This window comes from Passer domesticus, chromosome 6 (assembly GCF_036417665.1).
Source record: "Passer domesticus isolate bPasDom1 chromosome 6, bPasDom1.hap1, whole genome shotgun sequence".
In the NCBI taxonomy this organism is placed as follows: Eukaryota; Metazoa; Chordata; class Aves; order Passeriformes; family Passeridae; genus Passer; species Passer domesticus.
Genome location: NC_087479.1, coordinates 51,713,707 through 51,924,518, shown reverse-complemented (window position 1 = coordinate 51,924,518; position 210,812 = coordinate 51,713,707). Strand labels below are relative to the sequence as shown.

At 42.5% G+C, this 210,812-nt stretch overlaps 5 protein-coding genes, 4 long non-coding RNA genes and 1 other non-coding gene across 38 annotated transcripts; 4 read left to right on the top strand and 6 right to left on the bottom strand.

Moving 5' to 3' along the window:
• Window positions 1-44,896: 44,896 nt before the first annotated feature.
• On the bottom strand, window positions 44,897-80,932 carry SWAP70 (switching B cell complex subunit SWAP70). 3 transcript variants are annotated; one of them, XM_064425518.1, is made up of 12 exons: window positions 80,752-80,932; window positions 71,931-72,071; window positions 66,836-67,009; window positions 58,922-59,149; window positions 56,296-56,442; window positions 55,933-56,041; window positions 54,453-54,634; window positions 50,967-51,074; window positions 49,648-49,814; window positions 48,700-48,898; window positions 47,268-47,364; window positions 44,897-46,925 (listed from the first exon to the last, which is right to left on the bottom strand). In XM_064425518.1, exons 1-12 carry the CDS (start codon window positions 80,848-80,850, stop codon window positions 46,816-46,818), a joined length of 1,761 nt encoding a protein of 586 aa, XP_064281588.1. In that variant the 5' UTR covers window positions 80,851-80,932; the 3' UTR covers window positions 44,897-46,815. The 3 variants fall into 3 exon arrangements, with proteins under 3 accessions (XP_064281588.1, XP_064281589.1, XP_064281591.1); XM_064425519.1 differs by lacking the exon at window positions 80,752-80,932 and adding an exon at window positions 78,533-78,568; XM_064425521.1 differs by lacking the exon at window positions 80,752-80,932 and adding an exon at window positions 78,115-78,135.
• A 49-nt stretch (window positions 80,933-80,981) lies between these two features.
• LOC135303556 (uncharacterized) lies at window positions 80,982-98,103 on the top strand. Of its 3 annotated transcripts, XR_010365025.1 has the most exons (4): window positions 80,982-81,039; window positions 82,126-82,177; window positions 88,447-88,894; window positions 97,975-98,103. It is a non-coding gene; the product is annotated as an uncharacterized LOC135303556 (long non-coding RNA). The 3 variants fall into 3 exon arrangements; XR_010365024.1 differs by lacking the exon at window positions 97,975-98,103 and having other exon boundaries at window positions 88,447-89,939; XR_010365026.1 differs by lacking the exons at window positions 80,982-81,039; window positions 97,975-98,103 and adding an exon at window positions 81,048-81,211 and having other exon boundaries at window positions 88,447-89,939.
• On the bottom strand, window positions 91,440-101,727 carry WEE1 (WEE1 G2 checkpoint kinase). Its single transcript, XM_064425517.1, has 11 exons — window positions 101,031-101,727; window positions 98,873-99,081; window positions 98,313-98,379; window positions 98,051-98,223; window positions 97,110-97,231; window positions 96,386-96,532; window positions 95,910-96,005; window positions 95,743-95,828; window positions 95,475-95,645; window positions 95,236-95,381; window positions 91,440-92,771 (listed from the first exon to the last, which is right to left on the bottom strand). Exons 1-11 carry the CDS (start codon window positions 101,595-101,597, stop codon window positions 92,621-92,623), a joined length of 1,935 nt encoding a protein of 644 aa, XP_064281587.1. The 5' UTR covers window positions 101,598-101,727; the 3' UTR covers window positions 91,440-92,620.
• A 703-nt stretch (window positions 101,728-102,430) lies between these two features.
• On the top strand, window positions 102,431-108,734 carry LOC135303541 (uncharacterized). 10 transcript variants are annotated; one of them, XR_010365015.1, is made up of 3 exons: window positions 102,452-104,641; window positions 104,759-105,768; window positions 106,419-107,149. It is a non-coding gene; the product is annotated as an uncharacterized LOC135303541 (long non-coding RNA). The 10 variants fall into 10 exon arrangements; XR_010365016.1 differs by having other exon boundaries at window positions 102,452-104,905; window positions 105,079-105,768; XR_010365014.1 differs by lacking the exon at window positions 106,419-107,149 and adding an exon at window positions 108,225-108,734 and having other exon boundaries at window positions 102,453-105,514; window positions 105,685-105,768.
• Window positions 108,735-109,965: 1,231 nt separating this feature from the next.
• ZNF143 (zinc finger protein 143) lies at window positions 109,966-147,348 on the bottom strand. Of its 6 annotated transcripts, none has more exons than XM_064425474.1 (18): window positions 147,247-147,343; window positions 139,339-139,482; window positions 138,310-138,567; window positions 135,071-135,201; window positions 134,195-134,287; window positions 133,668-133,751; window positions 133,363-133,443; window positions 132,253-132,449; window positions 127,955-128,029; window positions 123,762-123,881; window positions 122,738-122,813; window positions 120,749-120,874; window positions 117,662-117,841; window positions 116,361-116,588; window positions 114,979-115,127; window positions 113,495-113,656; window positions 112,594-112,740; window positions 109,966-110,690 (listed from the first exon to the last, which is right to left on the bottom strand). In XM_064425474.1, exons 4-18 carry the CDS (start codon window positions 135,192-135,194, stop codon window positions 110,607-110,609), a joined length of 1,926 nt encoding a protein of 641 aa, XP_064281544.1. In that variant the 5' UTR covers window positions 135,195-135,201; window positions 138,310-138,567; window positions 139,339-139,482; window positions 147,247-147,343; the 3' UTR covers window positions 109,966-110,606. The 6 variants fall into 6 exon arrangements, with proteins under 6 accessions (XP_064281544.1, XP_064281547.1, XP_064281543.1 ...); XM_064425477.1 differs by having other exon boundaries at window positions 135,083-135,201; XM_064425473.1 differs by lacking the exon at window positions 138,310-138,567.
• A 195-nt stretch (window positions 147,349-147,543) lies between these two features.
• Window positions 147,544-180,961, top strand: LOC135303540 (uncharacterized). Of its 8 annotated transcripts, none has more exons than XR_010365006.1 (5): window positions 147,544-147,902; window positions 153,237-153,320; window positions 162,894-163,020; window positions 168,825-168,983; window positions 178,024-180,644. It is a non-coding gene; the product is annotated as an uncharacterized LOC135303540 (long non-coding RNA). The 8 variants fall into 8 exon arrangements; XR_010365005.1 differs by lacking the exon at window positions 178,024-180,644 and adding an exon at window positions 175,774-176,113; XR_010365007.1 differs by lacking the exon at window positions 178,024-180,644 and adding an exon at window positions 173,969-174,723.
• Window positions 150,024-182,982, bottom strand: IPO7 (importin 7). The gene is made up of 25 exons (XM_064425471.1): window positions 182,773-182,982; window positions 174,201-174,282; window positions 172,499-172,652; window positions 172,022-172,180; window positions 169,599-169,755; window positions 168,904-168,993; window positions 168,398-168,492; window positions 168,212-168,296; window positions 165,086-165,220; window positions 164,471-164,570; window positions 163,348-163,424; window positions 162,888-163,004; window positions 162,017-162,106; window positions 161,337-161,502; window positions 160,437-160,597; window positions 159,481-159,609; window positions 157,859-157,925; window positions 157,655-157,780; window positions 157,266-157,363; window positions 155,818-155,913; window positions 154,891-155,111; window positions 154,591-154,796; window positions 154,046-154,252; window positions 153,578-153,694; window positions 150,024-151,757 (listed from the first exon to the last, which is right to left on the bottom strand). The coding sequence occupies exons 1-25, from the start codon at window positions 182,854-182,856 to the stop codon at window positions 151,660-151,662; spliced, it is 3,117 nt and encodes a 1,038-aa protein (XP_064281541.1). The 5' UTR covers window positions 182,857-182,982; the 3' UTR covers window positions 150,024-151,659.
• LOC135304060 (small nucleolar RNA SNORA23) lies at window positions 161,655-161,824 on the bottom strand. The gene has a single exon (XR_010365496.1). It is a non-coding gene; the product is annotated as a small nucleolar RNA SNORA23 (small nucleolar RNA).
• A 1,947-nt stretch (window positions 182,983-184,929) lies between the features above and the next one.
• TMEM41B (transmembrane protein 41B) lies at window positions 184,930-210,440 on the top strand. 4 transcript variants are annotated; one of them, XM_064425480.1, is made up of 10 exons: window positions 184,930-186,725; window positions 191,190-191,444; window positions 193,430-193,598; window positions 195,614-196,442; window positions 201,451-201,568; window positions 202,546-202,674; window positions 204,308-204,401; window positions 205,245-205,349; window positions 207,108-207,246; window positions 207,669-210,440. In XM_064425480.1, exons 4-10 carry the CDS (start codon window positions 196,400-196,402, stop codon window positions 207,836-207,838), a joined length of 798 nt encoding a protein of 265 aa, XP_064281550.1. In that variant the 5' UTR covers window positions 184,930-186,725; window positions 191,190-191,444; window positions 193,430-193,598; window positions 195,614-196,399; the 3' UTR covers window positions 207,839-210,440. The 4 variants fall into 4 exon arrangements, with proteins under 4 accessions (XP_064281550.1, XP_064281551.1, XP_064281549.1 ...); XM_064425481.1 differs by lacking the exon at window positions 184,930-186,725 and having other exon boundaries at window positions 190,874-191,444; XM_064425479.1 differs by lacking the exons at window positions 184,930-186,725; window positions 193,430-193,598 and having other exon boundaries at window positions 191,192-191,444.
• On the bottom strand, window positions 202,081-207,764 carry LOC135303543 (uncharacterized). Its single transcript, XR_010365021.1, has 2 exons — window positions 207,632-207,764; window positions 202,081-202,283 (listed from the first exon to the last, which is right to left on the bottom strand). It is a non-coding gene; the product is annotated as an uncharacterized LOC135303543 (long non-coding RNA).
• Window positions 210,441-210,812: the final 372 nt, after the last annotated feature.

Genomic DNA, 210,812 nt, shown 5'->3' with positions numbered 1-210,812 from the left:
TTTGTTACAAGCAGTAATCAAGATGAATATATGATGCAGGAATTATTTTATTGCAGAGTCAGCTGGCTGGACTGTAGCTCTTCAGAACTATGCAGCAACTATAGAAACTGGTCAGTGCTTCCTATGCACTGTGGTCTGCAAAATAATGGAAAACTTCCATGTCACAGCATTCAGCAGCCTGAGAGCACAGCCCCAGGAGAGATCTGCCTTGGGCTGGTTATGTTTGCTGTGTTAAACGGGGCTCAGTCCTTCAACATTCACCTTTAAAGACACAGATCAGAATAAGCTGCTGTAGAGCCATAATTTATAGTATTGGCTACAGAATTTTCCCAATTATCTCTGGAATTATTTATAATGTAAAGTATTTATAAGTAAAACACATGTCATACAAAGCACTGGCTGCCAGGTATAGAATGAGGTGTATGAGATTCACTGCTGTGTGTAATGAGCAACTGCCCCTGGGTCAGCAGAGCCCTGAAACTGCCTGCAGACCTCTAATTCTTCCTTTTCCTTTCCTTTTTTTAAAATTTCTTTCCTTCCCAAGCTGCATGCACAGGCACCTAAAAGAATGTCCAGTGGTGCTGGTTTCCTGCAACAAGCAGCAGGGTGTTGTTGGTGCCTCTGTCAGTGTCACTGCACACTTTAGGATGGACAGCTCCAGTACTGGGAAATGGAAGTAGGACAGGAGGCTGCTCCTGACGGGAAGGACAGGGCAGCTCTTTGCTCCTGTGCAGCCTCTGAGAGTGAGCACAATTACTCACAGCTAAAGAGGAACTTCAGCAGGGCTGTTTGCCCTCCATGCTGTGAGAGATCCACCTGGAGAAGAAACTCAGAGACATTTCCTCGTGTCACAATTCCAGGCCAAGCTTGATGGCTCCCTCCTGCTGAGCTGCAGGCCAAGGAATTCTTTAAAAGGGCAGGAAATGCAGATCTGTTTTTCTGGTTCAAACCAAGCTTCAGTGAAGTCACGTGATGTTGGAACCCTGGATGCTGAGAATTTCAGACTTTTGGTGCTGAAAGGCACAGACCCACAGGAGAACACTGCATTTTTCCTGAGGCTGTGGATAAGGCTTCCAAAATTGATTGATAGCACTGGGATCATGGGTGTGGAGTTGGTTAGAAGTGTGTAATATCACAGGGTGGAAAACTTAGAGTTTGGGTTTTTAGAATATAGTAATAAATATGAAGCAAGATGGAGGTTTTAGGGTGGAGACAGGTTGTTCTTCTTTACCTTCTTCCTTCTTTTTCATGGGTTTGGGTGGTGTTTTGTAATTGGGCAGAAAACTCCACATTGCAGGCTTCGAGTGATCAGTTATTGGGTTAAAAGGGAAAATAATCTAGGTGTCATTTCTTAATTGGATAGTTTAGATTTAAAGACCTTGTGACAAGAGATAGTTAGCCATTTGGTGCCTGCTAATGAAAGACTGCAGAACTCACTGCTGTGGGGCTGCAGCATTGACAAGCAACAACAAACACCTGAATCCGAACAGGAACCGTCCTCTCGAGTGCCTTCAGTCCCAGCCCTGGCGGAGGTAGGAAAAGGAAGCAGAGAGCCCACAACGTGATGTAACTCAGTGTTTATGGCACAGAAGCAGCACTGCAGGCCCTCAGTGAAGCTGGCTGGTGTTTGCAGGGGCCGTGCCCTGCTCCAGCCCCGCTGCCAGCGCCGTTTGCCGGCGACGCCTTCGCTGTGGGACAGGGAGGTGCAGTATGTCAGACTCAGTGTTGCCACTGTTTCTCCGCCTCAGAGCCTTCAGATGGAGGCTTTTCACACGGTTTGCACTGGGAAATTATTTGCGTTGCATTTCGTATGGTTTGCAATGCACATCCTGCTTTGCTCTCTGCTTGGACGTGGCTTTGTGTTGGCCGGTGCCAGGGATCCAGTCAAGTTCTCTGGACTATTGTTACAGTGTGTCACAGACAAAACTGCTTTGTCAAAACACCACAAAAATGCTTCTGTGTCTTTGGCATCTGTGCTCAGCATTCTGGAAACATTTATTTAATTTACATTTTTTTCCTTTTCCCACTATCCACTATTTATAATGTAGAAACAGTAGCACATCTTCCTTTTAACTCTGGTTTTGGTAAAATTATAAACATTCCTCCTGAAGGGTCTGTGGCTCTGTTCATTGGAAAGAGTCCTAGAATGGGTTGGGAGGGACCTTAAAGATCAGCCAGTTCCATCCCCTCTACCACAGACAGGGACACCTTCTCTGTCCCAGGTTGCTCAGAGCCCCATCCAAGCTGGCTTTGAACACTTCCAGGGATGGGGCAGCCACAGCTTCTGTGGGCAAGCTGTGCCAGGTCCTCAACACCCTCACAGTAAAGAATTTCTTCCCAATATCTAATTTAACCCTGCCCTCCTTCAGTTCAAAGCCATTCCCCCTTGTGCTGTCACTACCTGCACTTGAAAAAGTCCCTTCCCAGCTCTCTTGTAGCCCTTTCAGGCACTGAAGGTGCTCTAAGGTCTCCCCAGAGTGTTCTTTTCTCCAAGGCTGGACAACCCAAACTCTCAGGTTTGATATTTCTTTTGTTTTTCCAAAGACACAAATTCAGAAACATCATGAGGTCAACTTTGTGATTTAAAACAAAACCAAACCAAACCAAGGCATGGACACATAGCAGAATAATAGTGTTATCTTCTATAAAGAATTTGCTCAAGCCTGCACAACCTGGAGGTGAATATGAATTATTTGTGTTTTTAACCCATGTTAAAAGTTAACACCAATTAGTTCTGGAAGTGCTAACTGAAACCTCTGCTTTGGAGTGGGACAAATGGAAGATCTTGGGAACTGAGAGGCAGAAACAGCAGAGAATTGTACTTTATCTTTTCTTCTGTCCTCTTTATGTGCTTTTTATTTTAGCAGTCAGTTATCTCAGGAACCAACCACATCTGTGTCCAGCATGAGATCTGAGGGAGCTGGAGCAGTGCAGGGGGTTCTGAGGAACATGACATGGAAGATGAAACCGTGCATGGGCACAGAGCAATCTCAGGAGGGAGCATCCCACGCCTGCTGCTCAGCGATAGTGACAAATACTCTGTCCTTCTGCCTTTTCCATAACAAAATACTGTTGTCCATAACACCAGAGAGTATTTGCAGTCTCTAAAGTCCTACAAAATTATGCACCAGGGTCAGGTTTTCACTCTTGCAATGTGATAGTTTACTCCTACATTTTTTTCGTAGTTATCCAGATGTTCTACTTATTCTGATTATCCTGAGTTTCTCATCTTGTTGTCATTATCTGGGGAAGTTCTTGGCTTGACTAAAGCAAAAATTTACACTCTTGTCTAGTTTTTCTGGGTGGGCATTTCCAAAGTTTTGGCATATTTCAAAATTATTTATGTCTCCTTGTTCTAGATCTTCTGGTCCTTTTTGTAGTAAGACCAGGAGGACAAACAGTGTAGGATGTTTTTTCACTCTGTGCACAGTTACCTTTTTGCATGCTTTAGTTTAAAACACAGAGGAGGTCACCTAATTTACAGTGAAGGTGGCTGACACTTTGGGGTTCTGATTCTTTTTCTTCTTGAGACTTCTTTTCCTTCCTTAATGCAGAACAAGTTATGGACTGCAAATATGACCTTATAGGATCTGAGTGCTTGGATGAGAAGGATTTAGGAGTAATTTTTCTTGTTTTCATTGATGTGGGGGTTTTGTCTTTAGGAATCTTATTAGAAAGATACTGTTGACCTAAAAATTCCTCTTGCTGTTAATAATATCTCTGCTGTAATAATATCTCTGCTTTTGAGCATTTATGACATTATGCTGCAATGTTTGCTTTGCAACCAAACTCCTGCTCTTTGGAAAATGAGAATTCTATTGAAATACTGCTGGAAGTTTTCGTTTTACTACGCTGTCCTTGGGTGTGACAAATGCTGTTTAGATGGGAAGTTAAAAGCAAAAGGTTTGAGAGGTTGGTTTCATAAATGTCTTCCTAAATGAATCCTAGGACTACAGAGTGTGTTTCTTAATGCTTTCAACAGAATTCCTAGAAGTTATTTCAGATTGTTGGACAATGTCCTTCAGAAACTTTTGCTAAATATTCAGATACATTATAACTTTCTACTAGTGAGGGAAATTCACTGCATGCTGTTCAATAGGAACAACTAATCCTAAATTCTACCTTTGTAATTAAAAAAAAAATAGGTTTTCTGAAGACTCAAACCAATTCCTATTTAACTTCCTCCTCAAGTTTCCCAGATGCCTCATTCCAGGTGACAGCTATTTGTTTTTATGCCAAACCTTGAGGTATTTGTAAGAGTGGATTCCAAAATGTCAATGCTATTGTAGAGTATACATCGAATCTGGGCAGGGGGGAGGGAAGGAGAGATGGAAAGAGGGACTACATGAATCTTTTCTGAAGGGCTTCACACACTCCCGTGGCCTTTGGTAATAAATTGAGTTTAGCTCTCACTGATAATATTAAATAAAGCTGATCTAACCTTGTCTAAACCTGTGAGGGTTTTTCCTCCCCACCCCCAAAGATAAATGTATTGTTGCACTGGGTATGGATATTGATGTGCTTTGTGGCATCTTCCACAGCAAAGTTTATTCAGGAGCAGACCATCTGCACCTAATTCAGTTTCTTGTTTTCAATTTGTTTGGGAGCTATGATTCTAAACTCTCCAATGTATGAATAGTCATTGGCTTTGCAGTGTTCTAACCTTGTCCTCTTTTTGCCTCTTTTGGTAACCTCCTTTAATGAGCTATGTTTCTTGCTGGGATGCATGGTTAGCTGTAGCTCCCTCCTTCTCCAGTGATTATCACAGCAATTCCCTTAATGTTCATGACAGAAACAATCTTCTTTCAAAGCCTCCCCCTGCAGCCCAGCTTCCTCTCAGCTCTCTGGGCAGCTGGCACCCACTCTGCCCAAGGGCAGGAGGGACAGGAGCACAGCCATGCTCCACTTCCTTTCCCCTGTTTTTGGGACTCAATGACTCTTGTGGGGCCCTTCCAACTCAACCAATTCTGAGGCAGCCCTTAAATTTCAGTCACCCTGCACATATGGCTATTTTATTTTAGCTCCTTCCTATGATGGTCAGCCAGAACAAGCAAACCCTTAAGATGTCCCAGCAGAGTTCCAGGGTGTCACAAAGCTGTTCCTGCACCATTCTCTGGTGATTGCTAACAAACCCAACTCTAACTGGGCCTCCCCAGGTGTAACTCTTCCTTGAAAGCTGCTAAGCAAGAAAACAGATTTCAAGGAAAAAAGCTGCATAAAAAAACCACGAAAAAAACAAATTCTCAATTTCACTGAAATCTCTTGCATCGCTTCCCTAAATTCCTCCCGTGTCGAGCTATGACATTAGTAAAAAAGGATGTCAAATTAATCATATTGGTGCAGGACTGCCTAGGCATGGGGAAAGCCTTGTTGGTGTTGGTTTTGATCAGTGCACAGCTCTGTGCTGACCTCCTGAGCCATCTGTGCCCCCGTCCTCAGCTGTGCCCCTGGCCTGGGGCTCACTTGTGCCTTCAGGGCTGATCCTGTGAGCTGGTACCAGAGCATGTAACACCTCCCAGAAAAACTCACCCAGTACAGCCTGGTGGTTTGCAAGAATGTTTTCTGCTACAATCTGAAATGCATCCGCAGTGCAGAGTTTGCTTCTAGTTTTATTCTGATATCCTTTTTTGTAGGGTAAACTTCACATATCCTGTGCTTTATTGAGCATAAGTGCCTTGGCCATATCATCACAGGGAAGTGCTGCTCTGTTTTATTTATACTTTGATAATGAATGTGGAATTGTTTTTAGCTCTCCACAGGGCCCTAATTGTAAGAATAGATGAAAATGCAAATGTTCTCATTCAAAACAGCAGTAAATATGTTTTTAACTTGTTAGCTCAAGTGGAACTTAATTAGGGAAGACATGTATTTACTGCTGTCCTGGACTGAGGTCAGTGAGACCTGGCACTGTCAAGTTTAGTTTTTGATTTGGTTTCTAAAAAATGATTTATATAAGTGAAAGAAAAACTTGTTTTTGTCTGAGTCCTAGGCCTCTCAATGCTCTGTGATTAGTATCTTGGGAACATGGTTTTCAGCACATTCTACAGGATTTGGTTATAAATCTCTGTCCTTGTACACTTCTTCAGACTACCCCGACAGGTACAAACTTCTGCTTGTGCACACCTCCTCTGTTGGAGAGAGGCTACAGCTACTCTTAATTTACTGCAGTCAAGTGAATGCTGGAAGTGTGCCCCAGGTGCATCCAAGCTTTTCAAAGTGCAGGAATACTCCTGAACACATCTAGGGCTTCATGGGGGAGAACCTGAGAAGCTCAAGTTCAGACCCAAATGCTTGGGAAGAGCAGCCAGCAGTTGAGAGCCCTGCAATAAACCCTGGGGACAAAGAGATTCCCAGTCAGAGCCCTGTGGAGCTCACAGGTAAAGGCTGTGGCTGCTCACCAGACTGCTTCCATGGGTGGGAATCCCATCTTGATCCACGAAACAGAGCCTTTGCTTTCAGGAAAGAAGGCCTGGGAGGGGAAAGCAGAGTCTAGCTGTGCCCTTGAGGAGGGAGCTGATCTTGTTTCGCTGTGGTTTGTCCAGAGGAGCTCGAGCCTTCTTCTCCCAGGGTGGCATTTTCCTCATTTATTTGTTCTCTGTTAAGCCCTGCATTTTTACGTGCTGGCTGCAGGTCAGCCCCTGCTCAGCCAGCAGCTGCACTGGCCAGTTCAGAGCCACTAAACTCAACTAAAATGTTCGCTTCTCTCTTCACGCCTAGGTTTCCCAGATTTTCAGCAGTAAATCTGGAAAACACATCTAATCCCACTGAAGCATTCTCCAGCCTTTCTGACATGAAGGATTGTGTGGTGGCCATGGTGATTTGTGTGCAGCACTGGAGTCCCTGGGACACAAACCAGTGATTAGGAGCTCTGTGATTTGGGGGGAAAGAGGAGAGGTTGTTTGCTATTTCTGGGTTAGGGAAGGAAGGCAGTTAAACTTTGTATTAATGAACTGACTAGAGGAAACAGACCCAAATCCAAAAATCCTGCCAAATATTAACTTTTTGTTGACGGTAGAATTTGTTCAGTTTGTACACCTGCTATGGAAGTGCTATTTATCAGAGGCTGGATCATTTCCAGAAATGAATATAAGCCTCTGGCCAGTAATAGACAGAATAATACAGAAACACAAACAAAATCACAAGCAAGCCTGTCCTTAATGATTTATTCACATTTTCACCCACATGGAAAGCAAATGTTTTGATTAATTTGCTGAAAGTTTACTTCTCTTGCTTTCCTTAACATTTTTCTTTATTATTGGATTTACATCTTAATACAAATAGTCTGCTATATATTTAGATATGTTGTTTAGTTTATAACAGTATAATTGGAAAGGAAGATGAAATTGAAGATAGCTACTGAGATGCAAAAAATTAAAGGTCAAAAAATACTGAGATACAAAAAATTCAGATCTCTGCTGCCTCTTAACTCTGAAATGTGGAAAAACCAAAATTTCATCATAATATTTGTTTCTTTGCTGTAGGGATGAAGGTGCTGACAGAAAAGTTGATGATGGCTGAGTAAACTTAAAAAAAAGAAAAAAAGAGAAAGAGACAAATACTTGTGATTCCTTAAGATGGAAGGAAAGGGGATGTGTCCTGGTGTTGAAGAGTACCTTTCTGTCCACAGATATGGTACAGGATGGAAGAATCTGGCTCCAGAATGGTCTTGCCAAATAAACCCAAAAGGCATCTGAGGTGTTTGCCGTGACTCTTCGTGAAATTGGACTCCCTTGCAGAGCTGGTGCAGAAAACTGGGAAGGTTCTGTGCAGAAGCAACTGCATAGGTATTCCTTGCTAGGCTCTTTTAATTTATGTGTTCTGAGCTGCTGGATCCACTTTGGAACAGAGGAAGACCTTAGATTGGAATTACTTGAGATCTTAAGAGCTGTTTCCACCGAATCTGTGCAGCCGTGTGTTTTCCATACTGGAATGAGGATGGTGGCCGCTGGGCACTCACCTTTGGGAAGAGGCACAGAGCATCCAGGCTTCCCTCTGCTGCCCAGGACCCCTGGGCCATGCCCACCACCTGCTCCCATCCCCGGGAGGCAGCGCCGATTCCAAAAAACCAGGCACATCTGACTCCGCCGTTTGCCGTCGGGAAAGCTGGATCCCATTTTCCATGGCCTCGCTCCTCCTTCCACCCCCGCTCCCTCCTCCATCCCCCAGAGGAGGACAGCGCTGCCATCCGGCACGGCGATCACTGCAAGTGGCCAGTTCAGGACAACTGGAAAGGAATTCGAGCCATTACTGGAATTCTAATCTCAGACTCTTCTAGAAAAGAGCTTAACAGCTTTTTGCTTGTCCTCTTGGGTCTGATGCTTGACAGGAAATGAGTTTGAAGGGTTCAGGAGCAGGTCACAGAACTCGCCTTGCTGCCAGCTGCTCTGCCGACCTTAGCAGTGTGTTTGCAGAAATCTGATACACTTGCTTGTTATTAAAGCCTTTTCTCTGAGAAAAGTTACTTCCAAAGCCAGGTCCTACCAGACGTATTTCTAGAATATTGCATCCTCGCCTCTCTGAATTCTTCTCCACTGACACTTGCTATGACCTAAGACTCCAGCCATGTAAAAAATGCTGTTTTGTAATTCAAGGCAGAGTGAACAATTGTGTTTGCAGGCATGTTTATGTTTGTCTTTTGCAGCGCTTACTTTGTTTGTCCTTTACGTGCCCATCTGTGGGATCTCAAAGAAACTCCGCTCCCCAATCTTGCATAATTAATCAAATATACCTCATAGAGTTCATAAAATACCTCAAATCTGGTCTCAGGAAAGCAATTGTAATGGATGGGCTGACTGTTTCCTGTGTAGCAGCTGAGAAGTATATTCCCAAGCAAATTTAAAAATAAGGCAGCCTCCATGCATTCTTGGAATCCTATTGGCAAGTCGGAGCTGTTCAGACTAGTACGAAGTTCAAACAGGCCATGGAGACCGATGGCATGTCCCTCTTTCTTCACTATTTCTGATTTAGAAATCACTTTCCAAATTAAAAATATCAGAGCGGACAGACCCGATCAGGACAGCAGGGAGCTCAATAACAGGGCTGTGCTGGCAGGAATATTGCAAATAAAAAGCTGTGGCAGAAGCACACCACATCACTCTTGATCACCTGCTTTGAGAGTGCTGCATCTTCCCAAGGGAACAGCTCTGAAGCTTTGTGTGTTTCCTTCCAGGAGGGCATGTCTAGGGAATAATCCTTCCATAGAACCTCTACTTCCAACCCAGCAGGCTTGCTTTTCCCCTCCTCTTCCTCCTGCCCAAGAAGGTTCTTGCAAAAATACTTAAGGAGATGCAACCTAAACAACCCAAATAGGTAAGACTAACTGGCTATATCACTGCATTTTTTATTCTCTTTATTTCTCTCTTATGTCTTCACTTCTGTAGGAACTTGGCTCCTCTGCAGCTTCTGCTGCTTTAATATATTGGTCAGTTTGCACTTTAGTTCAGCCTTCTCAAATGTCTGCCGTCTCTCCAGAACCAGCGTGTCCTGGAAAACAAAATGTGTGCAAATACACTGACAAAAAACAGACACATGGAATACACAAATGTACCATTATTTGACTTAGTTCAACCGGTGAAAAGTCTTCCAGAAATCTTGAACAACAACTGAAAATGGACTTGGAAGCTCCAAAGACCTATCATTCATGGCTAATGAATGGCTAACTACTTCAGCCCTAATAATTTGTGGTTTCTGCCTCAGTTTGAAAATTAATGTGCAGGCCAGCCCACTATTAATGCAGAGCTAAATAGTAAACCTCTGATTCCATGGTGTGATTGCCAGGCCTGGTAGCACTGAGCAAAAATCAGATATACTGTTTGCTCCAGTGCTACCTATGTACAGCACTCTCCAGAATGGAAAAGTCAGGAATTAATAACAAGATTCTGACTCAGAATGTTTCTGGTCTCCTTGTCTTCCTTAGGGGTTCTTGAGAGTCCTGTTGCCTGTCCTTAGCTGCACTATTTGAGAGGAGCTACTTCTGTCTTAAGAGGAGCTCTCACTTAAAGAAAGAGTGGGAACACAGCAAAAACTTTTCTATTACTCTCTAGAGCAGTGACTGCTGTGAGAATGGCCAAGTAGAATGGGTCAAGAATGCACAAATAATGCCAGTGGAAGGAGCTGAAACTCATTGCTCCTGTATCCTGTGAGGATACAGTCAGGGTTTTCTGGGCAAGAGCTGGGAAGGGGCAGGGGGGAAGAAACCCACTGTGTTAAAGCAGCAACAAAACCCATCAAAGCTGCAGCACTCTGTGAGTTCATCCTTCCCTAAAACCAGAGCCAGCTCCCTTGCTGTCCGTGGAGGAGCTGGAACTGCATAGAGTTCCACTATGAGAGCACTTGGATTTAAAAGCAGGGAAGAGACACCTTAGCAGGAGCACTCTGTGTCCCCTGCTCCTGGTGCAGACCGTGCTGCATCACCCTCAGCTCAAACCCCAATGCTCCAGCAGGGCCAAGAGCAGCTCAGGATCCCCTGGCATCCCAGCACTCACTGCCATGGCACAACTGAGCTCTTGGAGCACAGGGCATGTGGGCACAAAGAATCACTTGTCTTTTGGATATTTATGAGCTGCTGTCCCTCTCTGTGGTGTAACAATTCTAAACACACCTCTCCTGATGCTGTGGGTGCATCAGGAGAGGTGTGTTTAGAATGAGCAAGATGAGAAGATTGTGGGCAGGGTGGGTAGGGATTAGGCTCCCTGATAGTGGAGTACACATGACATGCCTCAAGAAACCAGCTCTGTCAATTGTTTTTCTGGATGAGATGGAACCTGAGACCAACCTTAGCAGCACAAGTCAGTACTAACTTTAGAGTAAGAACAGAACATGGATTTTTTTTTTTTTCCCCTTTTTTAATTGCTGAAAGAGACCTTGTTGAGATAGGCCTAATTAAATTATTTCCTTCTATAAGCATCACTATTCCTAAGACCAGTTCTGAGTACAGACATGGGAAGCAGTTTGCGCTCCACATTCATTATGAATATTTCAGGTTTGAAGAAATTAACATGTCTGTTAGTACAGCAATGATGGAGTCGTACAATATCTCTGTTGTAGGGCTGGTTATATCTGGAAGAGCACCTGTTCCAAAGAAGAGAAATGTTTATTTTCCAAAATAACAAAATAATCAAAATTATCTTAATTAATTTTAATGACAACAAGAAGTTAGTTCAGTCCTGGAAAGGTTAAAGCCAGGAATGTTTGTCAAGGAGCTTCAGAGCACAGGCAGCTGTTGACCCAGTGGAGTCACCTGCATGAACTGCTGAACATTTCTTCACTGCATACACTGTGGCTCTGGGGGATTCTTTTGCTTATATTTTTGTGTCTTTGTTTTCTTAAAGAAGAACATTCCATTTTACTCTAATGGAAGCTGAAAAACCAGTATTTTTCTTGACTCGGCCTTTGTTTCAGAAAGTTCCTATCAGAAAAAATAAAAAACCAAAGCAAAAACATGACCCAAAAGATAATGACTGCAAGAATCATTAATTTCCCCCTTCTGGACAGAGGCCTGAATAAAAACTTGCTTGTAAAATCAGAATTTCAGGGGAAACTCCAATTTAAAGAGTCATCATTCACTCACAAGCCAAACAACTGTAAATGATGAATTAAGAGCAGTTTAAGTCAAATCTGCATATGGATTCTTTTTTTTTTTTTTTTTTTTGTCATGTACTATCAGCTTTTCTCAGTTGCAGGTTTTCCTCACTGTTGTACAAGAAATAACATAAAAATTCAAGGCAAGAATGAGCCTGAGTGCACACAGTGAAGGTTCAAATGTGCAAGTTCAAATGTGCAGGTTCACTGGGCTAGAGAGAAGGAGCAGAGAGCAATACTATTTTCTTTTATCACCTCTGGTCACCCTGGGCATGCTAGCAGTAAATGGGTGGAAAAAATGTTGAAAACAAATGTTGTTTTCTTAAATTGATGCTACTCACAGCAATCCACCTTTGTGTGCTGTGGCTAGATGCATTGAGTTTTAGCTGCCTCGGGGGCTCTGTGATTACCTTAAAGGAAAGTGCTGATTAAATATATATTTTCTGAAATAAATTTGATCCTTCATGCTCAGCCACTTTAGGAATCATCTCATGTGGCCTGATTGAAAAAATCCAGTGAGCCTGGAGTAGGATTCATTTAATTGACTTCCATAAGCTCTGGATCAGACTCATGGGGAATGAAGAGTGACTTTCCCCTAATCTCTTAAGTTCTTCTCCTCTCCTGTTCCAAAGCAATTACAAAACTGGTGAAATGGAAGGAATGGTTTCTCTTGGTCTTGTGTTCTTCATCAGTCTTCAGGTTTATTTTAGGCTATAAATTGCCCTAATCATGGATGCTTTCTTGTTTTTGTCCTGCAATGTTTAGCTGCAGAAGGCCATGTTTACTGCCTTTCTGCAGCTGCTCTTGTGCTGAGATTGTTTATCTGCATAGTGCCTGTCTGCTGTGGCTTCTTAGGTATTTCACAATCTGAAAACCTCCAAACTCTTCAGTAGTTGATAAGAGAACTGAAGCATGATGTTCTCAGAAACAAAATCTATCAGACTGAAAAAGCTGAGGGTTTTTTTTTCCTCCTTTTGTGAAAGCATCTCTGAGGGCCAGCATAATGAAAGCCATTTTTTGTGGCTGTGCTCTCTTGTGGTGCTGCATGTCCCATTTCCCTGCTGCCAGAGCACAGCTGTGTGTAGCCAACATTTTGCTGAAGGGTTTGCACGAGGCTGGCAGCAAGATACAGTGGTTTTGTGGAGTTGACTTGTACATCCACAGCCATTGTGCAGGGAATGCTGCAGCCAAAGCAGATTTAGCTGCAAATCACTACAGATGTCCAGCACTGCAGTGTAAACCAAAGAAGTGTTGGGCTCTTGAGCCAGGCTTTCCCAGTGCTGCCACCGCTGTGTAAAATCCTGGGACTTTACATACTGTGTGTTGTGGCATCCAACTGGAAGAAGATGGAATTTTGAGGCTTGGAGTGAAATTTAAATTCCCATGATTCTTCTTGTCCTCACATCCATCTTGTTTTTTGCAGCCGAGCCAGCACCAGTTTGAAAACATTGGCAAGCACCGAGATGTTCGTGGGGATGAATATAAACAGGCTGTTGCAAGCATGTCTGAGGACATGCAAAGTTGTCAGGACCAGGGCAGCGAGGGCAGCCAAGGAGGAGTCTGGCACCAGGCACACAGGATGTCACCCCTGCCCCCAGCAGACAGCCTTGCTCCGTGGAGTGTGCTCTGTCTGGGCAGTCAGTGATGGCTGGCAGCAGGTTGGTTTTGTAGATTTGGGACTGCAAATGGGTAAAATCCCTTGTGCCCAAAGCCCTCTGCAGGGCTGAACAAGCCACAATAGGTAATTGTGAGTCTGTGCCTCTGGGAGCCCTCGGGGTGTTTGATTTAGCTGATTCTGTTCATACTCTTGCAGACCCTGGAGCAATCCATAAAGAAGAGCCCACCAAGCCTGCCCAGCTGAAGGGTGCCCTGTTAAGGCATGAAAAGGCATGAAAAGCCCCTTGTGCCAGACTTCCCCCAGCCTCTCTTGTGACTCTTGGCCTCGCCCATGTCCCTCAGTGCCACTGCAGAGGAGAGACTCCTTTGTGTGCCTGCTGTCCCCATGTCACCAGCGAGCTCTGGTGTGACTGCAGGAGCTCTTCTGCACAACTCATCATGAAAGGAAGGCCTGCAGCCCTGTGGGACATGTGGGAGGAGGAGGCTGATAACCTTGAAGGCAGACTTGCCCTTACTCCAACCACTAAAACAAATGCTGCCACATCTGGGCTGTAGTCATTCGTGCCCCTGCTTTGAGGATTAGGAGTGCTGATGGAAAAATGTGTGCTGTGCTTTGTTTGGAAGCCATCCTGCATGTTCAGGTTGTGATGTATAGCCCCCATCCTCCCCTGAAGTGAGTGGCTGGAGTGGTGAACATGCAGAAATGCTTTGTATGGGGGAGAGTTCAGGCTCTGTACCGAAAGAGATTTCTAACAATAAACACATTTTGTGTGGGAGTGTGGTGAGTTGTTTGTTTGCTTGATTGTTCACGGGTTTTTTAAAACAATTTTTGGTGAAAGATCCTAAGTATGCATCCTCAGTGCACACTGCTCACTGAATGCTTGAGATAAGCTGTCCTGTGGGTAGGATTCAGGAAAAAGGGCTCTCCCAGTGCTCAGAACTGTCCTTGCCATCACTTCATACAGAAATGAATGCTGATGAGTGCAGTGTGCCCCAGAAAAGTGTGGCTGCAGAAGCAGGGGCTTGCAGAGGATGACAACAGCCTGGCATCTGTGGTGAGTCTTAGAGCCTGAGTCCCTGTCTGGGTCAAGCAGTCTGACCCTTCCACCTCTGCAGCAGCTGCATCTGCAAGGCCACTTCTCTGTCCCCTGTTTTCACTTCAGAAACCCTTTCCTCCACTGCTCTGTCTCTTTATTTGCCTCCTGGGATGCCCTTGCGAGCATTTTGAGCATTTTGAACATGTCGTCATCTCTGGACCTCTTCTTTTTCCTACGTAGATTGGACAAGTATTTGCTTAACGACAATAGCAGCCCTGTCCTTAGCTGCCATGAGTTGTCAGCTGTTGGGGGGAAGGAGAAAATGAGCTATTGTAAGAATGATTCTTTCATGCCAACTGGAACAAAGAGCTTGGGTTGCTCCCCCTTCCCCCTTTGTTTTAGCTTTCTGGTTCTTCCCAGTCTTGCAGGCAGCAAGACATTTTCCAAATGTTTTTTGCCTTTAAAGAATGAGGGGCATCAGTCTACCTTAAGGAGAGGAGTTTGGTAAAATTCAGCACAAATCTGCATCTGTTCTTCAGAGCTCATTGTGGCAAAGGGAAACAGTTTTGCCTGCAGAGGCATGGTGGTGTTTGTTTGCACTTTGGTACTGGCTGTCCTCACTTAAGCAGGTATCTCTTTTCCAAAAGGCATGGGACAAACAGAGTCCTGCACTGGAGTGGAAGGACACCACTGGCTCTGAATGGTACTGCCTGTTATGAGTCACTTTGAGAACTGCACTGCTGTGCAATTCTCTTCCCTAAATTAGATTTCCTTAAGGTTGCTTTTGCTGTTTGGTTCTCTTACCTTTCCCAACCACTGCAGTCAGCACGGATTGCACAACAGTGAAGTGACCCAACAGCCCAGGGAGAGGTATGTGAAACCCTACTTGTGCCTTGAATCATTTGTGTTTTTGCAGTCTCTGGCTGTTTTTTTGTAATCCTCATCTGCTGCTTTGCCAGTGCAGTGGGAGCTTGTCCTCCTGCCCAGTTACTGCAGTGCTCCAGCCCTCAGCTAGGTGGTGGGGAGGGTGGGGGGCAGAGGAAGTGTTAAAAGGAAGGTGGTGTGAGCAGCTGGATTGTACTGGATGAGAGCAAGTGAAGTGGTTATTTCCATCGTTAGGAGGAATCCAGAGAGCCTGAACATTTTCCAGTCTGGCCTCCACTTGGAGCAAGTTAGAGATACCACCTTTAGTTAAAGCATGAACACCTGCAACGAAGCTGCTTTAATGACACACCTGGTAAGGCAAGAGAGCTCTGACACAGCTGAAACATTCCCATTTTCAGCTCTGTGTGCATCCTGTTCCACTGCTCAGCACCTCTGCTCTGGCTGAACGTGCTGAGGCTTTCCCTGCTACACTGGTCCTGCTTGGCTCCCCAATCCCCTGCAGCCCACAAAGGGTTGTACTGGAGGAAAGGATTTTACAGCTCAGGAAGCAGGAAGGTTTGGGTTTCTGTGAGCACTGGGGTCACCTGAGGCTCTGTTCATCCTGCTGGCACTGTCATCAGGGTGTCTGATTTTGTGTATTGGTTCCTCCCAGTGGCTGGTGCCTAGCAAAAATCACACAGGTTTGTGGGGTGGGAACCAGCCTCCAGCTTCACTGCAAGAAAAGTGAGCTCCCATCTCCTTCTGCACAACTGTGAGAAAGATCCTCAGCAGCAGCAACAGAATTTGAATTCACAAACAGCTTTTGGGTGTTTGAGGTATTTGTTATATTTCTTTGGGGTTGGTTTCTAATCTAAAGACAAAGAGCATGGTAAATGACAGCTGCAGGTAAATCCTAACACGTGATACAGTGTAGGTTATACAGTCTGCTGGTAGAATCCTGGCATGGGGTTATGCTGAGGATTTGTCAGAGACTCATCATGGTTTAGACTTTATCCACTCCAGGTTTAGGTCTGATTCCTAAAACTGTAACATGTACATGTCATCCTTTCCCTCCCTGAAGCCTCATTAAATGTATGCTTTGGTAAATTGCTTTATGTTTCTGATACAGTTGACTGACCCCTAGTGCTTAATGGAATTTAACAGGAGAGCTGGAGCTGCAGAGGGGTGATGGATATCATCAAACTCTAGGACAGCTTGAGAGATGCATCCAGTGTGAACTCAAAATGTGTGCACGTACGAGGGACAAATGGACTCAGCAACAGAAACAGCTCCCTAATGCCATACAAGTTACTATGTCACAAGAGCATTAATCAATAAGCTCACTCCAGGAATCATTCTGAGGCTGAAGGGCAATCCAATCAACAGCAGAAGGATATTGGTGCTGCCAGAAACAAAGCTGCAAACAGCACAGGAATTCAAGAAAATGCATTCAATGCTGTATTTGTAATGGATTTACATATTTATATAACTGCAGAGTGAATTTCTTTTATTCCCACTGCTTACGATACAAGGAAATCTGGGAAGATAATATTTTCCACTGATGGTGATAATAAATGTGATCTGTATTAAGTAGTTAAAAATTATTTGAGCCAAAATTCCATAAAAATTGGCAAGTCATGTATGGGCAGTTTTTCCTGAAAACTGGCAAGAAACTGAGCTCAAGGAGTGTTGATGGAAATCTGCATGTTTATCTATGCTTCTAATGCTGTTGGAAAAAGCCAAGAGGTTTTATACTGGCTTATGTAAAAATATGTAAAATGATGAAACCCTACAGGAAACAGAAATTATTTCCCCACACCTTTACGTTGCTCAATGCAGCTGCTGTGCCACCCAGCTCGTCACTGGGGCCAGGGGGCACAGCCACTGTGTCACCCCTGGGTTCCTCTGTGCCAGGGATGGGCAGGGGGCTCTGGTTGCCTCTGCTCTGCTCTGCCAGCCCCTGGCACCTGGGAAATCCTCCTCAAGGACTCTCTGGATGCTTTTGAGTTGGTAGACGGGGACATTTCCTCAAAACTTCTGTGAGAATTTTTCTATGTCCAAAACAAGGTATTTCTCCCTCATTGTTTGAGAAGGAAGCTTTCAAAATCTTGTATTTATTTGGATATATAATCAAAAGTATATCTTCATATAGATATATTTACAACAATATGTATCTGTAAAACAAAGATATCTCTGACCATACATATTTAGAGATGAGACTGAAGCCAAATCTACCTTTTAAGCCCCAGATTGGCCCTGTCCCTTTGCAGTCAGCAGACAGGCAGCAGAGGCAGCTGCAGAGATAAGGGACGGGGTGATTAAACCCTCCTGATCTGGACTCCCACCGACTCCCAGCTCCAGATCTGAGCCTGGTGGCACAGGCAGTGTGCAGCAGCAGTGCAGATAGCTGAACCACTCCAGCAATCACAGCTGAGCCCTGGAAAATGGAAGGGGTGAGTCACATGAGGGAGATGAAAGCCAACACTAAGTGCTGTGATTATTCTATCAAAACGAGTGCTATAAACATGCAGTTAAAAAAAAATACATATATATCCCTAGCTAAACAATGCCATCAGGTGACATTAACTGGTGACACTTTCTAATCTGGGATTCTGAGCTGGCTGCCTTGGTGTAAGCTTTGCTTTGCTTTGCTTTGCAGCACAGGGAGTAGAGGGGAAGCTGTGCTCGCCAGACTGGGCCACTCAGCCCAAAACAGGATGGGGTTTTGGGGCCTTGGTGGGCTGTTTCTGTGATGCTTGGGATGGCAGCTTGAAACCTGTTGGTGCATCCCTGCGCACACGGCACTGCGTGGCTCCAGCTGTGCTGTCACTGTCACTGTCACTGTCACAGGCAAAGCCAGGCTCCTGCGTGGCTTGGCTCAGCAGCGTGGCTCACAGTTACAGCCACTGCAAAGCCACAAACTCCAGTTGCTGCAGGGCTGTGATGGGTGGAGGAAAGCCCCAGCCCTGTGCTGTGGCTGCCCTTGCAGCTGCTGTGCAGCTCCCCTGCAGGACAGGTCTGTCTGTAACCAGAGACCCTGGCTGTGCCTTTCAGACAGCTCCAGAAGGGGAAAGGAGAGGTTTTGCTCACACCACTGGCTCTCTTCAGGAGAGTTAAACCACAAAAAGTCCTTTTAAATGTCAGGATGATGTAAGGTACCTGTGTCCCACCCTTCTTGGGTGTTCTTGGCTCCACTGTCCTTGACCCCAGTAATTTCAGTACTATTTGTTTTGAGTAATTTTGGTTTTGCTGCTGCATGTCCCTGTGAATAAGAAACAATGTTTCTATTGGCAGCAGCCAGTTCTCCATCCACCCATGTCTCCTCCTCAAGCACAATAAAAGTGCAGCACAGGCTCTCAGCCTCTGACCTTTCCAGTGAGTGTGCACTTTGTCACCCAAGTGGTCTGGGAGCAGCATTCCATCTTGGAATGTTTATCCATGCCAATGGCAGAAGTTGCAAGGTTTGTGCCCAGCCTTTGAAGCTACCTCAGGACCTGGATTTGGAGGTTTGGTTGGTGCCACTTGTAAATCCAGCTCCAGCTTCTGTAACTTGAGAGCTGACTGTGTGAAGTCACTGGGAGCCCTGCCATGCTTATTTGGGCATGACAGCTTCACACTCATAATTTCCTGGGTTTGGGATTCAGTGTTTCTATCCCAACCAACTTTAAGCAGGGAGAAGCGGATTATTAATAAGGTTAGCTCTCCAGGGCTTGGTGTTTTTTTTCTTTGCATGTTGCCATTTCTGGGAACTCCACGCTGCAAAGCTTTGGACCAAAGGTCTTCTCAGGTTTTAAAAAGCTAGAAGGGTTCCTGCAAGTCTGTGGGAGGCATCTTTCTGGCATCCTCATGTGCTTGGCTGCAGTCTTCAAGCCTCCTGGGAAATGAGTGAGAGCCCAGCCTTCTGCATGCAGTGTCAGAATGCCTGCTAGCTTTAAGGTTAAGGGGGTTTTTTAATGGCTAAAATGTTTTCTGCTTAAGAAGAATGAATCTCCCAAGAAGAATGTCTGCTGCAAATGAGAGGACTGCACTTCCCATAAGCTCCTCCAAAGCCTGATGGAAGTTCCCTACTAGATCTGTAAGCACACCCTATCAAGTTCTAAGAAAATATCTCTGAGTTCAGATTTCAGGACCATTTGTTCACCATAATTTGTTTACGCTTCACTGAAATGTTGGATTGCTAAATTCATAACATCTGCTGATGCCACTGGCTGCAAAAGGTAGAAGCTGTCACTTACTAGGAGTGTGAATAGACATGTTGGATGACTCTGTGGGATGCCTAGTTTATTTTTCTTTGGTACTGCTCAACAGGCATGATTTTCATCTTGCAATGCTCCTAGAACCAAAAGCAAGACCAGCCCTTGCACCTCCCTCCCTCCCCCTTCCTGGCCTGGAAAGGGAAGTGTAGTGCTGCTGTTCACAGGGGAGCACAGCTCGGTGGTAACAGGGGTGCAGGGGAATTAAGGGAATTAAAGGTCCTTCTGGACTGGGTGTGTGCCCCATGGCACCTTCAATCCCAAGCTCTGGTTTCCTTCTCCTAGATGGGATACTCCCAGTCCATGCTGGTGTAGCTGCTTCTTGGTGCACGACTGCAGCAAGATAATTATCTTCTAATGTGAGATTCTTGCTTGGGCTGTGCCCTGAACAGAGATTATTATTATTCCAGAACAGAGAAGTATGTATGAAGCATATACAGAAAACATACATACCTGAACAGAAAAGTACTGATGCTGTTTGCAAGTGCAATGAAGTGAGGCTGGAGGAATTGCTTTGTTGTTGTATGATTACCTGGGTCTTGTTTCCCTTTTTTTCCCCTCCCCTTAAGAAAGGCAGTAAGAGCCTACATTAGAGAAAAGAACCCTCTGAACTTCTTGTCAGGGTCACATAGTGGTTACATGATAAAAAAGGAATGTATATCCTTGAGCAGACCATGACTTGCTTGACCTGGTGAAATGTTAGGGCCTGTGATCCCATGAGAATCAGACAAATTTTGGAATTTGGACTTTTTCCTATGCATCCACATTATTTCAGTCAGATGTTCCCTTCACAGTGCTATGTGATCCTGCACAAATCCCTAAATTTCTCTAGCTCTTCACTCTTCTGCTGGGTGAAATGCAGCAAAGGTTCATTAATTGCTGCCTTGCAGGGTTTCAGAGTGGCTGGTTTGTAGTGTGTGCTGTGATGCCCTGATGAAAGCTGTCGTGTAAACTCTGATAGTGCAGCATGCCCACACTGAAAAGCATGCAGTCTGGAGAGTTAGACTTACTTTCTTCCCACTTGCAGAGAAGACAAGTCTTTCAACATGTTTTGGTTGTGGATTTTGATCTTTAACCTCGATACTTAGGATGGTTGGAAGAGGGAGAGGGTTGGCAAGTGTCTTTCTGGTGGAGATTAACCAGACCAGGAGCAGTGGAGCAGCTGGGGGGGATCCCAGCTCCTTCCTGCACAGCACACCTAGCCCAAGAGTAAAGCCTGTGTCATGTCAGCAGGAAAAGATCTGCCTCCACTTGGCAACAAAGGCTGTAGCACTCAACTTGCTTTCTTGCTGTTCTTTCTCTCAGCACTGCTGGTATTTTCCTCACCTTCCTATGACAGCTTTCTTCTCCAGGCACGGGGGGGGTCACCACTGTGTTCTCTTAACAAACTGGAGATGAGGAAGTGATGCTAAAAGTTCATCCTTTAACAGCAATTAAAAATCCTTCTTTACCCCCTTGTGAGAGGAGAGAAAATGTGGAGACATTCTGGGGTTTTGTTTTGACCTCGATTTGCCAAGGTGTAGAAACTACATGAAACATCCCAGGGTTTTAGTTTCATTTGTTCTGTCTTCTGGTTTCATCATTTTGGAAATGTAAACAATGCACAGAGGATCTTGTTGCAACATCTTCCAATAAGAGCAGCATAAAATCACCCTGGCTACGTGACTCTCTTAGATCTGCCTGCAATATTCCTTCTGATGAAGTAATTCAAAAGTGTATGGGCAAAGCAAGAGGTTCCTGATCTCTGCTGGTGCCATAGTGGCATCTACTGTAGGAAAGACCAAGCCTTGGCCCATTTCTGCAGTGGTCACCTGCACTCCTGCAGCTGGAATGTCCAGGCAGAGTTTTGAAAGCAGCTGATGCCTTTGTAGCCCTGTGGGAAGGGCTGCTCCTCTCCTTGGTGGCCCCAGGGCAGGGACAGGGTGCACAGCAGGGTCCATCCCTGCCAGGCTGGCTCCTGGATGTGCAGAGGAATGCTCCCCGGGCACGCTGTGAATGATTCACACCTACATCCCCCAAAGGCTCTTTCTTGGTGAGGTTTTGCCTGTGTCTGAGCAATTTCCTGGGCAAAGCCCTTCAACTGTAAATCTGGTACATTGTCTTTGCACCAGCAGTGTCATAAACCAGTGACAGCTCTCACAATTAATGCCAGCACATGACGGGCCTGCTTCAGTCTAAAATAAGTAATTCCATGGTCTTGTGAGGGTGAATATGAGGAAAGAGATTCCGAAATACTGAATACTTGAGGGGATTAACAAAAAACGCAAACGTTTGTCTTTCAGGTTAATAGCCTGTGTGGATGCTGTCATTCTGCCCCTGGGAACCTGTGGGTTGGCATCAAGGCTGTCTCTGAGCGTGTTGAGAGCAGTTAAAGTATTATTAATACAGGGCACATTCCATGGATGTGCAGTTCTGAGGTGCTGAGGACACCCTTGTTAAAATCTTGGCAGATCATCACAAGCATCTCCCTTGCTTTTGGCCTGAGGGAGGTGTTCCTTTGTGAGCTGCATTAGTCAGGAAAAAAATGGGAAGGTTTCAAAACAAAACCAAAGTTCAAACTCTGAAAAAAAAAAAAAACCCAAAACTTTTTAAACTAGGATCTTGTTCTGGGGCATGTAGTTGCAGGCATGAGCAAAGGCACAGTGATGCTGAGGAAGGTGTAAGCTTTGCTGAGAAGGGAGCTCTCAATTCCAGCATGGCTGACAAGAGCTGACTCCTCTGTTAAAGACCTGCACTCTGCCAGGAAGTTTTCCAGCTGAAGTGGACATGTTCCTACCACTGAGATAAAACAGCTTACTGAACTTCAATGAACTTGCAGAAAGTATCTGAATTTTTTTGCTCTAAAAGCCTTTTCACCATGCAAGTGAATGGAATGCGTGGGACTTATGACTAATGGCAAGAAACTTCAGAGCAAAATGAGGCCATCACACAGTCAGAAGTCACAAGTCTGTTCCTCAGCACCTGGCCTGCCCAGAAGGCTGCTCAGGGGCTATCCTCTGGCTGAGGAACCTGCTGAGATGTGTTCCTGTAACAGGTACCAGTCCTGCCCTCGGGGGCTGCAGGAACACATCAGGAGCAGTGTCCTGTGCAGTCTTCCTCTCCCTGTCCCCTCCTGCCAGCACAGGTGGATGTTAATCCTCTGGAAAGGGTACAGACAGGACAGCAATTTAGAAAGCATTGTCCAGTTACACTAAAACTTTATCTCTGTTGTGTATTTATTTTGAGCAAGAGTGACGGAGGCTGGTTTAAATAAAAGCATGCTTTAAGTTCCTCTGTACTTTGTAATAAGTGCTTTCAACCCCAGCTCTCGTGTATGGAAAAGGAAATCTAAATAAATTGTAATTATAGCATAAAGTTAGCTTTTCTCCCCACTTCAAAGCTTGGAATATGGTTGTTTTTACAGTTTGTAAAAATTCATAATGTTGTCAGGCTTGGTGAAGCAATATTCACTTCTGTGTAGCTGAGGACCTTCATTCCACACAGTTTTCTTCAGAGGACAGGATTCCTGACCACTGCCAGGATTGTAAAGACTCAAGTGGTCCTTGGAGTGCTCACCAGTTCAGGCAGGGCTGAAATTTGAATATTGGCGTGGGTTTTATGCCAAAACTTCCTGGTGGTGACTGGGACAGCAGCAGAACCTGAGCAGGAGGCTCAGTGACACCCACTGGAGCTGTGCTGTGGGGCAGCCCATGGAGGCCCCCCTGAGGTTCTGCCAAAGGCACAGCCAAGCAGGCAGGGTGCAGAAACAGAAGGAATAGCTACAGCAGCACCAGGCCACGAAGGGGTGTTGAGGGGTGGACTTGGGTTCACGTGCCTGTGCAGATGCTGGGGTTTGCCTGCTTCCACCATGCCAAGCTGGAAGTGAGAAGATGTAATGCTCCATCTCAGGAGATATCCAGCCTCCTGGAAATATTTATAGCTGTTAAAGAACAAGCCAAAAGTATTGGTGTGCTTTGCATGACTGTATTTCTATTCATATTTCCAAAAATGCCTACCTCTTGATTTACCTTCTGCAGGCTGCTAGAAAGTGCCAGGGAAGGGCCTTAATTCATTTGTATAAATTACATATTATATATATGTAATAGAAATACATATAAATACAACATTGCTGATGCTGTATCTGCCATCTGATTTTGAAAAAAACAGCACAAACAGAGGAGAAAATGTTTCCTATTTTAAATCTCTTTGATTACTTGCCTGTGAACAGTTGATGAATCCAGTTGGCCTGCTGTAAATCTGGGAGGGATTCTTTGGACAAAGTACCTAGTGTATTTTGAACTGTTTTAGCTGAAAACAACTCATCTTTTTAAATTATCTCTTTGAAAAGATGTCCACTGGCTAAATTCAGAAAAATTTTACATGCATGTTGGGAGGTGTTAAGAGCAGCATGAAAAAAACACTGTTTGCTCTGAAAACTTTCATCAGGGTAAAGGGAAATTATTTGGGGGTTGATATTGACCTGTTAGTTATTTCTGGAGGGCAAATAAAGTGGGGAAAAGTCAATTCTGCCCCGCAGCCTGTGCTGGTGAGTAGAGGATGGTCATGCTCAGAAAAAGCACAGAACAGGGTAGTTCTTGTTTTCTCTGATGCATTTGCAGGGGAGCTTGGTGGCTCACCACATGAAGTCTGAAAAGCTTGGTCATCACCCCCATTCTCTTCCCTGGCCCTCCATGTGGGTGGAATGCTGTGCTCCCAACCATTGTCCAGCACCCCATGAACGCCCTGGGCCTGGGGGAAGGTAAGAGCTGCCCTGCATGGCAAGCAGTGCCACGTTTGCACCTTTCCAACCTGCCAGGACAGTCAGTGGCAGCACAAGGGGGTCCCCAGCCAAGCCTGGCTGAAGGGAAGACCCTGGGCTGGCAGGAAGGGATGTGCAAGGAGCAGTTGTCCAACCAAGGCAGTGTCCCACAGGAAGTCTGGGGCACACTCAGAGTGGATTTTTCCAGCCTCTGCCAAAGGCAGGCCCCAGGGACCTCGCTGTGTCCCCTGGGGTTTTGCTCAGACAGTGCAGTGGATTTTCAGGGCTCTGCTGGAGCATAGCTAAGCCCAACAGCTCACAGCTGTTTGACCATCGTAGAAAGCCTAACTACGGAGAGGAATTTTTCCTTGTTGATTTGTATGATTTTCTTTGGAGAGCAATGGTCCTTTGGGCTCTCTGCTTTTTCACTCATCTGTTTAAAAAGCCCCATTTTGGGACATCCCAATCCCTTCAGCCAAGAAAAGCTGGATGCTGCTCCTGGCTTGCTCAGAAATGGTTGCTCAAGAGCAAAATGAAGCATTCCTGTCAGGAATTGGATGCACAACATCCAATGTGCTCCTGGGGTCAGAGGAATAGGTCCTAGGCTCGTGGAGAAATCCTCCTCATGGCAGGGCATGACGTCAGTGCAGAAAGGGCCCATCCAGCTCTGCATTCCGACAGCAAACACAGCAGCCAGGTGACATGTCCAGCCACAGGCGAGCTTAATAAACTTCCTGCTCAGCTGGAGGACAGGAGAAATAGTTCCATGTTGTCTGCTTAACAAAGCCAAATTGCACACCTCTCTGTAATGCAGAGCTGCTCCGGTTAAGGGACTGTCAACATTTCCCATCTGGATGGATGATTTAGCTGCTTCCCTTCTCATCAGAGAGTTTGACTTACCCAGTGCTGCTACAAGACTGTTTTTACGGAATATAATTTTCATCCACTGGCTATGTCATCCTTGGGCTTGAAAAAGGAGTTTTAAGCAGTATTAGAGTAGAAGGATAATGAATGTTTAAACACATAATTTTGCAAACCCCTGGAGAATAAGAGGAAACTTAGAGGCAGACACACACAATCTGGAGATGGCAAATGCTCTCCCCTCCTTGCCTTTAGTTTTAGAAGGATCCATGGGGTTGAACTATCACTTATTAATGTCTGCCCCCCCAGCTTTGTGCTCCACGCCGGATGCGCAGTGTTTGTAAAGAAAGCAAACTTATTGCACTGTGTAATAAGATTTGAATGCAAACATTTAATTAACATTATCTGTTCAGAAGCATTGTTTAAACACCAGTTAACCTTTCTGTGCCAAAGCTGGATGAAACTTTGAAATGGAGGCTGGGTTTTCTGACTGACCAGTGCCATGGATTGATGTGCTGTTGATACAACCGCTTTCTCAGGTTTCATGTATGGAAGTCTGTGATGGAGCAGTAACTTCATTAATTTGGCCCTTACTGATTCAGTTGAATGCTAATATTTTGACCTTATTCCCTAGGAAATATTCTTCCTGCTGCACAGACTTGGAAAGCGTGGCCATCCCTACGTTCTGAGCCACATTTATGACAAACTTTCAGAAAGATAATATTTCACACGCGAGTGTTGGTTGTTAACACTTTCTGTATTACCAGAAAAGGTGAGTCCTCATTGCTCTATAGCTTTTGAGTGTTCCTTTGTATTTTTCAGCATCCTGTACACTTCTGCCTGCCCTCTAACCCAGGAGGGACAAGAATGTGAGTCCTGTGTGTGGCTGATCTCACCTGGGCTTGACACAGTTGTGAACCTCACGCCCCAGCACAGAGAATAAAGATGCAGGGGTACTTACAAAAAAACCCCTTAAATACCAAGGTGTTTAAGCAAAATGCTCCTTTAGTGGCTTTGTGCATCCAAAGCCCCATGGTGGATCCAGCAGGCTCTGTTAAGGAGTGTGGAGAAGCTGAACATTGGTTACGCATTGACTGACCCACATAGTCTAACTCAGTGGTGACTGAGGTGGAATCTGCCTGGTTATCTCAAGGAGGAGGAAGAAACTGAGCTAGGAATTATGTTTTGTGAAAATACAATACAAATTCCTAACCCAGTTTTCAGTTGGGAGAACATGTTATTGTTCAACAATTGATACCACTTCATGGAAGCTTATTTTCTGTGCCTTAAGGGAAATTCAATTAAGTGAACTTCTATTTTAGAACACTGCTCTTTCCTGTCACTGATGAAGCAATAACAGTTGCAGAACATGGGATTTTCTGGGAGTATTGATTGTTACTCTCATTTATATTAATTTTTCAGCCTCTGTTTGAATCTTATCTATAATACCCTCTGAGAAAACCCACTAGAGACCTAACTGATTTCACTGGTGCCTCCAGGCTGCTTTGTGCTTGCTGCCACAAGGCAAGGAGAAAGGCATGTCCCACAGCTGCAGGAGGCAGTGCTAGAGGTGCTGTGGCCCCAGTGAATGGGGCTGTACATGACAGCAGCTGAGGTTTGTGGCATGCTCTACCCATAGGCTCTCGATGACATCCAGAGGAGCCTGTTCCTCCACATAGTGAACTGCTTCTGTCACTATCCAGCCCAGAAACCAAAATGTTCACAAGTGGTGCAAGTCCATTGTCTAGTCTTTGCATTTGCTGAGCTGTAATGAGCATGGAAAGGCAGAGATTTGAATCTCACATGACAAGAAGTGTCAGGATTGGGGATTACTTCTCTGTGAAATAATTTTGGTGATGGGATGCTGCCAGGATGCCTGATTCTGCATTCCTCAGACACCCCAGATTCCCACAAACTGCAAGAGAGATTGTGTAGGCAAGGAATGCAGCATGAACTTGTACACTTTCCAGAGATATCTTAGCACCTTAGTGGTATGGTCTCAAGAGCCTGCTGTGCCAAAAAGGTGACCCTTCTAGGACTGGGGCCATTTCTAGAATGCTGGGCTTTAGTGAAGGGCACATTTTTATAACTGTCTCCTATAAAAGGCTAAATACCAGGTTAATTAGGCTTGACCGTGCTGACAGACTCTTAATTAAATCACTGTGAACAATATCAGTGTTGCATAATTCTATTTCCATCAAGATCGCCAGAAATGAAGATATTTTCGTTGTTCCTTGTAAGAGAGGAAGGTCTGGCAGCTTGTTGCCATTTCCAGTGCTGCTGGTTCATTAATTTGTCCATAATTCTGATCTTTCTACTCCATTCCCATCTCTCTTTGGTTCTCTGTTCTGCCTGCTTAGCACTGACATGTTGGCTCATTCCATATCATGCTGTACTGTGCCTTTCCTGTAACCTTCTGTCCCTCCATCCAGCCACAGATACAAATGTGCAGTCCATCAGCAGGGATGGGTCCTGCCAAACATCACCTACCATGAGCTTGTATCTGGTGTCCATCACCTGTTTTTTGGGGTTTTTTTGGTGACTGAGTCCCTGGGCAGAAGTCATTTAAGCAGAGTGAAAATCCTGCCTGAGCCAGGGCTGCTTGGGGATGTTGGCAATCCATGTAATTCCTGAGTGCTGATTAATTGCTGGGTCTGTAAGGGTTAAAGGGAATGCAATGCCTGGTCTTGCTGCCAGTCTCCTGTCTGTCTGTCTGTCTGTAAAAGGGGGCCACTCCATGCCAGCCTTTGAGTCATGCCAGGAGCACAAGCCAGGGCAAAGCCCTCTGCTTGCTGCACAAACCCTGGGAGCAGCTCCCTGCTCTCTCCTTTTCGGTTCCTGGGCTTCAAACAGCAGAGCTGAAGGCAAGAAATGCCCATGTGAGTTTTGGAGCTTCAGCCTGCTGAGCTCCTAGCCCGGGGACAGCATCAGGGGATGCCTGTTGTCCCCTCCTGTCACCAGGTATCTGGGGAGCCCCTGCTTTCTCAGCAGGGAGCAGGCAGAACAAGCCTGGCTTCGTGTGGCCTTGTGCCACCTGTGGGGCACCTCAGGAACAGGAAATTCCCAGCTGCTCCCCAAGACTGGGGAGCAAATCTGGAAATGGTGCAAGGGGAACTTAACCTGGATGTGATAACTGGGATCTGGCCTGAAATCTCCTCTTCAGCTCCAGAAAGAGCTTGCTGTCTCTGTCTAAATGTTTTTTTCTATCTGTGCTTAAAAGCTTTAAATAATGTCACGAAACTACTCACACATCCCACACTGCAAAACATATAAACAGTGAGAGGAGCTGAACGTGTTTAACAAGCTGGAGCACAACCAAAAAGGACTTCAAGCCTGTGATCAACTTGGTAGCACACAGGAGCCACCAGAGGGTGATCACAAGGGTTGACTCAAGTTCTGCTCCCTCTTCTGCTTTCCCATCCATTGTACATCTGTGATCTCCAAGTTATTCATTCCCTGATGACTTTAGGCTTGATCAAGCCTTCAGCTCTTGTTGCTGCCATTTCAGGGATCAAGTTCTCAGGATCTTGAAAGAGCCACCATGTATTGAAATCCCATTTCATAGGCTGCAGTTCATCTTGTCTGTTCTCTCCCTCTTGCCCTCTTGCTTTGTGCTCACACTCAGCCCTTGCGATGTAGAGTGCAAATAAAGAGGTTTTGTGGGAGACTACCAGAAGATTGCAATCTTCTTATCTCTCATTCCAGACTTATCCTGAAATGACTCCTTCTTTCTTCTCTTTTTATTTCACAATATAAGCATTTCACAGAGGAGGTGACATCTTTCAGTGCTTTAGCATTTCATCTCCCTATGTCTTCGCATTTTTTTCCACTTTCTCATCTGCATGTTACCAACCTAATTATGCTGCACAATGACTTTAAAAAGGCAAACTCTAACAAAGGCTAGCGAGGATGATTCTTGGCAGCTGGTCATTGTTTTGCCTTGGGCCCATAACTTTGCTTGCCACTCTCCACTGGGCACTGAAGCTGTTCTTGTGTTTAAAGATAATTGCTCCGAGCAAGATTATATCATATTTTCTGTCTATGCTTTCAGGAGGGTTTAATGCTGTATAATCTGCTCATTATAACCACATCTCCAGACAATAGCAGGCTGCAAATGCAGTGTGATAAAGTGTTAGCAAGTCTTGTTCATGTTCACTCCCTGTCATTATATTTAAGGTCTAATGGTTCAAGAGCACACAGAAATTTTATAAAAATGGGGCTCAAATTAATGGCTGCAGATGTACCCAGTTTCCTTCACCCAGAGCCAAAGATGACATGGACTTTAGAAGAGGTGCATGATGTTTTTGTGAATCAGTCTGTCAAAGCAGCATAAGAGCTTAAATAAGATCTTGCCATCCAATGATGCATATTGATGAATCATGTTGATGTGACTGAACCAACCTTCAGTAAAGGCATTAGAGAAAAACTGCAGCAGCTACCATGTTCTCCAGGGAATTCCAGGTAAATTTCTGAAGCTCAGCACGTTCTGTCTTTTATAGCCCATTTTGCACAAGCAGTACCATGACACTCATTCCTTTTGCAGCAGAGCAATTTCTTGTGATTTACTTGCTTTTCTCTGAGCATGGCTTGTAGCTGAAGTAGTCAAATTCCATTCAAGACTGAGGAGAAATAACTTTGCCTCAGTTTCCTGTCTTGTTAAAGATATATCCAATGTTTAAAGACTTGGGAAGTTGTGTTTCTTGAAAGACCGGTTCCTTTGAATTCCTGCATACATATTTGATTTCTGAGTGCCACATGTCAGTTACGTCCTGAAAACATGGTGAAGGCACATTATTTCCACATGGGTCAGAACCATCTTTTGCAAGAAGAGAAAGGATATGATCTTGTCTCAAATTGTACTCCTGGTTCCTAGAAATACTCTTGCTAGGAGATAAGGAGTATGATGTAACCATGGACATCCCCTGGGTATTCTGGATTGAATGAAATCCTCCTTCTCGACCATAAGAGTGGTCCTAGAATAAAAATTCCAGATGGGCTAATCATAACACAAACATTTACTGAGGTTTAAAGCTGGGACATCTGGGAGAACAACTATGGAGCAAAATGCTGAAAAGAAAAGGTGCATTCATCCTAACTGGGACAGCTTTTACCCCAGAGTGGCCAGGGGAAGTGCTGTGTTCATTTGGCCAGCAATAATTAATGGCAGGAATTCCCAGCCAGGCCACCCCTGGACTTGAAGGTGAGCTCATGAAGGTACTTACTGGGGGTGAGGAGGGGTCTCTTGGGGTGCCTTGTCCCTGGAGAAGGGCACTGTGAAAATATCTGGTGCTTGGGTGAGGCTTTATAGTGACATTCCCTGCTTGTCTTCATTAATGTTTAAATTTATCATGTGGGGAATAGAGCCGACTTTGAGTTTGCTCTATGTGCCATCTACAGGTAGGGGTGTGAGAGAGGCTTCTCCTCCTGCTGAAACCATCCTCATGCTTTGTGTTTAATGTAAACAGTGTGTTTGGAAATGTATTGTCTGTGGCAGACCTGACATCACAACCAAATTCTTTAAAATAAAATGTTTAGGGGGAATTGTGTGTCAGCTGCCTAGCGCTGAAATGTATGGAATGGAATTAGGCAAACCTTTTCTTAATTAAAAAAATGAAAACGGATTCTGAACTTTATCTAAGGGTCACTTTGGGATGATTTTTAGACAGAAAAAAATCTTGGCTTTCTGGCAGGACAGCTGTGAGGGAGTGTTCTATTCATTAGAACACAATTTGTCCAAGAAAATATGTTCCAAGTCCTAATCAATTTAGATGAAAACTTGCTGGACAGGGTTCAAGCAGGCCAGTTATGAGTCTTATAAAGCCAAACCCACATGTCTCAGTGGGCAGGAGGCAAGATAATCTTAGCTTACAATGGAATGTTTAAATGTATACAGCTAAGACACTGACATAGGCACAAGGGTTGGTTCTTTTGTGATTTTTTTTTAACCCATCACAAAGATGGGTTAGAATTTTTAAGAAGAACTGGAAATTTTAAAGAGAGGAAATATCCCTTTAAGATATAATCACTTATGCTGAATAGACTGTGGCCAGATCTATCCTTTCTTGAGCATCTATAGAAAGATTTTTGGAAAAGACCAGCTTCCAAAGCACTGGGAACAGAGGTGTGCCTCCGAATAAAGGTCCTTGGCATCACAGGCTCCTGAGGACTGTTATAATTCCCAGCTGTATGTAGATTTTTTTTTTTTTTTTTATGAGCTGCTTCAGCAGTGGAAATGGAGCAGTTTGGAGAAGCTGTTGCGCAGTGAGCCCCTGGGAAGGTGACAGCATGCACAGCATTGTGCTGCTGTTAAATGCAGGCTCTTTATGATGACACATCACTACCGAGCACAGAAAACCACAGCTCAACACACCCCCCTCCCTCCTGGGGTTAATGGTGACTATTTTAGGGTTTGATTTTCTGTCATTCAGCTAATTTCTGCATTCTTGCAGCTGGTAGCTTTAAAACAATGTATTTGCAGATCCTTGCAGATTCCCATAGGGTTGAGATATATGGCCTGAGCAGTCTTTAGCCTGGGGAATATTTCATTTCTTAATCTGAAATGGTTTTCTAACTTGCAGAGTCTTAGCTAAGTTAAACTCCATAACAAACATGAATCAAGGGTGCCTTTCACAGTAACTTTCAATGCCTGGTAGAAAGCCACAGCAACAAGTTGGTCTCTGAAGTGCCAGTTCACATTCACCTCTTGGCTAGTGGGTCCTCTGCTCTCCTGCACCCGTCGCTGGAAAGGGACAAACACAACATTTCTCTTCTCTCCTGACTCTCTTCTGGCACTGGAAGGCCTTCACTGACTTCAGGGGGGAAAAAAATTCTTTCAAGCTGTACGTGGCCCTGTCTACACCACAGGGCAGCCCCTCAATCCCAAACTTGTTACTCACCAGCCTTCTCCTATCCAGGGCCTGAGACCTGAGCCAGGAGCTGTCTTTTCTCATCACGACTCCTGTAATATCAGGGGGCAGTGAAACACCCCTTCTGCCAGTCCTTCTCCTGGTCCTTTATCCAACACCACCACTCTGCACCTGCATCCCCCCTCTTGACTCAGAGAGGGATTTACCAGTGTGCCTGGGGCTGGATGTGAAGGGGAAGGATCATACAGTATTGTTAAGCAACTTGTGGTTGAAGTCACAAACTCTGGAGACTTCTTGACTACTGTAAACGCCAGCGGCTCGTTGTCCCACAGCCTCTTCCTTCCTTCACGCCCCGCTCTGCCAAGTCAGCCACCTGAGACTCTGCTTATTGCTCTTGTTTTCCCTGGCTCTTCTCACTTGTTTACTTTAAAATCTCTTTCCCTCCCCTTCCCTTCATTTGAATTTCTTGCAGGAGGGTCTTGTAAGGACACCTACTTTAATCAGAATTTCCTGTGAATTAATAGGCAGCACTTTTTTTGAGTTTTACATGTTTTGAAATAAAAATGTGATCATTTCTTCATTGCCCCTTCCCCGAACTCTGCTTTCAACAAACCCTCTTCTTACAGAAAGCCGTGGTTTTAGAAGCCCAGTTTAAAAGGCAGACTCTGTCCCTCAGAGGAGGAGGAGGAGGGGTACTTTGGATGCAGCAGGACAGCCTGTCACCCAAGGGAAAACAGCCGACACGCTGCTGAGGCTGGCCGCATATTTCTGTTTCAGAAAGCACTCCAGACTCAAACCACCTGTGAGTGAGTCTGGCTGGCTGATTTAGTAGGGCCTAGTGCAGGGTGTCCTGTCAAAAGCCACGCTTATTTTCACAAAGGCAAATGAATCAGGTTTTATGTGGCAGGGTGACAGCTCGCCGGGGCAGGCTCATTAAAAATTTCTACAACAAACCGTAAGCGAGAGGTGCAACATTTCCTTCTCCAAACCCGGAGAACAGACAGGCGTCCTATGGAAAAGTGAGTCATAATCTCTGTGGTACATTCTGTTCATTCTGTTATAATAAACATGAGTGTTTGTTTGCTGAGTCCATCAGCATGCAGACCCAAACTTGATTAGGAGGACGAGCTCCTCTGCCGCTGCGGGCTCGCGTGTGCGCTGCTCTTTGCTCGCTTCGTTGTATAACAGCACCAGTCATGTCAGCCTGCCATTCCAAGAGGAAATAACAGCACTTCCCTCATTTCTTTCAAATCCATCCCAAATTTCTATAAAAGACATCAAAGCAATTACTCTGATGCTTCCCGTGCTTTCCAAATGACTCATCTTATAAAGAAACTGCTGGAAAATGAGGCGCAACCAAGGTTCCTTAATTCCAGGGTTTGTAACTTTTAAGAATCTCATGGAAACAAGTCAAAATAAGAAGCCACAAACCCACCTTCTCATAAAACCCTTCTCCATGTTTTATATATTTCTCTGCTACCAGTTGGAGTTGGTTTTACAAGCTACACTGCCAGGAGATAAAGCAGGTTGTGAGTCCAGCTCTGTGACTGCAGAAGGTGAATTAGCTGGCCAAGTGTGTTCATTGCTACTGCTGTTGGAAGATGACTTTTAAACAGGATGATGCTTGGCTGCATCTAGAGCTAGCAGTGAAGTAAGGGATTATCTGCTGGAAACAAGGGGACTTCTGGGAAGGAATTTTCTATGCAGCATGAGGAGCATTTTGGAAATCTGACTCTTGCCCTGTTATAAGAACAAGCAAGGTCTCCAAAATTTTAAATGCTCACTGCATTTCTAAGAACTGTAGATGGGATTGGAGGGATTCAGCTTCTGACTTCAGTGGGAAGACAGTTGGAGATTGGACATGGGTTAGAAATTTGTTGGGCTATAGCTTGAAGCATTTCAGCTATTTCCATGTAATCACTTGCTAATTACAATTGTTTGTCTAATGCAGTGCTCCAGGAAGTGAGGTTACTGTCCTGCACAATCTGAAAGGAAGGGCTGGGGACAATGAGCATCCTCTGCCTGGCTCTGACAGGTAGGCATTCCCATCTTCTGGAGTGCATGGAGGTACCCTTCAGAGTGCTCATTTTGCTGACTTTTTTCTTCCACCTTTACCCACACATGGAAGGAACAGAGGCACTGCCATTGCAGACTCTCTCATGCAAGAGGACCACACTCCAAAAAGCTTTGGGGTACCAAACAGCATAAAACTGCAGGTAAAATGGCCACTTCACTCCTCAGCTTGAACCTACCAGGGGCACTCATGTTGGAAGTAAAACCTCTTTTGCCTTTTTGCTCTGCCAAATATCTGGTGTGGGGTTTATCTTTTTGGGGTGTTTTCTGCCTCAATAATATTTTTTTTTTTTAATTTCTGTGCAAATTATCCAATCACTGAAGTCCATTCATCCTTTCCAGTCCTGTATTACAGGTCTTTTTAGCAGTTGAGGAAAACCCTGCATTGTCCCTCCTCAAAGTCTCTTCATGCCACTGTTGAGGAGGGGAAGTGCTTCAGAGGCATGTGAGATGCTCTCAGCATGCACAAGCCAGCTCCAGGAGCCACTCCAGGTTCCCAAAAAGAACCCAGAGAGGTCTCCCATCCCACAGGGAAGCAGCATCCAAAGGCTCCCCTGTGCAGTGTCCCAGCTTCTCTATGTGAGTCATGCATCACAGGAGGGCTTCTCCTGACCATAAATGGGATGTTTAATAAACCTGAGGTTTCTAATCTTTAGCTGTTCACAAAAACATGAAATACACAGTCTAGCAGGAGCAGCTACATGCTGGGAGAAAAAATACATAGCAGTGTACTTGATCAGGAGTCAGGATGTCTCCGTGGGTTCTTTGGCAGGAATGAGTGGTTGGCATAGTATTTTTCTAGGTAAAATACAAGAGGTTTACCCAGTAATATAACCCGTTGAGTCTAGAGCAGCCTGACCTCTCATAACACCCCCTGCATGTCCATGCCTGTGTTGCAGGTGGAAACACCATGTTTAAGAATTGAGGAATGACTTAGAAGTCTTCACAACCTAAACTATTCTGTGATTCTGAGATCACTGAGTTGAGCTGACTTGATTTCTCCTTTCTGTCCCTATCAGTGACTGTCTTCTTTCTGTTGTGGAAATTGTCAATCTGTGACCACACCGCTGAAGGGATTATTTTATTTTTTTTTTAAACCTGCTGGTCAGGGTTTTTTAACAGTATTTTTTAATATTTTATGTGTGTGTGTGCTTAGACAAAAGCAGGGGCTGTTGGAAGCTGCAGGTCTTTGCTGTGCTGGCTCCTGGTGAGGCATGGATGCATAAAGATGTTTGGTATGTGCTGCTGCAAGAAATACATGTGCAAGCACGATGAGGTATCTGTGGGTGCAGGAGCATCTCCCCAGGAACTCTAATGTTTGCTTTGCTGACAGTATCATTCTACTGAGGCAGCTCTCAGTTGCTTTCTACCTCAGCTTGTTTATCTGTAAAATGGAAATGGGGAACTTCCTAGAGAACCCAGAGCCATATTTTTAATTATTCATAGCTTTTGCATACCCTTGAGGCGAGTATAAGCTGTAAATCTCTGAAGCTGCATACCAACATTTCTGTGGTTTGAGCATCAGGGGAGCCCCTTTTCCACAGACACTGCTGTATTCTCCTGGCTGTGTGTTTCATGGCAAGCCAGTGTTCAGCCCTTGGCATGCAGACCAAGCACTGGGACCCCGACCCCTTTCTGTGTGCAGAGCCAGGTGTTTTCCTGCAGAGCCTGTCCTGCTGGGGCTGAGGGCTGGAGCTGGGAAGGTGCCTGTGGTGTGCACTGTGCATTTGAGGTGCCGAAAGTGGCGTGCAGCACGCCTGGGCTCCACAATTTGTGGGGGCATGGGGCAGTGGCCCCCTCCCAGCACCAGCACAGCCCTTCCCCAAGCCCCAGCCACACTCTGCACCCAGGGCCAAGCCCTGCCAGGGCTGTGGGCACACGCAGTGCATCCCAAACAGGATGGAAGGTTGCTCAGGTCACCCTGTGACTCTTGGTAAGCAGCCCCATGCTTTACCATCAGCTCCCTGGAGGCTGTGACATTTGAGCTTGCACTGGCTGCCCCAGCACGGGGAGGTCAAACAAATTGAATTTCTCTTCTAATTTGCTGTCTATGGCTTTGATCCATTGGAGACCTTGTGCGTTTTAGCTGGAAGAAGGCACGCCACGTTCCAGCCCCCTCCCGCAGCCGGGGAGGCGGCGATGCCCCGGCGAACGCGTGCGCTCGGAGCGGCGCGCAGCTGGAGAGCCACCACCGCAGCCTGGCCTCTGCGGAGAAGGATCCCTGCTTCCCTGGGCCTCCCCCTCACAGAAGTTAATTCCTTCCTATTGTCTTTGCGAGCTCTAACAGAACGGTAAGCTGCAGCAAAGAGAGGGGATATGTTCAATTTGAGCGGCGAGATTACGATGTTGCGAATAAAGCCGTATTTATTAATAATTACCTCTCTGCCATGACTTTAAATTCAAGCAGCTGGACAGCCTCTGCTCTTTATTAATTTCCTTGGATCCTTGGCACGAAGCCCTCAATTCCTGTGATGTAATGGTATAAAAAGTTGGCTCCTGACCGAGCTCCCACCCACAAGTTCTAAATTTGGAGCATGGCAAATTTCTGCAGATTCCAGAGGCAGGCTATGCTCAAGACGTGCTGATGCCTTCAGTCCCATCCTATTGCACCAAACAACAAGGTTGTGTGCTTTTTATAACGGGGATCATAAATATGACTCAGATGCACATGTTGTCTATGTAAGCACTTGGGGTTGGCTATCACTTTATGGCACTGGGAAGAAGCCAAGCCAAATAAAAATTGTTTTGAGTAAATATTACATTTCTAGAGCATGAATAAGTTTTCTCTGCAGCCAACGTGTCACTAATGGGAATAAAGAAGAAGACGGGGTGGGGGGAAGTAGTAACTAAATCACCCCTCTGAACACAGACAGTCTGCAGCAAGACCTGTTGTTTGGACTCGTCTGGGGTGTGATATCCCAGATAATTCGTAGCAGGTCTCAGCAAGGCCACGAGAGATGGAAATAAAAATAGCTGTATAGCTCAGCGCCGTCCTGCTGCGCTGCTCTCGTTTGGGTGGGATCTCCAGGAGTGGTATGTAAAGCAGGCAAGCAGAGAACCCAGTGTCCTCCTCTCCCCTGCTCCCAAGTGTGCAGAGGCTCAAGCATGTGGATTGCTCCATGGAGATCGGTGTTGCTACTCACATGCTCAGCACTAAGCATGTGCACATGTCTGCCCAGGATCCGGGCCAGAAGGAAGGATGAGTTTTTCATCCTGCAGTTTTGGGACCCCGGGGGATGTCTGCACTGCAGAACAGGGGGAAGCAGAAAATAAGCCCACGTGCAGCTCTGCATCCAGAAGGAAGCAGCTCCCTGGCAGCTCTGTGGGGCAGGGATGTGCCATCCCACCACGGGCACAGGGCTGGTTCCTCACAGCTGCTGGCTCTGCTCCAGCTCCTCCAGCAAGCTGATAAGTCTCAGCATCCCCCAAAATCCCAATTACTCCTGCCCTTGAGCAGTACGCAGGGAACAGCTTATGAAGTCCTTCATGTACCTGAAATGCAGAGGGATTTAAAAAAAAAAAAAACTCTTTCTGCAAGAACTTTTCAGGAAACATTCCCTGATAAAAGGAATCCTCAAGTCTTGAAAAATAATAGCCAGAGAGAAATAACAAGTGAGAGTCTAGCTTTGAAAATCATTAATGTTTTTCCCATTTCCCTGATGGGCATGTGCATTCCTTCCTGTTGCACCTGTGAGCTTCTACATGTCAGATAAATGCTTTCCTGAGCTTTGCTGTCTTCTTTTTTATAGGCTTCTTTCGGATAGCAGGCAGAAAACCTGGCTTTAAAAGAGGAGCTCAGACAGGAAGCAGCAATGTTCCAGGAGGATTTCTGAGTCAAGCAGGAGAGCAACTGGCTTCTTGAAGTGTGAATTTCAAAGATCCCTAAAACCCTTGGCTGCACAGTTGGAGCAGGTGAGTGGGGAGGCGTCGAGAGCCCTCGACATTCCCATGTCCCAGCCGTCCCTATCAGAAGCTTCTGAAAAGCTTCTCTGTGCAGTGGGCTGGACTGGGGCTTGCAGCTAGAATGTCTGAAGGGCTGTGAGCCCTGCAATAACCACAGCAGCCCTGACGTCAGCAGACCTGTACCTCCAGGGATTAGTGCTGAGAAATCAGGGCCGGTTTGCCCAGCTAGGGCGGTTTTGACTGTTTGAAGGATCTGGGTGATAAGTCCTTTTTCCATGCCTTGAATGTTGCCAGTGGTCATTTTCTGCCAGAAGAGCAGCCCAAACATTTGTACATGGGGCTGGCTCCCTCCTCTTTGTAATGCATTTTACAATTTGGAGAAACTTTTGTAACACAAGAAAGTGTTTTTACATATTAGAGCTTCTAAATTGTTAGAACAGTTGGAAAATCCTAATTGCCTTTAAAAATCAAGGGAAAAAAATCCAGCAAAGAAAATATTTTGGATTGCAGAATTAACAAAACTGAGAGCTGAAGTTTAGTTTCCTGGACCAAAAATTTATTCAGGGAGTCCTGTCGTACTTGTGACTTTAAAACAAATACTCGAACCTTCAGCAAGGGATTTGCACTTACCCCCAAACTTGCTCTGAGATGCAGAGCTTAAGCTTTGAAAACTCTCCAGAGATGCATTGTTGAGGTTGGTTGTGTTTAGATTTACCCCAGCCTGTTGTCAGGGCTCCACATGCACAGGGGAGGAGAAAACCTACCTGGAATTGATTCAGCAGCTTGAACAAGAGATGACAAAAGAGGGCTTGGCTGGAGTGCTGGCCTAATTTCCATGAAACTTTGGGGGCAGCTGAGTGGTGATTTAACTCCAGTTAATTAGAGGCTAAGGGCTGCTTCAATTTGTGGTTATTACCCAAGAGCTCCAAGGAGGTTTTCTGGCTGCCAGGGATCAGGAATAAAGGTGGAGGAGCTGGAGGTGACACTGCAAGAGGCTGGTGCCACAGAGCTCTGGTGGTGCCCTGGTTTAAGTTGGGCTTTCCAGGCCTCACTCAGCAATCTCTGATTTGCACCTGGTGAACACAGGTTCAGAGAAGAACCCTCCTTTCAGGGACAGTTTACTGTTTTGCAGATGTCTGTGTGCTTTTCTAATGGGTAAAGATCACCCATCTTTCATCAGTGCACAAGGCAGAGGCACAAGGAGGTTAAGGGACCTGACGAAGGTGATAGCAAGTCAAATTGTTTGGAATTTTGTAGCTCTGAAAGATCATCTTTCTAAAACAGGAAACCCTCTCAGGAGTAGTAGGTTTTCATTAAAACAACAGTTCGAACCTGTCGATCTTGATCTATCAGGAAAAAGAGGAATGTAGAAAATGTGAGAGTTAGCTTAGCCTCCCTTAAACTAAACCACCAGGTTCACGTTCCTATGGAGAAACAAATACCCTGCAGGCATCGTGGTGTCTTTGATTTATTTTTGGAAGTTGAAAACTCCCCCTCTTGGTGTCTGAGCTGAGAAAAAAACAAGGATTTTTTTGAGCTAACAAAAGGTTTCTGGAGGAAAAAAAACCTCCAGTCCCACTTCTCAAGGGCTTATGACACGAGCAGTTGAGCTAAGGTAATCCAACTTAGCCTCCCCTACATTTCAAAAGTGGGTTTAAGTTCCTAAGTCATTGAGGGAAAATGTTACTCAGCAGAGTAATGACTCTCTAATTGGCGTGTCAGGCCTCGGCAGCGGCGGGTGCAGACCCTGCTTTCAGTGCCCGAGCAGCTCGGGGTGACCAGCGTGTCCCCAGGAGGGAGGGGACATGGTGGCTGCCCAGCCTGGGCTGACAGCCCCGCTCAGCATCCGCCCGCTCCTCTCCCTCCTTCCTCCGGGGGCGGCCGCAGCCCCGGGCAGAGTTTGCCCGCTGTGGGCTGTGGGCTGTGGCTCAGCAGCAGCATCGCTGCGGTGCTGCACGTACGCGGAGCCGCGGCGGAACCCCCGCGCCGAGCCGCACCCGCGGCCCTGCCTGCCGGGCGGCACCGCACATGTCGTGCGGCAGCAGCCGGGCCGCGCTCCGCGGCTCTCCGGGGCCGTGCGGCGGTGTCCGGCTGCCATCTGCTGTCCGGCGCCCGGGGGGGCCCGCGCGTTCCCCGCGCGTCCCCCGCCACCGCGGCCCGAGTGCCATCCCTGGGCCGCGGCCAAGCCGTGAGCAAATGCTGCCCAGACTCCCGGGGCCCCCCGCCACGGTATCTCCCGCATTCCTGCGGCAGATCTGGTATTCCTTATTGTTCTCCCCGTCTCTGGGGAGCAGCTGCCGCTGCCTGGCCGGCCTGCCGGGGCAGGAGCTGCCGGAGCCCTGGGCTGCGGGTCCCACGGCTCGCCGGGGGCTTTGGAAAAATCGTGTCAGTCTTCTCACCCCGCTTCGGCACGTAGGGACTTGGGGCTCATCAGGAGGGGCGAGATGAAAATGAGAAAAGAATGGAAAGCTGGAAGAGCAGCGAGTGGTTGTGCGGCTCCGCTGCCCTGGAGTGCTGTGGGCTCAGCGAGGCTCCCCGGCCCAGGCTGCCCGGGCTCAGCCTCCTCAGCCGGGAGCTTTCCGTGCCAGCCGGCAGCACACAGCACCTGGAGCTTGCTGGCAGCCCCGGGACTGCTCGGAGCGGGGCGAGGGGCAGAGGCAGAGCTGCCTTGAGCTGGGCACGGCTGGTCCCTGCTCTGCACCCAGGGCACGGCTGTCCTGAGGAACCAGGCCCAGCCTGGCCCTGTCCAGCACCTGGTGCCATTTTCTTGTCCCCGTCCCCTCTGAGTGGTTCTCATACCCCTTCCTTGAAGTATGATTTCATAGAATGCACCCTCTGGATTTTCTCCTGCTGGCAGGAAGGGTTTGCTGGCTGGAGGTGGCTGAGGCCCGCTGTAGGCTTGGCACTTGCCATCTGCAATGGTGACAGCGAGGAGCGTGGGCTGGAGCACGGGCAGGCCACTCTCTTTTGCCACATGGCCATGCACAGCTACCCTGTGAGAGCAGGCTGGGGGAGTTGGTTATTTCGGGCAAGCCATCTCCCCAGGAAGCTCCCTGGGCCAGCAGAGACCCCTTGGATCTCTGCCACAGGCAGGCAGTGGCCATACTAAACAAATCAGCAAACACAGAAGGTGCCACCTCCATCCCCACAGGGAGCAGTGCCACCACACTCAGCTTTTGGGAGGATGAGCAGGCTGTGCTCTGTTCCCATAATTTCCACCTCCTGTCCAGGAATAAGCAGTCCATAGCCACACGGATCTTCCTGGCAGGGAGGAAAGCCTGGCTGGAAAATGGGGCATGCTCCACCCTCACAGAGAGATGTGGTGGTTCACTTCATGGCTTGGAGAGACTAGACAGCCCAAACCATCACTGGCAAAGGAGATGGTTCACAGAACACAACCTTGCACTGCTCCAAATGCAAAAATTCAGCCCTAGTGTGAGAGGGACTTTCTGAAAATGTCTAAGCAAAGTCTGACCACAAATAAGTGGGTTTTTTAAAAATGTGGTTGGTTTTGGTTGTTTTTTTCTTTTTTTCACTCAGGACTGAAGAATCAGCACCCCAGAGGATCTGCATGTTCCCAGCATGTCCCCTTGAGTCATGGCTGAGCTGCACAAGCCTCTTCAGAGTGAGAAGACTAATCTCCCTGCCGGGGTAGGCATTGAAACAGCTAATTTGTGTCAACAGCCAGTCCAGGCTGCTTTTGAAACTGTCTCATGTCTATGCCTGGGCTTTCAATCCCATCTGAGATATCAAGGTGTGCTCAGAAATAAAGTAACCAGAGGGGTGACAGCCGGTGAGTGTTTGCATGAGGACATTGTTGTGCCTGGATCCTGTTAAAGGCCTTTGTGTGCTGCAGCCACAGCAAGCAGCTCTATTAATTAGCAATTACTTTAATGACTGTGTGCAAATCTGGTGCTAGATCAAGCCCCTTTGGTAGGCAGAAGAGTGATGCAAGCTATGAGCATGCTGAGTAGGGTAGGAAGGGGTTTTTTGTGGTTTTATTCATTAAGGGATTGATAGCCTATTCAGTAAAGGCTTATGGGGGAAAGTGAGTACATTTGTGCTGTGATTTCTTTTTTTCTTGTTACCAATATTCTGTCCAGTCTGCCATGGGCTTTCCTCTGACCCTGCTGCTCATATACTTTTATATTTCCTCTGTCAATTAGGCTAAAATATGAGAAAAAAGGCAAGAGAAGGGCTCTTGTGAAGTGGTTCTTCCAGGGCTGTGCACACAGGTGTTAAAATCTGCCTCATTAAATCTCCCTCTCAAGGCCTTTCAGGATGTTTCTGATTTAACTGTTTTGCATCATTCCATTCCAATCTTCATTTCTTCTGGGGGTGAGATGCAGCTACATTTGCCAAACATCATTTCACCTTATGTGTTAAAACAACCGCTGGCCTTTCCCTTTTTTTTGAAGGATGGTACTTTCGGCACACCCAGGAAGCCAGGAAGCCATAACACTTTTCTGCACTTTTGAATCCTGCCATTTAGAGGTAGCTGGAGTTCACAGTGAGAATAAATGTGTGGAAACCACAGTAATCTCTAAATTCACGAAGTTTCTGTTTGCATTTTATTTTATAATGTATATATATATATATATAATTTATTTATTTTTATATTTATATTATTTATTATATATGTATATAATTTATTTATTCGATATAGATATAGATATAATCTATTTTGCATTTATTTCTTAAAATTTTATTTTATTTTATTTTATTTTATTTTATTTTGGCCCTCACGGCCACATGAGCTGATGTCCTCTCCTCACGCACGCCCACCCCGCCCGTGGCTGGAAGGGGCGAGCCCCAGTCCTGCTCCCAAAAGAGGAGTACGTGATGCTGAGCACGTCCTCGGCTCGGCCCCGCTCCGGCAGCCTCGGGGCGGTACACGGCACCTGGGCAAAGGCTGTGAGCAGGGAAATCTCCTCCCTCGCACGTTTTTCCTCGTTCTGCTTTTAGGAAAGCCGCATGGCAGCCCCAGCTGCGCCCGCAGATGCGAGGTTGCGGGATGCTGTATCCCACTGCGCACATTGTCCTGCGGAGCGCCGCGGTTTGTTCGGGAAATGTGTCTGAATTAGCTCACAGGGCCGTGGTAACAAAACAATTCCATTTTTCCTAGGCTGGCGGGATGTCTGCGGGCACACTGAGCTAGCAGAGGAGCTCCGGGCTCCTGGAGCAGGGGCAGGAGGCGGTGGCAGGTGCCGCACAGCGCTTTTCCCTGGCACCAGCGAGGGAGCGGCAGGGTGGCTGTCCCGGGACACCGCCACAGCCGGGAACACCGCAGCATCACCGGCGAGGGCTGGCTCACCACGAGGTGGCAGCCGGAGCCCGGCGATGAGGCAGCCCCGGCCCGGCCCGGAGCGCTCCTGCCCCGCCGTGCCCAGCTCCGTGTCCCGGCGTGGGCAGCCGGCCGGGGGGAACGGGGCTGCCACTGACCACAAAAGATTTGTTAAACAAACCAAAAAAAACCCCAACAAACAACAAAAACACACACAAAAAAAACAAAGGCATAGAGACACACAATTATCAAGTAACCAGCAAGCAATGGCAAACAAGGAAAGCCCCTTAAAATCTTAAATGTGGAAGGAATTTGCCATTCTCAGAGGACAAGTGTATGGCACACCTGCAGCCATTCAGCACCACTTCCTTTGGGAACGAATCGTGACCTCTCTCCCCGAGGCAGCTGAAAGGCCTTGTGGGTATCACCTTTCCTGGCCCTGCACCGGTTTGCTCAAAAATTGTTTATGTAACTGCTTCGCATATTCGAGATAAAAATCAGAGCAGTTATTTTCCGTTTTCTGTCACTGACCGGGATGGTGCAGCTCATGTTCCAGGTGTCCTGCATGATGGAGACACAGCATCACAGGATGGCTAGGGTTGGAAGGGACCTTCATGATCACCTGCTTCCAATCCCCCTGCCATTAACAGGGCCAAACAGGTGCTTCTTTTGGACCTTAATGATCATCTGCTTTCAATCCCCCACCTGTCACAGGATACAGATTCTCTCCTAAGACACTGTTTCTTTCCCCTCAGAGGCTTTGCTTTTGCTGCTGCTCATGCAGGACGGTGAAACTGGAGTAACATGAGCTGCTGGAAGCCAGCCTGTTACAGTTTGGGGATGTGTGATCCAGTGAGCACGGCTCATAAATCAGCTCCATAAAATGGTCACAGGGAAAAGAAAACAAAAACAAACAAAAACCCTAAACCAAACTCCATCCTGTTTCTAGAGGGAACAGCACAGTACTGGGCTTGTGGTTTGCAGGACTGTTCCAGCAGCAGCAGGTAAATAAAACCTCAATCTGGCAGACAGAACAAGTGGGCTGAGCCCTCCAGTGCATCTGCCGAGGGTTCAGGAACAGCAGGCACAGCTTTCCCCAGCCTCCGTGTAAGCCTGAGGTGTAGTTAGGGCTTCCTTGGGCAGACCGGTGGCATCCCCAATCCCACAGTTCAGCAGGGATATCCTGACCATGGGCAGGCTGTTGGTTTGTGGGAACAGGAGAGCAGTACCCCCAGCCCTATGGGAGATGATGGCACAGCAGGATGCAGATTTCCATGCTCCGGGGTGGCTCATGGCCCTCTGCTCCCTTGGGATGCTGCTCAGTGGCACTCTAAGGGGCTCATTCTCAAGTGGTATTTTTGCTCAGCATGCAAATGGTTTAATTTTTAAACCAACCACTCCCCCCAGCTTTACTGAGCAAAGCTTCACACAAAGATTTTTTTAATTTGCCAGAGCAAGCAGAGACGACGAAACTAAAAGGAACGTTATCTCATTTCCTCTTCGGCCAGACAGACAGACAGATAGGGCTGACACATGGTGAGGGGCTGCTCTGTGTCTGCCTCAACAGCTCCCTGCTGAGCCTGCTCTGCCCTTGCCCCATCTTGCAGCACGGAGTACTGAATATGAACATTTAGGAGCAGGAGTGCTGCTAAAACAAAATCTATTTGTGTTATCATGTGACCTCTACCTTTATTATGTCTTTAACATCCCATTGATCCAATCATTAAACTTCCTCCACACAACAGTCACTGGATTTTGAATTCCAACAGGCCAAAAGAAACCCAATAAAAGGCAATAAAACATCCATTAATTCCAAAATGTAAATGACTTTATATTACTTTATTAAACAGCAATTTCTAAAGAACAGTAAAAAATACGAAAACATGCATCATTTGGTGTTCTTAAAAAAATGTTGTCCAAAACAGACTGTTAGAAAAATTAAACAAGTTTAGCCCCAATACCTCTTCTGCTCTCCACATAAGAATGTTTGGTAGTTACAAATACTGTTCCAGCTCCTTTAGCAAAGTTTAACCTTGTGTACATTAGTAATTCTATTACAGGTGGTTGGGTTTTTTATTCACATTGCTTCTGTAAAAGTGATCAATTAAAGAAATGCACTGTTATCAAGTTTAAGGAACTACTGTTTTCCTGTACAGTGAGTATAAATACAAAGATCCTGGATTTTCCTGCCATTCTAATCAGCACTCCATTTAATGAAACATTAAAGATTTCAATTAGTATAAAAATATAACCAGAAAATAAATGTCTGAGAAGATTCAGTATTTGAGTGAGTCTTAGTTAATAGGCAAATAAAATGCTATTTATGACTTCCAAATCTGGACACCACTTCTGTACAGCTTCTGCTCTTCCAAGACCCAAGTATCAATCACAGTGCTGCACACCAAGGCACTGCTTATCCTCCTGAAAAATTCACTTCTTATTTACCACAAATAATTTAACATGTAGCTGAACTAACAAGCAGGTGAGGGATGGATGGCCAGGGTACAGTCAAAGCTGCTCACAAGCCACACCAGTGGGCACCTGCTCCTCCAGCGGGCATCTCAAAATGTCTGTACAAGTTGGCAGGAATCCTGTTTTACAGAGAAATGCTGGTGTGGGAGATCTGCAAAGCAAAATCACAGCTTGTTCCTTTTCCCTACAGAAACAGAAATAACTGGCTTTGTCCCAGGAGAGAATGGTAAGGCACAACAGCAGGCTCTTTGGGAAGCCTTGGTACTAGAAAGACTCAATTTATTTTATTGACAGGAATTACTTTTTTTTTTTTTTTTAAGCAGTATCACTACACATTTACCATTTTTATATTTTAAAAAATTTCTTCTTACGTTTTTTTAATCTGGCCTCCAATTACAAGTAAGTCAGAAGTGCTACATCTAAAAATGGTGGGATGTTACAATCAGATTTCTGGCACAAACACAGCCTTGACACAGAGGCTATTTGCCCTGTGTGTGCTACCACCTTCCATTGATCTGCTTCAGAAATCTGTGAGCCAAAACTTCATCTTTTATACTAAGAGGAGAACTCTCAAGGCTTAATTTAGCACTTCTCAAGTATGAGACAGTACAAAACCAGTCTTGCACAACTACTTTTTTCAAATGTCTTGCAGCAGTGTTTTCTACATGCCTATCTCCAGTTCTTTTATTTGGATTCCTGTAAAGAGAAGGAAACAGGACACCACATCCAAGCAGGCAGCAGGCACCCACTGATGGCAGCCCCCCCTTGCCAAGGGAATGTGTCTGAGCATTAAGCAGTGTGCAGAGAGCAACAGAGGAACAGCAAAAGTGAAAGGAGGAAGGAAAGGTAATGCTCCATCTCAGAGCTGGACACAACCTCCAGGACTGATTTATCCTGGGCTGAAATGATACTAAACTGAAGCAGCAGAACAACTGCTTCCCTCACTTTCTGGAATGAAGGCGATGCTGCCTGATTGGTTAGCTGCTGTCAGATTGTTACAGGAACAACTCTGTCACAAGCTATGTTTCAATACAAACTTTCAATTGCAAACTCTTGGAAAAGTGAGGGAAAACAGCACATCCTGTCAGATCCACCCACTGGAATGGCTGAGCTCTGAGCAGACTCTCCAGCATGGCAAACAGCATTTCATGAGCAGAAAGGCCCAACCTGCTGAGCAAACTAAACTTTGTAAGCAAGAGGCTGCTCTGTGCAAAGCAGAACGAGGGAGGTGGGCTCCTGTTCTGGGCCACGTTGTCAGCTGCCACTGTCACTCTGAAGTGGCTTTCTTCCCTTTCCAGCTCCTTTGTCTCTCCTCCAGTTCAGCTTCAGTGAAGGCGGCTGGGCCCCAGTTTGTGATTAAGTGAGGATTCTTGGAGCCTGGAAGACAGAGAGCAATACCTAAGACAGGCAGTTCTGACAAGGACATCACACTCCCACAACGCAGTGTTCAGGCTGATCCTTGCTTTGGTTTAAACATAAAAGAAACAAACAAAAATGATAATAAAATCATTATAGTAGGGCCAATAGAGGGAAAGACTTGGAAGCTCCTATCAGCAGTTGTCAACAAAGGGTGATACTTACAGGCTGCTGTGAAACCAGTAAACTACAGGAAGAGGCAGACTTCAGTAAGCCACCAAGTGATATAAGTGCATGAGAAATATATACACATATACACAAAAATATATACACATTTTTGCAACTCTTCTGCTGGTAACTCACCTGGCTCTATTAGTCGAATCAATCCCTCATGATGAGCTACTTTATCCTTCCAACTCTTGGTGTTGTTAGCTGCTGTTTCCAACTTCTTCTTCACCTCCTGAAATAGGACAGAGCCCACTTGAAAACAACAGCTTTACTCTGTTTTTATATAAAGATACAACACCTTTTAAACCAAAAGCCAGAACCATGCTAATTCCCCCAGCCCTCTATTTAATGTGGAACCATCCTAAGTAATTTAGTCACCACCAACAACCCCCCCCAAAAAAAGGCTGTCAAACCAGAATCCCAAAATAACAAGGTTTTACAATATTCTGTAGCTGTGTAATGAAGCTAGTCTTCATTCTTCAGCCTAGACTGGTCTTTTGGGCAATTCCAAATGGAAGGCTAGAATTTAATTATTTCTAAAATAATTGGTTTGTGGATTTTTTTTTTTTGTGGTTTTATATGTCTATTGTATTCAGCAATTCCTCTGGAGTAGTAAATGATGCTTCCCATACAAAAAGCCCGAGATGTCACCTAAAAAAAGAGTCAAGTACTGGCCAGAAGCAATCTTGTGATGATGTGAGATGTAACACCACCCTGGGAAGTTGTAAAGTGGCCACAACAACCCCAGCTGGGCCCTTGCTTGCAGTGAGTGCAGCATTTGTGTTCTGTGCCAGGCAGACAGGCTTGTCCTTCAGAGCTCACCCCATAAACACCTTCCCCTGCTGAACACAAACCCAGCCAGGCTTTCTTTCCTGACCTAAATAAATGCAGGATCAACACCTCTCTAGCCCTGGAAAGTGTGCAGCACTTCAGCCTCTGTACTTGCTGGATTCTGGCTCTTATTTCTTCCATGAACAGTTACTGACCTTCCCCAAAAACACTCAGTAGAGCAGAGAGCAGGCCTGGCTTTTGGGACACAAGGCTCTGCTGCACACTGAGCTAATTCCTACCTATCCTTAACTTCCATTCAGTGCTTAAATACATTTTTGAGGAGTAGGTGCCTACACATTGACTTTTCATCTGCAGAAGACAATACCGTGCCATGACATCACCAAACCCCTGCAAGAATTACTACCTCAGAAGCAAAATGCACCCAGTTATGGCAGCAGTGGGACTGCACATGAAGTGAGACTGCAGTAGAAAACAAATGTACACAGAGTATTTCAGGATGTGACTGAGCTGGCCTACATGCAAATTGTGACAAAAATAAATAAAAGAGGTTCAGAGGTGTGTCTGAAACAGATCCTCTTCTTCAAGTATATCTTCTGGTCTAGAACCAGAGCAAAAACTAGAAAAAAAAAACCCACCAAACAAAACAACAACCAACCCAACTATCCTACCTCTTATAACTTTTGTGCCATACTAACCCTTAAAGAAGCATAACATAGAAGAACTTCAAATTGAATCTATGCATAAGGATGAGAGGTTGATGACCAGAGCAGCTCACCTCATACTGCTCAAGGGCCTCCTTCCTTTCCAACTCAAGTTGTTTCAGCTGCTCCATGGCCACTTGAAGAGCCTGTTCCTTCATCATTCTCTGGTTTTCCAGCTCTTGCTTCTCTGCTTCTGTCATCTGAATGGTCTGTTGCTGCTGCAAATGCCATTTTTCCAGTTCAGCTCTCTTTGCTGTCTCCTCTTCCAGCAATCTGCAACGGGGATTGTGATGTTAGCTGCACTTTAACCTAAGTCGTACCCACGCAGGGAAGCCTAATTAATGAATTTTTTCTTTCCTATTTTTTTAAGGGGAAAGAGAATATTGTTTTTAAAAAAGCTTGGGAAGCAGGGAAAAAGTTATTGTTTGTTGGCTTGCCTTTAGTCATGCCAGCAGTGCAAGCAGTCTGACTGTTACAAAGGGCTATTCAGAAAATGTAGTCAATAATGCAAATACACAACACAGAGGCCCAGAAGAAACAGGCATGCATAAGTTATCTTCATTGTCTTAGGAGGACTGAGTGTATGAAGGGAAAAAACCACATTCCACAAAGTCCCTGTAAGAGGAAATTTAACCCCTTATCATTACAGTTTAAACCTGTGATAAAATACAGTAGAAAGTAATTTTTACATATATTGCTTTATAAAATAAACAGCTGAAAAGCCTGTACAGAGTGATCTCAGTTTTTTACATGCTGACATGCACAGCATCTGATGGAAAAATAACTGCACCTGCTTCTCCAAAATTGCTGACCTTGCCCTCTGCTAAAGGCTAATCAGACATATTTTAAAAATCATAAACAGCAGCTTCAGCCTTTGTATCTTAAGGAAAGATAAAATCTGTCCTGTGTTTGGACTTGAAGGTAGTCCCCATTCCAAGAGGCAAGCAGTCACTGTAGCAGGGCACAGGTACTCACTGTGGGCAGGGGAACTGAAACACTTCTCCACCTGGACAAAGCCATACCTGGCCTGAAGTTTCCTCACAGTCTCTTCATCCTGACGTGCCTGTTTCTCATCCTCCAGTGCCTCCTGTAGCTGTTTGTACATTTCTTCCAGTTCACGTACTCTTTGTAAATACTGTTCCAGTTCAGATGATTTCTGAGCAACCTGCTCTTCCATTTTTTGTCTTACCTAGCAGCATAAATTTGGGACACATGAGCTACCATTCAACTCAGGTTTCCAATTTTTAAAGAATTGCCAGCTTTCCCTTGGGCCATGTTTTCAGAGGCAAACCTTTTCCTGCTGACTGCAGAGCAGAACAGATAAAATTGAGGCTAGATCTGCAGATGTGGAACTAAGAGCATTTTAAAAAATAAATAATAACACAGGCTACTTATATTGATCTACTTCCTGCAGCACAGGGTTTCAAACCTCATTTCAGTCAGCTTGATCTTGTTGCTTAGTTTACAGACACACAACTGAAGGAAGAGAAATGTTGTAGAGAGGCCAGGCATGAAGGTCAGGCTGTTTAAAGGCAGCGTTTTCACTCCCTCCTTGGCAGCAGTGTATCTCACACACTTATGTCTCTGGCTGATGGCACAGGATGGATAAAGGGGGGTGGAATGTCCTGCCCCATTGGTCTGCAGGCTGCTCCCCTCAGCTGACCCAAATCCCAGTGACCCAGAAAAGGATTGTATTCAGGAATTCATGCTCAGCCCATAAAGCAGCACTGTGTGCATTAATGTCCTGAGATGTCCCATCACATCACTTTTTCTACTTCTTTTCCCCAACTAACAGAACAACCTGACACAGCCCCTGAAGATGGAAAATCAGTTCTTTGGGGAATCCTCAGTGCAGCTGAATAGTAACAGTATTGTAAAGCAACAGTATTTCTTTATTTTTATATTTGTCTGTGTGTATAACTGTAAAAGAACACACAGCATAAAAAAGCTGTTCTAGGAACACATAAAATGCATTTTGATTATGCCTGACTCATTTTTCTTATTCATACAGCGAGTATAGAACTCAGGTTCTCCATCTCTGAAAACTGCAAGGAGAACTTCAGTCTGCATTTATCCTTCAAACAGTCTATTTTTCTCCCAATTTTCCAATCATATTTAAACTTTGAATACTGCATGAATTGTAACCAAGCTGTTCCAGTATTTGAATTCACCAGTAAAAATACTTTAATCCTACATCTCAAACAAATGCAACACAGATTCCATCCTCCAGCCTCCTGCAGAACCTGTGGAATTCTTCCAGTGGCTGCCTGGGAGGGAAGCCCTTGCTGAACACATGGCTCCCTATATGTAATAGCAGCAAAACCCCTCGTGCACTTCTCACCATTTTTTCTCTCTCCAGCTCCAAACTGAAGCGATCTTGTAATTCAACTTGAGTCTGAAGCCTTTTCTTCTCCTCCTCAGCAGCACGAGCAGCTGCTGCTTCCAATTGCTGGAAGAGAAGGGTGGAGGGTAGGGGGAAGAAAAGAAGGAAGAAAACAATTTGTCAAAATTAAATTATTTTGAGGGAATGGAACTTTATTTGGTTTTTTAAAAAATGGAAGAAGCCTTCAAAAGCATCAAAGCACCAGTCTGGATTTTTTAATGCCTGACATTATTCAGAGCCTTTAAATATAATTTACTGTCTTGATTGTTTGCAAGACAATTTTACATTTACCAATGAAAAGACAATTACCTGACTATCTCCAAGTTTTCTCTGAGTCCTGCTTTGCTCAAGTGATAGAAATCATTGTATTTCCCCCTCTACCTCAATAGGATAGAAAACTATCGTGACAAACCACGTATCAGGCAGGACTGCATAGGACTTCCAATAGGGAAAACATGCTAGCAAACAGGGAGTTCACACAGAAACAGAAATGGGAAGCAGTGAATTGCCATGGGAAAGCAGAAGTGTCAGGAACTTGGACTAGAATAAGTGATTGTGCTATTGTGAATCATCCCTCCAACATCCCCTAAACTGCCAAGTAAGGTAAATAAAATCCTGATCCATAATCATCACTTGAATTTAGGAGGAACATTAGCTAGGGCCTTTCCACCTCTTGCATCTTATTTTACTTTTGTTGCATCTTGATTTTACAAATAAAGACAATGGTCCCAGTTTTTCCTTTCATCAGGATTTCCATCATTGCAAGGTTAGAAATCTTCAGGCACCAGCCTAAACTTTACCAGGAGTGAAAACAAAAGCATTTTTTCACAAAAATTTTCTAAGAAACTTATCTGATGCTTTTTTTTTTTAAATATGCTGGGCCGTGGAAATTGCTGCCACAGACCTTTAGTACAAGCAGAGCACAACATAGAGATGCCAGGGTCCTGTTGGAGCAAGCCCAGAGGAGGTGACACTGGGGACAGGCTGTGCAGAGAAGCTGTGGACCCCTTCATCCCTGAAAGTGTTCAAGGCCAGGCTGGATGGGCCTTGGAGCAACCTGGTGTAGTGGAAAGTGTCCCTGCCCACAGCAGGGGGACTGGGACTGGATGATCTTTAAGGTCCCTTCCAAACCACACCTTTCTGTGATTCTGTCATACTCCTGAAGGTACCACATTTAAACTATCCTCCCTCACCAACCTAGATGAACTAAAGAGAAACCCCAGTGATTAAAACTGCCAAGCTGCACCTTTCACTCTTTTACATGCTTGCAGTACCACTCTGGTCTCAAATAGATGGGAAGAAGTGAAGGAGAAGGTTCAGGTTTCTGGGTTTATGTTGCAGAACCCAGCACAGAACTGCTCTCCTTTCCAAGGCTTAAATGATGCCAGTGTTTTAGAGGCAGCATTCTTCCTCTGCCAGGACATTAAAAAGCATGTCATTGTAGACAAATCCAAGATGCCTATTTAAGTGAAATCTCCTCTAGATTTCCTTCCCCACTCTGAAATTAAACAAACATTGCCAATACTGAGCTGAGAGGGTGAAAGTGCAGAGTCACAGGCAAGGGTGGGTGCAGGCCATGGCCAGAGACCTCAACAAGAAAATGATCTTTGTCCACTCAGTATCAGCAACTTCCTGCTTCATCCACCAAAGCTGCTCCTGGCAGGTAAGGTTACTGGGAACTGTGCACTTCAGGGAAAAGCCCCAAGTGCTGGAGGGAGAAGAGAACAGGAACACACCATTCCAGCAGGCACAGACAGCACAGAGTCTCCAAAGCCCATGCAAGACCCCAACTGAACAGAAGGAGTGCACGCGTCCTGTGCATGCTCTCACACAAGGAAAAACTTACCTTCCTGTCTGTTCAATGTGCACATGTCAAAATTCCAGTAAAAAATATGAAAAAAAAAATCTATTTTAGACAAAAGCATTTATTCTTTTATCCTGCAGGAGCTACCAGAATACAAACCAGTCCCAGAGTGCACTTTGGCAGATGCTGCATAAATGGTGGCTCACTGCCATTAGCAGCAACTCAACCTCTGAGGTTCCCAGAACAATCCAGTTTCCTGAAGCATTTACAAAGCCTTTTCCTTGAAGAACAGTTTTCTAACTAATCAAACCCTTTCAGTTCCTCCAACAATGTACCTACTCCCTAGTTCCACCCAGGCAAAGTGCAGAAGCTCATGTCAGAGCCTAAGACACCTTCCTTGAGAAATCATTTTAATCCAGCCCACTTCAAAAGATGCTTCTGGCCACAACTCTCTTTAGTTTACCCACTGTGACTTTTATGAAACTCCCTGGAGCCTTCCAAGATCCTACTGCTCTTTGGGGTTGCTGTCATGTTGTCTTCCCCCCTAAATATTTTCCCATAAAGTAAACAATGCAGAAATCCAACTTTATGGTTTCTGTTAATGGGTACATTACTTACCAGCAGAAGGTAACATAGGCTATCCTATATTGTCTATTTTGAATTCTGAATCTTAAACACATGGTAGACTTAAACATATGTAGACATGGTGTGTCTACACATGGTAGACAAATTTAATTGCAAAAATTAAATTTAAAAATGGCTTTCCATTGTCAGATTCCATTTAAGGCAAACAGAATAATACCTACATCACAACTGTCAGTGCAAGACTAATTTTTAAAAAGACAAATTTCTCCTTGCCATGAATTGTGACAATGACAAGACTTCTTTTTAAAAAGTGGGTTTTTAAAATTTTATTTGCTTTCTAGACTCAAAACTTGAAATGCCCGCACAATATTTATAGCTGCAAAGATCACTGAGGTTTTTCCTAAGGGCTAAAACTGGTGGATTTTATTTACAAAATACTCAAGCAATGATGCGGATTTGTTCTAAATGGAAATGCAAAAATCTTCCATTAATTTAGGGAGGTAGTGGAGACATGTAGAGTAAACAAAGGAAGACCTGGACTGCTTTAGCAGCAGGGACTCAGCAGCCAAAATGTAAGGCAGCAAGTGGGGAGGGCTTGAATTTGAATATTGGGTTCTAAGGTGTTCTCAAGGCACACTCCACACTAAAAGTAAGAAAAGCCACATATTTTGTTTTTAAAGATAGAAATTATAGAAATTCATCTGTGGGCAGAGAAGAGCTCCCATAAACATACAGATAACAAAACTTGGGTAAACTGTAGAAGAAAATCTTCATGGAAACCCTAGGTTTGACAGACGTGTCTGACAGAAAAGGAAAACAAAAAACCCAAAACAACTGAAAATATTGGTCTCTCCTGTCCCCAGACACCATGCACAGAGCTGGCAGGCTCTTCTCCACCAGCCTGACAATCCCCTGCCCAGCACAAGGGTTTGGAACAAGCACAGTCCCTCTGGAGGAGCCTGCTCCATGTGCCTGAAGAGCACGGAGATGCCCAGCTCCACTGCACGAAGCCCAGCCCAGCCACAGGCACCGAGCTTGGGGCTGGCAGCTCCCACCTTGCGCACGGCCTCCAGCTCCTTCTGCTTGTTCTCGTTGGCCGCCTGCAGCTCCTTCATCTGCCGCTCCAGCTCCTCCTGCTCCGCCAGCAGCTTCTGCCGCAGCTCCTTCCGCTTCTGCCGCGCCTCCTTGTGCGGAGGAGCGCTCCCCGCCCGCAGCAGGCTCACCGTGCTCTGGATGGCTGCAGGGACAGGAGGGGACACCGTGAAGGGGAGTGCTGAACTTTCTGGGTAGACTTTGTGAGCAGATTTGCTGTGCTGGCTGTTGGGTCGCGGATTTTTGAATGTATTTTTAAATCAGAAAGCGCTGTTGTCAGTTGTCCTAATTCTCATCAGGCTGGCTCTGTTGACAGCACAGCTTTGTGTTGACAGAAGTGAAAAACTCTAGAATAAGTGATTATAAGCCCTACTGGCTGCGTGCCACAAGGATAAGGTCTAATGCAATTGACATAATGCAATTCCACTGCATTATGTAAATTCCAATACTGATTTGTAACAAGCTATGGACATATGAGTCACTCATACACCCAGGTGCAAGAAAAAACCCCAACACTTGAGGATTTCTTACTACCTAGACTCAGTGACTAACCAAGGAGTGAGGTGTTACCTATCTTCCCTAGAGCCACCCTTAAACCCTAAATTCTTACAGATACTCCAAGGGAGTATCTATAAACTCTTCCAGTTTACTGGAAAAACTTTCTCCCAGTTAGACAGTTGCTCTCATTCACTTACATGCAGTGACAAAATATTTAAGACAGCAAAGCTGAGGAGTGGCAGATGATTTTGGTATTTTATTCACATACCACAGCCATGAGAAAAAAGTCTCCTTTTGAATCATTCATCATACTTTGGTGCAATGAACACGCGCTGCAGGTAAAGAGGGAAGTGCAAATGAAAGCCCACAGCTTCAAATATTTAATTGCTGCACATTCTTCAATGGCATTGGCAACAACAGCTTTGCAAGGGCTTCTACCTCACTCTGCAGATGGATGTACCCATCACATACCTGGGACAGTCTCACAGGAGGAACACCTTTACCATGGGAATAGAAAAGCAAGCCCTAACTCCCAGCTTTATGCTCAGCTCACCAAACCACACTACTTTAAGCAGAACTGTACAACCAAAGGCAGTATTTTACAGTGCCACAATGCACAAGCTTTCCCTTTCTCCCCAAAAGCAATGGTTTACAATGTTGCTTCCCATCCCCATCCCTAGAAGTACAGTTGATATAAAAAACAACAAGAATAACCATTTCATTTTAGTTATGGCTGCCTGAATTGAGGCACCTACATGACAAAAACTAATTTCCCTTATGTGGATCCTTAGTTCTTCCTGAGTCTCAGACCCCTTAAAGATCCATGTGCCCAAAACAGAGATAACCAAAAATCACAAGACCAAGAATTTCAAATTTGAGCAAAGCACTGCTGCAAGAATTCCACTAACCTTAACTTTCACATAACTAGCATTTTCAAAACCTCACCTTGAATCCATTCCTGCTTCTTCTTTTTATCAGAGGCACTGATCTCAAAGGTTTTATCAAGACATTTTATGAGAAAAAGGCATTTCTTTCCATCTTTGTCAGGCAAGGCCTAGAATGGGTAACAATAAAGATTAGCTTTGCAAACACTGAAATCTAAGTTATAAAGTCAAGCAGCATCTATCCACTTACGTGTCACAGAGGTACAAATACCAGCACTAAGAGCCTTTATTAAAAGGGTGTTTATGAAATGGTGTCATATGAAGTAAAAAAGTTCTCTTAAAAGACACCAGGAGTCAATCCCACATACAAAAAAGGATTAATCCTGATCTTTAGAGACATACATTGTTTTTGGAGTGGTTTTACCTCTACACAACAGTTGCCATCCAGTATGATGTCTCCCTTCTTGTCCTTTAAATCTTCACTTACATAGTAGGAAATAACATTGGGTTTTAGCACAAACCATCGTTCCATCCAATTTTTCCGTTTGTGACCTTTTTTCAGCATGTAGCCCTGTCAAAAACAACAGAGCAGCTGAAATGCCTGTCCACTGCTGAACCACCTGGTCTTTTGGTTATGTAAAGGTGTAAAGACCCAACAGAGCACACAAAAGTTACCTCATAGCCCCAAATACTTTCAAAGTCAGCCGGTATTTCAGCTGCACCTTCCATTTCTGTAATCATATTTCCCAAATACTTACATACTTTTGTGTGACATTTAGCTTCCAAAAAAAATCAAATCACAGACGAAACTGAAACACCAACACCAATATAAGCTATGAACAAGCCATATAGAAAGTATACTCTGTATCCAGAGTATTCTAGATTAAGAGGATGCAGAAGTTGGAAAGAAGACCACAGAACATTTTTCTGTAATGGCTTTCATCTATAACTGTTTTTGATACATGCAAATGTGCTTGTATTAAATAAATATATATATGTAAAGAAATGTGCTGTGGCATATTGAATCCAAAGATATCTTTCTCTACAAGTCTGAGGGGAAAGAAAACATTCAGAACAGTTGAAGAAGCTTTTTTATTTAAAAAACAAACCAAACCAAACAAAAACTCAAGCCACCCCCTACACACACAGCTTATCTGTGCTCAGCTTTTCCAGTCAGGAGCCAAGGCCGTGCCTATTCCCAGGTGCCATCCCACTCCCCTGCTCCAAAGCAGGAATGCACAGCTTTGTTTGCCGCCCCCATGCTCGGGGCTGAGCTCTGGGTGCTTGCAAGGCCATGTGAAGGACTCCTGCAGCTTCAATCTTTCATGCTTTTCAGTCTAAGTCATAGCCAGGGTTTGGTTTTTTTCCTTCCTGACTTACCAAATTTCCCTTCAAAGACAAGTCAGACTAATACTTTCCCCTCAAATTTCTGCACCATCTTTACCTGTTACTTCAGTATCAGCTGCCTCTCACCTTCCAAGAACCCACTGAGAGCTCTTGAAAAGCAGGAGCTTTTTCACACCAACCATCACACAAAGGACACATCTTTCAGAACACTAAATATCACAAATTTAACTATTGCTGCTACCCTCTGTAAGCCTTAGAGATCCAGGATGTGTTCAATAAAAAGGGTAGCACGACACTTGGTTATGTGACCATGTGCCATTAATTAATACTGTGAAGTAATGATGTGATTACTGCAACAAACAGGACAATTCTGTGAATCAACAAGGTATCAGGACACTGAAACCACACAGAACTCTGCTCTCCACCAACCCAATAACTGTCCAAACTGCCCAGTAGGCACAGGGCCAAATCTTGACACAAACTATTTTTAAGTGTCAAGGAACCATTCAAAGGCACTCAGACATCCTTGAGAAAGAAGCCCAGGCACCAAGAGAGGAAAGAAAGGAGACACAAAACAAAACAAAACTAAAAGGTGTGGGGGAAGACACTCAATGCAATATCAAAACTGAAAAGAAATCAGATTTCCTCACAAGTTTCAAGGAGGATTGAACTGACACTGGTTAATTTATTTTCATGGTATCAAACAGCAGAATTACTTCATTTTGCCCTCAACTGACTTTATGTGTGTGTGTCCCCAGCCCTCACCTCCAACAGGCAACCAGCAGTTAACAAAAATAGACTTATGCATTGTTCTGTGGGTATTCTGAAAGAATTTCCTGTGCCAAGACCTTCTGATGGTTTCTTCAGAACAGCTTAGGAAAGTCTGCCAAGAAAACCTTTTTTTCTCTCCTCACCAAGAAATCAAAGATGAAAAAAAATTCTCTTGTCTGGTAAAAGTCAATTTTAAAGAACTCTCTAGGTAAACCCTGCTGTGACCCCTGTGGTACTTCCAATTTCCATGAAAGAAAATGCAGTTTTTAAAGGCATTCCTAAACTGATAATCCAGTCACTGGAAATCTGAAGAAGTTTGGTAAGAATACAAAGGCCAGGGTGATTTCTGGAGTCTGAGTGCAGGTAAATAAGTTGTCAGTCATGCAGCCTGCTAAGCAGAACAAGAAGGGACAGCCCTCTGAAGCTCTTCCACACCTTTTTTCCCTGTTGCAGTGGGGCACCTGAGAAGCCAAAATACCCTGGTCCAGACCCCCTTGTCTGAATACAGAAGTGGTGCCCAGCACAGCTGCATTTCCTACAGCATAACTGAAACTACAGAAAAGCATTTCCAAAGACTGAAGAGCTGTCACCAGAACTGAGAGCACGATGCAGCTATTCTGTGAACTAACAAGCAGCTGGTACTAGTGTAAAGAAGGCCATATTTCAAGTCAGAGCCCACTTCTTTCTCTTTCTAAAAGCAAGCTCTCCCAAGAAGCAACTCATTCATAATACTGCTACAATTACAACAATCTGAACAGCAGCACAATTTCTTTTATAAAAATAAACTCATATTAAAGAACCCTTACAGACAATTTACCTAATTTCCTCCTGCTCATCATTCAATACATTCAATAGGGTAAAGAAATTGACCATATTCTAATTAAAGCAATAAAACATTCTACTTTAAAACATTAGTTCTCTGTGGCTCTTACCTGCTTGAGTACATCCAGGATGAGCTCATTAAAGACTTCATTGATTGCCATGGACACAGTCTGCCTGTCCATTCCTTTACTGAACTGCCCACTCCCGATGAGGGTGATGAGCTCCCACGCAGAGAGACCCTCTCGGCTGGTGTTGAGAGCAATCTTGTAATGGTCAAACTGCTCCTGCTGCCAGCCTGCTCCCATTGCTTCCGTGATTTTTTTAAGTAAATATTCAATCTGGGCAGAAACACAAGCAGAAATCCATCATTTGCAGCAGGCATGGAAATCAGGCGTTTCAGAGCAGTAAAGGAAGTTTCTCCAGAGACTCCCATTACAGCGAGTTTCCTATGCTCACATGGAGGCCCCTAAACGTAGGTGGTTCAATTAACAGAGGTTTTAAGCTCCTGTCTCAGCTGAATTCTTCACTGCCAAGCCCATCCCTCAGCTACTCTCTTCACATGAAAACAAAGAATTGAACCTGACAGCCTCATTTAATATTTCAGATTCCTACAGAACACATGGGACCCTCCCTGCAATGCCTTCCAAGCTGTGAATGACTGAAGTGTGAGAAAGCAAGAAGTTTCAGAAAGTATTTTGTAAGCAAAAGGCAAACAAATAAAAAAAAAAGAAAGAAGGCTGCTTGGACTAGAAGTGAAATGAAAAACGACCAAGGTATGATCTACACCTGACCCCTCTTCTCTAGCTCACAAGCACTCCATCCCTGGACACAATCCTGACAGTATCAAAAGAAATAAAAGAATAAATCTTTTGCATCTGCTTCTGTTTCCCAAATAAATTCTCCTTGTCCTTTAATCTTTCATCACTCTGTAAGCATTACCATGCACAGAATAGCAACACCAGTAACACTAGTCAAAACAAACACAAGAATGAAAAAGAAACAAAGAAGGCTGGGGCTCTTTAGTCTGTTTTTTTTATGTTAGTTTTAATTTTATCAATGTTAATTTGCACTATTTTAAAGTAAACCCATCTATACTATCTACATCTGCAGTATTTTAAAGTAAACCCAGCTTTGAGGACATGCTAAATGCTTTTAATGACTCTCTAAATTAAGTAATAGGTGAGGGCCTTCCTGCTATGCCTCAGAGTTACCTTTTAGCTGGTCTAATAGGCTTTTTCTCTCTGTGCAAGAGATTTGGGAGTAAAAAGAAATAAAGAAGTGTTTCTGTCCCCCACACATTTCACCACAAGGACTCTCAGGCTAAATATATTGTGGCTGCTGTTTCTCTCTCCTACAACAGCCACAGCCACATCCCTTCCTTTGCCCCATATCTGTGGTCAGGAAACACAAATGTGCAGTGGAACAGTAAATCCCAAATCCACCCTGCAGAGGGATGTGCTCTTCCCCCTATTTCAGCTCAGTGACTCTTGGTGCCACAGCCCCTACTCCAGGGCTGTGTGGGCAATGCTGCAGAAAAAGGAGAAGATGCAAAGCAGCACCAGGAGGAAAGTTCCTGCTCCCCTGAATGAACTGGAAGTGCACACACCTCCGAGTTTTGGCTGTCACATCCTCCTCAAGTCTCTCTTGGGAGAAGACAGCCCAGGCAGGCACAGAATATGCCTCCAGAAATTGTAGAGAGCATTGTTTTTCATGTCAGCTTTACCAAGTAAGACACTTCAGCAAGATTTAGCTCCTTGTGCAGTTCTCACTAGCAAAGATACGGTCTAACGGGCATTCAAATTCAGTGTCTTCAAAATAAGCTTTGCTGATTTTCACTCTCCAAAATCCTTATGTTAAAAAGACAATTCAAGGCTTTCAAGCATTGACTACCATAAATCCTCAGTATTCAGTTAAAGGCAGGAAGCAGCTTACTTCCTACTGCAGACATGTTTTATAGAAAAAAAAAAAACCAAAAAAAGCCTTCACAGAGTGCAGGAACAGGAGCACTGAAAAGCTGTTTCCAACCTCCTACAACCTTGATTTTTTCACCTATGTTCAAAACACATTCTGCCACTCGGCTCATTTCCCTTTGAACAGCATCAATTCTGAACTATGATCTTGGACTTTAACTGGAAGGAAAGCTAAAATAACTCAGACTTAATTAGGTAGATAATATATCAGCCAAAATGCTACAAAGTAATAGCAATAAAAAATGAACTCTAACTATAAAATTCATTGTTCCACAATTTCATAACCTCTCGCACTGCCTGAGGCATGGCAACTTAAGGCATCAAGCTCTCAAATTCCTTTGGTTAATTATCTAAAAGCATCAGGTCTCACTTGCAGACAAAGGAACACACACACAAAGAGCACACCTGAATAAAACTTTTTCCCATTTTTGCTCAAGCCATAAAAATAAAATGTGGATCAAACTAATGGTCTGGAAATGATGCAATGCAAAACTCTTGGCTAGTACATGTTATCATAGAATACACTAAAAATAAGTCAACACATTGTTTCCTTTAGTGTAATTTGTACACATTTAATCTTATTTTGGTTCATAGATTAGGTTTAACCATTTAAGTCTGTCAACCGCCATCTACAAGTCACTTATATGACTACAAATATCCTACAACCTTCCTAAAGTACATAAAATACTCATTATTTTAAAGTACATTAACTCTTCTTAACTGAAAAATGACCTGTGCATGTTACAATTCAATTTCCAAAATTTAAGAAAAAATTAAAGGTTTATCTTGAATTCAGTCACATACATGGCTAACCAAAGTTCCCAGAAAAAGTTTATCTGATCTATCTGCTCAACAGTTACAGTGACTTTTTCACAGTATGAATATGGAAGTATGAGGTAAATACAAAGAAATAAGTTACACCAGTGTGAAAGCAAATAGCAACCACTCCTTAGGTGCTCAAATGAGGAACCCCTGAGAGCAAATGACATTTCCCCTCCTCCACAGAGACATGTCAACCCAGCAAATAACTGACAAATGAAGTCTCATGTCTCAAATATAAACTACTCTTGTGGCTAAAAAGCAAAAGTGAAATGATGTTTGCTGCTATTCTGACAGGACCTTGCTTTCAGGTCAAAAGTAGGCAAAACACAGGTGCAAAAATACCAGGGAGTTGTTAACACTGCATACACCAGTAGGGACCAATGGCTCCACACTACCAAAACCAGCTTCCATCTCAAAGTTTCCAGCCAGAATTTTACCAAGAGAAATCAAAAATAATAACAAAGAACAGAGCTCTAACATGAGTCTGTTTGGGACCTTCTTTCAGAGGGCACTTTCTTTTCTCCATGTTTCAGTGTCTATTTGTTTTCCTCTCCAGGTATTCCTGCTTCCATGGGGAATGAAGCATCATAGATTTTTCACAAATATTTTTTATATACTAGTGGGTCTCTTAGAATGAGAAAAACAATGCCAAGGAGGCCTTCATGCCCAGCAGAGCACAGCACACAAGGCTATTCTGGTTCACACTATTCAAATAAGGTTTGTGATATTAACAGAGCAGATGTTAAAAGTCTACTCACATTGCACAAAATTCTGTGGGAGTAGATGTTACTGGGCCACAGCCATGAGAGCACTCATATCCCCTCTCACAGTCATCATCAACTCCTTTTCTTCATCCCATCAGAACATCACTTACATTTAAGTAAAATATTTGTTTCTTCCTTTCCACCAGCAAAACCATGTTCATTATCCAGTGTAAGCCACTACCTTGTTTCTTTTTTTTCAAAATTAAATCAGTGCTAAGTGAAGTGCAGTAAAGGTCAACTGAAGAAACAACCCTGCTGTGTGAGCTGAAAACTATTTCATGCAGCAGCCAAGGAAGAAGGCAGTGAAATGGGAAGAACTGATGCCAGTCTTCTAACCAAGAGACTAAAAATCTTCCTAACCACTGTCATCAACTTTTAGAGATCATGGGTCAATTAAAACCCTACACAAGCAGCTTTCATTCTCTTTCCATCAGTTTCAATGTAATTTCTGAAGGGCCAAGGGTCAATTCCCAGTATTTCATTCACTGTTTCAGTTTCTGGTACTAGAATGCAGAACAAGGAAGCGAACATGGTCATAAAAACACACTCCAGAAGAATCACCAGATTGTCACCTCCCCAGGCTAAGAAAACATCACCTCATTTTGACACGCACAAAAAGCCACACAAGGCTTAGTCCTCTCAGGAGGATTAGAAATGCCGTCTGTTCATAAATTTGAAGACTAGAGGACAAGTGAAAAATTACTGTACAAATCTTTCCTCATCAAGCCAAAAGCAGCAAATACGTTTGGCTTACTTGAAAGAAACTGTGAAGATGGGATTACAACATGAGTATGCAGCTTGCAGTGTGTGTATCTCTGAGTTTCACCACAAAGAACAGCCCAGAAACACAACTAACCACACACCACAGCTCTCAGGCGATAAAGCATTCCCAAGGCTGCAGTCACATGTCCAGAAATAAGAAAGGGGAAGTGCTTGAAAACCTTTTTATAAAACAGAAAATGTCTGGTTAAAAAATACCAAGATGTACAAATGAGTCTGTAACAACTGAGAGGTGACTTGAAAGGAAAGCTCATGACAAAACCAATATTTCTCCTCTTATGGATTCAGTTCTCTCCACCTTTTTTCCTTCATTTCCTTCTCATGGAAGAGATAATGCCTGCAAGAGCTGAAGGAAACATACACTTGGATGTCTGCATCTCAGATGATCTAATGGAAAATATGGTTGTGGGGAAGGGAAGGAACTCCCAGACAGTCCCTGCTTTCTGCCTTGGCACATGAGCACCTCTGCAAAATAAACATTCATGGATCTCTGTTCCTTCCCAGCTCTTCCAAGTGCTCTCAGCTGCCCACCAGTAGGCAGCAGAAGGAACACTGAAGTGCAAAGCCATCCCCAGCGGTGCCCAGTGCTCCCTGTAACCCTGTCTCAGTGTCTGTGTCTCCTGTCTCTGTTCACCTGACTCTCCCTGTAACACAGAGGGATCCTCTCAGGCTTGAAGTCACATTCCAAAACTGCACACCCCAACCCAATCTCTTCCCCACAATGGATTTTACAAACCTTATCTCCCTCAAGTGGAGGGCTGGCATCCCTCCTTCCAGGGCAGGTGAGGAGCACAGGCCAGTCACTGCCTCTGGCTTTCTGGCCTCTGCTGAACAAGCAACTTCTGGCCCTTGCATCACCTCTCCACTGCTTTCAGATTCTCTCCTGGTAACTCCTTTCCTCACTTTGCTCCTTCTAAAGCTCTTCTCAGCCCTGCATCTCTGAATCCTTTCCGAAATAGCCTCTTTTCCCTTCTCTGGATGAGCTGCAGTCATTTGCTGCCCATTGAACCCTTGGGCAGGGAATCAAGACTTTCACTTTGTAGCTGGGGGTAACAGCCCTGCCACATTCAGCTGTCCAAAAGGAAAGGCCCAGCACAGCAGCACCAGTGCAAAAGTACATGACACAGGCAAGAAGGAAAGACAGTAGCTTCAATATTTAGTCAGCACAGTGCAAATAAGGTGAAGCTGCACTCAAGCAGGAGGCTTTTCCAGATATGAGATATGAAATCTATGAAATGACTGCAGAAACCACTTATCTCATTTTAAAAATTGCAAAAAGCAAAAAAAAAGAGGAAATTCAGACTCCCAAGCATGTCTCAAAGAGCAGCTGCTCCAAGGAGGAAGAAAAGGCATTCTTACAGCCACATCAAGTTGTGTTAATATATTCACTAGAGACCAAAGAAGTCGTGTAATTTTCAAGACAGGATGCAAAAATATTCAAGGCATCACCCTTCCAAACTGAAAGCATGTGGCAAGTTTCTCGGTTACTTATAAAGTGGAAAATAAACAAACAAACAAAAAAAACCCAAAACAAAAGCCAACAATGTGGACGGGAGGGAGGAGGGGGAACAGCTGGATCCCACACAAACAGCTGGATCTCCGAGCCAGAACTGCAGTAGATGGTGTGTTGCAATATTCTCAGCCAAGGATTAGAGCAGCGGTCGGGCAGGGCAGGAGAGCCTGCTCCCTGGGTGGGAAGTGCAGTCACACACGAGAGGTTTACACTGCTCTCAGCAAAACATCGACAGCACAAACAGCAGGGCTTCCATCCCCCTTCTCCTCTCCTTCACTTTGTAAAAATCCCCTCACTGTACACATGACCTGCAAGGCATTTTGTCAAAAAGGCAGATACAAAACATCTGAGAATAAGCAAAACTGGCTGAAACTGAGACTTTGCATTTTTACTTTGGGAATTTTGTGCAGTGAGTAGATGAGTAAATGGGAAATTTTCCAGAAATACAGAGAACCTGATGCAGGACCAGTGCAAAGCAGAAAGGAGTGTGTTCAACAGAGAGCATTCCTCCAGTGCCTGATTACATTACCTGTGTGGTCTGAGGGAAGGTGGAGTGAATACAGGCACTGTATATGATAAGAACAGAGCAGCCTTTCTTTGTCAGTCAGGCTCTGTAAGCTTTCTTTAAACAAAGTGCACAATTTAAATCTTGCTGTAATCAAGGAGATGCAGACACAGATCCACAACCAGAATTTTTAAAATAATCCAAGTAGAAGAGCAGTACAGGCTAGCCTGGACATTAAGGATGGGAAGGAAAGCAAACAACAGCACATACAAAATCTGGAAATCAGGAAATTCTCAACTCAGTGCTGACTCTGCAGCACATCTGCCAACACTCAGACATGTTGCCACCACCTGGCAGCAGCCACAGAAGGCAGCACCAGTCTGGGGCGTCCTTGGTGGAGATGGAGTAGGGAGCAATGCCCCAGAGCTGGCAGGGCTGAAGCTTTTAACCATGCCAGCAGTTCAGGAGATGGGAAATGTCTGCCACAGATAAACCAGGTTGCACAGCAGAGAACACAATGACAAACCAGACACGTGGATTTGAGTCCCAGTTTTGGCATTTTTTAGTGGCTCTGACCTACCAAGCCAAATATAGCCCCACTAAGAAAGGAGCTATCTTAGCTTTTATAGCCATGATCCCTGTTTCCCAGAACCAAGAGAAACAAATGGGACAGCAAGCAAGAAGACTTTCTCATGGGAACACAGCATTCCAGGTAGGGCCCTGGCATGGGCCAGTCTGGCAAAACCAGAAATGTGCAGAATGAAAGTGTCCTGCTAAAAAGTGAGCGAGAAAGCAAAACTGAGGAGGTTTTTTTTTTTATAGGAGAGCTATCTGTACTTGAGGGCTGGGCACAACACCTTGGAGTCCAACAGTTATGATGTTAGTGGCACGTTAATCAGACTGTTTTGATCCCTGGCTGTTCAACAACTTGCACATATTTATTATTCCATCCTCCAGTGCTGAACTGCAAACCACTGGGATTTGCATACACAGTTTTGCAACGGATTATTTATGTTGACAGTTCTGCTTCCTTCCCCACCCATCCCAAAGGGGAAAACAGTGGAGATACCAAAATCTTGCTTTAGGGTTAAAATACCTATTTGAGTGCTGCCAATACTTGTTCACAAACTGAAAGTATAAAGAGATCTCTCTGGTATTTTTCCTTCAGACAATTCAAGCAAGAGTGTTCAGGGACTGGCTGGTCTTATCAGAAACAGACACCATCAGAAAATTTTGTACTGTCCTTTCCATCAGGAGGGTGACATGAAGGTGTCTTGCAAGATAACAGAAGAGTCATCTTGCAAGTCACAGTAACACAGAACAGATGAGGGCATTTTTTTTCAGAATCACATAGACCTTGTAAAATTGTAACCACCTCTAAGCAAGTGCAGTGATTAAAGATCACACCCATGTTTATCCTGTTTAGTCCAGGCTGTTTAAATGACAGACACAGAGAGCTATCAATATCTCAAGTATCCTGTGGAAATCCCCATATATGCACCCTGGAAGACAGAGAAATGCATCTGAGGCCTTACAATACTAAAAGAGGGGAATAAAAATTTTAAATTAAACAATATTTCCTCTTAAATCTCTAGAGTACCACACTTAACACAGTTCAACTGAGACATTCGGCAAACTGGTATTAAAGAGCTTAAGTTTTTGTTCCTTACCTCCTCAGGTACAATGATTAAAGGGTATTTGTCCTCTGACAAGAAGTTAAAAATAACCCACACTTTAAATGCATCTTCATCACTAATCAGCAAAGGACTTTTAGAGAGGTTCTTTTTAGCACAGAGAGTCCAGCACATCCTGTTGAATTCAACTTTGTCAAAGTTCCCTTGAACCTAAAGAGAAGAAATGGAAGAACAACAAAGAAATTGATATACACAAATGGCACAAAATAGCAGATAAACAATGTTTGTCAGGTTTCACCATACAAAAAGCAGCAAGAAAATTGTAATTTGCACGAAACACCAAAGCCCAAAAAGAGCACTGTAACAACCTAGTCTGACTTCCTGCATGGGGTAAAATAAGGAATTCCTCCTAGCAAAACTGACATCCAACCCCCAATTTCTGGTTGAGTTAATTACACTCTGACTCCATGGAAAGGAGGTTACAGTGAACTCTGTGTTTCCTCCACCACATCAGCTTCCAAACCATCTCCACAACTTAGTTCCAGCTGCCCTCCTTTTGCACTGACTTACTGAGATTTTATATAGCAAATTTGGAAACCAGCATAGCCAAATCCACATGTGGATATGCTAAAAGCAATACTGAAGCAGCAGCTGGGAAGGACCTTCAGTGTGTTTTGTACTTCACATTACTCAAACTAACTCTTGAAGAGTATTCATAAATATGGAATAATTTTTTTCCTCAAATGATAAACCACTTGAAATCTTTGCTTTCTGTCAGGTTTGCAAACCTTCACCTCATTGATACAAAAATTCCTCGTTTTCATTATCCTTTATTGTATCTAGCACTCGCATCTCCCGATCTGTGAATTATTAATATAGGAGGTAAGACCTCTAATTTACTGTTTTGTTTTTAAACCCTTGTTTAAGTTACACATTAAACCTATTTATTATCTCCCCATAACTTAGCAATGCTATTTCTTTACCAATGTGTTACTGATTAAGGCATGTTTGGCACTGTAACGGAAGCCCCTTTGAGATTTTGGAAGACACATCTAAGGAACAGGCTCTTGTACCTCTTGTGGTGGTGAGACCAGTAATGGTCAATGATTTTTCTAATGGTAAGCCAAACCACAGATCTCAGGTGCTTGAAGAACACCAATGCAAACTGTCTGATTTCCTACCCAGTCTGGTGAGCAGTCAAATACAGTGACCACACCACACTGGCCCAGTCAGTGACAGACATGGGAAGTTGATGAATTGATGTGGGTGGAGGGGAAAAAGAGGGCAAAAAAATAAAAAAAAGAAAGACAGAAGTAAACAAGAAACCAACCTGATGACAAGAACAGTCTCCAGGCATAAGAGTGAGACTATCAACAAAAATCATACTTTGCATGCTTGCAGAGGCCATCCATGTGAGTGGAGATGCAAGAGGCTACAGCTGTCCTTTGAATGAGGTGGCAAACGTAGGAGCCAGAGCTGCTCCAGCCACAAGTTCAGCATTTGTCTTGTTTGCACAAGAAACACAGATTCTGAATGAAACACACACTGAATGAACAAACACCCTCTGGACAAAGGGCTGGAAGTCAGGATTCCTTCTTCATTCTATTCATCAGCACTTCACTCCTTGGCTACTCTTGCCTATGCTTTTTCTGTGTCCTCTCCACCTTGCCCAATGAACCAGGACTTCTTTTCTAAAAGTGCTTTCCCCACGCTGACAGTGAGGAGTTCCAGCTTGGAAATGTCCTGGTGGTGCATGGGTCGTGCTACCACAGCAAAGCAGGACTGCAGTCCCTCAGACACTCCTGCCAAAGCCCAGTCACCTGCAGCACGTCCCTGCCACCAGGACTGTGCAGGAGGTTTCAGAACCATTTTACCACAGGGGAAGAGGTCCCACAGTGCCAGCAATCCCACTTTAGACATGTAAGCACTTTGTTCAGAATCCAGACTTGGTTCTGAAAAGGACTTTGTGGGGCCCACGTGTCATCCAGAACAGAGACACTGTTTAGGAATTATTCAGGACAATAATTACATCAGCACTCTAGCCCTGGCTCTCCAAAATAACAGTTCCAAAAATATAACAAGCATTCTTAGTGTAACTTGCATTCATGAAGTTGCCTGGAAGATGAGATAACCTGAGGTTTGAACAATGTCCTTCTTTGTCTCTCCCCACCAGGAATCTTCCCTGCTCTAAATAAGGCCTCCTGTAAAATACCACCACTGCTATCACTGAAAGGGAAACATTTCCAGTTGGTATTTAAAGATAGACACTGTAAATAATAGAACATGCTAAAATATAGTTAAGGAACCAAATAAAACAAATTATGAAGACAACTATATTGCCAAATCACAGCTCCCTCCAGAGACATTTACAGAACAAGACAGATTTTGTTTCTGATGCAAGATAATTCTAGATACATCTATCTGCTGAGTAACAAGATGCATAACACTGGAAATCATCAATCAGACAATACTAATTATTCAAATCATTTATTGAAATTACCTATGTGGATAAAGGAAATTAGTTGTAGCAAATATATCTCACTTAACTACCTTGTCTTCCTTCCCAATTGTCCCTTTTTTGATGATTCTTGGTTCTATATAAGGAAGCTTTATTGCAGGGTAAGTCAGCACCAAAAAAAAAAAAAAGTTACAACTGCATTTAAGAGTACAGCACAAGTTATTTCCAAAGGTTACAAAGTCCTCTCAATAAAATTCTAAGTCACAGCTATATAACTATTTTAAAATAAATTTAAGAAATCGTTCATAAAATATTTATTAATATCTTAAAGCAAAATATCTTAAGATCAAAAAACCTTTCTTGAGCCAGTGGCTCTTCTTGAATCAATTAATTCAATGTAAGATGCAGGACTGGAAATTGAGAGAACTTCCTGTGTATCTAGGGTATAAAGCATCAGTCCTCCTTTAGTAGCTGTGCTTACTAGAATATACTAACAGCAATTTTTCTACAATCACCCCATCTAAAATAACAGATTACGCCTTGGAAAAATAAAGAAGGAGTTTCTTGTTTGCTTTTTTTTGTTTGTTTGTTTTAAACAAAGGAGACACGCAATGAATCAGTGACTTCATCCCACTGCATGTTGTCTTTTGGCACTGATGTAAACTCATCTCTAAAAGAAGTCACAGACAAGATTTTTCCTGTTCAAAAAGATAGCCTTCTGTCCAAACAACTTCACTACTTGTCTAGTTTACAAGCATTTAGTCAAGATCAAATAACATCAAGCTATAGATAATTTAATCCTCTTCCTTAACACTTTAATCTTTTAAAGTTAACTGATGATATGGATATATCAAGCAATCACTGGAAGCCAGACCAGTATATGAATAAAACAAAACAAGGAATTATACATAGTCATGCTCTTCCCTTTCACACCTACTTACTTACATAGCCAGGTCTGTCATTTTAATATAAAAGTGTTACTTAAATGCCATTTTGCTCTTCATTTCCATAATTGTTCTCCCTAGAAACACCCTTTAACAATAAAGCATTTTTATCTTTGAAAAAGCCATACATATCTCTTTTGGGTTTTCTTTACTTAATGGCTTGCTACTGTCTACAAAGAGTATTAACCCACTGTGGTTCAGCCTCTCCCACTGTAATGCTTTCATCAAAATAAATTAAGGCCTTTTTTCCCAGAATTTGGAAAAAAAGACTGCTTGATCTCCACAGGATCTCAGATAGCCAAGATGAAGCAAAAAGGCTATCACAACTTCTTAGGGACAAAGCAAGATTCTTCAGCATCAAACAATCAAGACAATAATGAGGTACTTTTATGTATTAAAGGCAACAACTCACACACATCAAACAAGACACTCTTGGGGTGTCTCTCATACTCTTTGGGTGGGAGAGAAACACAGACTGGAGAGGCAGAGAAGCTGATAAACTAGATAGAAGCTGATAAGATAGATAGAAGCTGCCAGACTGCATTACATGTATCACATTTTCCATCACTATTAAATGAAGGAGCAGAAACCAGCAAATGGGGCTGAAGAGTTTGCATCATCTGGAATTGCTGCACCAGACTTCGTGGCAGTATATCAGTTCAGGGCTTCTTCACATAACAGAAGAGAGCAAACAACTCTGTATCTCTGCAGCCACAACATCAAAGTCTGAGGGTTTCTGGGGCTGGCCCTCAAGTGTACAAGAAATCAGGGTGTTGAAGCTGATGTTTCCACTATCATATGAGCTGCTTTTGCTGTCTAGCCCAGTACATGAACAGAAGACAGAAAAAAAGCAGGAAGATCATTGTTTGGGGCTTCCTAACTTTCCAACACAGTGATTTTAGAACATGATGGAGAGGAGAGGAGGGCAAAGCCCTGCTGGCTTTCCAGAGTTTCTCCTGAAACAAGGCACAACAGAAGACTGAAAAATGCTCAGACATGAAAGGAAAGAACTTTCAAGACAAAACTTCACAACACGCCCTAATGTCACCCACTGTAACTCTCTGTAACTCATTAAAACAGTGAAGATATTTTTACCATTTCTGTTTGCAAAGGAGTCTGTGACTATATTTTGTTATAGCTGCAGTACAAAGTGGGACAACCTACAGCTCCCAGACACTTTCAGATAATTTCAGGCTGAGGTGCTTTGTTGTCACAGCACATGTCACAGTTGAGATGGCCACAATACCCAGAGTATCTCCATACAATTTCAGAAGGCTTCAAGCCTCTGCCCTTCTTGTCCTCCAGCCCAGCCTTTCATAACCCTCATGCCATGCCCTGCACCTGTGTGCCCTCTGCTCCCTTTGGGGTTGGTCAGTAACACCTCAGCTCCCCATGGCTCGTGACCTTCAACACTGCTCACTCCCCATCCCCACAAACTGTGTGCCTATACTTTATTAATATGAGCACAGTTCTGCATGAGCACAGCTTAGGCAAGGGCCAGATGTAAAAGGAAATAGAAACCAAGGACAGAAGGTGTAGAGAGCAGTGCACCCTTCCAGTTTTAGGCACAGGCTCTCCAGAGTAGCCACACTGTGAGGACCCCACAGACACATTCCCAACCAGTGTCTTCACACCAGCAGCAGCCTCCTTCAGGCACAGGTACCAAAAAGACACTCTAACAACAAAAGCTGATACAAGAAAGCACAGAACATGAGAAGTCAAAACTTACCTTTTCCAAGATGAATTTGTTTAGATAAGGCATGTAACCCTGATTGGAAACTGGTCCTTCGTCATCGTCCCTGAAGTGCTCTTCCAAGGCCACTGGATCATGGGGAACATTTAACACTGTGCACAAGTTGTGAGAAAGGACCTAAGGACAGAAGAGAAACCAGTGACACTGCTGTCAGCCTTAACCATGGTGTGTTCCCTCCAGAGCAGACCTGTGACTCCAAAACCATGTGCAAAGTGACACTTTGATGTCACCACAAGTTCTGCCCCACAAAGTTCTGCAAAACATAACTAAAAAAATCCTGATTTGATGGTTTCAGAGAGTTGATTGTTACAGAAGCAATGTGAACACAGAGAGATCCAGCCCCAGAGAGCTACAAATGCAGCTACACAAGCTCCCCTTTGTACATCTATCCCCATGCAGCTGAAAACCAGGAGAGGCATTCAGGAACACCAAAATAATATTTGCAGAGTGAAGTCAGATAGCTATCAAAACAACCACAAACACCTAGCCTTTGAAAGTATAAATATTTATTTCTACTGAAAATGAGTAACAAAGAAAACAACTCAATACATAGTTTTAGTTTACAAAGACTATTCAGATTAAAGCATTAACTATGGATTTTTCTCATCTGCTTGCTTTTGGGCTGCTTCTCAACATTGACCCCATGTTTCAGTTGGCAAAGGAAAGTAATGTTACAGAAAGAGGAAGGGTTTAGGTGTGCTTCTCAAATTTTTATTTTAAAAAGCTATTTGCATTAAGTATGTCACGAACTTGACAACCACTAACACTCATGTCTGTTCTTGAGAAATGACCTTCAAGAAGAGACTACACACTTGACTAATTTTAAGGAAGTACTGAATTACTAAAAACTAACTAGCCAGCACATCTCAACTTCTTCAGCTGAGCTTTGCAAATACAGACCAACACCTCATTACCAACAGGAAGGCAAAGCCTGTGTAGGAGTGACTCCTGTGCCACCAGCACTTCTCAAAAAACAGCAAAACAGTTTAAAAACCCATCCCTTCCTCTGGGTGTTCACACTGTCTGGGGTCAGGTCACACCTGTAACAGGCTGCCCACATCACCCCTTGGCAGGATGCAGAGCTGAGCCTCTGAAGATCGTGTACCACCAACATGAACTGGGTTAAGGATTTAGTATTACACGCCCTACCACAGTTTGCGTGGAAAAAAATGTTAAAAAGGCAAAAAGTACAGCTAAAAATAAAATTACACAAAGGTAAAACAGATCACATCTTTTCAAAAGGTATGCTGCCAGTGCTTTTTTTTTTTTTAAATCAACAACTACATGGGACAAAGTGCAACTGAATTTTGTGGTTTTTATATAGAATTTTAAAAAACAGACCAAAATGATGCAAAGAGAAAACAGAAAAAAAAAAAAAAAAAAACAAAAAACAAAAGTGCAGAAAACTTATAAGCATGTCTATTTAGGTGGATAGACATGAAAGATGGTCAAAGATGAAGTAGTTGTAAAAGAAGAAGTGAAAGTCTGAAGTTGTCAAAGCCTAGGAAATCAAACCAAAGCTACACACTTAAAATGTCTGGGCTTTCCCCCACCCACCTACCCCCAAGAAAAAAGAAAATGTACATTCACCATTCTGATGCATGATAAGGAAACAGCAGAATCTCTGTGTTAGCTAGCAGAAAATATTACAAAGATAGCTTGAGATGTATATTCAGTTCAGAGACATTTCCATGAGAAATACATATTTTCACAGATGTATGCTAACACTAAGGCATTAGTGCTAATAAGGTCTAGAAATTAATAAAGAGTTAAACCACAACATCAGTCATAGCACAACAAAAGCTGCACTTCCCAAAGCAGCAAAAGAGCATTTACAAGTTATCACATTTCACACCACTATCAACAGTATATTTCACTTCAAACCATCCTTGTCTCTAACCAGATCAAGTATTTGAGTTCACGTGATTTACATGTGGGGTTGGGGGAATGTACTATCATGTGTGTTTCCCCTTCTACTTAAGGCTTCTGCTGTTATTTATAGAAGCCTGAGGGATTATTGAATTTCTGAGAGAGAGAGAGATGATCACTGTTTTCCAACCACACTGGAGTTGCTAATACTATAACTTAAAAAATACTCAGTTAATACAAATATTCTCAAAGCATGACTGATTTCAGCTTACTACCAAAGTAAATGAAAAAGTCTTGATAAAATACTTTCTTATCATGTGCTTTCTACATATTTGTCTTCTCCTTTTTTTGGTGTTCTTGCTGCGCTTGGGCTGTCAGAAACCTAGGTGCTTTCCACATCAAGTGACCCAACTTACCAGGAAAGAATTCCACTTTCAATGATTTTCTAAGATCTGCCTTATCTGTGATCTCTCCGGTGCCCAGTGCTCTTTTCATAACTCAGGAAATTCCTTGGCGCCTGCCAAAGCCTGCTGCTCTCGAACGCGGCCAAGCGCCAGCTCAGTTCTTCACGTGCAGGGTAAGCAAGAAAAACTCTGCCCTGAGGTCTCGTTTGGTTTGGTTTTGCTCTCTCAAATCACACTATCCAGACCAGAAGATACTCTATGTTAATTAACAACTAAAAAAAAAAACCAGCAAGTAGCAGAGCACTAGACTAATTGGAGTACAAAAGAATCACCTTGCCTTGCAGAAGCTACACCAGCCATGAGGAAGTTTTGCAGCAGTCAGGATAATTCCCCCAGTGCCCACAGGGTTGCCAGGCAGCTTTCTCCTTCCTCATTTGTCATGCTCTGGATGCCACGTTGAACAATTTACCTTCATGCCAAAGCCAACTCCTGCCCCAGCCCTCATCTCTGCTGCAGCACATGGGCACAGTGGGGGTCCCCAAACTGGGGTCTGAGACAGCACAGGCAGCCTGCAGGGGGTTCACAACACCAATGCACTCCAGGTACAACAACTCCTTCACTTTCAAGGAAAAGTTTTGTAAGAAAGATGCCTGGTAGCATCCCATCTTTCCCTAGGAACACTGAAGGTGTTCTTTTCCAAATAGAAACACAAGCAAGCTGAACACCAAAGGTCATCACAGACTTTGGATTTACTTTATATATGCTGTTTCATGCTGCTTTATCTTCAGGTCTGCTCTGCCAGAGCTGCTCCCCTCTCGAGTTCCATTTTCCAAAACTTTCAGCACGTGTTGAATTGTTACCATCTGAGTAGTTTCATTTAACCATGTCCCATAAAAGTGATCTGCATTTCTACAGGGAGAGGGAGGATCTGCTAGACTACTTACTGCTCAGTGACAAAAATTTGGCCCAGATGACAGTGGGAGCATTACCAGGGCAGACTAATCCTGCAGCAGCTATTGTCAGCTTCTTGGTAATTTTCTCTTTTTCTTTTCCATCTTTCAGGGGGGTCTTCCCACTCCCCGTCTCTTTTTCAGATTTTAAAATGCTGGCATCCCAGATCCCGACAGCTCCATTCAGTGGCTTCGTGTGAATTCTTTCCAAGACATTCTTGGCTCATCTCTCCCTAACATCCATGTCAGCAGCCAGCCAGCCAGCCAAAATAAGGCTACTCACAAGCCCTTTCCCTTTTTCTTTTATGACCAGTGTTAAAAGTAGCATCATATAGCCCTTGTCACAAGCACCAGGTCTTTTCATCCAGGGCACACCATACGTACACCATATCCTGCATCATCACACCCCCAAGGTCCAGCTTCCTTACACTCAGGTAGCACAAATCCCGTCTGCAACCTCATTATTTAACATCAGGGTTACTGCAGCAGCCTCTTTTCCAGCTGGATATGGGTATTCCAGCCCAGCCTCCACCAGCCCAGGCTCCTGACACTTGTGCCCTTTGCCCACATCAGCTCCCATTCCTTCATTCGCTCCTTTCACCCCTGGGCACTTGCACACCCCTCATCACCATTTTCAATAACCTCACTCTTCCTTTTGCCTTCATTATCTGCACAATCCCCCCTGGCCTCCAGTCACATCCTGGTGTCAGCCTGCATCTGCCCAGGTAGCCAAGGGAACTGCCTTTCTGTCCTGGGGCTCCCAGCCCTTAGGAAGAGCTCTTTGTAAACATACTCCATGTACTGCACCTTTCTTTGACATCTGCCCTGAAACCAGTTGACTAAACAGAATCACAGAATCCATTAGGCTGAAAAAGACCTCTGAGACCATGAAGTCCAACCTATGACTGAACACCACCATGTCAACCAGACCAACCATGCCCAGCCTTTCCTTAAGCACCTCCAGGGACTCCATCACCTCCCTGGGCAGCCCATTCCAACATCTAATCAGCCCCCCTGTGAAAAGATTCTTCCTAATGTCCAACCTGAACCTCTCCTGTGGTGCAGCTTAAGCTTTTGTTCTCTTGCTGATTGCCTGGAAGAAGAGACCTATCCCCACCTGGCTACAAGCTCTCTTCAGGCAGTTGTGGGGTGGTAAGGTAACTGCTGAGCCTCCTTTTCTCCAGGCTAAACACCCCCAGCTCCCTCAGCTTCTCCTCACAGGACCTGAAGTGCTCCAGACACTTCACCACCTTTGCTGCCCCTCTCTGGACTTGCTCCAGCACCTCAATTTCCTTCCTAAACCGAGGGGTCCACAACTGGACACAGCACTTGAGGTGTGGCCTCACCAGTGCCCAGTACAGGGGACAATCCCTGCCCTGGTCCTGCTGGCCACATTATTGCTGATCCAGGCCAGGATGCCACTGGCTGCCTTGGCCACCTGGGCACAGGCTGGCTCAAGGTTAAACAGGCTGCTGATCCACTGGGAGCTGCTCCTCTCATGACAGCCTCATGGCCCTGTCATTTCCTCAAGCTCCCTGTTTTAGTCTACAGGCTGCCTGGGCTTTCCTGGCACAACAGCATCCCTCCCTCACGCCTCACCGACAGCACTGCTCATGGTGCTAATACAGACACTGTGAGCCCCACTGACAGCCCCAGAGCAGGACCTGTCCCCCACTGTGAGTCACAGTGACTAATTTCCTACTGCCCTGCACGGCTGCACAAAGCCGATTGTCCGGCCAGGGTCCTGCCCACTCGGCGCAGGCTCCCACCCCTGCCCCTGCCTCACTGCATTGTTCAAGGTCTTCCTCTGTGGTCAGACCATCCCTCTCACCCCTGATTACACCATTCTTCCTCTTCCCACAGGCCACCAACTTCTCATCTAGGCGAAAAGCAAAGCAAAGGCAAGAGGTATGACAAGCCTGTAACACCCCAGATATGGGAACAGACCCGTATGAATTTCCTAAGCCTGACAAGTAGTTTTGGTCACCCAAAGTTACAATTCAGGCCTGAGTGAGACAGTATTTGCACATGTGGCTCACCATCCACATTCTGCAGACAGCACCCAGGAGTCCAAGACCCCAAGATTTAAAAAATACACCCCAATGCAGCATGGAAAACAAGAACACCAAAATAAATCCTAAGCAGAGACAAATCACAAAGCAACAAGTGGAAGAGACAAAAATGCCTAAGTAGAGACAAGTCACAAAGCAACAAGTGGAAGAGCTTCTAAAGCGGGTGTAAAAACTTATTGGTGGATTTCTTCAAGATCCAATCATACACACACTACAAGCAATTTTGCTGGCTCTCAAGTGGAACCATATGTAAAACTACAGTGTTTCAAGATGCAGTTAAAAATTGGATTTAATGCCCTTACAGAAACTTCTAAAACAAGTTAATTTTAAAATTGCAAGTTGTAAGAAAGATGAAATTGAATCTAAGTGTAGGAAAGGAAGCAATTTGGATGTAGCTCGTGCTGGAATCACAGCAGCAGCTGTAACTGTGTACACAGAACTTACACCTGAGCCTTGCTGTATCAGTGTTTGAACGTGCCAAAAAACACACTGGCAAAACAATGACTGTGTCCAGCTTTAAAGCTGTAATTTAAGAACAGAATACACAAATGTTTCTGCTGATGTAGAAAAAGAGACTAAGAGTGGCAGCCAGCATACCAGTAGAACTTCTGAAGACTACCAGTTGACAAAAAAGTAGAAAAACCCAAACAAACAAACCAATCAATGCATACTGTAAGCAGACAATAATCAAAATTACACCAAGGACTGATTTGACTGTCTCCTCTCTCAGCAGCTCAGAACATATACAAAAGATACAAATGGGTTAAAGACACTCATAACATCCTTATTATTCCAAGCAAGTCCCATTTTTGCCCTCAAGCATTTGCTGTTTCTCCAGACTACAATACAGACCAAACTGACTCACCTCCATCCATCTGCTCTAGATCTACTGAAAACAAATGTGTGATGCAAACACTTTGCAGTAGGGCCTCAACTGCAGAACACACACATATTTATTTTTCTCATAGTATTTAAGTTAATTATTTATTTTTATGGAAGGATCAAAAGTCACTTCTAGGCAGAGTAACTAAAAATCACTTCCTTTAACAACCAAATATATTAGCCTTAGGAACTTCCCTGCAATGTGATGGCACCACCTTATACTGAATCACACAAACCAAGGACACATGGCCAGTAGGTTTTCTTACTGAGAAGGGAAGAAGAGTTCAGCATGTTACAACACTGCCATTCTCACAAAACAAAAAGGTTTTTATCAGTTTTAAAAACAGCCATTCCATTGAATTATTAAGCATATTTTTCTAATGTCACAGATCTCTACTAACCTGTTGGTCTGCATGCATCATCATTCCATTTTACAGGAGTGCTGTATCTTCCTCATGATGATGAGAAACACTTCATTGGGAAATACCTTCTAAGGACAACACAGTCCTATCTCTGTCATACAGGAACTTCTCTTTTGCTGTCCTGCCTGCCCTTTTTAACCATGTGGGGCTACTGCCACCCTGCACACCTTTTCTCCCCAGCAGAACCATGCAGTTTGACACCACATTCAGCATTTGCCACAAAAGTCTATGTAAGACACCCTCTACTCCCTCCTGAAAACTACTTCTTGGTGGCCACAGGAGAAGGTGGCAACCTCATTTCAGACTTGTTTCTGCACTGCCAGATCCTCCACCCGACACTTCCCACAGGAGCCTTTCTGTCACACAGAGAACTGCACAAACACACAAAACCCTGCATTTTTTGATGACACTGTACCAGCCCACCAGCACACTGGCAGCTTCTGCAGCCATTTCATTCAGCCCAGAACCTGAGTGTAGGAATGCACCCTTTGCTGACGGAGTGACAAAATTATATTTTGTCTCCTTAAAAAGGAAAAAAAAACCTCAGTAGTTTCTCTCATCAATTAGGTAAAAAGACACCTCATAGGACCTTAGGGACTTCACCTCAAACTAATGGATAGCCAGTTACACAGAAGCCAAAAAGTCCTGCCTAAGCAATTTACTAGAAAAAGAAAACAACAAAGGAACTAACCACTTTTGTGAGGTGTTTCACCAGGAGCAAGAGCCTCTTACACTTAGCTCGGTTTTTCTCTGAGCTTTGTTATTATTATTTGTAAAGAGCTTTGTTATTTTGCCTTTTATTAAAACTTTTCTGTTTCCAAGACTGCCACAGAAGCCATCCTGCTGATTTTGTACTATCTGAAGTAGCTGAGCTATCCTGAGTGTGATAGGGATCTCCAAGAGCTTATAAGACCTGGCTCGAAGAGACCATTGTATCACCTCACCCCCACCTGAGGTTCTGCACTGGCCTGCACGATGACATTTGCAGACAAATGCTCAGGTGAGTGCATGGAGCACACCAGGTGCGGTAGGCAGCATGACAGGAAAACAGGAATCCTATAAAAAGCAGGATGATTTTTTTAAAAAAGCTTCTCTGCAACCTGTTTCAGTTTGTCCTGCAAGGCTGGAAGACAAAGGCTCACTTTCATTGACACCCCCTGTGAAAAACCCTGGACCTGCACACATTTTCAGCTCGAGTTCACAGCCAGGTCTGGCGTCTGGCCCGAATCCTGCCCCGCAGCCACTTCTGGCCGAGCCCGGCCCTATCTCACAGCCCCATCACCCCAGCAGAAGAAAAGGAGAAGAGGAACAGGCTGCTTGCAGCACGCTGCCAGGTCCGGACCCTCATTACATAATGCTAAAAATAAAGTCCACGAGCGAGCAGCCACGCTTGGACACAGCGCCCACAGCACGGCCACCGTCGCTGGTGGAGTTAATCCCACAAAAGGCACAAACCTCGGCCCACTGCTGCTGCCCACGCAGCCCCAGCACCCAGCACAAGGGCCCACAGTCTCGAATGTCAACAGGTGTTGCGTTCTTATTCAAAATATTTATTTAGCCAGATTCCTGCTATTATTCCCAGGCCAAGACGGTCCCATAAAGCAGGGCCAAGACGGGACTGGATTCAGCGAGCTGCCTGAGAGCTCTTTTAAGAGCACAAACACTACTTCAGCGTATAAGCTAAGGAAAGAATGGCACAGTTGGAGCCTCTTGACTAATTCTCCTGTTTATATCCAAATAAGAGGGCACTGTGGAACCTCTCTCTCCCCTTGGCAAGCTGTGAATTTCACTTGGACGCAGCCAAGCCCTATAGATGGGACCTTGTGGCTACCCCACAAAAGATTTTGGCCAGAAAGGGTAGCAAGGACATGTGGTTGAAAGAGGACCAGAAGCACAACAAGGGTTTGTGCGCTGACATCTCGGGGAGGACGGAGCGGAATGAAAATCAGCCTGCCCGGGCTCCAGGACGGGTCCCCGCGGGACGGAGGTGGCGGGGGCCCGCAGGGACAGCGATGCCGAGGGACGAACGCTGGGGAGAACGCGATTTACAGCGCCGGGAGCGCCCCGAAAGCGAGCGCCCGTGTGCCCCAGAGCCGGGGGCCGCAGGCGGGTCCCAGCCCGCGCCCCGTGCCCGCGGTGCCGGCGCTCGGCGCGGACCGGCCCCTCGCACCCCACCGGGCTGGCCGCCCCCCGCTTGCCTTGAGCTGGGACTTGGAGACCTTCCCGCTGCGGTCGAGGTCGAGGGCGGTGAAGGCGTGCCAGATGGACTTGAGCAGCTCCTCCTTGAGCCCCACCATGGCCGGCCCGCTCCCGGCCCGCGCCCGCCGCCACCGCGGTGCCCCAGCCTGCGCCGGCCCCGGGGGCGCGGCCCGGCCCGGCCCGGCCCCGCTGGCGCCGCCCCGGCGGCCGCGTCCCGCCCCGGCCCGCGCCTCACCGCCGCTCAGCGCGTCCTTCTGCGGCCTGCCCGGCGTCCTCTCCTGCCGCAGGTCTGCCTTTTATTCTTGTTAGGAATTTAACACGGTTAAATGGACAAGTGCTCGATCTTGTCCCTTTCAGTTTGTTTCTGCTGGCTCGCTGTTACATGGGCGGATAAATTGACATTTGTCGCTTTAGTGTTCTTCAGCACAGTGAAGACGCTGTTCAGGGTTTTCACCTCAGGTGAGATAGTAAATAAAACAGGCTTTTCGTTGTGATGTGGTACTGGATAGACAAAATAAGCACTACGTGGTAATGCAGGCTGTTGTGAATATATTAGTGAGCCCTATACTGACAGACTTATTCCGTCTTTCCAAATAATTCCCCCCTAGAAAATTGTGGGTTTTTAAGAACAGGAATACAGCTGAGTCTGTGAATGGAGTTTATGAAAGTGTCAGGTCCAATGTTCCCAGCAGGATAAGTAAGGAGAGCAGCTTTCCTCTTGGAATTTTTCTGCCCCAAAAACAACTTGGAAGGAAGGCTGCACACAGCTGGAGAGAGTGCAGTGCAATCCCAGTGCAGGGGGAGAGCTAAAAAACCTCCTGCTCCACTGCCTCCAGGGCAGAACCCAGACAAAATGTGATCAAGAGGAAGGAATTGTGTTGTTGGAAGGTGTTTTTGAGAGTCGTTGGGTGTTTGGGGTAGTTTTTTTGTGCTCAGTCTTCTTTAATGCTGTGGGTTGGGAATAAGCACTGGTGAGGGCAGCAGCTGTGCAAGAACATCAACAGAGATTATTAAAACAAAATCAATTTCTGCATAATTTCTTCTGCATGTTGTAGGAAAAGAAAATTATTGTTTATGATGAATGCGCTGTGATCTCAGTGGTCTTTTTTCCACGTGTGAGTCCCTGTTTTTTGGCTAAGTGGTGTCTTGGTTGGTCTACTTAGCCAAAAATACCTCTTCAGACCGGCTTTGGGGAGAGAAATGGAATGGCCTCTTTGTACCTCTTGATGGATGCCTTCAGCATTTCAGTCTGAACAGCAAATACCATAAATCATGTCAGCAACACAGCCAGGATCCAAACCCCAAATGCACTGAAGCCCTAGGCCCGAACAGGAGCCATGCACTGAGGGCATCTCTGTGTGCTTATTTTGCAGAAAAGGACAGTGGGGGAGAAGAAGTGAGGGATGATGGACGTGGTCTTAGAAGGTACAAAACTCTCTAACACTTGCTGACTGGCAGAGGATGAGAAATAGGACTCCTGCATGCACTATTTCCTGCAATTGATAGAAAAATTCACACTTTTCTGTCTCTCTGTAACCCACATACATTGCTCTGAACACTGGGACTGTCATTCACAGAACACAGCCCATGATCACTTGAAGGTTTTATTTTCATGGATTTCACACAGAACCATTAGGATCCCAAGCTCAAGACACATAATAAACATCAGGGGAAAAAAATAGGTTTTGCCCAATTTTAGTCTTCAGTCAATTGCATCATTGGAACAAAAATAGCACTCAAAGTGTTCTGGCAGTACAGTTTGACAACTCTTTTGTACCAGGTGGTGCTGATTTATTGTGATTCCAGTAAAAAGGCACTCAGATTCTGAAGTGTCACTTAAAATACCATTTATTGCAGCCAGCATTCTAATGGAGAGAACAGTGTAGATAACCTTACATTCCTTCAGGAACCCTGGGCTGCCCAGCATCAACCAGGTGTGCAGCACGTCACACAGATCCTGCCCATGGAAAATTTACACCATTTTGGTCATTCAGGCTATTACAGCATTTTTGTACAAGGAGATAACCGTGTACATTGTTTCTATGGCCAACATAAAACATGTTCACACCAGAACCCTTTGCTGCCATTTTTAGACAAAGCACATGGCATGCAGGGGTTGTCATTGCAGGTACCACATAGGACCTGCCCAAAAAATCCTGTGGGACAATCAGCCAGGGAAATTTGTCCCCCGTGGGCCTGGAGGCCAGGCTGGACAGACAGCACAGCTCAGCACAAGCTCAGCACAAGCTCAGCACAAGCTGGGAAGTCACAGGCCTGACTTGCATGGACCACTGATCCTCTGGGTACAGGAGCAGGGCAGGTGAGCAGACAGCAAAGCCCACTGTAGGAAGTCATTCTAATTCTCATAGGTGATAAATCATAAGACTGGTTTTCTGTATGTGATGGAGGCTAGAATCATCCACAGGTTTTTATTCTTTAGAGATGTTATAGTCTCCAAGTAGCACAGTGAGTTCCCAAACAGTCTGCCTTATTCACTGAGCATATCCTATCAGCCTTTTTCCCCTGCTTTTTCCTAACCTTTTGCTCCATAATTTATTCAGGACTTTGGAATCCACAAATAATTGTTTATGCTCTTTCCTCAAGATGGATGCTCTGAACATGATTAACATATAAAATTATTTTGATAAAATTTCCTAATGAATCTGATTTGCTAACATTACAGCTGCTGTTATTGCCAGAAACAACTACCATTGTAAAATACATTGGCATGTCTCCAATTAGGAGACAGCTATTCCACTTTAGAAGGAGAGACAACTTTTATACATGCAGATATGTTGCTAGCTGAGCACCCACAAGGTCACCAGCAAACACAGAAGACCCTTCCTAAAGTGCATTAAAATATAGTTAGATTCTGTGAAAAGTCACTAAAGAAAAGCAATTAATGTAGTTCACACATTAATCTTCTAATGGCAGAGACTTAATATCTGCTTTGAACAGAGTTCAGTGATTTTTTGGCAGTTTGGATTTTTGGTAAAAAACAATAGAGTGGAAAAACAAAATCCAAACTAAATGCTCCACAGATTGTAAAAAACAATGAAATCCCACCACACCCACACATCTAAAAACCAACCAACCAACAACAAAAAAACAATCAAACAAACAAACAAAAAACTTCCAGAAAACAACCCACTAAAACCCTGTGTGCTGCTTTTCATTTTCTCTTCATTCTTTTTGCTGGCTTCTGTTACTCCTGATTTAAATGACATGCTAAAATCCTTTGCCAGAACAGGATTTGTTTTCCACTCAGAATATAAATAGTCCCATTCAGGTCACTAGGTTAGCAGCCCATACTTAAATGTTTCATTAAAATGAGTGGTTTATAAAGTCTCAGCTGCTCCAGCACTTGGTAGGTTAATCAAGAGGATACTTAGAAGTTGTGCATAAACCTAGCACATTATTTAATATAGCCATACTCATATTTAAATCCTCAGTGTTTTTATGGGATTGAACAAACTGAGAAAAAACAATTTAAGTGAAGATTATATTCAGGCAAATTTACTGTGGAATGAAACCTTTGTTTTTTATGCTTACCCAAAATAGCTTTAACAAAGTTACAGGACTTAACTGCATCCACACCCAAAGTGTGAGTTATTTTAAGGAACCCTTCTATTTTGATATGCTAATCTGGATCTTTGCTTATCATAGACTTTACATTCTGAACCTTTGAAAAGAAGATTGACATGTACTCCACTAACCATTAATTAACAGCAATCACACTTATCCAAGAAACCCTTGATAGCACTACATAAACTCTAAATTGCTTGCTTGGTACAAAAGCAAGTTCTGATGCAACTTCACGTACTTCTGCTTTTCCTGAAAGTTATCTGAGAGCCCAGCAACTTCATTTAAAGTCTGTGCTTATTCTAATTTTGTTTCCTCACCACAGTTAAAAACATGACTGAGGGGAGGGAAGACTGGCTCGGTCTCACAGAGTGACTCACAGATTCAGGAAGGAGCTTTAGTTAGACCCTGCTGAGGCTCAGCCTTGAGGGGTCAATCACTTTTCTCTTGGTCCTCTTTGCAGAAACTTAATTACTCCTTGTTAGCCAAATAATAAGTATTTGTCAGGGAAGTTCTAACCAGAGGAAAGATTACGCACTTGAACCGTTACTAATTTTGTTTTATGCCACTGAGTCAGTTAAACTGACATCAAGGAAAGAATTCCGGCACTTCAGTTCCCTGCTCATTGTTAGCCCAGGGAAAATCTTCCCAGCCTTGGCTAGAACAGTCATTTTCATTCTCCACAGGAAAACGAAATGGAAGCAAACAGAAATTGAAGACCGTTAAGGCAACTTTGCAGCAAACTGTGTTTCCAATGTCTGCCACTTCACAGCAATGTTTCAGAGGAAATAAAACTGAGGCAAATGCTGGGTTTTATTATCTATGCGTTAGTTTCTGAATAGACTACTCCTGCCACAGAATAACTCAAGGAAACATTGAGGGAGAGTGTAAAAAGCAGTAAGTATATTTGACATAATAGCATGACCCAATCCTCAAGCCATATGAGGATTTTGTCTTTTCTGTTATTTTAAAACACTGCAGTAGTTTTAGGTGAAACAGCAAGCAGCATTAGATGCTGAATCAGAATGCCAGTTTAGTCTCCCCTAGAAAAAAAAAAAAAGGAAGAATTTTCCATTCACTTCCAAGACTTTCAGAGCCATCTTTAAAGGGATTACAGCAAGGCACACCTATTTCACTATAGTTTTCTATCTATACACGTGTGCCCAATACATGCATTTTTATTTAAACTTCAGAAAACAAACATAATGTAGGGGTAAAACATCAGGTTACCTTTCAGTTCCTCCCTGGTAACACAATTCTTACTCTACACTTTCAGCTGATAAGGTATTTCTCACCAAGTTACAGGATTCACCACAGAGAACAGAATACCACAGACACCTTACCTGCAGAGAGGAAGAGGAGATTCAATCCCATGTGTGCTGCAGTACCCATCTTATGGGGTGGAAACTGGAAAGAGAAATAACCAGTGGAAAAAGCCATTTAAGCAGGGTCAAGGTAGAAGAAAGTCAGTCAGAATCAAGGAATCTTCAATGCTGGAAAAGATCTCCAGTATCATTGGGCACTCTTGTTAACCCAGCACTGCCGTGTTCACCACTAAACCATTTCCCCCAGTGCCACATCCACATATTTTTTGACTTCCAGGGATGGTGCTTCCTTGGACAGCCTGTTCCAATGCCTAATAACCTTTTCAGTGAAGCAATTTTTGCTGATGTCCCATCTAAACCTCTCCTGGAGCAGCTTGAGGTCGTTTCTTGTTGTCCCGTTGCTGTTACCTGGGGGAAGAGGCTGATCCCCACCTGGCTGCAGCCTCCTTTTCAGCAGTTGCAGAGAACAACCAGGTCCTCCCCGAGCCTCTTTTTCTCCAGGCTAAACACCCCCAGCTCCCTCAGCTGCTGCTCACAGGACTGGACACAGCACTGGAGTGAGGCCTCACCAGTGCCCGGCACAGGGGATAATCACTGCCCTGGCTCTGCTGGCCACCTGTTTATGACACAAAGCAGGATGCCCTTGGCCTTCTTGGCCACCTAGGCCCACTCTGGCTTGTGTTCAGCCACTGTGGACCAGCACCCAGGTCCTGTTCCCCTGAGCAGCTTTCAGCCACTCTGCCCACAGCCCACAGCGCTGCCCAGGGTGGCTGTGACCCAAGGGCAGGACCTGTCACTTCGCCTTGTTGAACCTCATACAGTGGCCTTGGCCCATCAATCCAGCCTGGACCCAATGCCTACAGGATCAGAAGGAGTTTAAAATCCCATGTGCTAAGGTGTGGATCAAATATATGGGGAGATTCTGCCCTGAATCTAAGTAGATGAGAATGAAAAGAGGCAAGAGGAAAGAGCTGCAGAGGCAGAAACTATCACCTGAGGCTGGTGAGACTGCTAAAGGTTGGGAATAGCAGGTGTTTCTCCTGTCCCCCCATCCCTATCCTGTGAAACACCTTGCCTAAAATACTTTCATTAGTGGTGCCTTCTGCTGTCTGTAAATCAATAGATGAACAAGATCTCCATCAGGATGCAGGCTGAACACGTAGAATCTTCCTGTGTATAAATTCAGCAACAGCATCAGGTTTTATGTCCATTAGCTCCCTTGTCTGGCAGCAATCTGAGGAATACACAGGAGGTCATTAATCAGAGTCAGGCCACTTAGTCTGCTTTCATCTTGACTCAAAGAGAAATCAGTTTAGACCAGCATGATAATTCAGATGTCATGCTAAATGCTCATATTGTGTATTGTAAGGGAGTCAAATGACAGGCAAAAGGAAGATCTTTGAAGCCAATGCTTCAGCTTTTTCAAGACTATCCAGAATCTCAAGTTCATTTTTAGGCGTGTACAAGCTCAGATCTCTGAGCGACGTGTTAAACAATAATAAATTGCTTCCTGTTTAATTAGGCCCAGCAATATTCTCTCCTCGGGGCACCTCCCTTTCCCCTAGCCAATCCCATTATACTCTGGGAAGACAGACTCTCCATCCAGTTCCAGCTCTCAGACAGAAGCTGTTTCCTGAGTGCTGTCCTGCCCAGTTTCCTCCTGCTTTCTCTTGCCGTGTTTCTGGAGCTGAGAGCCTTCACTCAGCTCAGCAGCTCCCTCGAGGGATCCAGGCTTCACGGGAGGAAGGGAGGGCTCAGCAGGGCTCAGCCCTGATCTGACTCCACTGGCCATGTTTAGACCCGGCTCCCCAAGCCCAGTTACAGCAGGGATGTTTGCAGGCAGCACACACAGGGGTTTATTAAACACCTGCACACATTACACACCAAACCATGTATAGATACACACGGTGAGGGTGCCCTTTCCAAGCCTACACAACCAAAGGGGGATGGGGATAGACAAATGAAAACACTCTTACTGAGCTACTGCTGGCAAGAGTGCTCAGTCACTGCTGCAGAACAAGACAATGCCTTCTAACAATCAGGGTTGAGTGTCATACCAGCACACAAACACTTCAAAGACAAAATTCAATGCACAGTTAACAGTTTTGTCCAGCAGGTGTTGCTGGAGACTACAAAACACATTCAGGCAAGGTCCAGCTGGCCAGCTTTTGGGAGGGTGTCAAACACACGGTGCTCCCCTGCCCCAGGTCAGCAAAGACAAGTGCCTAAGTATACTTCTATTCATGAAACTTTTCAGTGTTATAAAGTAATGCAAGCTGTGACATTGAAATCCTACTTTGGAATATACAAGCAGTGCCTAACTCCATTTCTAAGTGGAGGGAAAACTTGTCTGTGACTTCCAAAATAAGCCAATTTGACAGTAAGATTTCAGGTTCTAGATTTTAGTAATTCAGATCCATTCCAGCTGATAAGGCAACAGGATACTTGGAAACTGAAAAATGAATCCAATAAAAACTAGAAAAAACCCCTCGACAACTGCTGTGTAGGGATTACAAAAAAGAAGACAAAAAAAACATACAAAAATGTTTGACCTCCAACTGTATTTTGACAATAATGGCATAAACAGAATTTCATGTAGTACTTGAACACCAGCTGTGATTCAATATTTTTAAGTATACCATTTATGATTCAATTCAATGGTTTAGCCTGCAAGCCCATCAGTATTTCTACAGACAACGGAAAGGTTTGAATTGCAAGATGAATTATCCAAACAGTGAATCAGTCCTTGATACTTGAAAATAATTTTTCTGTGTTGTGTCTTTACAGGCAACTGAGTCTGTAGGAGCTTTAGTCCATCACACCACCCACTGTTTGGCCAGAAGATGTAGAAAGACTGAGCAAGACCAAGCAGGTGGTGTTGTCCAGTAATGCATCATTAGAAGATGGAGAAGACAGAGGAGCAGACGAATATCTAGAGGAGGTGGGGGTATGAAATACCTGCTTTCAAGTATTTTTACATTCACTTTGAGTTCTTCATGAAGTCCTGTAGTCTGATGAAAAAAAGTTAAGCTTGGGAAATTTCAGCCAGATGAATTCAGGAGAAATATGGTTAAACATTAAATGTAGCTATTTTGAAGAACACATTTTCCACCCAACTCTAATGCTTGCTTCTTAAGTTCAGCTGCAGCTTTCCTCTCCAAGTGCTGAAGCTCATCCTGTTACACCATGCTTGGTTGAATCTCAGCTAATACCCAACTCTACATTTTTGTGAGAGGTGAGAAGCTCCTCCTTCCACCTGCAAAGGCAACTACAGATAAGTTCTGCTCAACTACAGATAAGTTTGGCCCAAGTCTTCTTTTTTGAAATAATTTGTAAGCTGCCAAAAAAAATTCCTGTAAGATTGTTTCTATTAAAAAAAGAAACCCCCTTCAATGTCAGTAAAAATAGATACCACTTCTGAGTAAACATCTGAATCATGAATCACTGGATGCTGAGAATATTAATGGGAAGCATTAACACACACTTCCCAAATTCTCTGCTCCTTCCCACTAGCCATTGATGCAGCCAGGATTCACTGCCTCACCAGCTGCATCAGAAAGGCTCATGAAAACTCGAGATAAAATTCTGTGATTCCTACTATAAACTACTTTAGAAATCTGAAACACCTTTTTAAATACTGTCCTTGGCACACAGGGAAAAGTTAAAACATCTAAAGTCACTTCAGTCCTATGGTTTAAGCAGGGCACCCCTTCAATGGCACACAAAACCTGTGACCAGCCCTAGAACAGACCCACAGAATTTTTTAGGTGGAAAATACCCTTAAGGTCATGGAATCCAACTGTTAACCCAGCTCTTCTGAGTCCACCACTCAACCATGTCCCTAAGTGCCACATTCACACAGCTTTTAAATAACCCCAGGGGTGGTGACACCACCCACCACTTCCCTGGGCAGCCTGTTCAAATGCTTGACAACTGTTTCAGTGAAGAAATGGCTCCTGATATCCCATCTAAACCCTCCCTGGCACAACTTGAGGCTGTTTCCTCTTGTCCTATCTCTTGTTGCTTGGGAAAAGAAGCCAACACCCACGTGGCTATTGTCTCTCTTCAGGCAATTGTAGAGAGAGGTAAGGTCCCTCCAGATCCTCCTTTTCTCCAGGCTAAACACTCCCAGCTCTCTCAGCTGCTCCTCACAGGACTCTCCAGACCCTTCCCCAGCTCTGTTGCCCTCTCTGGACTCTCTCCAGCCCCTCAATGTCTGTCTTGCAGTGAGGGGCCCAGAACTGGACACAGCACTCGAGGTGTGGCCTCACCAGTGCCCAGCACAGAGGACAATCCCTGCCCTGGTCTTGCCAGACTCACTATTGCTGATCCTGGCCACTTGGCTCGTGTTCAGCCTGTGTTGCAGCACTCCCAGGTCCTTTTCCTGGCCTTTCTCCAGCCACTCCTTCCCCACCTGCAGCACGGCCTGGGGTTGTTGTGGCCCAGGGGAAGGATCTGGCACTTGGCCTTGTTGGACCTCCTGCAGCTGTGTCCTCAGCCCATTGATCCAGCCTACCCAGAGCCCTCTGCAGAGCCTTCCTGCCCTCCAACAGATCATCACTCCTGCACACCTTGGTGTCACACTGAGGGAGCCTTCTGTCCTCTCGCCCAGGTCATTGACAAAGACATTACACAGGACTGGCCCCACTCTGACCCCTGAGGAACAGCACTAGTGACTGGCCTCCTGCAGGATACAGCTCCATCACCACCTCCCTGGGCCCAGCAATCCAGGCCATCCTTTCCCCAGCCACCAGCACAGCTCTCCAGGCCCCCAGCACAGCTTGTTTGCACAGCAATGCTTCTACTGATGGTACAGGCCTCTAAAAATGGGGCATGAGAACTGTACACAGAACTGTAATAGGTATAACAACTTCTTTACACTGTAGAGACAGAAAGGCTTAAGTTCACTGACCACTCTCCACCTGGTATTTCTGACTGCTTAGAAGTATGCTTAAAGGTTTCACTTAAGGTAGATGAACATTAAAACACTGCAACAAACTCATGTTTTTAAACTCTCTCACAAACAAGACAGGGCTATCTTATAAAGTAAAAACCTAAAGGTATTTCAGCATATACATTTCTTAGTTATCAGTAAAATATCAGTATTCATATACCTTAAACCAATCCTCTGAATTTCACTGTCATACAACTAGAACTGAGAACTCTTACTTAGTTATTTTCTGCTAATTGCAAAGCTGAATTTTGAGTCCACAGAGTTCAGGCACAGCTTCTCTGAGTCACCTGTGGCTCTAACACAAGGCAAAACCTTCCACAATAGACTGATCTTAATTATTAAACCTTTGTTTACTATGTCTCTCTTTACATGTACCTGCATGCCACAGGCCATGCCATTATTGTGTTCCTGAAATATTCCAACTCCTCCCAGTTTTCTTTCCAACTTCTAAATCAGCAGCTCTCTTCCCATTCTCAGTAGTTCCTGCATTTTTTCCCTTACCTCAGACCCAGCTATTTTCTCCCATAGTTTCTATTCCTGCAGCATCAGTCATGAGTTCCACTTCTTCCAGGGGTTTCCTCTTTCCCAATGCAAACCCATTCCTGAGGCTGCAGAGACAGACTGCTGTGGACACTAACACATGGAGTAGGATCCTTCTCTCCTAACTATCAGCAAGTCTCTTATCTCCCTCGTCCCACTCTCAGGAGAGGGAATCACAAGCATTAGGCATGAGTGGGAAGCGGATCTCATCAGGACTTGCCATAGTGTATTCCCAACTCAGTATTTTATTTCTGTAACTACAAAGTTAAATAAGTGTTACACAATATTAAACAAACAGAACTTTTAACTTTAATATTCAAATTCAACACTAGTAAGAACAAATAGAGCACAAAAGGGAAACATTGTTTTAAGTAAAATGAATGAAGAGACAAGCCAGTAATCAGAACAGTTCTTCTGTCAGCCTAGGTTCAATATCAGCACTGGTTCCATGGCCACATTCTGTTCCACATATTGGAACTTCAAACTGAATAGTTAAGCTGTGTCTGCTGGCATCCCAGACTGCAGTTTCTGTATAGTACACTATAAGCATGATCAAACTTATGTACATAAACAATGAAAAACAACCTGAACACAGTAAACAACTATTTACAAGTAATCCAACATAAAAAAACAAACATACAAGAGCCTCAAGAATGGGCAACTGAAGAAAATATGAACATTCAGAGAACCTTATTAGAAAGTAGAACAAAACATGAATAGCAAAGACATTAACAATTGCACTACACTAATACAGAGTCCAAATATTAAATTGGTGCATTTTTTCACAATGCACTAGCTTTGAGAGAAAAATGCTGCCTTCACTAAAATGCAGCTTACATTTGTTTCACTTAATTGCTTTAACAAGAAGCCTGTTAACACAATAATGATTGTTTTAATGCTACAGTTTACAGCAAGGACATTGAACTAAAAATAGCAGCAGTTCCACATGGCACTTAATTCCACAGGTTCCTAAGCTGTGGTTTATGCAATGCCTACAAAGTGCTCCCAGTTGAATACACAAAAAAATTCACAACAAAAGTCTACCTGACATCAGGTACATTGACTGTAGGTGGCCTTAAAGCCTGTCTTTTAAAATTTATTCCCCCTCTGCTCCAAAAAAAAAAATTAACTATCAAAGTAAGGCCCCCTCCCCTCCTTCTTAAAAGATTAGGGATATTGCTTCTTCTTACAATGCTGTAACACTACAAAGCAGCACACCACTATAGTGGTTAACCCTGGGACAAGATAACATCTAACAGTGTAACCGAAAGGCTTATGGAATAACATCCAGGATCCTCTACAGACCGGAGAGTAACCGAGTCCATCAACCCAAAAGGTTAATACAGAACCAGCCATGGAGTACACGTAAAAACCAGAAGCAATAGCTGTAAAACTGGTGATACTGACTACAGGACAGGAAACAGGAACTGAAGGCTTCCTTCAATTCCTTAGGCAGGGAAGCCGTGGTCAGTAGATGGTGAGGCTCAGGGAGCGGTTCATCTTCTTCCCGATGAGCCGCGACGGGCGGCTCTGCGTCGTGGAGCGCGTCGTCATCCTGTCCGTGAACAGCGCGCGCTCCTCGGCCGCGGCCTTCGCCAGCTGCGCCTTCTTCAGCTCCCTGCAACACAGGACACGGTGGTCACACCCAGCAGTGCCCACGGGGACACTGCTCATCACAGCAAGAGATGGCCAACCAGCTACAGCAGGTCACAGAGCAAGACTTAGATCAGTTTTGGGTCATACTGAGAGCGTTATGATTCGCATCCACCTGTTTCCAACCAGAGGGCAGAGGTGGGATGCTCATTACTTGTCTAGATGTTCTTTCTTTTGAAAAAGCAAGGGAAGGAAATGAAAAATTCACACAACTCAGATTCTGAAATCCAGCCTGTTACAAGCAGCTCAGCACTTCAATTACCAGGACTCAGGAGGGTGCTTTAGTTCCTAGCACAAGGCACATGTTAAATCAGAGTTCATTACTGAGGCTTGCCCAAAGGAAGCAAATTCAGCCACACCTGAACTTCTGTGTGAGACTCAGATACTTAGATGAGCACAGGTGTGGGTAGCTGGCAACAGACAGCTCAGGAAACATCCTTTCCCTTTTGCATACCCACATCAAAAGCTGATCACCACCTCCACATTTTTTGCCTAACAAAAATGGGAGCCTGCAAGGCAGAGTCACTGAAGGCAGCACGGGCCATTAGCCCTGTGCAACATTCTGCCAACTGTTCTGTTTCAGAGAATTACCAATATCCAGCCTGAGGAAAAACTTCATTCAAACTCAGGATAAAATTATAAAATAGTCCAACTAAAGAGCACAGCTATCTTTATAAAGATTCCCCCCCATACACTGCTTTTCTCCTTTCTTCAAATACTGGCATATGGCTAAACCTCAGCCTTCCCCCATACTCTCTTCTTTCCACAATCCATTAAAGAACTTTCTCTACTGTAAGAGTGAGTATTTGTAATCTCACTTTGTATCTGGCTGCAAAGCAAAATCAAATTTTACAAGCTTGCTACACATTGGTGTAGGTGTATTCAGTTTTAAGCTACATGTTTAATAAGCAATTCCCATTCTTTTAAACCGGAGTATTATTCATTAACACCCGTGCCCCATCTAATCACCCCCACATTATCACTGTGCCAGTTCCCTGGAAGAGAATGCAACCAATTTTCAGTCCTCTTCTTTGTGAACATCAGTCACAAATACACACTTGTGTGCTTGCCCAACCACCACACCACATTACCAGGAAATTTAGTTTTACAATATCCTTCCACTCTTCCCTAGAAGTCTTGAGTTCTTGCCTAGAAATCTGGAATTCTTCCTTCCTCTGAGGAGGACAACACAGTAGAAAAGCTGAGTTGCCTTAAAAAGATTATTTTCATTGAAGATTCCTTATACACAAAAGTGATATTATAAATTGTTCAAATGCAGAAATTTAAGAAAAAACAAAATCAAAACAAAAAAATCCTGTCCTCCCCAAACTACCCGAAGTATTTTATGGAGCACTATGCCACACAACATTAAAAATTACTGTGGCTAAGTGTTGTTTTTAAATAATTTTTGGATTTGCAAGGATGTATCCTTGTTGCCAGGCCAGAAGGAATCTTCACAAAACACTAGCTTTGCCATTTTTCTCTTTCAAGTGATGCAAAAAGATGTTGTCTTCACACAAGCAAGCAACTTACCTCAGCAAATCTGCCCTTTAGCAACCTGCACAAGTTGTCTGATTATTCTTTCAATGTAATTCATAATATTATAAAGATAACCACCTAATCTAGTACATCTGGCTGTGGTCAGACTAGCAATGGCAAGATAAGCAGGTAACAATGGAGTGAACTTGAACATGAAATTAAATCTTCATTCAAGACATACCACTCAAAAAGAAATCAGTGATCTATATTCCCTCATAAAAGCCTGCCCATTATGTATAACACACGCAAAGATAACTGTAGTGAAAGAGTCAGATGGCTGCTTATTAATTTACTAACTCTTTCCCTGAAACTTAAGCAGAAATCAGACTTGCCTAAAGGCAATCTCTTTTTCCAAGCTTTAATTCAGAGTGAGTGTTTGTGCAAAGGGTAGGACAAGATGACCTCTGGATACAAATTATTCTCTGTTGACCCAGTAACACTGCTGTGTACAGGTCAAATTAGTCCCATAACACTCCTGATGTGCCATTCCATTTAGGTTCAAAACAAGTAATTTAAGTAGTTTTCCAAAATTTCAATGTACAAATGACCTAGGAAAACACAGACTCAAATCACACAGATGTAAGCTAGGCTATACCTGCCACAAAAGTGTGCGCTGTCCTGAAACATTTGTTTAAAACCATAATGTTTTGTATGCCTTGAATATTAATAGTGCTGTTGAGATTCCCCTAGAGTGTTCAAGCAGTTCTTTCTGTGGACAAAGTTCCTTTTAAAGTTCCATGACCCACTTTGTACTCTCAGGTATGCACATGCATACAGATTTGTGGATCTCACCCACAAACAAGGACACTCCTGTTTTATCATCACTTCACTCTCAGGTGAGAACCTGTTAGAAATGAAGTCCTGTTGAAGGACCCCAAGGACCTACTTACTTTTGCAAGAGGGAGTTCTTGAATTTTTCAGCGTTCAGCTCTATCCGGAGCTGCTCCGCGCTCTTTTTTGCGGCAGAGAGAAGCACTGAATGCTTCACTAGTGCCACAGCCGAAGGCCTTTTCTCAGGATCAGGATTAATCATAACCTTGGGGAAAAAAGAAAACAAGGCATCCTTGGTTAAGGCCAGCAAAACAATAAATTACACTTATCAGCGAGCCACTAGTACAGGAGTTCTTACTTTTAGTAAGTCTAGTAATTCTTGAGAAAGCACTTGTGGTAGTCTGGGCAGTTTTCCTTGCCGAATTTCGTGCCACTGGTCCCCATTGGTTGGAAGTGGCTCAGCGCCAGCAGCACAGACAACAGTCAGAGCGAGAGCAAAAATATCTGCTTTTGGCAAGTGAGTGTAGTTCTGGAAAAGAAAACAGGAAAAATAAATTCAGCATTTTTTCCTAAATGAAACAGCATGCAGGCCTAACACCACTGCTTCCCACAAGCAGAAGAGTTACCTCTTGTAGGACTTCATTGGCAAGGAAACGGCTGTCACCTTCTTCCACTTGAGGACTGGAGACTCGAGTTACATGGCCCAGGTCACCTGCAAGGAGAAAAGAAAGTTACTTTTCAGAAGACAACAATATGATGCAATTCTTTTGCACACAAGTGTGCTGTTTCTCACCTATTTTAAATATGACTCTGTCAGATGACCAGTCATCATCATCGCCTTCCTCTAGAGTTATACTCGGGACTGATGTTCTAGATATGAAAATGTTACCTGAAAAAGAGCAGAACTGTTAAAAGAAACATTTCCGTACCATTTCTACTTGACCTAGTTTCAGTACAGTTTGCTTTAGTTTTATTTGTATATAAACCCTGTTCAAAGAATGAGAAGCTATAACTGATTCGCTGTGGCCCCTCTGCTGGGAAGGCTGCCAAGTGTTATGCAAGTAGAGTCAATTACACAAAAAGGACCCAAGATAAACTCAACAGTTTAGGTCTGCTGGCCAATTTTATAACTGACATCTTTGTGCTCCTATTCAGAGCTTCAGGGAAGAATTTACAGTTAGTAAGGTGGGGCTAACTGTTCATTTTTCTACAGCAGATTAAATGAACTGAGCAAGTTGTCAATAGAGAGTAAAGTAGTTACAAACTTACTAGGTTTGATATCCATGTGTACCAGGGACATTGAATGAATGTACTTTAAACCTCGAGCCACTTGAAGCAGCAAGTCCTTCAGTTCTGGTTCAGTAAAGTAACGCATATTCCTGTAATTTTCACTTATGGCATCTGCTAAACTGCCACCTAAAAAAACATTAAGAAAACAAGTTATATTTTTGCATCAAACAGCTGACAAAGTAACAACAACTAGCTCCCAAAATTAAGTTAATATATCACAAAGAACTTGCTGGCAATATACAATGAGTAAAATATAGTGGTGTATCCTCTTTTTAGCCATATAACAATAAAATGAAATTCTTTTCTCCTGTTATTGTCACACTAACAAGATATTAACACAAGAGAAAGGGCTCACTCTCTCTTCCAAATGGCTGTCAGAGCATCAACAATAGCAAAATGCTTCAGAACAGAGTTTAATCTCCTTTTGAATGGAAACTCTAGCAATTTCCTCCAATCCAGCTTGTACTACTGTAAGAAGAAAGAACAGTTCTTCTGCTCACAAACACCTCACAGTACTTCCAGTATGCTTAAACATGCATGACTCGGTCTGCAACTTTGTACAGTTTTTGTTTCATCCATCTGAATTGCCTTTTCAAGAAAGGAATGTCAGTCACTTGAGAGAAAGACAGCATGAGCTATTAATAGGGTAATCAGTTCCTAACTAGTGTTAAGAGCTTGTAGATACCTGTACACCTTTACTTACCATTGCAATATTCATTCTGTATAAGCATGTGATCATCTTCTGCCCATGCAGAGTAGTACCTCACTACATGAGAATGCTGTCCCAGAACTGCATGTGCATAGACCTCTCTTAAAGCATTCTGCCTGTTAGACACAAAACCAACAGCACACGTGAGTATTGCAAGGTGAAATTAGTATAATTTCTTATTACAGTAGGTACTTCTAATTAAAATACTCCTATTCAATTCTGTGCACCCTAAGCTGCATTTGTACTTATGTCCAAACAGCTAAAATAATTTACATTATATTAAAAGACTTAATATATGGAACATCAAAAAACCAGTGTGGTGTGGGAGCCACACTTCCATTACATACTTGCCAGTAGAAATAGCAAACTTTGAGATGAATGACTGAAGTTCTAGGCAAAAAATAAAAGGGCTCATAAACCAAGGGTTTGACTGAACTCAATTTTTGTGCAACTCAGACTTGTGGGGTTTATATTGTAACTATTTGAACACACTATTGTGTGTTCAAATATTTTTAATATAAACTATTTGAACAATTATTCCCCACACTATTGAAGTGTGGGGAGAAGTCCTGGATCACAGGCTCATTCACAAATGCCAAAAAATACCCCCAAACTGACTTAACTCATCTGCATGCCACTCAAGCTGACAAGGATGAGGACTGAGTTGGGAATAGTGCCCTCCTTCCATCTCTCAAAGAACCACCCTTGCAAGGAAGTGTTATTCTCACTTTGAGAACAGTCTGTTTCCACACAGAATACTGGGACAAACATCTGGCAAGAGAGAGGCCAATCAGCCTCTTCTCCCCAGTACCTTTAATTCATGTTTGTTTTATACTTTCCTCTTAAATGCCTTCTCTAGACACCAACACAAAGAGCCACGTGAAGAAAAAACACCAAGAGAAGATTTTAAAGTTTTAAGAGCAGGAAGTACTCACTCGTCCACTGAGCCGGCCAGGGGTTTCTTGGATCGTTTTATTGCATAGATGCAGCCATCCAGCCTCTTCACACACTTAAACACAGAGCCAAATTCACCAGACCCAATCTTCTCCAGTTCATGGAATTCAGTTGCATACCGTGACTTCATGTTACTTTCTGTTATTGTTATCCTCTGCAAAGATTAGCAAGGAAAATATTTAGATCTGCAGATACACAAATGCAGATACACAGCCTTAGTATCAAGGCTGAAAGATGAATTACCTTAGCAGGTCTCATGGTTTCCTCTTCAGGCTCTCCATCACTTGGTTCCATGTCCTCTCCACAAGAGCTGAAATACACACCAGCAATAACATGGTTTAAGTAAACTTAAAACTGAAGCCCAGAAGCTGTTGAATTTTTCTGAGATCTAGTTCTCCTATTCTATCTAATTCTAGTTAGCTAATTGAACACTAGACATCTATAAACACAAACTCATAAAATTGCCATGCTAATATCTTTGTCATTTCTTTCTTCATGTTTCACACTTGTGTTTAATACATTTTTTTTCCTCCTTAAGAGAAGGCTGTGCATGGCTGATTATATGATAGAAAAAAGACCAGCACACAGCCTAGTCTGTCCTCTCTGTACAGCATCCAAAAGATCTAGTGCTAAATGATTATTTCATTATATCATGCCTCTTGAAGCACATGCTTCAAGAGCTGTATTATATATTACTAACAATCTGCAAGCAAAAATACTTTCTTAGCAATTTGTAACAAAATTTTTGCAGCCAAGAGTAGTTCTAAATACAAGTTTTATAAACGAAGCTACAAGCCACTCACTCATTCCAGTGTATCCTCTTCCTCCTACGACATTTGCCTTCGGAGTTGTGAAGGAACATGGAGTCGGGAGTGAAGGGATTGATGTTCACATGAGGTGTTTGTCTAAAATCTTCTTCTTGCTTCTCTGATTTCCCAACATTCATAAACAGCGAGCCCCCTCGAAGTTTGACTGAGCTGGAGCCTAAGCCTTGTGCTTTAGAAAGCAAACTCTGTATTTAAAAAAAAGAAACAAAACCAAAACATTTATAGTCATTTCTAGCCTTGATATTGCCTTAGACATTAAACAGTCAGGTCATGCCTGAAGCCATCATTACAGCATTGTCTAATTAAAGTTAGCATCAGTTGTTTAAATATCTGCATTTGCATCAAAAAGACTTTCTAAGAAACTACTATGCTTTGTACTCTACACAGAAACAGTTCAAGCAAATAAGTATTAAAATTATTTTCAAAAGATAGTAAAGATGATGAGAGTAACCTTTTTTCTGTCTTCAATCATTTCATCACGTAAACTTCTTGGACAAATCTTTGTCAATTAAGTGAACACAGATGAAACTCGAAGACAGTCCTGTACTGTATCACTATGATTTGCACATGCATGATGTGGAAGTTAGATCAAACAAGAAATGATCTTTGGATTCTACAAATTTAAGTGACAATCTTAAAAAATTAATGCAACAAATGCAACATTTAATATTGATGCACTGGTGCATTTTCTGAGCCTACAAAAATGGTTCAAGAATTGGCAGCATGGCTGCACTGTCAGTTAAATATCCAAAACCGATCTTCTGGGTGCTAATTTGCCAGACCAGGCATCTTCCAGGCACACAACAAAACTTCTCCCAGTAACACTGGAAAATCTGCACCTGAGTCTCCTTCATTCTGGTGAGGATGCAAGGATGACTGGATCACAAGCAGGAGCATCACCTTACCCTAACAACAAAATAAAGATTTGACAGGACTAAAGCCTAAACCACCACAGGGAAGAACAGTCAGTACATGGGAATCTCAACTGCAATCCTCAAATCTGCCCTAGATGAAGAGCTGTGCTTCTCAGGACACATGTCTGTACTTCCACTGGATACCTGAACCAACTGATTCTTCCAAAGATAACCTATGTAGAATTTGGCCACCCAATTTAAAAATCCCACTGAGCTGCTGTGTTAAGAACTTGTTTTTAGTATCACATTCCACAAAACTTTTGCAGCGCTGAAGCATCTGCTCCTGACAAGGTGTAAAATCATCACCAATTTTACTTTTACAAACTTGCACCACTGATTTTTAGCAATGAACCCTCACTGGAGATGGAAGCTGTAGAAAACCAATTAAGAAGGAAGCCTTCCTCGCACCTTAAGTCAGTTGTTTTCCATCTATAGTCTATAGACCCCTGGGAGATTATCCCCGGGGATTATCCCAGGATTACTTCTAAAGGGCTATACGAAAAGTAATGAAGAAAGGAAGCCAATTATCACTAGATTTAAATTAACTATACGGGATTCTACACAGCGTCGAGTTCAAAAGTTGAAATGCCTTCCAAAAGTCTGCTATTGACAGAGTTAAGAGCTACCCACCTCTCCCTCTAAACTCCGGACTCCACCGGTTTCCCAGCACAGCCTCTCAGGGTGCAGGGGTGCGGAGCTGAAGCAGCAGAGCCCACGAGGCTGGAGCAGCCTCTGAGATCACCGTGAGCCCGGCCCATGACCCAGCACGGCCGTGCCACCCAGCCCACCGCTCTCAGTGCCGTGTCCAGGCTTTCCTTAAACACCTCCGGGGACCGTGACTCCGCCGCCTCCCAGGGCACTCCATTCCGATGAGCAATCACCCTTCCTGTGAGGAAATTCCTCCCAGGACGCGCCAGCTCACCGAGAGACGCTCAGGATCACACCCCGAGCCGAGCTTTAACTTTCCGGCTACACCCCTACCAACGCCCACTCCAGCACGCACTTCAGGAATTTCGATACTCTACGCTCGCACTTTGCTTTCCACAAAGCACTGCCAGACTCGGAAAGCCTTTTTGTTTCTACACGACTAACACCTAAGTGCCCGTGTCCCGTCGGGAGGCGGCGCCCCCGGCCCCGCCCCGCCCCGGCGGAGCCCCCGGCGGTCCCGAGCGGCGCCGCCGCCGTTACATAACGGACCGGCGGGCCCGGCCCCGGCTCACCTTGGGCGTGTGCGGCGTGTCGAACAGCCGCAGCTTGCGCAGGGTCTTGTGCGGCGGCGTGCCCGGGTAGTCGGGCAGCGGCGAGCCGGGCTCCTCGCCCCGCGGCCCCCGGTACCCGCCGGCCGCCGGGTGCGGCGGGGAGCGCTCGCAGCAGCGCCGGCCCTTGTGCGGGGCCAGCGGCGAGGGCGAGTCGAGCAGGAAATAGGCTCCGGGCGACTTGACCGGCGAGGAGCCGAAGCCCTCCTCCTCCCACGAGTCCCCCTCGTCCGGCAGCGGCGCCGCCGCCGGCTCCATCTCCTCCTCCTCCTCCTCCTCCAGCAGGGGCGGGTCGCTCCGCGCCGGGGTGCGCGCGGCCGAGAGCGGCGAGTCCGCCTCCTGGAACGCCGAGTCCTCGCCGGTGCTGTTGGCGCTGCTGCTGCCGCAGCCTTCCTCCTCCTCCTCTTCCTCCTCCTCCTCGCAGTCGCTGTGGCCGCTCAGGAACAGCAGCTTCTGCCGGATCGGGGCCGCCGCCCGCCGGGCCGAGACGCGCCGCGGCGGCGCCGCCCGCTGCAGGCTGAGGAAGCTCATGGCGGCCGCTCCGCGCGTGCGGCTCCCGCTGCGCTGCCCGCGCTGCGCCCGCGTGCGGTGCCGGTTCGGCTCGCGCTGCCCACGAACGGCCCCGCCGCGCGCGCCGTTCGGACTCCGCGGCTTTCCCGCGACCGTTGGTCACGTGCCGCGCACGCCGGCCAATCGCGCCCGCCCACCGGGTTTGAAAACACGGCGCGCGGGGGCGGGGCCGCGCGCGGCCGCGTCACGGGCCGCTTTGGCGCGAGCGCGGGGGCCGGGCCGGGCCGGGCCGGGGCCCCGCCCCCGAGGCGGCCGCGCGGACGTGTCCGCCCGTGAGGCGCGCGCCCGGCGCCATCTTAGCCCCGGGGCGGCCCCGCCCGGGCAGCGGGAACCGCCTGGAGACGGCGTCCGGGAGCGCCGGGAACAGCGCGGGGACGGCGCCTGCCCGGCCCTGCCAGCTCCCGGGACAGCGCCCGGCGAGCTCCGGGACAGCGCGCCGCCCTGCGGGACTGCCGCTCCCCGCTCCTCTGCAACGTGGTCTTGCTCCCGTAGAGCTGCTGGAACTGAGCGCGCAAAAATGTCCATAACAATAATACTACTACTACAATATCTAATATATACTAACAATAATAGGAGCACCTTCTGCGGCGTTTTTCCTGCGCTGAGCGCAGCCGGGCCGGTTACCGGTTCGCACGGCGGGACGCACGTGGTTTAAAGGGCCGCGGGAGCCGCAGCCGTGCCCGGGCCGCGCCCGCCCGCAGGACGCTTCCCCACGGCCTCGGTGCCAGCACAGCGAAGGCCACGGATGCTGGATGCTGTCATCAGACGTGTCTCCCCACAGGTGCCACCACTTGGCCTCTCGGCTTCGTTTTCTGTCGGGTTACACCCAGCAACAAACCTGCCCCTCTCGTCTGAACCAAGGCACCTTCCAACGAGCCCCTTGGGTAACAAAGCACATGAAAACATGGGGGTTTTCCAGCCACGGGAGCCCCGGAGAGCCCCAAGCCCGGCTGGGTACGCGTGTTGAGCTGCTCTCCGATGCTGCAGGCTCTCCGGGCAGGCAGAGCATCCCGGGATATACAGAGCAATCCCTGGGATTTGGTCACCTCTCCGGCCTCCTCCGCAGAGCTCCCCCTCCTCGCCCGGCACACAATCCTCATGTGCTGCCCCTGGCTCACTCCTAGAGAGCAGAACCTCGGACCCACAGGGATGTCAGTATCCCCAGTTCCACTTCGGGCAATTCCTCCTTTAACCTCTTCTGCATGAAAATACCCGTTTCTCTGCAGAGAGCTGTCCTGGTTTTAGGACAAGCAGTGATGAGCCACAAGTGATGGAACACAAGTTTTGAGATTTGCATTTTGGAGAAGACTGAAAACGGGTTTCAGAAAACTGAAAGTGGCCAACATAACCTGTGAAAATAGGTCAGAGATAAGGTTACATCAAGCCAAGTATAAACACACTCAGTATGCAATAATTTAGAACCACACTAACATCCCATTAAAAATATTCATTTTTTAAAGGAGGTGCTCTGTGTAGCAAGTGCTAACTGAAGCATTCAAATTTTAGAACAGATGATGCAAAAGAAGGTTATTTAAAAATAGAATCTCCACCACCTCTTTCTCCACTCAGAGTTCACAGAGAGAGATGCAAAGCAATTCTTACAAAGTGACTCAAAACTTCCCAGCCACTGTGTGTGGCTGGCTTCAGTCATAAATGGAGTTTCCTTTTCTTTGAAAAAGTTAGGCTGTAAGCTTTCAATAAATCCCTCCCCCTGTAATGCCAAAGCTTGCAGTCTCCTTCCCAAGCTCCATCTAATATAACTCATGCTTTCTGGAGTCTACAGACACAGGTATTTGGTGACAGCAAGTGACAAACTGAAGTTCAGAAGCCCTGTTGTAACTGAGTTTAACCAATGAATTACCAATCACTGGAACAGTTTAGTTTGGGGACAAAATCAAGTGGTACAAGTCAGAGTTGTACAGAGAAAAAAGTATTTCTGAAGAGAAGACAGATAGGAAAGGAAAAAAGGAACAGAGAAATAAGGAGACAACAGTAAGATGGTGATTTTAAAAGAAAGTTTATTTGCAATCTGAAAGCAATTAAGAAAGGGAAGTAGTGAATAAATATGTAGCTAACAAAATGCACAGCTGCTATGTAAGAGTTCACAGGCTCTGTGTCCATGCTGCTCTGAATTTGCACCCCTTGTTCTTTTGCTGCAGGTCCTGTACTCTGACAGGACCATGAACAGCAGCGTTGAAGAGGTGACTTCTGCCCAGACTGAGAGAGGAACTCTGCTCCCCTGTGACAGCTGTGATTGTCATGAGGAGCCCTGGCAGCAGCCTGGCTGAAGAGCCCCACAGAGCCAATTCCCTCCCAGAGAGCACCTGAGCAATGGACATCACCAGGGGAGGAAGAAGCTGAGTGAGGAGGAGCTCTGCAGGCTTCCACTGTGCCACACTCTTCCAGTCAAATCATCCCAAATTCTCTGAAGCTGAGTAAATTGCACCTCTGAACTGCTACATCTTGCAGACTCAAGCCCCGATTCTTCCATAAGATGTAACAGCACACAAACTGATGGCTAGGCAGTGCCTGGCTGATATTCCTACAAATTTGAGTGGTTTAACGGAGTTCAGGATATCTATTTACAAAATTGGTTCTTTTCCTTTTTATAATACTTGTTTTTAGGGTGCACTGAAGATTTTGCTACTAGAAATATTTATCTGGAGCAGTACACACTCACAGGCAAACAGCTGCTTTTAACTAGGAGTTTTCAAGCTCAAGGAAACCATTGTTTCCAACTTTTGTGGCTAGCAGGGGAAGTGAAATAAGAATGGGGAAGATACAGAACAATGGCCAATTTGTCTGGCTGTCAGAACTGCCAGAGAAGTGGCATTGCCATCTTGTCAGGATTCCTGCACTTGCAAGCTCATCTGAAATCCTCCAAAACCACTTCCATCAAATTGGAAGAGTTCTGCCAAAACCTGGCTGAAACCCATTCTACATCAGGCAGCATAATTCACCTTATCAGGGAAGGTGTAAATGGAGTGAAAGAAAAGAGGAAGAAGGTAAAACTGCTTTTATGAAAAACAGAAACACTACAGGCACCTGTGCCAAGGCCGTTGGTGGAGAACTGAGAGCAGAGAGATCTTTGCTGTTTTCCCAGCTTTTATCTTGGTTTTCAGCAGGTACCCAGGGACCAGTGTGCTTATCACAGTGCCAGCAATGCCATTCCAGTGCTCACACAAGACTTGGCATATACAGGGACAACAGGTCCCAGTGGGAGTGTGCCAACTGGGAGATGTTGTGTCTGGGCCACTGACAGCCTAAAGGTGAGCAGTTTAAAGATTATTTTATCTGGGGTTGTGCTGCTAACAGCTGCTGGTAGCTGGCAACCTCTTTCTCTTCAATTACAAGGTCCAGAGTTAAATGAGTTTCCCATCAAAAATGGACTTTGTATATCCAAAGACATGCCAACAGCTTCCAGTTCTTGTTCTCTTTTTAGTCTATAGTCTGCAGGCAGAGAGAACATTTCTCAGGGATTTATTCACCCAGGAACTCTAATAAGAGAACAAGGTAGAGAATAGAATGGGGATTTTGACAGCACCACAGTTTCCACAAAGTAAATAGCAACTTCTGGATCCAAAATCTAGGAATTTCAGGGAAGATCCAAAGGTACTCAGAAGTTAAAATGTACAAAGTACATTAAAAAGGTACAGGTTGTGCCAAGAAGTACAATTCAGTAATTCTCTGTGACTACAAGAGCACACACTCATGACAGTTTCTAGTGACTCCCTTTTTTGTTTTTAAGTCTACTTCTTAACATTTGAAATCTGCTTAATAAGAAAAATCGCAAAACAGTCTGTTCCTGAGAGTTGTATTCAGATAAGAAATTTCCTCCAAAACATATGAAGAGTGGAAGATTGCCATGACTGAAACAGGTACAATGAGAATGTCCTATTCCTCTGTTGAGGCAAAGTTAAAATTAGCAAAATAGAAAGATTTTGTACCAGCAATTAAAAACCTCACAATGTCTAATGCAGAGAAACGAAGCAGTCACTACACTACTAATTTACCTCCATCAATAACCTCTTTCCTTTTTCTCCTTCAGGGAACACACAAAACCATAAGAGAGGTACTGTGCCTTTTTTCAAATCTGCTACTCTTCTAACAATCTCTTATGTGCATATTTAAGGTAAGACATTTTACAAACATTTTTAGGTGTGCAGATAAATATTTTTTTAAAATCTGTGTCTTACTGTCTTGAATATATCTATTTAAAAACAAAAAGCAGTTAATCCCATCTGTCCCACAAACCATTCTTGCATTTTCTGATTTTTCAGTCATTACAACCTATATTCAAATCTGAATTAGCCCTACACCAGGGAAAAAAAAAACCCACTGGAGATGTGGATTTGGACCACTGTTGTATCTCCGGGAGCTTTTTACATCCATGTGGGTAGTTTGTTATGGCAGCAGACCTGCCAGGTGTTGGAAAGTCAGCCTCTTCCCCTTGTCTTGCCTCACTAAGATGCCTGTTCAGGAACCTCTCAGCAAATCCTACAGAACCAAGCAGTAACACGATGGAGAGTCCAAAAGTCTCTTGAAAAATAAGTAAAAAGCAGCAGCCAATCAACCCAAAGGCTGATGATGGATTTAAACAAAAGAAAGGGTAATATACTGGGGGTTTTGACAACCACATAAGATACTTTTTACTTACAGGAAAAGTTCCACACAATAACTTGTATCTTGAAAGTGTAAATGGTTTGTCATTCCTTTGAAAAAAATGCTGCAAATAATTAAACAGAACAGTAATAACCCAAAGAAAATCTCTTATTGTTTCAGAACCTGAGAAGGATTGGATTTAAGGGGGTCACATTTCCAGCAGAGATAAATACACAGACTGTGTAGGACTAAGTGCTCACCTGTTCATACAGGCTTCTATGTTTATTGGGATAATTCATATAAGCTTTTATGTTTATTGGGATAATTAAAGTCTGCTTTGAATATAACCCTCAGAAAGTCTGGTATCACCTCTTCCTGATAGGGTGAGGTGTCAACAACTTAGTGCTAATGGTGATAGCCTAATGAGCTAATGTAGGATTTTCCTCTGGCCAACTGAACTCCACCAGCAGAATGAAAAACAGAATCAAAGGAATGCCAAACTGATGGGACATTTCACAATACACATAACACAACAAGATAAAATGCTTGCTTCTCTGCCTCAGTTTGAGTGCAGTTTACTACCTCCAACAAAAGAACTGAAAATGGCTCTTGATTTTTGTTTTGTTGTCATAGGTGTCTATGCTTTAGAAGGTTTTTATCCATAGAATACAGGATACTTTTGGGGAAAATGGTGCTCAAATATATACTTTGCAAGTAAAAAAGTAGGAGTACCTCATTATAACCAAGGGGATGGAGTTTGATTTTATGTATCTGCAAAGACAAAGCAATTTCCATTTTTTCAAGACAAAAATTATGTACGCTGAATAAATAAATTTTTTAAAGCTTCAAACAACTCTAAGTTAATAGCTGAACAGGACACAAGTTACCTGTCACTTCCAGTCTCTCAAAACCTTACTACATAAGAAAATCAGTTTGCATGCCACCCAGATATTAATGAAATTTCACCTGCAGTGTTTGAAAATTACACAGAAAATTTGTTTTCATTCAAAAACAAACTGAGTGAACAAAACAGGTTTGTTATGGGGCATTTCTGCATCTTGGTCAGCTTTAAGGTGTAGAGTCTGACAAATCTCAACAGCTGTAGATGCCAGATTCAGAAACATTTTCGAGCAGATCCTTACTCCACACTTCCCTGGGGAGGGCTCCCTGAGTGCACTGGGCAAGGCACAGGGATTTCCCTGCTACAGCACAATCCCTGCAGAACCCAGAGCAGGCAGTGGGACAAACTGGGGCAGTGTTTGAGGGCTGAGGAGGGTCAGGAAGCAGAGCAAAGCTCAGGCGGTGTTTATCAGCTCCTGAGCCCGTCCTGCCCTTGTGCTGAGCAGACACCACGTGCTTGTCTCACACCAGACCTGCGGTATCGGTCAGCTGAGCTGGGCTTAATCACAGCAGCAGGGATGAGGGCTGTTTGCAGCAGGATTTACTCTTATGAAAACCATTAGTCCTTCAGGGTAAAAGCCGTCCTGTTGTTATGCAGAGTGTGTCTGGCACAACAGGTCACCAGCCTGCAGCACCCAAAATAATCGCCTCCTATCAGAAGAAGCACTAAACCACAGTAAAGCAAAGGCCACCATAGGGAAAATCTGGATCAATACTTAAAAGGGAAAAGTTGACTGCGAGGTCTGGAAAGACTTTGGGCTTATTCCTTCATAGGGAGAATTTGGTATAGACCCGGAATTGAAATACAAGAGAAAAATCGTGACGGGAAATGTGGGAGTCAGTCTGCAAGAGGCAGTGATACCCTGAGCTGATTTCCTTTACAGGGCTCATCTTTTACAAGCTACTTCTTTCTAGCGTGCCAAAGCATTCCCTTGGAGACAGTTTTCCAAAGAGGGGTGGAATCTGTGGGTAAAATATAGATATTTCCACTGCCAAACACCCAGTCCTGTCATATTCTGTGCTTCCTCCTCCTGAAATAATTTTTGCCCATTTTCCTATCTATCTAATGTCTAAATTCCACTACAGGACCTTCCAATGCCAACATGCAGCATCAGCTGCCGAAACAGCTCCTTCCACTGGTGGCTGAATGGAAGCAGGAGGGGAGAATCCCCAAGGTCTGTTATGAAGGCAGGCCTTGCAGCTAAGGCACACATAATCACCTCAGCTTTTCTTTAAGCACTAAGCAGTCTAAGTAATCTACCTTTTTTATGTCGAGGGAGCTAGCAAAACATGGAAGCACCACCTTTGACTTGGGAGTTTTGCAGGAGTAACTGGTAAGGTAACAGTCACAGAAATAAATTTAAAAATACTACAGTTTTCCTGACTGAGCTGGTTGTGAATGACACCTTGCAGCAAACCAACTTGTATGAAAGAGAAAGAATACTCACATTTGTACAGTGGTCAGGAAATGTCCTGGGAAATGAGAAGAAGTAAGAACTGAAGTTATTTCTTTGCTAAGTCAAAGCCACCGTTCCAGCCACCATTTCCAGAAACTATTAGCAATGAAATTTAAGAAAAAAAAAAAACCTTGAACATTCACATCAAATGATACAACTTTAATTTCTAAAAGGTGATAAGTACTAAGAAACTGATCTAGTTGACAGGCAATTAATCCTCCTTGCATAGTACATTTATCTCCATGGGATATCAAGATTTACAACATTTCAGAAAAACTGGCACCTAAGTGAGCAAGCAACCTCAATCCTATACAAAAGTTACAGACAACCTATATGTTTCCAAGTTTCACTTTGTAACTTATGAAGAGAATGGCCTTTGCTTTGTCCCAGTCTATCCCACAGCACTGTATTCTCTCACTGCTTCTGTGTAGAAAACATAAAAGGCTGCAACCCACACTGATACAGTAATTCACAATAAATTGGCTCATTCTATTGAAACTTGGCCTTTCTGAGGGCAAATACCTCAAGGTACTTAGTTATGGACTTTGTTTTTTCATGTAGGATGTGCACCTCATAATACTTGGGATTCCTTAATAAAGATTTTGTCCAGAGGATGTTCAATCCTTCCCTTGAGAAAGCTAAAGGTGAGGCTTCAGTTTCAGAAGTGCTCTTGACACTAATCAAAAATTAGCACTGAATCTTACAGGAAGCCAAAAATTTTTAACTTGCTTAACCAGCTTGCTAACAAGACAAGAGTAAAAACACTTCTTCATATAAAAAAATTGAAAGTTACATTTTGCTGTATATGCTAGACATATCTACAATGGATTTTTTCCTTTACAGAATGATAGTTGGAGAGGAGCATTGTACTTACATCATCATTAATCCCTTTTTTCTAGTAACTTGTGTCCCGATTTTCAAAAGCACTGATTATCAAGCACATCCTAGGTACTGAATGGCAGCAGCAGGCACTCAGAACTGTCGAAAATAAACTATTAGTACTTGTACTTTTGCTGCAAATGCACCATTTGAAAATAGTTCACTTGAAAACGGGTAACTTCACCTTCTAGTGAAAACCACTCTTGTAGTGTTTTAGAATGTCTGAGATAACTATTACCAATATTTGCTTAATACACTATAGTGGATCACGGTCAAAATTAATGCCAAAAAATGAAGTTTATGATAAATAAACTTTGAAAAAATTTACACAAGGCCGTAAATAAATAATTTGAACTTCAGTCTCAGTAAGAAGTAAAACAGTATGTCACATGACAATATCATCCTATCTAAACAATACAATCTTGCTATATTTTATTGCATAATAATTTGAGAATAACATCTTAAGTAAAATATGTAAAGAAACAAAATCATTAGATTTACTTTCTTTAATATTCAACAACCAGTTCTTTGTACATAATCCAATTTAAAGATAATATAATTAGCACTTCCAGCATTAACAGTCTGTATTTACAATGAATGAGATGGGGTAGATAATCTAAAGAGTATTCAAATCTGTATGAAACAAATCGAAATACGAAGATTTACAGTAGTAGGCTCAAAATCCAAGACTTTTCCATTAATGGAATGCAATTTAAAAAGGCTTTGTTGCCTTTATTACTTGTAAGGGTTCCTGAAATGGTTATTTAAACAGCTGAAATCTTCAGTAATGCCTTCATTATTTGTACATGACATTAAAAATTCATTCCAATACTTCTATTTTTTACTTGCTTGTAGACCAGTCTGAAATCTGATGAAAGGATAACAAGGAAGTTTACTATATAATCCTAATTCCATATTCCTGAATGCAACGGTTGGAAGTAGATGATGTCAGTCCATTCCAAGGGTTATGTACACAAAACTTAGAAAATGTTCTTCACTCTTGCATAAAATGTGTACACAGTATCAGTGAGTGGGGGACTTCAAAGTTTGTATGGGCTGTTGCTGGCATGGACCTTTGTTGGTTGAAAATAAAATGCCTTTCACTCTATTGTTCTGGTAGCAGTTTTACAAGTTAATCATCAATCCCTGGTGTTTCCCCTTGTTGTATTCTGGAGGCTATTCTAATGGCTTCTTCCAGAGACTGTTGTTCTCCAAGCTGAAACAAACACATTTAAACAGAAAGAAATCCAAAACGTTAAACTTAGATAATACATGCATCAAAAAAAGATCTGAAAGCAAAGATCTAGATACCAAACACTTCAGCCCAACTAAGTGTGATCAGTATTGTCACACCTCTCCTGGATGATAATATATACCAGCAGCTATCTAATCAGCATGACAATTAAGATAGCTGCTGATAGGAGATGACTGACGCTGAGTTTCTATGTAACCACCAAATACAAGTGCTTCAAAGAACTGCTGCAGGATAAACACACTTCATGACCCACAAAGTAGGTGATATTTTACTTGGCAGACGTTACAAAGTTCAGACCGGGCACAGAAGTCACAGTGGCTGTTGCATTACATTTTATCACTGGTGAAGCAAGCAAACATCTTCATTTTTCTTAACTCTCTTAACAGAAAGTCAGCTCTTTGGAACACCACATGACATTAATTTATAGGAGAAGTGTTCATTTATTGCAGAATACCAACTGCATAAAACTGTTGTGATGACACTGTTTGATTCTACAGTTAGTTTAGAGAGGAAATTATCTGGTACTAAGATAACCAGCCCTGAATAAATACACCTTGACACAATTTTGGGAAGGAATCTATGGAGTTTGATAATATGTTCATGGGAAGGCTGAAGAAAACCTCAGCCTGTAAAGCTGGCCATTACCTATTGACTCAGAAGAAATCCATAAGGAAGTGTGAAAGGTAAAACCCAATTGTTTGACCTAATGGGACAACTCTAAGTATCACTTGTTATTTTTACAGTCAGTGCATATCACATTCTGGATCCACTCAAATCAAGACCTCTGTTTTCACCTCGTTAGGATTTCAATAGGACTATCAGGCTCCTGGCTTTACCAGTACTTAGAAACCAAATGGATTAATTTGTTAGTATTGAAGTACAAGAGAAAAGCCAATCAAACCCTCAGGAATAATGAATAGTATTTCAATTTAAAAATCTCTTCCGTTTGTGTATTTTAAGTTTAATTAATGTAAAGAGATTTAAGTTAATGCTCCATTGCTGGTAACAGAAGAGGGGCTTGTGCAGAGTGCCTGTTTTCCTTTCATTCAAAGGACCCTTTTAACTACTTTTTTCTTACTCTCATGCAAAAATTGCCTTCTGACATGGTTTCTCTTACAGGCAGTTTTGATTAGTGCCAACTTAGCTCAAAAGAGAGGAGTTCGGAATTCAGAGCTTCTCAACTTTCAACAGCATCTGACTTGCTACTTTCCATTTAACAAAGGGTAAAATAACAATCTCTTGTTTCTGCTTGAGGATATTAATACTACTCCTTTCAATCTGAGCTCTTAAGAGCTCTTTCATACCTAGAAATTACCTTTTCCTGACAGTGTTTGAACAATGTGAGGAACTATTTACAGAGACTGTTTGTACTGTGCAGGTTTGGCACATAACATAAGGTCACTATTTCCAGAGATTTCCCATTATTAATTTCTATATAACTGTTTGCACTACTTTGCTATTAGCATTTCGAGGTTCAAATAAAAAATTTGCTGATTTTATAAGTTCATAGCAATTTCTCCTTGAGAGTTTGGCTTTATATGTGTCAATCCTATATGTAAAGCTGAAGGATGAACAAAAGCACTTTTTCACTGAAAACCTGAGTCGATTAACTACTTGATTGACTTGAAGTTTGTACCTCCCCCAGCCTTCCTCTTTTTTTCAGAGTAGACTTGGAAAATCAGATGCTGTTTATTCCTCTTCCTAACCCTGTATGTTACTTTAAATACGAGATCACACAGTTGTGGGCTATTTTTATTTTTCAGGGAAACCAAGCTTATTATTCAAATCATTTTGTTATCTGACTAGGTAGTTTTTAGCACTAGAAGTAAGGAACACTCCAAAAACCCATGTATCCCCATCTTACCTGTACTGCAATTTGTGTCCCATTGGATGTAGCCAACAATGTGACAGGTCTGGTTTCTGTAGTCACTAGATGGTGTCCGTGCTGCTGGTGTCCCATTTCTGAGGAGGCACTGTGAAACGCTGCTAAGTCTTGGGCCACAATTGCAACCTTCAGGACAAAGGGACACAATCACCTGCCTGGCAGATCTGTTCCTGCTCCTCACCTCCTACCACCACTGCCTTCACAGTTACAGTCAAAGCTGGGATCACTCATGAGCATAATTGTATTGTGCAAGAGAAAAGTCGCCACAATTGTGTTCTCCAAATTATCTACTAGCTCTTAAAATACAAATATCCTCAGGACTGCAGCAATTCAATAATGCACCTACAGACCTGTGATTATCTACACAGAGACTGACAACTATCTTCATTTTCATGTGGTACAATTTTAGAACAGTAGAATGAACTTTAACATCCTGTTTGTACTAAAATGTTAGCTGTTTTATCTGTACATTAAAAACCAACCTACAGATTCAGACTTACACAAATGTTTCCCATCTGCCAAATAAATTACAGTCCCATAATATTAACCAATGAAATTACAGTTCATACTGGATTCTATACTTAGTTCTGTCACACATTTACTGTGTGACTTTGGGGAAGAAGCTTGGCATTTGTAGGTGTTATTTTACAGACACCTAAATGAATCATTGGATTGGTACCTCAGATTTTTTTTCTTGGTGCCCACTTGTTTTTATAACATTTCCACCACCTGCTGATGTACAGCCTGGTAGAACACATCAGGCACTTAGGAGGGGAATGTGTTGGGCAGGTGCTGGAAACTGCTGAGCTACATCTACAGCAGTGCCAGGAGTGTGACAGCTCCTAAGGGGACACGAGGCAGGTGTGCAGGGCAGTCTCACCTGCTGTCCCTCGCTGCCCTCTGCAGTGACCATGGCCACCGAGTGCGTTCCGGCCGAGGAGATGACGGCGTCGTGGGCAGGGACGGTGATGGTGGTGCCATCCTGTGTCACCATGGTGATGGTGTTGCCGATGGCCTGCATGTCTGCCTGCGATATGTTCACCTGCAACACACAGAGCTCCTGAGGCAAGGAAGGGGCTGAGTGCTGCTCCAGCCCTCATTCCATCTGCCTCACTGGCATCCAACAGCTCGTGACCTTCCAGACACACTTCCCTGTTCACAGCAAAGGATGTGGCTCTCCATAGTTGGAGGGGTGACATACCTAATCCCAGAGCCTACAGCTCCACGTTAATCAGAGTGCATCCCAAATAACAGCATAACAGATTATCTATGCATGTGTCTTCCACAGAGGTCAGTGGGATTTAAGGTTGTACCACCTGACATACTTTGATCTTGATGTAAATACTAAAGAGCCCTACGAGGGCTTAGAATTTAAGCCACAAATAAACAATCCATAACAAATTAATAATATAAATTACTGATGTCTCCAGTATAAATGCATTAGGGCATCAGATACATAATTTTATGTCTGATTTACAAAGTAAGAAATCCCAGAACTAAAGTCAAGCCAAAAGACAATTTAAATGTAAAAGAATTCTGTGTCTAGGCTTCAAAAGGCCTTCATTTCAAAGGGTAAAAATGCCAGTTACTTAGTATTGCTGCAATTTCCAGTGTCCTGGCAATATACCAGGCCCCTTGGATATTTTATTTCAGTCTGAATTCAGAATATATCTTTCATATGTTACTGGTATTTCAGTTGCCCTGCCAGCTGATATAGAATTTTTTCCCCCAAAAGCCTTCAATATACTGCCACAGTGAATCAAGAGAGTTGTGTTAGAATCCCCTTCCAAAGAAATTTCATATGAAATCCTTAAAAACATGTATCCATGGAAAACCTTAAAAAAAGACAGCTATAGGAATGTTCAAGTGGAAAACAGTATCAAAGAATTCCTTATCCTTTCATTTACGTTAGAAACTGTACACTACCAACCAAACTGCTTGTGAAGGAAGCACCTGGACTGAAAAGACTTCCCTCAACCCCCCAGAGTGTGGGCAGTCAAGACAGTGAAGACACCCATCAGATTTTAACAGCATAATCTGGGAATTGTGAGAAACCTCAGAAACAGGCTGTATATATAACTGTTGTTTAAACAGCCCTTTTCAAAGTGACAAAGATTAACAAGAAGAGACCAGTCCCCTAACTTTGTATTAATACAGTTTCATGTGTCAGAATGTGTGCTTTCACATAGGTATTCCACAGGAGGCAGAACCCTAAAGATATCCTGACACAGCTCCAAAGAAGCTTCTTTCCACCAACATTTATCCAGAATCCTGTGTGATTTCAGAGAGCCCATGGAGCAGCTACCAACCCGTGCCTCAGCTTTCAGCATGGCTTTGTCAGCAGGTGACACTGCAGTTACTCACATGTTGGGTTCCATCCTGGGATATTAGTGCTACTTGTTGGCCTAATCCTGACTGAGTAACTGTAGCAAGCTGTGCAGAAATGACATCTTCTCCCTCTACACCTGTCACGTAGGTGATCTGGGAGCCTTTGAGCACATCTTCACCTTGACCTGTTGGAAACAAAGAAGGCATAGGATACTTTTCATACTCTAAATGCTCCCAGGAGAGCAAATGACAAGGATTAAGTCCCAGTCTTGCCTGAAGTTTGAAACACTCCAACAGAAAAATTTAGTGGAAAGATGAGAAAAATAAAAGAAGGAAAGATACCAGAAGCAAGTCAGAAAGTCTTTGGGAACACAGGGTGTAATCTTCTAGCAATGAATTTAAAGACACATAAATACTACATATACATTTAGTTTGTAAGCAAATATTAACATGTGATAAACATTTCTAATTTATTAAATGTTAACCTCTGCATTCAAGGGACTCCATGCAAACACAGCTGGATTTTTTTTAAGGTTATTAATTAACAAACATACACAAGAACATAGTGACATGCCTTTGTGTGAAGATTTAAGTAAATTCATTATCTTGATAAATGTTTAACCTCAGCAAATAAATGTTATCATTCCTTTAAAAGAAGGAATTAAGCTATAGTAAATCTGCTTAAGGCATTCAGTGCAGTTTCCCACAAACACGTAGCAAAACAACTCTGCTAACCAAAACAGTTTGTGTGGATATTTCCCATCTTCAGGCACATCCAAAAATCACAATGTAACAAGTGGTGTTTGTCCTATCACAGTATTTCCTTCAGTCTGATCCTTTACACTCACAGGATTCAATACTCATGATACCATGAGCAGCAGACTCTGCGGAGTACTGCAGCACAGCAGCTCCTTTTCATCTCTGCCTCTAGGACAGTTTACAAAACTGCTCTAAACCACAGCAAAACAGCCCATATCACTGTACTGCAAAACCAGATTTTTTTTCTCAAGGCACAGCCTTTACTCCCACACTAAAGATTGTCACCAGCCATGGTGTTACACATATACACAGTCTTTGAAAAATCCCTAACAAAAGTCCAGCAAGTTGTAATCAGCTTAGAGTGTCTCTGGTCCCTTCCCCACATTCATATTTTTAGCAGGTTTGCTGACACTGCAACTCTAATTTCTCTCTTAGCCCCATGACTGCTATAAATGAGTTTATTACCTGGCCAATTACCATGCAATTTCTGTTTACAAGTTGTCTATCACCCTAAAAAGTCTTACAGAGAAATTAAGATATCTAATTAAGATATCCTTCTTAAGTACTTTATTTTTTTATCTATGTTTTCATAGCAAAATACCATCCAGCCCCTTTTATTTTTTGTTAACAACTAGAGAGTCAAAGGCTGCAATTCTAACCTGGAGGTGGCTCAAAGAAAGCCTCTTGTTCTTCTTCAATGGGCTCCGTGTCGTTGTGTGCTGTCCGTTTGTGCATAGCAAGGGTGGAGATCTGCTTGTAGGTCTTCCCGCAGTGATTGCAGTTGTAGGGTTTGGAATGAGTATGTACAACATGATGTTTGTATAAACTGGAATACTCTGTGAAACGTTTGTCACAGCCAGGAACCGTACACACATAGGGCTTCTCCCCTGCAGGGCACAACAAAAGGTATAAAGAGAACTTTATTCAGGATGCACAGGAAAAAAATGCCAGCAAATATTTAGGGACAAACCTTCATTGCCAACCACACTTGAATTTCAAAGGCAGCAGGGAAGCTTAATCACACAAAGTTTATCAATGCAACGTCTTATTGTCTTTAAGAATTACTGCCACTAAATTTGGCCCATTTTTCTCCCTATCATTCCATCTAAAACATCCTTCTGATGAAAACAGAATGACACAGGCTGAAAACTGCAATTTCAGTTTGTCATTGTACTTAGAATTTTGTTATTTTATTACTGGAAGCCCCATAGTTTTCCTGAATGATCAGATACATTGATTGACTAGTATCACTTTTGACTATTGAAAGCTCTGAGGAAATCCATAGGAAGCATGTGTATAAACAATTATGGTTTCATATAAAAAAACCCTTCAATTTAAAAATCAATGGAACAAGTGTCCAAATTCCATCGTAAACTGAAAATATAAACTAGATATCAAACATCACTCCATGAAGCTTGTCTGTGTTTCTATAACATACATAATGCTGCCAAGCTGATATCGCTATCACTGGCTTTTACATTTTAGAATCTTCAAATTTGTGCTTATTATTTCTGCTCACTAGATAAGTATTTTCACATCTAGTCTATAAAAAAGGAAGTTTTGACCACAGTTCCAGCAGTAAGGAAAATACAGCTGTGATGAAAGGGTGACTCATAACAGTGAGCCAAAGCTGAGCTCAGACTTGTCCTTTACTGGTATTTATTTAAGAAACAGCTCACAAGGGAGGCAAGCCCCAGAATCATATTAAGGATTCAGCCCAATGCCCAGTTTAAAAAACTTTGTATCCAAACCAAAATTATTCTGCCTTGACAAGGTGGAAAATCCAACTGCTTAAACATCCTCAGCTGAGGGAAGAGGAAGCCCAAACAGAATTACCAAGCCAAGTCATAGAAACATGCCTATACCCAATTACAACACACCAAAACATTGTTCACCAGGAGAATGACACAGCCTCCCTCTAGCAGATTCCACTTCAAAAGACAATAAATCACTCATATACCTGTGTGTATTCTCACATGATTCTTATAATTAGTTGCACTGGCAAAAGCTCTCCCACATCCTGGCTCTGTACAGTAATAAGGCCTTTCGCCCGTGTGTGTCCTGATGTGAACCTTTCTAATGTTAGATGTTGTGAATGACCTGCCACATCCTTCAAAGGGACACTTAAAAGGCCTTTCACCTGAAAAAGAAGACAAGAAAAGGTGCACATGGAAAGGTTACAAAAGAATGAAAATACTAAAATACACTTACACTTGAATGTTGGAATGTAAAGCTACCTAATTTTATCTGAGATCCTCAGTCAGAAATACCATGAACACGCCACTGTGAAGTGTTCTAGTTTAGCCAAAATGAACAAAATTCAGGAAATCATACAGTCTGTAAGCTAAATTATGAAGCATTTAGATTAATACTTTAACATGTATAGAACAGACTCAGTTGCTTGTATTAGCTCGCACACTGCCCATAATCTAGCAACTATTTAACAACCTCCCTAATTCATACATATATTATCCAAACCAAGTGTATCATACCATTGACATTTGACAATTGTTAATTCTTCAAATGAAAAAAATACCTTCATGGTTTAACATATAACCAGAATAAACATGGATTACTGAAACTTGTTATTGAAAGCACTTAACCTTAAAAAAGAACAAGCTTTCTAAAGAGAACCAGCCATGAAACTCAAGTTTCAAACCCCCAGACCAAAGCAAATCACAAATACAGGTTCTTTTAGAGTAAGTCTTTTTGTGTAACATAAGTTTAAGCACAGTAACTTACATCACTGCACCAAAGCATTTCACTGTGAATAGCAGACAAGACCAACCAATAACACTCCAATAACCCTGACCTTTCAGATCTATCAAAGCACACAGAGAAGGAGAACAGGGGGGTTAAATTTGGACACATTCAAGCCACTGACAGGCTGTCCTGGGGTAATTTCCCACTTCCAGAGCCAAGTACATTCCACACACACTGTGCTGCTTACCAAAGAGCAGAATCTGAAAGCAAGAGCAAAACACCACTACAGAGACAACTGTAGGTAATTAAAAATAAAAGAACAAGTCCTGATAGACAGTAATACCACGAAACTCCAAAGCACTTCGCTCCTTGGCAGAGGAAACTCCTATTCACTCCTTCGGGCAGCTGTTTTGGGAAGGATTTCCAGCTTCCTGCCAAGGCAGTGTGTATTCCCCGTACACCTCAGTGTTGTGTTACCATGGCTCCCCTAATCCTCGCTTCAGCCAGGACCCCAAACACGTCCCAAAACAGCAGGGCTGCAGAGCCAGCCCCACCCAGCAACAGACCCTGCTCCAGAAACCGAGACAGACCGCTCTGAAACAATGCCCGCAGGAATGTCACCAGACCGGTCCCTGGAGGGGCCTTTTCAAATTCTAATGTGATCCTAGCAAAGCGACCTGTTTCCAGGTGATAGCGAATTCCAAGTCCAGAGCTGCAAAGCCTTGAGGCTCTACTCCACTGGCACATCCACAGCAGCTTTCCTGATGCCAGAGCTGTGTGCCAGGGGAGACCATGGAGAAAGCCAAGGCAAGCAGCTGATGGCACTGAGAGCAACACTTAACTCTGCTCAAAGAGGGGGAGAAGTCACTTCTGGTTAAAACAGGCAGAAAGTGAAGAAAGTGCTGACCCTGAAGTACCTTGTAAAGAAGGGAAAGGTTTCTGAGGCATGGGAGAGCCCAGACCTGCCTGCTGCCCTGCTGCTGCTTGCACAAGGCATGAGCGCACGCTGCTCCATCCACCTGCACAAAGCTGGTGCTGCACTTTTCCTCTCATTCTTTAGCTTCCTGGAAACTCATAAATCTGAAATGAGACACCTCTGGCCCCTGCTCTGCTGGGAGATTATGATTCTATTACTCAAATTGTTCAGGTGGGTAGGTTACATAAGGCTGGCTCAAATCTTTTGTCTCAACTGCTAAACAGAGATTAAATTACTGCACACCTTCTGTGGCCATAAAAAAAGGAAAGAAAACAGTTCACAGCTAATAAAGCTGTCTGTGCTACAGAAACCTTTCCGTTCATAGTCTGTACTTGATGCAGTGCATTCTCTTCTAGAGCTGAGATGATATGTGTTCACACTGATGTTTAAAAATCAAGATAGCACTAATCCCAACAGGATCTTTTTTGTGTATGGAAGTCCAAAAAACGCAGAAATATCTTAATATAATCCTGAGTTTTTCCAATTTTTATTGCCTATATTTACATCCCACCCTCCCATATTATAAAGTGTTCTTAATTTGAAAAAAATCCAAACCCCTACTTCTTATTGTTTCTTCTTGACTCACAAAGATTCAGACAGTTCAGTGGAAAAGCTTGTCAGTGCTCTAGCAGAGACAAATATATTTAATGGAATAGGTTAGCAACTGATAGATTGTCCTTCCTACATTTAGGGGTTGTTTTTCTTGAAGATCACAGGCACAAAGGAGACATTGTGCAATCTTGTTTACATGTGTGTGCATCCACAGAGTTTTGCAGAATATAGTGTGCTGTCTAGAATTTGTGGTTTGGCTTCAATTGAATGTTTTTAGACAAAATTTAAGGTTTTTTGTGCCTTTGCAAGTTTTAGTAACTGTTGGTTTTCTATGACATTTTGGTTTTTCTGCTGGAAGAAGAGATGGGAAATGAGGATAACAAGCTCAGAATATCAACCTTCATGAAGCTGGCATGTGAGTTATATTAAAGCACCAAAACTGAGGACCACTGAAGCCATTTCTAAAAGGCAAGACAGATTACTGAGGAAAAGTTCCTTTTTCTGTTACAGCTGCAGATGAAGCTGTAAAGGCAATGAGTTACTCAGTGACAATGTAAGTGAGGCACTGCTAAAAGTTAGTGCATTCGCAATAGCAGTGTGAATGCTTTAGCACTTTTCCCAAGAAAAGCATGCTGAATTTAACGCTTACCATGCATGAAATGCTGTTGAGCTCACTGGGCTTCAGAAAGAGAATAGACACAGGCTGATTTTGTCAGTATAAAGCCACAGAATGAGCAAAGAGAAAAAACTAAAAATCCACCGAGGTGAATTAACTATTCACCGAGGTGAATTAACAACAGTGGGTGCTGCTGGTACCTGTGTGGGTCCGAATGTGCTTCTGCAGGTCTCCAGAGGTCTTGAAGGACTTGGTGCAGTTCTCCTCGGTGCAGCGGTACGGCTTCTCCCCAGTGTGTGTGCGCACGTGGCTCTTCAACCCATACCCTGGCAGCACACAGAGGCCATCAGCACAACAGCAGCATGTATACCAGCACAGCAGCAACCACCACCAGCAAAACCTGGCCTTGCTATTCCACTCAGCAAGGTTGATGAGGCAAATTTACTCTTTCATTCTTTGCGAGCTCTTCATTCTACCCTACAGAGCAGCAGAACTCTAGATAACAGTTTAGAAAGTATTTGATTCTTTTTTTATTATTTTATTTATTTCAGCAATTCTTCTTCTTCCCTTCAGAAGGATAAACTGCAATTATGTGGACAAATATTTATTCTGCCTTCTGAAGAAGCCATATGCTGTGCCTTCCATCTAGTTCTTACCTCTTCCCACTTCTGTCACCAAAATGACATTTAATTATTTGCTCACAGGAAATGCAATAACCACTAATGAAGGCAGCAGTAAAATCATATATATAACCAAGATATGGTTGTATGTGTGATACATATACAAGATATTGGTGCTAACTAAGAGCAGTCATAGACACTCATTCTCTTTAAGATTACTTTTAAGAACTCATCATCATCAAAAACTCTACCAGTCTGAAGTGAACTTTGGATCAGGCCCTCTATAAATTATTTTGCAATGAGCATTTAACCAAAATTTTCCTTTCAGCACTTCCCTGAAAAGATAATGACTAAAGAAGCATGAAACAGCTATTTTAGAAAATGAACCTGAATTTCTCTTCTATCCACAAGCGATGTACAAATTTGTACAAAATAAAGTCTGTAAGAAAATGACTGTTTTAATTCATTTTGGGGAGAGCAGTGAGTTCTCCCCAAAACAGCTGAAATTCCTGTTCTTGATGTTTTTAAAAGCATGAAGCATGTTAACCAAGCTGAGCATTAATTCACATTTATATCTAAAATAAACTCAATTTCATGACCCAGCCCAGGAGAGTTCTTAACATTTACACCAAATGTACTCAGTACTTAAAGTGAACTTTGTCCAAGGCAGGATTGTTGAACTACAATAGTACAATGGCTCTGATCAAAAATACAGTATTTATAAACAAACAGCTGTTTTTAGCCATACAGTGTGTTGCAAAGGAAGAGAGTATTTAATTACATAGTTTTGAAATCCCTTTACAAACACTGTGCAATTAAACTTAGGTGCAGCCCTTGAAAAGTGTGGTTGTTTCTCTTTTGACTTTTTGCATCAGTATTTATTTTGGTTGTTTCTATTCAAAGCAACTGCAGCAAATTTATTAGATCAGATTAAGTTATTTCAAAAATACCTTATTAAAAAAAAAGAGCCTAACTTCTCACAGCATGATACTAATTTACACTCCAAGTAAAAGAATAAAATTTGAAACAAGTTTTGTTTTCTTCCACTTTCTTCCATGTTTCATTCCTCATAACTGCATTTTGCACAATCAAATTCAATCTCAGGAAGAGCATTATTTATGAGCAGAGTAATCTGTACAAATGGAGAGATGACAGATGTCACTCTGATACAAATTCAATAAAGAACACTTAAACCAGCATCTTCTATCAAAGTTCCTTTCAAATTTAGACCGGATCAGGAATCTGCCCCTAGCCTACAGGTTCAGCTTTCTATTATCACCTAATTTAACTTTGGCTATTAGTTTAATGTTAAGAAAGGCCTGTTTTTAACATTTAGTTTGACTGTAGATGACAGATGAAGAGTGAGGGAAGTGTTGAGTGCTTCAGCTCCTTCCCCCTTCAGTAAGAGTTAAATCCTCTGTCCTTTCTACTGCTACACTAGCTGAAAATGTGATTTTTTTTCCCCCAGGTGTCCCAACCAACTCAGCAGTTAAAAGAGGCAATATTGAAACTTACTTTATTCACAGACAAACACTACCAAGCAGGAGGAGCTAGTCTGCACAAGATTACCTGTTGCAAAGGCTTTGCCACACCCAGGATGTTCACACTGGTATGGTCTGTCTCCTGTGTGAGACCTTTCATGCACCTGTTGACATCCAATACAGTGACTTAATGAAATGCTGTATCCGGTTACTCCAGCACAGAAACAGTTCATTCTCAAAGCCAACATATTTTATTTATCTTATTAAGATTCACATTGAAGTGTCTGTTTATGTCAGTGATGAAAAAAGAATGAAATAAGGTAAAAACATTTTCCCTAAAGATGTCTCTTTCCAAGATCCTAACCTGATCCTGCCAGTCAGTTTGGCACAAAACTTCTGTAAATGCATGCAGATTTGCCATCATGCACTACATTAAAGTCAGGAGGTACACATGCCTCAGAGCCCACTCTCTATCTGATTTTTGACTGAATGCTTCTAATGTTGCTCTTATATTGCCTGAAACCTCTACAACAGGGACATCATTTTAGCAAGTAGCTCATAAAGCCAGCCAGTCAGTGACTCCTGTGGTCAGAGGCAAAGCAGCACTGTGAGCAGGATACCTCATCAGCAAGGGAGTGTGCCAGCCTCAGCTGGAACATGAGCAGCCCTATACCATTCACCATTTCAGTAATTCCTTCCCTTCATTTACAAAAAGGAAGAGAATTAAGAAGTTGCCATCTTTTCACTTTGAATATTAGTTTTGAACAGTCTCATTTTGTACCATGATGGCGAAGTATTTCAAAACCTGGAATTTTTGCATGATCATGCATACATGTAAAGTTGATAAAGCAAATGCTGAATTTCAGAACTTCTGTGACACTGCTGGTAGGAACAGCCTCACCATGCTGGCAACACAGCAACTGAACATCATCCCAGAACACTAAGTAAACTCAGCTGAGCACCACCAATTGCTGAAAAGTCAATCCAATAAACATCTGACAAAACAGCCCCATTGCAACTGGCCCACTCTCAATTTCTATTACTTTTAATCACATAATCTTTAAAAAAAATCCTATCCACAAAGTAGCAATGCACATTTTACATCTCATCACCTTAAGATGGTGAGCAGTTGTGTACAGTTTTCCACAGCCATCATAATCACAGCGAAAGGCTTTCTCTCCAGTCTGCTGAGATTTTGCAGTCACTCTTGTTCCATGTCCTTGCAAGACAATCTTAAGAGAAAGAGAAAAAAAATTTAAAAACCCCAACCATATACTAAAAAAAGAACAACCAAAAGGGATCAGAGAAGTTGAGAAGTTACACACTTGATTTTGCTATCAAGCCAGAGCTGATTCTGACAGGTTTCTTTTGTTTCCCTTTGCTTTGCTATGCCATGTATTTCTGAGCCCTCAATAAATAAACAAAAAATAAATAACTGAAAATCATGATGGAAACTGTAAAACATATTTACTTGTACCTAGTAAATTTAAAAGCTTGCAATAATTAGTCAAATAAAGACAAATTATTTATAATCACAGTGGTAAAATGACCAAATTAGTAGACAAACAAGTCTTAGATTATATCTGAGGTGCTAGATCTGTTCCTAAGGGAAATTAGTTATAAATCAGACCACCTTCAAATACAAGTTCATGGAAAGGCCAAACAATAATTCAATGTCCTTAGAATGAGCACTTTTTGAAAATGAAGGAAAGCATTTTGTATTTGGTCTGCCATCCATGTACTTTGATCTAGCTAATTGGAGCATTGTGAGCTGGGTTCTACTCTCCCTTGTGGCATGACAACAGGAAAATAAACAGCACAGCTTCAGGAGGCACCTGAAACCTTGTACAGGCTCCTTCCTACACTGACATGCAAGAAACATGAAGAAAACCTGACATTCACACAGACAGAACACAGAGGCAGAAGCCCAAACATCTGCACTTCCATACAACTCTGTGCAAAGCAATTGAGACTGTTTTATACAGTCTGTCCTTTCAAATCACCTCCCTTTTGTTACAGATCCAATTCTATTCCAAACTGTCAAAATAACATTTCACAGGATGGATGAGGAGACAAGACTCTCAGCAGAAAACAGTGTCAGCTGCAGCAGCTTGCTCACAGCCATATCCAAATGGGTTCTGAGTATCTCTAAGGATGGAGACTCCTGAAGTGTACTCCCAATGTTCACATTCCCAACTAATTCTTTTGGCAGCTGAGGCTCTGCAGAGTGGCTCCCTTTGCTCAGTAACCTGCTCAGATTGCCCCTTGCCATCCCTGAACTCCAGACTGCTCCTCGTGTGCCCTGCTGTGATGCCCTTCTGCAGATACTGAGGATGTTATAATTCCCCATGAGGATGTGGGCCCGTGAACACAAGGCTTGCTCCACTTGTCTGGAGAAGGCTTCATCTTCCTCATCATGACACAGAGGCACAGTCACCATCTCAGCAGCCACACTGGGCTGAGCCATCTCCCATCCCAAAGACCTGTGCAGTCCTGCTGCTCCTGAAATAGAAATTTTCCCTCTGGAAGGGCAGCCCCACTGCTCTCCTTCCCCAGCTGGCCCTTTTGAAGAGCCTGGATCCCTCACCACAGCCCTCCAGCCATCTGAGCCCTCCCACCACAGCTCCCTGCACTAGGGAGACTGCAGCCCTTCAACAGCACACACCTTGATCTCCTCCTTCAGAGAAAGCACCAATTTCACTGCTGACACCTTTCCTACAGATTCTTCAGAGAGGATGGAATAACTGTTACCTTCAGAATATTTGTAAGACTAAAGGAGCAAAGTTCAATACAAAACTTTTAATCAGTTGAAATGTTCAACTCCATCACTTCAGAAAATCTCCTCTGAGAAAGCCACAGAGAAAAACGACCTCCTGGATCAAGAAACCATTACTGATACTATTGTTTAACCTGTGACAGCATGAATCACAGAAATCCCTTCAATACATTAAGGATCATGAAGAATATGCTTGGTTGAGCACCTGCATTAAAGTACTATTTTTTTTCTGTTAGTAAACCTGCTACTATTTCTTTGTTGTTCCAGCATATAAAAATATTAATATGTGCATACTTGCTAAGTTCTGCCATAAAGCTCAAATATGCCAAAGTTTAAAAGAAAACAAAAACAATTCTGTAATGAGCTGATATCTGCAAAGAAATAGCCAAACATAATCCTACCAATATTAAGATGGATACAAAAACTGTGGAGGAAGAACCTTTCTAATAATGTGGAACTTACTGAGAGGAACTGTGTACTTCAAATACTTTTAAATAGAATGAATAAATAAATAGAATTTAAAACCCCCTATTTTTAAGAGATCACAAATGCATCCTGATCTCAGAGAGGTAACACAGGAGAAGAACAAAGATCTTGGATCAGATTTTTCTACTGCACACATAAAAGCAGAATCATATAACCAAAGTGTGTATTATGAGCAGATGGGTATGACAGGTTTGAAAGGAAATAGTGAGATATCCATTTGGGCACAAAGAGTCTTTTGTTTTCCCATGTAGAAATCACAAAGAGGTTTTATGCTTTTTTTCTTTGCTGAAACACCTAACTAACCACATGCAAGTCTGAGTGGCTGCTTAGCAGTGTGACATCTGTTCTGCTCCCTGTGGACTTAAAAAGTTTATAAATATACACCTTGTTAATTTTACATATAAATATGAGGGTATTTTATATATTAATACACATGAATACAGAATGAGTTACCAGCAGGTATCTACAAAGATATAAGAATGATTTCTATTTTCATAAAGAACTGATAGCTGTTGGCCCCTTCAACTGAAGGCCAACTGTAGTCACCTTTTAAGGGTCAGAATTTGAGACTAAGCCTCACTACCTTTTTTAAATATCAGATCTTGTTTTGTTTGGAACATGCAGTGCTCCATAGATTGGCACAATTCCATATTGCACATATGTTGCCATATATGTGTAAGATAAAACCATGTCCACGTTCAGTTTGCTTTGGGGCTGAAGCCAAAATCAATATTTAGGAAAATGCTGATTACAAGTAATTTTGCTTAATAGGCTATTACTTCATGTAAAACCAACCAAGATTTTCTCTCACTCTTCCTTGAATTTTGCCTTTCATTGGAGTTGTATCCCTATTCCAGCCTACAAGTGCAAACCCTCTGAATTTCTTAATTCCATTTTCTGGAACATGGTCCAACACAGTAAATAATGCAAGTATTAGTTATTCTCTCCTTCCACAGTCATGCCACACAGGCACAAGTGAAATGTCTACAGCTTTAAATATTGTGGGATCTAACTTGCAAAAGACTAAAAATAGAAAATTTGAGCTAACTGTGAGAGGTGAGCCTATAATTATTCCTTTCACAGATGATGTATTTTGAACTTGGAAGAAGACATTTTTTCTCCTTGTCTACTTCATTATTTCTTAAGTTAAGCAAAAAGGAGAAAAGGTTTGCCCAGAGAAGCTCCATTCTCAATGCAATGACTTTTCTATTTTTGATTTTGACATCTGAACATGTGAGGTTTTAGTATTATTTTAGTTGTATATTTGAAGACCAGAATACATTTTTTGTCTTTTTCTTTAATAAAATACATTATAATGCCAAATACCAGCCTCCTTACATAATTTTATGGATCCTAGGGGAAAAAGCTTGAGACTTAGTAAGTTGCACCTGTATCTTCCATTACCCTTTGAACTCTTAGATTAATCTTTTAACATTTAACATTACATTTCTGTGTACAAACAATATGGATCTAGAAGAAGTAATTGAAGTATTTTTTCTGTCCTTTAAGCATTCTCTAGGAGCAACACTCTTAACTACTGATTCCTTATAAAACCTGCTGTAAAGGTCAGGGACCCTAACTGGGCAGGTGGAATCAAAATAAGTCATTAAAGAGAGAACAGACCTTTGCCTGGAATGGTCTCTCCTTGAAGAAATTTAATAACTGAGACAACATTTTTCTGCTTTAAATACTATCAAAAGTCAGCTCCTTCTCTAGAAAGAACTTCTGAAATACTTACACTCTTATTAAAGAAATCCTCAGCTCAGCTTGAAAAATCTTAGAAAGCCAACATAATTTTTAATTACCTTTTAACAGGAAAACCCCCTAGACAATAGTAAGTATTAAAAGATCTTTTACAACTCTTTTGACAGGATCTTGTACAGAATGAGATAAAATAATCTATCTGTATAATTTAAAATCTCCAGCTTCTGAAGAGTAGAAGCAAACCATAGTTCATGGCTACAGGGCTCCCTGTCATGCACCTTACTGGGCAGAAAAGGCAAAGAAATAAATATATTTTATTATTTTATATTGAGCACATACCTGCATTTTTTTATCTTGTTCATTTTCGCCTATAATTCCCGTGCTACTAACACTGTCATTTCCATCAATGGACACCTGAAAAACAAAGTTGAAATGGGAAAAAAACATTTACACCAGTTACTTTCATTCATCTGATAAACAGAGGGTTACAGACAGTTCCTGGGTTTGTTATTTCATAGCTCTCTAGCTCCCTCTGGGAACATGGTTGTCCCATAATACATGAATGTACACAAAAATCACCACTTGCAGCACCTGCATTACAGAGCAGGCCAAGTGAGCACAGCAAAGTTGTTTTATAATAGGCTAGGAAAGGCTGCAAGAACTAAGGATGTTAAATTCATAGATTGACAAAAGTATTACAATAAATCAATAAATTTAACAATACTGAGTTCTGACAAAAAACCAAAAAAACCAAGCATTTACTTATTGTGTAATAAAGATATCTCTCTCACTCCTTGTTAAGCAGAATGCACTTATTTCAAACAGCACAACTGCTTTTTGAACCAAAATACCTAAGACAGTTGTGTTACATCACAATTTGAACAAGTCAAATTACAACTAAGTAAGGACTTTGGTATTGCTACATAGGTTTGTTTTTAAAGACAGCCTCCAGGAGGAGAAAGGTATTGCTGTTTCCAAGGAGCTCATAAAAATATTTGAAAGACTGTTGGATGTCAATGTGAATTTTTTATTTAAATAAAAATGTAATTACCCAGTTTAAAAAAAAACATCCCAAACTCTCTCACAAGCAAAGAAACAGCATGTTGCTGGTCACTATATAAAAAAATTAAAGTATACTTTGCATAGCTTCCCACTCCTAAATTGTCTCTGTATGAAGCACAGGCATTCACAATACTCTCTGCCTCCATTATTTTCCAGGCTGAGACTGATGCACCTAAGCCTAGTCTAAGTGATTTTATTCTTCTCTAAAGCAGTTTGGCAGGAACCCTCCCTCCCACGAGCCACAGCAGGCCCCTGAGACCCCTGGGGGTTTGTGAAGCACCTTGCCCACAGCACCAGCCCCCAGCAGCTTGCTTGGAGACTGGCAGGAACTCATCCCACAAGAGGCTGTCACACTCCCTCTCTAAATTAGACTATTTACTTTTGGGAACTTGGAGCTAAAACAGTAATGAGGAAAGTGCCCAAGCAGAGGCAAATTCACATTACAAAAAGATTGCAAAGAGTGTCAGAGAGCAGGTAATTTTTGGGTGTTTTTTTGAGAGGGAAACATGAGCTCTTTTGGGACTTTCTCCCTCAGAATTTTTAAAGGAAGAGGGGAGAACCTGCACAGAAAGGAGAGATTTTAATTACTTCATCCTGAACTTCCTGTTGTTGGTAGAGAGAAGAACTGCTGACATGAAATTAGAACTTGATCAACTATTGGAACCAAATGATGCCAACAGAACATGTGTGCATGTGTTGAGGCATGCACAAATGCCAGTTCCTGTACTTTGCCAGCAGCTGAGATGGCACAGGAAAGCAGCTTATGGAAGGAAAGTATGTGCTGGAACCTCTTCACCATTTCATCACCTATTCTCACTCCACTGAGAGCAGTGACCTTTTCTCCTTGCTTGCTTTGGGAGGATGGTGGCATTGACTCAGCCCAAAATTAGAGGGCTCATGTTAAGTCTGCATGTGCTTTGCATGTTGTAGAAAGTGGTACTTTCCTACCTGAAAGAGAAGTGAGGGACAAGGAAAAATGCACATGTTCCACCACTCCAGTGAGCTTCTGGGCAGTCTGCTTGGACCTCTGTCACTATGGTATTTTTATGAAAATCCTTTGCTAGGATTTTTCTATTCTAGCTGAGAAGCCTCAGAAAAGAAATGTAAACAATAACTATCTGATGGCTGTGGAATGTGGTCTAGACATTGTTTACCAACAAGCGCATCTTTAATTAGTCCATGTGAGTTGTTTCTACTTAATAACCAATCAAAGATGCAGCTGCGTTGGACTCACAGTCACGAGCTTTTGTTATCATTCCTTCCTTTTCCTTTCCAGCTTTCTGATGGATCCTTTCTCTCTATTCTTTTTAGTATAGTTTTAGTATAGCATTTTAATATAATATCATAATATAATAAATCAGCCTTCTGAAACATGGAGTCAAGATTCTCATCTCTTCCCTCATCCTGGGACCCTCAAACACAACCTCAGACCTCTTTGTATGAACTCTCTTATATTCTACACTGATCTTGGGCACCCCACTGATCTTTGTTTCTGCCTGTTGCATAGGACAGGGAAACAAAAAAGAACCACCACTCTCCAAACTCACCTTTTTTTTCTTTGTCCTTTAAGTTTTGAAAAGAAAACCTTAAAAGAACCAAAGAAAAAAAGACACCCAACTTTAAACTTCTCTTTTGCAGTATTGTAAAAATTCTGGAAGGATTCCAGGGCAGATCTTTGAGCTCCTCCTAAAATCCTCTCCTTTATGCTAAAGGAAGATTTAGTCTGCCTTCAAATAAAAACACAAGGACACCTACATTGAGTCAAACTAAAGACCATACTAATGCACCATTTCAATTCCACCAGCAGCCAGCAGCAGATGCTGGAGAACACTAAACCAACAGGCCAAGCATGCAGTGATGCATTCCCCATACTATTCTGCCAACCTCCAGGCAATTTGTGGTTTATGAACTTCCTGAACCAGAAGTCACGTGTTTCTACCTAATAGCCTTGGACACATTTTTCTTCTATGAATTTATCTAATTACTCCTTGAATCCAAGGACATATTAGCGTCCACAATATGCTACAAGCAGTGCTTAACTTGGAGCTGTTTGAAAAAGCATCTTCATTCTTCTGGAACCTGGCGTTTCCCAGTTCTGAAATGGGTGCAGCCAATAACAAGTCACTACTCTTCTTTGAGCTACTTAAAATTTTAGAAAATCCTACCATATACTTACCATGTGTATTTATTTTATTCCTGTACCTTTCTCAAGGTGTCTGAAACACCAGCTATGAAAAGTGTATCTTGCCTCAATATGAAATGTGCATGGATATGGACAAGAATCACAAAACCACATTTCTTCTTTTAGGAGAGACCCAGAGTTCTGACCATTGAGCTAGTATTTGGTTTTGTACCAAAAAAATCCCATAAACCAGGTGTAGTGCTTGGAAACTCACTTCTACTGACCGTTCCCTAAAGGTTCCAGCAATACCATTCAGAATAAGGTTCTGAGATGAAAGGTTAAAGAAAACTATTTTTCCTAAACAAACACACAAGTGCATTAAAAAAAAAACCAAATTCACATTACAGAATTAAAAAACCCATATTGAGTTAAACAGGATGAAAGCGTAAATTTATTTGCATTTCTTCTGTTTCTTCTTTACCTTCTCAAAACAGAAAATTATCAGAAATTATGATTAATATAGCTGCTGGTTAAGAAGGGCAAAGTTGTGACTGATTTAATCTAAATGAAATAGTACCTGTGGAATATATAAAAGCTTGTGATTACAGCTCAACTAACATTGAATTACCTTTTATTTTATGAAATGTTAAAGCACAGCATCACAACACAATCTGACTGCCTGTCTTAAGATCTCTCAATTCTAACAGGCAGAAGCATAATGAAAATAATAGTGAATAAGCTATGTAATTATCCTAACTGGCTTCCCAAATTTTGACAACTCTTGGTGACATTAAGAGGACAGACTTTAAAATATATTCTGCTCTTTTTCCAGAGCAATACAAGCACTGATGGCAATTATCCAGCAACTAGGACACTGCTTAAGTACAGAGTCATGGAAGTTGCATCACCCATTACCATACTTACATCATGCCCAGTAAAGTGAACATGAATTTTGTGCATCCGACTGCATTTTTACTACTGAAAATATGGATCAAAGAAGTTTTTTTCTGAACTGTTTGACTGTCTTTTCTACACTTCACACCATGTGTTGCCCTTGCTCAGTACACCAGGCCATACTCTTAAAAAAAATAATCCAGCAATAGTGCTGAACAAAAATAATCCAACTTTGTCCTTCTTTGCAAACAGTGCCCTTCCAAGAGACTCCTTTGCAATGCTATAGGATAGAGAAGATAATCATTTGGCTGTCTAAATGGCTTTCTAAATCCTACTCCAGTTCAGTGCCCAATCTTCTCTCCTTTTTATGGAACAACTATGCACCAGAGCTGCTCATGACAGTCAAGCACTGCCATGGCAATTTGCTGTTCTCTCTTCTAGGAGTCTGAGACTCTCCCAGTTACAATTTCGTATCTTAAATGACAATTGGCTTGTGCTGCCAGATATGTTGTGCTGTACATTAAAACATGATGGCTAGAGAAAATGCCTTGCAGAGTACCTTGGCTGCATATTGCTCCAGAGCACTGATGGTGTCAGGGTCGATGGCAGCATCTCCTGTGTGCAGTCCTGCCACTGTGCCATCAGCCTGGATGGCCAAAATGGTGTCTGACTGCGGCATCTGCACCGTGTGGTGGATGTAGGCAGTGGTTCCATCCTCCAGCTGCACAGCTTGCAGGGCACTCTGGTCATAACTGTCTGAGGAATGATATTGCACAGTGTTAGGATTCTGAAAGGAGCAGCAGTGTGTTACATGAGAAACTATTGCTCTCCAGAAAGTGTCTCCTGAAGTCACAGACACATATGAAATACATGGGAAATATAACCACTAGGATATCAGATACATAAACACTTAAAATAATAGTGTGAATAACACAGGAATTTGTTTTCAAGACAACACCTCCTATAATTTTATTTCTACACTTTAAAAAGTACAAAAAAATTATATTGATCAAGCTTTCCTTACAAAGGAAATCAGGAACACAAATATGCTTTCCATTTCAAATCCATTTATGATAAAATGAAAATAATATAAGGGATCTACTGAAATCATTACTTCAGATTTCAGAATTCATAGATCTCACATTTTAAGAAGAGAATAATGCAAATATGCAAAAGAAACAAAATATAAAACTACTTTTAACAAAAAATTCTATATTACATTCTTTCCTCTTACTATTGTTGGTTGTAAAATGTAATTATCACACTGGTTTAAACAGACTTAAAATATAAACTTGATCACGTTTTCTAGAGAAGTGGTACTATTTCCAAGACTAGTGTAATTATCTTCTGCAGAAACAGAAGTTATCACCTGGAATAACTACATTTGCATCCTTGACTGTCAGCTGTCACATTTTCTGCCCTATTACCTAAAGGTATAAACTTTAATGTGATCCTGAGCCAGATAAACAGTGAAATACACTGGGTTTGACTACATTTATAACTGTTATATGAGGCCCAAGTCAGTAACTGAAACAGTCTCATTTCATCCAACAAGAAATTCACACTGGGAATCCCATTGAGGTGATAGTTTTTAGAGAGAATCCTGTTAAATACTGCTGAAGGGCTGCTGGACTCTGAGGTGACAAATCCCACCTGCCAGAACAGTTACCTTTCGAGGTGTGGTGAATAAATGCTGTCGTTCCATCTTCCAGCTGAACCGCCTGTCCATCCTCCAGCCGCAGGCTCTCCCCTGCTCAGGAGGAACAATTACAGCACTTCAGCAGGATTCAAAGAGTCCTCAGATGGAAAGATTAAACACTAAATACCCAGGATTACAGAATACCTAAGATCTCTTCATGATTATTTCAATTAAAATAAGAAATCAAGTTATTATCATGACTGTTAATTACTTAATAGCAATATTTATCAGTAATACATTATTTTAGAACATATTTCTTGTATTATTGCACTCACTGCTTTTAGGCATAGGTACATGTTGAACATAAGCAGCAGAACCATCTTCTAATTGAATCACTTGGCCATCCATTAATTTACCATCTGAAATACACAGAATATTTTTAAGAATTCTAAATGTGTAACACATCACAGTTTAATACACACGTGATACTTTCTAGATTAACACATAAATAAAATATCAACAAGAAATAATGTTTATTAAATAGAAGGCACAGTGTGACTGTACAGAGCTTTTAAAATTCTGGGATTAAAAAAACAGCAAAGGTCTGCTGTCCTGTCTGTTAGGCAGAATGTTGATATCTGGGTTTGAACCATAAAGATCTCTTTGCTTTTGTATGACTTATATTCTGAATTTCATGTTTGCATCTTATTAGTAGCAAAACCAAAACATTTATCTTATCTCATTACCATAATTTCCAACTGGAATTGGAACTTCAGAAACATTGTACAGATTTTGCCTGCCTTTACAATGCAAAGAGAGGTTTAGAAAGGGGAATACCACTTCAGTGGCCACCAGTAATTACCTTTAGAATTGTGCTGTATGTAAGCAGTGGAGCCATCAGCCAGGGTAACTGCTTGCAAACTTACACCTTCCATGTTTTCCAAGTTGTCACCATCTAGCAGGGAAAAAAGTTCACCTTCACTATAACCAGCATGGAGCCCTAGAAATCTCAGCTGAAAGACCTCCATAAATTATTACATCCCCTCAAAGCACATTGCTTTGACAAATAAGAAGAGCAAGTAGTTCTTACTTGCTTTCTGATTTCTAAGCCTGGGAGACATACTAGGGTTATATATTCAACATTTTTCTCTGTAAACATGACAGCTAAATGTTATTTTCCTTAACTAAAAAAATACAATGTCACTGAATAAATAATTACAAAGCTGAGGTTTTCGGAGAACTATGAATTAAATCATCAGAGCCAACAGTGAAATAATGACACACATCCTTGTATTGAAAATTTTGTTTTGTAGAAACTACTTGTCATTAATACACACAAAACTATTTAGATTAAAATGCACATTTAGGAGAGAGTTTGTAATCATGTAAAATCATAACAAAGCTTCAGGAAACATCAAGTTTAAGCCAATTTCAAGTCATTAATCTATTTTAAGACTCAACTTGCTTAATACATACTTAGATATCAACTGAATTTACAAAGTATTAAACAGACTATACAGAGAATAAAGTCAGATTTTATATTTCATATATTTTTGGCACATTTACACTTCTATTATCTTAATTCAAAATAATTTACATCCAGAATTAAATTAGTGAATTTAATCAAGCTCAGTTAACTGTTTTCTGTTGGACTTTTAATTCCGAATACACTACATGAATTTTAGTGTTTTATCTGAGTTTCAAAGAGAAAAGACGTAATAAAGTAGAGATATTTAACCTGAAGGGTCACCTTGCACAGCTACAGCTTCTGTTAGACACAGAGTCACGTGCTGGGCCTCCATTCCTCCTCCAGAAAATTCCGTCATTCCCTGAGAGTCTCGATTTATCTGAGCTAATAACATTGTCTACCTAGAAAGAAAGTATTCAAAAACCAGAACATTGAAATACAGAGCCAGTACTACATAATCCCAGTATAATGTGTGTTTTATGTTATGTTTTGTTTTGCTGTGTAAAAAATGATTGATTCATCTATAAAATACTTTATCTGGAAAATACTTTGAATGAATAAGAGTTATCTGAAATAGATAAGTATTTTACTTTATTTATTTAACAATTAACTTATATGTAAGACTTCAGCTAGCACTTATTTATATAAAGTGCATCCACCACATTTAAATTTCAGTTAAACAGAAGTGATTTAAGTAATGTACAAAGACTAATGATGGTAATGACAGTACAGGTAATGATACTTATTTGTCCCCAGAACTGAAATAAAGCTGACAATTCACCCAGAGTCACCCATGACAACAGCAGGGCTTTATCTGTATAAATCAAAGATCTCTCCAGTGCCAGTAAGAGGTTTAAAAACAATGACACACCGCAAATCTAACTGAACAATTCAACTATTTCCCTAGATTTTCCAGAAAAGTTTCTGTTTAAACAAAAAAAAACAACCAAACAAAACAATCCAATCTGTCCTTTAAAATAATGAAGTATCCCATGATAAATTTTGTTAATTAGACAAAAGGCCAGTGATCAGGGAGTGACTGCTGCATCTCACAGAACCAGACAGAGCCATCCCTTTGCATACTCACATTTTTACCAGGCATGTTTTAATATGGGAGATCACATCACAGCTTTTAATCCTAGTGTGGTTCTATGACCTGCTGGCTTATAATTCAAGGCTGAGAAGAATAATCTAGTATGTTTAATTTATTTATGAGTACCTTTATAAATATATTTAACTACTTTTACCCTTACAGTCCAAAAATCTGCTCTTGAATAAGCAATTAATCAACAGTCTTAAAGACCACTGAGAAAATTGTAATTTTCTCAAAACTAAGGAATAAGGAGCACAACATTAGACCATGTAGGTACTCCAGTGTGCTACAGTATTTAAAAAGGTTGCCACACTAATTCAGTAGTTGAAAATTACACCCAAGCAGTATTTTCCAAATACATTCAAGTGTACACACTTTGTATACATTTGGATGTATACATCCATTACTTTTTCCTAGAGCTGCAGGCTCAGTTTCTTATTTCCAGTTAATGAAACAGATACAGCTGAACAAAGGAAGTGGAAAGCTAAAGTACCTTTGGGAAAGTTTTAAGTCCTCCTGCCTTTTTCATATGATATGTTGAAAATCATACAAAAAACCCTAAAACATTACTAATGATCAGTACATAGTTCTGTAAGATATATGCCTTCCAAGATTAATAGTCTCATAATTTCTCCCTGGAACATTAAGGAAATTAAAATACTGGCTTGGAATAAGGAATTTGGACCTTGGAATAAGGAATTTGAACAACAGGCATCAAAAAGATGCAATTAAGACAGAAACCAAAATATAATCCAAAAAGGGGTGTGAGGAGATTTTTTAGGATCCAAGAGAAGATGGGTAATTCTTCCCAACATCCTTTTCAGGAAAAGAAGCTTTAACAGAAAATGAGGCCTCTAAAATAGATGTAATATACACAAAAATGAGAGGCCATCCAGACTAAACTGCATTTACATAGATGTCTCTGAAGAAAATGAAATAGGAAAATTTATTTTGATACTATAATCTAGGAGACAAGGAACAGTATGAGGATATAGGAAATCCTGAGTTCAGCCTCTTCCTCTGCCATGTCCATGACTGTGAGTTTGGAAAAGTAACTTCTTTTCCTACTACTCATTTATAATCCCCCCCATCTCAAAATAGGCAGAAAACTTTCATTTAGGAAGCAGTTTGCTCACAAACCAAAAATCAATCATGATGTAGCTACAGTCAGCCTAAGCAGGCAGAGAAGCAAAGCAGCCCAGCATTCATGGACTATGCAGCAAGTAAGGTCAGAAAACTGTTGCAGTAAAACAAAAAACCAACCAACCAACAACAACAAAACACAAAAAACCCCAAAAAACCCAAACAAACAAACAAACAAAAAACCACCCAATGACAACAACAATCTAGCAGCAAAAGGAGTATTTTTCAGCCCAGTTTGCAAGGGCTGCTTTTCTGTAGGTCCTACCAGCTTGTAACAAGTTAAGTTAACTATTTCTGGTACTAAATGCTAGTGGTACCCAGAGGCTGGCTCTCCTCTGACTGCTAACAGGGGTCTCTATTGGCAGCATTTTCCATGCACTTGGTTTTCAGGACACCTCATGGAAGCAGGCTGCAGAACAGCTACACCACTACACCCAGCAGAGAAGAAAGGCTCCACAACCACAGGTGTTCACTGGAACTAGAATGAAACAATTCCAGCAGACTGCACCTCAAAGTCCTGTCAGCTTGGGTCTACAGAAGGAATATTCCCTCTCTTAGACAAGTATCTTTGGAGATCCTCAGCACCTTTAGCATGATCTCCCTTCCTGCAGAACTCATGGCTCTGCTCCCACCTTTGGGCAGCAGCCAGTCCCTGCAGACAGCTGCAGAGTTCTGAGAGTCTGAGCAGAACTCACGGCTTAAGGGGTGAGTGGCTACTTTGGAAGGAAAATAAATCTAATGCCAGATACATTCAGGGCTGCAGGAGCAAGAGTATTTGTTTAAATTGTTTCACAGTGTTAGTTACTGTAGCATGGCTATCAACTCACACACACTGAAAACTGCTGAAGGGAACTGCTGCACACAGAACAATGACTACAACTTTGTCCAGAGGACATGGAAAATCATACACAAGAACTCAGCAGCAATGCAGCCTTTTTCTCCCAATTCCAGCTCCTTTCAATAGTCACTTCCAGCATAGTGGAAGGACAGGATTGAGAGAAGGCTAAGTTCTTTACCCCCTGCTCCAACCCTTCTCCTTGTACCAATTTTCTTCTCCAGTCCTGTCACAATACCAAATCTCCAGGACATGCCTCTTCCCAGCTATAATCCCCTCCTTCTTGTCAGAATAATATAAAATATTTCTGTGTCCACACCAACTCCTTCTGCAACCAGTCTCCAAGTCTTCTCTTGCTGCTGCTCTATGACCCCTCACACCACTGTCTATCCCCTTCCTTCCTTCCTCTCTGTGTCACCAGCTCCTGTTCAGACCCACCTTGGAACTACATCCCCCACAAGAGGCTGGAGCACTGGGGTGCTCCCAAATACCAGCCCCAGCTTTCACTCCCTCTGCAGGGACACAGCAGCTTTGCTCTGCCACTCTGTTGTGCAGGGAAGAGCCCTCAGCCAAAAGTGGATGTGCTGCTCCCTTCCAGGCTCTTCTCCTTCTCCCCACTGGAGAACACCGACTAGCCAGACAGGGCAGGACAGATGCAGGAAAGACAGATACAGGCAGGAAGGATGCAGAGCTGGCCTGTGTTGCAGAGAAAAGGGTCAATTTATCAGAGATAATGATGCCACAGTGTCACTTGCTAAGAGTAATCACAAACAGGAACAAATTGCCAAGACAGGTATGGACTCTCCATCCTTGTAGAGATTCAAAGCAACTTGACACAGCCCTGGGCAAACGAGACTTGCTGTGATCAAGCCTGAATCAGATAAATTTCTGAAAGTCCTTCTAACTTTAGAAGTTAGATGCTAACTTCAGATGCTCTCTGATAATCAATTCAATAATGCATATATCAACAACAGCATCACCTTGCTGTTCATGTATCATCCACCCCACAAATCTACTGTCTTAAAATTTTATAATTTGCTTTGCTTTTTCAAAACCAATTGGTTTTCATCAAACTCAAGTCTCTTCCTTGCCTCCACTTCAGTCACTCACTTCAGTTTCCATCAAATTTGTCTCCATCATTTTTTTCAATCTGAATCTCACCAGCTTCTTTCCCCAATCCATACCATTGCTTTTATTCCTCTGCATTTGCATCAGTTAGCTTCTTTAAATCTCCTGTCTGCCAGGAGTTCTGTCAATAAAAATCTAGGAGAGATTTCCTTTACCCACTTCCAACATTGCAGCACATTAGTCAAAGGCAGCTGAAAGTAACCATTTTTAGGAAAAGCCAGGAACCCTGGGGTGGAGCCTACATAGCAGCTTGGCAAGACTGACACACGTGGAGTCTGTTTCATCTCAAGAGCTGTCTCACAGAAAAGACAAGCCCAGGCTCAGTCACGAAGTACTCACTGAAGTGAAAACTTGAGAGTTGACTTTGTGAACTCTTGCAAATCTTCCCAGATCATACGCAAGCTGCAACTGTCAATTTCCAAAGGCACATCAATGACGAGATCTGGGCAGACTTTCACAGGGACAGTAACGTATCCTGCATTCCTGAAACGATTAGTCACCAAAACATGTCCATGGTATCCATGCAGAGAAAATCTTACCATTCCTTTAGATGGTTCAAACACTTCTCACAAAAAAATCAGCCTGAGGCAAAAAAATTCGGCAGAAAATTTCTGAACTGAAGAGTGTGTGACCACAGTCAGCCAGCCCTTCTAGCACTGATCCCTTAAACAGCATCCAGCAGGACACAGAGGAGCAAGCTCTTATAAAAAAAAAAAAAAAAAAACCAAAACAAAACATCACCCCCTGCAAATTATCTGAACAGAAAAAAATACTCCCGGATACACACTAAATTCTCAACAGTTGGAAACCAAAGGCATGTGAGCAGGGAAAGGATTATTAAAAACAAAAGATTTTTTTATGAAGAGTTCATCAAGTTGCCTATTTAGAGAGCATCACCTGTAATTTTATCTCCACTAACACTCAAACAAATAGAATTTTCTGAGTGCTATTACTTGTTTTGGAGAAAAGATGCAATGTTAGAAGAAAGGTTTTTATGTAAACACAATCTAGCAACTGGAAAGAGAAATCTCCACTAAAAACTAGGAATCAGCAACTAAAAACCAGCAGGTGGGATTCAGGGAACTGAAAAGCAAGGGAAGAGCTGGCAGAGGGCATGGCTGCTCTGGAGCAGAAAGGGGCTTTGGGGCACTTGGGAACTCCAGCAGCTGAGAGGAGAGCCCAGTGTGGCTGGAAAAGAGCAGAAATTAGCAATTTAAAGAAAAACTGTACCACTGTATTGCTGGACAAAGGAAAAATCCTGCAGAGACAGTAGCAGAAACTCCTTAGAGAGATAAAGATGATGCTTAGCAGATGATTAATGGGAAATGGAATAAAGTTTGTAATAGCAGGCAGAGAAGAAAATTTACTGTTACAAAATACAAACTTAGAATGTGCAAACAAACTGGGAAAGAATGACACGAAAAAAGCTACTCTAGACATTTAGCAACCTTGTGATTGTTCATTCCCCTCATGCAGACAGCACTGAGAAGTTTGAAATAATATGCATTTATTTCATTTTAAAGGAAAAATAATTTTTATTTTTAATACACTTCTAAATAATGTACAAAACCACTGTAATTTTATAAAACTTAAAAAAACAACAAATAAAAACCAATCAAGAAGGGTAATACGGCAAATAATACATAGCCTCACAACAGTGAAACTTTTATTAAGGAATTCTAGAAAACTGTATTCCCATGTTTGACAAGCTCAACCCCCAAATCAATTCAAGTATGTCCACAGTGTAATATTATGAAGTTTTTTTTCTGAATTAAATACTGCCTACCTTAGGGTCCTTGTCAACTGGTATGATTGCAAACATCAGTAATTTCACAAAACTAGTCTGAGCAACAAATGTATGAGAACTCAAAAATAGTACCTATAATTAACAATCTGGTTAAATACATTTCAACTGATAATTCATACGTGTTACAGCCTTCTGAGTCTCCATGCAAAAAAAAAGTCTGACAGACTGGAAAACTCACTATTCCACGCAAAGTTTTTTTCAGGCAACCCAAGAAGACTTTTAGCATTTCTTCCCCCACTAATTACATAAAAGTCATTTGTCATCTTTAAGCTCAGAAATAGACACAGGAGAACTACGACTCTTTTTACAATTTTACTTCTGCTCCCCTATGCAGCTGCATGATACTCTTTACCAGTATTAAGCAGAAATCTGCAACAGGGTCAGAAATTAAATCCAGATCCTGTGGGTGCTTTGATCAAACACTTCAGGAGACGTGGATTTCCTTCTTCATCAACAGCCCTTACCTTTTGCAGGACTTTACTGCACTGAAAAATTGGGGTTTGTGCTGTTGTCAGTCAGATTGACTTTCAGTGAGGAAGGGTAACAACTACTTAATGCTGGGCACTTCTTAATTGCTACGTGCTTTCTCACAATCTCTTTTACTGTATTTTCTCCAGGAAAAACACAATTTCCACCACATGAATAATCCACAGTATAAAATGGAAACAAGGCTGAAATACAGAATAAAAACCTCTCCTACAGAATCTGGTAACATCAGTTGGATTCAGACAATTTAATAGCAAATCACACAATCACTTTCTAATTTTCCACATGGTAAAGAAGTGTTGTGAATGATAAACCACAGGCCCTAAGTCTGTCCTACAGAAAACCCTGACCAAGAGTGAGAGCACTGTCAAGTGCACAAGCACAACACACACACTCTGAAGGCCTAAACTAAAGACTCCTTTGTATTCTTTTTACAGTATTTCAACCTTTCTGTTCCACAAGAAATACATCCTAATAATAATGCAGTTCAAGACTAATTCACTGCCACAGTGTTTGGTATTTCTTCAGAAATGAAAAATAAATGTAGGATCAAATTTATCATTGCCTTAACCACGTCTCAGTCTCACTTAAATGAAAGCAGTAGGAACCACATTTAGCCTGACAAAATTACTTCATGTTCCAGCAGTCTTTTCCACCAAAAGTAATTTCCATACAGTTTATAGAACAAATGCTATCTACAAATTGTGACCATTAAAAGTATTGTCTGATATCAATGCTTGCATTTTATAGAAATTTTAAAAAGCTATTAACCAGTGCAAACAAAGAATATTTACAGATCCTTACTCTGACTAAGGAGTTTACGTGTGTGTGCATTTTCACTCTGTGGGAATGTGAAGGTTGCTATTATTTTCGAAGGTATGGCATTTAAACACAGGAAGATTCAGAAAATCACCCACCAACAAGTCCTACACATGTGAGAACACTCAGGCTGATCCCAAATATGACTTCTAACTTCACACATTTCTTGAATATATTACAGAAGAAATGACTGGTTAATGAAAGGAGGCCAGAGTAGTTCCACCAGCACATGAGCTGTCAGCAGTGCTGATAGAAAATAAACTCCTTCTGCAGCTCTGGGAAAAGCAGCTCACAGCAAAGCCCCAGTTCCATGACCACATCTGCCCTGGGTGCACCATTCCAGCAGCATGGCTTCCTGAACCAGATGTTTGAAACAGATTTGGGAATCTTCCAACAGAGCCAGCTCCAAAAATCCTGCATTGGAAGCTGACAAGCAATAGAGACCCATGCAGCACTGTTTGCAGAGGTACAGACACCAAGATTCCCAAATTTTTATATTAAGTACAAAAAAAACATATTAATGCAGCTGCTCAATGAGCAAGATGCTAATGGCTCAGGTACCACTATCAGCCGCAGTAGTACCCAGCAGAAGGAGCTGGCTTGAGGAAGAGCCACCCATACAATCTGTCCCAAACACCAGATTCAGGCATGCCTGAAACACCCCTGTATACCATGAGGAATGCTGGGCTGTGTGCATGGAATGCCTTGCAGACCTACTGCAAATGCAACTGCAGAACTCTGCCTACCCAAACAGCCCATCAAGCTTCTCTCCATGCAGGTGGTAGTTCTTGTTCATTTCTTCTCTCCTGGCCAAACTTCTATTATCAATGCTCAGGCATAACTTCCCTTCTAAAGAACCCCAAACGCGTTTCTTTATTGCAGACTGACGGGTAATAAATTATTTGTGTTTTAATAGTCAAAAAAGGTTTGGGTAACTAATCATAATGTGCACACTCAGAAGAAAAGCTGAATGGCAGATGAGCTGATTTTCTGAAAAAACTCAGAACATGATTAGCAAAGATGAAGAAACCCCAACTGAAAGTAGTTTTACAGCACATATTAGTGATATAAAGCATTTCATTCCAAATTTATTTTCACCCTGGATGTACAAAGGGAAACAGATTTAATGCACCTAATAGATGAATCAGTGTGTTTCTAAAACTACAGGCTTTTGTTTGGTTTGTTTTTACCATCAAGGCTGTACATGTAGCGAAAATATGTATGCAGAAGGCATCCAGCTGATGCATGTCACAACTGCATCTAAGTCACTCCTAGAAACAGTGATGCCTATTAACATGAAAAAATATATACAGTTAACATCATGGGGCTACTTATCCCTTAAATCATAAAACCTGCAGTTATAACAGTGTTTTAAATAAAACTGGGAACATCTGGTGATTAGATGTACAGTTAAGGGCTAAAAATTTGAAAGAAACTGAGAGCTACTACTGTGGTTTTTACTTTCATGCCAAGCAGACTCCTAACTTTTTAACTGTCAAGCAATCACAAAAGTCTCTTATTTACATCACCAAAACAAATGAATCCTGGCCATGCCCTTTCAAATCCTGCAAATCCACTGAGACTGCCAACAAAGAGAGGAATTTTGAGTGGGCTGTTTTGTGTGGCTATGAGTTAATTAGCGATCTGGTAAGTGCATTACAGATGTATCAGCATTAGCCATGACAGTTAATGGCAGTGCTCTAGCACAGGCTTGTATTTCAGGAGCTAAAGGGGCAGCCTGCTGGATTGCCAAAGCCAGATTACAAACAGAACTTGAAACAGTACATCGAAATACAACTTACACAACCGTGCAGCACCACGTTAGCTATGTATGAATATACTCAACATATGAGCAAACCAACTAAATTGCAAATACAGCCCCATCTTCCAATTCTAATCTGTCATCAGAAATAAAGCCCAGGTAAGACAATTTTCTGCTCCAGTGTGTACAGAGGGAAACATTCTGCAGACAGTAAAACACAGACCGAGGTGAGCCTTACATAGTTTTAAGTGCAACTCTGATGTCAACCTTGAAAATTGCAAAACCTGCTGGAACTGTAAATTCCCTTTGAAACTGAAAATTTCATTTATTTAACAAGTGTTATCTTGGTGGAGCAAAGTACAATCCCACTATACAGTTAAAAACCAGCCTCGTAGCCCAGAATATTTTAGCAGACTAAGTCACTGGAAGCATCTACTAATTTAGTCCAATTTGGTTTGTAGTAACTGATCGATGATCCCTGGTGCACAGAGGGGGAGAAGCAAAGCCATACTGTCTTCAGTAAATACAACGAAGGGCAGATCAAGTTACACTTTGGTACAGGCAAAACCCCATAAACCCCAAGTTACACTTTGGTACAGGCAAAACCCCATAAACCCCGCTGTGCTGAGATGGGTCACCAGGCTTGTTCCTCTCCTGCCTAGCAATGGTGTCCATGAGTGAGGTGTCTCCCCAGACCCCTCTCTCCAGGCTCAGAACAAGAGCTATGCACACCTCAAGTGACAGGGATTTGCACTTCAGAGCTGAACTCCTGGGCTCAAGAAGAGGATCCATCAGTTCAGATCTAGTGTATCTTAGGGATCCATAAGCTAAGCAGAATCTTTCCTCCCATCTTTTGGGATCTTTTGTGATACAAGCCACAGGAACAGACTACCCAATTCACGCTGTCCTTACCAGGTGCACTGATCTCCTTGCACAGAGGAGATAAAAAACCAAGCTGCCCCCAATTAATGCTGAGCAAAAAGCACTGCTGGTGAGCTGCAGAGATGTAGCAGCAACACATGAAAAAAGCCAGTGAGAGGCGAGGCAAGGCGCTGTGCTATGCACATACGTGCCAGAGGCTGCAGGAGTTACAGGAGCTATCATGGGAAGCACAGATCACAGGAATGGCCAAGGAAGCAGGTACAAGCCAAAACGCAGGCAGGAAAAGAGTAACTACAAGAGCATCGAGATGAGTCCCACCCTCCTCATGAATATTTGCATTCTGGCCATTGTAAGGCCTGAAACTGGAAGAATTGCCCTGATTATCTGTGTGTGTAGAAACCCATCCACCCTAATCCAAGCCCTCTGGAAAACGCTTTGCTTCACGGGCGCCTGCTAACGACTCCTCACAATGCAAGAGCGCTTCTCAAAGACTCCACCCATGCTGAGCATGTGCTCACCCAAAACTCTTCAGGTGGAGACTCACGTGCAATAGCAAGGGAAGACCAACATCCCGCAGGGTAAATGAAGCCATCCTGACCAAACTAAAGCCGAGGAACCCCTGTCCTTTTTATCCCCGTGCCCATCCCAGAGAGCTGCAGGGGAGCGGTCACACAAGCAGCAGCCAGCGCTTGGACTGGCCACTGCTCAGACTCCCGGCAATTCCCTTCTCCTGGACAGCAAAACGCCCACTGAGCCGAAGCAGCACACAACTGGAGACATTCTAAAGGAAAAACTAATTTACAGCCTAATTTTGGCACCTATTCATCACTTGACTATCTGTGCCTGTCTCCTGAGAGAAGCTTTAAAAGCTACACAAGAATGAAGACAGAGTGAAATCAGTGTGACTTTCTACCTTAAGTTCCTTTACATTACACTAATGTAAAACAAAATTACTCTTCCTCAGATAGGGTATAAGAAATGAAATATTAATTACAACGAGAACAGTTTAAATAAATTATTAAATCAATTTGAAATACACTTCTCAAAACTCTTTCAAAATGTTTATTTTTACATCTCATTTAAGCTGCAATCCATTACCAAAGCAATCATCTATTATGTGACCACATATTCCTGAAGTTCCTTTTCCGCAGTGATACAGACAAATCGCTTTTGACACAAACACAGCTTGAAAGCTCAGGGCATTAATGCAAAATACAAAGAAACAAGCCATGAAAACACGGCTACACCGTACTCTGCCATTCCAAAGCTGTATGGCAAACGCACAAAGCTAACAATCTACCACGTGTTTGTTAAAAAACTGCTGGTTAAGCACAATCTTATTTAATTTTTCAGGTACCTAGAAGCTACAACAGAAATATCAGATAAATAGTCTGCAAAGACAGCTGATAACACAACATTTGATGCAGACTCTCGATAAAACAAGAAGAAATGTTTGATTTGAAGGACTGGAAGGTTGCAGTTCCTGTGTCACTGGGCTAGAAATAACATTCCTTACAAATACTGGTATCACTGCATATGATGGCAAAAGCAATTCTCTGACAGTTCAAAATGAAACGTTAAAAAATTTAAAACTTGAATCGAACTGCTCAACCGCAGCCCTGTTTTAACAGAAAAAAATAAATTTGCACGGGAGGCACATAATTTTTTTTTTTTCTGGATGAAAAAGCACCACAAACAAGGCCTTAGCAGAAAACAAAATAAAAATCTGTGCAGGCCATTATTCTAGAGGAACAGCTTCTCGTTATCATGTTCTATTAGAAGTTCTAGAGGGAAAAAAAAAAAAAAAAAGAAGGGAACAAGAGGAAAAAAAAAAGAAAAAAAGAATAATTTAAAAAAAATGTCAAAACGCTTTTGCATTTCGGCGAGGTGCTGCAGAGAGCGGCAGGGCTGGGGAGGCCGGCCGGGGCCAGGCCGCCCCACAGCCGGGCGGGCAGCGCGGAGCGCGGCCGGAGCCTGCGCGGGCCCGGCCGGCGCCGGGAGCCCCGCTCTGCGGCCGCCAGCACGGAAACACCGCCTTCGAAAAAACAACAGCGACAAAAAGCAGGTATTTAAAAATAGGCAAAAAAAAAAAAAGGAAAAAAAAATAAAAAAACAAAAAGCGAAACAACGGGGAAAATGCCAAAATGTGTGAGCCCCCCCGATTCAGGCACGGCGGGCGGGGGGCCCGCAGCGGCCCGGCCCGCGCCCCCCTCGCCCCCCGCCCGTGACGCAGCGCCGAGCGGGCCCGGGGGGCGGCCCGGGGGACCCCCGCGGGCCCGGCGGGCGGGGAGGGGCCGGGCGGGCCCCGCGGAGCGGAGCGGCTTTATCGCCGCGGCTCTGCCGCTCGCCTCGGTGCCGCCCGCGCCCCGCTGCCCCTGCCCGCCTCCCCGAGCACCGCCGGCGGGCGCGGCGGGCGCGGCGCGGCGGCCCCGTCCGGAGATGGCGGAGGGAGCATAAGGCACACTGGGTAAAAGCACATTTATATACGAACCTCGCCGAGAAATTTTCCAACAATTCCTCCGTCCGACCACCATGCACCAGGACAGGAAACGGCCGCTCGGCGCCGCCCGCCCGCCCGGCACCGCCCCGCGCCCCGCGGGCGGGGCCCCAGCGCCGGCTCCGCCGCTCTCATTGGCAGCGCCGCGCGCGCCGCCGCCGCCGCCGCCCGCCATTGGCCGCCTGCGGGCCGCGCGCCGGCGCCCATTGGCCGCGCGCCCGCGGCCCCGCCCCGCGGCTTCATGGCGTCGCGGCTGTGCCGGGCGCGGGGCCGCCGCCATTTTGTGCAGCGGGCGGCGGGGCGCCCGCGCGCCAGCGGGGAGCGGCGCCATTTCCTGCCCTCCCCCGGCGCGCGCCGGCTGCGCCTGGGGCGGCGGGGACGGGACGGGCACCGTGAGGGCACCGTGAGGGCACGGGCAGCGCCCCCGGGGCCCGGAGCCGGTCCGCCTCGGCCGGGGCCATCCGCGCTCCCTTGGGCCCTGCGCGGGCCCCGCGGGGCCGCACGGCCGGCCCGGGGACCGTGGGCGCTCTGCCCGTCCCTTCCCGGCCTCCTGCCGCATTGTCTGCGCTGCCGTTCCAGCCCGGCTCTGAGGGAGGAGGACGCTCTGCTTAAGGCTGTGCTTGGGAGTATTGTCCTTACGAGATTTTTAGGTATGGAAACGTGTAATAAATAGCCCAAGAGCTCCCAGTGTAAGGCAAGCAAAGCGTGTTAATTCCGTAGGTGATTTCTCAGAAAACCTTGTTGTGCACTTGACGTGAAGCCCAGCTCTGATGGACTTACTGCATCTTTCTGATCATGACACATCTGAAAACATGTACGCTTTTCTCCAGAATAACAGTTCAAAATTCTTGCAGTTGTACAAAACCAAACAAAATACTTACTCCCAAACAGGCCTAATAGCCAACAGTTTTTCTTTCTTAATTTACTGTTTCCTAATTGTAAATTTTAAGCCAAATACAAGCTGCAGGCATCAGTTTGTTTCAAGTTATAGCAGCAGTGAAATCCCCAAGATAAAATCCTGTTTCTGATTTGCCAGCTCTTAATAGATTGTTATAATCTCTGCGAAATACTACAATATCTGTTTCCCATTCTGAATTGCTTTATGTTTCCACTATCAGTTTGCACAAAAAGCAGAAATACACAAACCAGTGACCTGCCATCTAAGATAAAGCTACATGTTGATTGAAAAATAACTAATAATCAGCAACAAAGCTTTTCCACTTGGTTCATTCTGGCTATGTAGAAGGTTCCACAGAGAAAATAATCAACCCATAAAACTTACCAGGTATCCATTAGCAGGCATAATTAAGATCACCTCCATGTTTTTTGGCAGGTAGTCAGTAATTATTCCACTGCAGACTTGACAAATCTTGCAGTAACAGTCCTAGGCTACAGGAGATTGGAATAGAGCTTTGTGGTACTATGCTGATACAAACTAATTATTCTTTAAAGACAGTGATTAAGGGAAAAAATATTAACCCAGTGTGTCAGCATTTTAAAAAGTACCTATTATTTTATACTTAATGCAGTTGAAGAGGACTCTGGTTGTGCCTAACGTTTGTTTAGAGGAATATTTTGGAGAGGGAAATACAAACCTGAGAGCTGTGCTACTCGAGCAGGACTCTGCTGTAAGGATACAGCTGCATTCAAAACATCACACTGAAATAAGTGAAGATAAGGATTTGCTTTAGATGTTTATTAATCCAAGGAGATCTTCCATAATAGAAAAAAACAGGCTTTAAATTTCCCAGCTCTCCCTTTAGAGTTGCTTTATCCTTGAAAATGGAATGGATAAGTGCAAGTTCTAGGAGGAAGATCAGTTTTTAATTTGACATAAGTGTATCACTGCAATTGATATATTGCATCACAAAATGCGCTATCACCACCAACAACAATGCAAAATTGCTTTGCAATTTATATAAATACATTTCTTGGAGCAAAGGAAAGCAAAGTTCTAGATCCATTCTTAAAAAAGATGCTCCTTGCTAACCAGTCTAGTGACACATAAAAGCACCCTTGAAGACTGTATTCCTCACACCAAGATAAAATTCTTCCCTTGACTTGAAAAATATAATTGTTCCAGAACTGACAACAGCACTAAAATTGGTGATTTCCCCCTATTTTTTTGTCATCTGCTTTATACATGAAGCCTTCTCACTGCTGCTGTCACATCTTGTGCCAGGAGGCAGAAGGCTCATCTGCCCAAAACTGCTCATCTGTCCTCAAAGCTCCTCATGCATTTTCAGGATGCATATGAAGGTATGCAGATACCCAGCCAGCAGATGTTCAGAAATGATTTGTCACACGGGGTGTTCCCAGGCAATGCAAGGAGAAGGCATGCTGGAAGCACATCTCTCAGCTGTTTCTACAAAAAGAAAACCCTGCCCAGAGTCCCTGGGGGCCGGAGCACGCCTGGAAGTGCCCGTGAGTTACAGGCACAAAGCCCCGGTGAGTTCTGCTCTGGGCATCCCCTAAAGATGCACAGGCACTACCCCGGCTCTCACACCACCTCGAGGATGGATGTTCCCATCCAAGGAAGTCAGGCTGTTCCACCTCAGCTGCTTTGCTTTCCCAGTGTCCCTTTGGTACTGGGCCAGGGCTCCGTGTCCCACCTTGGCCCCCCGTGTGCAGGGCAGTGTTTGCCAGAGCCAGGCAGACACAGTGGAGAGGCTGGAACACCCTCCTGGGCTGGGCAGCTCAGCAAGGAAACCCCAAAGCACCACCAAATCCTGCTACTCTGCTGATGCAAAAAACCACACCACACAGACCAATTTTCTGAAGACTGCATTTTGAGTATCATAATATATATATATGTGCATTTCATTTTTACAGATAAAAACTCAGTTTATTTTTAACCTGTATTTAAATTTTGGAGGCTTACATTAAATTAAGGTAGCTTGTTTAATATCAATTGTAACAGCAGGTGACATTTTTATATAAAAACAGCCTAAAGAAAAAAAAAAACAACCCAAACATTTGATTCAAAAGACCTGACACCAATGATCTCAAGGCAAGATCAAACGCCAATGGTTTTGCTTTTAGAAAAGAAAAAGGGGGCATTTAAGCCAACCCATTCACAGCCTCTCCCTGCTGGCTTCTTCATACAGTGGTTTTGATAGTGGTCCCAGAGGGAACTGTATTTTGCCTCTCTAGCTAAAATACTAGTTACTATAGCAACTTTGAAGGAAGAAAATTGTGGCTTCAAACTGAAAGATTGGCAAAACTTCAAATACACCGTCTGGATCAGGCAGACAACAGCACACACTAATGCTGCAAGTGCAAAAAGAGGGGGAATGAAATGCAGGAGTAGTGCACCTGCACTACCATGAGCTGGAAAAAGAATATTCTGCACAACTTGGGGGGGAAAATTGCATTTAAATACCATAGCCCAGATCAGCCAATGACACTGTTGTTTTTAATACATTGCATATGTAGGTGTTTCACCCATACACTTCAATTGACCTTAAGAACTTCACATCTCCTTTACCTGCCTTAGAGAGGATAACTTTTCTTTGTGCTTACAGTACATTTTTGTTCAATTTTCTAGCTTGTACAGTGAGATCTTTAAAAAAAACAAAGGACACGGAGGGTGTTGCTATTTCTTCTTTAGCAGCAATGAAATATCACTAACCCCTTTTTACATATCCGAATTCAAGTCACAACCAGAGGTGACTGCACCACAAAGTCACCAGGTACAAAACTGCTAGTTCATTTTAAATTAATAACTTGAAATTATTTTCCCCAATACATCCCTTATTTTTTATTTTTATAAACAGCAAACATTTTGCTATTTTTGTACATAGGCTAGCAGGCTTGTTTCAATATGAAAGTGCTAATTCATTTACAGATTTATCAGTTATGTAGTGCTACATTAAGTGTCCAATATTCTACATATGAACAATCTTGATAAATGGAAATGATGAAGATTAAGTAAGGCTATCTGATTACCTTATCTTATTTACATTAAAAGAATAGACACCCAGTAGTAGGGATAAAAGGGAAAGAAACTGGGCAAATACTCTTACTGCCACAGGTGTAAAAATTAAGTCTGCCTTCTAGCTTGTACTGTAAATGAGACATTTTAAATAGTCCTGCAGCCCATGTCTAGTTTTTTTTTTTTCCTCAGAAAAAGAAAAGCTGCCTTCATGACATCCCCTCTTGATTTCCGATCTCCAAAGCGTGTCATTTGAAGCTTTAAATTCAGATTCTTCCTATCTTCAAAAAAACCTCTGGTTTGCTTTCCAGTATCAGGTTGAATAATCAGGTCCCACTTCTGGGGCTTTTGTCCAATCTATTTATAAATTAGTTTAGAGTGAGTTGTAGATAACATGAACCAGTTCTGGAACCACTATTGGGAGGAACACAAGCTCTTCACTACAATCACACAGTAGCAGGAAAAGTGATAATTCAATTCATTCCTGGGGCAGGGCCTCCAAAATTAAACGAAGTTGGCACAACTGGAGCATTGAATTTGTATCCTCCATGCTTTTCAATCATTTTGGATTCTAAAACAAAACAAAGAAACAGAAGGAAGAAGTTTTAGTGTGTGTGTAGAGGGGAAGACAGACCAAGATTCTGTGACTGACCACTTGGAGTCTCTCAGAGATACAGGTTTAACCTGGGGTTACCCAGCCAAGGAATCAGCACCCACACGTGGAAATGTGCCAGGTCCCACAGAACAGATGGACTGTTTACTTATTTTAACTTCTCAGTATTGTTACCACCATGCTTTCATGAATTTGTACTTCAAAAAGCCCACACTTTAGCTTTTGGACATGACTGTACTTTAGAAACAGGACTAGAAAGAATACTGCACTTATAAACTTAGTAACAAGCACACATTTTTTTCTGGTTAACATCAACAGACTCTTCAATCTTTAGGCATCTAAGGTGCACCTATCCATCACTGTAACTACCAGTGATTGTTAAGGTGTCTGGTTTTACCACCCTTCAAACACTGCTGTAGGACAGGGAGTACTGTAAACCAGTTTGTACAACTCTAATGCATGGACAACTGAAGATCAGGTCGGTAATTTAGGTTGTACCTTTACTACAGTCTAAATAATGCAGAAGGTGGCTTGTATTATTCCCAGGTCAAGATAGCAACACTTACTAATGTCTTATGTTGGTCTTAGTTCTCCTAAATCAAAACAGTTGCAATCTCCCTGGGAATACAGGTCAGCTCATATTATCTGGCAAATCTGCATTTTGGCTCTGGTTCTTGGGAAACAGGCCACAAAGATGCTGCCATGGCTAGTGGAGCATGGGGGGAGAATCCCCCACAGCTCCACAGAAGACATATCTCTCAGCATATGGAAATTCTTCTAAGCTACATTAATAAGGGAGAAGTGTATTTCAAGTCCTTCTAACAGGATGTCCCCATGTGTGGTAAGCAGCCTAAAAGTAGTATCAGTATACTGTGATAGTAGGCAAGAATTTTCCACAGGGATCTGGCTGCTTAAGTTAAACTTCACAATTTTTCTGAAAAAAAACCAGTACAAAAAAACCCCCAAACAAACAAACACACACCTCAAAATTTTTTGTCTCCATAAAATGCAGTAGTATAAAATTACATCAAAAAATGTCTACTGCTTGAGAGGGGTCACAGTGAAACTGTATTTGATCATCATTTAAACTGGATCATTCTGGACCCAAACAAGCTTTGTGAGGTGATTTAGGCTGTTCTTTCATGAAAAGCACTTACTAAATGTGTATTCTTACTACCAATATTTTTATTGAAAAATTTATGAATTTCTGTTTTGAAACATCTGTAGCAATTGCTTACTAAGACACAGGATATGAGGATGGACTGATCCCTCAACATCCAGTCTTGACTTAAGAGTGTTATATATATTGGCTTATTCTCAAAAGGGAAAACTGAATACAGATTTTAAAACCTGTATCATATGTAATATTTAATAGGCTTAATGATGTGGCTTTACAGATGGCACTACTTCCATAACTTAGTGTTTTCCTACCCACAGAACCCTTGTCTATCCCAGCTGGACTATGTGACATTTCACGAGATCATTAATCAGTTAACATACCTGGAGTTCAACTACCCTCAGGTAATCAAATAAATTGTTTTCAAATCAAGAAATTAGAACAAATATGCTTTTGTTTCCTTGCCTACCTCCCCACGTGTTTTGAGCATTCCCCTCGCCTGTGGTACTGCCACCCCGTTTGTGCATGGAGGCTGGCAGTGCCGAGAGATCCCTACCAGCCCTGTTTTGATGGAGCCATTCTCAGGCTTGAACTCAAAGCCTTTTCTGTCCCGTGCTCCTGAGCACAGCAGGGCACTGGCAGAGGTGCGAGGTGCACGTACCGTGCGCTGCCCGCCGCTGGTCCGCCAGGGTCGCGATGTCCTGCAGCTGCTTCCTCTGCTCCTCGGTAAGGCCCTGGGTCAAAGCCTGGTACCACGCGGGGTTACGGTTCTGAATTGCTGCAGAAGACACAAAACGTAAGCAAAAGGAAAGTGTTATTAAAATGTTCTAGAACTCAAACCTTACTCACTCACTGCCATTTTAATCAGAGTGATATTCTGTTACGGTTCCATAATTCAAGACACTTAAACATTAGTACAGCTTCTGACCTCTTCCCTACCACTCATTCATTCAAGCAACTCCCTCTGCTACTGAGGTTTAACAATAGCATCTCCTTTTCAAAGAAAGAAATGGTTCAAGCACATATTGGAAAGCTGGTTTGGAAGTTTTGAACAGGTTCCAGCTAACAACAGTGTACACTAAAGCTGAAATGTAACTTGTTGGCCAGGAAAAGAAATACAGTTACTTACTCTGAAAAATTGTTTTAAATATTTGATATTCATCAATAGGGTTATCTTCATCATCAATAATTGTGGAATAACCTTCCAAAGCAGTCTCTTCAGCATCATCTTCTTCCCAGTCTTCATCATCCCCATCTTCACCTGCCTGTTTTGCTAGAATTTCAAGATATTCTTGACCATCTTCATCAATGTCATCTTCATCACTTCCCAGCTCCTCTGAGTTAATTATAAACAAACAAAAGTTTATCTTGAAAATGTCAAGAACAATTCTTTAGAAATGTGGCTAATTAGATAAAACAGGCAGTGGAAGTGGTAACAATACTGTGCAGGATGGAAAGGGGGAAGCTCTTTTAACTCAGCCCTGGAAGTCAGTTTTTAAGAGAGTGGAAAGTAAGTCAGACATACTTAAAAGTTGTTAAAGTATGTTCAGTGTTCTACTGCAGTGCTTCATTTTTGGAATTAAGATACTCAGAAGAATTCCACAAAGGAACTCAGTATCTCCATCAGAAAAAAATGAAACATACAAAATAACATCAAAGGTTCTGTCTCCATACCTGTTTCCTCATCTTCTTCAGCTTCATCATCATCATCACTGTCATTTTCATGCTCTGCATGACAGGCATATGCTCTTTTCAATCCATTAAATAAAAGGATAAAAGCTGGCAGGATCTGCCCAGCAACTTGATTTAAAACCTGTGGTATTTGCTCCAGGTCAATAAGAGCACACAGGCCAAGCACACACATTTTTCTGTCATGGAGTCTGCAAAACAGAAGAGTGGAACAGTTGCAAGTTTTGTCATGATTTACAAGCAGGTGTAACACAGAGAATCATCTCCACAAGTACAAACACTTACCCCAGGAAACAGTCTACATCATTAAGCCACTGAGTTATGAAGTGATTGGTGACAGGCTCCACATTATTGGGGAAACGAAGATTTTCCAAGGTGTTTAATAGTAAATGAGGATTGTAATACAAAGCAGCTATGGCAACCTGGAGGCACATGGTTCGCAGTTCACTGGTTTTCACTTCTCTGGTCAGTCTCTCCAAGGCAGCTTCCACAAACAAGGGTATGCACTGGACAGTGAGAACATTCACTCTCAGTGATCAAAAATAAAACTTGTCATTCTGTACTTCAACAGTGTGGCACATAAACACAGATGGCATAAAACTGAGTCATTTTTAATTGCCAGCAGAAGTCAGATACAAAGATGAAATTAAAATGTGAAAATATTTAATCACATGGGTTTTGTAACATCCTGCACAGCAAATGTAACTTCTGGTTCTATAATCTTGTGTATTAAAAATGGAAAATAGAGAAAATGTGTACACTAGAAAGTCCAGAAAAATCAACTTATTCATCTCTCAAATTCCTCAACTGCTATATGTACATAATGAAGTCCCTGGTCCCTCTATTACATTGATTTGGATTCTAGGAACTTCATTTTCATTCTTCATTATTTCAAAGCTATGAGGTTGGCAGAATAATTTTCATTAAATATTCACTAGAATTAACTTAGAATGTAATTAACTGACTTTTTAGAACCAAGATGCTCCTGAGGTGGCACTTTTCCAGACTCAGAAAAACACCAGTTTTGCAGTGTCCTAAATTCTGGGACCAAAATGTGCAGGAACTCTCTGCAGTGCTGTGAATGAGTAACACTGACAGGATTATCAGTTGCACCACATCAAGTGCTCATAACAAATCTCATCTTAATACATAATCAATTCATACTACACAATAACTATTTTAAAAGTTGTAGCAACCAAAGTCATTACCAACCTGATCAATGCCACGCCCTTTACACTGAAGAATAATTACTTCCAACAACTTTGCTGCATGACATTCTGCATCTTCTCCAGCAACTCCTGTAAGGACCTGCAACACAGCCATTACTGGTGGTGTATCCCTTCAAAGAGTATTCTCTAAACACTGCTTTGCTTTGAAAAGCTGGTATGAATTTACCCCCTCTAACAAGGCCAGCATCAACAGCCATCAGTGAGGCAGCCAGATCTACAGCAATGGCTCAGTGTGACAACCAGAGACTGCAAACTGCTGAAAGTGGGCAAAACTAACCAAATGTACAAATATTCAAGAACTCTACGGATGCTGAGTTACAGTTACAGTAAAAGCATCAGCTGCCATTTTGCCAATGATTATTTCCATACACAAAAGAAAAACATTACTTATTCATCAATGTACTGAATTTCGTAGAAGTTTTATTTACAAAAATGGGATATCCAGTGGAAGACCATGCAATACCTAAAACTTGTGTTAAAAATTCACTGTGCTCAGCTAACATCAATCACTAAGTGGTTATGACAGGCTAATTTTATATGTAAGATTCCAAGAAATTACAAATATCCCAATTGGCCTGATTGCAACTTGTTTTCAAACAAAGGCTGGCAAGAGTTATTCACTAGTATTTATAGAATACTAAAATGGTCATTCACAGTAATATTTAAACATCTTCAAAAGAATTACTCAGGAAATCCCACAGGCAGCACAGCTGACAGTTCACCAAAGCTCTTATATAGACACCACACACCATATCCAGGAGTGGAAATCTGAAATCCCCACATATTACTATTAGAGATGATAAAACATTAACACGCATCTTATAAAAAAGGATTCCTTTCCTCACATGGTGCTAACACTGTGGAAAGCTGTATGTTCTACATTTTGACTGGACAAGGAAAGGCCAGTAACAAACTAAAATACAGAAACCCTGCCCAACTTCATTCTGCTCCCAGCTTTCACCACTGATGTGCCAGGAACTTGGGAAAACAACTTCCTATCCTGTGCCTTTACCTTCCATCCCTACAGACTTACTCAACTAGCAGGTGTCAGACCTTCAGCACACATGCAGCACGTGCATCCCTGCCATGGTGAGGCTACAAATCCCAGATGGAAGAATCCACCTACCTTTTGCAATCTGTCTTGCATGCCCACTTGCACAAAGTGTATTGCACAGAACCTGCTTTGTTTATTCTGCTTTTGTTGTGTAGGATTTATTTTTCCCTCCAGCAAAAGCATGTATCTGAAATTTTCATGCAATCTCTTTAAATCTCTCTGCAATAACTTAGTAATTTAGGAAGCTTAGAGGATGTTAGATAGCAAAATGCTTTAAGGAGCAGAAGTCAAAAGGTGCTGTGGAAAAAAGGACCAAATTTAACACGGTTATTTCTTCAAAGATGGCAGGTTTTGTTACCACACAGCAATCTACTCACCTTCTTGCACATAGTGTAGATCATTTCAAGATATTTTGTGTCTGACAGAAGGGTATCTGTATCAACAGTCACATAATTATGCAAGAGAGGCATCATATCTGTATACGTAAAAGAAGAATGAGCACATTAGGTATCATCTGTGTGCTATTAAAATCAGGTTGAAATCTGTGTATTAATAATTACAGTTCTTGCTTAATGTTTGCCAAGATAAGTCTGCAAGTCATAGATGCCTTAGCAAAACAAGTCTGGTAGCAGCAAGAGCAAAAAATACTTCAATTGTAATCTCACCTGAGTGTTTTCCTAACATTTCAGTTATGATGCAATTCATTGTAAGGCTGAAATCGTATCCATGAAACCCTCTGGCTCCCTGATTTATTTATATTACTTACCAGTAAAATAATCAAAACCATCCTGCTGGAAGACTTCAAACACAAGAGGAAGAAGCTGCCACATTTGTGCAGAAACCTGTTGGCAGGTCAGACTATGAGCCAAGGAAAAGATCTCCTCGTAGAACTCTAAAACAAACAGAATCTAGGTAAATAGCATGCCAATCCCATGCACTTCTAAAAGTAAGCCAGCAGAAGTACAGATACCTAATACATGCTGCTGCAAAACTGTTCCAATCACTTGCAAACAGATCCCTTCCAGCTGCTGGGTAATCTGAAAAAAAAATTAAAAAGAACAGGTAATGACTATTTTCAATACTTTGGAGTGAAAATTAAACTAATTTTAAAATTTGTCAAAGCAGCTTCTATATATACAATATAGTTTTTAAGAACTATTAGAAATGTCTCACATTTTAGAGCACTAAATGTGTAAGAGCAGCACTCAGCTAAGGATTTGCAAGATAACTTTCAATACAAGGTGGTTTTTGAATATGGAAGAATCTCATTATAATTTCCTCTAAAAAGAAAAGCCTGACTAACCCTCTGCACCTGTTCAGTCCCATTAAAATACTGTAAGCAAATATATATATATATATCTATCAAAGTAGTAAACAATGGAAATCACAGGAGGTATTTCCTGTTCCAGAAAAGAAATTAAAAACAAAAAGACTCCAAACAAATCCTAAATACCAAACCACTTCCCAAACCTAGCTTAGGATGTTCCTATGGTATGGAGACCATCAGTGTAAATGCTGGTCCTACAGAGTCAGTCAGTATATATTAGACCATGGGATAGCTAACAAAACAGTCATTAACCTGTTGAGGGCACTCACCTTGCACAGGGACAAGTAAAGGCTGAGTTTCTGGTTTTAGTTATGCAGAACAGGATTTGAACCTAACCTGCTAAATACTTTACCTCTTGGAACACTGGTCATGCTGTGGGAGATGTCTATAAATATAAATGTTTACTGGTCAACATTTTCAAACTGAGTTTCTCAGGACTAGCATATCATTACACAGACTTTTCATTTAGAAGGCAAGGACTTGCTGACAAAAACAAGTACAAGCAACAAGAAAATGAGCTGAGCTGGTCCTTGGTGTGGCAAGACTGAATTCCTGGGAATTCCCTTGGGAATTTGATGCTGCTTCTTTAGTGAAGTCTTCAGAGCCCTACAGCTTATTACTGAACTTTTTAGTCACTAAAAAACTATAATGTATTTATTAAAAGACTCTAGCTGACTTTGACAAGAAAGATTTTAATCAGAAATGGCATCTTTTGAACTGGCTGTACTCTGGAGAGAAGTGACTCCATTCAGTACACCAAAACAAAATGACAGAAGTTTTAACCCCAAAGGAAAATTCTCCAGGGCAGGTGAAATCCACCATCTCTGAGCACAGCCACAAGAGCTGTATTTACCCACATCGATTCTGTCACAGAGCAAACCCAGCCAGCAGAGTCAATGTTTGCAGCTATGTGAAGCTTTATCTGTTTTGTTTGAAGGGCAGACCTCATCAAATCAGAAGTGTGTTCCCAGCTGAGCTGACAGAGCTCCACCTGCTACAGACACTTTGCTTCTACTATTTGAACAAGAAGGTGGATTCTTATGGGAAATACTGTGGCAACATTTATGCTCTATTACTGCATGCACTGCATTAGAAAAGTGACCCACTCTGTTACAACTTGGCTACATGATAAGTACTTCACTATTTTCTGGTTTAAGATCGTTTTGTCCAAAAGGACAGGTTTTCATGTAACAATGTCAGGACTACAAAAGACTTAAGAGTGTTCTTAGATCATACATATCAGATTTACAGTAATATTTACTTACTTCCTTGTGATCTTCAACTACACTGAGAAGTGTATCAATAGTATTCAAGATTCCCATTGCTGTCACTGCTTTGTCATCACTGCCCTCTTCATCTGGACCAGTCTGGATCACCTGGTTAAATGTCATTGCCTGCACATAATAGCAGAACAACCCATAAATATGTCATTAAATTGTTAAAGTCTGGCACTCTACACAAATTCAGAAGCACTTCTGCTCAGAAAATGTGTACAAATAATAGCAGGTGACTGCTCTGCTCCAGAATTTCTTCTCAGGATGATAAAATTTGGATGTTAAACCATTGGAGCTGTCTTTACCCTTTATCTACTTCTGAATAAAAATATATAAATGACATTATGTCCCATGCAAAAGAATACATTTTCCCTTGGTAAGTGCTTCTGACACAAGGTTTCCTCAGTAGCTGAACTAGACCAGAACACTTGGCAGGCATTCCCAGAGAGGACACACTAACAATTCCACTGTAACTCCAAGGCCTTTAATAGAGAAGCACTGAGCTGACCTCTGCTTTTGCAACTATTAATACAACTTGCTAGATATAGCCATTGAATCTCTGAATTCCTCCTGCAGATTCAACTTTATTTTCACACCAAACTTTTCATTTAAAACTTACTCTTTAATATTTTAAAACAGACAACCTAAGTGACATTCTCGAGACTACCTAAAATGTGCTACCAATCTCATTATTATCACTATCAAGAAGAAATATGCAAAGATTTCACAAATGCTTCTAGAATTGTTCTTAGAGAAATTTCTACTCAGTCTAAGTTATGAAGCCACTTCTGATGAAACTCTGTCTAAATGCAAAAGAAAATTACTTGTATCAATGGATTTAGGCTGGAGTAAAAACAACTATTAATTGATGGTCAAACTCAACTATCAATTTTAAATACCAATCTTTCCCATATTAAACATCTTCCCAAGCCACCGTAAAGTCTCACCAAATGCTGTGTCATTTCTACTGCAATTGGGGTAACTTCTTCACTATATTCACAGATCATCTTCTGAATCACATTAGTAAGATCATCATTTTCAGTCTCTCTTATAATATGAAGCAAAGCTTGCATTACAGGTCTAATGAATGGAGTAATATATTCTTTAGCTGTAAAACAGGTGGAATGTTTGAATTAACATGCTTAGAAAAACACAGGTCAGTTTAAGAACCTACACCTCAAATAACTTTATTTAGTACTTCAGCATTAACATGCCAAAACCATGAGTAGTATAAATCATTACAGCAATACTACCATTCAGAACAAATTTTAAGAATATATAACAAGAGGATCAAAATTCAAGTATGAAAACCAGAGCACTGTGGTCTGAATTCATAAAATACAAGATTACTGATCAATGCAAATGTTAATTGAATGGGAATTGGTACATATACACCTTCATCAAATTACCTGAAGTAGTAAATATATAATTTATGTTTGTTTTGTGGCTTTTATGCCAGCTCAGGAATACTAAGCCATGTAAAACCTGCCTGGATCAAGATGGTATTTTTTTTTGTTTAAATAAATTTAAACATGAATGAATATATGCCAAGACAGATATTGCCACTGTATTTCTGATTCTATCATTAGGTGCTATAAAACTGGATTTACTGTACCACGAAGCTCTTGTTTACCACATTTAATAATCATAATGCCTTATAATGTTAAAATGCAATTTATTTTAAAAAATTAAACTTTTCTAGCTGAAAAATTAGAGTAAATTATTACAAGTTACAATTGCAAGAGGGAAATTAACATCAGGGAAGAAGAGAACAAGTCTGCCTGAACATCATCAAGTTAACACCTATTCCATTAAAGCTTCCTGTAGCTGCAAGAGAAGGCTCCTACCTTTCTCTTGATTACTGATGAGAACTTGAAGAGCTATTGCAGCTTCCACTTTCACAGGCATTTCCCTATCATCTATGAGACACCTTCTCGTGAGTTCTAAGGCTGTCTGCAGATTCTGGTCACTTTTAAATTTGACTTCACAGAAATAATGAAGAACCCAGCAAGCCTGAAAAAAAAAAAAAACAGTGAAGAAATTCTGAGCTGCAAAACCTACAAAGAGGATTATCAACTGTTTGTATAGCCATAACCTACACAAATCATTGCATGTGAGGTGCAACTCCTGATGAATAAAGATACTTAAAGACTTTTAAGCGATGAAGATGTTTGAGAGTGTGGAGGCTGGTCAGTGGGAGGCTGTCACTAAACCAGTACTATGATCTCAGGTTCATCTTTGGCCACAGGTTTTGTGTGAGCAGTAGAGTCTATGTGCAAAACACACACAGACCCTACAACCAGACACAGATGGGAAACTGTGCACACAGCGCTGCAGCCATTCCAAAACTACACAGGGGCTATCTAAAATCACATGTAAAAACTGGTACTCATCCCTGGAAAAGGTGTACAATTTATTATGAAAAAGGTGCAGAAAGGAGAGCGTCTGTGAGAGGGAAGAAGTTGCAGATTTCTGAATTCTGCAGTTGGAACAGTGTATCTCACCAGTAAATGCCACACTTTCTTACCCGTGCTCTCATGTAACCCAGCTCACTGCTGAAGAGGGGGAACACATGATTCTGCAACATATATTCCATCTGATCCTTATAGATCTTTTTCTGTCAAAATATGAAGAGAAGCACATCAGTATAAAACTTGTATAAAAATATATTTCTCTCCCAGTAAAAAAGTCACACATGATAAAAGTGTGAAGAGTGTAACAAACCCTCAGACTTTTCACTTACCCCTTTTTTAAAGTCAATTATGCAACAATGATCTCCTACATTAGTAATTAAACTTGGATCGTACATGGATTTTTTACCTTTTCAGTTATAATAGTGGTACCTTTTTCCCCAGCTATTTTTTTACCCAAAGAGACACCTTTCAGTTGGCAGCACATGGGCACCAAAAGTAAAAGTGGTCAGGGAAACTGCTTAGAGCTGTGGTCCAAATACAAGTCCATGCCATGCATCTATTTTGCTACCATTTTAACTGAGCAACATCTCTTAATTTCATTTTATTGCCTCTCTTCTAGACACAAAAACCAGTCCATTAAATAAACAGCCTTTCACTGGATGCACTTTTTTACTTTCTTCCATAAAAAAAGGGAATGTAATTAAGTGAAGCACAGAAATGGTGTAGTAATTCTCACCAGAAGCACAGAACTTAAAGGAACTTAATAATCTGAACTTGAACATGACCTATAAAACTTTGGTAATTAAGTAATTAAGCTGACATTAAACCCAAAACAATTAAGTTCAACAGCTTAAAAAAAAACTGGCAGCAATTCAGAAACTTGTGAACTCAGAGCTATTTGCATTTCTTCTAAGGCACTGTATGTTGGAGAAAACACAGGATGAAAAAAAGCATGAAAAGAACCACTAGATTTGTTCTGCTTACTTTCAGGAGAATTTCAGCCAAAGAACCAATCATATGTAAAGCACCATCCTTCTTGCGAGGATCAGCGTTTGGCTCCGTGAGGATTTGATAACAAAAGCCCATTGTCTTCTGCAGGACCTAGATTACACGTAAGGTTAGTCAAAGTATTCCAGTCAATCATCCCAGGTACCATTCTCTGTGCTCTGAAATGCTACAATATCTAATCGCCTGTTCCAAGGCTGGAATTTGGGCAATGTTTTATGTCTTTGTTATAAACACACAATATTCTGTCAAGAATGGGTCCTAGGGGAATTTGCAAATACAAAAAATCATAAATAGACCAGTGCAAAATAAATATGGAATCTCAAATTTGGTGTAGTATGATATGAGAGCAGAAAAGTGAAACTTTTATTAATAGCTCTTTCAGCAAATAAACTGAATTTAGCTGGTGGTATTTCAGTATAATCCTTGAACAACTTACCTCTTTCCTTTTACTACACGATGTAAACAATAATGTCTGAGCAGCAGTTGTTGGAGAAATGAAGTCTTCAAATACATCTGTTAAATAACATTGTAACAGTTTTAAATTCCAGTCCTTTACTACAGTTCATGTCCCCAGTGTATTTAATATGAACAAAGAGCACCCTTCAGGTGGTTAATCATGCTTTCTTACTAGAGATATTCCAAGACCAAAGAGTTACATGTGGTTGGATACATATGTTTCATGTTTTTCATGATGAATGCCTCTACAGGTCTAATTTGAAGTTCATGTCTCTTATTTTTAAGATAAATCTTTTTTAACAGTAGAGAAGCAGACACAACATTCAAGTCTTGACATGGATGTTATTTGCTGTACAGGCCAGCACACAGAATTAATTGGGTTAAAAAATGCTGTTTCTCATTTCTCTGCAGAAGAGGATTATCAGAGCCTTGTGTAATACCTGTAGTGTTTACAGGTATGCCTCTGACCTGAGGGATAAAAACTCCCAAACCCCTCCAGATTCCTTGTTCTAGCCACATAAACATTCCTAGTGAAGGGAAGAATTTGTAAAGGGAGCCTGAAGTGTTTCTTTTTGTTCCCAGCCTCAGAGGACTGCACAGACTTAAGAGTAAACCCCAAGATAAAGTAGCAGAGCACAGGAGGTGAAATGGGACAAGTCTGGAACGCCAGGCTTACTCCATAATGTGTCATTTATCACTGGGGTAAATCTGCTCTGAACTGTGCCATGGGTGAAATTCCCTAAGAAATCCAGGGCCTGAAATATTAGCTGTTTATGGCATAACCTTTAAATGACATTAAATTTATGTAGTTGTTGCTAGCAAGACCAGGACTGTTTGACTTGCAATAAAAACTTTGTAACTGTAAATGAAATACTTTCACAAGTGCACAAACTCCTGTGCCATTGCTGACTAGTGTATCCTCTCTCCTTTCCACAATACCACCAATGTCCAGCTTCTATTATTTGGTTAATACACTGTGTTTCTCTCTTTTTTTTAAAGACTAAATCCACCTCTGTTTCCACAAAAACACCCCATAAAAAAATACCCCATAGAAATCCCATCTTTGCACATCTTTTTAACATGAGTAGATTTCAAAAGCTCACCAAATTTCATGCGGATATATTCATATGGATCTTCTTGCCAAAGCTCTTCATCAGCATCTGTATAGCACATCAATGGGAAAATAACATCTTGGATGATTCCCTGCAATAAAAAAAGAGATTGAAACTCGTTAGCACTAGTAAATCAATCTCTGTATTCTGTCCTGTATTTTATACATTTTCTCCATCCTGTCAGTAACATTCTAAAACTATTTGGATTTAGAGTGAATTTATGTGTCACTTTACAAAAAAGCACCCCTTTTGTGTTTAGGCAGAGTTACAATACAACACAGGATATTAGACTGCCTTTAGAAGATGGCATGTGGAGATGATTCAATGCCATAAATTCAGCAGCTAACACCATCTCCAAATATGTTGTGTTGCTGTGTTAGATTGTAATCCTTAATAAATTAATGCCCAGAGGAGACACAGCAATAAATTAGTGGCTTTGCTCATGTTTCAAGGCAACCTTCATTAACCTGGTTTAAACTCTTTCCACCAGCAATTTATAAGAGAAGTGCCTAAAATGTGAATTATAGCATCACTGGTAACATTGTACAGTAGACTGACTAATGTATTTCTGAGTCATCTAAGTATTAAACCCCAAAAATGGCTTACTTGGATATGAGGTTTCAGATTCTTCCAGGTGACTGCATGAGACACTCCTTGATTGATGTAATTTAGTGTTTGCTGCAGAACTCTAGGAGCCATGTACTGCTTTTCCTTGTATTGATACAGCACCTTCAGCAACACCTAGAGAAATCAGATCTCATCAGTATCTTATACTGAGCACAGCCCATTTTCACCACAATTGTACCCTCCCTCACAAGCCTACATAAGAACCCCTCAAAACTGAACAAAACCCCCATTTATTCATTAGGCTAAAATGGGTACTGACTAAGCCTTCCACCAAATGTCATTGTTAATTTTATAAGACAATTTGCAACTCATACTGGTTGCTTGCACATCTTTTAAAAATACCATCCTTTAATAACATAAACCATACATGCTAATTCACCACCAACACACCCCAGGGGGCTTTGCCCTCTGAGGTTTATTATTCCATCTTCACTCCCTGGGGGCAGAAATTCACACCCAGCCACTGGATCAGAACACTCTACACTCACAGTCTGATCTGTGCCTGTGCTGCCTCACAGCCACACAGCTGTGTGAGCCCTGTGTGTGTGTGTGGAGTGATCCAGCAGTCAGTCACTCCCTTTGGCTTTCTGGCCTCAACTCTGCATCCAGAACTCCTTCACAGGGATCCATCTGTGCTCAAGTCCATGGCTCCCCACAAATAAGGTCATGAAAAGGACATGGGACCATGACTAGTAATTAAATTACAGCTCACAGGAGAGCTTTGCACAGGTAATGCAAAGGGAATTCCCTGTAGCCTAATCCAGGTCAGTGGAAAAACTGCACCTTCGGAAGCAGACTGACTAACTGGAGAGAAATGGCAAATCTCATTTCCAGGATTTCATTTAAGTCTTCACACAAAAGAAGCATTTTTTAAAAAAATCCCAACCCAAAGGAGGTGGAAAGATACCGATCAATCTGTAATACTACCAAAATACAAATCTAGAGAAACCAAGATTCGTTATTTTGAAAATGAATGCTGTTGATACAATTTATTACACAAAGACTGAAGTGTTTTTCCCAAAGGAATTGCCTTGCACTTCTGTTTACGGAGGATGCAAACATTCATCAAAATATTCACAGCTTCACAAACAGTTTTATGCTCTAGATGCTTTATCGCTTCCCAAAGTTTGAACTGCTCGTGTATAAAAACCTTCAGGATTTAGACAGAAATTACTTAGTACGAACACCTGAGTACAAGGTTTTGTGGCATTAGGTATTGAGTTAGAATAGAAGAGAGCAAAAGTTCAAACTTGCAGGTTTTTTTAGGACTATCCAAGAAGATGCATGTAGTTTCATGATTCAGATGCAGTAGGTACAGATATTAAAATTTTTTTAAAGAACTGCAGTGAGGAAAAACAGGATGGACACTCTGGGGCAAATAAAATAAAATTCTGTAACAGTGCCAAGGAACTACAAGGCAGCAGTGTCCAACCAGGGCTTAGTTCTGGCTCATGAGAAGTGTCTTGAGCAAAACAGCTGCTAACACAAGGGATAAATTCAGGGTGTTCCAGCTAGGCAGCTCAGCCTGGTTTGGACAAACTAAGGAAGTTTTAGCTAAAGTGAATACCAAATGTACAGGATTTTTTTTTGGAGGGTGGGGGCTAATCAATGAGAAGTAATTATAACAATAATATTAGCAGTGTATTTCAAGATTATACTTGAACCACCTGTAGTGTCATGCCTTATATTTATCTATTATTCCTTTACTAAAAGGTGCAAACACTCTGGAGAGTAGAGAGAGCTCAATGAAACATATTATCCAAATTTGTATTCTTCAGTATTTCACAGAATTCTAATTTCTGTAAAGAAATACATCCTGCTCAAAAATCTTCCACAACATTTGTTTGGCAGATTCCATGCCCTGAGCAGAGGCCCAAGAGCTATCTTCTGCAGAAGAATGGAGGGCAGAACCTTAACACAGTCTGTCTTCCTAAACAAGTTACATTATTGTTTAGGAACAAACTAAGCCTGCCAAAGTATTGATTTTTAGCAGTTTTCTTTAAATACCCAAATTCTTAGAAGTTTCCTAGCTGCAATAACAATAAGGATCAAATTTGATTCAAAGACAATGTAAAGAAATACAAGCATTTTGTGAAACTGTTAAAATTATTTTTTCAAAGACTACTTTTGTCCATAGCCCTTTGTCAGAATTTCATTTTATCTTGGAAGTGCAAAGCAACCAGCAAGGCCTTGAAGAACGTGCAGTAATGATCTGTCTAATGTCACCCAGAGGTGACAGGTGAGCACCTCAGGAAGCAAAGCTGACACCCCTGAGCAGTGCTGGGATATATTGCCTCACACTCCATGTGAAAAATGTTTTCCATACTTTGGCCAACCTTCAAAAAGCATGGATTTATGAGATACTTTCTCTACATTTCTTCTTTAAAAGTCCTGTAATTCATTACAATTTCATTAGAAATTAAGAGAACTGAAACTGAACTAAGAGCTGTTTGTCTGACTCAAAGGCTTTGAAGAATACATTCCAACTGAGATTTTCATAAATCAATAGTCTATTGACATTTGCAATATAATCACCTTAAAATAAAGGTATTTATGAACCAAATATGAGGAAATTTTATAAAAACATACCTGATGTTTTTAATTTATCCAAAGATTGTTTGCATACAGCAGACTCTAAAACACAGCACAAATGGCAACCCCAAAACAGGGACACAAGTGGGAAGGGAACATCAGAATTAGCTGTCTGTAAGAGAGCCTCTGCTTGATCAGGCTTTTGCAGAAGGCTGAAAATTTAGCGTTTACAGTCTTTAAGTAAAAAAACCCTGTATCAAAATCTAAAAGGTAGTTCTGAAGGTCAACTACACCACATGTACCCATCTCTTTCAGAAAGGAAAAAAACTGGCAGCATTTGTCTGGAGCTCATCTGAGGGCTTGTAAGTGGAAAGTGGATTGTGATATGTGGTAAAATGATAATTTCTTGATCAGTCTTTTCTTAGCCCACAGACATCACTGCTTTCCATACCAATGTGCTTGAAAAAAAAACTTGAATAAGAACAAGAAGCCTTTTCAGCAAATAATGAAACAAGCAATCAGTACTAAGTCTAAACTTATCCTAATGCTCCCCCCACACTCAGCGTTTCTTACTTGCTGAACACCAACAGCGAAGGCCTTCAGGAAAACTTCAGCAAACTCATTGTACTCCTTGGAAACATTACCAGGGCTTCCATACCTAGAATTAGAAGCAAGTATGTAAACTCAAGGCTGCAGCAATATTACTGACTTGAATGTTTGCTTGGAGGTTTTTTTAAAATAATAATGGAAGGAAAATACCTCTCAAAGAGCCTTGCTAAAATATGCAAAGCCCACTTCTTGCATTTCCACCAAGGCAACTCAGGTCTGTCATCTTCATCAACCTGAAGCGTTTCCTTTAGGGGAAAAAAAAGAAGATATTACTAATTATTCACAAAGAGTTCAAATGATATGTAATTAGAACAACTACATTGTACATCTTGCTTCTAACCTGCCATTTCAACTTCTAGCTTACTAGAAGTATGAAGTAGAGCATATCTAAAAATAAATCCCATGAAATATGCCTAAATTACCAATACATTTTTGAAACAAGAAACCAAAATAAGTTTTGCTATAATTTAAAAACAGAACTCACAACAAGTTACATATTTTCAAAATTTGTTTAGTCTGTTTGAAACTCTCAATTTAGCCTAGTCTTTTTTATTTATTATTTTCTTGGCATCTGTAGAGAAAAAAGGATGCAGAAACAACATTCTAGTGAATGAAAACTACTTAAACTTGAAGACAAATAGCCAAAAGCCACTTACAGCTGGTACATCCCTATCAACAACAGTCTTCAGGATTTCTATCCACTCAGTCAGGTTTTGCTGATTTATCAACTCCAAAGGTAATGTGTACTGGTTTAAAAAAAAAAAAAGAAAAAAAAAAGAAATTATTTTTTAATTGCTTTATAATAAATTTGTTACTTTTAGTTTGAATTTTAGCTTTCAAATCCTTCCCTACACCATGAAAGAAAGAAATTTACCTCAAAAACCAGGCCAAAGAACTTAGCACCATCTAACCTATATCCTAAATATCCTGAAAGGTGCTAGAGGTCTTTGCTCCAATTCATTGTGCTTATGCAATGCCAAAATGCTACTTAAATGGATGTTATTTCTGAAGCATTTAACAGCACTTCCATTCCAAACTGCTATATTTACTCTGGTAATTCTCTATAGTCTGGCCTTCACAATCTGTCCTTAGAAAACTCATTTTCTAACTGGTTTTCAGCAAACATCCTACCTTAGAGGATGGCAAGTGTAACTTTTATCTAATGCCAACCAGGAATAGCACTGCTCAAAAGTAAAAGCACAAGACAATCAGAAACTTGTGATTCATGGAGCTGAGTAGTAGGGAAAATGATTCAGATGTAATCTAATATTGTAATATTTCTGTCATTCACTATTTTAAGGAAAAGCATAATGCTTTAAATTATTGTTCAAGTATATACAACATATTTTACCTGGACAAGGGCATAAAATATTTTGAAGATCTGTTTCTGGATGAGGACAGACTGGTCTGATGGATCATTCAGGAGCTGAATGAAGCTGTCCTTCAGGACTGGCAGAAAATGTTGCATTGCAGCTATCAAGGGACTCCGCTCCTCTGGTTTCTTGTACCTTTAGAGAAGAACAAAACCAGTTTTGCAGTTCTTGCAGGTGGCTTTAAATTGAAAAAGCTCACCTTGCCCCAGTGTAGGCACAAGTTGGTTGTATGACAGCTCATAACAACCTGTCACTTAAAAAGAAACCCCTAGCCAGTTCCTGTGACAGAATCGGAAATAAAGCCATAGCCAGATGGTGTTACAGATCAAAAATGCATTAATCACAGTTCACAAGTTATCAAAATATTTGCAGAAGCTACATAGCTTCACTGACACTGGATAAAGCAAACTGAGGAGCCTCTCACAGCCTGCCACTGATGGCTCTCACATCTCACCATTTAATTTGCCCAAAGCCAACAATCTGATAAAGAAGGTGCCATTCCAGGCTGTGGGGCAGACTCTGAGCAGGCAGCCACCCTTGAAGTAAAACCTCAGCCCTGCTATGCTAGGGACAGCCCATGCTGAAAACAAGGCTCCACTTCCTTTCGCCAACACTTCTACGTTCCTGAAAGGAAACGAAGCCACATTTTGAAATCTCTGCCCCAGATTTTAACTTATACACAAGAAACTCCTAATTGATTCAAGAGTTATCAGAGCAGAGCAGCATCTTTTCTATACTGGTGATGACAATCACAAGGTAAAATATCATTTTGTGATTGTACATTTATTTCTTGATTCAGCAATCAATACTTGTCAGATTCTTGGACCCCTGTGGGAGATCTCTGCGTTAGAGGATTGAGCTTTGGTTTGGTTTGTTTTTCCAACACATTTTTTGTAGACTTTTCACTAATATTAAATATCAATACTCAGTTTCCTAAACAGTGGCAATTTTCAGAATACAACAAGAAAAAGACTACTCAGTCTGCTGCCAGATGGCATGTTCTGTAAGAACGAAACACTGAGCTCCAAAATCCTGTTCAATAATACAGTTTTCATGCATTTTCTGAACTAAAAACCCAAACATTAAGATTAAAAGTTGCTCAGAAAAATTCAGTTTCTAATTTTCCCCCTCCCAAAAAAAAGGACTAGAAAAATTATTATGCAAAGAGCAGCCATTTGATCTTGCTCATTGAATTTGAAGGGAAAAAAAGTTAAAAGCTCCAAGATATTTATGTCCCACATTAAGGAAAAAAAAATCAAAACTTAAATATTCCTACAATTCAGGCAGTAAAAACTTGATGAAAGTAATAACATCCCACAGATTCGTGTCCCACTAAACTGACTGAAACACTGAAATGTGCACATTCCTACATGATTGGTGACATGAAACTCACCCTTGCTGACTCCACCAGAAAGCTGAGCAAGCAGGAGCAGCTCCTGAAGTGTTTGATCAGCTGAGACTACAGACACACCTGGTGCCTTATCACACAGTGACTGCACTCAGATCCCTAAACATGGATGTATTCCTGTCCTCATAATTCACTACCACTGAACACTCCTTCATTTACAGCTCCCAGATCTCTGCAGCATATTTGGTTAAAGATCTTTAAGCTGAAAATCAAATGAGAATAGTTGCTTTTCTCTCCTAGCAGGACTTACAATTTTCAGCCACTAAGAAAACTCCCACTTGGGATTACAAAGATTTTTATGGCATTCCTGTAAAACTATTTTTGAGAAACTGACATTCATGTTTTACACTGACTAATGCAAAAATCATTAAATTAGATGGAAATTTTTCCATGCAATATTTTAAATCAAGAACCTGAAACAGAAACGTTATACATTCCAACACTTTGAAAAAGTTCTGAATTCCATCAGTTCCACTACTACAATTCCCTGACTCCAGGACTGTCCTTTTCTCTGACCACCCAAGTGATCATACCAAAGTCAGTTAACTAATTCTGAGCTCCCAACACTCCAGATTTCACACACTGAAACCTTTCTATGGTTACTGTCACCGAGTACTAGAGTACAAATTGTTTAAAGGTTTAAACCTGATTTAAATAATAAATTCCTACAAAAGTCATGATTTTGAGCAGACTTTCTTACTGCTATCAATCCATATAAAACAACTACCACATTAAGGTTTTAAAACACCCTTTTTTTTCTGAATTCAAACTTTTAATGAAGGCAGTCTTCCTGTAATTTTTACTTGAGAAGATACATGAGCCAGCATCTGCACAGCAAGTAGTCAAGAATACTTTCTAAGATTACATTTCCATCACCTTTGCGCAGTCCCACACACAATTCTACATGGTTACAATATACACAGAGTACAAAAAAATAAACACCAATATATTAATTCTGCTGGTTTATATGAAGAAAGACCAGAAAGAACTTACTCATAGTTTTTCACAAGTTGATAAAGACAGAGAAGAATTCCAAGCCAACAAGCGCTATTGTCAGACTGGAGATAAAATCCAATTTTCTCCACAACTGCAGTCCAGCGACTTGGATAATCATACTTGATAATGTGGTGAATGCAAGTAGTAAGCTGCACTCTGGAAATCAAAGCACAACAATTAAAGAAGTTACTTGTATTATTTTAACAAAATTCTTGTAGTGTTGAAACAACACATACTATCCATACTTAGACTTCCTTTTTGCTTAGAAGGTTTAGGTTCTGTAGTTTCTGCTTAACATTCTACAAATTTCTACATGCTACACAAGCTGAAAACTGTTTTTCCATCTAGATTAATTCTATGTTTAGGATACACAGTGTGTGACAACGATGCTTAGCATGTGGGTGATCTTGGCTGGGGAAAAATAAAAAAAGAAAGAAACCCAACAGGTAATTCACACAGAGGCTAAAACTGCACCTGATCAGCTCAGGAGAGTGGATAATGGCTTCTACAATGTTCTCCCGGATGCAGTGTCTGTCCTCTTCTGGGATGGAGTAAGGTGGGATCTCCCCAGGAGCACTTTCACGGTCCGGCCAGTACTGGGTTATCATGTTTTTCAAGTAGATAACTCCTGTGAAACAAGAGTGGCAAATCAGCTGGCAGCCATTCAAAGCACAAAACAAACACACATCTTGCAAGCAAATATTCCAAAAACATTGGCCCTTCCTAAGTAGGAAAAATCATGCAAGTTATGAACCCAATAATTTACTAAACTGATACTCTTTCACCCATTTAATGTAAAAATACTACAGGTATTGCTTTTAGCTGTGATTCAGGTAAGCAGTTGTGAAACTATTTAGCAACACGCTTCTGAAAAATCCATTATAATGATTTTCTCAAGATTTTCATTAAAAGTAAAAAAGAAATCAGATCAATACTAATGACAACCTAAAACATCCCTTGTAAGCAAAAAAAAAATCTAATTAAGTTAGTGATACAGGAATGAATGCTAGAGAAACAGAGCTCCTTTATACCCAGGTTATGTGCTACAGCAATTTGTAGCAATCAGGCTCCTGGAACAAACCCTGCATTTACCATTTGGCAACCAAATCCAAACTGCTTGTGTGGCAGAATATAAATCACAGCACTTGGAAAAGTACTTACAACAGGCAACAGGAAATATAAAATGGCAAACTGGTAACAAAGTTACTGTTAATCTAATTCTACATAGGAGTCCATAAAGCAACTTCTCTTCCTAAATTTCATATGCACCTTTTGAAGATTCAGAAACCAGAGGGTTTCTGAAAGTGTCTGCAGAGGTCAAGAAACACTCAGCAGATTATTACAAGACTGAAGTAATAGAGACTTCAGCCAGCCCTCAGAGAGATTTATCAATAATTGCTTTGCAAACACACACTGTTCGTAAGCTGGGCCTTGAATGAGCCATCCCCACTCTCCACAGGATGCTTTGGGGTTTAATTGGCTTGCATGGAGCAGAGTGAAACTTCACAGGTTTTCTTCAAACTTCTTTTTGCATGTTACACTTGTAGGGCAGTAAGCTTTTTGAGTCATCATTTGAACAGTACCCCCAGCAGTAAGATAAAAATTCAAGCTAAGTTTAGGCTACAGCTTAGAGTAGTTTACTACACAGAAGGTCCAAATAAGCAGTCCAGATCACACCCTTCTGCTCACCAGTCAGAAAACCCAATAAAGTATGTACTAAAAACCACTATCAAGTAATTAGAGAAGCATTAAGGTGATGTTTGGAGCTGTCAACAATCAACATCATTTTACTGATGGCTCACATGCAAATAAGCAGGGATCCAAAAAACATAATCTGTTTTCTTCCACTTAGTATGTTTAAAAACACTAGTGCTCCCAGTACAAGTTTAAATGACCTCCTTGGACCAAGTGCACCAGCATCATAAACCATTCTGCTTCCCCCAGGAATGTTCACTAGAGATAAAGGGGAAGAATCATTCAGGAGCCCGACACACCTTTTCTTTTTGTCTTCCTTACTCAGTGCATGGTGCCAGATAATAGCTTGTGATGACTAACATGAGCAACTCCCGAGTGCTTGACATTAAAACCATTAGAATTCTTTAACAGTAACTGCATGTGTACTTGTGTGTATGCACCATTTGAGTAGATACAATGACAAAAATATTTGAAAACTTGCCTGCCTGTCTCACTGGTAAATCCAGTTGCTCGGACATAGTGATCTGAAGCAGAGTTGAAACAAAGTTCACTGACTTATGAGCCTATGGAGAGGGGAAAAAAAAAAGAGTTAAGTTTTAGAATACTTCCATTAAGTTTTACAATATCTTTATAATGATGTAATGCAATCAATAGAATACCAGCAATTCAGCCAGTTGCACAGGAGTCAGCTAATCAGCCAAAGCATTCCAAAGTTTTGTGCTCACTGTATTTTGAAGACAGCAAGGGGGAGGAAAAACCCTACTGTTTAAGGTAACAGAGCTGAAGAATTCACTGAACAGGAATCAGCCTTCCACAGTCACCAAACATGTTCCCCACTCAGAACAAACACTTGAAGCAAGAGCACCTGAACAGCCTAAAAAACCCAAGCGCAGCACATTTACAGTGACCTTTAGCAAGGTATGAGTTCATTAGAAAATAAGCTAAGAAACAGATGGGAACTATGTTTTAAAACTAAGTCCAAGTCCTACTTCATCTTTCTGAAAAATCAGTTTCAAGGGACCACTGATGCACTACTGCAGCAGCTGTCCAGAGAACCACACCACAGCAAAGCAACAGCAGGGAGATCCACATGGAGACACATCCACACAGCAACAACTTCCCAAGGATTTGCAGGAGTTTCACTTACAATGAAAACAAAAAATATTTTTTTCTTACCATGAGAACTGTCACTGACACACTAAGGACTGGATTGTATTCTCAATGAGGAAACAAACCTTAATGTTACTGTAACACCCTTACTCATCTTTCCCAAGCATCAAGAACTCCAGACAATAAATTAATTTTGCTGGGAAAAGTGAGTTGCAACCCTTAAAAGCTAACTCTTAAAGCTAGTCTTAAATGAAACCAAACATAATTTTCCTTGAGATAGAGAGTCCATGGACATGAGTTACAGTGGGAAATCCCTCTTTTACGCATGGAGCAAAAATTCACAAGGGAGGCCAAGGCCTGGAACACTTATCCACAATGGCTGTGGGACATCATCCTTAGAGATATTCTGTTGGACAAGTCCTGATCTACCTCATCCAACTTCCAAACAGCTTTGCTGTTCTGCTTTATCTTCACTTACATTTCAATGCTATTTCCTGTGTTCTTTGCATTCCCCTATCAAAGACAAGTGCATAGATCCACATAATTTAACCTGTTGAACTCTTAGGAAAACACCTCTTACCCACCTGTTACTTTCAAAACCATCGAAATTACACACACTATTTATGAAAACCAAATGGCTGCCCCAAATACTGCAGCAACTTCATATCATAAAGAGAAATAATCAGAAGTTATCCTTCCATTCCTTTAGTACACCAAAAACTCTTCTGACAGTATGAAATGATGTCAAGATTCCTCCTAAGTGCATCATGCTGCTCAGCTCAGTCCTACAGTACTAGAATGTTCTCTTCAACTTTCATTTTCCTAGCAAGTATCTCCAATAGGCTCCAGTATAAACAAGTGTGAAAGGGACAGCCTGGGACATGACCCTGGTACTCAGACTTGGTTAATGCAGCAGGTTCTCTACCTCCTGTTTTTTAAAACAGATTTCAAATGAAGAACAAACTTGACTTCAGAATCTGCCCAAAATGTTAGAACACTGCTGTACACATCCTGTGCACTAAAACTCTACAGGATCCAGAGCACCCAGAAGCATTTGGCCCCACTGAAATGTTTATTTACAGAGCATGGTTTGATGAACTGAGAGTAACTGACACTGCAATATGAGCACACGTCCTGCTGACCCATGTCCCTCTGATATTCCCCAAGTCCTCAAGAAGCAAACATACTTGCAAATGGAAAAAAAACCCAAAAAAACCCCAACAACAACAACAAAATTGTCCTCAACTGCCAAGCAGTGGTTGAATAAATAAATTTCAAATAAAATTTACTAGTCAGGTTTGATTTCTCCTCCAGCCTCAGGCCCGTTAAGTTGCTCCTTCCTTAAGGAACATTAATAGACACAGAGTCCTGCAGCACATTCCCAATGACATCACACCCTAATTCAGCACAGCACTCAATTATATGCTTAACATTAATGGCAGAGGAAGTGCTCCTGTGTTTAACGTGTCCTGAACCTGAAGAAAGCTTTCAGTTTCAATAACCTTTAACTCACCTACAGTAAGGTCATATTAGTCTGCATAAAATGGACTTAGAAGTGCAAACTGATTTCTTTCAACAAGGGCTATAAGCTTAACAGATACCTTTTCTGTAGTGAAAATTTGCAATGTTTGCAAAGTCAGAAGCATTTAATCCTATAATTTAAAAAAGGAAGGATTACTTTCCCTTTCCCATGATAAATGACTGCTACTCTTGGAATAAAAACCATCCACTTCAGCAACAAATATGGAAATAATGCTTAAGAGCTACTAATGAAGTGACGGGAAAACCCAAAGAAATTAAATTAAAACATCTTATGTCTTAAAAGAAACAAAAAATAGACAGCAGTGTACAAAACTGCCACACACTGATATGTAATAAAATACCAAAGAATGTTTTCTTCATTTACAAAGACAGGACTGAGCCTGTGCCTATAGCAGGCTACAGAAGCTCCCCAGAAGTATCAATTGTGTTAGTATATGGGATTAATATATTTTCATTGGGTTCTTTGAACTATAGCAAGCTTTAAGGGACAAAACTGAAACATCTACACCATTATCTGTCTGGTTTCTTAAAAATCTTACAAGTATCATCCTCATTAGCATCTGAAGCATCAGACTCCAACCAACCAGGAGGATGAGCTGCTTTATCACCTTTGGTGGTTCAAAGCAGATTCAGCCAAGATATAATCTGTGCTTTTAATACAAGTAAAATACCTTGCACTTGCCAATCAAAGCCTGCTCTTAATCCTCTCAGTTAAGACCTACATTCACACAGAGCTACATTAACACTTCCATGCATTCTCTGTGGAATGTAAAGGACTCCCCAACTCTTCAATGACCTCCTTCCCAAGGCACTGAAAGGAAGGTGACTGCAGAGACTGAGCTGTAGGGATGAGTAGGGATGGTTCCATGAAGATGAGGGTGTACTGAATGCTCAAATAAAAGACCAAGTACTACAATCACCTCTCATTGCTCTGCTTCACTCTTAAAAAGAACATCTGATGTTTTACTGGCACTTGGAGAAAAACAACTGGACCTAAAATAAGACACCACCATAGGTGCCTTTTTGTATCCACAGCATTAAAAAATACTGAATCCACATCTCTTTCAGCTATTTCCATCTTTAATAATTTTACTCCCCCAAGAGGGCTGCCTCTCTGGACAACATGCTCCTCTTCACTGACTGCACTGATAAAAAAAAACAACCAGACTAAAACCCACACCTATTTTGCTTCAGTTTTGAACTAAAATCAGGATTTCACACTGGCCACTATCACATATTCTAAATTGCATAAAGAAAAGAAAATTTTTAAGACTTTAAAGTTTGATATTGGTAAAATTTTGACTTTTATTCTCTTGCTCCTTGTTAATATGTACCATTTAAAAGTAAACATTAAAATTAGAGAACTACAGTATTATTTTAAAAATAGTTCTGTCACATAAGTCAGTCTTCCAGCACTTAACTCAGCATTTAAAGAAAAACAAAACCAAAACTCATCTCAAGTCCTTCCCCCTTACAAAAGGTCCAACATGCCATGTCACTGGTATGACTTTGCTGTCTAAGAGCCAAAGAATTCAGGGACTTTTCCCAAGAGCAATCTTTGCTATGCAGCCTGCCTAGCTGAGGAATGTGTTCTATCAGGCCACAAACCTTGCACCACTGTCTGCTAACACCAATCTTTTTACACATTGCAGTTTCTCCTAGCAGGGTTGCTTTGTTCAACATGTGCTAAAAGAGACTTTTGAGAAAAGTGTTATACCAGCTGCAAAGTCCAAAAGAAGAATGAAGTTCAAAGTTAACATGGAAGAGACCATTTCATGGCATGTGAACTATGAATAGTTAATTACAACGTGGAAAAGCACTTTTCCTCCAGTAATGATACTCACTGCAGTATCTTAAATGAATCTTTAATGCTGGAATATTCATCTCTCACACAAAGCCTGCATGCCTCTAAATCATAAAACCAAGTTTCATTTTGGGTAAAAAGACCTCCATGCATTCTTTTCAGACATCAGGAAGCTGACATACCATAACAAACACACTACAATAGGCACCTCCTTTACTGCTGCCCAAAAAAGCAGAACAGATGAGCAACACTTACTTAATGCTGCTGAACTGGAACCCCAGGTTATTTATATAGCTATTCAAAGCAGCACACATGTGAATAAAGGCTAACATTTTAAAAATAAAGTAGATTTTTTAAAAAAAAGTAATTCAATGCTTTTCCTCCATTCTAATTTTGGGGGAAAAAAATCTACATGCAATTTTTGATCTGGGCCACAGCAGGACTGGGTGCATGTAACTCTTGCACTGAGATGAAACTGTTTTCTTATAGAAAGGTAAGGTCAGGAGCTGTAAGGCCACGCTGAATCAGCAAACTGCCCAGTAGCACTCTTTTAATTCTTTTTTAAGAACTCAGCAGGTGTGGAAGTCGTTCTGACCTCAGGTTTTTTTTGCAAGCCAGTTCTGCCACCTCTCATGCAGCTACAATGTATATGCAAACCTAGTTTAACGTCCACAAAAGATACACACACACACTTACAGTTCCTGCAAACATCCCTGTCTGCTCCTTTCATCACTGTCTGCAAGTTTGCAGCACTGTTTGCTCTACTGACTGAGGAAAAAGCAATGTGCTCCTAGCAGAGGCTTGCCAGGCACACACAGGAACTATTTGCTAAATCATGAGAAAGTGACAAGTGGCCCTTTCTGCTCGGATTTTATCTCCTGCTGGGAAACTTCTTCCCAGTGGAGCCAAGGCACCCTCGGTTCCTTACTGCCCCCAAGGGGATTCCTGGTGTTGGACCAGCCTTGGCACATGCAGCTGAAAACACCCAAAGCTCTCCTCATCTAGCACGCACCAGAATATACAGATGGAAGATGAGGGAAGTGAAAGTACAGAAGTACTTCGGGTAAAATGTCACACCAACAAGTTCAAAAGAGACCCCATGATCTGATAATCAAAGCCAAGAAACTCATGCTCTGTTCTTTTTCTTACACTACAATACAGAGCTGTAGATGTTACACATGCAAACCATGTCAGAAAAAGTTTAAAAAAATTTCAATCTAGAGGTAACACATAAACACCTTGCCCAAAGTATCTATAGCATTCCAGCATTTGAAAAATCCTGTCTGAAAGACTCCATGTAAGAAGCTTGCTTCTTCCCCTTTGACAACCTTCCACTCCTAAACTCTCCACAGCTAAGATTTCAATCATTTCATGTAACCACTCCATCCTTCTGACATTTGTAGGAGGCAGTGAAAGGACTGAACCAGGCCCTACTGCACTGTTAAATCAATGGTGATGGTGGCCAGCCAACAGGAATTCCTCTTTATCCTTTCCCTGTCACTCACATTAGAACACAAAAAACCTTAAATGTAATTTCTGAAAGTCAGGATGTCTTCCTAAGCAAACTCTGTTGAGCTCTGACTTACAAAAAATTATGAGTTATAGGGGATTGCACTTTTTTTCCCCCTAAACATTGTCAGACACAAAAACTGGGTTGTTAGTCTAAAAAGAAGTCTTAGTAGCTCACACACAGAGGTGAATCTCACAGACTCACAAGACATATCACAATGAAGTTATAAATTCCCTGGAATTACAAAGAACAAACCTGCAAGGAAAGTATTATCTAGCAACTGCACCTTTATAAATATGTTGATATTAGAAGATGAAACAACGCTCTGTATTGTTTTCAGAGTGTCATTCCATAGGTGCATAGTTAAAAATAACTATTTTCATCACAATTTCTGAGAAACTCTTTATACATGAAGCACAAAGACTATTTCAAAAGGCAGTAATGTCTTCCTGCTGCTTTCCAGCAGCTTAATTGAAGAGTCTGGTTCTAAGTTCGGGTAAAACACAGCTTTTCCCTGTGAGACAGGGACAGAGATGGGTGAACACCCCAGGGTACCCCATCAGCTAAAAAGGCTGAGATGCAAGAGCCAGTGATCTCATTCCCAATAACTTCTTTTCACAGTGAGAAAAGTAACGACAAGGAGACCAAAATACTTGCTTTTTAACATGATCTCAACTCTGAAAGTTCTCACAGCCTTTTATGGGCAGGCAATACAACCTGATGAAACTTAGTGAAAGGAGAAATAAAGCATAGAATGATTCACGACATAGCCAAGGTCAAAGGAAAAATAACAGAGCCTGGACAAATCAAGAATCATACTCTCCAGACCCCTTCTCCAGTCAGGAGAACTTTGTTGACTGATAGGATATGGCGAAGAGAGATCCAAATACTTGGTTAACTCTTACCTACTTAGATATCTCTTGCACTAATCAGGAATATCAATTACTGACTGATGCACATTCTTTTCTGCTAAGGTAAAATGACCACTCTGCTGAAAGCCAGTCTCATCAGCTCAACAGAGGCACTTCTGACAAATTAAAGTAAACTGAAAGGTCAACCAAGGACAACTACTAAGCTACAAAAACACCTGTGCAGCTTGGCCAGGTACGAGAACAGTGTTCACTGCTGCTGTGATCTCATCCTTACAGAGAAAGAGACCCTCAGAACTGTAATTAGTTATTAACTGGTAACAGAATTGCCCTAACATTCAACAAATTCAGAACAGCATCCTGCAAGAAAATGCACAGTTGACTCCAATAAACCTAAGTAAAACCAAGACCATGCATATGAATGAAGTTGAATCTATGTGTAAGTGCTTGCAGACTTCTGGGTTAGCACATATTTTTATCACAAAATATCTGTGAAAGATTAGTGATGCTCCATTTCCCACAACAAAGAATTTTTACACACTGGTTCAGTAATATCTGGTGTTTTTAAAGGGGCACAACTATTCAGATTTTATGCCAATTTAGCACTTGTGTAGTACACGATGGACCGTGGGGTTTTGATTCCAAAGTGAGAACAAAAGCCAGTGGCCAGCGAGCACGATCCTTCCTGCAAGAGTTTGCCACTTGCTGAAGACCCAACCGGCAGAGAACGTTAACTTCCTGCACCTTCAGCAACTCAACACCTGCAGAAAAGAACTAAGATAGATTTCAAGCAAGTTACTAGATATAAATATTGAAATCCATTAAACACACAAAAAAATGCATTTTGGGGCCAGCTTAAGATTTCATAGATATTACTGTCTTTATAGGCCATCATATTTTTTGCATTTTTGATTTAAATAACCAACACTAACACACTCTGTTAACAGACTACATGGAAAAGACAGGCAATTACTTCATACAACTCTCAATTAGCCATTGAGTAATTTCAGAGCTATCTATTGCAAAGGTACCTAATATTTATTTGCCAATCACTTATTAAATAACATGCCAGAATCACTTTTTAATTTTCTGAGAAGCTCTACCTTTAGTTTTTTTTCATTTTCTCCACTGCCAGCAGAACACTCGGCCCACCTTTATCTAAGCTCTGCTGAACATCTGTTGCATTGCATGAGTATTGTCAGGCCCAAAGTCTGCTTAAGAGCAACAAGGAAAAACGTTTGTGGAAAAAGCCAACTAAAGGCACCACAAGAGCTGCCACGCAGGCTTATCCTTCACCTCCTCCATCAAGACATCCTCTTTTCTCTGGGTCAAACACTAAAACACTTCTGTTCTCCAAATGTCTACAAGCCCCGTGGCTGTGTCTCATCAATAAAGTTTTCATCTACCAGGTGAGGTTAAGCAGAACAAAAATATAATCTTTTTCCAAACCTGTAAGTCCCTGGAACTGGGAGCTGCTGGGATTTTACATCCGAGTCTGGCAGGTGAGTGCAGTGCAAGGGATGACACGCCCGGGCTGGGAGCCCCGTCTGCCCCCGTCCCTGGGACACGTGTCTATACACCCAGGGAGCACGCCCACCCCGGCAGCCCTGCTGAACCCGGAGCCCACGGGATCTGGAACACCAAACACCGCCAGGCTGCCAGATCTGATTCTCAGCTCAGCCCAGGCCATCAGATTTGATTGTGAACTCAGCCCAGGCCACTCTTACAGGCTGCACGGCTTGCGGAGCGATGGGGCTCTCGCTGCCTCCTTCCCCGCTGACAAATTAGTGCTTTCAACACCCAAAGACTGATGTCGCTTAAATGGTCCCAGGCAGGGCTGCGTCCAGCCGGAGCCACCGAGGGCCTGCACAAGGGCGGTTTTAAACCCCCTCCGCGGATCACCCTTTTCCCGGCTGAGCACGGAGACAATGGAGGCAATTTGTTACCGCCGAGAGAGGCACGGGGGCCTCGGCCGCTTTCTGCCGCTGCCCCCCGCCCGAGCAGCCCCGCCCGGCCCGGCGCGGCCCCGCTGCCATGTGCGGGGACAATGCACGCCGGGCCCGGCCCGCGCCCGGCGGGAAGGGGCCGCGCTGGCGGCCGGGCGCGCCGAGGAGCCGGGGCACCCTCTGCGCCGCCGCCCCGCTCCCCCTCCCACGGGCCGGCCTCGTCCCCGCTCCCCAGCGCCGCGGCCCCGGCCCAGGCCCGGCGGCGCCCTCACCTCGTTGAGCTGTCGTTCGGCGGCTTCGCGCAGCGCCGGGTCCATGGTGCCCCGCAGGGCCTCGATGATGCCGCTGGGGTCCATGGCGGGGGCAGCGCGGAGGGCAGGGGCCGGGGCCGCGCCGAGCGCACATGGACCCGCCGCCTCCAGCGGCCGCCGGCGCGAAAGGAAGGGAGAGCGCCAAGAGCCCGGATAGAGCTGCCCCCGCCGCCGACGGGAGCGGCGCCCCTTCCGCCGCACGGCCCGCCCCGCCCCGCCGCGGGGCGCCGCGGGAGATGCAGTCCGGCCGCGCCGGCAGCGGCGAGACGCGCTCGGGGCGCGGCCGGGCACCGGCACCCGGGGAAATGCGCTCGGGGCGCGGCCGGGTACCGGCACCCGGGGAAATGCGGCCGGGCAGAGAGCCGGGGAGACGCGGGACAGGCGGTCTTGGCCCGCACAAGCCGCCTCAGGAGCCGCGCCCCGCTCGAGCGGCCCCGCTCGAACGGCACCGCCCGCTCCGCTCCGCTCCGAACTCCTCGGCCGCGCCAACGGTGTGAGGGGACCCGTTCGTTGTTTTAGCGAAAATCCCTCCCTTGAAAATCCCTCCCGCATCCGCGCCCCGTTTTCGGAAAGGCTCGTGTGGCTCGGCGAGGAAGGAGGGGTGCGTGGGGACGTGGGTTTGCTTTGTCATGGGCATGGGGTGCTGCCGTGCTGGGTTTAGGGTGGTGGGGAAAAAGAGGAGAACAAAAATCCTGAAGATACTTTGTCAGAAAATCAGTATAAACGGAGCTGTCGCTCGTGAAGGGTGTAGGAAATGCGTCTTGTGAGGAGCGGCCGAGGGAGCTGGGGTGTTCAGCCTGGAGAGAAGGAGGCTCAGGAGAGGCCTCATCGCTCTCTGGCTCCCTGGAAGGAGAGCACAGCCAGGCAGGGCTGTCTCTGCTGCTGTGCCGGCAGAGGATCCCAAAAAATGGCCTTAAGATGAGACAGGGGAGGCTCAGATTAGATGTTAGAAAAAATGTTCACCGAATAGGTGCTTGCCCAGGTTCAAGAGGCATCTGAAACTGGTGCTGGGTGATGTGGGTTACTGGGTTAGGGTTACAGACGCAGTGCTGGGTTGGTGGCTGGATGGATGATCCTGCAGGTCTCTTCCAGCCGTGACAATTCCATGATTCAATGATTCTGGAGGCCTTGGCTCATCACAGAGTCATGACTGAGCTGTTTAACTTGCTCCTCTGTAAGTCGCATCATCCTACAAGCATTTGAGCACTGAAGTAATTTCACTTCCATGAGTAGTCACGATAAAATGAGCAATGCTATTTCTGAGTTGGTGAGTTGTAGAATTTAATTGGCACTGTACAGTCGTTCACTGTCATGCCTTCATTTGGGGGGTGGCATGCAGCGATGTACTTGAAATTTTGGGAGGAATTTATTGAACAGTCTGATAAAAGCATCAAAAAAAATTTTTCACAAACACCTCATCCTGGAATGACTCTGAAATGTAGGCACATAGCAAAGAGAAAAGCAGAAATGCAATACAGAAAATAAGAAAATTTAAAAGTGATACAATTTAGAAAGTTGATAAAGTGCACTATCTCTTTACAGTTAAGTTGAACAGTTTCAGGAAATCTGGGCTTCTCTAGACTGTCTTTGCATATATGGAACAGCATAACAGACTTGCTTTTGTATGTAATTTTCCCAAATTAGTGATTTTTTAATGATTGTCACTGGACTAAAACCCGGGGTTCTCAGTTTCTCATGCCACTGGTTTGTTGTTGTTTTGGGGTTTGTGTTTTTTTGTTGTTTTTTTTTTTTTTTACATTATGCTAAAAATTATTATTTACACTATGTAGCTTTTTCTTATTACAAGTGTGAAAATGAGCAACCAATTTATGAAACTAAACTGTGAAGCAGCAGTGAATGTCTGCCTTGCTAAGTAAGCACAGGAGACATATGGGCCCAGATGACCAAAGTAGCAATGTGGCATAATTTTGGGACATGATGTCATATGCTGTTCTTTTATGAGTTGCCCAGATCTGCAGTCATACTCCAATTCTAGATGTTGCACAAAATGTTAAAAAAAAAAGTGAAATACTGTAAATTCAATACCATTACAAAATGCTGCAACAAAGTTTTTTCCCTGCTTTTGTGTCACAGCACAGATAACAAGCTCAAATCTCTTTGTATCAAAGGAGCAAAGCAATCCTGCCCCCAGCCAGGGCGCTAAGCTGATCCAACAACTTATGAAACAGAATGTATCTTTTCTAAAAATAAAAATAAGTACTTCAAAGGGCAGAGGTGACGTGCTGGTTGTGCATGATGCTCTGTGTCAGAGATACAGATGTGAAATGCTGCAAAGACAAGAACAATGGGCTGGGAGCCGTCCTCAGCAAAGGTGCTGTGCCTCGTGCCAGAGCTGCTCCTCTTTGGGTACAGAAGTGAGGAGGACAAAAAAAAAAAGTTGTGCAGAAGAATGTGTAAGCAATTGTCCACCCTGAGTACTCTGCAAAAGCAAACCTTGTATGTCCAGGAATGTTGGCATTGTCCAGGACGTTTGTACTTGCCCAGGGGTAATAGCAAATGCTAGCTTCACAGCAACATTAATTGCATAAATGACTCACAGAAAACAATAAATGCAGGACTCAGTCAAGATGGACATTTCATGTCCACAGGAAGCCAAATTTAAGAGGAAACGTCTATGAGGTTAAAACAGACTTTTTCACAAATCCGAACATCGCATTTGCTGTGGGTAGTGCAGTGTTAGAGAGAGATGAAATGGTAAAGCTGGACGGAAACTGGCACACCAGCAGTTTGAGTGGAGCAGCCTAAGAGGTGGCAAATGACTTCAAATTACAAGGGACTGGTGAGCTGTGGCATCCTTAATGCTGAAGTTTTGATTAAACAAATATACCCACTTCCATCAGATACTTTCCTTGAACAGTATTAGCAGAACAAAAAAGACTTCACACCCATGACAGCGCAGCAATTAGTGAGGACTTTGGCCAAATCTATTTAGCAAACAAAGGGGACATGAATCAATATCTCGCAAGATGCAACCAGATGAGTTGGTAGAAAAATTTAATTTTGAAGTCAAATTTCAAATCACAAGAGTTAATATAGGAAAGAAGTACATCCTTTAGCCAGATAAGCCTCATCAAATTCTTGGTCTCAGAAGAGAACAAAAAGAAGCGTACGTGCTGCAGCAGGGATTAGCTGCCCAGAACTGTTCTCTGTTGTGCAGGAATGCTTAAGGACAACCTCAGGCTGCTGTGGGAGAGCAGAGCCTCTCAAATTATCTCAGAAAGGGCAATGTGGTATTGCACAGGCCTCAAATATTGGATGCAAATCGGTCTCAATTACTCCTGAAGATAAACATGCTCTCCTAGACTGTCTGTCTTGGGGTTTGCAGTCATGTGTACTTTCCCTGGAAAGCTGGAGCAATAACAAAGACAGTGTTTGTCAGCTTTAATAAAGTAAAGTGCTCCTTGGAGCTGACTGTGGAACTGCTTGGCCTGTGTGCCTTTCTGGGATACCAGTCTCTCTCTACTGTCAGTGAAAAGCCAGAAATCACATGTAAAGACAGCACAGCTATCAAAGATCACCATGTTTGGATGCATTTACCAGATGTTGCTGAAGCATTGTGCATAAATTTTTATGCCATCTACATATTCCAAAAAAAAACCAAAACAAAAAACCCAAAGACAGTAAGTGATAAAGGCTGCTATCGGCTGTTCTGTGCTGGAACAGATTTGACAGCAGCCAAATTAACTCCAGCTATGCAGAGCATATTCCTGCATCAACAGCATTCCAAATGTCAACCCGGGATTTGGGAAAAAAAAATACTTGCACATGAAGGTACTTAACCAGCCCTACAGATCCAAAGGGAGTTTGGACAGGAATGAGTGGATGAACCATCAGCACCCAAAGTTATTGTGGAACTACTTCTGCTAAATCAAAGATGGCAACAGGAAAAAAAGGTATGCACAGCAATATTGTGCTGATGTGCCAAGTTTGGAAATAACTGTTTCTATTAATCTTTCTTTTAAAGCTGAAATGGGATTAAAATATGAAACTACAAAATGAAACATGCTAGTCACCATATTTTGGTGTAAAATTGTCAAACAAATGTGATTGTTTGAGAAGTTCTCTGGTTTGGCTAGGGAAACAGTACAAAATAAGTACCTTTCTTTGCTTTAAAATATCATAGTAGGCTATGATCCTGAGCACACACTGAAGGGATTGAGGACTGGCTAAATTGCAATTCTCAGTTAAAAGGTGGTAAGTGAAGAGTGATTATTTAAAGGGCCAATTTCTACTGGATTTCTACTGATACCACTAGCAGACTCTATTTGATACATTTATAGTTTTGAAATAAATACAAAATACACTGCAAATCATTGTGAGAATGATGTAAGATTAGCAAAACAATCCTATGTGGATGGGACAGGAGCATAACTTGAAAAAGAAACAGAAATGCACTTTAACAAGCCAAATGTGAAATTACACATAAAAAAACAGAAAATGAAAAATTGGAAGGATCAGGGATACCATGGGCATGCAGGTTGGCATGAGCTACCAGGAGGATGTTGTGGAAAAACCACAATTTTTGAGTTGACACCAGCTGTCTGAAGAGGGGGAGTGGGAAGCGGTTTGTCCCTCCCTCTGGTGGAAAGGTTTGGATGTCCATTGCTAGAGAAAAACACCAGCATTTGTGGTTTTTAAGTATTTACAAATTGCAATGCATGAAATACCCCCAAAAGTTGTTTGAGATGAAGAGTTTATTCTCCTCATCTGTCTGAGACCTACTTGAAATGTCCAGTTAGGTTTAAGACAAAAGATGGGAGGAGTCTGGGTTGCTGTTTGTCACTCCAATTGTGCTGAGGTGAAACAGATATTTAGCAGGCAGAGTAAGGGTGGTTCCTTGCAGAGTCCCTGATCTGCGGCTGGCTCTGGCCCAAGGAGCAGGATGCCACTGCATGCCCAGCTCATGGTTTCACAGCTCCCTTTAATCTCCTTTAAAGGCGGGAGTTGGCTTTACCCCCAAGGAGAACTTTGCTGAAATTTTTTCAGCATTTTTTTAGTGAGGAAGGCTCCTTGCTTCACCCCACCAAAAACCCCAGGAGCCATCCCCACCCCCTCCAGCCAGATAGCAAGGCTGGAGCAGATGCTGAACCCTGTATCCAAACAGGTTCCCCAGGGGACAGGTGCTGAAAAGAAGATTCAGCCATTAGCTGGTGGAAGTGTCTGCAAGTGGAACAGCGGGAGTAGCAACACTGAGATGGAGCAGCAAGGAAACAGTGGCTGTAATTCAGCCAGGGTTATTAAGGTCCTGAGTAAATGTCAAGGAGATAAGAGCTTTCTTAGAGCTCTAGATCAATAGTTTGCTAAAAAAAAATAAAAACACCCCAACAAACTAACAAAACCAGGAAATACAGAAATCTCTGATGTGTGATTCTTCTGAGATCAGAAAAACTGGACATCTTGTTAATAAACATCTCTTCAAAGATGCAGGAGTCCCTCGTCAGTTCTTACTTTTATCAGTTAACTCTGGACAGCAAGGTGAGGAAAAAAGAGAAAGATCAGGAAGACAATGGTGGGTGCTGAACATCTCTTTAATCAATAAAGTTGTAAGAGGAGCAAATGTCTAACAGGTGAAACTAGACAGTCACAGAAGAAAATTCCCAGTGGCACTAATTGGTACTTTCTTTTCTCCAAGTGAGCCTGGGTGCAGTTCTGGAAGATATGTTTTAGTGAAAACACAAGCTGTGCTTCAGTCAAACCAACAAGATTCGGGCTTTAATAAAAAACATGTGCATAAAACTTGAGCAGGATGTTGGACTGGATAATGTGATGAACAACTGCACAGTGTTTTGGATTTTGCTGTTTGCTGTCAGGTTAGATCTGTCTGCTCCTGGAGGCTGGGTTTGCACTGTGTGGAAGTCCAGCTAATGCAGCCCACAGCCTGCTTCAGGCCCTGTGTGACAGACAGAGGAGCAGGAGTGTCTGTGACCTGCGGCTGTTCCACTCCTCCTCCTCCCTCTTGCTCTGTTTCCCACCCTGTATATTTATATTTCACAGCCCTGAGGGAAAATGCCACTTACAGAGCTGCACAGTGGTGGCTTGGTGACACCCTGGGGAGATAAGCAGCAGACAGCAACTGGTATTTGTGGCATTAAGATGACACTCATAATTCATGCTTTTTTTTTCCTTCACACTTTTGATACAGTTGCACAGGCACAGAAGTTACAAAGGCATCAGTGGAATTGGTTATACTGTTTTAAATGAAAACTCAATGAAAACTCTGAGGATCACAGAAGTACAGTGAGACCTCAGAATAATGCCTGTGATCATGGTGTTCTCCAAGAATATCTCTTTAAATGCTTGATGGGAGTTGGTTGATTTTGTTTTTGCAAGGAAATAGATATGTCCTTTCCTTACTGTTCCTTAAATAGGACTCCAAGCTTATTTATTTTTTTTTATGGTTGCTCAAATGGACAACTGTGAATCCAATGTAATGTTGACTTCACATTTTGTGGAAGCAAATGGAAAGAAAATTTAAGGGGTGTATATCTATGAATTAGGGTTCAAGCAGTTGTTGATTTTTAAAACACAAGCTTTCTAATGCAGTTTTTACAGCCAAGATGCAACAATAAACTGGAATTGTTCAGAAAGAATTGTGAAAATACTCAAGCTGTGGAACAGGCAAAAATTTCCAGAACTTCTGAAGAGTAAAAAAGAATATTTAAGCTCTAACTTTAATTGTATAATTAAATATGTGTGTGAGGGTTATGCAAGTTATCAAGCTACAATATTTCATTCAATTTAATAAGACAGAGAGTTCTGTTTAGAATAATTTTAGTCTTTATAATCCTATCCTGCTTCCATTTAGATTGATTCAATAACGAGTACAGTAGAACAGGATTTCATTATATTAAAAATTCACTCAGAATAAGTTCTCAGCACCTAGGGAGAGCTTTTCATATGCAAGGAGCTACAAACAGACATTAAGAATTTCAGTAATCTAGCAGCACAGCGTTCAGTTTGTGAACTCATGCCAGTCACACAACTCCAGGCAGTGCCTCCAGGACTCACCTGTGTTTGGGAGCTGTGCCAGCGTGGCTCCTCAGGAGCCTGTGAGGCATTTTGGATCAGTAAAAATTATTGACCTCTGGTGATGACCACAGCCTTAACTGTATATTTGGGATTTATTACAAAAAAGAAAACACTTTTTGGTTGTGCTGGCATGGTACATTATTCCTTTCTCTTTTCCATCTTTTCCCATCTGCCTTTCCCTGTGTCCTTTCTAAACTTGAGGAGACAAAGCAAAGTACTCAGAGAGTAAAGTTTCTGGATTTCTGCACAGCACAAGGTGGGCAGAGAGATAGAAAAGGAGTAATTTATGCAGGAAAAGTGTAAAACCACTTTGGTGGCTTTGCAGAATATACAGCTGAGGTAATCACAGCTGTGTTAGCAGAAGAGGTGAAGAACTGGAGCTGCAGAGCCCAGTGTGGTTCTTGGGCCTGGCTGCAAGGGGAGGAGGCTGACTGAGGCAGGGTGAATTCTCTGTGTGCTGAGAGGGAGCTCAGTAAAGGAGGCATAAAAGAAAGACCCAGGGCCACACAAGGAAGTGCTCACAGCTCACTGGGGGAAAAACTGAGATGAGATACAGACTTTGTGAGCAGCAAATAAGCCAGCAGAAGTATGTAAAAGTACTAAAATAAATATGCTTTCCTGTTTGATTCCTGATGCATTAAGTGAATCATAACTTTTGATACTTTTTTAAAATAAATGACATTTCATTAAACTACTTTAAATTTTTATGAAATTACTTTGCCATTAGAAATATTTCTATAAATCATAAGTCTTAGATAGGTGCTTATTTTAAAGGAGTCAAAAATAACAAAATTAGGGTTGGCAAACATGGAGATATCCTAGATAAAGATAAATAACAGAATTTGAGTGTATTGAAAATACATTTTTATAAAACAAAATTATCTTCATTTTCTTCTATTTAAGAGGTTATCAGATTAGCACTTTTATTGGGACACTCACAGTTGTTATTCCTTGCAAAGCTATACAATTCATTATATGTAATGTAACAAAAGCAGTCACAATGCTGGAATGTGCAAACATAGGGCTTATGCTGACCTTTGTGTAAATTGCTAAAGAAATACAGGTATGAAAACAAGTGATGAAGCTGATAATGCTCCAGCTGTGCACAGGTCTGTGTTTCCTGCTGGCTGTGGGTGCACCACCAATTGTTTATACAGAGCAAGAGGTGGAACAGCTGGAGCAGCTGCTCACAAATCCCCGCTCCTGTGGCTCCTGTGGCACTGGATTAAAATTCCAGTACCTGCAGCAGCAAGGCAAGGCAGGGAGCACGAGAAATGTATCGTCCCTGTCCATGTCTTTGTCTGAACAAGGCCCTGTGTCTTTTCCAGGTGTTTTGTGAAGCAACAAGGTGGGAAATGCTTGCCCCTCATTTCACCTTTGGCAGGCTCATGAATGATGCATGCAGGATAACGTCATGTTCTCAGGAGAGCAAGGAGCTGTGTCAGCTTCCTCTGGCCACTCCTCGTAATCTTTGGCCCCTGCTTGCCAGCATTCCTCTGTTCCACTCCTGGCCTTTCCTGAGCTGAAGGGATTCCTCACCTCAGAATGTGAAACGGATTTTCATACATTGTCAGGTTGGCAAGGTAAAATCATTAACTGCTATAACTAAATCAAGGTTAGAGTTTATTAAAGCATTTGGATGGTATAGTATTGCCAGTACAGCAAGTAATTCCACACAAAAATCAAACATGCTGGTTCAGCTTCAGTAAGGATTTCTACAGAATAATGGCACCCAGCTTCTTGTGGTTATTATAACCTCACCTATCAGTCTTCCTGTGGGCTCCTTTTATTTTCTCCATGTTAGTCTTACTCATTCAGAAATTATTACATCATATTTGTTAATAATGTCTTACTCAAGCACCTGACATTTATTTTCTTTTCGTTTTCATTAGCCAATTTTGTTGCAGGGAAGAGGCCAAAAAAGCTGATCCTGTGGTTTATCCATAGGCAAAAGGGAATTACTACTTCATGCAGTAGAAAACATGCACATTTCTTTATTGATATTTGTAGATCAGGATTTCTGCATTCAGCCAAGGTATCTGACAGGACACTTGTCTAGGACTGGGTGCATAATGTTCCAAATTGAAATGGTTTCATTCACACCACTGCCTTTAGGTGAAAAGAGTCGATTCGTATCAGACTGTCCCATTTAATCCCTAATCCTGATTAACAATTGATTTTGTGGTGCTCATTTAGTATGATAGTAAGTGCTATCAGTCATATTATAGCTTTTTCAATTAATTTAATAATTTCCCTAAGGAATACACATACAGCAAATAGTTTCTCTGAATGTTGGCAGCTTTTCTAAAATGTTTCCATTAAATCACGTTTCCACCATCCTGATATTGCTCTGAATTTTAATTATCTTCCGTTGCAGACTACTGGTTTAATGATGACCTGAATACATTTCTTAAAAACTAACTGTGGGTGTGGCTGCATACAGCAGGAGTTTGTTCCTTGTGAACTGCTCATTGCCCACTCTTTATGGCTGTTTTCTGCAAGCACTTAGACCTCAGAGGTCAGATCAGGACAACACTGAGCACTCTCACTGCAGACATTTTGTACCTCACAGAAAAAGCAATCTAGATGAAAATACACCGTGACATTTGCACGTATTGTGATTAGACCATGCATTTTTAAATTGTCAATTTGCATTGTGAAATGCATTGTTACAGGAAAAAAAACTTCTTCCTTTCTAGTTTCAAATGCAATTCATGCAATTTATCTGAAGGTTGCAAGAAGTCCTTACAATATGGGAAATGTTTAGAAGTTCTAAACTTTTTCTCTGGAAGTTTTGCTTTTTTTTAAAGTAATGCTGAATTTTTCTACTTTGCCTTTTTCTTTACTCTGGTTTCTTCTACAACCTGTTTCACACTCCCATATTACCTGAACACACTTCCCCATCTTTCTTTCCCCATCAGACTCATTGTTCCACATTTTCTCCCTGAATCAAGTGTTTATCAAGTGTTATGTCACTTTTCTCCCAAATATTTGCTGCTCTGCACTTCCAAAGGTCCAAAATTTTTCCTTTCTTACTCCTTTAAGATAGATGAATTTTTCTATCAAAATCAAGGATCCTCTTCAGCAACAAAAGCAACTGTGTTTGTGAGCACAAGCAGTGAAAGCTTGGACTGACCAACTGCTATAATTTTGGGTTCATTGATGATAAGAAGAGATTCAGAAGCAACATGAAAAGCAGCAGCACTTCAAACTGTCAGTGTGGGAAGAAGGTTGATTAAACCAGTGCCCATCCTTTCCTCACCTAGCTTATTTCTTAAAATTGGGGGACAGAGTTAGGACCTCAAATCAGGGCAAATTAAAATAAAAGGGAGCTTTCTTTATCACCGTGCAGACTACTTACAGTCAACAAACAAAATGCAGAAAGGAAATGTCAATAGACAGTTGCAATGATATTTTTAAGAACCTAGCACCAAGAGGAGATCATTCAGGTCCTGATGAGTTCCAGCAGGAGGTTCCACTTGGGCCTTTTGAGGACAGTAGAAAAAGCAGCTTGAAAAACCCACTGGATTGCACTCTGCAGCATTAATTTCTGTCATTGCTCCAGCAGATCAAACATGGTCCAAGCTACACACCCCAGCATGTGTTCAACACTGGGAGGTGGCCTGAAGCTGATTCTCCAGACCACAAGTCTTTGGGTTAACTGAGCTGAAACTTGAATTCCACATCTGTAGGAGCATCTAATGAAAAATTTAAATGGGTCTCTGATCAAATTAAAGGTAGTGTTTTTATCAGCATGAATAACTTATATTTGGAAGCTTTTGCCCTCCAGACAGATATGTCCAGCTACATCACTGCCATAGATTAGAAGGAATCCTTGAAGGAGCATATTCCTTTTAGCAGGAATATTTGAATTTTCAGCTATGTTAGCATAAACTCAGCTTCAGACAGGGCATAAATCTGATCATTACATTTAATCCTACCCTAGCATTAAATATGAATCATGACTAATGGGTGTATCTCGGGATAAGGGCCTGTGCCTTCCCTACACAGAAATTTCTGACTGTGACTGTTATCACAAGCAATAAACACCAGCTTATAAATACCTCAGCTGCAGAGCAGAGCTGCATGGCTGAAGCCTTGTGCAGCTGCTTTTGAGTCAAGCAAGGACTCTCCCTGCAGCTCCACATCCCCCTCTGCTCTCCTGCTGCCTCCCTTTTGGCCTCCCCTGCCATGCTCTCTTCTGCTCTGCTCTGTGTGGGCTCTGCTGTTCTCCACAGGTACCCCCAAGAGCTTTGAAAGAGACTCTGAGCTAGAATAAGGTGCCAGGAATATTTTGTTGCTTTGGAAATATTTTTGCTTCCTTTGCTACCTGTCTTAAAGAGTTGACGTTGTCTGAGTTCTTCAACGTATTTGCTGCCTGAACCCATTCCCAGAACTCAGATGCTGTAGGTTGGACTAAAAGCTGGGATAAGGTGATTGATTGTTCATCAATCCTCCTGTTACAAACACTAACTTGGTTATTACTGCCAGGAGGACACCTGAGATTCCTTGTACTGTGATAAGAACTCCCTCTTTTACTGGCATTTTTAATAAGAAATATGACTTTTTAGAGAAAGTGCTTTCCAAGGCTGGGGGAAAAAATAGAATAAGAAATAAGGTCTCTGAAAGTTGGAATTACATTTAAGGAACCTGACAGACCTTTCATGTTCCTCAGTTGGGGTGGCATAAGCTTATTACAGGGTATGTTTCACTCCTAATTTGCAGGAAGACAAAAGAACCTTTAATTCCTGGTTTTTGCATTAAAGTAGAGGATATGAGCAGACTGCCCAGAAAAGTTTCTTTCCCAGTTCATGTACTCCACTGACATATGCAATAGGCAAAAAAAAGAGAAGCTGGCTGTTAAAGAGGATTTATTGACTATTAATTAGGAACAAGAGGTGCATCAGTATTGAGAATCTAGCTCTTATTTTTACCACTTGGAATAGAAACATCATAGCTATCTGTTTCACTGTGTTCCTAGGTCATTAAGCAGTAGTGAAAATAGGTGCACACAATTAAAAATCTGCACTTTGTACATGCACATGTACTGTCTGTACATATGTGCAGAATGTAGCCAAAATGTACATAAAATGGACAATAGGACTTAAGAAACATACTTTCTATTAAAAAATACCAGGAGAGAAACAAACCTGTACACTTATGATCCCTGAGCTCAGATTCAACTCATTTTAATGCATACAAGTTCTATTCTCACTTGCTGTTTAGTAATTTTTTCAGCTTCTGTCCTTGAGCACTGACTTTTAAATAAAAGCTTTCATTAACTCTTCTTTAGTCTCCAAGAAATTTTTAATCCTTCATTCACACAAATAGCTACAAATAAGTGCTCATTTATATTTATCTCACTTGTTGGTGACATTTTTTATTCGTTTTCATCAGCGCATTTGCATCCTACCCCGAGTTGTCTCCTGTGCAACTGGTTATTCTCCAGTTACACCCTCAGACTCCTCACCATAACTGATCAAAGTTTGAGCTCAGTAAAAAACACAAGCTCCCTTCCAAGCACAGAGGTTTATTTGATTTAAATTACAATTTATATAGAATGACAATAAATGTTTGAGGTTTAATTTCTTGCTATATTTATACAAAATAAAAATGTTAATGCAGTTTGCTTTGTGTTGGTCAAAAATAAGACAGTAATAGGGGGAAAAGAGGGTTCTGAATCTGCACTTCTGAAGAAATTATATGTATTTTTTGCTTGTTGATTAATGTTTCTGGTTTTTATTATTTTCAGCCAGAAGCTCTCAGGAGCAGGATCACTCTCATTCTCTCATCCTCCTTCCTCTTGCTGACAATTCTCAGTCCACAAAGCATCAGCAGTGTCAGTGCCTCAGCCATGTGACATGGGCGCTATCAGCCCATCTAGGAGTGATTTAGAAAAGAGGCAAACACAAGTTTCTGTGCTGAGGAAACACAACTCTTTCAATCTGACAAAAATGAAGCATTTCATCCAGCCACCCACAGAAGGAAGTGACTTCATGGAGCTGACTGCTTAGCTGCTGCCCTGATAGATGTCAATCTCTTTTGTTACTTTCCAGCAGGTCAGAAAAACATTTTTCTTTTTGGTTCACAGATACCTTGAAAGAACTCATACTCTGAGTTTAAGGTGTATTTTCCAAAAACCATTTCATATAAAGCTTTTGGCCCATTCAGTCTCTAGCCTGGAAGTACAGAGAGAGAGTGCTGCTCCCACTGGTAAATCACTGAGCAAACTCCAGCTGGAGACTGGAGTCCTTCTCTCATTCCTCTGCTGGACGAAGCATTCTGCAGTGTGTGTTCCCTGCCAGGTGGGGCTGCTCCAAAGACAGGGCAGGTTTTGTGCTGGTTTTTAAGCTATACATTGTATATAGGAGATGCTTTATACACATGACAGTAAATCTGTTTTCAGTCCCTAGCTATGCTTCCCGGTGTGCTGTGAAGATGTTCCTGGCAGGGCTGATCTCAACCATGTGTCAAAAATTTCCTTGATACTCACTGAGCTCCAGCTACCAAAACTCTTTGTCCTCTGAACACATACAGGATGTGGCCTATGGCAGTATCTTTCATTCTTTGCCTTCTTTCCAGTAAGTAATTCTAACTTAACCTTCTAAATAGAGTTCCTGAATTATTTTATTTACAGAGTGAGCCCTAAAGAACATTCCCCAGACATGTCTTATTTTTCTTTCCTGAGTGAGTGCAGAGGTTCTGCTGACATTTGTTAGGTGTGGACATCTTTGCAGAGGACTATTCAAATTATCAGCACATACTAAATACCACTGATAATTTCAAAGTTTAGTGGAACAGACAACACATTCACACCAGCAGTACCCCCCAGCAAGGGGAACCAAGAACAGTGAAGAACAGTTTAAAAGTCTGCTGGTAATTCAGTCTAACAAATATAATTTGTGCAGTACATATCAACTGCAAAGTGCCCTAGCTAATGAATCCTTAAATTTCACTCTGGCAGCAATTCAGAGAGCTGGAGCTCCCTAAAAGTGAGGTGATTAGAGTTATCTTCTCTATTTTTAATGAGACATATACTAACACAGTGAGCTTACTGCAGAATCAGCATCCTGGGAATAATGTGCAGGCCATGTGCTTCCTACTAAATGGAAGGGGAAACACGGAGCAAATGTATATTGTTGAAATTGCTTGTTGGGGGTTTGACAGTGGTGTCTTGTACAGGGGAACTGCAGAGAATTCAGCAAGAATCAGAAGTTTATTGGTCTGTGTGTCAGTTCACCTGCAGCTGGGTCACACACTGGGGCTACACAATACAGAGCAGGTTAATTAGAAATCAGACATCCCCTGGAGCAGGCTCTGCCCAGCTCCTTGGCTCTGAGTGGCTCCTGAACAACAACCACACCAAACTGGGATTGATACCCCACTGAATGAACAATCCACCAAAATGAGAGATGGCCCTTGCAGCGTTTAGCATCTACAGTTTTAAATTGTGGTACTTATTTTATTTATATCTTTCAGTCTGCACCTTTCCTCTTCTGTTTCAGAATGACTTGGTAAAGATTCCTCTGCATAATAATCTGCTTTCATATTTTGCTTCCAGCATTCTTCAGTTTAGTATCTATTTGATGCTTAGTCAGAGAGGAAAGAAGTCACAGTGTTTGAATCATTTCACCTGGAGTTTCAGAAGTAATAACCAAAAAGAGATGACAAACATGATGTGCATTTACAATAGGGGGGAAAGTTCAATTTTCTACAGTGTCAGCAATTCCCATCTTGCTAGTATGTACAATTTTCTAGTGATAGGGTTTGAAAAAACAAAGGACTCCCTCATCTGGCATCAATGCCCACAGCAGCAAGTTCATAGACCTAACTGGCTTCTCAGGGCACTAACTTCCTAGATTATCAATTGCAAATATTAAAAGAGCTAATTACATGATTTAATGAAATAATTTAAAATAATTTGATTCTAAAAGAATTAAATTCTGAGTAAATGATAGGTTCATATGGAATCTGACCACAATTTATAGCTTGGATTATTTCCTGCCACTGGATTTGGCAGGGGCTGTACTTGGGTAATAGCATATTAAACTATTTAGATCTTAAATGAATCATCAACTTCCTGTAACACCAGCGAGTTTTGTACATGTAGCAATAAAGCCCTGCTGTGTGCTGACCTGCATCTCCCTCATGGCTTTGGAAACATCTGTGATCTCGGGAAACACAACCTGTAAATACCACTGCTGTGACACAACCGATCTGCCACGCCCTGTACCTGCAGTTTAAGAGCTGTTCAGTCATGGTGTAAAGGTGGAGTAATCACACAAAGGAGGCTGAAGTTAAATCTGCGCGTCCAGCTCTCCCAGGCTTCCTTTCCAGAAGGCCCTGAGGACAGGTTGGACATTTATTAGCAGATAGAGCTGGAAAAGAGACGGGGGGCTCTCAGTAGCTCCACCGGGCAACCCGTGTGCCCAGGGGTTGTGCAATGTGTGCTGTCCGCGGGGTCAGTGCTCTCGGTGTTCCCGCTGGAGAACCCTCCCTGTAACACTCTGTGCTGCCCGGGCACTTGGAACCTTCCGGGATCTCCCGCTGCCAGAAGGTCGCGGAGGAAAAGGCGCTCCGAGGTCACACTCGGCGGGAAGGGCACGGAATCTGCGAACGTGCCCCTCTGGCTTTCCTGTCAAGCGTTCTCACTGACAGGAACGGACGTGAGGGCTGATAGAGGAATTTTCCTTCTTCCCGGCTTTCTTTTCGAACGAGAGGAGCGAACGCAATAAGGTTCCCCTTTTCCTGGCAGCCCGGCACTGCTCCAGCGCCAGAGGCGCCAGGGGCTCCCGCCTCCCGCTCCCTGAGGGGACATCCCGTTCCCCTCGCTGGTGTAAAGCCATTTACATGTAAAGCCGAGGAAAACGGGCTCGCAGACGGGCTTTATCCCGCTGCCCTGTGGCAACGTGTCCAGAGAAGGGAAACGGAGCTGGGGAAGGGTCAGGAGCACAAGTCCTGCGGGGAGCGGCTGAGGGAGCTGGGAGCCGGGAGAAAAGGAGGCTCAGGCGGGACTGTGGCTCTGCAATTCCCGAAAGGAGGGTGTAGCCGGGGAGGGTCGGGTTCTCCCAGGCAGCCAGCGACGGGACAAGAGAACACAGCCTATAGAACTCCTCCGCGTGTGCCAGGGGAGGTTCAGGTTGGACAACAGGAGGAATCTCTTCACAGAAGAGGTGGAACGACCGCCCGCGGACGTGGCGGAGTCACCGTCCCTGCAGGTGTTCAAGGAACCTGGACGTGGCACTCAGTGCCATGGTCTAGTTCGGTCATAGGGCGGACTCGATGATCTCAGGGGCCTTTCCCAGCCTAACTGATCCTGTGATTTATGTGATTTATGTGGTTTATGTGAATTCCCCGCAGCCAGGCCGAGGAGCCGGGTGCCGTATTTACCAGTAGTGAGCGCACGGCCGTTACCGTACATACCGCGCGGGCACGCCCAACGCCGGCGTTACCGTAATTACCGCCGCCAACCGCCACCGCCTTTCAAGGACGCAGCGCCCAGCACGCGCTCCCGCACCCCACAGCAGAGCCGTAATGCCCCGAGAAAAGCGCATGCGCCGTGCGGCGGCGGGGGCGGGAGCGCGGCCGCGACCCGGTGGGGTGAGGAGAGGCGGAGCGGCCGGTCCCGCCTCCTCCTCCTTCTCCTCCTCCTCCTGCCCGCGGCTCCCGGTGCTGCCGGTCCCGCCTCCTGCTGCCCGCGGCTCCCGGTGCCGCCGAGGCCTGCCCCGGCCCTGACTCGCCGGGCCCCGGGGCGCCGCAGAGCCATGGCGCAGCGAAGGGTGGCGGAGCGCGGGCCTTGCCAGGCGGCGGCGGAGAGCGCCAGGCACCAGCGGCAGCTTCTGGAAGGTGCCGGGGGCTCGGGGCGGCGGGAGCGGGGCTGACCTCGCCCTGGCATGGGACGGTGCCCGGTGGGGTGTCGGTGCCCGGGACGGTGCCCGGTGCTGTGCCGGTGCCTCTGGGCGCCTCGGGCACCGGCCCCGTCCCGCGCGGCGCTGGGGCGGCCGGGCCGGGCCCCTCTCGGCGCGTGTGGGGTGAGGCGGCTCCCGCCCCTCGGCGGCCGAAATGGGGCAGCGACCCCTTCCCTTTCCCCGTGAGGGAAGACGCGTGGTTCCATGTCTGTATGTCTGTGTGTGTCTGTCGGTGTTATTCCACTACCGGCACGCCTGAAGTAGAAAAAGTGGAAGCGGCAGAAAGCGCAGTGGGCTGAGTTTTCCTTTTTTGCCCTATAAGTATTTATTTATTTATTTATTTATTTATTTATCTATAATGTATTTTGCTCCTTGGAGAAGGTGTTGTCAGGATCCCCGCGGTTGCCCGGGGCAGGTGAGGAGTGTCCCTCGGTGGCGATACCCGGAGCCGTGTGGCTGCAGTCCTGTTCCTGGCATGGCCCTGCCTGAGCTGCGAGGTGACACGGTGACCACTGTGGTCCCTGGCAGCCCTGTGATTCCCTGGCTGTAATTGCCTTGTGGATGCTGCCTTTGGCCTCGGCTGACCCAGTGCACACCTGTGGGGTCGCGCTGACCTTAAACCTAAAAAAGCCTTAGAGCCGATAAAATTGCCAGCTCGCCCAGCGGTTTCGTCATCCAGCCGCGGCGTTTCACAACAGTGAGGAGTCAGCGTGACCCACTTGAGTGGCTGTGTGTTGGCATTGTAGTTGTGCCAGCGGCATCTGCGAGGGAAAGCACAGCCTCGGCTCTTTGTGTGCTCCCCAGGTGACCCTGGGTGTGAAGCTGGGTGAGCCTCAAAGCGCCTCAGGAGAGAGTGAGTTAGTACAGGCACACGTACACTGCCCGGTGTGGTGCTCATTTCAGTTCTACGTTCTTTATGTGTGTAGTTACATTTGTGTTAATCAATGTATTACATGAACGTGGTCATTTTGATAAAAATCTAAAATACAGCAGAGGCCCAAAATGTCATTGTGTCACTTAATGTACTCCCATTGCTTCCACTACACAGGACTTAAAGGCTAATAAACACTTATGTATACTTATATATATATCCACATGAGTGTAAAATATGTGTAATTCCCAAGACTAGCACTTTATATCACAGGCATGTGTGTGTTTATGTAGGTTTCCTCCTAATGAGTGTGTCTCACCTAACTGGCTGTATCTGGTAGTCTTAAATTAGAGGGGTAAAAAAACCCCAAAATCTGTTAGTGAGCAGGTTTTTAAGTTACATTTTACATCCTGGAGATTTAACTTCAAATTGACTCTCTAGTTAATTAGACTGGCAGAAGATTTCTGGCAAAAAAGAAAACATATGTATGGCTTACGTTGTTTAACTCTGTTTTTTCTCTTTACAAATGTATTTATTAACTGAGGCCTAAGTTGTTATGGGTCATAGAAGGTGACTTCTGTGGGATGTTTTCCAGCACAAAAACTTCAAAGTTGTTTGAAAGCTTCCAGGGAATGTGAGCAATGTGTGCTATTGAAAGCATTGGTTGGAAGATGTCCACAGAGAGTTTACTTTAATATTCCTTTAAAGGATGAGTTTGAAATCTGTTGTAAGTCACGAGGGATTGGTTTTTCTTGATTTGTTTTGCTAGTGCTGGGTTTTTTTCTAACTTTGTTTCCTGTTCAATTTCAGGGAAAGCTCTTGCAGAAGGTGGATCAGCTCGGACGTCACTTCTTATTTTAGTGTCCATCTTCTTATCAGCTGCTTTCCTTATGTTCCTGGTATATAAAAATTTCCCACAACTTAGTGAGTAAGTATGTTATGCAAGTTTAATTTATCAGTTTATTTGCTTTTCAGTATCACACTGTAGAGGAGCTGCATGGGGATATGACATAAACTCAGAGAATTGTTCTTGATGTGGGGTTTCTGGGGCACAGTGCAGAGCCCGTGTTCTGAGGTGTTACCCCCAGCACAGCATCAGTGGTAGCTGACCTTCAGCTGAGAGCCAGAGTGTGTTTGGTTCAGCCTGAGCTCACTTGAAACTTCCCTGTGCCTTGGTGAAGCTGGAGGCTGTCACCAAAAGGGGAAATCCTTCCTTCCTAGCTAAACTTTGCCTTCTCTTTTTCTCCTTGTTGCACCCAGTATTGTGTTGGGATGGCAGGCAGGCTGACAGGTGGGAGCCTGCTTGTCTGACAGCTTTCTTTTTCACTTTTAGTAGTTAAATTTCTGTCTGATTAACTTGCTCAACAAGGTCAGTTTGCAATGGCCCATCCCTAAGCCTGATACAAAGGGAGCAAAGACACTCAAGTGTGCTGCACCAGATTAAGGTGTGACATGAGGTTTTGCCCTTAGAACTTTATTTGTTTGTGAGGTGAAGTTCTGCCACTCCTGCTGCACTTCAACTGCTCTGCCCCAGCACTGAGGCAGCTGCAGTTGGTTTTGGCTGAAATGTTGGCTGCTTTCGCTTGCCAAGGTTTGGTTTGCGCAATTTTTTCTTTTCCATCAGCACTTGGTAAGAAAAAAACCTAGAAAAGAAGCACATCATTGTACTGAATAAAAAAATCCAGCTTGCAAATACCTAAAATTGGGGATTTTCTAATATAAACCATACTGTAAATACTGGTTGTTCATCTGAGAATATTATTACAATAATAATCATGGTTTGTTTGCTGAAGCTGTAATTTAGTGTTGTAGTGTATCTAATTATCTCTGTATTCAGTAGGTAATTGTACCACACTGTTTGATTATATTTCCATCATTCCTGCTTTTTTTTTTCCCCCTCTTCAGAGAAGAAAGAGAATGTATAAAGGTTCCTAGAGATATGGATGATGCAAAGGCCTTGGGAAAAGTCTTGTCCAAATACAAGGACACATTTTACGTTCAAGTGTTAGTGGCTTATTTTGCCACATACGTTTTGTATCCTTTTTCTGATATAAAGGGCAGTTTTGATGTAGTCATGCTTCTCTGAAAATGAAAAATACAGTTTGATTAATTCTTGGTCCTCTCTGGGTGAAGTTTAACATACCTAGGAGTGTCTACAAAGAGACAAAAATATTTTAAACTCTTGGAAATTTATTCCAAGAGTATATTTGTATACTTGGTCTGTATACTCTGTATTTGGCTTGGTCTTACTTCAGCGTTAAGATAACTTCTAAAATAAAGTGATTTTTGAGGTAGAAATTACTGTTTGTTCTAAAAGAAAACTGAGACTACTGCTTTGCTCTTCCTTAAGACATTCAAAGTTCCACATAAGGATAATTCATAGAATATTTAGCAGTATTTCTGAAGAAAAGTATTTTGAGCCATCTTTTATCTCTGCACTGCCCAAATTCACAAAACCAAATCTGTTTTCTTTTAGAGGGATAAATTTCTGAAGTGCTTTCTGTCCAGGGAGACAGAAAGGCTACCTATGTTCTATGTTGACTTCTTTTTCCTGAGTGCTGAATATATTAATTAATCATTAAGCACACTCTTAACTGGAACACTTCACTAAAGGTTAATAACTTTAAAGCTGTAGAAGAGGTTTGTGTCACAGTTTTAATGCAGGAGGCTTTTGTAACTCAGGAGAGTCAGCACTGAACGTGCCATTAGTAATTATCCTTCAGCTCATTCTTTCCAAGTATTCCACAAAAAGTATTTAATATTTCCCAAATTATAGATCTAGGAAGAAAATTAAAATGTTGGTTTATATATTAACAGGGAGTAGAATAAATTGGCTCTTTTTTGAGCTGCTCCAGCAGTTCTAGATGTGATGACCTTTACTGTCGCACAGCAGGCTGTGGTCAGTTTCCAGGCATGGTGCAGTTACCTCTGAACCTTGACATGGCTTAGTAAAAGCTGTCCTGGCTGTAATGGACTCAGGAAAATTATTGGGCTTTTTAATATTTCAGTCAGTTCAACTTGAGTAAAATAGTGTACAGGGTTTTTTGCTTTATAACTTTTCTATCCAAAGTGGGCAAGGCATCATAGTCTCAAGTATGCCTAGCAAGCCTTAAGTCCAACAACCTGCTTGCTTATGCTGCAGAAACCTAATTTTTGCCTTTTAAAAAATTCCTGACTGAAATTAGCAATCAGCTATTGTAGTTAGTGATCACACCAAGCCTATTTGTAAGGAAGTAATAGCTGCCTTCATACATTTCAATCTTCTGTGAAACTTGTGCTTATGGGCTTGGACAGGCCTGTGAACTTTGCAGAGAGAATGTCTGAATCTGCACATCTCTAGTCAGCAGGGTAAAATTCAGAAGGATGTGTTTCCTGGAAGTCACAATAGATCCTCTGTGGCAGTTGTAGCACAGATAAAGAGAAAAATGTACTCAGCTTTTATTACTTTGTGACTTATTCTTTGTATGTGTGGTGAAAGAGCTACATCTTGTTGCTCTGTGCTTGAGCTTCTTGTGCTACTCCACAAAAGGTTTTTTGAAGAAAGAATCTTGAGAGGCCCTGCCTATTTATGCTTTTTCTAATTGTAAAATGTATCCTGACTGCTTATAAAACTAAGAAGCACGTAGCTTTTTAGAAATGTGTTTTTCCTTGACTAAGATGCATCCAGCTTGCAAACATTTGCTATTCCTGGGTCTATATTCCTCAGTATCCTGTCAGGGTTTCTTTATCCCTTTCCATTGGCCTTATTTCTTGTTTGTTTGGTAAGTATGGGAAGTAGCTTGTGGGGTCATATATTTCTATCCATTTGGGATACAACCACACATCTGAGCAGCTTCCTGTTGGAAATGACCAGTCTGAAACTGGCATACACTTCAGTTTCTGATGAACTATTGAGTTCTTACTCAGCTCTGCTGCAGGGATGGCATTACCCACAAAATTCACTGCAGCACTGGGTGGTGATCCAAAACACTGAGCTGTTACTCCAGGTTTTCTTAATAATGAAGGCATTGGAGTGTGAATCAGCCAGAGTTTCCCATGCTCTAAATTTGTTTAGCATCTGCCAGAACCCAGTTGTAATTTCACTACACAATTACTCTGGTTTTATTATCACACTGCAAGATAAATCTGTTTTTAAACTGGCTTAAATATGCAAGAAGTTTAGTTTAACATTTGAAATGTATGTTATCAACAAGCTTTAAATATGTCATGGACAAAGGATGCAGTGATAATGAGCCTTAGTATTGAGAAAGTAGGGAGGACCCTATTCAGCTTTTATGTTGGAATTTCTTTAATGGCATTGTGCCTCTTATTTGCAAAGCTTTCACATTTCAAATTCTTAAAACTGCAGAAGCACTCAATATTAACTGATAAGTAATCAATGTTGTCTACTTGGAGTGTTGAGATTGATCAAAATGCCTTGGAAATAAACTGTCTTGGGTCAACAGCATTCTTGGGGAGTGTGTCCATGCTGCTGGGGGAGAGCCCTAATGGAGGGCTCCATGGAAACCTGCTCCAGCCAGGCAGTGCAGTTAACACAGACACCAGGCTGACATTGAGTAGAGTTTCTGGTAATTTGTTGTCTGGTTTTGGTTGTTTTTTTCCAGTGCTCAGGACTTGGAGCTTCATTCTGCTATATGCTGTCATACCTAGTGGGGCGTCCCGTTGTGTACAGATATTTAACAGAAAAAGCAGTGAAATGGTCAGAACAGGTAAGGTTTGTAGAGATGCTGGAACTTACTGTACAGAATGTGTCATGGAATAGTGTGGAAAAACTAGGAGGTCTTGTGCTCATGTATCCAGTTACACAGAAGGGATTCTGGAAACATTCCTGATTTTTGTGGTATTTCCCATGAGAAAGGTGTTCTTACCTAGGAAGAGTTTGCAACTGATCACCCCCCTGGTTTGTTTAGTGTCAATAGGAAACCTCTCAGTTTCAGGTAATTTCAAGTAATTGCTCTCTAAGCATTAGTACTAATGAAAGCTGGGTTTGTATTTTTGTGTTGGAGGAGCCTGTAGCTGTATGTCTGATTGAAAAACCTTAATTTTAACATGTTATTGTAGTTGGAGCATTTAGAAACATTTTAGAATATCTGGTAACATTAGTTTCAGCAGGTCTTGGTTGTGAGGTTAACCTAAAGGTTCTGCAGTACAGAAATACAGTGTGAGTTGTACTTGACCTTATGTGTCTTTAGTTGATACTCTGAAACATTCCAACAAATTTTTATTTTTTGCAAGTATGAAGCACATGTACTCTGTTCAAGATTTTTTGAATCACATAAAAATGCTTTAAACTTGTTCCTCATTGAATAAGATAAGGAGCTGTGTCTGGCACAACTGACCTTGTTAGATTTTATAGTACCATTTTGACTCTTGACCCAAGTAAATCTTAACATTGCAGTATAATCTTGAGGCTATTCTGAGTAGCAAATGGTTACTGTTGCCATTAGTGGAACTGATTATGTGATTTAAAATTGCACGTGCAGCTCAGAGCTCACTGTTTCCAGGTTCTTTGGACTGTATCATGCTTATCATGCTTGCATATTGAGGTTAAGACATTTTATGTGCAGCATTAATCAATATTTAAATATTGTCTTTTGTTAAGGTTTAAAAAACCCACGGTGCTCCTGATTTTAATGTTACAGTAAAATCTAAATGTGGCTAAAGCTGAAAAACAAGGTTGTGACTGGACTGAGCTGCCCTGTGAGATTTCAGGTGGAATTGCAATCAGACCAGGTTTGTTTTCGACTGTATGAGGCCTAAGCTTAGTGCAGGTCTGCCAGGCTAGGCCAGAATTGTGGATGCTGGCTGTCCTTGCAGCTTGGCTCCAGTTGCACTTGCTCTCTGAAAGGGCTGATGTGCAGGGACAGGCTGGAAGGAGAAGGGGCTTTGTTGTACATTGGTGCAAGGAGCTGGGCTAGACCCGAGAGCATAATTAAGGCTGTAAATGAAGTTGGAGCTGCTGTTGCTCCTGGGTAAGTGTTCATGCTGGGCACTGTAACCTCTGGGGAGACAGGCTTTGGAGCTGTGCTGGCAGCAGCCACCTCGTGAAGTTCAGAGCAGTGATCTGGCTGAGTTTCCAGGTGAGGATTGTAGCTGTGTTTCAAGCTTGATCACAAGTTAGGACAGAATGGCTTGAGGAGCAAACTTCATTTCTAGTCCTGGTAAAGCTTTAGGAATGGGATGAGAGGCTGGCTGTGAGTCCTTTGCAGCTTGAGTTGGCTGAGTCAGTCAGACACATCCCTGCTCTGCCACACACAGCTATTTCCAGGCTGATCTCAGTGTATTTGACAGGTGACTCACTCGGCACTCTTTCCCACATCACACATTTTAAACTGATTTTTATGTTTGCAATGTGTAAATGTCTACAAAATACAGGGGGAAAAATCTCTTGAAACCTCTGTGGCTGTTTATTTTCAAGGCAGGGATTTTTTAACCAAAGTTTTGTTTGTTTGGTTTTGTTTTGGCAGGTTGAACGACATAGAGAACATCTCATTAACTACATAATATTTTTGAGAATAACACCTTTCCTCCCCAACTGGTTTATCAATATCACATCTCCTGTAATCAACGTGCCATTGAAAGTGTTTTTCATTGGCACTTTTCTAGGTAAGAATTGTGGCTAGTGAGCCACACTTTGGAGTGGCCAGAAGAGGTATACACTATAGCTTTTTTTGCACATACTTTTTAATCTGATTGGGAAACAATCTGGTATTTTTCCTTTATGAACTTAATTTAAAAGTTTGTTATTTTTCCTTTGTAAAAAGATAACTTGAATTATAAAGAGTCTAAAGAGCAGAGATTATTTGCTTAGTCTCCTGTACATAAGTTTGTATTAAAAATATTAAGAATGCCTTAAAACTAGTTTTTTGGGTAAAGGTTTTTTATCTGTAAATTCTGTATTTACTGCGCTCTCTAAGAAAAAGTACAAGACAACAAAATCTCAACATTCTGGTATTAAAATTTGGATGACTGATTTTTAATGGTTTTTTACCCTAACAAGATGTTTTTTCATCCTTTCCTTGCTCCAGGTGTAGCACCACCGTCTTTTGTAGCCATTAAGGCAGGAACAACGCTGTACCAGCTTACAACAGCAGGGGAAGCTGTTTCCTGGAACTCTGTTTTTGTCCTCATGATTCTAGCCATCCTCTCCATCCTACCAGCTCTCTTCCAGAAGAAGCTGAAAAAGAAGTTTGAGTAAGGATCAAACTGGACCAGAATTTCCCATACTTCATCTCAGGATCAGCACTTCTGATATTTGTATATTTGCTTTTCTATTGGATCTTAAGCAATTATAGGGGAGGCTTGTGATTGACAAGAATGTCTTTAAATGAACACATGGCCTTAAACTGAAGGAAATGTGTTCAGAAATGTACTGCATATAGTTTTGTAACCAAACAGCAGTGTTTTACTTTGGGATGGTGTGTGTGTGGCCCTCAGGATGAGGGAGGTGAGAACACAGATGTAACATTTTGCTCTAGTTACATGCAGAGCAAAAATTGTGATGTAGACATAAACTACAGGTGATGCTCTCTAACACTTGCAGGAAAACCTCCTGAACAATTCAGTCCAACTTTGTAACATTCTCTGTAGGCTTGCACGTGATCTGGTCTGAGAGCATTTCTCACTAATAATATTTCCCTTCCTTTTTGCCTTGGGGAGTTTCAAAATAATGCAACGGTGCTCACTGAGAAACAAGGGTTCTTTGCAGTACTTTAACTACAATGTTATTCTCATCCTGGTTGTTTACTTCTATTTATTAGTGCTGTATGGAATTAAATACTTGAACCTACATCTGCTTTACTTACTGGATTAACAAAGGCAAAGTGTCACTTTGTTCCCTCTTGGTCCCTGCAAAGTTTTATTCTGGGAGCAGATACAGGAAGGGAGGGAGCAGCTTAGAATTCTTATCTTGGCTGGCTGATGATTTTTAAGTTCTAATTTTCATTTTTTAATGTTGATTATTTTGTCAATATTTCACTTGCATAGATTTATCTTGCCAACTTAAGAAAGTGACGGTGTGATTATATAAAATTTGCAGTTTTCAAGTGATTTAAAAACGCTTAAGCAGTGTAATATTACCATTTCTCAAGCAATATGTAAAGAGTATAAATTTTCTGATTGCAGCTTGATTAGCTGAAAGAAATGTCAGGTACACAAACTGGTGCAGTTCCTGTCAAACAGCTGGTCCCAAATAATGTTCAGAGCACCGTGGAACAGCAGGCTCTTGTGTCGGTGTATATAAAAATGGGGGCAGTGGCCAGCCATGACCCACCTTCAGGAGCAGTCTGTGCATTCTCTCAGGAAGGTACAAGGTACCTTCCCTGTGCTTGTTTGTTGTGTTGTCAGTGGAGCCCCATCAAACAAGGCCCTGGGCAGCGAGGAGCTGAGGAGCACGTGGCTGTTTCATCTGACTGGAACCAGTGCTGCTCATGTGCTTTAAGCTGATGCCCCTGCAGTGTCTGGCTGGAAAGGGACTCAACACATCAGCATGTGCTCCAGTCCAGGGTTTATTTGTCTGTGTCCTCTGTTAGCTCGTGGTCATATCATAGATCTTCAGGATGTAAGAGAACAGTTCATCAATGTGATAATGTAAAAGGTACTGACTGGTACCTTGAAAGGGTTTATTCATTTTTGTAACATAATGTTAATTGACTGCTTCGTTTCATCACAGTATTACTTGTAAATATATAGTAAATATTATTGATACACCATTTGTCTTTTATTTAAGTCCAGGCTGCACAGTAAATGCTATTTTTTACATAAGTATATAAAGGAATTTATATCCGTTCTGTTTGCAAGTTTATTGTAAGATCATTCAGCTCCAGCAATTCTTTTGTTATTTAGAATTTACTCTAAAAGTGTACTTTGGCATTTAAAACTGAACAATGATTCCTTTTATTGCTGCCATTCTAATCTCCAGAGCTCCTCTACCCAGGGGATTTATTCCATAGCAAACCTGGATGTGAATTGAGCCGTGTGAGCAAGTGTCCCCGGACTGCTGAGTATGAAGCTGCTGTGGATTTACAGCCTGCTTTTCTGCAGAGTTAACTTCTCGTGCAGATGAACTCAGAATAAATTACCTACCACTTATTTTACAGTGGCTTTTCTCAAAAGCTGTCTCAATTCCTGGTCAGTTGCAGCAGCTGCTGTAACGTCCCTCCCATGCCAATGTTTTGGTGGAACCTTGTCACTAAAGAAGGAGCTGAACTCTCTTTCAGTCTAACGTGACTCTTGCTATCACTTGACATTTTCACTGGTCCTGTTTCTCTATGGAGATGGGATCAGGATTTGTTACTGAAGACCTGTTGTGTTTCAGCCACGAGACTGGCCTCTCATCACAATAACTAAAAGCCTTAAGACCTTAAAAAGGTTCAAAATAGGGTTCTTTTTCAAAACCTTAGCATTTTTAACCCATCCCTTCTGTATTTATCTTCAGCTGCCAGCAGCCTGAGGTGCTTCCCTATCCCATGAGGACTTCTCAGTGTTGTGCAGAGTAAGGCAGGCCTTGTGGAAAGCAAAAAAGCACTGTGCTGTGGGGTACTGTACTAGCCTCCTCTTTCCTTTAGGGAATCCAGCAAGTGATCCAAGAGATAGCCATAACATTTTGACAGAAAAACAGTGGCTACCATGAAACAAACCAGGACATCAGAAAGATGTAGCTTTGTTTTTTAATTGCAAGGGATTTTTGAGCTGTTAGGTGACCTGTTTATCTTTTGGAAGTTTTTTTGTGATACCTGCATGACATCATTACTAAGTGTCTCTTGCCATTTGATAATAAAGCTGTTATATAAAATCTGAAATGCTGTATTTTTTGAGTATGATGAAGTATTCTGAACTTCCCACTAGGCTGAATTTTTTATTAATCTGTTGAAAAGGGCTGAGTTCTTCTTAAATGGTATTTTTAATGATTGATTAAAAATTAAATTGAGCTGATTACATCTGTAGATGAGATTAATTCTGTTTCTACCTTTATTTCAAAATAAGTTGTTTTGTCTCTGAAATTAATTTCTCACATACAGCAGTAATTTTGAAAAGTTTTTCTGGTTTGCACTGGAAGGCAACTGTGTCTAACTTCTGTCTGTTCAAATACATGTATTTGCACAAAGTGCCTTTTTCTTTAATCCCTTGTGGAAAACCCCTGTGCCAAATGTATTGAGCTTCATTCACCTTCC

Coding starts and splice junctions, on each gene's coding strand:
- IPO7 (XM_064425471.1), bottom strand. CDS start 182,856: ATGGACCCCAGCGGCATCATCGAGGCCCTGCGGGGCACCATGGACCCG. Junction 168,297..168,397: donor TTAGCAAGGCTCTTTGAGAG/GTATTTTCCTTC, acceptor TTCTAATTCTAG/GTATGGAAGCCCTGGTAATG. Junction 165,221..168,211: donor TCGCTGTTGGTGTTCAGCAA/GTAAGAAACGCT, acceptor TGATTTCTCTAG/GTGTTGCTGAAGGTGCTGTA.
- WEE1 (XM_064425517.1), bottom strand. CDS start 101,597: ATGAGCTTCCTCAGCCTGCAGCGGGCGGCGCCGCCGCGGCGCGTCTCG. Junction 97,232..98,050: donor CTGGCCGGCTCAGTGGACGA/GTGAGTACTTCC, acceptor TGTGTCTAACAG/GCAGAATGCTTTAAGAGAGG. Junction 96,006..96,385: donor ACACATGGATATCAAACCTA/GTAAGTTTGTAA, acceptor GCTCTTTTTCAG/GTAACATTTTCATATCTAGA.
- ZNF143 (XM_064425472.1), bottom strand. CDS start 135,194: ATGTTATTAGCTCAGATAAATCGAGACTCTCAGGGAATGACGGAATTT. Junction 133,752..134,194: donor CATACAGCACAATTCTAAAG/GTAATTACTGGT, acceptor TGTGTATTTCAG/ATGGTAAATTAATGGATGGC. Junction 112,741..113,494: donor AGGGCAGCGAGGGACAGCAG/GTGAGACTGCCC, acceptor TTTGTCCTGAAG/GTTGCAATTGTGGCCCAAGA.
- SWAP70 (XM_064425518.1), bottom strand. CDS start 80,850: ATGGTGGGGCTCAAGGAGGAGCTGCTCAAGTCCATCTGGCACGCCTTC. Junction 67,010..71,930: donor ACAAATTCATCTTGGAAAAG/GTAAGTTTTGAC, acceptor TCTTCTCTTTAG/GTTCAAGGGAACTTTGACAA. Junction 47,365..48,699: donor AGGCCCTTGAGCAGTATGAG/GTGAGCTGCTCT, acceptor GTCCTATTTCAG/GAGGTGAAGAAGAAGTTGGA.
- TMEM41B (XM_064425478.1), top strand. CDS start 199,626: ATGGCGCAGCGAAGGGTGGCGGAGCGCGGGCCTTGCCAGGCGGCGGCG. Junction 199,708..201,450: donor CCAGCGGCAGCTTCTGGAAG/GTGCCGGGGGCT, acceptor GTTCAATTTCAG/GGAAAGCTCTTGCAGAAGGT. Junction 205,350..207,107: donor CAGTGAAATGGTCAGAACAG/GTAAGGTTTGTA, acceptor TTGTTTTGGCAG/GTTGAACGACATAGAGAACA.